Below are 263857 nucleotides of genomic sequence, written 5' to 3' on the forward strand. Positions count from 1 at the left end.
TCTGCTGTTGTTTTATATATACCTGCACCATTAAATCTTTCAACTACTGACCTTGTCTCCATCCTTGAGATATATGGATCGTACTCATCACGGATGACATTCCGACCGGCAGTGCCTGGAAAGTACCCGTTCTTTCTTCTTTTTATTCCTTCCAAACTGGGGAGTATGGCACGTATACTCTCTTATTCTCAAATGGCACACCCTCCACAGATCCAACCATCCTATCTCCTCCATCAGGGAGGCTAGGTGTGAAGGACTCGCAGGATCCCAGGGCATGTCCCTGACATTAAATCGGTCCAGAGAAGGATCCATTGTGAGGTTAAGGTCTCCCATAAGTAGAACCCGTGCGGCCTGATGAGTAGTAGCAAAGGAAATTGCCTCTCTGATTATGTCTAACGTGCCCCGAGGCGGGTTATACACTCCCAGAATAACAAAAGGGGTAGAATTCACATTAGTATGTACAAACACGTATCTGCCGTCAACATCAATGCGTGTGTGTGCAAGGCCTCCCATCTAAGAGTTCTATGGATCAACAACGACACCCCCCTCGACAGAGAGGATCTAGTAGCATGTCGCCCCCATTGAATCCATGGTTTACATAACAAATTCACAGTATCTGCAGTGAGATGCGTTTCCTGAAGGCATATAATATGAGGCATGTGTCTCCTCAGCACAGAAAAAATCATATTTCTCTTTCCCAGTGTGCCCATCCCTCTCACATGCCACGACAAAGTTTTAAGTGTCGCCATAGTGTAAATAATACCAATACAGTAGGAGTGATTCACGGGACTCACAGCCCCCCCCTTGCCACAAGCAGCGCTAAAAGTTGAGACCTATATTGCATGGCATCACTACGCAGGAGTACAGGAGAATGCAGGACATTTAAACAATAACGGTGAACATCAAAGCTCAACAGGAGCTGTAGAAGCATACATGGCATAAGGTTGAAAAAGGGGTAGTTTCCACTGTTAAGGGTAGTGACACAGTGAAAGCAAGATAGATGATAATACACTTCAGTGGCTTCCCCCTTTATCATGCAGTATCACATCTATATAATATTCCCAGTTCCCTTATACATAACAATCAGGGGGAGGAGGGCATACAAAACACAAATGATACGTCTGAAACATATAAGCTTTGAGCAAGACAAAATGGAGACACCTCTTTTCCGAGACCCCCCCCCCTCCCCACAATTTAGAAAGGACATAGGATTCATACATCAAGCGAGGTAGAAAGAGCATATCCTAAAATGGTAACTGGTTTAAAATTCTTTACTTGTTACAGCTCTTGTGTTCTCCACATCCATGCATTTTAATTGTATGTCTTATTTTAGATCCTGATGGCCAACATGTTTTTCTGTATATTTAATAAAGTATTGCCATTATTACAAGTCATACTTGTGTACTTGGTGTTTGATTTTGTCCCTTTTTGGGATGTGTGATATGTTCATATATATCTTTGTTTTTCTTTTGATATGTGTGGACGTTTATCGTGAACGTTTATCGTTTGGTCTGTTACTATATAGGTATTCAATAACTGGTAACCAGTTCAGGGGAACTCTGCATAGACGTCCAAGGATAATCTTGTAGAACTCACAGTCCCCAGCATACGACACATGGACTCCAAATCAGCGGCGAGGAGAACGACCAAGTCTAGAGAGCCACTCATCAGCCGCCTCCGGGGTAGTAAAAAACACAGATTTCTCTCCATCCACCACTCTCAGGCGCGCAGGATAAGTCACAGAATATGGTATTTGTCGCTCACGAAGTCGTCTCTTGACGTGCACATAGGAAGCCCTCTGGCGTTGCAACTCCGGGGAGAAATCATGGAAAATGGATACGGTCGTATTCTCAAAACTGATCTCTCCTTTACGACGGGCAGCTTGCAGTACCAAATCACGATCTTTGCAGTTCAGCATCCGCGCCAGCAAGGGTCGAGGGTTCGCGCCAGGCGGTGGAGGTTTGGCGGACACCCTGTGCGCCCGTTCCACAGCAAAAGCCTGCGAGAAAATGGTGTCCGGGAACAGGTCTTTTAACCATTTCTCAACATATTCATCCGGCCTGGGTCCTTCCGCCCTTTCAGGAAGGCCGATAATCCGCAAATTGTTTCTTCGCAGACGATTTTCGAGATCGTCTGCCTTTGTGCGTCACATCGCCACTTTCCCCGTGAGGTCACTCAGCGTGCAAGGCATGGCTGCCGTATCATCCTCCAGGATAGAAATCCGTGTCTCAGCCTGAGTAACCCGGTCCCTCAAGTTATGGAGCTCCTGGCGCAACAAGCAGAGCCGCAGCCTCCTCCGCAGCGGTAAGTATAACAGGCTGCACAGCCTGTGCCTGTGTGGACGCTGAGGACTCACTCCGGGCGCCATCTTGTCTAGAGTTCCTCGCGAACTCTTTACGTTTTTGCACCGCTCCAGAGGTCTTGGAGAGGCCCATATTATGCCGAGTGGGTTTCCTACTCTTCTTCCTCAATAGGTAGGGAATTTTGGCAGATGTACTTTCACCACAGGATGAATTGCAGGGATCGGCACACGGAGCTAAGGCTTAGTGCGTCCGCTCACATCAGTGCCTCGGGTTCATGCCGTTTTGACGAGTTTTTGTCAAACCACTGTGCAAAAAGAATTTTCCTCCTGCAAAAAACTCAGTGTGAACACAGCCTTATTGGTACCATTCCTGGTTCCCTAATTTTAGATCCTTGATAAATCGCCTCTTGAAACAGAAGAAATGTTCCCCTCGGGCCGGCACAACTGCATATTTTTTATTTCCTGACTTATTGGAGCCTTAACTAATTTTATTTTTTCATAGACGTAGTGGTATGAGGGCTTTTTTTTGTGGGACAAGCTGTAGTTATTAGGCCCTGTTCACACTGAGTTTTTTTACAAGTTTTTTGGCGCGGAAACCGCTCCGCAATACTCGTCAAAAAACACCCGAATATGCCTCCCATTGATTTCCTTGGGAGTTGGACGAGTTTTTTACAGCGAGTGAAAAAAACGCGTCACGGTAAAAAGAAGCGACATGACCCATCTTGAGGCGGTTTCCGCCTCCAAAACCCCATTTCAATCAGTCAGAAAGGGTAAAAAAAACACCTTGACGAGTGTTTTGACGAGTTTTTGTCAAACCACTGTGCAAAAAACTCAGTGTGAACACATCCTTATTGGTACCATTTTGGGGTACATGCGACTTTTTGATCACCTTTTATCCTATTTTTTGGGAGGCCAAATAAACAAAAAAACGCAATTCTGCCATAGTTTTTTTAGGTTTTTTTTATACAGCGTTCACCAAGCGTTATAAATTATATGTTAACTTTATTCTGCGGGTCCGTACGATTCCGGCGATACCTAATTTATAGCACTTTTTTATGTTTTACAACTTTTGCACAATAAAATTACTTTTGTAAAAAGAATGTATTTTTTCTGTCGCCAGGTTGTGAGAACCATAACTTTTTTGTCGATAGAGCTGTATGAGGGCTTGTTTTTTGCGAGACGAGCTATAGTTTTTATATATACCATTTTTGGATACGTGCGACTTTTTGATCAGTTTTTATTCCAATATTTGTAGCTCAAAGTTACCAAAAAACAGAAACTCTGGTAACGTTTTTTTAAGTTGTTTTTTTTTACGCTGTTCACCGCGTGCAATACATAATATAATATTTTGATACCTCAGGTCGTTACGGTCGAGGCGATACCAAATACGTATGGTTTATTATTTTTCAATAATAATGGACTTGATCAGAGAAAAAGGGTCGATTGTTTTATTTTATTACTTGAAACTTTTATTGTTTTCAAACTTTTATTTTTTCACACTTTTTCTCAAGTCCCACTAGGGGACTTGACGGTCCAACTGTCAGATTTATTTTTTTCTAATACATTGCACTGCCTACAGTGAAGGAAATAAGTATTTGATCCCTTGCTGATTTTGTAAGTTTGCCCACTGTCAAAGACATGAACAGTCTAGAATTTTTAGGCTAGGTTAATTTTACCAGTGAGAGATAGATTATATATAAAAAAAAAAAACAGAAAATCACATTGTCAAAATTATATATATTTATTTGCATTGTGCACAGAGAAATAAGTATTTGATCCCTTTGGCAAACAAGACTTAATTCTTGGTGGCAAAACCCTTGTTGGCAAGCACAGCAGTCAGACGTTTTTTGTAGTTGATGATGAGGTTTGCACACATGTAAGATGGAATTTTGGCCCACTCCTCTTTGCAGATCATCTGTAAATCATTACGATTTCGAGGCTGTCGCTTGGCAACTCGGATCTTCAACTCACTCCATAAGTTTTCGATGGGATTAAGGTCTGGAGACTGGCTAGGCCACTCCATGACCTTAATGTGCTTCTTTTTGAGCCACTCCTTTGTTGCCTTGGCTGTATGTTTCCGGTCATTGTCGTGCTGGAAGACCCAGCCACGAGCCATTTTTAATGTCCTGGTGGAGGGAAGGAGGTTGTCACTCAGAATTTGACGGTACATGGCTCCATCCATTCTCCCATTGATGCGGTGAAGTAGTCCTGTGCCCTTAGCAGAGAAACACCCCCAAAACATAATGTTTCCACCTCCATGCTTGACAGTGGGGACGGTTTTCTTTGGGTCATAGGCAGCATTTCTCTTCCTCCAAACACGGCGAGTTGAGATAATGCCAAAGAGCTCAATTTTAGTCTCATCTGACCACAGCACCTTCTCACAATCACTCTCAGAATCATCCAGATGTTCATTTGCAAACTTCAGACGGGCCTGTACATGTACCTTCTTGAGCAGGGGACCTTGCGGGCACTGCAGGATTTTAATCCATTATGGCGTAATGTGTTACCAATAGTTTTCTTGGTGACTGTGGTCCCAACTGCCTTGAGATCATTAACAAGTTCCCCCCGTGTAGTTTTCGGCTGAGCTCTCACCTTCCTCAGGATCAAGGATACCCCACGAGGTGAGATTTTGCATGGAGCCCCAGATCGATGTTGATTGACAGTCATTTTGTATGTCTTGCATTTTCTTACTATTGCACCAACAGTTGTCTCCTTCTCACCCAGCGTCTTACTTATGGTTTTGTAGCCCATTCCAGCCTTGTGCAGGTCTATGATCTTCTCCCTGACATCCTTAGAAAGCTCTTTGGTCTTGCCCATGTTGTAGAGGTTAGAGTCAGACTGATTAATTGAGTCTGTGGACAGGAGTCTTTTATACAGGTGACTATTTAAGACAGCTGTCTTAAATTCAGGCACCAAGTTGATTTGGAGCGTGTAACTGGTCTGGAGGAGGCTGAACTCTTAATGGTTGGTGGGGTAGCAAATACTTATTTCTCTGTGCACAATGCAAATAAATATATATAATTTTGACTATGTGATTTCTTTTTTATATATATATATATATATATATATATATATATATATATATATATATATATATATATAATCTATCTCTCACTGGTAAAATTAACCTAGCCTAAAAATTCTAGACTGTTCATGACTTTGACAGTGGGCAAACTTACAAAATCAGCAAGGGATCAAATACTTATTTCCTTCACTGTACGTAGTGCAATGTCTTAGATCTGTCAGTTATTCACTGAGAGCAAGCCGATTAGGCTTCGCCTCCCAGGCGGGGCATAATCGCCTTCCGTAATGGCAGAGCAGGAGGCCATTGTGTCTCCTGTTGCCATAGCAGCAGTCGCCAGTCCTGATTGCCTGTCAGGGCTGGCGATCTGCTAGTAACCGCATCTACAGGAGTCCACCTGTGGCATAAAATGATGTGGGGTTCTTAGTAATATACTGTTGGGCATATAAATTAGTCTGGGAGACCATAAGATCTATAAAGTCATCAGTGAAGAAGAACTTGAAAAAGTCCATTTCACTGAGCCCTGCTGTATTAAATTTTATCCCTGAGCTGCCCGTGTACTCTGGGATTTGGGGCTCATAAATGTCTGGTGTGGGGGTCCAAATGGGGTCAATTCGCTCGGGGGCTTGAACTGCTGCGGGGTCATTTCGCTCGGGGGCTACAACTGCAGTCGTGGTCCTGGGGCCTCTCCTAGGGGGTTCCTCTTCTTCATCACTGGATGAGGAGGTGGATAAATAAAACAGAGTCTCACAATCCGACGACTCTGTGTCGGAGGTAAGAAATGAATATGCCTCTTCGGCAGTAAATGTCCGTTGGGACATGTTTGATTGCTTCCCTAACTAGGAGCAATAGGCTGCTACCTAAACCAGCCAAAAAAATTGGTGTTTTTATAGAACGAGTGGGCTTTCCTGAGATTAAACCTAACTAGGGCGAGGGTTCCTAACACTAAACCTAACTAGATTTTATTTGAACTTCCCTGAGACTAAATCTAACTACAGCGACTATTCCCTGACACTAAACTTAACTAGATTATTCCGAGCTTCCCTGACGCTAAACCTAACTACGGTGATGGACCCCTAACACTAGATCTAACTACGGTGACGGATTCCTGACGCTAAATTTCCTGACGCTATACCGAACTACGCTTTTTTTTTTTTTAACCATAAATTTTTATTACGTTTGTCATCTGCAAACAGTACATTAATATTCGTAAACAATGCACTAGTACCGAACATAGTAACATCCAAGAAATGTACAGCAAGTCATGTGAAAAGTGTCAAACAAGTTTTTGTAACTTAGGGTAGGGAAAGGGAGGGAAGGAAGGGGAAGGGGAAAAGAAATCAGACTGAGATAGGTAATTGGTCTCTACAGTCCACAAAGCGGCGCATCCATGGGCCCCATACATTAGAAAATGCAACATATCTGTGATTCCTTAAATAAAATAGACGTTCATAGGTACAATGGTCGGACACCCTGCCTATTACCTCATTACAGGAAGGAGACGTGGAGGATTTCCAAGCCTTGGCAATCAAAAGTTTGGTTGTGAGAAACACATGACCCACCAGGCGCCTAAAATCGTGTGGGAGGTCCTCCAGCCCTATTGACAGTAGGGCCAACGCAGGATCCTTGTTGATGCGAGTACCCAATACCGAGGAAATACCTCCTCCCACAATTGCATTATAACAGGGCACTTCCAAAAAATATGAAAAATAGAGCCTATCTGGCCACATCCCCTTCAACATAAGGCCGACGTATGGGGATAAATACTAGCAAGTTTGGATGGTGTGTAGTACCATCTCATCAACACTTTATGGTAGACCTCCAAGAGATTCATACACAAGGAGGATTTCATAGTCCACTTGAGTGCTGCAGCCCATTGCTCACCAGTAAACGTCTGTCCCAAGTCCCGCTCCCAACCTAGAAAGTGAGCCCGCTTGTTGATCTCCACGTCTCCATTTAGGCAATCATATATACGCTTTGTAAAATTCAGGTCCCCTTTGCTGGGGTTAGAAAAATGATCACATATGAATCGCGGTAAGGAGGCTGTAACAGTAGAATATTCAGTTAAATACGTTGCAATCTGCACATACCGGAATATATCCCTACATGGAACTTGATACATGGCAACAAGATCTGGGAATGGTCATAGACTATCTCCATGATATAAATCAGATATATGGTGTATGCCCCACCCCACCCATGTCTGCACCCTCAGGCCTGGAATCAGCATTTCAAGAACGTTTAAGGGTAAGGGCAAAGGCGTTCCCCTCTCAGAGGAGGAAGTGGCCGACAAGAGGGACAACCAAGCCGGTACAGAAACCTTTATTGTGGGAACCACTGGCAGGGGTAGGGATGGTTTCACTGCATAAGCTAACAGTACACTACTAAGAGAATTGGTGCCCGTAAGGTTTCTCTCAATGGAAGTCCAGTTAGCTAATGAGGTTGGAGAGATCCAGGCACAGAGTTGCTTAACTATCAATGCTTTATGGTAGGAAATAATATTAGGCATCCCTAGCCCCCCTCTACATCCATTAACTATCAGTGTGGATGCAGCTATCCTCGGATGTCGGCTCCCCATATAAATGTTCTAAGTTGTTTTTGGAACTTCATGAGAATAGAAGATGGTATGGGAACCGATATAGTACGCAAGAAATACAGGATTTTAGGTAAAATAAACATTTTATAACATACATTTCGACCTAGCCAGGAAGGTTCATGTTTTGAAATGTTATTGAGATCTTCCCGAAGAGAGGACAACAAGGGTTCTAGATTCAACCTAGGCATCAGAGAAAGAGGAAACCCAACCTGGATCCCCAAATAAGGGACAGAAGTGTTCTCCCATTTAAAAGGGAATTCGGCTTGAATGGCACACTTCAAATTATGAGTGATGAAAAGCCCCAACATTTGGGATTTAGTGGCATTGATCTTGTAATAGGAGACTGGCCCAAACCTCGATATGACCTGCATTATTTCTCGGAGAGAAGATAAAGGGTCAGTAACCGTCAGGATGACATCATCTGCGAAGAGGCCTAAACTATGTTGACGGAATCCTGCAGGTATCCCCCTTATATTTATATTAGAGCGAATAGATTCCGCAAATGGTTCCATAACTAACGTAAACAACAGCGGTGAGAGTGGGCACCCCTGTCTTGTCCCATTTGTGATGTCAAAAGGTGACGAGAGAGATCCGTTGGACATCACCCTAGCCGAGGGAGAAGTATAAAGGGCCTGAATAGCCTGCAATATAGGGCCCCCAAAACCAAATCTCCGCAGAGTTGCAAAAGCAAATCCCCAATGTATTCTGTCGAACGCCTTCTCTGCATCCAGGGTCAGGAAGAGAGAAGGCGTCCGACTGCCGCCCACCTTTGCCAATAGGTTGACAATGCACCTGGTGCCATCAGAGGCCTGCCGCCCCTTCGTGAACCCAACCTGGTCCGAATGTATCAGTGTGGGGAGAATATCTATCAAGCGAGTGGCTAATATTTTAGCGTAAATTTTCGTATCACAATTGAGGAGGGATATTGGTCGAAAATTAGCTGGGGTAGTGGGAGGCTTACCCGGTTTAGGAATAGTGACTATAGTGGCTTGTAACATTTCGCTAGGGAGATTGCCTGTTTCTAAAGCTCGGTTATATACCGCTGACATATGAGGGGAGAGAATCGGCGTGAAGGCTCGATAATACTCATTAGAGAATCCATCAGGGCCCGGTGCTTTATCTGGCTTCAGTACCCCTATAGTTTTGGAAACCTCCAAGGGAGTGATAGGAGCATTTAAGAGGGACAATTGATCTGGCGTCAGAGAAGGTAGTTGCACAGAGCCCAAGAAGGCATTAATGTTTAATTCAGTGGGCTGGGGGACAGATGGATCTTCCTTAAGATTATAAAGTTTAGAATAGAAAGCCCCAAATTGGTTCACTATGTCCTGTGGGTGTATAATATTGGAGCCATTCTCCGGTGAGATCAGATTAGGTATAATGGATTTTAGATGTCTACCCTTAATTCTCTGGGACATTAGCTTACTGGCTTTATTATAAGAGGTATAATATGTCATACGGAGGGAAGTCACTTTTCTATCAAAATCGCCTAGTAACAAGGACCTAAGTTGACGCCTTAAGGACATAAGCTCATCATGTCCGGACATAGATTTGCTCTCCTGCTGTTGTACCTCAAGAGAGCGTATCCGCTCCATCAGGGAGGTAAATTCAGCTAATTTCTGTCTCTTATAGCAAGCTCCCTGCTGGATCAGAATCCCCCTCAACACTGCTTTGTGAGTATTCCGCACCGAGTAACGACTGACATCCTCCATAGTGTTAAGTTGAAAGTATTCTTGTAGTTTAGATGCAATGTTATCTCTAGAAGTACAGATTTTAAGGAGAAAATTATTGATTCGCCATGATACTATAGGACGAGCGGATTGTGAAAGTTCTATTTGTAGATAAATGGGAGCATGATCAGACCAGGTTGTGTCCCCTATATCCGACGATCTAATATGCCGTGACGTTTCTCTGTCAACCAGGAAGAGGTCAATTCTAGAGAATGTCTGGTGTCTCAGAGAGTAAAATGTGTATTCTTTAGAGGAGGAATTGAAACACCTGAACGTATCATACAGAGCTGTGTTATGTAACCAGGGAGACAGTGTAGGTGAAGATCTCCCACTCTGACATGTAGTGACCCACTTAGCATCTGGGATCAGGTTAAAGTCTCCGCAGAGAATAAGTTGCCCACATGCAATTTTCTGAATTCTTCTCATAAATTTGTTTAAGAATCAAATTTGAGAGGAATTAGGAGCATAAATGTTAACAATCGTTATCTGGACATTATTGAGAAGTGCCACTAAAATAATGAACCGTCCCCTCTTATCAATAATAGACTTTGTTAGGTGAAAAGATATAGAGTCGCAGAAGGCAATGAAAACTCCCGCCTTCTTCTGTGAAGCATTAGCTTTTTAAATGATAGGGTATTTATGGTGTGAGAATTTAGGGCATGCTTGTTGAGAAAATGCATCTCCTGTATACATAGTACGTCTACCTGAGATGAGAGCGCATCCCTCCAGACCGATGACCTCTTGAATGGGGAGTTTAAACCCTTAGCATTTAAGGACATAAATTTAATCGCCATACGTTAGTGGTAGGGAGAGCTGACTGCAGCTGAAGATAAAGACGGGGAGCCCCCCATGTACATCACCATATACATATATCGTAGAGACCCAGTAAATACATCCTGATGGGAAATAGGGAAGGAAGAAACGGTTAGGTAGTAACAAAATTAGAAAAAACATCAGCAATATGCAAACCAGCATAACTCCACCAAATCCCTTGGTGGGCTGTTACCAAGAAAGAACGGGGTAAAGAAGTCAGTCTGAAGACCCCTATGACCTCATTCAAGAACAGGATACACGACAGTTCAACAATACAGTTCAACGATGAGCCGGCCCGTACTGCCAATCCTGCGAGATTCTTGCTGGAGAAATCTTGTCATGTTTAGAGGAGGGCCTCGTTAAGGGAACCTGCCAGCGGCCCAGCAGAGCTTCACACTCATCCATCGTCGTCACGACATGAAGCAAGCCATTTTTGTGGATAAGCAGCTTGGTCGGAAAATCCCATTTGTAGGCTATATTATTCTTCCTCAAAGCTGCGGTCAAAGGGATAAAGCGTCGTCTTGCTTGAAGAGTCAGTTGAGACAAGTCCGCATATTACTGGATTTTCTCATACGGAGTCGGTAGCGTTTCAGATCCTCTAGATATTGACATGAGAGACTCCTTCGTCTGGAAAAAATGGATGCGTGCTATAACATCTCGAGGAATTTCAGGCGGTAGCGATTTCGGCTTTGGGAGCCTGTGGGCTCTATCAATTGTAAGATCCATTTGCTGAGCAGAAGGCAAAACAGTTTTCATAAGTTGCTGGAGATAAGTAGTTAAAGCAGCTGGCTAAACCGATTCAGGGATGCCTCTGAATTTCACGTTGTTTCTCCTATTGCGGTCCTCTAAGTCAGCCAGTTTTGATGTAAGATTCGCAACTACACCTTCTAGGGTATGGTGAGCATCTACCATATCATTATGCGCCGATGTGAGTTCCCCCATCTTGGTCTCAATATGGTCAACTCTGTGACCCAGGTCATCTACAGTAGCCGCCATTTTCGCCGAGAAGCGTGCCAAATCTTTTTGAAAGGATCCCCTGAGAGCCATCACCATGGCCTTTATAAAGTGCTCTGAAGCCACTTGGTCTGTGGACGGTATCACCTCAATAGAGTCTGGGCCTGTGTCTAGAACGGAGTCATCCCCCTCCTGGGGTGTATCCTCTAACTTCAGCTCAGGTGGTTGCTTTCCTGGGCCGGACTGGGGAGAGGCGCCTGGGAGCATGTCTTTTATAAACGCCATTGCTGAAGGGCAGGGAGTGCCGCTCAAGGAGAGAGCAGGTAGCAGGACTGGTGACATCGGCGGGTAAGTACTTCATAAGTACTTCTTACTTCATAAGAGCTGACTCACCCCCTCCAGCCGCAGGATCTCCGGCTCCATCCCCTCTCGGGGTTTTTTTTTATATATATATTTTTGTTTTGTATGTTTTATAAAATTAACAAAAATCCCCAGGGACCAAGAAAGAAATTGGTCCTAAAGACTAAGAAGTGGTCAGTGATAGGAGATCACTGACCAAAAACGTGGGGGGAACAGAAGGAGGAAGGGTACAGGACTGGGTAGTGGATTGGGGAGGTAGGAAGCAGAAAAAAGTTGTTTTTTCACTTTTTTTCACCTCTTCCCACAACCGCTCTGAACGCCTCACTATCTCCAACAGAGGCGTTCAGGGCCGGTGCGGCAGGATATGATGTCAGGGAGAGGAAGTGAAGAGACCGATCGCCACTATTGGACAGTTACTCACTAACTGACCAATAGTGGCGATCGTGGAGGCGGGACCATCGCAACAGATCCTGGTCTATTTAGCTGTGATAGCCTGCTGTCGGAAACAGCAGCTGTCACAGCTCGTGCACGCGCCGGTGGAAAATGGTGATGCATTTTCCCTGCGACGTAATATTCTGTCGCTGAGCGCAAACGTAGTGGTCAGCGCGACTGAATATTACGTCGCTGAGCGCGAAGGGATTAAACAGGTTCAACAGTTGCCCTTTGTAAAGTTAACTAATAAACAAAATATAAGATAGCAGTCACTTTGCATGGAAAAGCAGTGGTCGGTTCATCCAGAATAACAAAAACATGTAAACTATATGCCGCTATTAACCCCTTCCCTCTTTGGCCACTTTTGACCTTCCTGACAGAGCCTCATTTTTCCAAATCTGACATGTTTTACTTTATGTGGTAATAACTTCGGAATGCTTTCACCTATCCAAGCGATTCTGAGACTGATCTGCTTGTAAGACAGGCAGTTATAACACACAAAATTGTTCCTAATTAACATCCCCCATATGTCTACTTTAGATTGGCATTATTTTTTCAAAACCCTTTTATTTTTATAGGACGTTACAAGGCTTTGAACTTTAGCAGCAATTTCTCACATTTTCAAGAAAATTTCAAAAGGCTATTTTTACAGGCCTTATATATTAGAAACCCCAAAAACCCCCAAAAAAAACCAAAAAGTCACCCCATTTTAAAAACTTCACCCCTCAAAGTATTCAAAACAGCATTTAGAAAATGTCTTAACCCTTTAGACATTTCACAGGAATTAAAGCAATGTAGAGGTGAAATTTACAAATTTAATATTTTTTTGCAGAAATTAATTTTTAATACAATTCTTTTCATAACACAGAAGGTTTTACCAGAGAAATGCAACTCAATATTTAGGGTCTCTCCTTCTTCATCCTCTGGTGTGCTGGGGCCTGCATTACTGCCTACTGCTTCTCCCAGGGAACAGGATCCTCATCCCTCTCCCCATATCGTTGGTTCTGCTGGCATGGGGGATGATTTACAGGGCCTGAGACAACAGCTATCCCCATTGCCCACTAAACAGGACATGGAGCGTTATGTAAACCGTCTGGAGATGACCTACAAATCAGAGATACAATCTCTTACTAATAATCTATCTCAATTGTCCGACTAAGTGCAGCGCATGGAAGGCGACATTTCCACTGTTACACAGCAGCAAGTCTCTCATGCTGACCGACTGGATCATCACTCACAGCAGATTCATGCGCTATTTAACCTGGCTGAGGATCATGAGAACCGGAATCGCCGTAACAATATTCGGCTTCGGGGCATCCCTGAGGATATCTCTCCGGGGCAACTCATACCCGTCTTACAGTCCCTGTTTAACTTCTTGCTGGAGCGCCCTACTGATGACCCGCTAGAGCTGGATAGAGCCCACAGGACTCTGAGCCCTCGTAACCCGGATCCCGACAGGCCTAGAGATGTACTATGCCGTGTCCATTTTTTCTCTTTGAAGGAGCAGATCATGAGGAAGGCCCGGGATAAAGGGGAAGTATTATTGCAAGGGGTCAAAATTCAGCTGTTATCTGATTTGTCCAGGATGACCTTGGACAAACGCCGAGTGCTTCGTCCTTTACTGGATGTTTTGAGAGAGCATGAGATCTCCTATTCCTGGGGTCACCCCTTTCAGAGGCCGGTTTGCAGGGATGGGTCACTGTTGAGTGTTCGGGACCCAGGGGATGTTCTGGATTTCTGCGCTGCTCTCCGTGTGCCTAGAGTTTCCCTTCCTGATTGGCCTTATGTTCCCCTTCCACCGCAACGCCCAAGACCACGCAGGCGTGGTCGCTCTCCCGCTTCTCCTATGGGGCGTCCTGGTGGACGACATGCTGTTCCGCTGTGATTTCGTCTAGATGTCTCCTTTGTGGCTTGCGGTCGGACTGGACCTGTCAATTTAATTGTTATTGCATTTATCATATGAGACGATAGTCTGCTGTGTTCAAAGTGAAATTATCTTTATGCCCGTTATTTTGCTATAGGTGGAGGCTTCCGGAGAACGGATAGGCCACCTGCAGGTGGATAAGTATTGTTGTTGAGTTACCAGTGATGCTTCAACATGACTGTTATGCTGTTATTTCCGTTATTGATAATTGCCTGCATGTACATTTATATTGATAATGAATGCATTCCGGAGAATTTTCTTCTCTGATAGAGTTTCTTTCTGTTCCTGATAATACGGCCTGTCATTGCCTAACTACCTTGGGATATTGCGCTAATTACCTTGATTTTCTTTTCTCTTATGTTACGATTCTTATTAGATGTGTGATATTTGTACTGGGTTGGGGGGTGTGGGGCGCTGGCTAGACCTTGTCCTGACACATCTCCTCTTAGGGTCTCACTGCTTGTATCCGGTGTATATTGGATTGTTTCCCCTTGAGTAGATCAAGGAGTGGGTGATTGTTTCGCCCGTTTGTCTGTTTTTGTTGTCGTGTCTCCCTTCCTAGTCTGTCTTGTTCTTTTTGCCACTGCTTTAGCGCATTTCTTTGCGAGCTCCTTCGGTGGTGTAGCGCCCATGGCCGCGGGCAGTCGGGTTCACTCACCTCCCGACGCCGGCAGCCATGGATCTGTGAGCGCTGGCCTCCGTCTTCCTCCTAGGAAATGCCAGCGATCACTTCCGCTCCGTCCGGGTCCCGTAGGGTGCGCGCGCATGCTCGCGCCCGCTCTTAAAGGGCCAGCGCGCGCACATGAAAACAATGTTCATTAACCCACATGATTTCTTGCCCTATAAGAATGCCCCAGCCCTTCTGATCCTTGCCTGAGCGTTGTTAGTCTTTCCCTGTCTGTCTCGCAAATGGTCCCTTAGTGTCTCCCGTTCCAGCCGTTACCCGTGCCCTGTTACCGTTCCTGTATTCCGCATTGTTCCTGTGCCTACCCGTGTTCAAGTGCCATCTGCCACGTCAAGTGTCATCTGCCACGTCAAGTGTCATCTGCCACGTCAAGTGCCATCTGCCACGTCAAGTGCCATCTGCCACGTCAAGTGGCATCTGCTCATCGGATACTGCCCGCCACGTCTGGCGCCACTTTCCGCACCTGCCTCCATCCGTGCTGAAGCCACAGTCACCGTCCGGACTATTTCAGGTACCTAAGCATTACTGTCTGCTATCTTACTTTCACATAGACTGTGACCTGGTCAGCTGCCTCCCCGCTATGGCGGAGCGGCCTAGTGGGTCCACAAACCCAGTGTCCGTGACAGTACGCTCAGGCCGTGGAACCCGCTGGCCAGCCCAAGACCCCAGTACAGAAGATTCAGACAGAGATGCATGACCTACGCACTCGTCAGGATCAAGTCCTTGAGGCTTGAATTCTATTCTGGTCCGCCTGGATCTACTCGCTGTTCCACCCCCGGTTCTTCCTCCAGAAGCTGTTGCCGTGCCACTGCCTGTTGCTCCCCCTGTTTGTTCCGGATCCTCAGTTCCTCATCCTCTTCCTCCTCACGATGACGGTGACCCCAGAGCATGCAGAGGATTTCTCAATCAATGCACGGTGCATTTTAGGCTACGGCATCATCTCTTCCCCTCCGAGGAGGCTAAAGTAGCGTTCATTATCTCCCTCCTTGCTGGCAAGGCCCTCGCATGGGCAAACCCAATCTTGGAGCAACAAGGACCTGAATCGGCGGACCTAGCCTTGTTCCTGCAGTCCTTTCGTGCCGTGTTCGAGGAGCCGGGTCGAACATCCTCTGCCGCAGCCACTCTGTTGACCCTCAAGCAAGAAGGCTCCACAGTAGGGGAGTATTCGATCTCCTTCCGTACCCTAGCAGCCGAGCTGGCATGGAACAATGAAGCACTGGTGGCGACCTTCTGGCAGGGACTGTCCTCTCACATCAAGGACGAACTGGCAGCCCGCGACCTTCCTTCTACCTTGGATGCCCTCATCCTGTTAGCCACCCGGGTTGATATGAGAATCCGGGAGTGCTCTCAAGAGGTTCGTCAGGAGAGCCGGGCCCACAGACCGGTACCCCCTGCCCAGAGACCACAATTGTCCACTCCTAGTGCGCTACCTGAGGAACCCATGCAGGTAGACAGAGTCCGGTTATTTGAACAGGAGAAGCAGCGCAGACGCTCCTCTGGACTTTGCATGTATTGCGGCCTCAAGGGTCATTTTGTGCGTCAATGCCCACAGAAACCGAGAAACTCCAGTACCTAGGGTTGGTTGGAGAGGCAACTCTAGGTGGAACGTCTCTAAACGTTAAAACCTCTTCCAAATTATCGATACCTGTGGCCATCGTCACCGGACAGACATCACATCCTTCCTCCGCCTATCTTGACTCTGGAGCGGCTGCTAATTTTATCCACCAAGATCTAGTGGATCGGTTTCAACTACCCACAGTCCGTCTGGAGAGACCCCTGGCTGTTGCCTCTGTGAATGGTCTACCGCTGCCTGATCCAATCATGCTCATCACTGAGCCGGTGACATTACGGGTCGGAGATCTTCACTCAGAACAGATCTACTTCCTGGTACTACCCAAGGCTATCAATCCTATCCTGCTGGGTCTGCCATGCCTCCGTCTACACGCCCCGACACTCGACTGGAGAAGTTCTTCAATGGGGTTCCAGATGCCATAGCCATTGCCTGTCACAAGTCCATCCTGTTGTGCCCCCTCTGCCGCAGTCACTCTCCAATCTACCTTCTCAGTATGCCAGTTTTGCGGATGTCTTCTGCAAACGAGAGGCTGAGACGTTGCCTCCACATCGGAATTATGACTGTCCCATTGAACTGGTTCCCAATGCTTCTCTTCCCCGTGGACGAGTATATCCTCTCTCCTTGCCAGAGACATTATCGATGTCAGCCTATATCAAGGAGAACTTGGAGAGGGGTTTTATTCGAAAATCTTCCTCCCCGGCCGGGGCAGGATTCTTCTTCGTTAAAAAGAAAGATGGTTCTCTTCGACCCTGCATTGATTACCGTGGTCTCAATCAGATCACGGTCAAGAACAAGTACCCGTTGCCACTCATTTCCGAGCTGTTTGATTGCATACGAGGAGCCAAAATTTTTTCCAAGCTAGATCTGCGAGGGGCCTATAATCTAATCCGGATTCGCCGGGGTGACGAATGGAAGACGGCATTTAACACCCGCGATGGGCACTACGAATACCGAGTGATGCCCTTCGGACTGTGTAACGCTCCCGTAGTATTTCAGGAGTTCGTTAATGACATCTTCCGAGATCTCCTCTATACATGTGTTGTAGTTTATCTCGATGATATTCTAATCTTCTCCCCAGATCTGATGACCCATCAGAGGCACGTTCGTCAAGTTATTCTGCGACTAAGAGAGAATCGATTGTATGCCAAGTTAGAGAAATGCACCTTTGAAAAGAGGTCTCTGCCCTTCCTGGGCTATGTCATCTCGGATCAAGGCCTTAGGATGGACCCTGAGAAGTTAAAGTCTGTCCTGAAATGGCCACGTCCTCAAGGCCTAAGGGCCATACAGCGGTTCCTTGGTTTCGCCAATTTCTACCGGCAGTTTATTCCGAACTTTTCTTCTCTGACGGCCCCCATCTCTACCCTTACCAAGAAGGGTGTGAATGCCAAGGTTTGGACTCCGGAGGCAGAGTCTGCATTCATTAGCCTCAAGAAAGCCTTCACTTCAGCTTCGATCCTCCATCACCCTGACATATCTCGGCAGTTCTCACTGGAAGTGGACGCTTCCTCTGTTGGTGCAGGCGCACTTCTGTACCAGAGGAGCTCCAAAGGAAAGGCAGTAGTGTGTGGCTACTACTCAAGACTGTTTTCCTCTGCTGAGCGCAATTATTCCATTGGAGATCGGGAGCTACTGGCTATCAAATTGGCCCTGGAGGAGTGGAGACATCTTCTGGAGGGCGCTGCTCACCCCATTCTGATCTTCACCGACCACAAGAATCTCACTTACCTTCAGTCCGCTCAAAGACTGAATCCTCGTCAAGCCAGGTGGTCACTGTTCTTCACCCGTTTCCAATTTCTGCTCCACTACCGTCCCGCTGACAAGAACGTGAGGGCCGATGCCCTGTCCAGATCATTCGAAACGGAAGACACGGTGGAGTCCCTTCAGACGATCATAGACCCATCCTGCGTTGTCACCGCCAATCCTCTGCAGCTTAGAAATATCCCTCCAGGGAGAACTTTTGTTCGGTTGGCAGACAGAAAAAGAATTCTCCGCTGGGGACACAGTTCTAAACTAGCTGGGCACGCCGGTGTCCGTAAGACCCAAGACCTGATCGCTCGTCACTTCTGGTGGCCCACGCTACCTAAGGATGTTCTGGACTTTGTCTCTGCTTGCACGGTGTGTGCCTCTAACAAGGTGGCTCACAGCAAGCCTGCCGGCCTGCTTCAACCCCTGCCTGTACCCAGTGCCCCCTGGCAGCACATCGCTATGGACTTCGTCACGGACCTTCCTCTCTCGGCAGGATGCAACACCATCTGGGTGGTGGTGGACCGGTTCTCTAAGATGGCACATTTTATCCCGCTGGCCGGCCTACCCTCTGCTCCTCGACTGGCAAGCTTCTTCATTCAGCACATCTTCCGCTTGCATGGCTTGCCTCTTCACATTGTGTCCGACCGGGGGGGTTCAGTTTACCTCCAAGTTCTGGAGAGCCCTCTGTAAACTCCTGGATGTGAGTTTGGACTTTTCCTCTGCCTATCACCCCCAGTCCAATGGGCAAGTTGAGAGGATCAACCAGATCATGGAAAATTATCTCTGCCACTTCATCTCTTCACAGCACGATAACTGGGTACAGCTTCTACCATGGGCGGAGTATTCTTATAATAACCACACAAGTGAATCCACCACCTCCACTCCGTTTCACATCGTGTACAGTCAACATCCCAGAGTTCCTCTTCCAGTGTCGACTTCATCTCAGGTACCCGCTGCTGACTCTGCATATGGGGACTTCCTGCAAATCTGGCAACAGACCCGGTCCTCTATTTTGCAGGCGGTAGATCGCATGAAGCGTAAGGCAGATATCAAAAGAAGAGAGCCGCCTCAGTATCTTCCTGGGACTAAAGTCTGGCTGTCCTCTCGAAACATTCGCTTGAGGGTGCCTTCATACAAGTTTGCTCCCAGGTTCCTTGGTCCTTTCGAGATCCTGCAACAAATTAACCCTGTTTCCTATAAGCTGCGGCTGCCCCCTACCCTCAGATTCCCTAACTACTTCCATGTGTCCCTCCTGAAACCAGTGGTCCTGAACCGCTACAGCAAGACCTCTAGTTCCACAGTTGCTTCCAGCGGTCCTTCTGATGTATTCGAGGTAAAGGAGATCCTGGACCGCAAGAGGGTTGGAGGAAGGACTTTCTATCTGGTGGACTGGAGAGGGTTTGGTCCTGAGGGGAGGTCCTGGGAGCCAGAAGAGAACCTCAGCGCCCCTACTCTTATTAAAAAGTTCCTCTCTCACTCTGGTCCCAAGAAGAGGGGGCGTAAGAGGGGGGATACTGTAGCGCCCATGGCCGCGGGCCGTCGGGTTCACTCACCTCCCGATGCCCGCAGTCATGGATCTGTGAGCGCTGGCCTCCGTCTCCCTCCTAGGAATTGCCAGCGCTCACTTCCGCTCCGTCCGGGTCCCGTAGGGTGCTCATTAACCCACATGATTTCTTGCCCTATAAGAATGCCCCAGCCCTTCTGATCCTTGCCTGAGCGTTGTTAGTCTTTCCCTGTCTGTCTCGCAAATGGTCCCTTAGTGTCTCCCGTTCCAGCCGTTACCCGTGCCCTGTTACCGTTCCTGTATTCCGCATTGTTCCTGTGCCTACCCGTGTTCAAGTACCATCTGCCACGTCAAGTGCCATCTGCCACGTCAAGTGCCATCTGCCACGTCAAGTGTCATCTGCCACGTCAAGTGCCATCTGCCACATCAAGTGCCATCTGCTCATCGGATACTGCCCGCCACGTCTGGCGCCACTTTCCGCACCTGCCTCCATCCGTGCTGAAGCCACAGTCACCGTCCGGACTATTTCAGGTACCTAAGCATTGCTGTCTGCTATCTTACTTTCACATAGACTGTGACCTGGTCAGCTGCCTCCCCGCTACGGCGGAGCGGCCTAGTGGGTCCACAAACCCAGTGTCCGTGACAGGTGGGAGGTGGTGATGGCGCAATTGAAAGTCTGTACCTTTAATGCTAGGGGGCTTAATGTCCCAGAAATGTCAAAGAGCGGGTACATATATTGTTCCTACAGGAGACTCACTTTCAGGTGGGCCATACACCACAGTTTACGAATCGATATTATCCGGTCTGGTTTCACAGTGCCAACCCGGAATCCAAGTCCAAGGGCGCTAGTATATGTATTCACAAGTCACTCTCCCATAAAACTATTGATGTTCTTGTTGATCCGGGTGGTCGGTATGTTTTTCTCAAACTGTCCATACGGAATAAGATTTTTACTCTGGCTAATTTGTACCTCCCCAATCAGGACCAGGCTCGAGTGGGCCGATTATTTTTGAGGAAATTGGAGGAGTTCACCGAGGGTGTTTTAATCGTAGGAGGAGATTTTTACTTGACTTTCGACTCCAGGCTTGACACCTCCTCGGGCAGGTCTACTGTTCCTAAGTCACACTTGGGGGCACTGAAGACTATGATGCATTCCATGCAATTGATTGACGTGTGGAGTATTTTGCATCCTCAGGTAAGAGAGTATACTTACTTCTCCCCACTGCACAACATGTACAGTAGGATAGACGCTTTTTTGGTTAGCCACTACTTGCTTACCTGGCATCCTACTTCTGGGGTGGGCCCTATGGTTTGGTCAGATCATGCCCCTGTGTTTCTGACCCTTACATTTCCTAATGCGGTGCCTAATTTCCAGTCGTGGAAACTTTATGACAATTTACTACGTGATACAGTATGCGTGTCGGCCCTTAAAGACTCACTCACCGTTTTTTTTGAGGTTCATGAGCATGAATCTACTCCCTTGCCACTCCAGTGGGAATGCGCTGAAGTGTGTCATTAGAGGAGTCCTGATACAACATGGGGCACTCTTGAAGCGAGAAAAAGGGGTAGCTATTGCGCGTCTCCTTACTCAGATACGGGATCTGGAATCCTGTCATAAGCGGGTTCCATCCTCTCAGGTTTTTGCAGATCTTACTACAGCGAGAGAATCCTTACGTTCTCTAATAGATCAGTCACACGCTTGGTTCAGGGATCGGATGCGGAAGCACTCCTACGAATTTGCCGACAAATGTGGCAGGTCTTTGGCACGGATATTGCATCCCCGTAAACAAGCGTCATACATCCCTAAAATTACATCTCCCTCGGGCAGTGAGGCTCATGACCCGGTTGGTATTACTGATTGCTTCAGACAATATTACTCGGCTTTATATAATATCAAAGGCCAATTTCATGATATGCAGGCTGAGGCGTTACGTGAAAAAAAAAATCGACCGTTATGTTCATGATACTGCGTTGCCGTCCTTGGAGGATGGGGTGGCTTTGGGGCTCGAGGAAGATTTTTCGGAAGTGGAGCATGCTATTGGAGACTCTCCCGTGGGCAAGAGTCCAGGGGCCCGATGGGTTTAATAACAAATTCTATAAGACATTTAAAAGACCAACTGGCTCCTTTTTTGACAAAAGTCTTTAACTCTGTATCTTCCTCTTGTTCCTTTGCGCCTCAGTCCCTCGGGGCTCATATTACCCTCTTGCCAAAACCAGGCAAGGATACAACGTCGTGCGCAAACTTCAGGCCCATATTGCTAATCAATGTTGATGAAAAGCTTTTCGCGAAGTTGCTTGCCTCTCGTCTGTCGCCGCTACTGCCTGGCTTGATCGTGGATGATCAGGTGGGGTTTATATGCGGTCGGGAAGCGCGGGATAATACTAACAAGACCCTACTTTTGACATCATACTGCCAATCCCGTAAGATACCGATGTGCTTACTTTCGGTAGATGCCGAAAAGGCTTTTGACAGAGGGCACTGGGTGTTCCTCCGCAGTGTCCTGACGCAGGTTGGCCTTGGCACTACTATGGTGGATAGAATAATGGCGTTAAACCGTAGGCCTACAGCTCGAGTTTGTGTTAAAGGACTCTTATCTAACTCTTTATCTATCGCTAACGGAACGAGACAGGGGTACCCACTCTCGCCTCTATTGTATGTTCTGGTCATGGAACACCTGGCTGTGGCACTGCGAAGCAACCCTAATGTTAATGGTATATGTGGTGACTCACAACATCATAAATTGGCGCTATTTGCAGATGATCTCCTTGTGTACATTACGACTCCCATGATTTCTTTGCCATCTTTGACGGAGGAGTTTGAGCGCTTTGGTCATTTAAGTAATTTTAAAGTCAATTACTCTAAATCAGAGGCCCTGAATATATCTCTGGATGCTCCTCTGGCTGCCCATCTCGCTAGGGTTTTCCCGTTCAAGTGGCAATCTACGTCCTTAAAATATTTGGGGGTGCAAGACCTGTTTGCCTTGAATTACACGCCCATTCTGCAGCGTACTCTGAAGGAATTGGCGGAGTACGGCGGGAACCGTATGTCATGGTTTGGGCGTATCAACGCGGTCAAAATGGCTATCTTGCCCAAATTCCTATACATCTTCCAGACTGTCCCTATTGTCGTACCATCTGGTTTTTTCCAGACCTTACACAGGGCCATTGCTAAATTTGTATGGGGCTCCTCTAAGCCTCGCATCCGTTTCGCTGTCCTTAGTCGGCCAAAAGTAGACGGGGGCGCGGGTCTTCAAGACTTTAAACTATACCATCAAGCTGCGATGATTATGAGGGTAGGGGATTGGTTCCGTTCGGAAACGGGTAAGCAATGGGTGCGCATTGAAAGAGCCATGTCTCCTCTTGCATTGTCCTCCCTGCCATGGTTGTCTGTCCTTCAGCGACAAACGGTTTCTCTGCCTTTCCTCACACGTCAGTTTCTTGTGGTATGGGAATGGGTCTTTGGTACTGCGGGCCTTGTTCATCGCCCGGGTCCTTTGAATCCTCTCTTTGATAACCCTTCCTTCCCTCCGGCGGTGGGTGTTGATACATTCCTCTGTTGGGAGAGAGGGGAGGGTGGATATTTGGCTGAGACCCTTACTCCTGACGGTGCCATCCTATCAATGAATGCTGTCTCTGAGGCCTGCCCGGGGAGACAGTCAATCTGGTGGTCCTATTTGCAGTTGCGTTCCTAGCTTTCTTCCCTGGGTGACTGTCTAGTGTTGCTACAGGATAAGACCCCTCTGGAACATTATTTGTCCTTGACTACTGGTCTTTCTCATGTGTTGTCCTATTTACATGGGGTCCTTTTGCCTAAGTATTCTTTTTCTCAATTGTCCTTCACTACTGCATGGGACGAGGAAATGGGGGTTCGACATTCTGAAGAGGAATGGGGTACTTCCTTCCTTCTTGCTCACAAGTTACCAACGTCTTGTTTTGCTCAGGAGAAGAACTATAAGATACTTACCAGGTGGTACCGTTGTCCTGCCTTGTTGCATAGGATATTTCCTAATGTGTCTGCTGATTGTTGGAGGTGTGGGGAGGCTCCTGGAACTATGTTGCACATTTGGTGGGACTGTCCCAAGCTACGTCCCTTTTGGGGAAAATTTCTTGATCTAGGTAACAAGCTTTTTCACACTGAGGTCCCGACCTCGGCTGCCATTGGACTACTTTCCATGGTTCCTGGATCACTCCCACTCCTCAAAAAGGGTGTCTTTAGGTATTTCTGACCGCGGCGAGAAAGGGGATACCTCGTCACTGGAAGTCTCATACTGTACCTTCTTTGCAGGAATGGGTAACGGAGGTGAACGGGATTATGAGGATGGAGGAGTTGCTGTCCGCTGATAGGGTCAAATCTGTGCCCTTTGTCCAAACTTGGGCGGTGTGGTCTGGATACCGGGGTGGTGCTGATCTACCTCTCTGGTTGAATGGAATATTCTGAACAAATTTATATAGCCTAACTGAGTGCGCTTTGTCTGTATGTGTTTCCCTTTGTCGTCTGGTGTCTTGTGTTTGTGTGACTCTACATTTAGACTCTACATACGTGCCAACTCTTATTTCACTGGGGGGCTGGTTCCCTGACTATTGCACTGTTTTGATGTGAACATGGTACAGTTATTACCATTGCATTTCTATTACTACTCAATCTTGATGGTTGGGAGGCTACCTCCTAATGATGTTCATATATTTATATACTGTTATTATGATGTGAAAGTTAATATATTGCACTGCGTGCAAATTTTTTTTGCAAAAATGTGAAATGTTTTATATACTGTGTTATATTTTCAAAATAAAAATCTTTGATAAAGAAAAAAAAATTGGTTCTCCCGGGTATGACGATGCCATATACAGTGAAGGAAATAAGTATTTGATCCCTAGCTGATTTTGTAAGTTTGCCCACTGTCAAAGACATGAACAGTCTAGAATTTTTAGGCTAGGTTCATTTTACCAGTGAGAGATAGATTATATTTAAAAAAAAAACAGAAAATCACATTTTCAAAATTATATATATTTATTTGCATTGTGCACAGAGAAATAAGTATTTGATCCCTTTGGCAAACAAGACTTAATACTTGGTGGCAAAACCCTTGTTGGCAAGCATGGCAGTCAGACGTTTTTTGTAGTTGATGATGAGGTTTGCACACGTTAGATGGAATTTTGGCCCACTCCTCTTTGCAGATCATCTGTAAATCATTAAGATTTCGAGGCTGTCGCTTGGCAACTCGGATCTTCAGCTCCCTCCATAAGTTTTCGATGGGATTAAGGTCTGGAGACTGGCTAGGCGACTCCATGACCTTAATGTGCTTCTTTTTGAGCCACTCCTTTGTTGCCTTGGCTGTATGTTTCGAGTCATTGTCGTGCTGGAAGGCCCAGCCACGAGCCACTTGTAATGTCCTGGTGGAGGGAAGGAGGTTTCTCACTCAGGATTTGACGGTACATGGCTCCATCCATTCTGCCATTGATGCGGTGAAGTAGTCCTGTGCCCTTAGCAGAGAAACACCCCCAAAACAGAATGTTTCCACCTCTATGCTTGACAGTGGGGACGGTGTTCTTTGGGTCATAGGTAGCATTTCTCTTCCTCCAAACACGGCGAGTTGAGTTAATGCCAAAGAGCTCAATTTTAGTCTCATCTGACCACAGCACCTTCTCCCAATCACTCTCAGAATCATCCAGATGTTCATTTGCAAACTTCAGACGGGCCTGTACATGTGCCTTCTTGAGCAGGGGGACCTTGCGGGCACTGCAGGATTTTATGGTTCAATCTTTTTATTGATATTTTTCAAACAAACACAAAAGGAACAAACATGATCAATAACCACATATTTCCATATACATAAACTGAAAAAGTATAATGTTGAGTTATTGGAATATAAAATTCTGTGTCAATACTTTGATAATTGATCAAAAGAACATATACCGATCAGGTGTATTCACCCCTCATCAGCATTAACAACAAAATAAAAATAAACATAACATTTCAAGTATACTCAATAGGTCTTTTCTTCAAGAATTTCTTGTTTTAACTACAGAGTCATATCACATCAATTCTCATGTTTTTGTACAGTGCGGATTGTTCTTCCACACGTCCCATATCCCTGAAAAAGTAGTAAATTTGTCTGAACCATACAGAAGGATCTTTTCATATGTATATGTGTCATTAACAGATGAAATGACTTCCGCGCATGTGGGAATAGAAGAAGATTTCCAATATCTTGTCACTACCGTCTTAGCGATGATCAGAATTTTACATATGAGTACCCTCAATCTGGGCGGTATCACATGGATATCTAACAATAGCAATGCCATTTGTGGAGAGTTAGAGACCACTTGATTGGTCAATGAGGAAATCAAGCCGAAGATATCTTGCCAGTATGTTGTCAGCATTGGGCATTTCCATAGAATATGAAGCAGAGTACCTCTCTCTCCACATCCTCTCCAACATCTACAGGAAGAATTGGGATATATCCTACTTAGACGTTCCGGTGTATAGTACCATCTTAGCATAGTTTTCATTGCTGCTTCATAATGAGAGCTACATTGTACTGATTTATTAATCCAAATAAAAGCTCTTGTCCACTGTTCAGGAGTAAAGGCCTGTCCCAGCTCTTTTTCCCATTCCCTATATGGGTATGCTTTGTTAAATGAATCGTGATCATATATAAAATTGTAAATGGCTTTCAAGCCTTTACCTCTTCTCGATAGTATGGGAAATATAGCGTTGTTGCAAAAGGTCTCATGTTTATGTTGGTAGCGGAGAAGGTGGCTAATTCTGAAATATGTATAGAATTCTGTAGTAGGTAAGTTAAACCTTTGGGAAAGTATCCCAAATGATATCATATGAGATCCTTCCAAGAGCTGAGACAGATCCCTCACCCCCCCCCCCAGTTTCCAATGCTTAATATGTAGGTTAGGAATAGCTAAGGGTAATAGTTCTATTGGAGAATTGGCTTCGGACAAGGGACTGCTAGATTGAGAGTACTCATGAAACTTCGACCAGCTATATATTGAGGCCCGTGTCAGTGGAGAAACGCCAGGTGGGGTAGGTATCCCCCAACATGAAGCCAACATTAACAGCTTCAGCGATACTGGATGTGCTCCACACGATTCAATATGTACCCAATGTTTACTATCATCCTCTTTCCACCATGATGACAGCTGCGACACCTGCGAAGCCAAATAATAGTGATAAACATCAGGCACTCCCAATCCACCTGTTCTCCTACTTTTAGCTAATAATCTTTACTACTTTAGCTAAATTCTAGGATGTTTATCGGCCCATATGAAATGAGAGATGATCTTTTGCATTGAGGTGAAAAAGGACATGGGAATCTGAATTGGAAGGGTTCGATAGAGGTATAACAATTTTGGGAGTAATAACATTTTAAAGGCCGCAATCCTTCCAATCCAAGCACTGCAGGATTTTAATCCATTACGGCGTAATGTGTTACCAATGGTTTTCTTGGTGACTGTGGTCCCAGCTGCCTTGAGATCATTAACAAGTTCCCCCCGGGTAGTTTTCGGCTGAGCTCTCACCTTCCTCAGGATCAAGGATACCCCACGAGGTGAGATTTTGCATGGAGCCCCAGATCGATGTCGATTGACAGTCATTTTGTATGTCTTCCATTTTCTTACTATTGCACCAACAGTTGTCTCCTTCTCACCCAGCATCTTACTTATGGTTTTGTAGCCCATTCCAGCCTTGTGCAGGTCTATGATCTTGTCCCTGACATCCTTAGAAAGCTCTTTGGTCTTGCCCATGTTGTAGAGGTTAGAGTCAGACTGATTAATTGAGTCTGTGGACAGGAGTCTTTTATATAGGTGACCATTTAAGACCGCTGTCTTTAATGCAGGTACCAAGTTGATTTGGAGCGTGTAACTGGTCTGGAGGAGGCTGACCTCTTAATGGTTGGTAGGGGATCAAATACTTATTTCTCTGTGCACAATGCAAATAAATATATATAATTTTGACTATGTGATTTTCATTTTTTTTTTTTATATAATCTATCTCTCACTGGTAAAATTTACCTAGCCTAAAAATTCTAGACTGTTCATGTCTTTGACAGTGGGCAAACTTAGAAAATCAGCAAGGGATCAAATACTTATTTCCTTCACTGTATGTGGAAAGAAACTGCTGTTTGGGCACATTGTAGGGTTCAGAGCGGAGGGAGCGCCATTTGGCTTTTGGAGAGCGGATTTTGCTTGGTAGTAGATTTGTTTGATTATTGCTGGTGTTTCCATTTATAATGTCGAGGTACATGTAAGCTGGGCAGAGTACATCAGGGGCATAGTCAGGTGGCATAATAATGGGGTAAAAAAAACAATAAAATGATCCATAGATGTGTGTTACGCTGATCCTTTCTGCACAGGCCGGTGTCGCATTGATATATGGCGTCCTTTCTTATCCCCCTTTTGGTCCACACGCCGCACCTTTGCAGTTTGGGGAATTTTGCTGGGAAAGCGTTGTCCTGGTATAATACAGGCACCCTCGCTTTCAGCAGATATGTTTGGGCCCTCCCCTTCCTGGTTCCCTAATTTTAGGTCCTTGATAAATCGCCTCTTGAAACAGAAGAAATGTTCCCCTCGGGCCGGCACAACTGCATATTTTTTATTTCCTGACTTATTGGAGCCATAACTAATTTTATTTTTTCATAGACGTAGTGGTAGGAGGGCTTTTTTTTGTGGGACAAGCTGTAGTTATAAGGCCCTGTTCACACTGAGTTTTTTGGCGCGGAAACCGCTCCGCAATACTCGTCTAAAAACACCCGAAAATGCCTCCCATTGATTTCAATGGGAGTTGGACGAGTTTTTTACTGTCAAAAAAACGCATCGCGGTAAAAAGAAGCGACATTACCCATCTTGAGGCGGTTTCCGCCTCCAAAACCCCATTTCAATCAGTCAGAAAGGGTAAAAAAAAACACCTTGACGAGTGTTTTGACGAGTTTTTGTCAAACCACTGTGCAAAAAACGTCTGGAGCAGATTTTGTAGGATGAATTTTCCCACTGCAAAAAACTCAGTGTGAACACAGCTTATTGGTACCATTTTGGGGTACATGTGACTTTTTGATCACCTTCTATCCTATTTTTTGGGAGGCCAGGTAAACAAAATACCGCAATTCTGCCATAGTTTTTTTTATACAGCGTTCACCAAGCGTTATAAATTATATGTTAACTTTATTCTGCGTTTTACAACTTTTTGTACAATAAAATTACTTTTGTAAAAAGAATGTATTTTTTCTGTCGCCAAGTTGTGAGAACCATAACTTTTTTGTTGATGGAGCTGTATGAGGGCTTGTTTTTTGCGAGACGAGCTATAGTTTTTATATGTACCATTTTTGGATACGTGCGACTTTTTGATCGGTTTTTATTCCAATATTTGTAGGTCAAAGTGACCAAAAAACAGAAACTCTGGTAACTTTTTTTAAGTTTTTTGTTTTACACTGTTCACCGCGTGCAATACATAATATCATATTTTGATACCTCAGGTCGTTACGGTCGAGGCGATACCAAATACGTATGGTTTATTATTTTTCAATAATAAAGGACTTGATAAAGAGAAAAAGGGCGATTGTGTTTTATTTTATTACTTGAAACTTTTATTTTTTTCACACTTTTTTTTTTTTACACTTTTTCTCAAATCCCACTAGGGGACTTGAAGGTCCAACTGTCAGATGTATTTTTTTCGAATACATTGCACTACCTACGTAGTGCAATGTCTTAGATCTGTCAGTTATTCACTGAGAGCAAGCCGATTAGGCTTCGCCTCCCTGCGGGGCCTAATCGCCTTCCGTAATGGCAGAGCAGGAGGCCATTGTGTCTCCTGTTGCCATAACAGCAGTCGCCAGTCCTGATTGCCTGTCAGGGCTGGCGATCTGCTAGTAACCGCTACGATGCAGCAATCGCTTTCGATTGCTGCATCGAAGGGGTTAATGGCAGGGATCGGAGCTAGCTCCGGTTCCTGCCATTACAGGTGGATGTCAGCTGTAACATACAGCTGACTTCCACCGCTGATGACGCCGGATCAGCTCCTGAGTCGGCGCCATCTTCCTTCCGGCGGCTACGGAAGCCGATCAGGCTCCACCGCCGGGCGGATCTTGACCGGCTTCCATGCTAGGCAGACCGGGAGGCCAGTATTAGGCCTCCGGTTGCCATTGCAGCCACCGGAACCCCGGCAATTTCATTGCTGGGGTTCCGATGAGCTGCAAACAGCTTAAATGTAGCGATCACGTTTGAACGCTGCATTGAAGGGGTTAATGGCGGGGATCAAAGCTAATTTCAGTCCCCGCCATTACAGCCAGATGTCAGCTGTAAGATACAGCTGAGATCCGGCGATAATGGCACCGGCTCAGCTTTTGAGCCGGTGCCAAACATTTGGCTTTCCATGTCGTATACTTACGACAAATATCGGGAAGGGCTTAAGAGAAAACAAGCAAACAAAATATTATGAAGCCAAAGACCACCAGAGAGTCAGTTGGAGATGGTGTTCCTGATACTCATAGGACAAAAAGAAAAGTGTGCTTTCTTTTAATAGGCTTAATAAATGTCCGTTATCTGGTCTAAAAGAATTCAAGGGGCTATATAGTAAATGTAATTAGTGAAAAACAAACTAGAAGTATCCAGTATTAACTCCTTAACGCCGAAGCACGGATATATCCGTCCTCAGCAGCTGCTAGTTCGCGCAGGAGGACGGATATATCCGTCCGGTGATGGCGCGGGTACTGCCAGTGTACTGCCAGTGTACCCACGCGATCAGCGGCAGGGGCACGGCTGTTATAGAAGTGCGCTCCGATTCCGGCAGTTTAACCCATTAAATACCGCTGTCAATAGTGACAGCGGCATCTAATGTGTTTGACAGAGGGAGGGAGCTCCCTCTGTCACCCGATCGGCGCCCCCGCAAACAAATCGCGGTTTGCCGTCAGGTTTCCATGACAGCCGGAGGTCTAATAAAGACCCCCAGGTCTGTCTTCAGCAAATGCCTGTTAGGCGATGCCGGAGGCATGACCTAATAGGTTGCCTGTCAGTTTTACACTGACAGGCAATAATGCTTTGGTATACAAAGTATACCATAGCATTATATATACGATCGGCACATCGCATAGTGAAGTCCCCTGGTGGGACTTAAAGAAAAAATGTCAAATCAGTTAAATAAAGTTTGTGGAAAAATAAAAATAAAAATTAGTCAAAATTAAATAAAACTACTTTTCTTGCCCAAAAAGGGGTTTTATTCAGTAAAAGTGTCAAAACAAATAACACATACACATATATGGTATCCCTGTGATCGTAACAACTTGACCAATAAAATGAACACATTAATTAAACCGCCGGATGAACGGCGCCCAAAAACAACAACGGCAAAATTCTCTCTTTTCTCCCATTTCCCCCATAAAAAATAAAATAAAAAGGTCACCTATAAGTCCTATGTACCCCAAAATAGTACTAATGAAAACTACACATTGGCCCACAAAAATCAAGCCCACATACGGCCACATCGACGGAAAAAGAAAAAAATTACGGATCTTGGAACGCGGCGATGCAAAAACAAGTAATTTTTTTCTAAAAGGGTTTTTATTGTGCAAACGTAGGAAAACATATAAAACCTTTACATATTTGGTTTCCCCGTAATCGTGCCGACCCATAGAATAAAGTTAACATGTTATTTACGCTGCATAGTAAACAGCGTAAATTTATAACGTGAAAATTAATGCTGGAATAGCTGCTTATTTTCAATTCTCTCCTAAAATAAAGTTAATAAAAGTTAATCAATATATTGTAAGCATCTAAAAATGGTACAATTACAAAATACAACTCGTCCCGCAAAATACAAGCCCTTATACGGCTATGTCGACGGAATAAAAAAAAAGTTACGACTCTTGGAATGCGACCATGAAAAAACAAAAAATAATCCTTGGTCATTAACGTGCAAAATGGCCCGGTCATTAAGGGGTTAAAAGGATTTTTAATTCAAATATTCCTTAACCCCTTAAGGACGTGGACTAGTTGGCATGTTGAGGACTTCGATTTTTAAAATCTGACATGTATCAATTTATGTGGTAATAACTTTGGAATGCTTTTACCCATCCAAGCGATTCTGAGACACGTTGGACTTTATGTAACTTGTAAAAGTTGGTTGATACATTCAGTATTTAATTGTGAAAAACACCAAAATGTAACAAAAAAAATAGCAAAAATTAGCATTTTTCTACATTTTTATGTATCTGCTTGTAAGACAGATAGTTATACCACACAAAATAGTTGCCAACTAACATTTCCCATATGTCTACTTTAGATTGGCATACTTTTTTGAACATCCTTTTATTTTTCAAGGCTTAGAACTTTAGCAGCAATTTCTCAGATTTTTAAGAAAATTTCATAAGGCTATTTTTACAAGGACCAGTTCAGATGTGCAATGGCTTTGAGGGGTCCATGCACAACAAACCCCCATGAGTCACCCCATTTTAAAAACTGCACCCCTCAAAGTACTCAAAACAGCATTTAGAACGTTTCTTAACCCTTTAGGCGTTTCACAAGAATTAAAGCAATGTAGGGGTGAAGTTTACAAATTTTATTGATTTTCAGAAATTCATTTCTAATACTTTTTTTTCTGTAACACAGAAGGTTTTCCCAGAGAAACGCAACTCAACATTTATTGCCCAGATTCTGCAGTTTTTAGAAATATCCCACATGTGGCCCTAGTTTGCTAATGGACTGAAGCACCGGCCTCAGAAGCAAAGGAGCACCAAGTGGATTTTGGGGACTCCTTTTTATTAGATTATATTTAAGGCACCATGTCAGGTTGGAAGTGGTCTTATGGTAACAAAACAAGGGAAACAGCCCAAAAAAAACAATTTTGGAAACGACACCCCTTGAGGAATTCATCTAGGGGTGTAGTGAGTATTTTGACCCCACCCGTGTTTCATAGATTTTATTAGAATTTGGAATTTGGAAGTGAAAATGTAAACATTACATTTTTTTCCAATAAGATGTCGTTTTAGCTAAAAATAAATAAAAAACAACAATTTCCACAAGAAATAAAGATGAAAAACCCCCCAAAATTTTTAAAGTAACGTCACCAGAGTACGGAAATACCCCATATGTGATCCCAAAATGCTATTTGGGCACATGGCAGGGCTCAGAAGAGAAGGAGAACCATTTGGCTTTTGATAAGAAGCTAAGGAGACCCCAGTAGTTGGCAGGTATATGAATGAATAAAAAAAAAACTAATGTGCCTGAGGCACAATAAAAACCCTATTTTCCAACTACTACATCAATGAAAGTCAAGTAAAAATAAAATGTAACTTTAATTATATAAATTTAAAATGTCCAAAGGAAGAGACATACAACAAGGGTTAAAATGTATCCAGAGTCGGCTAGCACAGCATCTAAGTAAGGTGTGCGCTGCTATAGCGTGGATCAGTATTTCAGATGGATGAGTGTAATTACTTAGGTCAGCAGCTGCAGACTGCTGAACCGTCCGCTATGTCACAGTAGAGTATCCGTCCAAGTGCTAGCCTAGCAGTGGTGTTAAAAACACAATAGCCCCCCCCCCCCGATCAAATGGGGCTAGTGAACGCGCGTTCGAGTTCCCCTTCCCTGTAAGACCTCGGGCGTGCATACCGGAAGGGTCCGCCTGTGTAAAAACCAATGAGATCTCCTGAAAAGGGACAAACCTCCATCCAGAAAGATTGGCATAGGAACTAGCCAATTAAGAGGGCAGGTAAACGCTCCAATCAGTGCATGCGAGGTACGCTTGTGCATCGCGTCAATACTTGGACATAGCCGATTTCATACCCATCTCAGAGGTCGGCGTGTGCATGTCTAGGCACTTAGAATCCACAGTGCTTGGATTCTACAACAGAGGTAGCAGCTAAGTGATAGATTATAATGGTAGGGAGCAAAATAAGTGATGGTTTCCAATTAGAAAAAAATACACTGAGGCTGTTTAAAGCAGTATATGAAGACGTTAGGAGAGATTAATCAACAATGCCAATAAAGAGTATATACAGATAAAAGGCAGCTGATCAGTGTGCTGCAATAAGAAGATTGGAAAGTCTAATGGTCAAGAGCTGCATCTGTAATAATAGACAGATCGTGAGTTAAGATGTATGCTACTCAAGAAAAGGAAAGGAAGGGAATAATGTTTGAGATAAAGTATCAAACCAAATACACATGAGATTATAGTAACACTAGACATAGACTTTTGAACGGTAGTGTATCTATATACAGTAGTATATAGATACACTACCGTTCAAAAGTTTGGGGTCACGTAGACAATTTTGTGTTTTCCATGAAAACTCACACTTATATTTATCATATGAGTTGCAAAATGACTAGAAAATATAGTCAAGACATTGAAATAAAAATCATTATTTCTAACCTTGTCAAATAATAATGTTCTCCTTCAAACTTTGCTTTCGTCAAAGAATGCTCCATTTGCAGCAATTACAGCATTGCAGACCTTTGGCGTTCTAGCTGTTAATTTGCTGAGGTAATCGGGAGAAATTTCACCCCATGCTTCCAGAAGCCCCTCCCACAAGTTGGATTGGCTTGATGGGCACTTCTTGCGTACCATACGGTCAAGCTGCTCCCACAACAGCTCTATGTGGTTGAGATCTGGTGAGTGCACTGGCCACTCCATTACAGATAGAATACCAGCTGCCTGCTTCTTCCCTAAATAGTTCTTGCATAATTTGGAGGTGTGCTTTGGGTCATTGTCCTGTTGTAGGATGAAATTGGCTCCAATCAAGCGCTGTCCACATGGTATGGCATGGCGTTGCAAAATGGAGCGATAGCCTTGCTTATTCAAAATCCCTTTTACCTTGTACAAATCTCCCACTTTACCAGCACCAAAGCAACCCCAGACCATCACATTACCTCCACCATTCTTGACAGATGGCGTCAGGCACTCTTCCAGCATCTTTTCAGTTCTGCGTCTCACAAATGTTCTTCTGTGTGATCCAAACACCTCAAACTTCGATTCGTCTGTCCATAACACTTTTTTCCAATCTTCCTCTGTCCAATGTCTGTGTGCTTTTGCCCATATTAATCTTTTCCTTTTATTAGCCAGTCTCGTATATGGCTTTTTCTTTGCCACTCTGCCCGCAAGACCAGCATCCCGGAGTCGCCTCTTCACTGTAGACGTTGACACTGGCGTTTTGCGGGTACTATTTAAAGAAGCTGCCAGTTGAGGACCTATGAGGCGTCTATTTCTCAAACTAGAGACACTAATGTACTTGTCTTGTTGCTCAGTTGTGCAGTGGGACCTCCCACTTCTCTTTCTACTCTGGTTAGAGCCTGTTTGTGCTGTCCTCTGAAGGGAGTAGTACACACCGTTGCAGGAAATCTTCAGTTTCTTGGCAATTTCTCGCATGGAATAGCCTTCATTTCTAAGAACAAGAATAGACTGTCGAGTTTCACATGAAAGCTCTCTTTTTCTAGCCATTTTGAGAGTTTAATCGAACCCACAAATGTAATGCTCCAGATTCTCAACTAGCTCAAAGGAAGGTCAGTTATATAGCTCCTCTAAACAGCAAAACTGTTTACAGTGGTGCTAACATAATTGCACAAGGGCTTTCAAGTGTTTTCTAATCATCCATTAGCCTTCTAACACAGTTAGTAAACACAATGTACCATTAGAACACTGGAGTGATGGTTGCTGCAAATGGGCCTCTATACACCTATGTAGATATTGCATTAAAAACCAGACGTTTGCAGCTAGAATAGTCATTTAGCACATTAACAATGTATAGAGTGTATTTCTGATTAATTTAATGTTATCTTCATTGAAAAAAACTGTGCTTTTCTTTCAAAAATAAGGAAATTTCTAAGTGACCCTAAACTTTTGAACGGTAGTGTATATAGGTGAATAAGAATATCATATGTGTAATTGCAAAAATGGTAAGGTTGATGTCACAATAAGAATATAAAGATTAGTATCAGCAATTTAATAGTGATTATGATACTGATGAGGGTCACCGAGTAAGTGCAAGAATATGGCATCTATAGGAAGGCTACAAAAGTAAAGCCTTCATTTAGCCCGTTAGGACTCAGAGAACTTAATCTGTAAATCCATCGGGCTTCTTCTTGCATGAGTTTTTTGTCTAAATTGCCAGCCCTAGGACCAAATTTAATTTGGGTAACACCCCAAAATTGGAGGGCGCTGGTATTACCATGATGGACAGATCTAATATGTTTGGAAAGGGGTGTGTCCTCTTTGGTATTGATGGTACTGATTTGCTTGGAGATCATTCTCCTAAGTTGTTTGATGGTCTTGCCCACATATAACCTGGGGCATGGGCATTTGGCAGCATACATAATACCACTACTCTGACAATTGATAAATTGTCTGATGGTAAAAAAAATTCCATCAGATGGATTGCAAAAAGGTCTTAGTAGTGGGCATGAAGGGACAGAATGAACATCTGCCACATGGGAAGAACCCATGTGTGGGAGGTGGGAGCCAACGGTTTTGCGGAATGGAAGGTTTAGAATAATGACGGCGTATAAGAAATTCCCGAAGATTCTTACCTCTCCGGTAAATAACATTAGGGGCGCTAGAGATTGCATCGCGAAGATTCGGGTCTGCCTGTAAGATGGACCAGTGTTTCTGTAAGATGTTCAAAGTTTGAGAAGAGCAGGTATCGAAGTCCCCTATGCATCTAATAAGGGAAGATTGTTTATCAATATTTGTGTTATTATTCTTCTTGCCATAAAGTAAGTCTTCTCTTGGGGTTGCCTTGGCTCTAGCATAGGCTCTATGTAGAGTCTTCTTTGGATATCCACGTGCCAGGAATTTGTGATATAACATATCACATTCAAATTTAAAAGTATGTTCCTCAGAAGTTTCTTCTTGCTCTTAGGTATTGCCCTTTAAGTGCCAGTGGGTGAAAGCTCCCCCAATGTAGGAAAATGTTCGTGGCAGTTGCCTTTCGAAAGATGTTAGTGTGGACACTGCCACCAGGATCCAGGGAGATTTGAAGATCAAGAAAGTAAATTTCTTTTGTATGTATCTGATGAGCAAATTTCATCCCGATATTGTTACTGTTAAATATGTCCATGAAATCAAGAAAGAGGGCCTTGTCACGTCCTAAAAAAAAATTAGTATATCATCAATAAACCTCCCCCAAAATAAGATTAGCATAAGTGGGTGCACAAATTGTGTCCATGGCAGTGCCTTTAAGTTGGTGGTAAAATTTACCATCAAAAAGAAAATAATTATGGGTGAGTAGAAATTTAAGAAGTGATAAGGTGAAACTATTATGTGCCTTAAACTGAATCCCTTTAGTGTTCAAAAAGTGTTGTACTGCATTAAGGCCCAAGTCATGCTTGACGTTGGTGTAGAGTGACTCTACGTCAATGCTGGCTATTAAAGTGGTGGTAGAAACATTAATCTCCTGGATGCTAGTGAGGGTATCCTTGGTGTCCCGTAAAAAGGAAGGCAGAGCTGTGACAAAGGGTGACTAGAGCTCATCTAGATACATACTATTCCCGTGTTTCAGATTGTCATTCGCCGAGACAATGGGTCTGCCGGGTACAGGCAGAACATCTTTATAAATTTTAGGAAGTGCATAGAACGTTGATAAAGTGGGGCTGGGATTGAACATTAGTTTATAAGAATACTGAAAGGACCCTAGTAGTTGGCAGGTATATAAATCAAACGAAGAGAACGAATGTGCCTCAGGCACATAGAAACCTAATTTCCCAACTACTAATTAAACAACAATAAAATGTAGCTTTTATTAATATGCTTTTAAAATGTCCATGAAGAGACAAAACGACAGACGCATTAGATTAAAATTTTTGGCCAAAGTCAGCTGGCACAGGCTCTATATAGACTATGCCTTAACTGTGACGGAATAGGGTGTAGTGGATAAAAAAGTATGAATACATGGAACAGCGGCTGCAGACTGCTGAACGTATGTAAGTATAGCAATGAAACCTAATACAGAGGCCAGTCTGACATGCTATTAAAAGTATCTTAGCCCCCCGACATGTTTCGCTGTAACACAGCGTCCTCAGGGGATTAAAATGGGGCTAGTGAGCATGCGTTACGATTTCCTCCTCCTTTAAAATCTAGAGTATGCAGCATACAGGAATCACCTGTGTGCGGACCAATCAATTTCCCTATCTAGGGACGAGCCTACGTCCAAGGAGATTTGCATGCAAATGGGCCAATCAGTAGAGTGTACATGGAGTCCAATCAGTATGCGCAAGGTGCGCATGCGCATCGCGTCTCAAAATGGACTTAGCCGATCTTTCATTCGGAAGATAAGTGCGCATGTCTGGGCACTTAGAATCTACGATGCCGAAATTATTCCACTGAATCACAGGTAAGAAGATAAATAGATGCCGATGGAAACGTGTGCCAGATAAAGATCTAGGGTACGATCTTGACATATGTCAAAGAGCCTTAGGACAAAAGTGCACTACATGATATGTGGGAATAATGATTATTTTTATTGTGTTAATGCATAGGCTCTCCATTTCATTAATAGGAAAATAGATATGTTGGGCTCTATATAATCCAAAGCCAACTTAGCCTTACGCTAATTTGGAAAGATATTATTTAGTAAAAGAGGTCCTATTACAAAGTATCTCGATTTAGAACAGGAAGAGGAGCAACGACCAACATGGACATATATAATGGTACGGTAGCAGTGTGCTTGTGTATATATAGAATACACAGAGATACCGCATTACTTTCTCAAAGGTAATATAGTTAGAGTTATAATGTTTATTGACATCACGTCCAAAAAATAGTATAGATTGAAAATCATAAATAGATGTGCGGATACAAAAACTATAAGGAGGCCACAAAGGTAAAGCCTTCATTTAACCCATTAGGGCTTAGAGAGCTTAATCTATGAATCCATCTGGCTTCTTCTTGTAATAGCTTCTTACCCAAGTTTCCAGCTCTGGGGCCCAACTTGACTTGGGTGATGCCCCAAAATTTGAGGGCATTCGTATTACCTTGATGAAAAGATCTGATATGATTTGAGAGGGGTGTATCCTCTCTAGTATTAATAGTACTGATGTGTTTAGAGATCCTTCTATGAAGTTGTTGGATGGTTTTGCTTACGTATAATTTAGGGCATGGGCAGCATAAATAATGCCGCTACTTTGACAATTAATGAATTGTTTAATGGTAAAACTCTTTCCATCTAATGGATTAGAAAACATCTTGGTCGTGGGCATAAACGGGCAAAAGGAACATCTGCCACATGGAAAGGATCCAAGTGTAGTAGGTGGGAGCCAACTGCTTCGTGGAGTCAGTAGTCTACAGTAATGACTGTGTGTGAGATATTCTCGAAGATTCTTACCTCTCCGATACGGAAATATTGGGAACACTAGAAATAGTGTCACGCAGATCAGAGTCTGCCTGTAAAATGTAACAATGTTTTTGTAGGATATTTTTAATTTGATGGGAACAGTTGTCAAAGTTCCCTATGCATCTAACCAGAGAAGATTGTTTATCATTATCTTGATTAGACTTGCTGTTTTCCTTTCTACTATGGAGTAAATCACCCTTTGAGGTTGCTCTGGCCTTGGCGTAGGCTCTGTGCAGAGTCTTCTTTGGGTATCCGCGTGCTAAGAATTTTTTATAGAGTGTATCGCATTCAGATTGAAAAGTAGCTTCTTCAGAGCAATTTCTTTTAGCTCTTAGGTATTGTCCGATTGGGATACCTTTTTTAAGGGCCGGTGGGTGAAAGCTTCCCCAGTGTAGGAAACGGTTTGTAGCAGTTTTCTTTTATAAAAATATTAGTTTGAACAGCCCCACCAGGATCCAAGGAGATTTTGACATCTAAAAAATGTATTTCATTCGTGTGTGTATAGTGAAAGTAAATTTCATCCCTATGCGGTTGTTGTTGATAATGTCCATGAAATCAGAGAAGAGGGCGGAGTCAACGTCCCAAAAGATGAGTATGTCGTCAATATATCAAAAATGTGACGTGAAAAAAAGGAAATCATCATTAAAAATCAAAGTCTCTTCTCACCACCCTAAAAATAATTTTGCATATGTGGGTGCACAAACTGTGCCCATGGCTGTGCCTTTGAGTTGATGGTAGAATTTATCAAAAAGGAAGTAATTGTGAGTGAGTAGAAATTTGAGTAATGATATAGTGAATCTATCGTGTGCCTGGAACGGAGTCCCTTTTGTGTTCAGAAAGTGTTGCACAGCATTGAGGCCCAGGTCATGCTTGATGTTGGTATACAGTGACTCTACATCAATGCTGGCTATTAAAGTGGTCGGAGAAACATTAATCTCCTGGATCCTGGTGAGGGTATTCTTAGTGTCTTGTAGGAAGGAAGGTAAGGCTGTAACGAAAGGTGACAAGATATCATCTACGTACATGCTAATGCCCTGTGTTAGATTGTCATTCCCCGAGACAATTGGTCTAACGGGTGGTGGGATGACATTTTTATGAATTTTGGGCAAAGCATAGAATGTTGCTAGAGTAGGATTAGGATTGAACATTAATTTAAATTCGTCTGAAGAAATTAGAACATTAGATTTAGCATCATTGAGTAAAATGTGTAAGTCCGGTAGATACCGGTCAGTGTTTTTTTTTTTCTAAAATCATGTAGGTGAATTTATCGTCCAGTAGCCTATAGACCATGGAGACATAGTCCACTCGGTCTAGGACGACAATAATGCCCCGTTTATCAGATGGCTTAAAAATGACTGTTATTTTTACACCGTTCATTCAAAGCGGTTCTTTCTGGTTTGCTAAGATTACTAGATTTGGATTTGTGCATTTTTAGTTTCCTTAGATCAGCGCTAACGATTTTAACAAAAATGTCGATGTGCGTGTATTGCGAAAATGGTGGCGTTAGTCGTGACTTAGGCCGTAGAGAAGAAAAAGGACCTGTAGCTAGATCGACTGCTTATTCATTCTCGTTCGATAAGTCTTCCAAGGCACGAAGAGTACTCCGTTCAGTGTAGCTAAAGGTAGTGGTATCTCCAGACTTGGTCTTAAAGTATTTGTGCAGAGCGAGTTTACTCGCAAAAAGATTAAGGTCTTTTGTCCAGGTAAATTCATCGAAAGTGGGAGTGTATGATAGACCTTTTCGCAAGAGTGACCCTTGCTGTGAGCTAAGCTGGACATGTGACAAATTCATTATCTGCATTTCATCTGAAGAGTAGTTCTTGCTGTGCGTTATTTGGTCTGACTCCACGGTACATTGTGAAGTCCTAAAAAAGGAATCGTAGAGAAGGTATTGGTAGGTGCCAAAGCTGCAGGACCCGTATTTTCTACAGCCATAATATTTCTCACAAGACCATCTGTGTTTTTCCCCATAGGCAATGGGGTATTTAGTATCCCAGGTGTTGCTATAGGAGGCACAAAAGAGGTTGCTGAGGTAGATGGCATAAAGGTAGAAGTACGTGGTCCACTGTAAGCAGCGCAAGATGGTGATGTCTTTCTAGGGCCAGTAGGTGTCCTTTTGGACGGGTTATGTTTCACATTCTTAATTTTTCGTTTGGCTCCCTGTCTATTATCGTCGGAAGGCAATCTGGACTATTCGGTACCAGATACGTCCGATTCCAAAATGTCTTAGGGTCTATTGTCACGATTGGGGAGAGGAGTAGAGGAAACACGGCCATGATAGGTATATATTTGTCCTGTATCGAAATCTCTTCGATCTCTAATATATTTCCTGTTTCCTCTCCTTAATTTCCCTTTGCAGATGTTCTATATTCTTTTGCAATTTTATTTCGAAGTCGTTATATTCAGGCACTGAACTAAATGTTTGAATGTCATTCATTTCCTTTTCTAGTTGTGAGCCAATTGAGAAAATCTGTTCTCTCAAAGTCCAGCAAATAATGCAACAAACGCAGGGAACGGTCAGTCAAAATTTGTTCCCAGCCCTTGATGAACGCTGTATCGCTGCGGTAGGAATTAAATTAATGCACAGACCTCTGTATATATTTTTTTGCTGGATATGTCTCCAGACTAGTAATTTCCCAGCAAGATCTAACGTACTGTTTATATGTTTTCTGAAGATCTCTAAATGCCGTATGTACATCAAATTGATGGCAGGGTATGTTCTCTATCGAGAAAACAAATGCTGCCTCTGAAGCCAAATCATCTGGGTTTAATTTCCTGGATAAGAAGCTTGCCATCACCCAATGGAAACATTAATGTATCAGAAATGAACTGGATATCTCAATGATGAGAGGGTCAAAAAATAGGGCGATAACCCAATTGTACATAAGAATACTGAAAGGACCCTAGTAGTTGGCAGGTATATAAATCAAACGAAGAGAACGAATACGCCTCAGGCACATAGAAACCTAATTTCCCAACTACTAATTAAACAATAAAATGTAGCTTTTATTAATATGCTTTTAAAATGTCCACGAAGAGACAAACGACAGACGCATTAGATTAAAATGTATGGCCAAAGTCAGCTGGCACAGGCTCTATATAGACTACTCCTTAACTGTGACGGAATAGGGTGTAGTGGATACAAAAGTATGAATATATGGAACAGTATGTCTTTGGCTAAGTCCATTTTGAGACGCGCACCTTGCGCATACGGATTGGACTCAATGTACACTCTCCTGATTGGCATGCAAATGGGACAATCTCCTTGGACATAGGTTCGTCCCTAGATAGGGAAATTGATTAGTCCGCACACAGGCGATTCCTGTATACTGCATACTCTAGATTTTAAAGGAGGAAATCGGAACGCACGCTCACTAGCCCCATTTTAATCCCCTGAGGACGCTGTGTTACAGCGAAACATGTCGGGGGGCTAAGATACTTTTAATAGCCATGTCAGACTGGCCTCTGTATTAGGTTTCATTGCTATACTTACGTACGTTCAGCAGTCTGCAGCCGCTGTTCCATGTATTCATACTTTTGTATCCACTACACCCTATTCCGTCACAGTTAAGGCATAGTCTATATAGAGCCTGTGCCAGCTGACTTTGGCCATAAATTTTAATCTAATGTGTCTGTCTCTTCATGGACATTTTAAAAGCATATTAATAAAAGCTACATTTTATTGTTTAATTAGTAGTAGGGAAATTAGGTTTCTATGTGCCTGAGGCACATTAGTTCTCTTCGTTTGAACATTAGTTTAAACTCGTCTAAAGAAATCAGGCCATTAGATTTAGCATAGTTAAAGAGGCTCTGTCACCAGATTATAAATGCCCTATCTCCTACATAATCTGATCGGCGCTGGAATGTAGATAACAGCAGTGGTTTTTATTTTGAAAAACAATCATTTTTTAGCAAGTTATGAGCAATTTTAGATTTAGTTTCTTAATGCCCAACTGGGCGTGTTTTTACTTTTGACCAAGTGGGTGTTGTAAAGAAGTGTATGAGGCTGACCAATCAGTGACCAATCAGTGACATACACTTCTCATTGTTCCAGCCCAGCTTCTTTCACCGCACAATCTCACTGTGCTGTGGATCATGCTGGGCTGGAACAATGAGAAGTGTATGTGGCTGATTGGTCACTCATTGGTCAGCCTCATACACTTCTTTACAACACCCACTTGGTTAAAAGTAGAAACACGCCCAGTTGGGCATTAACCCCTTCCCTCTTTAGCCACTTTTGACCTTCCTGACAGAGCCTCATTTTTCAAATCTGACATGTGTCACTTTATGTGGTAATAACTCCGGAATGCTTTCACCTATCCAAGCGATTCTGAGATTGTTTTCTCGTGACACATTGGACTTTAAGTTACTAGCAAAATTTGCTCGATATGTTCAGTATTTAATTGTGAAAAACACCAAAAATGAGCGAAAAATTGCAAAAATTAGCATTTTTCTCAAATTTAAATGTATCTGCTTGTAAGACAGGCAGTTATACCATACAAAATTGTTGCTAATTAACATCACCCATATGTCTACTTTAGATTGGCATCGTTTTTTGAACATCCTTTTATTTTTCTATGACCTCACAAGGCTTAGAACTTTAGCAGCAATTTCTCACATTTTCAAGAAAATTTCAAAAGGCTATTTTTACAGGGGCCAGTTCAGTTGTGAAGTGGTTTTGAGGGCCTTATATATTAGAAACCCCAAAAAAGTCACCCCATTTTAAAAACTTCACCCCTCAAAGTATTCAAAACAGCATTTAGAAAACGTCTTAACCCTTTACACATTTCACAGGAATTAAAGCAAAGTAGAGGTGAAATTTACAAATTTCATATTTTTCTGCAGAAATACATTTTTAATACAATTTTTTTTATAACACAGAAGGTTTTACCAGAGAAATGCAACTCAATATTTGTTGCCCAGTTTCTGCAGTTTTAGGAAATATCCCACATGTGGCCGTAGCGTGCTACTGGACTGAAGCACCGGCCTCAGAAGCAAAGGAGCACCTAGTGGATTTTGGGGCCTTATTTTTGTTAGAATATATTTTAGGCACCATGTCAGGTTTGAAGGGCTCTTGCGGTGCCAAAACAGTCAAAATCCCCCAAAAGTGACCCCATCTGGGAAACTAGACACCTCAAGGAAATTATCTAGGGATGTAGTGAGCATTTTGACCGCACAGGTTTTTTACAGAAATTATTGGAAGTAGGCCGTGAAAATTAAAATCAACATTTCTTCAAAGAAAATGTAGGTTTAGCGATTTTTTTTCTCATTTCCACAAGGACTAAAGGAGAAAAAGCACCATAAAATTTGTAAATAAATTTCTCCCGAGTAAAACAATACCCCACATGTGGTAATAAACGGCTGTTTGGACACACGGCGAGGCTGAGAAGGGAAAGAGCGCCATTTGGCTTTTGGAACTCAAATTTAGCAGGAATGGTTTGCGGAGGCCATGTCACATTTACAAAGCCCCTGAGGGGATAAAACAGTGGAAACCCCCCACAAGTGACCCCATTTTGGAAACTACACCCATTGAGGAAATTATCTAGGGGTATAGTGAACGATTTGACACCACAGTTTTTTTGCAGAAATTATTGGAAGTAGGCCCTGAAAATAATAATCTACATTTTTTCAAAGAAAATGTAGGTTTAGCTAATTTTTTCTTATTTTCACAAGGACTGAAGGAGAAAAAGCACCACAAAATTTGTAAAGCAATTTCTCCCGAGTAAAACAATACCCCACATGTGGTAATAAATGGCTGTTTGGACACACGGCAGGGCTTAGAAGGGAAAGAGCGCTATTTGGCTTTTTGAGATCACATTAAGCAGGAATGATTTGCGGAGGCCAGGTCACATTTGCAAAGCCCCTGAGGGGACAAAACAATGAAAACGCCCAAAAAGGGACTCCATTTAGGAAACTACACCTCTTGAGGAATGCATCTAGGGGTGTAGTGAGCATTTTGACCCCACAGATGTTTCATAGAATTTATTAGAATTAGGCAGTGAAAATAAAAACAGTCCTTTTTCTTCAATAAGACGTAGCTTTAGCGCAAATTTTTTTCATTTTCTCAACAAATAAAGGAAAAAAAGAACCCAACATTTGTAAAGCTATTTCTCCCGAGTACGGCAATACCCCATATGTGGTCATAAACTGCTGTTTGGGCAAACCGAAGGGCTCAGATGGGAAGGACCGCCATTTGGAGTGCAGATGTTGCTGGATTGGTTTCTGGGCACCTGTGGGCCCAAAACAGTGGAAACCCCCCAGAAGTGACCCCATTTTGGAAACTACACCCCTCAATGCATTTACCAAGGGGTGTAGTAAGCATTTTAACCCTGCAGGTGTTTTGTAGAAATTAGTGTGCGCTCAATGTTGCAGAGTGAAAATGGGATTTTTTTCCACAGATATGCCAATATGTGGTGCCCGGCTTGTGCCACCATAACAAGACAGCTCTCTAATTATTATGCAGTGTTTCCCGGTTTTAGAAACACCCTACATGTGGCCCTAATCTTTTGTCTGGACATATGACAGGGCTCAGAAATGAAGAGTACCATGCGGAGTGGAGGCCTAATTTGGCGATTTACAAAGTATTGGTTCACAACTGCAGAGGCTCAGATGTGAAATAATAAAAAGAAACCCCTGATAAGTGACCCCACTATGGAACTGCACCCCTCAAGGCATTAATTAAGGGGTGTAGTGAGCATTTTCACCCCACAGGTCTTTTCCATAAATGAATGCGCTGCGGATGGTGCAAATTAAAAATTTATATTTTTCCCTAGATATGCCATTCAGTGGCAAATATGTCATGCCCAGCTTATGACGCTGGAGACACACACCCCAAAAATTGTTAAAAGGGTTCTCCCGGGTATGACGATGCCATATATGTTGAAGGAAACTGCTGTTTGGGGACGCTGTAGGGTTCAGGGCCGAGGGAGCACCATTTGGCTTTTGGAGAGCGGATTTTGCTTGGTACTATATTTGTTTGAGTATTGCTGGTGTTTTATAATGTGGGGGTACATGTAAGCGGGGCGGAGTATATAAGGGGCATAGTCAGGTGGTATAAAAAAATAAAAATAATCCATAGATGTGTGTTACGCTGTGAAGCAATCCTTTCTGCACAGGCCAGTGTCGCACTGATAAATGGTGTCATTTCTTATCCCCCTTTTGGTCCACACTCCGCGCCTTTGTAGTTTGGGGAATTTTGCTGGGAAGTGTTGTCCTCGTATAATACGGGCACCGTCGCTTCCAGCGGTTATGTTTGGGCCCTCCCCTTCCTCGTTCCCTAATTTTAGGTCCTTGATAAATCGCCTCTTGAAACAGAAGAAATGTTCCCCTCGGGCACAACTGCATATTTTTTTATTTCCTGACTTATTGGAGCCATAACTAATTTTATTTTTCATAGACGTAGCAGTATGAGGGCTGGTTTGTTGCGGGACGAGCTGTAGTTATTATTGGTACCATTTTGGGGTACATGCAACTTTTTGATCACCTTTTATCCTATTTTTTGGGATGCTAGGTAAACAAAAAAACGCAATTCTGGCACAGCTTTTTTTGTTTTTTTTATACAGCGTTCACCATGCGTTATAAACTACATGTTAACTTTATTCTGCGGGTCAGTACGATTCCGGCGATACCTAATTTATAGCACTTTTTTATGTTTTACAACTTTTTGCACAATAAAATTACTTTTGTAAAAAGAATGTATTTTTTCTGTCGCCAAGTTGTGAGAACCATAACTTTTTAATTTTTTTGTCGACGGAGTTGTATGAGGGCTTGTTTTTTGCGGGACGAGCTATAGTTTTTATAGGTACTATTTTTGGATACGTGCGATTTTTTGATCACTTTTTATTGTAATATTTGTAGGGCAAAGTGACCAAAAAACAGAAACTCTGGTAAAGTTTTTTACGGGTTTTTTTTACGCTGTTCACCGCGTGCAATAAATAATATAATATTTTGATACCTCCGGTCGTTACGGTCGTGGCGATACCAAATACATATGGTTTATTATTATTTTTCAATAATAAAGGACTTGATAAGAGTAAAAGGGGGATTGTGTGTTATTTGATTACTTGAAACTTTTATTGTTTTCAAACTTTTATTTTTTGCACTTTTTTTTACACTTTTTTTACACTTTTTCTCAAGTCCCACTAGGGGACTTGAAGGTCCAACGGTCAGATTTTTTTTTTTCTAATACATTGCACTACCTATGTAGTGCAATGTATTAGATCTGTCAGTCATTCACTGACAGCAAGCCGTTTAGGCTTCGCCTCCCGGCGGGGCCTAAATCGGCTTCCGTAATGGCAGAGCAGGAGACCATTGTGTCTCCTGTTGCCATAACAGCAGTCGCCAGTCCCGATTGCCTATCAGGGCTGGCGATCTGCTAGTAACCGCTACGATGCAGCAATCGCTTTCGATTGCTGCATCGAAGGGGTTAAAGGCAGGGATCGGAGCTAGCTCCGGTTCCTGCCGTTACAGGTGGATGTCAGCTGTACAGTACAGCTGACCTCCACCGCTGATGACGCCGGATCAGCTCCTGACCCGGCGCCATCTTGCCGGCAGCTATGGAAGCCGATCAGGCTCCGCCGCCAGGCGGATCTTGACCGGCTTCGGTGCTAGGCAGACCGGGAGGCCAGTATTAGGCCTCCGGTTGCCATTGCAGCCACCGGAACCCCGGCAATTTCATTGCTGGGGCTCCGATGAGCTGCAAACACCTTAAGTGCAGCGATCGCGTTTGAGCGCTGCACTTAAGGGGTTAATGGCGGGGATCGAAGCTAATTTCGGTCCCCGCCGTTACAGTCAGATGTCAGCTGTAAGATACAGCTGAGATCCGACGATGATGGCACCGACTCAGCTTCTGAGCCGGTGCCAAACGTTTGACGTACATGTACAGCATTTTGCGGGAAGTCAATGCTTTCCATGACGTACATGTACGTCAAATGTCGGGAAGGGGTTAAGAAACTAAATCTAAAATTGCTCATAACTTGCTAAAAAATGATCGTTTTTCAAAATAAAAACCACTGTTATCTACATTCCAGCGCCGATCAGATTATGTAGGAGATAGGGCATTTATAATCTGGTGACAGAGCCTCTTTAAGTAATAAACGCAGATCAGCTAGAAAGTGATCGGTAGGATTAATATCTAAGACAGTGTAGGTGGATGTATCATCCAATAGATTGTGAGCCATAGAAACATACTCTGCTCAGTCCATGATGACAATATTGCCCCCCTTATCAGATGACTTGAGTATAATTTCATCATTTTTGCAGATTTCATCCAAAGCGACTTGTTCCAATTTACAGACATTGCTTGAAACTTTACATTTTTGCGATTTAATTTCTCAGCTCAGCACTAACCATTTTTACAAATATGTCGATATATGCATACTGTGAAAAAGGTGGTGTCATTCATGACCGAGGTCGTAGGGAGGAAAAAGGACCTGTAACCGTATCGACTGCATATTCGTTCTCATTTGATAGATCTTCCAAGACACGAAAAGTACTAGGTTCAGTGTGGCTAGGGGAGTCTGTATCAGAGATATTGGTCTTGAAATGTTTATGTAAAGTAAGTTTCCTTAACGCTTTAGTGCAAGTGAACTCATCAAAGGCAGGAGTGGGAATGTAGGATAGGCCTTTCCACAAGAGTGTCTATTGATGTGAGTTCAGCTGAGCAGATGACAAATTGCAGATCTGCATTTCGTCTGAGACTTAATTCTTTTTATTTATTACTTAATTTGACTCTATGATGCATTGTGTAGTCCTAAAAAAGGAAAAGTATTGGGGGGCCCGTTGCCACGGGACCCATATTCGCTGTGGCCATAATATTTCTCCCAAAACCATCTGTATTTGCCCCCATAATAGATGGGGTTGATGATGTGTTTGCTATCAAAAGGTGTAGATGAAGAGAGAGCAGAAGAGGAGGCTAGAGTAGGCATAGAGGTAGTACTGCGTTGTCCATTGTAGTCTGGACATGATGGAAATGTTTTTTGGGGGCAGTAGTTGTCCTTTTGGATGGGTTATATTTTCTATTTTTAATTTTTCGTTTTGCTCCCAGCTTACTCATCAAAAGACGGTCTGGATTCGTCAGTACCCGACACGTCAAACTCTGAGATGTCCACAGATCTATTATCACGATTAGGAAATGGAGTAGAAGAGGTACGGGTGTGGTAAGTGTACGCTTGTCCTGTATCAAAAAGGAATCTTCGATACCTGCTCTTCTCAAATTTTGAACATCTTACAGAAACACTGGTCCAACTTACAGGCAGACCCGGATCTTCGCGATGCAATCTCTAGCGCCCCTAATGTTACTTACCGGAGAGGTAAAAATCTTCGGGAATTTCTTACACAGTGTCATTATTCTAAACCTCCCACACATGGGTCCTTCCCATGTGGCAGATGTTCGTTTTGTCCCTTCATGCCCACTACTAAGACCTTTTGCAATACATCTGATGGAAAAATTTATCAAATTATCAGAGTAGTGGCATTATATATGCTGCCAAATTCCCGTGCCCCAAATTATATGTGGGCAAGACCATCCAATAACTTAGAAGGATCTCCAAACATATCAGTGCCATCAATACCAAAGAGGACACACCCCTTTCCAAACATATTAGATCTGTCCATCATGGTAATACCAGCGCCCTCCTAATACTAATCTTTATATTCTTATTGTGACAGCTTCCACCTTACCATTTTTGTGATTACACATATGGTATTCTTATTCACCTATATATCTATATACAGTAGTCTTGTGTTACTATAATCTCATGTCCATTTGGTTTGATACTTCATCTCCAACATTATTCCCTTCCTTTCCTTTTCTCGAGTAGAATACATCTTAAATCACGATCTGTCTATTATTACAGATGCAGCTCTTGACCATTAGACTCTCCAGTCTTCTTATTGCAGCGCACTGAACAGCTACCTTCTTTTATCTGTATATACTCTTTATCGGCATTGTTGATTAATCTCAGTGTATTTCTTTCTGACTGGGAACCATCACTTATTTTGTTCCCTACCATTATAATCTATCACTTAGCTGCTACCTCTGTTGTAGAATCCAAGCACTGTAGATTCTAAGTGCCTAGACATGTGCACGCCGACCTCTGAGATGGGTATGAAATCGGCTATGTCCAGGTCTTGACCCAATGCGCAAGCGTACCTCGCATGCACAGATTGGAGCATTTACCTGCCCTCCTAATTGGCTAGTTCATATGCCAATCTTTCAGGATGGAGGTTTGTCCCTTGTCAGGAGATCTCATTGGTCTTTACACAGGCGGACCCTTCGAGTTTCACGCCCGAGGTCTTAAAGGGAAGGGGAACTCGAATGCGCTTTCACTAGCCCCATTTAATCCCCTGAGGACGCTGCCTTTGCCTTAGCAAAATATCACCATTGATATTAATGGTGACGAAATAGTCGACTCCGCTATTGATTCTGTCATTAAAACGGAAACCTGCCAGAATGGTGACGAACTGAAACCATTAGCGACGTTTCCGTCACCATTGATATCAATCGTGACTGAAACGGAAGCTGTGGTTTCACTTTCCGTTGCGGGGTTCACCCGACGGAAACCTCCGATGGAACCCCTGAAGGGAAAGCGAACGGTGATGTGAACAGGCCCTTATATTAAAAGTTACATTTTATTTTTACTTGACTTTCATTGATGGAGTAGTTGGAAAATAGGGTTTTCATTGTGCCTCAGGCACATTAGTTTTTTTGATCCATTTGGCTTTTGAGCACAGATTTTGCTGGAATATATTTCAAGCGCCATCTTGCGTTTGCAGAGCTCCTGAGCTACCAGTACAGTGAAAAGAATTGACCCCATTTTGGAAACTACACCCCTCCAAGGAATTTTTCTAGGAGTGCAGGGAGCATATTGTCCCCACAGGAGTTTTTCAGAATTTGATGCAAAGAATGAAAAATTACAAACTTTTCACAATTATGCCATTTCAGTGCCCAATATGTTGTGCCCAGCTTATCGGAGATACTCCCATCACAAATTGTTACGCGGGTTCTCCAGAGTACAGCAATACCCCACATGTGGCCATTATCCACAGCCTTGGGCGGCAGGGCTCAGACGTGAAGGAGCACCAGTTAGCTTTTGGTGCTTAGATTTTACTGGAATGGTTTTTAGTATAAAATTTATACTGAAAAGTTTATATAAGCTTGCATAAAATTTGGATAAAGTTGGAAATCTAGATAGTTTAGTTGAAAGTCACTAATCAGCCACAGGAATACAGAACTAAAATATGTGCAACTGTGTTCAGCTAGTCCTTCCGGGTACGGTCTAGGAACACGGCAGGTCTAAAAAGCAATTTTATTAGAAAGTTTGGATAACATTTTGGGGAGAAAAGTCCTGGATTATAAAATTAGTCATGGCATCATTTGTGAAAAGCCAGAGGGATCCAGGACTGATATATGTGCAGCTATGTTCAGCTGGTATTTTCGGGTACGGCATGAGCACACGGCAGTACTAAGAAGGGAAAGAGTGGCATGCGTCATAATATTACTGTAGCCGTGCGAAGTACATCAAGGTAAATATAAAAGGTGGTTCAACAACAAGGTCATAATTTCGGCGATGTATGGTATACTTTAAAACACTGCTTCATGCACAATCCTGGCTTCTCGGGGCACGTGTCGCACCAATAGATGGTGTTTTTTCTTATGCCGTTTTTAAAGGGAATGTGTTGCCAGAAAAACATGTTGTTTTTTTTTTAAATTAAACATTTAGTGTGTGGGTGGTTAAACATTGTTCAAATTTTTTTTATTTTTTTGCACGAGTCCAGGAAATATTATAAATTATTTCTAATTTATAATACTACCCATTTTTGGTCACTAGATGGAGCTGTTCCCAAAATTGCAGCATTGCAACATTGGGTTAAAAGCCCTCGCTCTAGTGAGCTCTCAGCATCCCCCCCTCCTTTATCCTGGCTAGTGCCGGGATAAACGAGGGGTTTGAACGGTGTAACCTCCTACACTGTGTGTCGCCATTTTTTGAGCTAACCCACAGTGTAGTAGGTTTACATACAGTAGTAAACACACACAAACACGAACATACATTGAAATCTCTTACCTGCTCCTGCCGCCGCGGCTCCCTCCGGCCAGTCCGCTCCGTTTGCTGCCGCTGGTGCAAGTGCACAAATCCGGAAGCCGCGACCGGAAGTAGTAATATTACTGTCCGGCCGCGACTTCCGGTCCACAGGAAAATGGCGCCGGACGGCGCCAATTTCTAATAGGACTGTGTGGGAGCGGCGCATGCGCAGTTCCCACACAGACGCCGTACACTGCAGTCAATGGGACGGGAGCCGTTCGCAGTCCCTATGGGACTGTGGCTGCCGTATTCCATGTCTGTATGTGTCGTTAATCGACACACACAGAAATGGAACAAAAAATGGCAGCCCCCATAGGGAAGAAAAAGTGTAAGGGTATGTTCACACGGCCTATTTACGGACGTAATTCGGGCGTTTTTGCTCCGAATTACGTCTGAAAATAGCGCCTCAATAGCGCTGACAAACATCTGCCCATTGAAAGCAATGGGCAGACGTTTGTCTGTTCACACAAGGCGTATATTTACGCGCCGCTGTCAAATGACGGCGCGTAAATAGACGCCCGCGTAGAAGAAGTGACCTGTCACTTCTTTGGCCGTATTTGGAGCCGCTATTCATTGACTCCAATGAATAGCAGCGCTAATTACGGCCGTAATTAACGCGGCGTTCAAGCGCCTGCACATGCCGGTACGGCTGAATTTACGGGGATGTTTTCAGGCTGAAACATCCCCGTAATTTCAGCCGTTACGGACCCCCGCCGTGTGAACATACCCTAAAAATAAGAAAAAAGTAAAACACAAACACACAAATGAATATAAACGTTTTTAATAAAGCACTAACATCTTTAACATATAAAAAAATAATTTGTGATGACACTGTTCCTTTAAAGCATACCTTGCAAAGTTTTTGGCTGTTTTCCCTTCTTGGCAGTTTGGGGAACTTCACTGGGGAAATGTTGCCCTGGCAGAATGCATGTGGCCTCGCTTCCAGAAGTACTGGAGCCCACCCCTTCCTGATATATAATATAAGGGACTTTATTACCACCTCTGGAAATTCTAGGAACGTTCCCCGCTGGCCTGAAGATCTGAATAGAACGTTAGCGTTATACAATGCTATTTGCATGATGTGCATGGCCAGCTTCTTGTACCACACCCTTGATTTGCGCATATCATTGTATGGCTGCAGCACTTGATCTGAGAGATCAACCCCGCCCATGTTATTTATTGTAGTCAAGAATGCAATTGGGTTTGAGGATCTGTACTGGTACCTCATACAGGGACGGGGGTGCTGCCATGGCCATGTATTGTTTTCAATATATGGACATCCTTCTTGTCCTTATATTTGACACACAATAGATTGTCGCTGCATTGTGCCCTATTCTCACCTCTGAGTTTTTGCCCGGGCAGCGACTTAGGGAGGCTTCTCTGGTTCTTCCGAACTGTGCCGCATGAACACTTCTGAAAGCGAGGCACTTGAAAAGTAGTACGTCGGTATAGTAATTATCCAGATAGAGGTGGCAGCCCTCGTCCAGCAGTGGATGCACCAAATCCCACACTATCTTGTCGTTAACTCCCATGAAGGGGGGGGGCATTCTGGGGATGAATAGTGGTGTCCTCCCCTTCGTATATTTTAAATTTGTAGGTGTACCTTGATGTACTTTCGCACAGCTTGTACATCTTCACGCCATACCATGCCCTCTTATTCGGCAGGTACTGGCGGAAGTGAAGCCTTCCTTTGTAATGAACTGGGGACTCATCAACAGCTATGAACTTTTCGGGGGTGTATACCTGGGCAAATTTGGCACTGAAATGGTCTAATAGTGGTCTAACTTTAAATAGGCAGTCATAGCTAGGGTCACCTTGGGGAGGGCACTGTGCATTAATCAGTAATGCAAAAATCTGAGAATTATCTCAAAACGAGTCCTGGCCATCATCATGCGGTACATGGGGGTATGGTACAGTATATCTGTGCTCCAGTATGTTCTGATCGATGGCTTTTTCAGAAGCCCCATACTGAGCACAATACCCCAGAACTTCCTAATTTCCACCTGTTGGGCTTGGCTTAAATAGATGAGGCATTCTGCGCGATGAACTGTTGGGCATATAGGTTAGTTTGAGTCACCATTAAAGAGGCTCTGTTACCACATTATAAGTGCCCTATCTTCTACATAATGTGATCAGCGCTGTAATGTAGATTACAGCAGTTTTTTTTATTCAGAAAAACGATCAATTTTGACCAAGTTATGACCTATTTTAGATTTATGCGAATGACTTTCTTAATGCCCAACTAGGCGTGTTTTTACTTTTTGACCAAGTGGGCGTTGTGGACAGAAGTGTATGACGCTAACCAATCAGCGTCATACACTTCTCTCCATTCATTTACTCAGCACATAATGATCTTGCTAGATCATGATGTGCAGTCACATACTTTTTTGACTGAAAAATACAAACGTTATTGCGCTCAGAAAACGATGACACAAAAAATAAATAATTTTATAGAAAAGTGATTTTATTGCGCAAACACTGCAAAACATAAAAACAACTGTGTACATATGGTATTGCCATAATCATGTTGACTCGCAGAATTAAGTAAAATGTCATTTATAGCGCACGGTGAACACTAACAAAATAAAAAAAGACTGTCAGAATTTGTTTTTTTGCCACCTTGCTTGCTCCAAAAAAAAATAAGTTGAGTAAAAAAAAAACAAAAAAAAACCATGTACCCTAAAATTGTACCAATGAAAACTACAGATTGTCCCGCAACAAATAAGCCCCCACACAGTTCAGGTGGAGAAAAAAAAAAAGGAAAAAAGTTCTGGCTCTCAGAATAAAGCGACAGAAATCGTGCAGAGCGTTCCAAAAGCGAATAAGATTGGGCACCACTTATCAGTGCGACACCGGCCACATATCTATGAATTATTGTTTATTTACCCCATTATTATACCCTCTCATTATGCCCTGATGTACTCTGCCCAGCTTACATGCACCCCTACATTATAAACTGAAATACCAGCAAAACCCCAAACAGAACTATTACCAAGCAAAATCTGCGCTCCAAAAGCCAAACGGCGCTCCCTCGATTCTGAGCCCTACAGTGTGCCCAAACACCAGCTTACATCCACATACATGACATTTTTTACCTGGGAGAACCCGCTCAACATTGTATGAGGTATTTGTCCTCAGTGGCACAACATACTGTGCATTACAATGGCATATCAGTGGAAAATTTAAATTTTCACTTTGCACCTTCCGCTGCGCATTAACCCCTTTGCGCACCACATCTTAATAGCATGTCATGGTGCGGGCTCATGCTCTGAGCCCGCTCCATATGCTGCAGGTGTCAGCTGTGTATTACAGCTGACACCCGGGACTAACGGACCGGAACAGTGATCGCGCTGTTAGAGGAGCCTGTAAAAATGACATTATACTGCAATACATCAGTATTGCAGTGTATTGTACCAGTGATCTAATGATCGCTGGTTCAAGTCCCCTAGGGGGGAATAATAAAACGTGTAAAAAAAAAAAAGTAAATAAAAAGGGATAAGTGAAAATAAATATATAATATATTTAAAGTCCAAAAAAAAACCTCTCCCATTTTTCCTCTAAAGTAATGTAAAAAAGAACAAAAAAAACAAAACAAAATTGGTATCTCTACATTCGTAAAAGTCCGAACTATTAGGGTATGTTCACACGGCTTATTTACGGAAGTAATTCGGGCGGTTTCCGCCTCGATTTATGTCTGAAAATGCGGCTCGATAGCGTCGGCAAACATCTGCCCATTCATTTGAATGGGTCTTACGATGTTCTGTTCCGATGGTCATTTTTTTTACGCCCCGCTGTCAAAAGGCGGGGCGTAAATAGACGCCCGCGTCAAAGAAGTGCCTGTCACTTCTTCAGATGTTAAATGGAGCTGTTTTCCATTGACTCCATGAAAAAACAGCTCCATTTACGTCCGTAATGGACACAGCGAAAAAGCGCCTCAACATGCCATGACGGCTGAAATTACGGAGCGGTTTTCTCCTGAAAACAGCCCCGTAATTTCAGCCGTAACGGACGCTGCCGTGTGAACATACCCTTACAATATACCATTATTTAACTCGCAAGGACGCCGTAAAAAAGAATTTAAACCGCCAAAAATCGCTGTTTTTTGGTCACCAACTTTTAAAAAAAATTAATAAAAGGAGTGATCAAAAAGTTGTATGTACCAAAAAATGCTACCAATAAAAACTACAGCTCGTCCCGCAAAAAATAAGCCCTAACACCACTCAATCGACGAAAAAAAAAAAAAAAATTATGACTCTCGGAATGTGATGAAACAAAACGTTTTGTTTTTTTTAACAAATAGTTTTTACTTAGTAAAATATTTTTTTAAAAAAAACTGTATGAATTTGGTATCACCTTAATCGTCGAAACCCAAGAAGCAATATACGAAATCGCAATTTTTTTCCAATTTCAGCCTGCAAAGAATTTTATTTTCAGTTTCCCAGTACATTAAATAGTACTTTAAATGGTATCACTAGAAACTACAACTCCCCCCGCCAAAAATAGGCTCTCACATCACTCTACAGACAGAAAAATAAAAAAAAGTAATGGCTCTTGGAAAGCAGGAAGGAAAAAAACATAATGGAAAAAAAAGCAAAAAATGCATCAGTCCTGAAAGGGTTAATTAATTTCTAATGAAAAATAAATTTTTGACCACGGGGGGTATTGCCGTACTTTGGAGAAATTGCTTTACATATGTTGGGGTGCTTTTTCTCCTTTATGAAAATGAATTTTCACGGCCTAATCTAATAAATTCTGAAAAAAACATGTGGGGTCCAAAAGCTCACTATACCCCTTGATAGATTCCTTAAGTGGTGTAGTTTCCCAAATTGGGTCTGTTTTGAAGTTTTTCCACTATTATGGTACCTCAGGGGCTTTGCAAATGCGACATGACACCCAAAAGCCAAATATTGCTCCTTACCTTCTAAGTCCTGCCGTGGGTCCAAACAGCAGTTTATTACCACATGTGGTGTACTGCCATAATTAGGAAAAATTGCTTTACAAATTTTGGGGTTCTTTTTCTCCTTCACTCTAAAAATAAAACATTTCTATGTTTTTTTAGAAAAAAAAAAAAAAGTAGATTTTCATTTTCACGGTCCAATTCCACTAAATTCAGCAAAAAACCTCTGGGGTCATGCTAACTATACCCCTAGAAAAATTCCTTGAGGGGTGGTTTCCAAAATGGGGTCACTTTTGGGGGATTTCCACTATTTTGGTCTCTCCAGGGCGTTGCAAACGCAACATGGCACTGAAAACCAATCCAGCAAAATCTGCGCTCCAAAATCCAAACGGTGCTCCTTCCCTTCTGAGCTCTGCCGTGGGTCCAAACAGCAGTTTATTACGACATATGGGGTATTGCCGTAATTGTGAAAAATAGCTTTACAAGTTTTGGGGTGCTTTTTATTCTTTGTAAAAATGTAAAAAAAATTATATTTTTTCAGAAGTAGATTTTCATTTTCACAGACAAACTCCAATAAGTGTAGCAAAAGACCTGTGTGGTCAAGATGCTAAGTATACCCCTAGATAAATTCCTTGAGGTGTGTAGTTTCCAAAACAGTGTCACTTTTGGGGAGTTTCAACTGTTTTGGCACGACAAGACCTCTTCAAACCTGACATGGTGTCTAAAATATATTCTAAAAAAAAGGAGGCCCTAAAATCCTCTTGGTGCGCCTTTTGCTTCTGAGGCCTGTTCTTCAGTACATTACCACACAAGAGCCAAATGAGTGATATTTCTAAAAACTGCAGAATCTGGGCAATAAATAGAGTTGTGTTGCGCTGGTAAAACCTTCTGTATTACAAATAAATATCCAAATGTTTTTTTTTGTCATTTCCCTTTCTACTTTGCTTTAATTCCTGTGAAACGCCTAAAAGGGCTAAGAAACTTTCTGAATGCTGTTTTGAGGGGTGCAGTTTTAAAAATGGTGACTTATGGGGTCTATCTAGTACATAAGGCCCTCAAAGCAACTTCAGAACTGAACTGGCCTTTTAAAAACAGCCTGTTGAAATTTTCTTGAAAATGTGAGAAATTGCTTCTAATGTTCTAAGCCTTGTTAACGTCCTAGAAAAATAAAAGGATGTTCAAAAAAACTATGCAAATAGAAAGTAGACATATAGAATATGTGAATCGTTACTATCTGTTTTACCATCAGATACATTTAAAATGAGAAAAATCATAATTTTTGCAAATTTTCTTCAGATTTTTGTGTTTTTCACAAATAAACAATGAATTTATTGACCAGATTTTTCCACTAACATAAAAGTACAATACGTCATGAGAAAATCTCAGAATCACTTGGATAGGCAAAAGCATTCCAGACTCATTACCACATAAAATGACATGTCAGATTTGAAAAAAATGGGGCTGGTCCCGAAGGCCAAAATTAAAGGGTTAAGAGGTGCATTTCGGTAAGTGGAGGATCATTGAAATGTTTTCTCCTCTTTGACAAGTGCGATGACATCATTCATAATGTCAAAAAGGAAATTCTGGCAAGTCGGCTCATACAGAGTCTTGTTGACCCACGCCTTTTGACCTTTGGAAAACTTCAATCTTTGTTCCATAGAGTCGAATGCATCTCCACTTGAATTAGCATATTTTACCATTGCTTTAACCTTATTGACATTCCTGTTATGGTCAAGGGCTGCAAGTTGTGTGCGTGCTACCATAGCGTCCATGAAGAAATGTAATGTCTTTGGACGATATTTAAGGCAAGTGCTATGGTAGATCTCTAATTCACCTGTGTGACATTGGAAGGACAGTTGTTTTAAGTTCTTTAATAGACTGGTATTTTCAACAATTTGTTTTAATTTTTTATAGGCGGCAGAATCTTTTTCTAACCAGTTTGTATTGTTCAGCACGTCTTCCGGGAGAGGTGGATGATGACATGCTTTGCAGTCACCATCACCATCCCATTCATGAACATTGGTGACATGTTGTATAACCGATTTCCATTTTTGGATTAACAAATCAGGATTTTTAGAACATGTGCAAGAGCACCACCAAATATGGTTTCTGATTGCTTCCACCCATTGGGATAAGATTTCACAGTCTTTATGCTTCGCTGCCAGTAAAACTTCATTGCCAATTGATTTAGAGAGATGCCATAGATCGAACTGATGTACAATGCCAGGATAATTCTCCTTTAGAATTTCTTGTATAGCAACATTTCTGTCAGTAACAATCATTTTCACATCAGCATTCATAGTTTGCAGTTCACCTATAGCCTTTTGAAATCCTATTTTTTCTAGGCCTGCCAATGTCACTTGAGGCGTAACCCGCTCCACTGAAAATGAACACATTTTTTTGCTAGCCACATCCATCAAAGAATATATACAATACTTGGCAGAAGGTCCAGGATTGTCCAATTGTTGATCTCCTGCCAAGCAAAGTGGTTTTTCCTGGACACTTTGTATGACTGCTTTTTGTTCCACCCTCCAGTGATGATTAATGGCCGGAAACAGGTACATAGACTGGTTTTTATAATAGGTAGATTTGTCTATTGATTTTAAATTGAGCAATTTAAACATATGTTGGAATTTTAGAAAACTTGAACCGCTAAATAGCACAGCTGCAGATAGTAGAACATTTCCAAATGGTTGATATCCATGTCTTGGCTGGCTTTCCCAGAGATAACTGGTATGACCAGACCTGCAACGAACTTCTATTGACAAATATGATCCAATCGTTTCCTTCCTGTATTGTGTAAGTGGTGACATACATTTTGTTTCGGACATACACGGTATCATCATTATCAGTTTTTTGAGACAAGATTCGAAAACAATAAATTTTTCTTCTTCAACAAGATTCTCCACTGGTGAATCTAAATCCTGAAAGACATGTTTCACATCATCTTCATCTTCCGCATCACTTGGAACCAAGAATGATTCATCCTCATCCTCAGTCAATTCACTATTATAGAACATGGATTCATACGGGTCCTCTATTTCATCATCAGTCTGCATAGCAGATGTTTCCCATGAAGTTAGAGTCCTGCAAACTGGAGAGAATGGTTCCTTTGGAATAGGTGAAATCCTTTCAATTTTGAAAATTTGTGATTCGAAATGAGTGATATTTTGTGAGTAACTAGAAATTGGAATTTGATCCTCTTCAGTTTTGATATTGGGTTCTATTTTTAGTGTACAGATGTCAAGATCTGGTATCGTAAATGTACTTTCAAAAGGTCTTGAGGATAGAATGTTTGTAGGTATTGCATTGCCTTGCCCTGCATTTGTTTCATATTCTTCTTTAATGTGGATTGCTTGTTTTTTATCTGAAGTTGGTACAGCTACATCCAATTCAGAATCTGTTAAGATTTCAACTTTAACAACATCTAAATGAACACTTTCAAAATCTTCACATGGATCATGGATACTGTCACTTGACCTGGAAGGACTGAGGTCTCTACATTCTATGCCTTCTTGGCTGGCAATAGATACGGTTGATTCTGAGTCATTAGTTGGTTCGGTTGGAACTAATAAAGTGCACATAACTTCACGATTTTTTCTGTATATTTTAGTTTGTGTATGTGCATTTCTTTTGCAGTGCATTGGGTCAGTGGAAACACAGAAACTCTTTTTATTTATGCTGAAATCAGTGTTGACACCTTTGTCAACCATTTTAGGTTTCTGAATGACACAAGTCGGATGAACCAATGGTGTACTGCTTGATAGAAAATAAAGTTTACCTGTTTTAACAGATGCTTGGCTCATACAATGACTGGGAAAAACATTTGGATCATTAGAGGATGCAGAACGGTGTTCCAGAAAAACAATATTTTCCTCCAGTTTTCTTTTCTTTGATGGTGGCAGAGAAGCAGGGATTATAGTTTGTGAAGATAAGGATATTATTGGACAGGAAGATGTGGTGGAAGATGGAGTTTTGATGCTTGAAGATGTAGCTGCTGGCCTGAGCTTGATATCCAAAGGCATGTCGGAATTTGTGACAACAGAAGAGGAAGGTTTTTCCAGAAATGTGACAGGAGCTGATGTACTTTGCAGCAAGTTAGCAGGTGATAGCGGCTCCAGTTGACCACCACGTGATGATGCTGTAAATTGTGAAACTGCTAAAGTACTCTGTTGAACACACAATGATGATGACACTGGTACGCCCGAAATGGATGAGATAGGTTTTGATAAAGATGATTGCTGACTTACACCAGAAGAGGCAGAATTTATTTTTGTGGCGTCACACATAGTGGTTGCAGTCGGTTGATCAGTTACTGATGATGATCCGCCACGGATAGCAGGATTAGCTTTTTGACTAATTCCACCTGCTTGAAAAATAACACGTTGGGGATCCCCAGAAACTAAAGTCATTTGGTGAATGGTGGGTTGTGAGGATGCCTTTGGATTAACAGCTGGGAACTGAACCCGATATGTACGTACTGTACCAGAACAAGATGGTTTCTGGCCTTCAGCAGGTGGAGCAGAAGGGATGTTTTGCTCACTAGAAGAGTTAGATGGTCCTGACTGAACAAATAGATCTTGTGATACAACTGGTGATGGTGTTATTGTATTAAAAACAGTTGGAATGGAATTCTTTTTTAAAATCCTTCGATAACCATCATAGTGGTAACTGTCAGTTGAGAAGTGTAAGGAACACATTCTGTATGTGTCATTTGCTTTTCCTTGTAATACTTTGTCAACCATTGTCTCAAGGTTGTTGCCATATTGTCCTGTCTGTTGCAGCCAATGCTTGATTTTTCTAGGTTCTTTTGGAAATGAATGTAAAATTATAGAAGGATCTCGCTTCTTCCATGTGCAAACACAACCACGCACAACACAAGATGGCATGATGAGATGCCTGAATTTAAAATAGAAAGACAAATATTGAGGTACACATATAGAGTGCTTTGATACATTATGTTAAAATGCAAAAAGTTTGAAAACCACAAAAATATATAAACACATTATGTAGCAAATATGGGGGTTTGTCCACTTTTTAACCCCCAAAAAATATCCCTTCGCTTAAAGACAATGTCAAGAGACTGTACATGGACATATTGTTCACTTCATTTTTTTTTAAACATCACGTTATGCTTCACTTTCAATAAGCAGTCGCTGGAGGTGAAACTTACATTAGAACCTCATTTATACAGTGCTATTCTTGTTAAGTTTTTAAATGTGTTTTTCTACGTTAAAACCACGAGTGTTTTAACGGAAAAAAACACATAAAAAAGAAAAATGTTTTGGCAAAAGGAAACACATTCGAAAAACAAAACTGTATGCTCCTGGATAATCCGGTCTGCCATAAATGTCAGATGCGGGTCCCACCTCTGGCCCCATAGAACTGAATGGTAGTTACGGAAACAGCGTAGCCTCGCATGCTACTCTGCTTCTGTATACTACTATAAGAGTTACGGAAACAGTGTAGCTCAGCAAGCTACGCTGTTTTCTCCTTCATAGTCGGGAATCTGACGTGTCCGCGGTAACACACTGCGGGTGGGACCCGCATCGATCTGACATTTATGGAATGCAGCATTATCTAGACGAGCACCTCCAGTGATAGGTATCGCTGTGTATCAGCCTCACGCTGAAAGGTCAGCGGCTCAGTGATCGCTCCGCCCATGCCCACTTTGCTAGCCAGCGGCTCATTTCCCTACCAATCGCTAAATAAAAAGGGGTCCATAGCTCAGCAACAGGGGGACCCCTAAGTACAGGACAAACACCGCTGGACTCTTAGACACAGCAGCTATTAGGTGAGACTACTAACTCACTTTGCAGGACCCAGTGACAGGTCCTCTATAAAGTTGCTTGAAAACACATAACATTGATTTCATTTAAAAAAAAAAAAAGAAATTTTGCAAAAAGGCATACATAGCCTTTAAGGGTACACTCACATAGGGCGGCAAAGGCAAGGCAGAGAGCTGAACCACTACTGCACCATAAGTACGTGCATTTATTGCTGCTGTTTACTGAAAGCGCAATTTTTTATTTTTTGCTGCTTGTCTTGCTGTCAGGTAAGTAGTAACTGTTTTATAAAGACACCCTTCATAGGCCAATAATTTATTAGAAATTAACTAGGGCTACACAGGGACATTTGAATATCTGTAAATCGAGATAAAATTGCTATTACTGCAACCTCAATGTTTTCCTATTATAAACAAGGCAGTGAACAACCTTCCAATCATAACAACCAAATGTTGAATCCGACTGGGTTGGACTTTTTGCGATGGATGCAATGTTGACTTGAACCTTGTTTCCTGTAGGAAAAAACTAAGCTTGTGTCGCGGTAACGCTGCAATTTTATCATGAATTGTGGACGACAAAATGTGTATCCTAGAGTTTTTGAAATTCATGGTCCCTCCTTAGGACAGTCCATCAATATTAGATCAGTGATGGTCCGACTCCCAGCTCCCCCCGCCCCCAGCAGTTTGAAGCCACAGCCATTTTATTGGTCACATACTTTTCCTTTTCGTTCGTACTTGTGCTAATCATTACATTCGTAGCGGCTGTGCAAGTTATTGCACCACTGGTCTCATTTGCCTGTTCTGGTTGTTATGATCACACCAATACCATATATGTGGTTTCTTTTTTTTACAAAATAATTTATGTAAGATGTTTAGAGAATTCCTGTTTTTTCACATTCTTCCTCCCCAAAACAGCTAATAAAATGTAAATCAATAATTTATATGTACCCCAAAATAGTTCTCTTTAAAAAAAAATATATATATGACTCGTCCCACAAAAAACAAGCCCGTTACTTGACGGGAAAAAAAAAAAAAAAAAGTTATGGCTCTCGCAATGATTCACCCTAGAGACTTATAATAGGCCGGTCCTAAAGAGGCTCCGTCACCAGATTATAAATGCCCTATCTCCTACATAATCTGATTGGCGCTGTAATGTAGATAACAGAAGTTTTTATTTTGAAAAACGATCAGTTTTGAGCAAGTTATGAACAATTTTGGATTTATGCTAAATTAGTTTCTTAATAGACAACCGGGCGTTTACATTTTTATCAACTGGGCGTTGTAAAGAGAAGTGTATGACGCTGACCAATCAGCGTCATACACCTCTCATCGTTCCAGCCCAGCTTCTTTCACTGCACACAGAGCGTGATCTCGCGAGATCACGCTGTGCTGTCATTCACAGTGAGATCACACTGTGCTGTGTGAGTAAGTCCCACAGAAACTTTACCGAAGTGTCGGGAGTATGAATAGACATCGCATCCTAACTGCAGGCAATGTCTATTTACTCTCAAGACACTTCGGTAAAGTTAATGTGTAAGTAAGTGACAGCACAGCGTGATCTCACGAGATCACGCTGTGCTGTCATTCACAGAGAGATTACACTGTGTGTATTGAAAGAAGCAGGGCTGGAATGATGAGAAGTGTATGACGCTGATTGGTCACTGATTGGTCAGTGTCATACACTTCTCTTTAAAATGCCCAGTTGGTAAAAAGTTCAAAAACGCCGTTGTCTATTAACCCTTTCACGCTGCAGCCCTTTTTCAGATTTTCATTGTTTCCTCCCGGCCTTCCAAAAGCCATAACGCTTTTATTTTTCTGTCGATATAGTACTATGAGGCTTGATTTTTGCGGGACGAGTTGTAGTTTTTCGTAGCACCATTTATTGTGCCATATAATGTACTAGGAAATGGGGGAAAAAATTATTTGTGGGGTAGAAAATGAAAAAAACACCGATTCCTCCATAGTTTTTTGCGCGCCATTTTTACGGAATTCACTGTGCAATTAAAACAACATGTCAATTTTATTCTATGGGTCAATACGATTACGCCGATACCAAATATATGTAGTTTTTTCTATATTTTACTACTTTTACAAGTAAAAACCGAAGTGTAAAAAAGACAATTTATTTTGTTTCGCCAAATTCCGAGAGCCGTAACGGTTTTATTTTTCCGACGATTAAGTGGTATAAGGGCTTATTTTTTGCGGGATAAGCTGTAGTTTTTAATAATACCATTTTGGTGTACATGCGACGGTTTGATCACTTTTTATTTCATTTTTGTGGCCGATCAGGTGAACAAAAAAATAGAGATTCTGGCGTTTTCCGGTTTGTTTGTTTTTACGGCGTTCACCGTGCAGCTTAAATAACGATATATTGTGATCGTTCAGACTTTTACGGACGCGACGATACCAATTAGGTTTGTTTATTTAATTTTTTACTATGCTCTAGGGGGAAAATGGGAAAAGGTTTTTTTTTTTAACTTTTAATTATTAATTTTTTTACACACAAAAAAAAAACGTAAAATTATTTTTACTTTTTTTTTTATTAGTCCCCCTAGGGGACTTCAACCAGAAATCGTTAGATCGCTTGCACGATATACTGCAATACTAATGTATTACAGTATATCGTGATTCTGACAGTCTCCTATGAAGCCCTGCCAGAGGCAGAGCTTCATAGGAGTACAAAGATAGCGGACCTGGGGGACTTAGTCAGGCCCCCAGGCAGACGTGTCAACCAACGACTCCCCCCGATCTCACCGTGGGGGGGCCGTTGGGACGTTACAGGGGGTCGCCCCCCTGTTTTTAGTAATTTAAAAGCCGCGATCTCTATTGAAAGCGGCATTTAACGGGTTAAACAAGCGGGATCGCGCTAAAACGGGATCCCGCTCGTAATCCGGAAGTGTCGGCTGTAACACACAGCCGACACACTCGCTCTATGGAGCGGACCCGCTCCATATTCCCCCACCCGGCGTGCGCCGTATATATACACGGCGGATGACGGGTAGGGGTTAAGAAACTAATTAGCATAAATCTAAAATGGTTCATAACTTGCTCAAAAAGGATACCGATTTTTATTTTGAAAAATAGTTATTACAGCGTAGATCAGATTATGCAGGAGATAGGGCACTTAGAAATCTGATGACAGAGCCTCTTTAACCCCTTAGTGACCACCAATACGCCTTTTAACGTTCGTCACTAAGGGGCCTTAGGCTAGGCCGACGCCTTTTCACGTTGGCCTAGTCTAAGTCCTGCACGGGTCTCCCGTGCAGGCTGGAGCCGGGGCTCAGCTGTCTGATGACCGCTGAGCTCCTGCTCCAACGCCCGCGATCGAAGTTTACTTCGATCGCGGCCGTTTAACCCGTTAAATGCCGCAGTCAATAGCGACCGCGGCATTTAACTTTGTTTACAGAGGGAGTGAGCTCCCACTGTCAACCATCGGCGGCCCGCGAATGCAATCGCGGGTCTCCGATGGGGTGTCATGGCAGCCGGGGGCTTGATAGAAGCCCACAGGTCTGCCCTGGACATATGCCTGTTAGGACGCGCCGGAGGCACGTCCTAACAGATTGCCTGTCAGATTTACCCTGACAGGCAATAATGCTCTGGTATACAAAGTATACCAAAGCATTATAGCAGCGATCGGAAGATCGCACAGTAAAGTCCCCTAGTGGGACTAATAAAATAAGTCACCAATGTGAAATAAAGATTATTAATAAAAAGTACAGTAAAAAAACAAACAAACATTTTTTTCCATAAAAAGTGGTTTTATTTAGTAAAAGTGTAAAAAAAATATAAAAGTACACATATATGGTATCGCCGCGATCGTAATGACTCCATTAATAAAGTTAATGTAATTTAAACCGCAAGGTGAACACCGTAAAAAAAAACGCAAAAAACAATGGCGAAATTGCAATTTTTTTCCATTGCCCCCCAAAAAAGTCATAATAAAAATGAATCAATAAGTCCCATGCACCCCAAAACAATGCCAATCAAAACTACATTTCGTCCCGCAAAAAAGTCGAAAAAAATCACTACATTGATGGAAAAATAAAAAAGTTACGGCTCTTGGAAAGCAACGATGCAAAAACAAATAATTTTAGTTCAAAAGTGTTTTTATTGTGCAAAAGTCGTAAAACATAAAAAACCTCTACATATGTGGTATCGCCGTAATCCTACCGACCCATAGAATAAAGGTAAAATGTTATTTACGCCGCACAGTGAACGGCGTCAATTTAAAAATGCATAGAACAATGGTGGAATTTCAGTTTTTTTTTTATAATCCCCCCCCAAAAAAAAGTTAATAAAAAAATTATATGTAACCAAAAATGGTGCTATTAAAAAGTACAACTAATCCCGCAAAAAACAAGTCCTCATACAGCTATATAGACGAAAAAAATTAAAAAGTTATAGCTCTTTGAATGAGACTATAGAAAAACGAATGAAATAGCTTGGTCATTAGGGCCTAAAATGGGCTGGTCACTAAGGGGTTAAGCAGACCACAAGTTTTTGCTGTGGTATCTAGATAAACAGCAAATGATGGACATTAATGGATCATGTCGGACTACGCAAGGATCTCGTCTCATAGGCTGCTGAGGAGCCTGTGCAGCTGCTCCATTCATCGCGGGAACAGGGCTAGGCGAGTACAATTTTTTTTTTCTTTGGGGGCTGTATGTCCTATCTACAAGGGGGGTTGTGTGGCACTATCTACAAAGGGGGTTGTGTGGCACTATCTACAAGGGGGACTGAATATTATGTCACCATATAGTCTCATTAACCTCCGTTCTACAATCTGTTTTAGTTAGGCACACTGACCTCTTTATTTTATTTTCTTTTAATTCAATATTCTGAAAATAAAAAAAAAAAAAAAAAAAAAGACACCTCATTGATTGGCAAAGATAACAAACATGGCGAGGGGGAAGGAGATGTCAGGAAAGAAGTTAAGGGGGGCTCCAAACAATCTTTGCCCCAGGTGAAGGAGAACCTAGCCACGCCTCTGCTTTAATGACCTTTTTTGGCCTTAAAGGAGTATTGCCATCTCTGACATTTATAACATATCCACAGGATATGCCATAAATATCTGAAAGGTGTGAGACTCACTTCTGGGCCCAGCATCCATCTCTAGATCTGGGCCCCTTGTCCGCCATCCTGCTGGCTGTCGCTGGGCTCTGGCCAATGCCTTACAAGCTGGCTGGATTTCCCTGAAGGAGCCAACCACATTTTGCTACGCTGTTTCCAGTACGCCCATATATGTGAATTGGAATACCGTAAACAGCGTAGCACACGAAGCTACATTATTTCCGGAACACAGGAGCTACAGAGCTTCTATAGGATTTCCGGAAACAGCGTAGTAAAAATCTATATTCTATAGATATGCCATAAAAGTCTGAGATGGAAACACCCCTTTAGCCCCTTCCCACTGCAGTCAATTTTCAGATTTTAATTTTTGACTTTTCCTCCCCATTTTGCAAAAGCCATTTTTATTTTTCGTCGATAAAGCAGTATGAGGGCTTGATTTTTGCGGGATAAGTTGTAGATTTTTATGACACCATTTATTGTACCATATAATGTACTATTACACTGGGGAAAAATTATTTCTGGGTTAGAATGGGAAAAAACTGGATTCTGCCATTTTTTAAGTGGTTTCGTTTTCACGGCATTCACTGTGCGGTAAAAACGACATGTTAACTTTTCAATACAATTACCATGATACCAAATTATACGTTGTTTTTTTTTTATGTTTTACTACTTTTACAAGGAAAAAGCTAATTGTTAAAAATAAAATTTGTTTTGTGTCACCATAGTCTGAGAGGCATAAACTTTTTTTATTTTTCCATCGATTGAGTGGTATGAGGGCTTATTTTTTGCAGGGCGAGCTGTAGTTTCTTTTGTTAGAATTTTGGGGTACATGAGGTTTTTTGATCACTTTTTACTTCATTTTTTGTGGGAGATGAGGGGACTAAAAAAATGATTCTGGCGTTTTTATTTTTATGGCGTTCACCCTGCGTGTTAAACAATGTTATATTGTGATAGTACAGACTATTACGTGCGCGCCAATTCTAGTTATGTTACTTTTTTTGCATTGTATTTGGGGGAGAATGGGGAAAGGTTTTGTTTTTTCAAATTATTTTTTTAGATATAAAAAAAAAAAAAAACACAAAAAAAACTTTATTTAACCCCTTCCCGACATTTGACGTATCCATACGTCAAAGTCGGGGAAGTATGGAACGTGCTCACGGAGTGAACACGCTCCATACGATGCGGGTGTTGGCTGTTTGTTACAGCCGACACTTCAGAGTAACGAGTGGCATTTAAATAGTTTAAATAGTTAGAAAGAGGGGGCGACCCCCTCTAGCAGCTCATCGCGCCCCCCGCAACTCAATCGCGGGGGGGGGGGGCGGGGTGATAGTTGCTATGGCTGCCAGGTCCGCCATCTTTGTGCACCTATTAAGCCCTGTTTTAAGTCCCCTAGGGGGAATAATAATTTAAAAAAAAAAAAAAAAAAAAAGAGAGATAAAAGGGTTTTTTTGTGTAAAAAAATAAAATAAAAAATGTAAAGTTAAAAAAAAAAACCCTTTTCCCATTTCCCCCCCTAGAGCATAGTAAAAAAAAATAAACATAATTAGTATCGAAGCGTCCGTAAAAGTCAGAACTATTAAAATATATTATTTAACCCGCACGGTGAACACCGTAAAAAATAAATAAATCTCTATCTCCTCTATTTTTGGTCACCTAATCTCCCACAAAAAAATTAAAATAAAAAGTGATCAAACCGTAGCATGTACACCAAAATGGTATTATTAAAAACTACAGCTTATCCTGCAAAAAATAAGCCCTCATACCACTTAATCGACGGAAAAAAAAAAAAAAAAAAAAAGTTACGGCTCTCGGAATTTTTTTTTTTTACACTTAGGTTTTTACTTGTAAAAGTAGTAAAATATAGAAAAAAAACTATATATATTTAGTATCGTCGTAATCGCATTGACCCACAGAATAAAGTTAACATGTTTTAATTGCACAGTGAATTCTGTAAAAACGTCACGCAAATTATTTTTCCCCCCGTTTCTCAGTACATTATATGGCAAAATAAATGGTGCTACGAAAAACTACAACTCGTCCCGCAAAAATCAAGCCCTCATAGTACTATAAAATCAACAGAAAAATAAAGACGTTATGGCTTTTGGAAGGAAAAAAACGAAAATGAAAATCTGAAAGAGTGCTGCGGCGGGAAGGGTTTAAAGAGAACCCATCACCTACACAAAAAACTGCAGTTATACATCTTACTAAGATTGCAGGCATCTCACAGATTCTGATGCTTTTTATTTTTTTCATCTAGCCCCCACCGTTCCTGAGATATTGGGGCCGTTCGTTCTGGTGTCCAATATGCAAATAAGGGCTTTGACTGACAAGTGGGCGGTTGCCCCTTATCAAGTGACTGGTGTTTCCAGCCCACGTGGCAGTCAAAGGCCTAATTTGCATATCAGGCACCAAAAGTAACGGCACCGATATCTTAGCAACGGTGGGGGAATACAAGAAGAAAGAAAAAAAAAAAAAAAAAAAAGTGTCAGAATCTGTGAGACGTCTGCAATCTAACGGAGGTGTCCGCTTCAGTTTTTTGGGTAGGTGACAGGTTCTCCTTAACTGTTAACATTTTTTTACTAGTCCACCTAGGGGACTTAAACCAGCGACCGTTGGACAGCTAACAAGATATACTGCAATGCCTGTGTATTGCAGTATATGGGGATTCTGACTGACACCTATTAAGTCCTGCCTCTGGCAGGGCTTCGTAGATGTACAAAGACGGGAAACCTGGGGGCCATCATACTAATGGCTTAGATGCTGCGGGCGCGATTGATTTTTGTGGGATGAGTTGTATCTTTAATTGCACCGTGTTTGGGTACATATAACTTATTTATTAACTTTTTCTGGGGAGAATAAAAAAAAGAACCATAAATTCCGCCATTGTTTTTTGGGGATTTTGCGTCCCTTACCATGCTACATAAATAATGTTACCTTTATTCTATGGGTTGGTACGATGATGGCTATACCAAACATGTAGAGTTTATTTTTTTATGTTTTACTAATTTTGCACAATAAAAATATTTTTTTTTTTATACATTATGTATGTACCGCCAGCGGCTGCGGGTCTCATTCATTCCACCTGCCGCCAGCTTGTTTATCCACATCGCCAGCGTCTCCCTGCCCAGGGATTTTTCCTCCACTCCCGGTCTATGCCCAAAGAGTGCACACGCTCGTCCCCACATTTAAAGGGCCAGAGCGCTCACCAGGAATATTACCCTCAGCCGATCTTGGACCATTTAAGGAACTCTGCCCACTTCCTTAGTACCTGAGCAATGTTAGTTCTAACCCAGAGTTAGTCTGCAAAGGTTCCGTATTCAATTCCCTGTAACCTGTGTCTGACTATACAGAATGCATGTCTAGTCCTGTATCTGGAGTCCAGTGTAAAATCCTGTATCCGTGTCTGTGACGAGTCTAGAATCCATGTCGGTGACGATTCCAGAGTCTGTGAACAGTTCAGCTTCCAATAATCCAGCACAAGCCAGCTTCCGATTGAGCAGCACAAGCCAGCTTCCAGTAATCTGGCACTAGTCTGCCATCAAGGTACCATTGACCAGTGACTGTCATATTTGTCTGGCCAGCAGCTACTTCATTACTTAAAATAGCCCAGTAAGTCTACATTCCCCGTGGACGTGAGTGTTTGCTCAGGCCCTGGACCCCGCTGATCAACCCAAGACTGCAGACAAGGCATGCAGGTGGACATACGAGACCTCAGTTTACGCCAGGATAATCTTCTACAAGCACTCAATACCATTGCCACGCGCCTGGACATTGCTCCTGATACACGTCTGGCAACCCCACAAGCGGCTGCTTCATCCACTCCTCAACCCATCACAGCTCCCGAGACAGAATTTTATTGCTACTTCCACCCAGTTATGAATGGAGAAGCGAAAACCTGTCGGGGCTTTCATAACCAATGAAAAATACATTTCAAACTGCATGCACATCTGTTTCCATTGGGTTCGACCAAAGTAGCCTTCATTGTCTCCCTGTTGTCTGGCAAGGCCCTGGCATGAGCAAATCCCAATTGGGAACGTATGGGACCAGAGTCGTCGAATCTGCAGCTCCTCATAGACACGTTCCGCACTGTGTTCGAGGAACAAGGCTGTACTTAGTCAGCCGCTGCTTCACTTCTGTCACTTTGCCAAGAAGGTTCGACGGCAGGAGAGTACGCCATACAATTCCGTCTCTTGGCAGCAGAGCTCGCTAGGAACGAGACCATGGTGGCAATCTTCTGTCAGGGATTAGCCAGTAGAGTCAGGGATGAATTGGTAGGTCGTGATCTTCCCTCTACCCTGAATGTCCTGATTACTCTGGCTACACGCATTGACATGAGGTTCCGTGAGTGCTCCCGGTAGGTCCTTCTAGAGAGAAAGTCCTGTAGGCTGGCACCCAATTTTAGGAAACCCGTTAACTCCTTCTGCTGCGACCTCTGAATAAGCAAGAGAGGCAGCATAGACGTGCTGCTAATCTCTGCATGTACTGTGGAAGGGTCATTACGTGAGTCAGCGTCCTCAGAAGCCAGGAAACTCCAGCGCCTAGGGTTGATAGGAGAGACTACCCTAGGTGAATCTATGACCTCTGCAAAATTCTCTCCTAGACTTTCAAGTACAGTCCTGATCTGCACAGGTGGAACATCTCATCCGGATCCAACTTATCTGGATTCGGGAGCAGCCGGAAAATTTTAAACATCTAAACGTAGCGTGTTGTCTCAATTTGCCTACTACTCCTTTAAAGAAACCCCTAGCAATGGCTTCAATGAATGGACATCCGTTGCCAGATCCAATTATCTCCACTACCGAACCATTGAAGTTGCAAGTGAGAGCTCTTCCCACTGAACAGATAGTCTATGTTCTTCCTGAGACTATTATCCCAATCCTGCTGTGACTTCCCTGTCTTCATAAACATGCTCCGATACTTCACTGAAACTCAGGAGAAATTCTCCAGTGGGGAATCTGCATAATTGTCTGTCCCAGTTTCAACCTGTCTGAACTCCTGTATTTCAGTTTCTTCCTGATCTGCCTCCACATTATGCCTGTTATGCTGACGTGTTTAGCAAGAAGGAGGGCCGAGACTGTCTCCGCATCGTTCTTGCGATTGTCTAGTTGACTTGCTCCCCAGGACTTCACCTCCTCGAGGACAGGTATATCCTCTCTGCACATGACCCAGGCCATGTCCACATACGTCAAGGAGAACATTGAGAGGGTCGACTTCTCCTGCTAGAGCCGGTTTCTTCTTTGTTGATATAAGGATGGCTCCCTCCCGCCTTGTATCGATTATTGTGGTTTGAACCAAATCACGGTCAAAAACAAGTACCCATTACTGCTGATCTCCAGAGGCTCTTCGACCAAATACATGGGGCCAAGATTAAAGCTGGATCTACGAGGGGCTTAGAACTTGACCCATACCTGCACAGCGGGCAAATGGAAAACTGCATTTAAACACCAGAGCCGGTCACTTCGAATATATCTTCAATCCAAGGTTCTAGCAGCACTGGTGACAGATATTGGCTGCAGATCCCAGGAATTTGACTATCATCCCCAAACTTATATAGAAACACAAAATAGGCAGCACATCCAGTAGTAGGTGTTTAGAAAAGAAAGAGCTTTATTAGCCCCAAATGCAACGTTCCGTCTCAATGTCCTAGAGCCTTTCTCGTTTAGGCTCTAGGACATTGAGCCGAAACTTTGCATTTGGGCTAATAAAGCTCCAGCTGTGTTTCATGAATTCGTGAACAACATATTCGGGGATCTACTGTATGTCTGGTGGTGTATTTGTACGACATCTTGATCTATTTACCACATCGGACTACCCACCGGAAGCACGTTCGCCAAGTCCTGTCGCGGTTAAGGGGGAATAACCGCTACGCTAAATTAGAAAGGTGTGTATTCTAAAAGGAAATTCTTGCCCTTCCATGGGCTATATAGTTTCCGATCATGGACTTCAGATGGATCGAGAAAAAGAAAGATCCGTCTTAGAGTCGGCATTCACTAATCTCAAGAGGGTCTTCACTTCTGCCTCCGTTCTTCACCACCGTGATGTTTCTCGGAAGTTCTCATTGGAGGTTGACACTTCTTCCATTGGTGCTGGAGCACTGCTCTTTCAAAGAAAACCCAAGGTTAAGGAGGTCTCCTGTGGTTTCTTCTCAAAACTCTGCAGCAGAAAGAAACTATTCCATTGGGGACCGTGAGTAACTTGCAATCAAGTCAGCCTTAGTGGAGAAGATAAATGAGCAGGAAAAGAGCAGTGTAGTAACGGGTATCGGAGCCAGGCTCAGCAGGACAAGGAACGAGGCCAGGTAAGTTTGATCAAGGTGATCTTTAATTCAAACGACGACGCAGTTAACCGACCTGACGAAGGGACCAGTCCGGTCCAGAAACGAGTCGTCGTTTGAATTAAAGATCACCTTGATCAAACTTACCTGGCCTCGTTCCTTGTCCTGCTGAGCCTGGCACCGATACTATACTGCTCATTTATCTTCTACATACCCTGTCCCCGGTACTAAAGAATTATTACCGAGGGACTGCAGTGGGTGGCAGCCGGCAACCTACACCATTTCACTTCACGCATAGCCTCGGAGGAGCGCCGTTGATCCCTCAGCTTTTTCCATTGTGCAACACATTAGAAGAGTGGAGGCATTTGCTAGAGGGGTCTGCTCATCCAATTATCTACACTGATCACAACAATCTCACTTACTTACAGTCTACACAATGCCTGAACCCTCATCAAGCCAGATGGTCACTTTACGACGGAAGACGCTGAAGAGAATCCTCAGCATATTATGGACCCTTATGGTATTATTCATTTTAGCACTCTGCAGATTAAAGACATTCCTCCTCGGAAAATTTTTGTCCGTCCTGTTGACAGGAAGAAAATGCTCATCTGGGGTCATAATTCCAAGTTGGCAGGTCATTCAGGTATTCGTAAGACTCGGGACTCTCTCGCCACTACTGGTGGCCCACGTTGCCCAAAGATGTTGCGGACTATGTCTCATCGTATACCAAGTGTGCTCAAAATAAAAATGCTCACTCCAAGCCTGCAGGTCTGCTCCAAACCCTGGCAGTGCCAAACTATCCTTGACAACACATAGCCATGTATTTAATTACAGATCTTCCCCTTTCTGATGGATGCTCCACAGTTTGGGCTATTGTGGACCATTTTTTCCAAAACGGTACATTTTGTTCCTTTGCCTGACCAGGCATGTTTTCCCTCTGCACGGATTACCCCTCCACAGTATCTGACCGGGGCGTGCAATTCTTTTCCAAACTCTGGAGAGCCCTGTGCAAGCTTCTGGATGTGAAACTGGACTTCTCGTCCGCATACCACCCGCAATTCAAGAGCCAAGTTGAAAGAATTAACCAAATACTTTTTATCTTTACCATTTTATCTTCACCAAAATTATCTTCACCATTTCGTAGCTGCTCAACACGTCAACTGGGTATATGACAACTGGGTACATCTCCTTCGATGGGCCGAGTTCGCTTATAATAATCACGAGTCAATCTACTGCGTCCTCTCCATTTTTCATCGTGTACAGCTAACATGCACAGGTCCCATTTTATGTACCTGTTTCATCCCATGTTCCTGCAGCCAATATTTCTCATGGGAGTTTTCTTCAGATATGGCACAAAATACAAATTTGCGATCCTGCATGCGGTGAATTGCATGAAGAAGTATGCCGATATGAAGAGAAGGCCGTCTCACCAGTTCCTTCCCGGAGTTAAGGTCTGGTTATCTTTAAAAAATATCCGCCTAAAAGATTCCCTCCTACAAATTTGCTCCTAGATGTCTCGGTCCCTTTTGACTCACCCTTGTATATACAGTGCATTCGGAAAGTCTTCAGACCCTTTCACTTTTTTCACATTTTGTTATGTTGAGAACTTCTGCTAAATAAAAAAAATATTCAAGCTTTTCCACATCATTCTGCACTCTATAATCCATAATGACAAAGTAAAAACTGAATTTTAAACATTTTTGCAAATTTATTAAAAATGAAAAAAACTCAAATTTTGCATGGACAAAAAAAATATTTAGACCCTTTGCTATGACCCTTGAAATTTACCTCTGGGTGCCTGCAATTTCTCTAGATAATCTTTGAAATGTTTCTACACCTTGATTGGAGTCTACCTGTGGTAAATCCATTTGATTGGACAGGATTTGGAAAGTCACACCCCTGTCTATATAAAAGGTCTCACAGCTGACAATGCATATTAGAGCAAAAAAAAATCAAGCCATGAGGAGGAAAGAACCACCTGAAGAGCTCAGAGACAGGATGGTGTGGCACAGATCTGGAGAAGGGTACAAAAAAAATAAAAATTCTGCTTCACTGAAAGTTCCCAAGAGCACAGTGGCCTCCATAATGCTTAAACGTTAGAAGTTCGGAACAAACAGTTCTCTTCCAAGAGCTGGCCGCCCCACCAAACTAAGTAATCGGGGGGGAGATGGTCCTTGGTAAGAGAGAGATGACCAAGAACCCAATGGTCACGCTGGCTGAGCTTCAAAGATCCTGTTTGCAGATGGGAGAATCTTTCAGAAGGTCAACCATCAGTGCAGCACTCCACCAATCTGGGCTTTATGGCAGAGTGGCCAGAAAGAAGCCTCTCCTCAGTGAAAGACACAAGAAAGTCCGCATGGAGTTTGCAAAAAAAGCACCTAAAGATATAAAAAAAAAAAAAGCACCTGTAACGAACAAGATTCTGTGATCTGATAAAACGAAGATTGAACTTTTTGGCCTCAAGCATCATGTCTGGAGGAAACCAGGCACTGCTCATCACCTGCCCAATACCATCCCTACAGTGAAGCATGGTGGTGGCAGCATCATGCGGTGGGGGTGTTTTTCAGCGGCTGGCACATGGAGGCTGGTCAGGGTTGAGGTAAAGATGAATGGAGCAAAGTACAGAGATAGTCTTGATGAAAACCTGATCCAGCATGCTCTGGAACTCAGACTGGGCCGAAGGTTCACCTTCCAACAAGACAACGAACCTATGCAAACAGCAAAGACAACAATGTCCTTGAGTGGCCCAACCAGGGCCCTGACTTGAAACCAATTGAAAATCTCTGGAGAGATCTGATAATTGCTGTCCACCGACAGTCCCCATCTAATCTGATAGAGCTTGAGGATCTGCAGAGAACAATGGCAGAAAATCCCCAATTTCAGGTGTGCAAACCTTGTGGCATCATACCCAAGAAGACTGGAGGCCGCTATCGCTGCCAAAGGAGCTTCAACTATATACTTTGTAATGGGTCTGAAAACTTATGTTAATGCCATATTTTTGTTTTTCCTTTTCAATAAATTAGCACACATTACTAACATTCTATTTCCACTTTGTGATTATGGGCTATTGAGTGCAGAATGATGGGGGGGGGGGGGGGGGGGGAGACAAGGCCTCAACATAAAATGTGAAAAACTTTCCGACTTCAATAAATATATAGTAGTCCTTCTCAATTAATTAGAATATCATCAAAAAGTTAGTTTATTTCGGTAATTCAATTCAAAAAGTCAAACTCAGATTATATAGATTCATTACACACAGAGTGATCTATTTACAGCATTTTTTTCTTTTGATGTTGAGGATTATGGCGAACAGTTAATGAAAACCCAAAATTTAGTGTCTCAGAAAATTTGACTATTATATAAGCCAATGCCCTCAATACTTCAGGGGTTTTGCTTTTGCATGAATTACTGCATCAATGCGGCGTGGCATGGAGGCGATCAGTCTGTGGCACTGCTGAGGTGCTATGGAAGCCCAGGTTGCTTTGATAGCAGCCTTCAAGTCGTCTGCATTGTTTGGTCTGGTGCCTCTCATCTTCCTCTTAACAATACCCCATAGATTCTCTATGGGGTTTAGGTCAGGCGAGTTTGCTGGCCATTCAAGCACAGTGAAACTGTGGTTATTAAACCAGGTATTGGTACTTTTTGCAGTGTGGGCAGGTGCCAAGTCCTGCTGGAAAATGAAATCTGCATCGCCATAAAGCTGGTCAGCAGATGGAAGCATGAAGTGCTCTAAAATTTCCAAGGTCCCAGAGTCTGGAGGAAGAGCGGAGAGGCACTCAATCTAAGTTGCTTGCGGTCCAGTGTGAAGTTGCCACAGTCAGTGATAGTTTGGGGAGCCATGTCATCTGCTGGTGTTGGTCCACTGCGTTATATCAAGTCCAGAGTCAACGCAGTCATCTACCAGGAAATTTCTAGAGGACTTCATGCTTCACTCTGCTGACAAGCTTTATAGAGATGCTGATTTCATTTTACAGCATGACTTGGCACCTGCCAAATGTACCATTACCTGGTTTTCTTGACGTCCACAGCAGCAGCACCTATGGGGATATTCTATCCTCCTAGAAGATAGGGTAGGTGGTATCAATTTACTTGAATTAATTGGCTACCTTATGAGAGGTAGTCTCACAGCGGTCACATCATGTTTTTTTTCTGTCCTTTCTCCGAAAAGGACAGGTGGTGTCCGCAGGGTTGGGAAGTATATCTTAACTTATCTAAATGCTAATCCAATTCTGTTTGTTGTTGCACCACTTGCGGATGGGTCCACGGCACGTGTAAGTGGGGTTTTTTCGTTCTAGGTCCCTAAAGAACAAAAATGTAAACCTCTCTAGATAATTTACCTTGTTAGCCAGGCGCAATCTTCTTCCGTGTTCCAGGTCAAGAGAACATGTGAGCTTGCGCCGGTCGGCGCGTGAAGTCATTACACAGCCGGCGCCATTTTGTTGTAGCCGGTCCTCTGATGACCGCGGGTGCGCATGCGCATATTCGTAGCCGCTGATTGGGCAGGCGTAACAGGAGTCTAGGAGGGAATATTTAAATCGGCCAGCGATGTTCCTCTATGACCGCTCGTCCTGGTTGATTGAGAGATTCTACATTTATAAAAAGGTACATGTCTCCTGTCCTGTCTAACTATTGTATGCTGGAAACTTTCCTATAGGCTATCCTGACTGCACCTTTTCTATCCACAGATGTCTAGCCACGGCTCTGGGGATAGAGGATCTGCAAGGAAGACATCTCTCATGCAGATCTTGTGATATTCCGCTGCCAGATGGTAGCGAATATTTTTTCTGCACTGATTGTAGATCCAACAAATTTCCCATAGAAGACCAAACTACGTCCAATAGAGAAATGTTACTATGGATGAGAGATTTTGTTCAGGACTCCATTTCTGAATTCAAAGAAACCTTCTCCCGTGAGAGGAAAATCAGGGGAATCATTGCAATCCCATCCTCACAGATCTGGACTAGAGAAGCCGCATAATCCCCTAGGGAAATCAGACAGTCAACGGTTTCAAGGTTATCGATGAGGTTAATACTTACCAATCTGAAAGTGATGATGACCAGGAGATTAATCACTTTCCCATAGAGAAAATGCCCAGACTACTTAAAGCAATCCGTTCAGATGAACGTGTGTAATATGATGGATCGGGGGGAAGATGAATTGCGCAAAAAAGTTAGGGCATTCAAGGTCGACACCATCACTATGAAACTAAGGTCTAATGAATGGAAGTCTCCAGACAAGGGGCCCATTCTAAATAAGAGGTACAAGACTGTTAGTCATTGATGTCGAACAAGATAAAGAATGGGGCAAAGCCCCTAAAGTTGATGTAGCTATTGCAAAACTGTTTAGGCGTACAGTGGCTCCCAGTGAGGACGGTTCATATTTTCATGATCCTATGGACCGTAGAATTGATAGCGCACTGCGTATATGGTACCTAAAAGCCGCAGCTCAAGCAAAGACGGCATTGGCCTCTTCTACTGTTGCAAAGAATTTAACCGGTTAAGGACTAGGCCGTTTTACAGCTAAATGACCAGAGCAAATTTCACAATTTTGCTATGCGCTTCTTTAGAGGACTATAACTCAGCAGGTGAATAAAGTTCATCTTTAAATTTTACACTCTTTTTAAAGGACAGATAGGGCTTTGTTTTAGTGGCATTTGTCAGTATATATCATTTTTATTGTTTTCTCTAAAGTGGGCAAAATTGGAAAAAAATGCAAGAATTTAGCAATTGCGCCAGTTTATGCTAGCATTTTTCACACACGGTATGGACCACGGACAAAATTAATCTCCTTTCACATTCTTCCACTTCTCCCGTGCATGGGGATACCAAATATGTGTGCCTTATTCACTGTGCGGGCATGTGCCAGGGCTTGGCATAAAAGGAGGCTTTTCGGTCCAGGAATTTTGCATTTGATTTTATAGCAGCATACTGTTTTCTGGTGGGCGTAATGCTGCTGAAACATTAGAATCACCCCATAAATGACTTCATTCACACAAGTAGACCCCACAAGGTTTCCTTCAAGGGGTTTATCATATTTTTAGACAGTCCAGTTTTCTTCTGAAAGTTTCTTGAATAAGATGGAACAAAATAAAATTACCTTTTTTTTTAACAAATGCGTCAGTTTATGCTAGCTTTTTCACACACAAAATGGACCACGGACAAAATTCATCGCATTTCACATTCTTCCACTTTTCCTGTGCATGGGGATACCAAATATGTGTGCTTTATTCACGGGCATGTGCCAGGGCTTGGCATAAAAGGAGGCTTTTTGGCCTTTTCGGTCCAGGAATTCTGCACTTGATTTTATAGCCGCATACTGTTTTCTGGGGGGCCTAATGCTGCTGAAAGATTAGAATCACCCCATAAATTACTTCATTCACGCAAGTAGACCCCAGAAGGTTTTCTTCAAGGGGTTTATCATATTTTTAGACAGTCCAGTTTTCTTCTGAAAGTTTCTTGAATAAGATGGATCAAAATAAAATTAGCAATTTTTTAGCAAATGCGTCAGTTTATACCAGCATTTTTCACACACGGCATAGACCACGGCCAAAATTCATCTCCTTTCACATTCTTCCACTTCTCCTGAGCATGGGGATACCAAATATGTGTGTCTTATTTATCACATAGAGAAGTAGGAGGGCGGACGATAGAAGAAGCTTATTTCACAAATCGCTTTTTTTCAAAGCTGGTTTTACAAAACTCAACAGAGTTTCTATAACACTTCCAAAATATCTGCTCTTGAAGCAGAAATCCCAAAATATTCATCTAGGGGTATAATGGGAATTTATTTTTTTGGGTTTTCTAAAATAAGAAATTGCAGGTTTATGCAAATGGAGCTCTCCAGCAGATGAAATTTAGAGAATATGCAAACATGACATCCACCCCCTACCCACCCATTCCCTCCCTCACCCTTGGAGTAAAATCAGGGGAAAAATAAAAACGTAATGTAGGGCAAATATATTTTCAACGAATTAACTAAAATCTAATAATTCAGAACAGTGTGGTATTTTTTAAAACATGGCTCAATGCACAGGCCTGGTTGTGAGGGACATGAGGGACAGAAATATCGGGAATCTTTGCGGTGCCCGTCTTTTCTGCAGACGCGGCACTTTTTCTGAGGGTTGCTTCTGGTTGGTGTTGGGGGAATCCGACTGATGAAGTGTCTTTCAGTCAGTCGCGTGACATCCTCAGACTGGGGGCATTCTCGGGTGTCCTGAACATCAAAAATGAGGCCTTCAATAATTTTTTCCCTGGAAATCCAGGTATGTATCTCTGCCTCTGTTTTTTTTGTAGAGCACAAATGAGTTGTGGATGGCCACCTGTAACAAATAAATGGCCACTTTTTTGTACCAGGTTTTAGTTTTGCGTTTTACTAAATAGGGCTGTAAAACCTGGTCGCTTAAATACACCCCCCCCCCATGTACTTGTTATATTCGAACACGCTCACTGGTTTGTGCTTGTCCGATGTTGCCCCCCTTTCCCTCACTGCCACTGTTCCTGCGGTATGAATCGTGCTTAGCACATACACATCTTTGCGATCCCTGAACTTGACCGCCAGCAATTCTTCAGATGCATAAGCACAGGAGTCCCCCTTTACCATGCGCTTCCCCACTAATTGCTGTGGAAAACCAATTCTGTTTTTGCGCATGGTACCACATGCCCCAGTCCTTGCAGCATGCAAATGCCTAAACAGGGGCACACTCGAATAAAAATTATCACAGTACAGGTGGTACCCCTTGTGAAGCAGAGGCTGTATTATCTCCCACACGATCTTACTGCTGGTGGAAAGATCAGGGGGGCATCCATGAACATTTATTGTGCGGTCCCGCCCTTCATAAATTCTGAAGGTGGTGGTATATCCTGACCCGCTTTCACACAATTCGTAGAGCTTAAAGGGAATGTGTTGCCAGAAAAACATGTTTTTTTTTTTTAAATTAAACATTTAGTGTGTGGGTGATTAAACATTGTTCAAATTTTTTTTATTTTTTTCACGAGTCAGGAAATATTATAAATTAATTCTAATTTATAATACTACCCATTTTTGGTCACTAGATGGAGCTATTCCCAAAATTGCAGCTTTGCAAAATTGGGTAAAAAGCCCTCGCTCTAGTGAGCTCTCAGCATCCCCCCCTCCTTTATCCTGGCTAGTGCCGGGATAAACGAGGGGTTTGAACGGTGTAACCTCCTACACTGTGTGTCGCCATTTTTTGAGCTAACACACAGTGTAGTAGGTTTACATACAGTAGTAAACACACACAAACACGAACATACATTGAAATCACTTACCTGCTCCTGCCGCCGCGGCTCCCTCCGGCCCGTCCGCTCCGTTTGCTGCCGCTGGTCCAAGTGCACAAATCCGGAAGCCGCGACCGGAAGTAGTAATATTACTGTCCGGCCACGACTTCCGGTCCACAGGAAAATGGTGCCGGACGGCGCCAATTTCGAATTGGACTGTGTGGGAGCGGCGCATGCGCAGTTCCCACACAGACGCCGTACACTGAAGTCAATGGGACGGGAGCCGTTCGCAGTCCCTATGGGACTGTGGCTGCCGTATTCCATGTCTGTATGTGTCGTTAATCGACACACACAGAAATGGAACAAAAAATGGCAGCCCCCATAGGGAAGAAAAAGTGTAAAAATAAGAAAAAGTAAAACACAAACACACAAATGAATATAAACGTTTTTAATAAAGCACTAACATCTTTAACATATAAAAAAATAATTTGTGATGACACTGTTCCTTTAACGCCATATCTTGCCCTTTTTGAAGGTAGATATTGGCGAAAGCTAAGTCTGCCATGAAAGTTGAGGAGGGATTCGTCCACACTTACATTCTGCTCAGGGGTGTAGAGTTGCAGAAATAAATTATTCAGGGAATTTATTAGCGGTCTTATTTTGAACAACCGATCCCGGTTTGCATCGGTACTTGGGGGGGCCTGTGCGTTGTCATTGAAGTGGAGGAACCTCATTGTCTCATAACGAGACCTGGGCATTACTGCAGAATATACTGGGGTGGCTTGGGCGGGTCTTGTTGACCAGTAAGACCTAATGGAGGGCTTTTTGACAATACCCATATTTAGGGCGAGCCCCCAAATTTTTTTTAATTCCAGCAAATTGGTGGGCGTCCAATCTCTGGCATGGGTGGATGAAGGTTTCTGCCTTATATATTGAGTGGCATATAAATTTGTTTCGTGGACAATCTGATTTAGGATGTCGTCCGTTATAAATAAATGGAAGTAATCCATTTGGACAAAATTTGTATTGTCCACGGTTATGCTAGGAGTGGCAGTAAATCCGTGGATTCTAGGCCCAAAAGATGGGGCAGGTGCCCATACAAGAGCCTGGACTGAAGGGACCAGGCTGTCCCGTGCTACAGCGCTACTTGGCCCTGCGCTTTCAAGTTCTGCAGTTTCAACTGCATCAGGGACAACGTCCCCTGAAGATGAACCTGAAGTGACGCTGTCATCGTCACTACCTAAAACAGGTTCCATCTCGGACGCCATCTCTGATGCGGTCTCCGACTCAGACCACAGCATGGCGTATGCCTCCTCGGCGCTAAACAACTTCCTCGCCATAACGTAACTAACACTAACTAAACAAATTGTTGTTTTTTTTTTATATAAAACACACCAACTAACTGCTATATATATCTACACTACCGCTAACAAAAAAATAAACCGCTATTGCTATATATATTATATATATGTGGATATATAATCATATACTCCCTACCTGCCTATTCTAATAGAATAAAAGATAGAAAGGTAGATATATAGAAAAAAAGATAGATGGATAGATAGATAGATAGAAATCTATCTATACAGAGAATGTTTTAGAGTGTAACTGTATTTTTTGTGTAACTGTAACTGTAATCTTCTGGCAGCAATTCTCCCGAGTCTCTTCTTCTCCTCAAACTGAAACAATGTTTGAGGAGAAGAAAAGAGGCAGGAGATTTACTGCCAGAAAAGTCAAAATAAAACAAATGTGGTCGCTGTGATAGGTTTTCACAGCGACCACATGTTCAGGGACCATCAGATTGGTCCCTGATACTCTCCCCAGTGCCCAGAGCTGTTGGTAACAGCGTGGGCACAGGGCTGTGTGCACGCGATCGCGTGCACACTGTTTTCTATGCAGAAATGCATGTGATTGCTGTGATTGGTTGTCACAGCGATCACATGTTCAGGGGCCAAAAGATTGACCCCTGACATTCTGCCCAGTGCCCATGGCTGTTAGCAACAGCCAGGGCACAGAGCTGTGTGCACGCGATCGCGCGTGCACAGTCTCTGAAGTGCCGCCGTAAATAGTCTATACGGCGGACTTCAGAGACCCTGACCGCTGGCCGTATAAATACGGCCAGCGGTCGGGAACCTGTTAAGATCATGGCTCCTCCAGATGGAGAAGGACATAGATAATGGAATTTCACGAGACGACATTCTGAAAAATTTTTAGACAGGTCTCGTTATCCTCTGGTTTTCTTTGTGACACCATGGTCCAGCAGGCCAGATTGGCAGCCCGCGCAATGGCCCTATCATCAGCTGGGAGAAGAGCCCTCTGGATAAAAGCAATGTGGGGGCAGATGTGCACTCTAAGAACGCACTCTGCTCCATGGCGTTTCAGCCTAGTAGAATGTTTGGGGCAGAATTGCATTCTCTAATGGAGGATCTATCCTACAAAAAAAGTAAATCTCTCCCTCAATCAGGAATACGCAATTGGAAATCTTCCTTTTGTGGCAAGCCTAGAGGTCAGAGCCGGCCAGGGAGACAAGATAGAGGGGAGAATTGCTCCTCAACCGAGATCCATGAATCCCAGCGAGGCAGCTATAGATGCCAAAGAGGTAGAGGAAGAAACCATCCAGCCTCTGGCAGGAAGCTGGACTTCTGACGTCAGAGAAATACCAGTGGGAGGAAGATTGTCTTTTTTGTACCTCAGATGGGAAGAAATCTATAAAAGACCGTTGGGTGTTAGACATAAAACATGCCTACAAAATAGAATTCATCGCCCACCCCCCAGACAAATTCCTTCCCACTTCAAAATTCGCCAAAATGAAACAATCTCCTGTAGAAAAGGCTATTCTAGAATTCATAGACATGAAAGTTCAAGAAAAGGTTCCCATTGCGGAAGTCCAGACAGGAGTCGATTCATTAGTGTACTTAGCCCCCAAACCAGGGGGAAAATGGAGAACAATAATAGATCTCCAAAATCGAAACATATTTATACGCAAGGTAAAATTCCGCATGGATTTGTTCCGTACCGTACTGTACTTTCTCTACTGGACAAAAAAAGATTTTCTCGCCACGATAGATCTAAAAGATGTGTACCTCCACATACCAATTCATCCAAGATACAGGAAATTCCTGAGAATTGCGAGAGAGAATCGATACATCTGCAGTTCGGGATATCGTCGGCCCCCTACGTGTTCACCAAGGTCACGTTCGCAGTAGTAGCCAGTCTCAGGAAGGAAGGTATCACCATAATAGCCTATCAGGACAAATGGGTAATAAAAGCCAATTCAGCGGAAACCCTCAATACCCATCTACAGGTAGTGATGTCAGAAATTCAAGCATTGGGATGGCTTATCAATTTGGAAAAATCCCATTTTCAGCAGTCACAAGAAAAACAGTTCATGGGGTTTCCCTTGAATACTCAGAGGATGATTTACCTTCCACCAGAAAATCGGTGTCGTATAGAGGAGGCCGTACGGTATCTCAGCCAGATCAGACCAGTACCAATTCGTCTGATGAAAGTACTGGGCCTGATGATATCGGCCAGCGAGGCTATCGAGTGGGCAAAATAGCACATGCGACCCCTGCAAAAGGAAATCCTGCGGGTTTGGAACCCGAGACCTAGCGACTCTGGACAATACAGTGACCATTTCCAGAAACATGAGAGCCTACCTAAAATGGTGGTTTCATCCAAAAAACGGCAGGTCCTTTGCCCCACAGTCATAGGTCGACAGATCTACAGATGCATCCAACTCAGGTTGGAAAGCGCATATGGCAGGACAAAGGGTGAAGGGCACCTGGTCTCCGTCTGAGAGAATTTTATCTTCAAATCGCAGAGAGATGCGAGCAGTCATGAGAACCCTTACATATTTTCACCAAGCTGTTCAGGGGAAAGCAATCAGAATTTGCTCCGACAATACGACTACAGTGTCTTTCTTGACCCGCCGGGAGGCACCAGATCCATAGCCCTTCTTAAATAAGTGGAACCAATCTTATCATGGGCGGAAACATATGCACATCAGCTGACTGCGGTGCATATAAAAGGGACCCTCAACACTAAAGCGGACAGGCTGAACCGCGACCTTCCCCTACCAGGAGAATGGTCTCTAAACCAACAAATCTACAACAAGATAGTGGAATACTAGGGTCAACCTCAAGTGGACCTGATAGCCACACGAGAGAACGCGAAGGTGGCTCTATCCATACCATGGACGCTCCACCTGGCGAACATATTCCTACCCATCCCTATGATCCCAAAGGTCTTACAGAAAATCAAACGGGAACAGGTCTCGGTACTTGCCATCTGCCCTTACTGGCCAAAGAGAGAGTGGTTCTCTCTACTCATATCAATGAGAAAGGGAAACTTCGGGGTTCTACCTCAGATTCCATCCCTGCTGTCACAGGGCAATCCCTATTGTCCACATCTAGACCGTCTCCAATTAACAGCATGGAGGTTGATCGCTCCTTTTTAGCCAACTCAGGACTGTCGGACACAGTCATCAACACCCTCTTACAATCTAGAGGGGCTGCTACCAACAAAACCTATGGCAGGATTAAATTGGCATTTCTGAGATGGTGCAGAGACCACCAACCTTCCTCCTCACCATCCATCCAGAACATACGGGATTTCCTAAAGGAGTGCTTTGACAAGGGGCTCAAGCCAGGCACAATAAAAAAGTACAAATATCTGCTTTCTTAGGCAGTAAACCATCATCTGAAACCCTCTGAACCCCTCAGAGATTCGTAAAAGCAGTCCAGAAGATCAGACCAACGGTGTCGGATCCAGTCCCTTAGTGGGATTTATGCGTGGTGCTCAACCACCTTAGCGAACACCCGTTTGAACCCTTACAGTCGGTGACAAAGTATCTATCACTAAAAGTCTGTTTTGTAGTAGCTATAACAGCCGCCAAGAGGGTCAGTGACATACAAGTTCTTGGGTCAGCCGAACGGTATCTACTTTTTCTGCAGGACCGTGTCCTGATGAGGACATTACCTTATTTTATCCCAAAAGTTCCCTCATTCCAGAACATTAACCAACAGATTGAGTTACACGTGTTCTGTCCAGAGCCATCATCAGAAGAATGGAAACTGCACTCAGATGCAAGTAAAGCCTTAAAGAGGCTCTGTCACCACATTATAAATGCCCTATCTTCTACATAATGTGATTGGCGCTGTAATGTAGATTACAGAAGTGTTTTTTTATTTAAATAAACTTTCAATTTTGACGGAGTTATGACCTATTTTAGATTTATGCTAATGGATTTCTTAATAGACAACTGGGCGTGTTTTACTTTTTGACCAAGTGGTCGTTGTGGAGAGAAGTGTATGACACTGACCAATTAGCGTCATACACTTTTCTCCATTAATTTACTCAGCACATAGTGATCCTGTGTTGTTCACTATGTGCAGTTACATACTCACACATTAATTAACGTTACTGAAGTGCCTTGAGACTTAATAGACATCGCTTACAGTCAGGACACAATGTCTATTCACAATCCCGACACTTACGTTTGTGTGGGAGTTAGTGACAGCAAGCGTAAATCACGCTTGCTGTCATTAAGTCCCACAGAAACGTTACCGATGTGTCGGGATTCTAATTAGACATCGCGTCCTGGCTGGAAGCGATGTCTATTAGCGTGGAATACAGCACAGCAGGACTTCAGCTCAACATGGCACTTGACCAGAATAGCACGGGATACAGGGAACAGGAAAACACTAGGAGACCATTTGCATAAACAAACTAGGATACGACAAACAACGCTCAGGCATGGAGGAAGGGGCTGGGCCCTTCTTATAGTCCAGGGTACTCATGGACTAATTTTACATGAAAGTCCGGTGCGCGCGCTGCCCTTTTAAGAGCGGGCACGAGCGTGTGCGCACCCTACGGGACCCGGCCGAGGGGAGCGCTGGGGTCTCCAGAGGAGGAGACTGGGGCCAGCGCTCAAAGACCCATGGCTGCGGCCGTCAGGAGGTGACTGAGCCTGACAGCCCGCGGTCATGGACAGGACGTGTGTGAGTATGTGACTGCACATAGTGATCCATAGTGCATTGCTCACTATGTGCTGAGTAAATGAATGGAGAGAAGTGTATGATGCTGATTGGTCAGCGCCATACACTTCTCTCCACAACGCCCACTTGGTCAAAAAGTAAAACACGGCCAGTTGTCTATTAAGAAATCCATTCGCATAAATCTAAACTAGGTCATAACTCCGTCAAAATTGATGGATTTTCTAAATAAAAAAACACTGCTGTGATCTACATTACAGCGCCGATCACATTATGTAGAAGATAGGGCATTTATAATGTGGTAACAGAGGCTCTATAAAAACATTTATCGAACCAAGGAGTTTAGAAAGTCCGATCATCTTTTCCTATCATTTCAAAGCCAGAATTAGGGCCAAAAATCATCTAAGTCATCCCTGTCCAGATGGATAAGGGAGGTGATTACTATCCTCTACACGCAGGCTGGTTTACAGACTCCACAGAGCCCCAGAGCTCACTCTACTAGAGCCGTATCCAGGTCATGGGCAGAGAGAAGCTGCATTCCAATCAATCAGATTTGCAGTACAGCCTCGTGGACCTCTCCACATACGTTTGTAAAACATTATAAGCTAGACATCAGAAGAGATGGAGAAACGGCTTTTGGTCGAGCAGTCATTATGTCCGCAATTCAATAAAATGGTTACGTGCTACATCCCCATGGGTGTCGGCACACGTTGGTTTGGAATAGAACGAAAGAGTACACAGTCATAATAGATCTACTAATTCGCTAAAATGTTATGCCATCGAAAAGGTACACTCACCCAAACGGGGAGGAAACTTGAAACATAAAACATTGGGACGAGAAGCCTACTAGATCTATCGCCTAAAAACCAGACATCCTCACGGATTAAATTTAAAAAAAATAACTCATGTTCCACTATTAGAACTGATACTAACAAAAATACACAGCTTGTACATAAATTTTAGGAGCAAAGCTATGTAAAAGGTATCCACCTAAACTAAAAACTAAGTATTCAAGAATAATATAAATAACGAGTTCACAATTATAGAACGTTAGAGATCTATCCAAGTACAACAAAATACCCTCCAAGTACATCAAGGTATCCTTATTTATCGTAAGTTCCCGACCTAATAAGATAAATCACAGATGTCAGTCCTTACCATAATACACATATTTTGCATTTTTCCGGACTACTATGATTATCGTACTAATAACTACTAGTCTATGGTATTAAACTTTCTTCTGCTCCGGTATTATATTCACATTCATGTTCACATCATATACACACAATTACTGTGTAGGTCCCGTAATTTTCGAATCTACTTAACACAAATGAAATGTTTTATTATACATATAACTATGTGTCAATGTTAGTCACATTTTATTTCATATTTTACAACAGTTTTTAAACATTTTCAATACTTTGTATTCACACAATTTTCTATTCCTACATACTATTTCTGCCTTGCAGGTTTTTACTATCGTAGGGCTCATCTCCGGTCCAAACAGTAAACTATCAGTTTGTTTAAAGAATAATATAATATCTGACAATTCAAACGTCATTTAAATATATAACCTTTAGTAATAAATATCTACAAACACCTTTTACTTACCAAATATGCTCCACGATATTCGGCACTGTTTCGTATACGTGGTTGGTTCTCACTGCGTGACACGTGCCTATTTCTCTCCAGTTATTCTTTGCGTTCCACTTTAACTTAAGTGAACCGCAATTAAACATCCCCTGTGATGGACCGGATATAAACCCTAACCCTGCTGCCAGAACACCCACTTCAGCCATGACTAAGGACGAGGAGATCGTCTGAAACGCGTTGGCAGCGTATTCTTTCCATACATCCACCTTTCTTTTGTGGGATATTGATTCCCGGTTTTACTTTGTTACCAAATAAAATTGGAACAAGTTTCCATTTTAAATATAACCCTCTAAGAACTGTTTTTTTGCGCTGGATCCCATCCACTCTTTCGTTCTATTCCTAACAGCAGCGCTGCTCCCCCCCCCCCCAATAAAATATCTATGTTTGATTCAGCAGACTGGAGGCTGTATCATTTTTTTTTCCTTTACTGAAATAAATACACGATGTGACCACTGTGTGACTAGCTCTTATAGGGTAGCCAATTAATTCAAGTAAACTGATACCACCGGTCCTATATTCTAGGATAGAATATCCCCATGGGTGCTGCTGCTAGGACTGAGGCCGGATTCACACGAGCGTGTGCGCTTTGCGAACGCAAAAAATGCTGCGTTTTGCGTGCGCAAAAGGCACTTAGCAGCTCCGTGTGTCATCACCATATGATGTGCGGCTGCGTGCTTTTCACGCAGCCGCCATCATTATGACACTCCGTTTGGATGTTTGTAAACAGAAAAGCACGTGGTGCTTTTCTGTTTTCATTCATCCTTTTCACTGCTGTTGCGCGAATCACGCGCGTCCCACGGAAGTGCTTCCGTGTGGTGCGCGTGATTTTCACGCACGCATTGACTTCAATGGGTGCGTGATGCGTGATGCGTGAAATACGCACAAAGAACGGACATGTCGTGAGTTTTAAGCAGCGGACTCACGCTGCGTAAAAATCATGGAACTGTCTGCACAGCCCCATATACTAATATAGGTCCGTGCGACGCGCATGAAAATCACCGTTGCACGGACGTATTTAACGGTCGTCTGAATAAGCCCTAAAGGAAAAAGAGAATTTAACCCTTTCCCGTCGTAAACAACTTTCAGATTTTCATTTTAGTTTTTTCCTCCCCACATTCCAGAAGCCATAACGTCTTTATTTTTCCGTCGATATAGTACTATGAGGGCTTGAATTTTGCGGGACGAGTTGTAGTTTTTCGTAGCACCATTTATTTTGCCGTATAATGTACTAGGAAACGGGGAAAAAATTATTTGTGGGGTAGAAGATGAAAAACAGCGATTCCTCCATGGTTTTCCAAGAGCCACAACTTTTTTATTTTTCCGTCGATTAAGTGGTATGAGGGCTTATATTTTGCGGCATAAGCTGTAGTTTTTAATAATACCATTTTGGTTTACATGCGACGGTTTGATCACTTTTTAGTGGGAGATGAGGTGACCAGAAAATAGACATTCTGGAATTTTACATTTTTTTATTTTGTTTTACGGCGTTCACCGTGCGGGTTAAATAATGATATATCGTAATAGTTCAGACTTTTGCAGACGCGGCAATACCAATTATGTTTATTTACTATGCTCTAGGGGGAAAATGGGAAAAGGGTTTTTTTTTTAACTTTAAATTTTTTATTTTACACCAAAAAAACAACTCATTTTTACTTTTTTTATTAGTCCCCCTAGGGGACTTCAACCAGCGATCGCTTGTACGATATACTAATGTATTGCAGTATATCGTGATTCTGACAGACACCTATTAAGCCCTGCTGGAGGCAAGGCTTAATAGGTGTACAAAGATGGCGGACCTGGGGGCGTTCATTAAGCCCCCAGGCAGCCATAGCAACCATCGCCCCCCGCGATTGCGTTGCGGGGGGCGCGATGAGCTGTTAGAGGGGGTCGCCCCCCTCTTTCTGACGATTTAAATGCTGCGGTCAGTATTGACCGCAGCATTTAACGGAGTTAAACTAGGGGATCGCGCTGGAGCGTGATGCCGCTAGTTACTCTCAAGTGTCGGCTGTAACATACAGCTAACACCGGCATCGTATGGAGCGAGCTCACTGCGTGAGCCCGCTCCATACTTCCCCTACCCGACTTTGGCGTATGGATACATCAAATGTCGGGAAGGGGTTAAGGTGAGTAGAAATTACACTTTAATAACCACAACATCACTGTGCTTGATTGGCCAGCAAACTGGCCTGACCTTACCCTCATAGAGAATCTATGGGGTATTGTCAAGAGGAAGATGACACCAGACCCAACAATGCAGACGAGCTGAAGGTCGCTATCAAAGCAACCTGGGCTTACAGAACACCTCAGCAGTGCCACAGGCTGATCACCTCCAGGCCACGCCGCATTGATGCAGTAATTTCATGCAGAGTCGGAGCCCCGACCAAGTATTGAGTGCATATACTGTACATACTTTTCAGTAACCCAACATTTCGGTATTAAAAATCAGTTTTGAAATTGGGCTTACATAATATTAAAATTTTCTAAAACACTAAATGTTGGGTTTTCATTAACGGTTACCATAATCATCAACATTAGAAGAAAAAAAATGCTGGAAATAGATCACTGTGTGTGTAATGAATCTATATAATATATAAGAGTTTCACTTACTTTTTGATGATATTCCAATTCATTGAGGACTAGTATATACAAACACACACACACTAGGGATGTCACGATACCAGAATTTGGACTTCGATACCGATACTTCGTTTAGTATTGCGATTTCGATACTTTGCCAACAGTAATTTAAAAAAAAAGTTCTTCCGTTTTCTGATGTGAGGCGCGAGGTGTGATTAATTTTGAATGTGCCTCACATTAATAGTAATTAATCCCATCATGTTTCTCAGTCATAATGGGTTAATGTGTGAGGTACATGATGGGGTTAATTACTATTAATGTGAAGAACATGGAGGTTAAATTCATCACACCTAGCGCCTCACATTAATAAGTGATAGAAAGCAGTGTTTATTTTATTTTTTTACAGCGTACACATCATAAATGACGCAAAAAAATTGTTGTGCAGGTTATTACGGCTGCACCAATACCGATTGTGTATATTTTATGTATTGAGACTTATTTTAATGTTTATTGTAAAAAAGGTGTATGTGTATTATTTTTTTTAATTTAACATTACTTTGTTTTTACTGGTGGACGGATAGTACACAGGCAGTTGTTAGGACATACCCAAGTATGCCCTAACAACAGGAAATATGGTAGGACAGCCCTGGGGTCCTTCAATGGACCCTGGGCTGTCTGCCCATATATGGTATGGCCCTTGATCGCGTCACAGGAATTCCCTGTGACGCGATCCATGGGCATCCCCCTTCTCATTCTCTCCTGAATGCTGCAGTCCGCTTTGATGGCAGCATTCAGGGGAATAGCGGCGGAGATGAGAGGTTTCTCTGATCTCCGCCGTTATAGAGCGGGGCTGCAGCTTTGTAATACAGCCATTGCCCCGCTCCTGACAGGAAGTGCGCGTGCGGTCAGCATGAGGTGATGCGGCCGGCGCTGCACTAACGAGCGGCGGTTCAGGCACTGAAGACAGAACACGGGGGGTGTTTTGTATGTAGAGCGCCCGCCATGTTCTGTCTTCAGTGCCACCGCTCATTAGTGCAGCGCCGGCCGCATCTCATCACCCTGACCTCGCGCACTTGTTATCAGGACTCAGGAGCGCGGCAATGGCTGAATTACACAGCCGCAGCCTCGCTCTCATACATTCATGTATTACTATACTTAGCTGTGCGGCTGCGCAGCGAAGTATCGAAATACAGGAAATAGCGGTATCGAACCATTTGGGGATGCAGAGTATCGAAACAGTATCGAAGTTTCGATGCATCGTGCATCCCTATTACACACACGCACGCACGCTCAACATTGTGATTGCAACACCAAGAAGAAAAGTACTGGAAATCACAGGATTGTTAGGCATGTTAATGATATGCAAATTATTCAAAAAATGGAAACAAAATTCTTCAAACATATTGATTATTTTAGTATCGCATATAAGAGGGCCACGCGTAAAAATACACGTACTTACATGCTTTGGCATGTTATCAATGACGTTATTAATGGTTGTCTGAGGAATGTTATGCCACGCTTAACGCACTTGGGCATGCAAATCATCAAGATTGGCTGCCGGCAGCTCCCTTTGCAATGTGAGAAGTGATATGAAGGCGAGTGTGAAAGAGACAATAGTGGGTGAAGACTGTGAGGAGGTTGAAACCTTGTGGGTGGAACTAGAAAGGGATGTAAACACTGAAAAAATTATTTTTGGTGTAATCTATAGACCCCCCCCCCCCCCCCCCCCAATATAACTGAGGAGATGGAAGTTCAGCTATATAAACAGATGGAGCGGGCTGCACAGGCGGGTACTGTAGTGATAATGGGAGATTTTAATTATCGGGATATGAATTTGTGTCATGGTTCGGCTTCAACTGCAAAGGGGAGACATTTCCTCAACCTGTTGCAGGAAAATGTTATGGGCCAGTTTGTGGAAGACCCGACTAGAGGTGAAGCTCTGTTGGATCTGGTCATTTCTAATAATGCAGAGCTTGTTGGGAACGTCAATGTTTGTGAAAACCTCGGTAACCGTGATCATAATATAGTTATATTTTACCTATACTGTAAAAAACAAACACACGCTGGGAGGGCAAAAAAAGTCCAACTTCACACCGAGGAGTCCGCAGAGGGCTCTCCAGAACTTTGTGGTGAACTGAACCCCCCGATCAGACAATATGCCGCGGCATCGCGGGTGTGCTGGTGGGGTGAGAGAGGGAGCCTTTCCCTCTAAAACCAAATAGATGCCACAGTCGCTATTGACCATAACATCTAAGGGGTTAATGTGCGGGATTGATGCTACTTTTGATCCCGCCAGCTAAAAATGGTGCTGGCTGTCTTTAGACAGTCCGACACCCGTGCTGGGCTTATGTCACTGCACGGACTTTTAACGGCGCTGTGGCATAATGGCAGCTGTGAAAACCCGTATTGGTGGTCATTAAGGGGTTAATACTACCATCGTTTACCCATATATGTTGCGGTCACTTAGACCCCTCAGGGTGTCAAACAAATTTTCATGGCAATTGGGGACTTTTGATTTGCGACAAATTTATTCGGACAGAATCGAATCTTATGGCCGATTCAGCCTGAAACTAATTTTAGGAAATTTGCTTCTCTGTTCCAGTTGTTACACTTGTGTAAAACTGCCGTAATATGTGCACAATTTCCCACATAGATTACGGCCGCAAATCATGGCCCCACCGCAGGTCTAATGACCAGAACAGCATCATATATCGCCAGGATGCGGTCGGTTCGGTTGAGCCAGAATTTGTGCTCATAGCACAGAAGCAAAAGTGCGCACATACTATGTTCACGTGAAAATAAATCTGTTATATCACTATACAGCAGAGCAGCAAAGGATGGCAGTTTGGTAGCAGAGAATTTTATTAGTACGTTTTTTTGTTTTGTTTTCACAAGTTTCTATTAGTTTGGGGAGATGTTTGATTTTCCCCTTCAATCCAGCCCTGCAGTAATACATCTAGAACATGACATTAAAATGTATCCACATTAACGCATTATTACTACCAACATGCACTATATACTATTACTTATATAAAAATACTAAACGCATTTATATAATATACATTTTCATAACAACATGTAAGCATGTATACTGAACCGTGACATACTTAGTCTGGCATACATAAGAACATATCAGCACGTTCACTCCACGATCCCGCCAGTTACCTCAACAGTCTGCGCCGCCTCTGCTTCTCATAACCACTTCTTGTTATCTGACGTCATCAGCCGGCGACCTAGACGCGCCGTGTATGTAACGTCACGCAGCGAAGATGGCGGACAACTGGAGGTTTCAGTCGGGGTTTTCTGCAGGTGACTGGAACATAATTAGATTCTATCAGGGCGGTCCAACACAAGAACCCCCGTGCCGGCTGCTGTTACCGCGGGGAAATCCGGAATGACGGGTTATTGCAGGGCCGCGCATGATAAGAGATCAGGGATTCTCTGCAGCAGGAATTAGTTTGTGTGTACATATAAATATATCTAAAAGGATGTTCTAATAGGAGTCCTCGAGTGTCAAGAAGATATTTATTTAAGAGCGTTTTATAGCATTTTAAAAAAAAATCTAGCAACTGCTTATGAACTAAAATAATAAAGAATAGCTTCTAAATTCCAGTGCCAATGGCACATGTTCCCCGCCAGTCCTACAACCATCGGATTACTGCAGCGATGATGTGCTATACTAGCATGTGACTGCTGCAGTGGTCGTATACTGTATATACTTGTATCACCGCAGTGTTCAGCTGCATCAGTCGTGTCAATACGCCACGTCACTACTGTTGTTATTTAGGCCGGGTTTACACGTGCATGTTCGGTCCGTAAAATTCCCGGACCGAACATCGTAGCAGGAGCCGGGCTCCTAGTGTCTCAGTTATCCATGACGCTAGGAGTCCCTGCCTCGCTGTGTGACATTGTCCTGTACTGAAACATGATTACAGTAAGGGACAGTTTTCCCGCAGCAAGGCAGGGACTCCTAGCGTCATGGATAACTGTGATGCTAGGAGCCCGGCTCCCTGCAGTGTACTGGGTTTCGGGAATTGTGGCCGACATACGGTCAGTATTTTACGGATCGAACATGCTCGTGTGAGCCCAGCCTTAAACTGAGATCGAGGAGGGATTGATGCAGCCAAAATTTGCGCCGCCGTGCTGTCTGGCGTGGTTGTTAAATTGCTTGTCCATAGGATATGCCATAAATGTCCAATAGATGCGGATTTCATTTCTGGGAGCCACCCCTAGCTCTAGAATGGGGTCATCTGTCCTAACTTGTCCGACTCAATTTGCTCCCAGACCACTGTCTGACGAGATGGTCTGGAATACGGAAAAAGCGGATCTCACTGAGCAGCGCTGTTTCCGTAACACTTGTAGAAGTGAATGGGAGTTACAGAAACCGAATAGCACGGCAAGTTACACTGTTCCGGAATTCGGGAGCTACCTGAACTACCGTTTACTTCAATGTAGTTACGGAAACGGCATAGTTCAGCAAAATGAATAAACCCTTCTGGCCTCACGATTTTGCAGGTAAATAGCAGTTTTACCTGCACCATTGCACAACTATTAACAAGCACGCCAACCAGGAGCATTTTTTAGGAATCATCTCAAACCACGTCCATGTTGCACCGTGGGGGTCATACCCTTAAAAGGCGAGCTTGTTCTTATTTCTAAAGCAGCTTCTAGAAGATGATGATTGTCTGTGTCACGCAGCATGGATTTGCCATAGGATTTTTTAGATAACCACAGTGGAAATCCACAGTTAAATCTCTGATTTCTGACGCAGGTTTGCCAGCGGAATCACATGTGGTTTAGTTCCATTGTAATTCCGAAGAGCGAATATGAAACTTTTTCAGAAACTATGGCAATATTGAAAATACAGTAGATCTTAAATTCTGCAGCCCTTTTGTTTTCCTGCGTGTGTGATTTGGGGTGTAAAATACCCCATTCACGTGCATTGCCAGAGGAATGTTAGCGGATTCTGTCAGAATTTAGTTGTGGAATTTGCACCTAAATCCTTACAGAATCCTCAACGAGTAAACATGGCCTTATGATTCGCTGGAGTCAGAACCCGACTGATCACATATTGATGGCCTATCCTGAGGATAGGCCATCAATTTCTCGGGACTGGAAAACCCCTGTAATATAAATGGGGGAGAGTATGGTGTGCATATAGGCATCTGTTCTCTCTGGAGTGGGCTGCCACAACAATGTTGGATCACAATCAGCATCAGCTTTTGGTAACTGCTGTGTCGATGTATTGAATCTCTCATATAACCGAACACTTTGCTTGTCAGTCGCCCAAAATATTACCTATATACTCTTATCCGTTTACAGGATCCCTGTCTATCTCTAGTCAGTCTTCCCAGAATTGTGATGTCCTAACCACTGAAGATTGTTCAGGTAGTGATGATGAAGATAATTCCAGTATGCCCCCAGACTTCAGCAGTTACTGGAGAGCAGCTACAATGAAACCCAGTGATTTCACTTCATGGACAAAGCTTGTAGCATATGCAGAGAAAGAGGTAAGATCAAACCCTCATTGCTTTTTTATTTAAAGAGGCTCTGTCACCAGATTATAAGTGCCTATAAGTCACACACAAACGTTACCAAAGTGTCGGGATTGTGAATAGACATCGCGTCCTGGCTGGAAGCGATGTCTATTAACTCTCAAGACACTTCAGTAACGTTAGTGTATGAGTATGTGACTGCACAGTGTGATCTAGTAAAATCACTATGTGCATAGTAAATGATTGGAGAGAAGTGTATGACACTGATTGGTCAGCATCATACACTTCGCTTTACAATGCCCACTTGGTCAAAAAGTAAAACACGCCCAGTTGGTCATTAGCATAAAGCTAAAATAGGTCATAACTTCGTCAAAAATGATCGTTTTTCTAAATAAAAAACTACTGTAATCTACATTACAGCTCCGATCACATCATGTACAATATAGGCCACTTATAATGTGGTGACAGAGCCTCTTTAAAGGGATTTTCCAGTTTTATAAAACCTTTAAAGAACTTAATTATTGTATAGAGAGTTACAACATCGTTGCCCTTCCGATGAGGTGTTCTGTCCAGTTAACCCCTCAACGGAAAGGCAAACGGAAACCTCAGCTTCTGTTTCCCTCACCATTGATCTCAATGGTCACGGAAACCTATTTAATGGTTTCCGTCTGTCAACGTTGTGACAGGGTTCCGTCATTTTGACGGAATCAATAGCGCAATCGACTGCGTTATTTATTCTGTCCGAAACAACGGAACGGTGTCACAACGGTGACAGACGGAAACCATTAGCTAAGTTTCCATCACCATTGAGTTCATTGGTGAGGGAAACGGAAGCTGAGGTTTCCGTTTGCCTTTCCTCTGAGGGATTAACCCAACCCTTTTCGGATTTTCACTTTCGTTTTTTCCTCCACACCTTCCAAAAGCCATAACTTTTTTATTTTTCCGTTAATATTGCCGTATGAGGGCTTGGTTTTTTGCAGAACAAGTTGCAGATTTTCACAGCACCATTTATTGTACCATATAATGTAGTGGGAAACTGGGGAAAAAATATTTGTGGGGTGGAATAGGAAAAAAACAGCAATTCCTCAATCTTTTTGGGGGTTTGTGTTATATAGTTTTTTTTATGATTTACTACTCTTACACGAAAAAAACGATTGTTAAAAATAAAATGTTGCCGTTTTGTCGCCATATTCTGAGAGCCATACAGTTTTTATTTTTCCGTCGATTGAGCAGTATGAGGGCTTGTTTTTCGCGGGGCGAGCTGTAGTTTCTATTGATATTCCATTAGGGGTACATGAGACTTTTTGATCAGTTTTTGCTCCATTTTTTTGTGGGAGATGAAGTGAACAAAAAACAGCGATTCTGTAATTTTTTATTTTTTACAGTGTTCACCGTGCAGACTAAATAATGATACCGTATATTGTAATAGTTCAGACTTTTACGGACGCGCCGATACCGGTTATGTTAATTTTAAAAATTTTTACATTGTGCTTAGGGGAATATGGGAAAAGGTGTTTTTTTAAAAAAAAATAACTTTACATTTAAAAAAAAATATGTATTTATTAAAAAAATATATTTGACTGTTTTTTACTTTTTTAATTTGTCCCCCTAGGGGACTTGAACCAGCGATCATTGGATCACTTGCATCCTATATATTGCAATACTAATGTATTGCAGCATATTGTGATACTGACACTCTCATAGAAGTACAAAGATGGCAGACCCAACCAGCCAACGACACCCTGCGCTCGCGGAGGTGGGGGGAGGCGTTGCAACTTTACATGGGGCCGCCCCCCTGTTTCTAATCAATTAAATGCTGCGGTCGCAATTGACCGCAGCATTTAACGGGTTAAACGAGCGGGATCGCGCTTGTTATCCTGAAGTGTCGGCTGTATCACACAGCCAACACAGTTGTTCTATGGAGCAGGCTCAGCCCGTGAGCTCGCTCCGTATTCCCCCACCCGAAGTGCGCCGTATATATCCGGTCGATGTCGGGAAGGGGTTAAAAGATATGTTTATAACATATAAGTATAATATTATTTTGATAAAACTTCTTTAGCCCAGGATCACGCACGCAGTTTTTGTGGCAGTTTTTGTGGCAGTTTTTGTCTGTTTTTTCAGCCAAGGCCAGAAGTGGATCTGAAAGGAAGGAATGGTTAATAAAAAATAAAAAAAAGTTAAGACTGATGTCTCTCCTATTTGCTATCTGTATGCAACCAGCACCATTGCAAAGCACTGTTTCCCCTACAACTGTAAAGTCGCGGTTCACCTTTATACATCTGACATGTCACTGACTGAAACATAATGTCTGTTCCATTTGACACCCACCCTCCCACGATCACTAGAACAAAGGGGCGTTCTTATTTAGTCCCATTGAGGTGAATGGAAAATTACATTGACAGAAGATCTTCAAACCATAAAGTAAGGAGCCTCTTTGTTGGTGGGATCCAAGGGCACAGACCCAATGATTACATCTTCTGACATGTGGTTTTGATAGTTTGCCCTATACTCGCTGCAAGCAGCTCAAATCAAAATTCCGCTTTCCTAGAATTCCATATGAACATATATTGTAGATTTAGGCTCTATTCACACTAGCACCTTTCTCCATTCTTTCTGGTTTCTGTTTCTTGTGTAGTTTGCAGCTCTATTCTTGTCGTCAAAAACCCAGAAACCTAATGAACCCAGTAAAAGTCATTGCATTCATTGAGATCTGATTGAAACGAATGCGTCACAGCTATCTGGCTAAGTGCCTGTTCACATCAGTGTTCTGGTTCCGTTCATTGGTTCCGTCAACTATTTCGTCATAGGAACAGATGAACGGAAAGCCGAACAGAAACTATCGCTTCCATTTTCATTACCATTGATCTCAGTAGTAATGCTTCTGTTTCATTACTTTCCGTTTTTTACGTTCCGTAAATTTTCCGTTTTTTTTTCACGGAAACAAGAACGCAGTCAACAGCACTATTGTTTCCATGAAAAAAAATAAAAAATTTCACGGAACCGAAATATACTGAAACGGAAGCATTACCATTGAAATCAATGGTAATGCAAACGGAAACGGCAGTTTCCGTTCAGCTTTCCGTTCGTTGGTTCCTTTTACTGAAAGGTTGAACGGAACCCAAACGCTGATGTGAACAGTCCCTTAAGAGGCTCTGTCACCACATTATAAGTGCCCTATCTCCTATATAAGGAGATGGGCGCTATAATGTAGATGACAGCAGTGCTTTTTATTTAGAAAAACTATCTATTTTCACCACTTTATGAGCGATTTTTAGTTTTGAGTTTCTTAATGCCCAAGTGGGCGTGTTTTACTTTAGACCAAGTGGGCGTTGTACAGAGGAGCGTATGACGCTGACCAATCAGTGACCAATAAGCGTCATAACCTCTCTCCCTTCATTTACACTGCACTAGCGATATAGTTATATCGTTTTGTGCAGCTACATACACAAACACTAACATTACTGTAGTGTCCTGATAATAAATAAATATCACTACCAGCCTGGACGTGATGTTTATTCAGAATCCTGACACTTCTGAATCTTTTCTGTGAGATTCCAGCAAGGCAAGCGTAATCTCGTTTGAAATGACAGGTTATATCGTAATCTCGCGAGATTACGTTTGCCTTGCTGTAAATCTCACAGAGACGCTACAGACGTGTCAGGATTCTGAATAAACATCACGTCCTGGCTGGAGGTAATTTATATTCATTATCAGGACACTGCTGTAATGTTATAGTGTGTTTATGTGGCTGCACATAACGATATAGCTATATCGCTAGTGCAGTGTAAATGAATGGAGAGGAGTGCATGACGCTGATTGGTCAGCGTCATACACTCCTCTGTGCAATGCCCACTTGGTCTAAAGTAAAAACACGCCCACGTGGGCATTAAGAAACTCATTAGCATAAAGCTAAAAATCGCTCATAAAGTGGTTTAAAATAGATCGTTTTTCGAAATAAAAAGCATTACTGTCACCTACATTACAGCGCCGATCTCCTTATATAGGAGATAGGGCACTTATAATGTGGTGACAGAGCCTCTTTAGTTGGAAAGGGAGCTATAAAATGTTTAGATTATTCATCCAGCACAGTGAACGACGTAAAAAAAAAAGAATGAAAAAACATTCCAGAATTGCTGTTTTTTGGTCACCTTGACTCCAAAAAAATGGAATAAAAAGTTGCATGTACCCCAAAATGGTACTAATAAAAACTACAGCTTGTCCCACAAAAACAAGCCCTCACACGGCTCCGTTGACAGAAAAATGGCTCTCCGAATATGACGACACAAAAACATGATTTTAAAAATAAACGCTTCTTCATTGTGTAAAAGTAGTAAAACAGAAAAAAATATAAATTTGGTATTCAGGTAATCGTCCTTACTAGAAAAATAAAGTTAACATGTCATTTATACCACACAGTGAACGGAATATTAAAAATAAATAGACAATGTCAGAATTACTGTAACCTGTGGGGTAAAAAAACTCAATATACCCCTAGATGTATTCTTAAGGGGGTGTAGTTTCAAAAATAAGGTCACTTCTGGGGAGTTTCTACTGTACTGGTACCTCAGGGTGTCTGAAAATGCAACTTGGCGTCCGCAAATCATTCCTGCAAAATCTACGCTCCATAAGCCAAGTGGTGCTCCTTCCCTTTCTGTCGTGTGCCCAAGCAGTAGTTTACAACTGCTTATGGGGTATTTCCATACTCTGTATTTTTCTTTCTTGCGGCCCAAATGAAAATAATTCCACAATACACCTGTGGAATCAATATACTCCCTCACCCATAGATTAATTCCTTGGAGATGAGGTTTTCAAATTGGAGTCTTTCTGGGGTTGTTACTCCTGTTTTGTCACCTCAAGGCTTCTGTAAGCTTATTGTGATGCCTGGAAAACATCCTAATAAAAAGGAGGGCCCGATATTCACATGTACTCCTTCATCTCTGAGGCCTGTGTTTCAATCAAATTACACACTAGGGGAAATATGGCATAGTTCTAAAACTGCAGGATAATGGTTATAAATAATAAGTTGCGGTTCTCTGTTAACACCTGCTGTGTTAAAGAAAAAAAGGGTTGAATTCAAATTTTTGCAAAAATAATTATTTTTTACTTTTCACCTCCACTTTGCTTTCTTTCCTGTAAAACACGTTTTACGTTATGTTCACACTGCTTTTGTTTGGGGCACAAAAATACGAGGTTGATTTTAAGCGAAAACAGCACCTGAATCCATAAGTTTTTAGAGATGATTTTCAGAGTGTTTGATTTCTTCAAGTGTATTTTAGAACCTTTTTTCGTTGCGTTTTTTTCAAATGTTAATTAAAAATCAGCTTGTAAAACGTTTCAGTAAGTGACATGTCACTTCTTTTTTGCGAAATATATTTTTATGAGGCGTTTTTAAATTCAGTAAAAATATGCTTCATATGAAACAAACTGTATTTTTCATTGAAATCAACCAGAAGCTGTTTGCAGGCGTATTTTAGAGTGTAATACGAAATTTAAAATTTGACGAATTGCTGCTAAACTTTGAATGTCCTAAAAAGATAAAAGAAATTCAATGCCAACATAAAGTAGACCTATGGTAAACTAGTAACTGTTTTGTGTCTTACAAGCAGAGAAATTTGAAATTTCAGTGTTTTACACAGATAATAGCGACCAAAATTACCACTAACATAAAGTAGAATGTGTCATGAGAAAACAATTTCAGAATCGCTTTAATAAGTAAAAGCACTACAAAGTTATTACCACATAAAGTGAGACATCAGATCTGAAAAATGGGGCTCTGTCGGAAAGGCAAAAACTGGCTGCACTAGTAGGCACATTTAGACTCACCAATTATCATCATGATTTGCTAGTTTTATTTTAGCAATCGTAACAGTAATCGGTCTGTGTTCACAAAGGAGACGATCAACGATAAAACTATCATTTGTCATTGATCATCAATTGTAATGCCATAAAAATATTTATCGGTAGCACAATTGCAAAATGTATATGCGGCTCATAATGGCATTTAGACTTGGCATTGCTGCCCAGCGCATAGCCAGGTCCTGGTGTTCAGTGGTGTGGACCATGTACTCCAACACTAGTGCTATATTGGGAAATAAAGGGAACATTATGCTGTACCAGAATCTGCGTACATAGATTAGTCCTATCCCAAAATAATAATAAACACAGTGACTAAATATTATCACCATACCATGATTGAATAATACCCCCATACTGTTACTAAATAATACCACCATACAATGACGTAATAACACCACCATACCGTGACTGGATAACGCTGCCATACCGTGACTGGATAAGGCTGCCATATTGGGACTGAATAACGCCACCGTAATGGGACTGAATAATGAATCGGGACTGAATGTTATCAATATACTGAGACTGAATACAGTGATCATATAGTAGTCAGATACTACACCGGTCTGCAGAATATTACCACACTGAATAAATTAATAAAATACTGATCAGACACGGTCAAATACCGAAAAAAAACATTTACTTCCAGTGACTCACAGGTGACGTCTTGTGATTTGCAGTCGTTTGCTTTCCCCATTTGGCCCAGACCGGAATGACGATTTCTTTCAGCTACGATTTTTACCTTTGCAGAGTTTGCAGCACAGTCATCTTTAGCTCTATTATTTCCCAGCACATCTCATAGTTACATAGTTAGTACTCTTGAATAAAGACACATGTCCATCAAGTTCAACCAAGGGAAGGTAAAATTTCTACACATAGAAGCTTATATTTTTTTGTTCTAGGAAATTATCTAAGCCTTTTTTAAAGCCATCTACTGACCCTGCTGTGACCAGCTCCTGCGGTAGACTATTCCATAGATTCACAGTTCTCACAGTAAAGAAGGCTTGTCGCCTCTGCAGGTTGAACCTTTTTTTCTCCAGAAGGAGGGAGTACCCCCTTTTTTTTTTAGGGGGTTTTACATGGAACAGGATTTCACCATATTTTTTGTATGTGCCGTTAATATATTTATATAAATTAATCATTTCCCCCCTTAGTAGTCTTTTTTCATGGCTAAATTGGTTTAATTATTTTAATCTTTCCTCATAACTTAGATTTCCCATGTCCGAACTGGAGCCCAGAACTGAACTGCATATTCTAGATGAGGCCTCACTAATGCTTTGTAAAGTGGCAATATTACATCCCTGACCCGCGAGTCCATGCCTCTTTTAATACACGACAATATCCTGCTGGCCTTTGAAGCAGCTGATTGACATTGCATGCTGTTATTTAATTTATGATTTACAAGTACACCCAGATCCTTCTCAACGAGTGACTCCCCCAGTGTAGATCCCCCTAGGACATATGATGCCTGCAGGTTGTTGGTACCCAGATGCAGAACTTTACATTTATCTACATTAAGCTTAATTTGCCAACTGGATGCCCAAACACTTAGTTTGTTTAAATCCGCTTGCAATTCACGAACATCTTCCATAGACTGAACTATATTACATAGCTTGGTGTCATCTGCAAAAATAAAAATAGTGCTATTAATCCCATCCTCTATATCATTTATAAATAAGTTGAATAATAGTGGTCCCAGCACTGAACCCTGGGGTACACCACTTATAACCGGGGACCATACAGAGTAGGAATCATTGACCACAACTCTCTGGATACGGTCCTTGAGCCAATTCTCAATCCAATTACAAACTATAGTTTCTAAACCTATAGTCCTTCATTTACCCATTAGGCATCTATGAGGGACAGTGTCAAAGGCCTTTGCAAAGTCCAAAAACACTATATCCACAGCGGCCCCTCTGTCTAGGCTTCTGCTCACCTCTTCATAAAAACAGATCAGGTTAGTTTGACAACTTCTGTCCTTAGTAAAACCGTGCTGGCTGTCACTTATAATACTATTTTTTGTCACATAATCCTGTATATAGTCCCTCAATAGCCCCTCAAACATTTTCTCCACAATGGATGTTAAGCCTACTGGTCTATAATTACCCGGGGAAGACCTAGAGCCCTGTTTGAAAATAGGCACCACATTTTCCCTGCGCCAGTCTCTTGACACTATACCAGTCACTAGAGAATCTCTGAATATTATTAAAAGGGGGACAGAAATAACTGAACTAAGATCTTTAAGAATTCTTGGGTGTAACCCATCTGGTCCAGGGGCCTTGTGCAGATTTATTTAATTTAGCTTGGACCATATCTACATTCATCCAATTCAGTATATCAACTGATATATTAACAGCACTGGCACCAGCTACATCAGCTGCTCTCAACCCTCTTCACGACCCCCCCATCCTTCAGTCCCCAATAAAGGGGTTTTCCCACATATGCATGTATAGGGGATACATGTGGGATCGCCAGCGATGGGTAGAACTCTATCATCGGCCAGCGCTCTATTAATTTCTACAGGACTGCTGTCTCCGGCAGCTCCATAGAAATGAATGGAGCGCTGGTCGACCTTGCGCACCAGCTCTCCATTCTCCACGCTCCACTTTCGGTCCCCCTGCTCCCCTCATCCCTCGTGGTCCCAGCAATGAGACCCCCAGCAATCACACATGTGGATAGGGGATACATTTGTTTGTCGGAAAACCCTTTTAATAGTGCCATTCTGCTGTGACCCCTGATAACGTGTTTGTTGTACTGCTTGGTGCCCCCAAATACTGAACTGGAGGAAAAGACAGTAGCTCATAGTAAATAATCCAATACATGTAGTGCCCCACACTAAATAGCACCATACACATAGTGCTCCATAGTAAATAGTGCCATAATACGTATAGTTCCCAATATAAAATTGTATAATATAAATAGTGCCACTCTAAGTGCTTCATATAAAATTATGTATAGGGTCCCATGTAAAATTGCCATGTATAGTGCTGCATATATAGACTGCCCCTAATAAATAGTGACCAGTTCACAATACTCCAGCGCTGTCTCTCCCTACTTGATTGGAAGTCAGCAGCCTCACGCTGACTGGCATGATGAAATCATCACATTAGCCAATGTGCGACAACACAGGATGCCAATTGGGCTGCTTCCTCCCAGATCAGACCGCTATATTAATTTAGACCCCTGACCAGAACCCAAATTAATCAGACCCCTTGTCAAACTCCAAAAAAATGTAGACATCAGGTGAGACCAAACCCCTGCATACTTACCCACCTTTGCTTCTGGGTCCTCTTCAGCTCCAGGCACCGCTGTAGTGTATATTGAGGGCATCAATTCCTGGTGCAGCGTATACCGACCATTATCTATTGGTTTAAAGTTATCCCCTAAATCAAATGCTGGGCTGGCACCCGGACCTCTACTGACATAGTCACCTAACTGGGTTCACACATCTGGTATTTAGCTGCAGAACCGCACCCTTTTACAGCAATTTTTACAAAAAGTTGTGGTTTTTCTTTGGGCTGCAGGCAAAAAACACATTTTGACCGTCACGTGTAAGGAACTGCTATAACCCAATCCCTAGATCAGTTGCTGTTCATCAGCTCCTGATGGGCCTTTTATTAGCAGGAGCTAAGGGGCGGCTACCCATGAATCGGGTATGAGGCACCTAAAGACATGTGGGGAGGAGTGTTGGGACTTGCGTTTTACCTAGTGCAGCTGATGAGACCGGGTTAATTCTCATATGGTTCAGAGTTCCTGTGGTTAGTTGTAATAGTTTATAGTAATAGTATAAGTATACGCTTACTTCTCTTCCGTCAGAGGTAGAGAGGATCGAAACATTAAACGGAAAGCAACGGTTCCGTTAGAATTACCATAGATTTTTTTGAACGGAAACAAAAGTTCTGCAGACTGCACTTTTGTTTCCGTATAAAAATACTGAAACCTAGCGAACGCAAAACAACTGAAACAAAATATTTACTATTGAAATCAATGGTAATTCTAATGGAACCATTGCTTTCTGTTTAATATTTCCATCCTCTCTTCCTCTGACGGAAGAGAAGTAAACGTATACTTACAGTAGAGTGAACTTAGCCTTATGTACAAACTGGTTCGCTCAGTGTCTTTTTGTTTAGTGTATGTCACCTAGTGGATGCAGCTATACCAAAGTCATTATGTGTGTCCCACAATGAATGTGATGAGAAAAGTATTTTACAATGAGCGATAAAAATTCCTGTTTTCCAGTACGTCCCTCATGAGCACACCACAGGAGGTTGCCCTCTTGACCTCTATAGGGACAGGAAGACAACAGAGGTTAAAAGGCCCCTCCCACCACCCACCTGCCATTGTTCTTCCTGTCCCTAAAGGGTCAGGTGCAGAGAGAGATCGCTCCTGGAAAATTCAGGCAGGGGGCTAGATCGGGGAGTCTGAACTTCTCCTTCTATTCCCCCTATGTGTCTAGGCTAACACCTCTCTTATGAGAGGTCCCTTAGTTCACCAAACCGAAGCGCTAACCTTTATGGATCCCAGGCTGGATTCTTGTAGTGTGCAGGTTCAGGACTCCCAAGTACGGCTTCGAGCCAAAAGTCGCAAGCACCCATGCGGGGATCGGGAGCTCCATATATTTGGAGTAGCGGAAGTAACGTCGGCAGCGGCCACTTCACTGGAAGTGACCTCTCACTGGACGCGTCACTCTGGTCCATGACGCGGCCACATCTTGGAGTAGCCCCATCATCGAAAATAATGTCCGGCTACTTCCGTTCCGCGGCCATATTGGAAGGGGGGAGAATTCAAAAACGCCCGTATATATAAAGGGACCCGCACAGGTACGTGTTGGAGCTAATGCCTGTAACGAGGATATATACAGCTTATATCATATATCTTTTGAGTTAGATTTTGGATTATATGCTTGGTGCGGTGATGGAACTACCTCCTTCTGATGGAATTCCAAATATGTCCCAGGGTCATGTGAGTCTCGCCCTTGGGGTTAAGGGGATGACTCAGTATGTAAGTAAGGTTTACTTTATCTGCCTTTGTTTCTCTACAATAAAGAATCCTCCCAGAGACAAACAGACCTTAAAGGGAATGTGTCGCTAGAATTTTTTTTTTTTTAGTTAAACAATTATTATTTAAGTGATTACACATTTTTTTAATTTTTTCACAAGTCAGGAAATATTATAAATTTCCATGTGCTGGTCACTAGAGGGAGCAGATTCATAAAATTACAGCATGGTCAATGTGGTAAAGCAACCTCATTGCTTTATGCTGCAAATTTGGGGTAGACACACTCTAGTGTCCTCACACAATCCCCCCTCCCTTATTCTGACTAGTGCCAGGAGAATGAGGGGTTTGAATCTTCAAACCTCCTACACTGTGTGCCGCCATTTTCTGAGCGACTGCACAGTGTAGGAGGATTAGATACAGTGCTCAGCAGACAGTATAACACAAAAATGCACGAACATAATACACACATCACATACACGAACATAACTTACCTGCTCCTGCTGCCGCCTCCGCTCCTATTCCTTGCACCTTGGCTTCCTTGAATATATGTCCGGAAGCCGCGGCCGGAAGTCGTCATCTTACTGTCCGGCAGCGGCTTCCGGTCCACATGAAAATGGCGCCGGATTTCGCTCTGCCAAAGACCTTCCTTTTCGTCTGTGTGGGAGCGGCGCATGCGCCGTTCCCACAGAGACGGCGTACGCTGCAGTGAATGGAACGGCTCCCGTTCGCATTCTCTATGGGGTTGTATGTGCCGTATTCCATCTCTGTTCGAAGTAAGAAAAAAGTAGAACACAAGAACACAAATAAATAAAATTTATTTTAATATCATACTAAAATCAATTTGATAAAAATAAAAAATATTTCATGACACCTTCCCTTTAAAAAGAAAGTTAAAAAATGTGCGACCTGTGGGAAGAAATTGCTATAATTGCATAAGGAACAGTTGTGTCTGGATTGTATCACAAAACTACTGAAAGAAGAACAACCCACGTTTATGTCTGAGCTGAGGGCTATTATTCGTGAGGAAGTGAATCCGTCTGTAGCCTCCCTCACCCCTCCTCAAGAAATTTCGTCGAACTCTCGTGCAAAGAAACCACGGATAGAAGTAGAGCAAAAGTGGTGCCCACCTTCCCAGGGTTCTGACTCTGAACAAGAATGTTATTATTTATTGGAAGAAGGGGAAGAACTGTTACCTTCAACCTCATCCACACAGTAGAAGAAATTTTATTTCTCTTCTGACATGTCCGATACCTTAATCCAGGCAATTAGGCCTCATTTACACGAGCGTATTATACGCGCGTGCTTTTCACGCGTGTCGTACGCACCTATAATAGTCTATGGGGCTGTTTAGACGATGCGTGAATTTTGCGCTGCGTGAGTGCGTTGCGTAAAACTCACGACATGTTCTATATTCTTGCGTTTTTCACGCAACACGCACCCATTGACTTCAATGGGTGCGTGAAAACAACGCATGCCACACGGACGGTCCTGCGTTGCATGCGCGAAAATCACGCAAGAGCTGTCAAAAGGATGAATGTAAACAGAAAAGCACCACGTGCTTTTCTGGTTACAAACATCCAAACGGAGTGTCAAATTAGAGATGAGCGCACCGAACTTCACCGGGTTCGGCCGAACTCGTTTTGACCGAACCCGGCAAAAAATGTTCGGGTACGCGACGTCAGGAGACAGTCACTGCCCACGGTGCTCAAAGACTTAAAATGTTTCAGCACCATGGACAGTGACTTTCGATCACAATATACATATACGTGTAAAAAAAAACAGAAGTTCGGACTTACCGATAAGTCCCGGCTCCTTCCTCCAGTCCGACCTCCCGGGATGACAATTCAGGCCAAGTGACAGCTGCAGCCAATCACAGGCCAAGCACAGGCTGCAGCCAATCACAGGCTGCAGCGGTCTCATGGCCTGCCGCGTCATCCTGGGAGGTGGGGCCGGATGACAAGAGAGGGACGCGTCACCAAGGCAACGGCCGGGAGACCGGACTGGAGGAAGCAGGCAGTTCATGGTAAGTTTGAACGTCTTTTTTTATTCACAGGTTGGTGTATATTGTGATCGGCATTCACTGTCGAGGGTGCTGAAAGAGTTACTGCCGATCAGTTAGCTCTTTCAGCACCTTGGACAGTGACGGGCGTCGACTACCTCATCTCTATGATGGCGGCTGCGTGAAAATCACGCAGCCGCGCATCATACACGGATGACACACGGAGCTGTCAAATGCCTTTTGCGCGCGCAAAACGCAGCGTTTTTTGCGCGCGCAAAACGCACACGCTCGTGTAAATCCGGCCTTAGGGAAACAATGGATATCCAGAAGAAAACCAACCCCTATACTATCCAGGATGAAATGTTCGGAGGCCTTACGGAAAGGAAAACAAACATTTTCCCTGTGAATGAAAATCTCATGAAAAGGATTATGGTGGAGTGGGAGGATTCTGAAAAGAGGCTCTTCATTTCAAGAGAATTCAAAAACAGACTTATTTTTCATCCAGAAGTCTCAAAATCTTGGGATGAAGTCCCAAAAGTTGACGTCCCGATGACTAGAGTTGCTAAAAAAAAAACGCAATCTGCTTCGAAGATTGCTCTGTTAAAGAATCCCATGGACCGAAAAGCAGATGCACTGCTGAAAAAAGCCTGGGAATCTTCATCCGCATTCATTTCTACGAACATCGCTGCTACGTCTGTCGCAAGATCTATGTTTATTTGGTTGAGCCAACTCAAGGTCCATTTAACGATAAAAACTTCAAGAGAAGATATATTGGAACCTACCTTTACTAAAAATGGCAACAGGGTTTTTGGTAAATGCAGCAGCCAAATTGGTCAGATTTACCGCTAAGAATGGGGATCTTTCCAACGCTGCTAGAAGAGCATTGTGGCTCAAGATGTGGTTAGGAGACACGAAATCTAAAAACAAGATTTGCTCCATTCCCTTCACAGGATCTTTGATGTTTGGGCCTCCTAGATAATATGTTGGAAAGTGCAACAGATAGGAAGAAAGGGTTTCCAGAAGAAAAACCCAAAAAGACTTCTCAATTTCGTAAGTTTCGCCAACAACCGAACTCTAGAGGTAAAGGAAAGTCGGGCCGCTGGACTTACCCCAAAGGTGGAAGAGTTCGGGGATATCTTCCCAACCCCAACAACTCATTCCAGCCCTCAAAGTAATAATGCCAGAAGTGTAGGAGGAAGACTCCTACACTTTTATACAAAGTGGACCAAAATAACCCAGAACCCTTGGGTTCTAGAAATTATCAAAGAGAGTACAAAATAGAGTTCTCCTCTCTTCCACCAGAGAAATTTCAACTAACCACGTACCAATCAAGAAATCTCCATCAATTTCTCATCTTGGACGTCCAGAATCTTCTATAACTAAAGGCGATTGCTCCAGTACCCCACAACGAAACATTTAAGAGCCACCACTCAAAAATCTTCTTGATCAAAAAAACACATGGTTCTTATAGGACTATCATCAATCTTAAAATATTGAACAAATGGGTGAAATATTGCAGGTTCAAGATGGAGTCTATCAGATCGACTATTCCACTGATAAATCAAGAAGCATGAATTTCTACGATAGATTTAAAAGATGCTTACTATCACTTCCCTATCCACCCAGCATACCAGAGAGTCCTCAGATTTGCGATTCAGGGCTGTCCTTCTATTCTTAACTTCCAATTTGGTTGTCTCCCCTTCGGCATTTCCTCTGCCCCCAAAAGTATTTACAAAAATGTTGGCCGAGATTATGGCGTTTTTAAGGAGTCAAGACATAGTTATCATCCCATACCTAGACGACTTCCTTCTAGTAGCGGATACTCCATCTATACTAAACAACCATCAGTTACAGGTTCTTACCCTACTACAGAAATTAGGATGGATAATAAACTTCGAAAAGTCAAGTCTTCCTCCCCAAAAACAAGGTCTTCCTAGTACTGTTAGACTCCTCCCTCCAACATTCTTTCCTTCCAAGGGAGAAACAATTTAATCTACAGACCGAAGTGAGGACATTTTTGGAAAAAGACGCCTGTTCCATAAGAGAAGGAATGCGGATGTTAGGTTTGATGACGTCTTGCATACAGTCCATTCCGTGGAGTCAATTCCACTCCCGACCATTAGAGAATCTAATTCTATCCCAGTGGAATCAAAAACAAGATTCCTTGAGTTAAAAATTCGGATTCCCGAGACAGTAAAATCCTCTCTCCACTGGTGGCTCTGCCCAAACAACATAAACAAAGGGGTCCCATGGATAACGTCTCCTTATGTGGTAATTGACATAGATGCCAGCAAACAAGGCTGGGGGTTTGTGGTCCAAGACAAACAGTTTCAGGGCACGTGGCCTCCTCAGATGAAGATTATGTCTCCGAACTACAGAGAACTAAAAGCTGTATAGGACACATTCATAAAAGCTATGCCCATCATAAAAGGGATGCATGTAAGAGTCCTATCGGAAAACACAACTGCAGTATACTTTCTTCGCCATCAGGGGGGAACAAGACATGCTCATCTTTAACCCCTTCGCGCCATTTCACGTACAGTTACGTCATGGGAGATGGTCTTTTCGCGCATCTCCACGTAACTGTACATGAAGGAGATGAAGCTGGCACCCTGAGGTATCGGCCAGGACCGGAGCTAGCCTCCGATCCGACCGATTAACCCCTCACATGCTGCGTTCAATAGAGATCGCAGCATGTGAGGAGTTTATAGCCACCGGCGCCCCAGCAACGTGATCGCTGGGTTGCCGGTGGCTGCAAAGGCGATCGGAGGGCTAATACTTACCTCCCGGTCCGCCAGTAACGGAATCCTCCTATGCCCCGTTTCCTGCCATTAACCCCTTCAATGCAGCGATTCAATGCAATCGCTACATCAAAGTGGTTTGTATGCAATCGGCAGCCTTGCCATGCGATGGCAAGGCTGGCGACTGCTACTATGGCAACAGGATGCCTAACAATGGCTTCCTATCTGCCATTACGTTAGCCGATTAGGCCCCGCCCGGAGGCGGAGCCTGATCGGCTTGCTGTCAGTGAACAACTGACCGTTCTAAAACATTGCACTACATAGGTAGTGCAATGTATTAGAACATCAAACAAACAGTTGGACCTTCAAGTCCCCTAGTGGGACTAAAGAAAAGTGTAAAAAAAGTAAAAATAAGTTGTAAAAAATACAATAAAAGTTTCAAATAATAACACAAAACACAATCGGCCTTTTTCCCTTATCAAGTCATTTATTATTGAAAAAAATAATAAAGCCATACATATTTGCTATCGTTGCGACCGTAACGACCTTAACTATAAAAATATTATGTTATTTATTCCGCACAGTGAACGCCGTTAAAAAAAAACTAAAAAATACTGACATAATTGCTATTTTTTGGTCACTTTGTCTTCCAAAAATTGAAATAAAAAGTGATTAAAAAGTCGCATGTACCTAAAAATGGTACCTATAAAAACTATAACTCGTCTCGCTAAAAACATGCCCTCATACAGCTCCGTCAACTAAAAATGTAAAACCGTTATGGCTCTCACAACTTGGCGACAGAAAAAATCCATTCTCTTTGCAAAAGTTATTTTATTGTGCAAAAAGTTGTAAAACATAAAAAGTGCTATAAATTAGGTATTACCGGAATTGTACTGACCCGCAGAATAAAGGTAACATGTAGTTTATAACGCATGGTGAACGCTGTATAAAAAAAACTAAAAAAATATGCCAGAATTGCTGTTTTTTGGTCACCTTGCCTCCCAAAAAAAAAAGGATAACAAGTGATCAAAAAGTTGCATGTACCCCAAAATGGTACCAATAAAAACTACAGTTCGTCCCACAACAAACCAGCCCTCATACCACTACGTATATGAAAAAATAAAATTAGTCAAGGCACCAATAAGCCAGGAAATAAAAATATGCAGTTGTGCCGGCCCTAGGGGAACGTTTCTTCTGTTTCAAGTGGCGAATTATCAAGGCCCCTAAAATTAGGGAACCAGGAAGGGGAGGGCCCAAACATATCTGCTGGAAGTGAGGGCGCCCGTATTATACCAGGACAACACTTTCCCAGCAAAATTCCCCAAACTTCAAAGGTGCCGAGTGTGGACCAAAAGGGGAATAAGTAAAGACCATTTATTAGTGCGCCACACGGCCTGTGCAGAAAGGATTGTGTCACAGCATAACACACATCTATGGATTATTTTATTGTTTTTTTTTACCCTACTATACCACCTGACTATGCCCCTTATATACTCCGCCCGCCTTACATGTACCCCCACATTATAAACGGAAACACTAGTAAGACTCAAAACAAAACTACTACAAGCAAAATCCACGCTCCAAAAGCCAAATGGTGCTACCTCACTTCTGAACCCTACAGTGTGCCCAAACAGCAGTTTACTTCCACATATATGGCATCGTCATACCCGGGAGAACCCTTTTATCAATTTTTGGGGTGTGTGTCTCCAGTGGCACAAGCTGGGCGCCACATATTGGCATATCTATTGAAAAACCGTTTTCACTCTGCAACATCGAGTGCACACCAATTTCTGCCAATCACCTGTGGGGTTAATATGCTCACTACACCCCTAGGTGAATACCTTGAGGGGTGTAGTTTCCAAAATGGGGTCACTTCTGGGGGGTTTCCACTGTTTTGGTCCCACAGGGACTTTGCAAATGTGACATATCGCCCAGAAACCAATCCAGCAAAATCTGTACTCCAAAAGCCGAATGGCGCTCCTTCCCTTCTGAGCCCTACTCTGTGCCCAAACAGCAGTTTATGACCACATATGTAGTATTGCCGTACACAGGAGAAGTTGCTTTACAAGTGTTGGGGTGCTTTTTTTCATTTATTTGTTGAGAATATGAAACATTTTCAGCTAAAACTACGTCTTATTGAAGAAAAAGGATTTTTTTTATCTTCACTGCCCAATTCGAATAAAATCTATGAAACCCCTGTGGGTTCAAAATGCTCACTACACCCCTAGATGGATTCTTCAAGGGGTGTAGTTTCCTAAATGGAGTAACTTTTTGGGTGTTTTCACTGTTTTGGTCCCTTAGGGGCTTTGCAAATGCGACGTGGTCTCCGCAAACCATTCCTGCTAAATTTGAGCTCCAAAAGACAAATGGCGCTCTTTCCCTTCTAAGCTCCGCCGTGTGTCCAAACAGCCGTTTATGACCACATGCGGGGTATTGTTTTACTCGGGAGAAATTGCTTTACAAGAGTAGTGGTGCATTTTGTCCTTTTAGTCCTTGTGGAAATTAGAAAAAATTAGCTAAACCTACATTTTCTTTGAAAGAATGTAGATTTTAATTTTCACGGCCTACCTCCAATAATTTCTGCAATAAACCTGCGGGGTCAAAATGCTAACTATACCCCTAGATAATTTCCTCAAGGGGTATAGTTTCCAAAATGGGGTCACTTTTGGGGGATTTCCACTGTTTTGGCGCCGCAAGAGCCTTTCAGACCCGACATGGTGCCTAAAATATTTTCTAATAAAAAGGAGGCCCCAAAATCCTCTAGGTGCTCCTTTGTTTCTGAGGCCTGTGCTTCAGTCAATAAGTGCACTAGGGCCACATGTGGGGTATTTCTAAAACCTGCAGAATCTGGGCAATAGATATTGAGTTGCGTTTCTCTGGTAAAACTTTCTGTGTTAAAAAAAAAATAGATATAAAATGAATTTCTGCAAAAAAAAAAATAAATTTAAAATTTTCACATCTACTTTGCCTTAATTCCTGTGAAACATCTAAAGGGTTAAGAAACCTTCTAAATGCTGTTTTGAATACTTTGGTGAAGTTTTTAAAATGGGGTGACTTATCGAGGGTTTCTAATATATAAGGCCCTAAAATCCACTTCACCACTGAACTGGCCCCTGTAAAAATAGCCTTTTTGAAATTTTCTTGAAAATGTGAGAAATTGCTGCTAAAGTTCTAAGCCTTGTGATGTCATAGAAAAATAAAAGAATGTTCACAAAACGATGCCAATCTAAAGTAGACATATGGGTGATGTTAATTAGCAACAATTTTGTGTGGTATTACTATCTGTCTTACAAGCAGACACATATAAATTTAGAAAAATTCTAATATTTGCAATTTTTCGCAAAATTTTGGTGTTTTTCACAATTAAATACTTAATGTATCGAGCAAATTTTGCCAGTAAAATAAGGTCCAATGTGTCACGAGAAAACAATCTCAGAATCGCTTGGATAGGTAAAAGCATTCCGGAGTTATTACCACATAAAGTGACACATGTCAGATTTGAAAAAACAGGCTGTGTCCTTAAGGCCAAAACAGGCTCAGTCCTTAAAAGGGGTTAAGTCCTCCCTGTGCAAATCTTCAGTTGGGCAGAAGAAAATGTTCTGTCGGTTTCCGCAGTCCACTTAAACAGCTCAGCCGACTTCCTGAGCCGGAAGAAAATAGACCCAGGAGAAAGGTCCCTAAACAAGGACGTTTTCCAGGCCCTAACCCAAAGATGGGGTTATATAAAAACTACAACCGGTCCCGCAAAAACAAGCCCTTACCCATCTTTTTTGATGGAAAAATAAAAAAGTTATGGTTCTCAGAATACGGTGACAGAAAATAAATAAATATTTTTAAAAAAAAAGTGATTTTATTGTGCAAATGCTGCAAAACTTTAAAAAACTTTATACATTTAGTATCGCCATAATAGTATCGACCAGCAGAATAAAGTAAAATGGTTATTTATAGCCTACCGTAAACACTGTTAAAAAATAATAGAAAACATTGGTAGAAATGCTGTTCTTGGTCACCTTGCTTGCCAAAAAATGGAATAAAAAGTAATCAAAAAAATTGTGTGTACCCCAAAATGGTATCAATGAAAACTACAGATTGTCCCGCAACAAATAAGCGAATGTGGAGTTATTTATCCAAACAAATAATTTATTTATAGCCAGTGACAGTGTGACGTTTCGGTCAATACCATGACCTTTTCTCTATTGGATCGGGTTGGGCCCCTACTTATGCACCCACGCCATTATCTAGTGCTATCCGAGCCTTGTTACTAGCAACAAATAAGCCCTCACACAGCTTCGGTGGAGAAAAAATAAAAACGTTCTGGCTCAGAATATGACAACACAAATTGTGCAGAGCATTTCAAAAGCAGATAAGATTGGGCACCATTTATCAGTGCGACACTGGCCACACATATGCGGGTTATTATTTATTCACTGAATTATTATACCCTCTTATGCCCTGATGTACTCCGCACAGATTACATTTGCCACCACATTGTAAACTCAAATACCAGTAAAACCCCAAACAGAACAACTGCCAAACAAAATCTGCGCTCCAAATGGTGCTCCCTCCATTCTGAACCCTACAGCGTGCCTAAACAGCTGTTTACCTCCACATATATGGCATTGTCTCCTGACGAACCGGTCCCAGGCTAAACGCGCGTCGAGGTGCTCTTTTTTTCTGTGCCACATCTAGGCTGATGTCCATCTCCTTTCACCATGTCTATAGGTATGCTTTATTCTCCCTGGTGATTTGCCTTTTCCCTATTTGATAGCTTTCCTTATAGGGCTGTATATATATGTATATGTGTATATATATATATATATATATATATATATATATATATATATATATATATATATACTTGCCTATAGTCACAATTTTTGCTTGGGCTGTGTATTTATGCTGTTTTTCATACAGCTGCACATGTCCTTTATATTCCATGGTGTCTATGTGTATTTGGCATCATTCTCTCTAGATAGGTTATTCTGTATACCCTCAGGTATTATTACACCTATACCACTCTGATGCTGTTCTTGGAATCTGACTTATTTTACCATTGTCAATATTTCTGTTATCACGTATCGTTATTCATTATGTACCAATAAAGATTTATATATTTTATGAAGATACGTGTCAGTTATACATTCATAGGTATAAATATCCAAAGGATATGTCATAAATGTCAGATTCAGGTCCCACCTCTGTGACCCGCAACTATCTCTAGAACGGGGCCCCCTACACCCCGTTCTAGCTTTCTGTTCTCTCCCGGCCACTTGATTACATGTGTACTTACTGAAACAGCATAACTCGCTCGCTGAGCTACGCTGTTTCCGTAACTCCCATAGAACTGAACAATAGTTACGGAAACAGCGCAGCTCGCATGCTACGCTGCTTCTGTAACTGCCATTCACTACTATGGGAGTTAGGGAAACAGGGTAGTTGCGCTGTTTCAGTGACTCCACATGTAACCAAGTAGCCGCTGGTTCAAGTCCCCTAGGGGAACTAATAAAATGTGTAAGAAAAAAAACCTGTTAGATAAATTTTCAGGAGTGTAAAAAAAAAAATATTAAAAGTTCAAAAAAAAACCTGTTCCCATTTTTCACCAAGCACAATGTAAAAAATAAAATAATTTGGTATCCCTGTGTCCCTAAAAGTCAGATCTATTACAATATACCATTATTTAACTCGCACGGTGAGTTAGTCCTGAAATTAAAAATTTAAGACCGCAAAATAGTTTTTGGGTCACCTTAGTGCTTAAAATATGAAATAAAGTGATCAAAAAAATTGTATGTACCAAAAAATGGTGCCAATAAAACTACAGCTCGTCCCGCAAAAAATAAGCTCTCACACCGCTCAATCGATGGGAAAAAAAAACAAAATGTTGTGAAATAGAATAAATTAAAATGTGGTGAAATAGAATAAATTATTTTTTAACAAATACATTTTTTCATATTTTCTGTTGTCTAAAACCTGGGTGCGTCTTATGGTCAGGTGCGTCTTATAGTCTAAAAAATACGGTATTTGGTTTAGGTGGCGCATTCTGGGCACAACATACTGTGCACTTAAATGGCATAACAGTGAAAAATTGCAATTTTCACTTTGCTCCACCGGCTGCGCATTAATTTATAATGAAAAAAAACACCTGTGGGGTCAAAATGCTCACTACACCCCTTAAAATGCCTTAAGGGGTGTGGTTTCCAAAATAGAGGTCCCTACTTGGGGGTTTGTTTTACTATTTGAACTCCGAGCCCTTCAATTGTGGGCCATTTCTGTAAAAATCGCCAAAATAGACCTCAAATGTGCATGGTGCTCTTCACTTCTGAGCCCTGTTATATATGTCCTGGGCAAATGATAAATGCCTTGAGGGGTATAGTTTCTAAAATGGGGTCACTTCTTGGGGGCTTCCACTGTACTCTGGTACCTCAGGGTTTTGCAAATGCAACATGGCGCCCAAAAACCAAGCCAGCAAAATCTGGATGCCAAATAACGCTCCTGCCTTCCTGAGCCCTGCCATGTGTCCAAACTGCAGCTTTTTTTTACCACTATGGAGTATTGCCGTAATTGGGAGAAATTGCTTTTTAAATGTCGGGGTGCTTTTTCTCCTTTAACCCTTGTAGAAATGAAAAATGTCAACATTTTAGTGGAAAAAATGTTGATATTCATTTTCATGGCCTAATTCCCCAAAAAATCTGTGGGATCTAAATGCTCACCATACCCCTCGAAAAATTCTTTGAGGGCTTTAGTTTCCTAAATGAGATTATTTTTGGGGGGTTTCCACTATTTTGGTGGCTTTGCAAATGCGACATGACATCCGAAAAGAATTACTTCAAAACTTGAGCTCCGAAAGCCAAATTGTGCTTCTTCCCTTCTGAGCCCTGCCGTGTCTCCAAACCACAGTTTATTACCACATGTGGGGTATTGCTGCAATCGCGAGAAATTGCTTTTCAAATGTTGGGTGCTTTTTCTCCTTTTTTCTTTGTAAAAATTTTGAATTTCCACGTTTTATCAGAAAAATTTATTTTTAAATTTCACAGCATAATTCCGCTAAATTCAGCAAAAATAAAATGTGGGGTCAAAATGCCCACGATACCCCTCGATAAATTCCTTGAGGGGTATAGTTTGCCAAATGGGGTCACTTTTGGGTGGTTTCCACTGATTTGGTCCCGCAGGGGCTTTGCAAATGTGACATGGCGCCGCAAACCATTCCAGCAAAATTTGAGCTACAAAAGCCAAATGGTGCTGCTTCCGTTCTATGTCCTGCCGTGGGTCTAAACAGCAGTTTATAACCACATATGTGGTATTGCCGTGCTCAGAAGAGTTCACATTACAAATGTTGGGGTGCTTTTTTCTCCTTTATCTATTGTGAAAATTTAAAAATCTGAGCTAAAACCATATTTTATTAGAAAAAACTTCGATTTTCATTTTCACCGCCTAATTCCACTAAATTCAGCAAAAAAACCTGTGGGGTCAAAATGCTCACTATACTCCTTGATAAATTCCTTCAGGGTTGTAGTTTCCCAAATGGGGTCACTTTTAGGGGGTTTCCACTGTTTTGGTCCCGCAGGAGCTTTGCAAATGTGACATGGCACCTGAAAACCATTCCAGCAAAACTTGAACTCCTAAAGCAAAATGGTGCTCCTTACCTTCTGAGCCCTGCCGTGAGTCCAAACAAAAGTTTATCACCACATATGGGGTATTGCTGTAATCGGTAGCAATTGCTTTTCAAATGTTGGGGTGCCTATTTCTCCTTTATGCTTTGTAAATATTGAAGATTTCTACATTTTATTGGAAAAAAAATGTGATTTTTATTTTTATATCCTAATTAAACTAAATTCATCAAAAAAAACTGTGGGCTTAAAATGCTCACTATACCCCTTGATAAATTCCTTGAGGGGTGTAGTTTGCCAAATGGTGTCTATTTGGGGGGGTTCTACTGTTTTGACACCACAAAACCTCTTCAAAGCTGACATGGTGCCTAAAATATATTCTAATAAAATGGAGGCCCCAAAATCCACTAGGTGCTCCTTTGCTTCTGAGGCCTGTGTTTCAGTACATTAGCACCTTAGGGCCACATGTGGGATATTTCTAAAAACTGCAGAACCTGGGAAATAAATATGGAGTTGCGTTTCTGTGTTACCGAAAGAACTGAATTAAAAATTATTTTCTGCAAAATAAAATTAATTTGTAAATTTCACCTCTACATTGCTTTAATTCCTGTGAAACACCAAAACTTTCTAAATGCTGTTCCGAATACTTTGACAGTTGCAGTTTTGAAAATGGGGTATTTTATAGGGGCTTTCTAATATATAAGCCCCTCAAAGCCACTTCAGAACTGAACTAGTCCATTAAAGAGGCTCTGTCACCACATTATAAGTGGCCTATCTTGTACATGATGTGATCGGCGCTGTAATGTAGATTACAGCAGTGTTTTTTTTATTTAGAAAAACAATCATTTTTGACGGAGTTATGACCTATATTAGCTTAAAAGTCTCGCTGTCATCCACGGCGAGATCTCGCTGTGCTGTGTTGTAAATCACACAGACGATTCAGAAGTGGTCAGGAGAATGAATACACGTCACGTCCTGGCTGGAGGTAATGTATATTCATTGTCATGACACATGAGTAGCGTTATAGTGTGTTTATGTGACTGCAAATAGCTATATAGATATATCGCTATCTGCAGTGTAAATTAATGGAGAGAACTGTATGACGCGGATTGGTCAGCGTCATACACTCCTCTGTACAACGCCCACTTGGTCATATAGTAAAACACGCCCAGTTGTCCATTGAGAAAGTCATTAGCATAAAGCTAATATAGGTCATAACTCAGTCAAAAATTATCATTTTTCTAAATAAAAAAACACTGCTGTAATCTACATTACAGCGCCGAGCATATTATGTACAAGATAGGGCACTTCTTATGTGGTGACAGAGCCTCTTTAAAAAATAGCCTTTTGAAATTTTCTTGAAAATGTGTGAAATTGCTACTAAAGTTCTAAGCCCTGTAACGTCCCGGAAAAATAAAAGAATGTTCAAAAAAAATGGCAACATGAGGCTTCGTTCACATTTGTGCCAGTGCTTCGTTCCGAGAGGACGTTGGCGCTTTCCGTCGGAATGGATGCCTGACTGACACCATGGGTTTCCGTTTCCATCACCATTGATTTCAATGGTGACGGGTCCGGTGCTAATGGTTTCCGTTTGTTTCTGTGCAAGGGTTCCGTCGTTTTGCTGGAATCATTAGCGTAGTCAACGTCAGTCAGGGTCCCGTTCCGACGGAAAGCTCCATCGGAACGGGACCCTGGCGCAGATGTGAACAAAGCTGAAAGTAGATATATGGGATATGTGAACTAGTAACTATTTTGTGTGGTATAACTGTCTGTTTTACAAGTAGATATATTTAAATTTAGAAAAATGCTAATTTTTGCACATTTTCTTTACATTTTGGTATTTTTCACAAATAAACACTGAATGTATCGACCACATTTTACCACTAACTTAACCCCTTCCCCCTGCTTGCATTCTGGGCCCTAATGTCCAAGCCATTTTTTACATTTTTCCATTGTCACATTCGAAGAGCTATAACTTTTTTATTTTTGCGTCGGCACAGCTGTATAAGGTCTTGTTTTTTGCGGGACGACTTCCAGTTTTTATTGGTACCATTTGAGAGTAGATGCGACTTTTTGATCACTTTTTATCAATTTTTTTTAAAATCAGGATTAACAGAAAACAGCAATTTTTCCATTGTTTTTTATTTTATTTTTTACGGCGTTCACAGTGCGGGTTAAATAATATAACAGCTTTATAGTCGGGGTCGTTACGGACGCGGCGATACCAAATATGTGTAACTTTTTTGCTTTATTGTAGTTTTTTTTTAATAGTAAAGCATTTTGTAAGGGGAAAAAGTGGGTTTTTCATTTTATTTTTTTTTCACTTTTTTTTTAAATTAACTTTATTAAACTTTTTTTACTTTTATACTAGTCCCACTAGGGGACTTCACTATCCTCCGATCGCTATTATAATACACTGCAATACTTTTGTATTGCAGTGTATTACTGCCTGTCCGTTTAAAACGGACAGGCATCTGCTAGGTCATGCCTGCGGCATGATCTAGCAGGCATTCGCTCCAGGCAGACCTGGGAGCCTTTATTAGACCCCCGGCTGCCATAGAAGACACTGACACCCGGCGATTTTATCGCCGGGTGTCGGTGGGATGAGAGGGAGCTCCCTCCCTCTCTCCAAAACCACTCCGATGCGGTGCACGCTATTGTGCACCGCATCTGAAGGGTTAAACGGGTGAGATCGATACTAATATCGATCTCACCCGGCAGAGCAGGGACGCCCTCAGCTGCCTCTAGCAGCTGAGAGCAGGGAGATTTGACGGCTCCCTGCTCTGTTTACTTTATTCTACAGCAGTGCCGTGGAATGGCGGCGCTGTAGAATAAAGCCCATTAATGACCGCCGTGAAAAGGCTAATCGGCGGTCATTAAGGGGTTAAAGTACAATGTATCACGAGAAAACAATTTCAGAATCTCTTGAAAAAATAAAAGCATTTCGACGTTATTATCACATAAAGTGACACGTGTCAGATTTGAAAAAAATGGCCTGGTCCATTAGGCGAAAACAGGCTGTATACTTAACCCCTTAAGGACGCAGCCTAGTTTTGGCCTTAAAGAGGCTCTGTCACCAGATTTTGCAGCCCCTATCTGCTATTGCAGCAGATTAGCGCTGCAATGTAGATTACAGTAACGTTTTTATTTTTAAAAAAACGAGCATTTTTGGCCAAGTTATGACCATTTTCGTATTTATGCAAATGAGGCTTGCAAAAGTACAGCTGGGCGTGTTGAAAAGTAAAAGTACAACTGGGCGTGTATTATGTGCGTACATCGGGGCGTGTTTACTACTTTTACTAGCTGGGCGTTCTGATGAGAAGTATCATCCACTTCTCTTCAGAACGCCCAGCTTCTGGCAGTGCAGATCTGTGACGTCACTCACAGGTCGTGCATCGTGTCGGCACCAGAGGCTACAGTTGATTCTGCAGCAGCATCAGCATTTGCAGGTAAGTAGCTACATCGACTTACCTGCAAACGCCGATGCTGCTGCAGAATCATCTGTAGCCTCTGGTGCCGACACGATGCAGGACCTGTGAGTGACGTCACAGCGTGATCTCTGGAGAACACGGCTGTGTCTGCACTGCCAGAAGCTGGGCGTTGTGAAGAGAAGTGGATGACACTTCTATACACAACGCCCAGCTAGTAAAAGTAGTAAACACGCCCCGATGTACGCACATAATACACGCCCAGTTGTACTTTTACTTTTCAACACGCCCAGCTGTACTTTTGCAAGCCTCATTTGCATAAATACGAAAATGGTCATAACTTGGCCAAAAATGCTTGTTTTTTAAAAATAAAAACGTTACTGTAATCTACATTGCAGCGCCTATCTGCTGCAATAGCAGATAGGGGTTGCAAAATCTGGTGACAGAGCCTCTTTAAGGCTCAGAGCCCATTTTTCAAATCTGACATATTTCACTTTATGTGGTAATAACGTCGGAATGCTTAAACCTACCCAAGCGATTCTGAGATTGTTTTCTCGTGACACATTGGGCTTCATGTTCGTGGTAAAATTTGGTTGATATATTCAGTGTTTATTGGTGAAAAATTGCAAAATTTAGAGAAAATTTTGAAAAAATTGCATTTTTCAGAATTGAAATGCATCTGCTTGTAAAACAGACGGTTATACCACCCAAAATAGTTACTAGTTCACATTTCCCATATGTCTACTTTAGATTGGCATCGATTTTTGAACATTATTTTATTTTTCTTGGACGTTACAAGGCTTAGAACATAAACAACAATTTCTCATATTTTTAAGAAAATTTCAAAAGCCTTTTTTTTAAGGTACCTCTTGAGTTCTGAAGTGGCTTTGTGGGGCCTATGTATTAGAAACCCTGATAAAACACCCCATTTTAAAAACTAGACCCCTCAAAGTATTCAAAACAGCATTTAGAAAGTTTTTTTAACCCTTCAGGCATTTCACAGGAATTAAAGCAAAGTGGAGGTGAAATTTGCAAATTTCATTTTTCTTGCTGAATTTCAATTTTATTCATTTTTTTTTCTGTAACACAGAAGGTTTTACCAGAGAAACACTACTAAATATGTATTGTCCAGATTCTGCAGTTTTTAGAAATGTCCCACATGTGGCCCTACTGCGCTCGTGGACTAAAACACAAGCCCTAGAAGCAAAGAAGCACCTAGTGCATTTTGAGGCCTCTTTTTTATTAGAATATATTTTAGGCAGCATGCCAGGTTTGAAGAGGTGTTGAGGTGGCAAAACAGTAGGAATCCCCCATTTTGGAAACTACACCCCTCAAGGAATTCATTTATGGTTGTTGTTAGCATTTTGACCACACAGTTTTTACACAGCACCTATTTCAATTGGGCTGTGACATTAAAAAAATTTAATTTTTTCCAATAAGATGTAATTTTTTTTCAAAATTTCTTATTTTTACAGGGAACAAAATACTCAATTTTGTTGCCCAATTTCTCCTGAGTGCAGCAATACCCCATTTGTGGTGATAAACTGCCGTTTGGGCCCATGGGAGGGCTCAGAAGGGAAGGAGCGCTGTGTGTTCTTTAGAGTGCAGATTTTGCTGGATTGGTTTTCGGGTGCCATGTCGCATTTGCAGAGCCTCAGAGGTATCAAAGCAATGGAAACCCACCAGAAGTGACCCCATTTTGGAAACTACACCCCTCAAGGAATTCATTTATGGGTAATGTGACCATTTAGACCCCATAGTTTCTTCACAGAACTTATTTGAATTGGGCTGGGAATGAAAACAAAATTATTATTTTCAAATAATATGTAGTTTTGGCTGAAAATTTCTTATTTTCACAAGAAACAAAATACCGCATTCTGTTGCGCACTTTGTTCTGAGTGCCGCAATACCCCATTTGTTGTGATAAACTGCCGTTTGTGCCCATGGGATGGCTCAGAAGGAAAGGACCACCATTTGGCCTACTGGGGATTTTCTAGTGCGAAGTCATATATGCAGAAGCACCTGAGGTACCAGTACAGTTGATACCCGCAAGAAGTGACCCCGTTTTAATAACTACACCCTTAAGGCATTCATCTAGAGGTGTAGTGAGCAGTTTGACCAGAGACCTACACCCCATAAACTGTAATGTGGGTTCTCCCGGGTATGGCAATACCCTACATGTGGCTGTTATCAGCTGCCTGGACACACAGCAGGGCTCAGAGGGGAAAGACGAGGGGGGATAAGCTGTGCGGAGTGCATCAGGGTAAGTAAAATTGGGGTAAATTATAAACCAAGGGATGTATGATAAATTTTACAACTGACTTTCATACAGAGCTCTGGTTATTCGGGACACGTGTCACATTGATATATTGTGTCATCCCTTATCGCCCTCTTATAGCAGACTTTGCACCTCTTTTGACTTTTTCCCTTCTTGCCAGTTTGGGGAACTTCTCCTGGAAAGTGTTGCCGCCTTGGTACGATGCGTGTGGCCCCGCTTCCAGAAGTACTGGGTGCCCCCCCTTCTTTGTCCCTAAAGATTAGGTTCTTGATAATCACCTCTTCAAATTCCAGGAAAGTTCCCGTCTGGCCTGCACATCGACGTAGCACGGACACATTGTACAATGCCATCTGTATGATGTGCCCGGCCAGCTTCTTATACCACACCGCATGGCGCTGCAGGGCTTCAGGATTTGATCTTACAAGTCCATCCCTCCCATGTACCTATTGTAGTCCAGGATGCAGCCTGGTTTGGGGGTGGCCTTCCCTTCATATAGCCTAAACCTGTAGGTATACCCGGATGCACTCTCGCAGCTTATACATCTTCACGCCATACCTTGCCCTCTTACCCGGCAGGTACTCGCGGAATTGAACCCTCCCTTTAAAATGTACCAAGGACTCATCAATAGAAATACACTTCTCGGGGGTGTATGCTTGGGAAAACCGGGCACTGGAACGGTCTAATAGGGGTCTCCGTTTATACAAACGGTCAAAACTGTGGTCATCTCGGGGTGGGCACGGCTCATTATCAGTATAATGCAAGAAGCAAAGTATTGCCTCATTGATTTATTTTTTTAGGTTCCAGTTCAGTTCTGAAGTTGCTTTGAGGGGCCCATATATTAGAAAGCCCTATCAAATACCCCATTTTAGAAACTAGACCCCTCAAAGTATTCACAACAGCATTTAGAAAGTTTATGAACCCTTTAGGTGTTTCACAGAAATTTAGAGCAAAGTAGAGGTGAAATTTAAATTTATTTTTTTTGTCAGAAAATCCTCTTCATACCATTTTTTTTTATAACACAAAAGGTTTCACCAGAGAAACGCAACTTAGTACTTATTGACCAGATTCTGTAGTTTTGAGAAATATCCCACATGTGGCCCTAGTGCGGTAATGGACTGAAGCACCGGCCTCCGAAGCAAAGGAGCACCTAGAGGATTTTGAGGCCTCTTTTTTATTAGGCACCATGTCCGGTTTGAAGAGGTCTTGTGGTGCCAAAACATTGGGAACCCCCCAAAAGTGACCCCAATTTGGAAACTACACCCCTTGAGGAATCCATTGTAGTTTTCTTGGGGTGCATGCGACTTTTTGATCAGTTTTTATTCTATTTTTAGGTGGCGTGGTGACTAATAAACAGCAATCCTACTACTGTTTTTTTTATTCTTTTTTTTTTACTGCGTGCACCGTGTGCTATAAATGACATATTCACTTTATTCTGCGGGGCGATACGATTACGGCGATACCAGATGTTAATAGTTTTTTTTCATGTCTTATGGCGTTTGCACAATAAAATACGTTTTGTAAACAATCATTCACTTTTTGTGTTACCTTATTCTAAGAGCCATAAAGTTTTTATTTTTCAATCAATAAAGCCGTGCGAGGACTTATTTTTTGCGTAACGAACTGTAGTTTCGATCAGTACCATTTTTCGGTACATGCGACTTTTTGATCTCTTTTTATTCAATTTTTTTGGTAGGTGAAGTGACCAAACAATTGTGATTGTGGTTCGGTTTATTATTATTTTCTTTTACGGCGTTCACCGTGCGGGATAAATAACGAAATAATTTTGTAGTTCAGGCCGTTACGGACGCGGCGATACCAATTATGTATAGTTTATTTGTTTATATATTTTTATTAATAATAAATGACTGATAAGGGAAAAAGGGGGATTTTTACTTTTAATACTTTTAAAACTTTTATTTTCTTATTTTTACACATCTTTTTTCAACTTTTTTTTTACTGTATTACTTTGTCCCACTAGGGGACTTGAGGGCAGGAGGCCTTGATCGCAATTCTAATACACTGCACTACATGCGTAGTGCAGTGTATTAGAACTGTCAGCTACTCACTGACAGCAAGCATAGTGGGTCCTGACGTTGTCAGGACCCACTAGGCTTCCGTCTATGGCATAGCCGGACGCCATTGTTTGGTGTCCGGTTGCCATAGTCACCATCGCCGGCCGCTATCGCGTAGCAGGCCGGCGATGGCAGCTTAACCCCTAAAAATCCGCGATCTCTATAGAACGCGGCTTTTAAGGGGTTAATCAGCGGGGACACCGCGATCGGTCCCCGCTGTAGGAGCTGTGACAGCTGCTGAACAAGACAGCAGCTGTCACAGCTCCTGTATGTGTTGGAAGGACGGCCGAAACGGCTTTACTCCCGAGACGTACTATTAGGTCATGGAGCGCGAACGATACAGCTGCCATGACCTAATAGTACGTCCAGGAGCGGGAAGGGGTTAAAGAGGCTCTGTCACCACATTATAAGTGCCCTATCTCCTACATAATCTGATCGGCGCTGTAATGTAAATAACAGTGGATTTTATTTAGAAAAACGATAATTTTTTAGCAAGTTATGAGCAATTTTAGATTTATGCTAATTAGTTTCTTAATAGACAACTGGGCGTTTTTTACCTTTTTATCAAGTGGGCGTTTTAAAGAGAAGTGTATGACGCTGACCAATCAGCGTCATACACTTCTCTCCATTCATACTCAGCACAGAGTGATCTCGCGAGATCACGCTGTGCTGTCACATACTCCCACATTAACTTTACTGAAGTGTCTTGATAGCGAATAGACATCACCTCCAGCCAGGATGCGATGTCTATTCACACTCCCGACACTTCGGTAAAGTTTGTGTGGAACTTAATCACAGCATAGCGCGATCTTGCGAGATCACGCTATGAATGACAGCACAGCGTCATCTCGCTGTGCTGTGTGAGTCCCACAAAAACTTTACCGAAGTGTCGGGAGTAGGGATGTCACGATATCAGAATTTGGACTTCGATACTAATACTTCGTGTAGTATTGCGATTTCGATACGAAATCGATACTTTGCCAACAGTAATAAAAAATGTTCTTCCATTTTGTGATGTGAGGCGCGACGTGTGATGAATTTTGAATGTGCCTCACATTAATAGTAATTAACCCCAAAATTTTTCTCAGTCATAATGGGTTAATGTGTAAGCTACATGATGGGGTTAATTACTATTAATGTGAGGCACATGGAGGTTACATTTATCACACCTCGGTGCCTTACATTAATAAGTGAAAGAAAGCAAGCAGTTCTTCTTTTATTTTTTTACAGCATACACATCATAAATGACGCAAAAACATTGTCGTGCAAGTTATTACGACTGCGCCAAAACCCAATATGTGTATATTTTATGTATTGAGACTTATTTTAATGTTTATTGTAAAAAAGGTGTATGTGTATTTTTTTAATTTAATATTACTATATGTTTTTACTTAAACATGGCCCTCAATCACGTCACAGGGATTCCTGTGATGCGATCCAAGGGGCATCCCCCCTTCTCATTTCCTCTTAAATGCTGCAGTCAGCTTTGATCGCAGCATTCAGGGGAATAACGGCGGAGATGAGAGGTTTCTCTGATCTCTGCCGTTATAGAGCCGGGCTGCGGCTGTGTAATACAGCCATTGCCCTGCTCCTGACAATAAGTGCGTGCGCGGTCAGCATGAGGTGATGCGGCCGGCGCTTCACTAATAAGCAGCGGCACAGGCACTGAAGACAGAACATGGGGGTATTTTGCAGTGTGCCCGCCATTTTCCCCTTTCCTCAGTGCCACCGCCGCTCATTAGTGCGGCGCCGGCCGCATCGCATTATCCTGACCACGCGCACCCTTGTCATGACTCCGGAGCGGGGCAATGGCTGTATTACACAGCCGTAGCCCTGATCCCATACATTCATGTGTTACTATACTTAGCTGTGCGGCCGCACAACTAAATATCGAAATACATGAAATAACGGTATCGAACCGTTTGGGGATGCACGGTATCGAAACAGTATCGAAGCTTCGATGCATCGTGCATCCCTTGTTGGGAGTGTGAATAGACATCGCATTCTGGCTGGAGGTGATGTCCATTCACTCTCAAGACACTTCAGTAAAGTTAATGTGGGTGTATGTGACAGCACAGCATGATCTTGTGAGATCTGTGCTGTGTATGAATGGAGAGAAGTGTATGATGCTGATTGGTCAGCGTCATACACTTCTGTTTACAACAACCACTTGGTAAAAAGGTAAAAAAACGCCCAGTTGTCTATTAAGAAACTAATTAGCATAAATCTAAAATTGCTCATAACTTGCTCAAAAATGATAATTTTTCTAAATAAAAAACACTGCTGTAATCTACATTACAGCGCCAATCATATTATGTAGGAGATAGGGCAATTATAATGTGGTGACAGAGCCTCTTTAACCCCTTAAGGATGCAGCCTAGTTTGGGACTTAAGGCTCAGAGCCCATTTTTCAAATCTGACATATTTCACTTTGTGGTAACGTCGGAATGCTTAAACCTATCCAAGCGATTCTGAGATTGTTTATTGGTAAAAAATTGCAACATTTAGAGAAAATGTATAAAAAAAATAGAATTTTTCAGAATTTAAATGCATCTGCTTGTAAAACAGATGGTTATACCACCCAAACTAGTTACTAGTTCACATTTCACATATGTTTACTTTAGATTGGCATCGTTTTTTGAACATTCTTTTATTTTTCTTTGACGTTACAAGGCTTAGAACATAAACAGCAATTTCTCATATTTTTAAGAAAATTTCAAAAGCCTTTTTTTTTTAAGGTGTTCAGGTCCGAAGTGGCTTTGAGGCCCCTATGTATTAGAAACCCCCATAAAAACACCCCATTTTAAAAACTAGACCCCTCAAAGTATTCAAAACAGCATTTAGAAAGTTTTTTAACCCTTTAGGCATTTCACAGAAATTAAAGCAAAGTAGAGGTTAAATTTGCAAATTAAATTTTTCTTGCTGAATTTCAATTGTATTCAATTTTTTTCTGTAGCACAGAAGGTTTTACCAGAGAAACACTACTAAATATGTATTGTCTAGATTCTGCAGTTTTTAGAAATGTCCCATATGTGTCTCTAGTGTGCTCGTGGACTGAAACACAAGCCCCAGAAACAAAGAAGGACCTAGTACATTTTGAGGCCACTTTTTTATTAGAATATATTTTAGGCAGCATGCCAGGTTTGAAGAGGTGTTGAGGTGGCAAAACAGTAGGAATCCCCCAAAAGTGACCCCATTTCGGAAACTACACCCCTCAAGAAATTCTTTTATGGTTGTTGTTACCATTTTGACCCAACAGTTTTTACACAGCACGTATTTGAATTGGGCTGTGAAATTAAAAAAATTGCAATTTTTCCAATAAGATGTCATTTTTCATCAAAATGTCTTATTTTCACAAGAAATAAAATACTCCATTTTGTTGCCCAATTTGTCCTGAGTGCAGCAATACCCCATTTGTGGTGATAAACTGCAGTTTGGGCCCATGGGAGGGCTCAGAAAGAAAGGAGCGCTATTTGTTCTTTGGCGTCCAGATTTTGCTGGATTGGTTTTCGGGTGCCATGTCGCATTTACAGAGCCCCAGAGATATCAAAGCAATGGAAACCCACCAGAAGTGACCCCATTTTGGAAACTACACCCCTCAAGGATTTATGGGTAATGGGACCATTTGGACCCCATAGTTTCTTCACAGAACTTATTTGAATTGGGCTGGGAATTTAAAAAAAATGTTTTTTCCAATAATATGTAGTTTTGGCTGAAAAGTTCTTATTTTCACAAGAAATAAAATACCCCATTTTGTTGCCCAATTTGTCCTGAGTGCATCAATACCCCATTTGTGGTGATAAACTGCAGTTTGGGCCCATGGGAGGGCTCAGAAGGAAAGGACCACCATTTGGCCTACTGGGGATTTTCTGGTGCGAAGTCATGTATGCAGAAGCCCCTGAGGTACCAGTACAGTTGAAACCCCCAAGATGTGACCCCGTTTTAAAAACTACACCCTTAAGGCATTCATCTAGAAGTGTAGTGAGCATTTTGACCGGAGACATACACCCCATAAACTGTAATGTGGGTTCTCCAGGGTATGGCAATACCGTCAATGTGGCTGTTATCAGCTGCCTGGGCAAACAGCAGGGCTCAGAAGGGAAAGGCGAGGGGGGATAAGCTGTGCGGAGTGCATCAGGGTAAGTAAAACTGGGGTAGATTAAAAATCAAGGGATGTATGATACATTTTAAAACACTCTTTCATACAGAGCCCTGGTTTTTCGGGACACGGGTCACATTAATATATTGTGTCCTCCCTTATCCCCCTATTATAGCAGACTTTGTACCTCTTTTGACTTTTTCCCTTCTTGCCAGTTTGGGGAGCTTCTCCTGGAAAGTGTTGCCCTGGTACGATGTGTGTGGCCTCGCTTCCAGAAGGGGGGCTTCTTGGTCCCTAAAAATGAGTTTCTTGATAACCACCTCTTGAAATTCCAGGAAAGTTCCCCTCTGGCCTGTACATCGATGTAGCACGTACGCATTGTACAATGCCATCTGTATGATGTGCACGGCCAGCTTCTTATACCACACCCTCGTTTTCCGCATGGCGCTGTAGGGTTTCAGGACTTGATCTGACAAGTCCACCCCTCCCATGTACCTATTGTAGTCCAGGATGCAGTCTGGTTTGGGGGTCTCTGTACTGGTACCTCGTACTGGTACATGGGTACTGGTGTGGCCATGTAGTGTTGTCAATACAAGGACATCTCTCTTGTCCTTGTACTTGACACACAATATGTTGCTGCTAGATTGTGCCCTGGTCTCACCCCTTCTTGTTTGCCCAAGCAGAGTCTTAGGGAGGTCTCTCAGATTTCTTCTAGCAATGCCGCAGTACTTCTGGAAGCCAGGCAATTGAAGAGTGGGAAGCTAGTATAAAAATTATCCAGGTAGAGGTGTTAACCCTGGTCCAGCAGTGGGGGCACCAAATCCCACACATTTTTTGCATTAACTCCCAGTAAGGGGGGGTATTCTGGGGTCTGAATACTGGTGTCCTTCCCTTTTATATATCCTAAATTTGTAGGTTTACCCTGATGCACTCTCGCACAGCTTATACATCTTCACACCATACCTTGCCCTCTTACCAGGCAGGTACTGGCGGAATTGAAGCCTCCCTTTAAAATGTACCAAGGACTCCTCAATAGAAATACACTTCTTGGGGGTGTATGCTTGGGAAAACCGGGCACTGAAACGGTCTAATAGGGGTCTCCGTTTATACAAACGGTCAAAACTGGGGTCATATCGGAGTGGGCGCTGCTCATTAGGAGAAGTGAAGTATTGCCACATTTTTATTTTTTTTTAGGTTCCAGTTCAGTTCTGAAGTTGCTTTGAGGGGCCTATATATATTAGACACCCCTATGAAACACACCATTTTAGAAACTAGACCCCTCAAAGTGTTCACAACAGCATATAGAAAGTTTATTAACCCTTTAGGTGTTTCACAGGAATTTAGAGCAAAGTAGAGGTGAAATTTACATATTTATTTATTTTTGTCAGAAAATCCTTTTTATAACATTTTTTTCTATAACACAAAAGATTTTACCAGAGAAACGCAACTTAATATTTATTGCCCAGATTCTGCAGTTTTGAGAAATATCCCACATGTGGCCCTAGTGCGGTAATGGACTGAAGCACCGGCCTTCGAAGCAAAGGATCACCTAGTGGATTTTGAGGCCTCTTTTTTTTTATTAGGCACCATGTCCGGTTTGAAGAGGTCTTGTGGTGCCAAAACAGTGGAAACACCCCAAAAGTGACCCCATTTTGGAAACTAGACCCCTTGAGGAATTCATTGTAGTTTTTATGGGGTGCATGCAGCTTTTTGATCCGTTTTTATTCTATTTTTAAGTGGCGTGGTGACTAAAAAACCGCAATTCTGCTATTGTTTTTTTATTCTATTTATTTTATAGCGTTCACCGTGCGCTATAAATAACATATTCACTTTATTCTGCGGGGCGATACGATTACGTCGATACCAGATGTTTATAGTTTTTTTTATGTTTTATGGTGTTTGCACAATAAAAATACTTGTAAAAAATCAATTACTTTTTGTGTTACCATGGTCTAAGAGCCAGAACTTTTTTATTTTTCCATCAAGAAAGCCGTGCGAGGACTTATTTTTTGCGTAACGAACTGTAGTTTCAAACATTAGCATTTTTAGGTACATGCGACTTTTTGATCTCTTTTTATTCCATTTTTTGGGAGGTGAAGTGACCAAACAATTGTGATTTTGGTACGGTTTATTATGATTTTCTTTTACGGCGTTCACCGTGCGGGATAAATAACGAAATAATTTTGTAGTTCAGGCTGTTACGGACGCGGCGATACCAATTATGTATAGTTTATTTGTTTATATATTTTTATTAATGATAAAGGACTGATAAGGGAAAAAGGGGGATTTTTACTTTTATTACTTTTAAAACTTTTATTTTCTTATTTTTACACATCTTTTTTTTACTTTATTACTTTGTCCCACTAGGGGACTTGAGGGCAGGAGGCCCTGATTGCTATTCTAATACACTGCACTACATGCGTAGTGCAGTGTATTAGAGCTGTCAGCTACTCACTGACAGCAAGCATAGTGGGTCCTGACTTTCTCAGGACCCACTAGGCTTCCGTCGATGGCATAGCCAGACGCCATTGCCATAGTCACCATCGCCGACCGCTATCGTGTAGCAGGCCGGCGATGGTAGCTTAACCCCTAAAAAGCCGCGATCACTATTGAACGGTCCCCGCTGTAGGAGCTGCGGCCACTGCTGTACGAGACAGCAGCTGTCACAGCTCCTGTATGTAATAAAAAATAGATATTGGGATGCACTCCTCAATCTATTAGCGTGGTGCTAGTAAGGTAGGGACGAGAATCCCACAATATTGGAAATATATAACCCCAGTACACACACAGGTACACAAGAGATCCTGGGGTTATATATTTCCACAGCTCCTGTATATGTCGGGAAGACGGTCGAAACGGCCGTTACTCCCGTGACGTACTATTAGGTCATGGAGCGCAAACTATACAGCTAACATGACCTAATAGTACGTCCAGGAGCGGGAAGGGGTTAAGGAGTTAGAAAAGAATCCTGCATTGTCTACAAAAAAAAACGACAAAAATTAGGTCGCTAGCCCAACAAATAAAAAAGTTTTAGCCATTTAACTAACTCGTGCTAAAAATGGCTAAACAGTGCCTGGTCCTAAAGGCTCAAAATAAGTTATGTAAGTTAAACTAGTTAAAGAGGCTCTGTCACCATATTCTCAAATCCCTATCTCCTATTGCATGTGATCGGCGCTGCAATGTAGATAACAGTAAAGTTTTTTTTGTTTTTTTTAAAAACGATCATTTTTGGCCAAGTTATGAGCAATTTTATATTTATGTAAATGAGCCTTTCTAATGGACAACTGGGCGTGTTTTCTCTTATTTCCAACTGGGCGTGTATTGTGTTTTTAGCAACTGGGCGTGTTTACTTCTTTCACTGCACAATCTCACTGTGCTGTGGATCATGCTGGGCTGGAACAATGAGAAGTGTATGACGCTGATTGATCACTGATTGGTCAGCGTCATACACTCCTCTGTACAACACCCAGTTGGTAAAAAGTAAAAACACGCCCAGTTGTCCATTGAGAAACTCATTAGCATAAATCTAAACTAGCTCATAACTTGCTCAAAAATGATCGTTTTTCTAAATAAAAACCACTGCTGTTATCTACATTACAGCGCCAATCAGATTATGTAGGAGATAGAGCATTTATAATCTGGTGACAGAGCCTCTTTAACTTCCTGAATAGCAGAATAGCAATGTCTCACCGCTTCTGGCATGTTTTGTTTTTTGTTTGTTTTTTGCTGCAGTCTGAATGTATTGTGTTTTAGACTATACATTTTTATCTAAATTACTGCATACACTACAAATACGAGTTTCTTGTTTATTTTTTTATTTTTCTGCTTGTGATGTATTGTGTGAGATGGCATTAGTTTTCTCTTGGTGTTAGTTTTGTGTTTATTTTCATGCAACATTATTTCGTTCCATTAATTATGCGTTTATGCTTGTAAAACATTGCTTTACATAGCTATTTGTCAATAACTTCCACAGAAAAACCTGGCAGCCTGTAGGAAAGCTTACGATGCCTTCCTCATGTGTTTCCCACTTTCTCATATCTATTGGAGGAAGTATACAGACATAGAGGAGCGTCTTGGCAGTTCTGAAGAGGCTGAAAAGGTATGTGTGTCACAAGTCGGGGAGTTATTTGTATTCTTATTGTGCAAAGGTGAATTCCATTTGTTGGTCTACCTCAGAGGCACAGATTACGTTTAGTAAATCTTTTGTGAAATATAAGCTATTTGACAATTTAATGATTTCCATGAGCTTCTTTCATTATTCCCATTTAAAGGCGCAACCAAATATTGGTAGTAGAGCAAATAAGATGACATATACTTAATTGCCACTTTATCATGTACACCTTTCTAATATTGGGGGTACGGTCCTTCCATTAATTTCCCTCAGAACAGACTTCATTTTTCATAGCGTGGATTTAGCAGGTTGTTCCATATTGACATAACATCACATAGTTAATTAAGGCTTCATTCACATCAGCATCGAGGCTCCATTCAGGTGTTCCGTCTGAGCTTTCCGTCAGAACAGAACCCTGACTGAAACAAACGCATAACCATAGGTTTCCGTTTGCATCATCATTGATTTCAATGGTGACGGATCCGGTGCAAATGGTCTTCGTTGTGCAGGGGTTACGTTGGTTTGACAGACTGAATAGCGTAGTCGACTACGGTATTGCTTCCGTCAAAATTACGGAACACTTGCACAACGGAGACAAAGGGAAAACATTTGCGCCAGTCAGGGTTCCTTTCTGACGGAAAGCTTCGTCGGAACGGGACCCCGGCACAGATGGGAACGAAGTCTAAGATGTGTCCTATGTGACAAACAAAAGTTCCTCACATAAATGCATCTCCACTACTACAAGCCAGAATGAAGTAACTTATGCTAAAAAAAATTAGCCATACCATCTGCATAGTGTAGAAATTGAAGGTTTTTTTTTTACACAAATTGAGGACTTGGTCACGCAATTTTTTTTTTTAGTTTTTTTTCCCCGTTGCATACTGGGGACAGGTAAAAAGACATAGAGGCAGATTTATTAAGCACTCTACGCCGGATTTGTGGCGTATTTTCCACTCTTCCGAGAAGTAAGCAGGGTTTATTGAAAGGGGGAAGGGGGCCTGTTGCGACCCAACAAATTTACTGCAATTTACACCAGAAAGTGGCGGAAATCTGCACCAGCTCATAGCGTCTGTAGATATCCTTTCAGGCACATGGACTTCCAGAGGTGCGCCACTTAATAGTTAAGGCGCATCTTACTCCATTGATCTTTATATTGAGACTGGCGTATGAAACGCCAGTCTTAATAAATCTGTCCCATAGTTTATGATTGACAAGTAGAGAGTGAGAAAAAATGTAAAGCACACTCCCAAGTTACTGTCCATATGTGGGAAAGGCAGAACAGACCTCAGGAATTCAAGATGCCCCAAGACAAGAGCAGTCTGTTGTGTCCTCCTTTATATCTGCCTATTGAGGATTGCCAAGGGTCAGATGGGCATCTCTGAGCTTAGGCAAGACCATGTACCTGATCAGTACACACTCTAGGTGCTGGAATATCTTGCGGTCTTGGCCATCTTTACTCCAGAATAGTGGTACCAAATGGAGAGCACTACAGATATGCTATGTGATTCCAACTTTTCCAAAGACATTACTTTAGGAGAGCACAGGAAAGATGAAAGTCACTATGTTCCCACTATAAGGATGGATCCCAAATAGGGCTCTCCATGTTTGTACACATGCTGCCTGATTCCTCTTCAGTACTGGTGCTGAAAAATTCATTTAATCCGTGGAGGCAACTTCAGATTTGTGCTAGAACAAAATGTGTGGCTGCTCCTGAACAACCCCAGCCATAACACCATCTATTCATTGCGTTGCTTTGAAATAATTGACTTATTAGAGACTTCTATTAACATGTAGGTGTACCTAATAAGCGTCCACTGAGATTTACAAAAAAATAAGTATATTTTGGTGAACCTTTCAAGCATTTTCATGTCACAATACAGGTGTTGCAGATATCTCAAAATGTCAGGTACACTCAAAATGAAAAACATTATTTGGACAGTAGTCCATAAATTTCACTAGACTGCCAAAGGGGTCCATGGCACAGAAAAAAAAAATCTGGTTAATAGCCCATGTTCTATTCCATGTGACTGCATGCTCTTGTAGACACCTTCAGTGTAACGAGAGGGGAGATATTGGCCAACAACCCCATTTTGCTGACATCAACAACAACTCCTTACTCCAATTTTTTGGGTGGAACGCAGAGTATTCAGTAAATGCGTACTGTTAGGTACAATATATTGCAAAAGACCTTTCTTCTGTATCTGCCTGTTTTAGTCCCTATAAGTGAAGGTTTACATTATGTCATGTAAAGAAATTTTATATTGATGCAAGCAAAGTCTGTAGATGTTTTCTTCATTTAGTGTATTCTAGGTGAGGAGAACCAAAATTACACCTACATGGGATAATGAATTTTAACATACTGTATTTTATATCATAAAGTGTATTAAAATGCGTGTTCGTATACATATTATTTAGATAAATAGTTTATAAACTAATAGGCTATGAAATACACCACAGAGTATAACTCATCAATAATCCAAAATATCTCTCAAATGTATTTTTGACTGTTTCACTGCAATTCTCTAAAATGCTTTTGATAAGAATGTGTGCCCCAAATGTCAATATATTTAAATGTACACTCTGGCCAATGTGAGCGCTCTGAAGATAGAGTCCAGAGAAGAGCAACAACAACTGAGAGTCCACTAAAAGGACCCACATCGCTTTATAGCAAGATCGCCCCTCCGAAGTCCTGCCTCAGGATGACTGCTGGCGTTCACAGAAAAAGCAGTGTTACCTTTCAGTGGGGCCGAAAGAAAGAAGATGACAAGAAATTAAAAGCAAGGGTTCACCTTTGGTGCATCTACAGCAATTCACTATTATATACCTTTTTCCTTTACAGTCTGGAGCAAATTGGCAAAAAAAGTAAAAGCTGGTGCAGGGAAATCAAATTCCCTGTGGGTGTTGTGCTCAGTGCCATCAGCATAATACAGTCTCTGTTCACAACCATGTATTGCCACTGTAGACTTTCTCCAATGACAAAAAAACCCCAACTGATGACCGTGAATTTGACTTCAGTTTACCTCTTTTCTCTTAGTCCTTGTTCACATAGTGTTAAAAAAAAAACGAACGTGCCAAAAACACTAGCATTCTTGTAAAGCACTATTTAAACTACAGGCATTTTTGTTGTGTTTTGTGCGCGTTTTTTGGCGCGTAATTAGGACTGCCATTGACCATGGGAATTAGGCACATTTTACACGCCAAAGAATTGACCTGACGCTTCTTTTTTTACACAAAGTGTAAAAACCGCGTCTTGTACACTAATGGCGGTTTTCCCCATTAATGTCAATGGGAAGCTTAAATCAAGCGTTTTTTACACATTTTTCAGCACGAACGCGTCAAATACAGTGAAGTATTTGTCAATGCAGTTTTGGTTGGTCGTCTCCAAGAAGTTTCCCTGTAGTTATATGGCCCTGTTCACACAGAGTTTTTTTGCAGGCAAATAAAAAAATCTGACTTTGAACTGCTTGCACGTATTTTTCCGTGTTTTTTCACAGCGTTTTTCGTCCACGGCCGTTGAAGCTAATGCAAGGACCCCGGGCAGAAAAAGTTCATAAACGAGCACCACAGGTTTTTTAATGCCTCACATTGATTCAATGGGAGGTCAGAGGCAGGAGCCGCAGTAAAAAAGGACATTCTGCTTTCTTTCCCCGTGATCGGCCATAAGCCGTCCGGAAAAAAGCTCCTTTTCCTCCCATTGAAATCAATAGGGGGCGATTTCGCCCATTTTTTGGCGCGGATTCCGACGGGGTTTCTGCTTTTTGCTGTATAATCCCTTTCCTAATGTAGAACATTTGCTTAAAGCTGCCATAAGAAAACAGCCACTTGGAAGACCATCATTGATCGGCACATTGTTGTATGGAAGGGCAAAATGCTGAGACACATTGTTTCTTAAAATACAGATTAATATTATTGTATTACTAAGTAACCATAGTTATATATTTACCCCCTATACACCTACTGTATTGTCACACTTCATGGAATTCCTTATAGTGACGCACTTTCCATAACCCTTAGAAAAAAACAAATAGGCCTTGTGTGCGTGCGTGCGTGCGTGCGTGCGTGCGTGTGTGTGTGTGTGTGTGTGTGTATATATATTGTCGATATAGTCTTAAGATAATATAATCAAAAAAGTCAGTTAAATTCACCACAACATTCTCCTCCTTACAGTATAGAGCCTGCATATATTATCTGTCTTGACTGTTACTTAGAATTTTTTATTTACTTGGGATTTTTCCTCCTTTGGGTGTCACTATATTTTCAATCTGCTGATTTCTGACTCATCCTCTAACCCATGTGCCTGCTGTGAATCTCATGCCCCAGGGAAAGACAGCCACACAGACTACGATGCTTTCCTCAGGGTCAGTCAGCAGCACTCCTGTATGAGTGCTCTGTCCAATCCTCTCGTCTATAGGGCTCTGTACACATCTGTGCTAGCTTTTCCGTCATTCTGCTCCATCAGAGCAACAAAATAACATAAAAAACAATAGTGTCATATCCGTCATGTGAGGTGCCCGCCAGAACCCATTGACTTTAATTATTTCCTTCAGGTTTCCTTCATTTTGCCTGGAACAATATTGCTGCCTGCTACACTATTTAGTCCACAAAACATAACGGAAACTGCAAAGGAGGCTTCATATGGAGCATATGTGAATAGAGCCTTAGAGCACAGTGCTAGCTTTCTCATCTCCAAATGTTATGTTCTCGGTGTATACATTTGTGTGTGTATATGTACCTTTTTGTATGTGTATCTTCACAGGGGATTGTTTATATGGCTGTATTTGCAGTCTATACGTATTAAACTGAAAACAAGAACAGCTCTTGAAAGATCACGTTTTTTGTGGGGTTTTTTCCCCTCCCTCTGCTGGGTCCAAACTGTTCATAGCCCTGTGTGAATTGAGTCAAGGGAGACATTTTTATGAATGTGTTATAAATTATTGTTGGATTTTTTGCGATTTACTGACGTAGAACAGTAATTGCTGCTATTTTGAATAATTTAAAGCTGGGCTGGTCTTGCTTATTATTTATGAGACTACCCAGCTTTTATTTCTTCATAATTCACTTTTATGTATTTGTTTGGCTTTTCACTGACCCTTTTGCAATACAGTAAATGTCTTTTTATATATAACTCAATAGTCTCGAATTCCCGGCAATCTGGTGCCAGGCAAAAAGGCTGAATTACCAGGAATTCAGCCAATGATCTAATACTGACTATGGGACAGACACTGGTAGACCAGCATTTAGAGCTGCCATCTTTCCCACACAGCCCACACTGAGGCATATTGCATCCCCTAGTTTTGTTCTTTGCCTGGTGAATGTTGGGCAGCGGGGAGCTTCGGACCTTGAAGAGTGACAGCACTTTCAGAAAGCTTTTGATTTGTCATAGAGACTTATCAAAAATTTGGATCGGTGGAGGTCCGGGTGCTGAGATACCACTGCCGCTAAAATAAAGGTGATGAAGCGCTCAGCTGTGCGCTATGAACCTTTGGCTGTAATCGGCGCTCTGCTGTCTTCAGCCCAACATGGAGCGCCGATCACAGCCCGAAGATGCAGGGAGCTCTACTGAGAGCTACTACACCTTTTTGTTTCAGCGACGATGGTGGTCTCAGCACCCAGACCCCACAAATCCAAATTTCTTATATGTCTTTATGACATATCAAAAGTTTTCTGAAAGTGCAGTCACCCTTTAAAGGGGTTATCCATAATGTGATTTTTTTTATTAGGGGCTGGAAATGTAATAAATAAAAAAGAAATACTTACCTATCCCTGTCCCCGGCGATCCAGCACTGATGCTCCGGTGGCAGTGCCAGTGGTTGTTTTTGTGCATGTAGCATGTGACCACTGCAGCTAATTAGAGGACTTAGTGGGGCTCAGCGGCCATATATTGTATTTCTGGCATTATGCCAGAAATAAGATTAGTCACCAGTGAGCCCCGCTGAGCCCTCTGATTGGCTGCCGCGGTCACAAGCTACATACATGTAAACAACCACCGGGAGTTCCATCGGAGCGACAGAACTGGATCGCTGGGGGAAAGGATAGGAAAGTATTGCTTTTTTTGGTTTATTTATTTCATTTCCAGCACATAATAATAATAAAAAAAAAAAAACTCATCCTGGATAACCCCTTTAAGGGTATAGTCGGGAAAGTTGTTGCTGAAATTTCCGCGACTGTCCCATTCATCTGAATAAAGCTTGCAGAAATTCATGTGCTTGCTGAAAAACAACCCCATTCAGATGAATGGAGCTAATTTTCATTTGCAGAAATTTCTGCAACAAATCTGCCAGGTGTGAATTCACTCTAATTGCTAAAATTCTGCTTATGTGCGTCAAAGTAAAGGCTGTTTGTTCGTAGAATGCATGGAGGGACTGAATCTCACAGGACAGATCATTATTCTCTCCAGTATGACTTTGTTTAAAAACTGAGCAAGCTGGGGGGGGGGGGGTGCTGCTGTCCAATGGGAGCTTAGTCATGAACACTGGTATTTGTTCAGCTACATTGAAGATGGCGATTCTAAAGAACTGAGCCACCTGGAAGTAAAAAGGAAAGTTTTAAAATCTTTTGTAATTCAAAGCTTAAAGCCGAAGACCACCCTAAATCAGAACATTTTAGTTTTTACTTCATTTCATCTCCCTTTCACCTCTCCCCTTGTCACAATTGGAGCCTTGGAATGTGGAGATCTGCTCTTGCACTCCCTGAGCTTGTGATTTTATTTTTCTTGGTTAAAATGGGTATTTAACATTGTCCATGAGTCATAAATACATTTCTTATTTTTACCCTCGTACAGCTGCAATTTTTTTAGACATGAAAAGAAATCCAGTAACCATCCTCCAAGTCATTCCTTCATGCATAGGGTTAACAGCTTTTCAGGGCCAGGAGCCTGCAGAAAAGCAGCCAAATTCTCTCCTCTCTACACCACTATCGGGGAACTGTAACAACATTTCTACGCCAGTTTTCTGGCGTAGAAATTTTGCAAATCGCCCAAAAGTTTCAAAAATAAAAAAAAGTGAGACTTTTGGGTTGTTTCTCAAAAGTGGGTGGGGCTTAGTGAAAGGCGCCGGGGTTTACTATAATTTACGCCAGAAGCTGGTGGAAATTATAATAGAAATCTATACCAGATGAGAAGATGCAACAAATTTATTGAGGCGTGTGCCTCTTAATAATTTGTCACATTCTACGCCAGCTTGATTTTTATTGAGAATGGCGCAGTCTTAATACATCTTCCCCTATATGTCTTGGCAGGGGTGAGAATTTGGGTCAACTGTTTTGGATGGTCTTGTGCTTTCAAAAAGCACATTCTTGAATACTATTAATACCATATTGCTTACATGTTTAAACTACCAATGTTGTCAAAAATGTTATGTATATATAGTTCAAAAGACAGGACAAATTATTCACATTTTCATTATGGCATGAAACTGAATTTTGTCATCAATGGCAATACCAAATATATACTGTGAATAAAAAGTGTCACCTACATTTCTAAACATTTGATTGCTCAAGACATTCAAGTGTTATTGCAGGTACCGTCAATATTGTCCTCTTCCTGAATATCACACTCGCATTAGTCCAGGAAACTGAGATCTGGCTGGTAGTCTAGTAGAGTCCTCACTCGGGAGAGCTGGCGTACACTTTTTTGATTTTCCTTCCATGACTAATAAAATGGTGCTTCTATGATGTTAGAGACTTTTTGGCTACGCTGTTCTGTTAAAAAAAAAAAGTTAATTATCTGTGGCCTCCGGCTTTACAGTGTATGGAGCCAGCCAAGCAACTCCCCATATCTCAGCTTCCTGGACCCCTGTCAAACTAAAACACGGGCAGCTAGATAACTGCAGTCACATCTCAATTGTCAGGTATTGAGTGGAGCTAGGCTCTCTCTCATATATATTTTTAACCTAGAAATTGTCTTACATTTTTTTACTTTGTATTTATGTATATTGTAATATATATGTGTGTGTGTGGTGTATGTGTATATATGTGTATATATATATATATATATATATATATATATTATATTGTGTGAATAGCTGTGTGTGTGTGTGTTTGTGTGTATATATTATATTGTGTATGTGTGTGTATGTATATATATATATATTATAATTTCATTTTTTATTACATTTTTTAATCTCTGAATTTGCTTTCTAATCTTTTTCGTCTTTACTTGTTTTTTTTCTATATATCTCACAGTGAAGGAATATATGTATTTCCATTTTGTTGAAAAATTATTGCCTAGGATTGAGCAAAAGGGTTTAAAAACATTCATTACATCATTCCAGTGCAGGATTACTAATGTTTCTGGTTTGTGCAGATCTTTGTTCGTGCTGTGAAGTCAAACCCACTGAATGTCACCTTATGGACAAGCTATATCTTATTTTTGTCGAAGAAAGTGAAGCTGAATATGCCAGAGAAGTTACAAGGGTAAGGGAGAAAAAAATTCTATGAGCATGTATATTGAAATATATATTTTTCTTATATTAGGCATCAATGGTTGAATAAAGGTGATTGAGTTATTTTTTTTTTTTATAAATGTGTGTAATTAAACTTAGATAAAAAGAAATTTTTTATCTAGAGCGATCCTTTCCATACAACTTTCACTTATCTCTATCATGTCTTTGTTTCATGCACTTACTGCAGTGTAAAGGTGGCTATGCACATGAAATAACTGTCTGCCATGGGAACAAAGGATCAGGCATGTTTAAATCCAACATGCCTGATCCTTCTTTTCCTCTACATTTGCCGTCGGGAGGCTCCCATACACATAAGATCCTTGGACGAAATTGTCGGGTGCAGCCGAGCTTTGTCTAATGTATATGGGACACCCCGAGTAGTGAAGGACCCTGACAATCTCTGCAGTAAGGAAAGCCATATTGAAAATGATGGGGGCTTGCTGGACTATTTCTTTAATTTTTTAATTATTTTATGTACTAAAGTGATAATTTTATGTTGTTTTTTTTTTGTGTTTACAAGTTGTGCATATACATTGTACTGTAATTTGTGTGTGTTAACAATACAGTGGTAAGTTTGTCATTTTCTTCTTTAGGACTGAATCTATGCCTACTGTAGGGTAGGGATTGCCCCATCACACAAATCAAACTGTGGCCTTGTTTTGGTACTGCTTCAAGCAACCAAACCATCCTAGCACAAGACATCCGGTGCTGTCCCCCCACCAGGTTCTCATCTATGTCTTTTCGCCCCCCCACCGGTTTGATAATTTCACTGTGATTTTGGAAAACGGGATAAGGGCTACCCTGAATTGCCCCTCCCTTTTTCCACGGGCCCCATAGTAGCTGCCTGTGGTACGTACGCTCTGTATGTTCATAATCATCATCTTTTTCTGGCTTTCACATATCCGATTACTGAATAGCAGGACTTTAATTTTTTTGGACAGGAAAAGATATTCCTTTTCCCATCCTAGCAAGATATGCCGACACCTAAATGCAGAATGTAAACTTAGGTCATGACAATAAAATATCTTTTAAATTATTTCCCACAATAGACATTTAGGCCCCATGCACATGACCGTAAAAAAAACTCTAATTGTGGACCGCAATACGGTCCGCAATTACACACCCGCCCGGTTCTATTGGCCGTGGACACCTTTCCGTACCGCTACGGATAGGTGTCCGTTCAGTAGAGCCGTGCCGGGAATTATGGAGCGTGTCCTACTTTTCGTTTTTTTACGGGCCGTGCTCCCATACTTTGTATGGGAGCATGGCACAAAAAACGGCCCGTGGCCAGCCGTGCCCGCAATCGCGGGCCGTGATTACGGGCACGGCCATGTGCATGAGGCCTTATCCCCTATTTACTGGACCCCCAAGACCATTAGTATAGGAATCCCAAGAGCCCCGTTCCTCCTCACGAGCACTACCGTGGTGAGTTTTGCACTGCCGCTCCTTACATTGTATTTGGGTGGTTCACACCATGGTAGTGATGAGTAGGAAGAGGAGCATGAGTTTAGACCCCTATTCAGTGATTGATCCCCTATCCAATGGAAAACCTCTTTAAATTGCTGACGGTTCCGATTTTGGAACATTTGTGCGGATGTTCTTGTTTTTGCTTGCATCCTGCTGGATTCTGTTTTAACAGGTAGCGATAACCTTTTTGCACGTTCAAAGAAATTATGAAGACCTTTTTTTATTGGAGAAGTTTCTGCACTGCGTCAATTTTATTCTCAATGTTAATTTACTATTGTAAATTAAATACTCTGTTTGATATTTATGTATTATAATAAATTAACTTTAGATTTCACTTTGCTTTATTTTCTATCTTGATTGTTTCATTTAATTTGTACTCCCTTTATAGTCGCATACAGTGTGACATATTTACAAGAAAATAACATTACTTTTCCGCTCAGAATACAGATAAGGGCATGTTCACATCAGCGTCGAGGTTCCGATGATGGGTTCCTCTAGCCCTTTCCATCGGAGGAACCCATCAAAGGAAAGGCAAACAGAAACCTTAGCTTCCATCTGCAATACCATTGATTTCAATGGTAATGCTTCCGTTGCAAATGGTTTCCGTTTGTTTCCGTTCAGGAAAGGTTTTGTTTTTTTGGGCAGAAACAATAGCGCAGTTGACTATGCTATTGTTTTCGTAAAAAAGAAACGGAAACCTTACGTAACGGAAACAAACGGAAGCCATTTGCAAAGGAAGCATTACCGTTGAAGTCCATGGTAATGCAAATTTAAGCTATGGTTTCCGTTTGCCTTTCCATTGATGGGTTCCTCCGACGAAAAGGTCTAGTGGAACCCATCAACGGAAGGGTGACGCTGATGTGAACACAGCCTGAGACCGATCCTGTCTTAATCGGAACCTTAGGCACCCAGCACATGGGAAGAAAATGCTGCGGATTGCAGTATTAGCCATGTGGATGAGATTTAAACAAATCACATTCACATGCCACAGAATATCTTCCTCATGGAAATCAGGGAATGCTGTGTATTTTCAAATCCGCAGCATGCTTATTCTTTTTGCGGATGTTGACAGCGGATTTCACGGTTTTCAGTGCAGATCAGCAACAAATCTACCATGTGTGTGGGTACCCTTTGGATGAACTCACACTCTGCGAAATTGCTGTGAATTTTCATTTCGGATTCTGCACAAAAAATCTGCAGAAATTTACAGTACAATACATGTGGATATGGTATTCAGAGCCCCATCCACATGTAGCAAAAAAAATCTACATGGAATTAAGGGCGTGTTGCACATTTTTCCTTGTGCATTTCCCCCTTTGCAATGCATAGTGTGAAATCTGCGTCACAATCCGCATGTAACACAGTAAGGCCTCATACACACGACCGTAGCCATGTTCACGGCCGTGATTTTCGGGTCAGCCGGCAGCGGAGTGTCACCCGCGAGCCACCCGCAAATCGCGGGCCATGCACATTATTTTCTATGAGCCCAGACCGCAGAACACGGCTGTAATAAGACCTGTCCATTCTTTCTCCGGTCCAGGCTACTGGGCCATGCACGGACCGTGGAAACCACGGTCGTGTGCATGACCCCATAGAAATGAATGGGGCCGAAATTCTCCTGTGGATTTTCGGGGGAATTGCGGCCGCAAAAGCACGTGTGCATGGGGCCGAAGTCTCAGATTTGCTTTGAAATCCAAGATGGAAAAAGTCAACAGTGTGTAGACTCTTCCTTACTGGTATTTCTCCCATACACTTCACTTCAGTGGGGAAGTACATTAAAGCCAGAGAAAACCACATCAATGGCTGCTTTGTTTACACTAACGGCGATTCCAACTAATTGAAAAACTAATGATGTTAAATTATAGGACCCTAATTTAATTGCATTGACCTGCATTTTGTTGCGTATTTTCAGTGCAAAATTCACAACAAATCCGTCACGTTTGAAGATGCCAATACGCTGGGTTTACACATCACATAAATATTACACTGGTAATACAAATCCATTTATAAATCCGGTACGAAATCTATATGTGTTACACGCGGATTTCAGTGGGAATACAATCCCAGATTTCACTCACTACTTTGCAATGAATGAAATCCACTGTGGAAATCTGCAGCATTTCTTCAACAAATGGGGTAAGCAGCGGATTGGAGCATTCATAGCATGTGCAGAATCTGCTGTGGATTATGTTCTGCTGTGAGTGACTGTTAAAAGACCTTTCACTAACATTGTACTGTACTTAGTTGCAATCACCCTGCAACAAATATTCAATGTCTGAACCTGGCCTTAGGTTTCTTTCATATAGAATTATTATGGAATTGAATGCTGTGTAGAGGCGTTTTTCAAGACTACTTTAGCCAAAGTGTTAAAGGGTAACTAAACTTTCAACAAACTTCTGACATGTCATAGTGACATGTCAGAAGTTTTGATCGGTGGGGGTCCGAGCACGGAGACCCCCACCGATCACTAATACGAAGAGGCAGAAGAGCTCCGGTGAGCGCTGTGCCACTTGGTTTCTGATCGGCTTTTCTCAGAAAGCCGAGGTAACGGTGAACGGACTCAATAGAAAGTCTATGAGCCTGTACACCAACTGCTCGGCTTTCCGAGAAAAGCCGATCAGAAACAAAGTGGCTCAGCGCTCACCAGAGCTCTTCTGCCTCTTCGTATTAGTGATCGGTGGGGGTCTGCGTGCTCGGACCCCCGGTGATCACTATGACATGTCAGAAGTTTGTTGAAAGTGTAGTTAAACTTTAGAATTTTAGCTTAAGAATTATAAAGCTATTGTTAAATTCTAAGCAGTCTGGAATATAAATGCCTTACCGTCATTAAAACCAAAATTTGCTTAATCCAAATAAATGAAAATGTAATATTTGCACTGGCTAATCTGCACTAAATCATTGCGCAGATGGTACGGTGTGAGTAATTTGTTGCATATGAAAAAGATAATAGGAATGGTAATATCTTAATTCACCTAAATGTATACAACACTACAGGGCTCCAGTCTATAATTGCGGGCATGTTTGTTTCTATGTGTGTGTCTGTGCATGCGTATCATCTGTGTATATCCAAATTATTGTGTGTCTGTAGGTTTGTGTGTTCATATGTATGCATCTGTGTGTGTCTGTGTCCCTATCTTTTGTGGGTGCACAATTGTATTTATATGAATGCGTGAATTTGCGAGTTTTGTGTCCATGCATGTCATTGTGTGTGTGTGTGTGTGTGTGTGTGTGTGTGTGTGTGTGTGTGTGTGTGTGTGTGTGTGTGTGTGTTTACCTATGTATTTGTGTCGGGCCATGGACTCACTTTACACTGGCTATCATGGAGTCCTATTTTGATTTCCGTTTTTCTTTTTTTTTTTTTGCCTGGAGCCCTGTACTAAATGCAATATATCCCCTTTTAACACACATGGCAGATATGTGTTAATTTCTGCAACTGAAAATGTATCTTATACATGTGGGTTTGTTTCTTCAGAATGTAATTTTTACAAAAACCATTCATATATATGGGAAGGATTTATATTGCAGCAATTTATGCAATGTATATCTGCTATGTGTAAACATACCATAATAGTTTACCTCTTCCCTTTTTACTCCCTTGGTACACAACCCCCATTTATAATTGTTTTATGTGGCTTTGTGGGTACACACTAAAACATTGGCAGTTGATCATTTCATTATACCCCGGGAACATCTATAGTGAAAGTCAATATACAGCAGAGGTGGTGAAGATGAGAAAATTTTTTGCAACTTGGCTCATACATAAATCTACACTGCTTTATCTGTATTATTTTACTGTGGGGTTTCAGGGGTACCAATAAAGCACCCCCTAGAGTCTGTGCATGCAGCAATGCCTGTTTGGCAGCATACAGAATACCTATAAGTCTGTATTAGTCATGTATACACTATATAGAACCTCTATGAGGTACCATATTTTCCCCTAAAAAGATTACTTTAATCATACGGCATGCAGTGGACTATGCACCTTCCACGGAATCCATTAGAAAAAAACCTTGTGTGACTGTGGTCCAGTTTGTGCTTATAGCAGGCTATAAGCGCTGATACAGTTCTGACCAACATGCAACATTTGCACAAGTTGTATACCAAAAAAGCATCAAGTGCTTTAAAGAGCGATGTACACGGGACAATGATCGGGCAAACTAGCATTCAAATAAACACTTGTTTCTGATGCTTGCCCTATATGAACAGGGCAACAATCAGCAAACACTCGTTGATTGGCTGATCTGCTGGTTTTTGCGGCCAACAAAATGGTCGATAGTCGGCAGCACATTTCCCCGTATAAACCGGGAGATGTTCTGCAGAAATGATGGAAATGTATGGGGACGATCGATCGTACCCGTACATTATCGATCATACTATCTAACTCGCTTATTGGCGCTAGTTTCCCGGCATATATCGGGCTGTGTAAAAGGACCGTTAGGCAGTACTCTACTTAGTTCCGCAGAAACTTCTTAGTGTTAATGTAAGAACTCTCACATTTGTGTATTGACGTATTATCATCTCGGAACGTGTGAGGATCATAGAGGGTTCCTTAGTGCAAGACCCTCTTCTATGACGTCTATATGTCCATAGGGCATATAAAATATGGAAAAGTGTCTTCATGAGACAATCCCTTTAATGTCTCAGAAAAGATATTTTCACATACCATTATGTGTTTAACAGTTAGCAACATAATATTCATTAATATAAATAATGTACAAGGAAATTATATAAATTATAGTAAATTCAATCTCTGGTTTACTATATAATTTAGCTGTAATATATGGGGCTTAAAGAGGCTCTGTCACCAGATTTTGCAACCCCTATCTCCTATTGCAGCAGATCGGCGCTGCAATGGAGATAAGAGTAAAGTTTTTGGTCAAGTTATGACCATTTTTATATTTATGTAAATGAGGCTTTCTAAAGTACAACTGGGCGTGTATTGTGTTTGTTACATCTGGGCGTTTTTACTTCTTTTACTAGCTGGGCGTTGTGTATAGAAGTATCATCCACTTCTCTTCAGAACGCCCAGCTACATCGACTTACCTGCAAATGCCGATGCTGCTGCAGAATCAACTGTAGCCTCTGGTGCCGATGTGTCCTCGCTGGTCCGACACGATGCAGGACCTGGGGCAGGAAGTGAGTGACGTCACAGCGTGATCTGCCAGAAGCTGGGCGTTGTGAAGAGAAGTGGATGATACTTCTCTTCACAACGCCCAGCTAGTAAAAGAAGTAAAAACGCCAAGATGTAACGAACACAATACACGCCCAGTTGTACTTTTACTTTAAACACGCCCAGTTGTACTTTAGAAAGCCTCATTTACATAAATATAAAAATGGTCATAACTTGGCCAAAAATGCTCGTTTAAAAAAAAAAAAATATTACTCTTATCTCCATTGCAGCGCCGATCTGCTGCAATAGGAGATAGGGGTTGCAAAATCTGGTGACAGAGCCTCTTTAAATTCATACCAAATTTTATTTCTATTGAAAGAATTATGTTGTTTCACAAACTACTTTATTCTAATTAGGTTTCTTTATATTTGAGTAGGGGTATCACACCAATTCCTCTCTGATGTCATAAATGAGCTAAAACTTTAATTTGCTTTTTGATATCAAACTCTACAACGCTATTCTTTCCGTCAATAAAAAAAAAAAAGCCTGATAAACCCTATCGTAAGTCAATGCAATGCGTCGGTATTTTCTTAAATCCGTCATAGCTGTCATGGCTCCGAGCCTAAAACTTATTGTGATATTAGTATAAGTGGATTTTCCAGATGTTTTAAGTTGTTTTTTTTCTTTTAATCCCTTTTTTCTTTTAATCCACTGTATAACATTGTGACTTCCAGTGTTTTGATCTAACTGGTCACCTCTAGATCCTCCAAATAAGTTTTTAGGTAACTAGCTTTTAATGCGATTCTTTCATTTACTTTCTTGTCTGGTCAAGAACTTTCATGGTCTGTTTGCCAACATATTGGACGAACTTAAATCCTAGACTATCCAGTGCAGGATTGAAAAAAAATAAAATGTAATATGTATTGTTTATCAAAGAGGAGCTGATATTGTGGATTTCCTAATCTCCCATGCCTTCAAAGTTCTCAAGTCTGAATGGTGAATAGATTAGCCAAAAACTAAGATCAGAATTTCTCAACTCCAAACGGAACTGTGGACTCCTAACAACGCATTGTTTCTGTTTGATGTCCTTTAACCCCTTAATGACCGGGCCTGAAAAGACCTTAATGACCAGCTAAATTTTTCTGTTTTTGCCTCTCTGCGTTTCAGCAGCCATAAAGTTTTTATTTTTTCACTGACGTGGCTGTATGAGGCCTTGTTTTATGCGAGAGAAATAGTATATTTTTTCCCCCACAGTTTGGGGGTAAAAAAAAATTTTTTTACGCCGTGAATATAGGAAAAAGCGATTCTCTGAATTTTTTTTTTGGTTTATTTTTATCCCTTTCACGCTAAATAACCCATGAGATTAATTCTTCAGGTTATTACGGTCGTGTAGATACCTAATATGCATAGGTTTTTTGTTTTTATTTAGTGTAGGGGCAATGAAATGTATTTAATGCAAAATAAAGACTCTTTTTGTGACTTTTTTTATTTATTTATTTGTTATTTTTTATTTTTTTTTAAATCCCATCAGGGGATATACATTACACTGTGTCACTATGACACAGGCTGCTGATCGGGCAGCACATAGTGTGCCCGAACAGCAGGCACATGGAACAGACAGCCCTGGGGTCCTTTGTAGGTCCCCAGGGCTGACTGCAGAGGGATTCCCCGGTATTTGATCAAATCACTGGAATCCCGGTGATACGATCAAAGAGGGGAATTCCCTTTGATTTTGGTGTGGATCAAAGAAATTGAGGTGAGAATAGGAGGAGATATATATGCTCACCGTGAGGTTTGGAAAGGTTCAGCGCTGGGGTCCACGGGGTAGCTGCTGCCAGATCCGAGCCGGTCGCCGGGGTGACCGCTTGGGTACGAGAGATGCAGGTAAAACAAATGGATCTATATCGGCGCTGCTGCTTAATGTGGACGAGGTAAGTATCCAGAAGTCAGGTTTGAGTTTATGTAAACTGTTTAATCGCAACGCGTTTCAGCGCCGAACTGGCGCTTTCATCAGGCATAGGGATACAGGAAAAAAGACACATGTTTATATAGGGCCAGTTCAGATTAGACCATTAGTTAAAAAACCGCGAAAACCATCAGCGGGTCAAAGTTCAGATGGAACGATCTAATATAATATAAATAAAGGTTTTAATGCATAAATAAAAGAGTATAAATAATAAAAGACTGTACGTCCTATCAAGAATTGATTTTGGAACGAAGTAGATTAAAACCATGTGCAGTGTATAAAGGACCGGTATCATTCAATTACTTGAAACATTGGTTAATGTCATCGGGAGATGGGGGTGAGTAGACATGATTTTATTGATGTGTTAGTGTTAAATGTTATGTTTGGGAAGTAATACTGTATGTTAGTTACAATGTTTACACGTTGCCTCGGGAACCAGATGTGTTACGGAAGCCGAGGTGCTCCACAATGAATGGAACGCATGGTGAACCGCATTGCGCGAAAGATCGTGGAACTGCTCGGACGGGACCGGGAACAAAGAACGTCTCTCCTAAACCGAATAGAAATATGGAGATCGGGCGGGGGGTGAGTGAAACGGAATATCAAATGTGGATTAGGGCTAGAGGCCATAATTGATATGTTAGTTTGTCACTTGTCGGCGTTTATTTAGAGGAAACGCTGGTCAGTTTTAAGGGGTGAGGATAGTGGTGGTACGGTTGTCCATACCTGTATTCTTTGAACATATGTTTTGGTTACAATTGGCACATATTGTGCTTTTTTTATAGGAGAATTGAATTTTTGATTTAATATAAGTAAAAACACGCAAATATACATTGAGTGATGTATAGTCATTGCCCAGATAGAGTGATGACTGGGATGCTATTTGGAGATGGGATGTGAAGGAATACTGCAATTTATTTAAAAAAAGTACTTAAGAAGTCTTAAACGGTGTCTCATTGATGATTTATTACGTAGTCAGTCAGATCGATTAGTCCAAAGATGACTCTGTGATGTCATTTAGACCCAAAGGGTGAAGTGTATTCATTTTAAAAATCCAGTAGTTTTCCCTTTGTTTTAACTTGCTGAATCTGTTTGGGACATCAATATTGATATGTTCTATTGGTGTGATTTTGATTTTATTAAATTGGCAATCATGCATTTGGAGGAAATGACGGGAAATGCTGTGTTTAAGGTAACCGGTGTTTACATTAAACCGATGGTTGTTAACTCTGGTTCTTAGACATTGAGTGGTTCTTCCAATATATTGTAACTGGCAAGGGCACTCTAATAAATAAATAACGTAGGAACTGCCACAGTTGAGGAGAGTTTGTATAGTGAAGGTTTCTTTGGTAACTGTGGATGTGTAATCATGTTTTTTATGGCTGATGGAATTGCAGCACAGGCAGCGTAAATGTCCACATTTATATGACCCTTTTATGTTGGAAAGAAAATTTGTATGAGGTATGGGATGTTTTCTTACTCTGCTGGGAGCCAGAATATTTTTGAGGGTCAGGGATCGTCTGAAGGTGATATTCGGTTTACATAATAATGTGTCTTTCAGGTACGGATCGTTTTTAAGGATGTGCCAATGCTTGGAAAGAATGTTCCTAATTGTTTTATTGCCTCTGTTGTAAGTGGTGATAAAGTTGAGATTAGAGCTGTTGGTACCTAATTTGGAATTCTTAATGGAGGGGTTCAAATAGGACACTTGAGTAAGTTCTGAAGCTTTGGATCGTGCGCCTTTTATAAGATTAGTTGGGAAACCTTTGTCTTTGAATCTTTTTTCAAGGATTGAGCATTCTTTGTTGAAATCTTTGTCAGTACTGCAATTTTTCCTAATCCTCCTGAATTGTCCAAAGGGTATATTTTTCAACCAGGGGCGGTGGTGAGCGCTTCTGAAGTCAATATAGCTATTAACATCAACTAGTTTGAAATGTGTTCTCGTTATGAATTTATTGTTGACATTGTCGTAATTGATGGTGAGATCTAAAAAGTCTATAGATGTGGGGGAGAATGTAAATGTTAGGTCATAATTGTTTTTATTTAGGGTTTCGATGAAGCGCACCGCTTCCTCCTCAGTGCCCTTCCATATTAAAAACAGGTCATCGATGTACCGTTTGTATAATAGTATGTTACTTTTGTTGGGGTGTTCGCCATGGATGTATGTTTTTTCGAAGGACCCCATATACAGGTTTGCATAGGATGGTGCAAAACGGCTTCCCATTGCACACCCTTTTATTTGATGGTAGAAGTTGCTGTCAAAACTGAAGATATTGTGTTTGAGAATGAAGTCAATGCAGTTTGTTAGAAAATCAACCTGGGGTTTGGAAATAGTGTTGATTAGGGAAAGAAATGAGTGAGCTACTTCTATGCCTTTATCATGTGGGATATTGCTGTACAGTGTGGTTACGTCCGCTGTCAAGAAACAGACTGGGGATATTGAAGGGTCAAGCTTTAGGTCGTTTAAGTCTCTGATTAGTTGTGTAGAGTCCTTGAGGTGGGATGGTAGGGTGAGAACAAGGGGTTGGAGATGAAGGTCAATAAAGTGTGAGAGGTTGCTGGTGAGGGAACCTATTCCCGAGATAATGGGACATACATACAGTATTACTTCCCAAACATAACATTTAACACTAACACATCAATAAAATCATGTCTACTCACCCCCATCTCCCGATGACATTAACCAATGTTTCAAGTAATTGAATGATACCGGTCCTTTATACACTGCACATGGTTTTAATCTACTTCGTTCCAAAATCAATTCTTGATAGGACGTACAGTCTTTTATTATTTATACTCTTTTATTTATGCATTAAAACCTTTATTTATATTATATTAGATCGTTCCATCTGAACTTTGACCCGCTGATGGTTTTCGCGGTTTTTTAACTAATTGTCTAATCTGAACTGGCCCTATATAAACATGTGTCTTTTTTCCTATATCCCTATGCCTGATGAAAGCGCCAGTTCGGCGCTGAAACGCGTTGCGATTAAACAGTTTACATAAACTCAAACCTGACTTCTGGATACTTACCTCGTCCACATTAAGCAGCAGCGCCGATATAGATCCATTTGTTTTACCTGCATCTCTCGTACCCAAGCGGTCACCCCGGCGACCGGCTCAGATCTGGCAGCAGCTACCCCGTGGACCCCAGCGCTGAACCTTTCCAAACCTCACGGTGAGCATATATATCTCCTCCTATTCTCACCTCAATTTCTTTGATCCACACCAAGTGGCGCCGTGGCTCTTTTCTCCTTATCTGCTTAGAGGATGAGTGCTCTCACGAGCGCTCATCAGCCTAATCTACAGCGACGCCAAAAGACATCTCTGTAGACTAAGCACCCGCACCGCCTGACGTCAAAAGACAGTGGGCGGTCGGGAAGGTGTTAAAGTTTTTTTGACATTCCAGTTTATTATTCTGAAATATTTGCCTTGTCTTTTGCCTATGAAAATATTTTGTTCAAATGTCAATATGATTAAAAGGGAAATTCAGTCTAAATAATTTTCTGTTATGTCATGGGTAAGATCACGTTGGTGAAGTGTGTAATAATGGCCCACCACTAATTCCAGTATGAAACCTTTCCATAGAGCGCTTAGATCCCTCTAGTTCAATTCAGGGGTTTTGGTTACTTAATATCTGACACAACGGTCTAAACAAACTATTACTGCTTTCAATGGCCCTTTGCTTAGAATGTTGGCATATTCCCAAAACAGAAATCTCTGAGCAGTGGCAAAGGAGTCTAAAAGTTCTGCTAAGCCCTTTCGTTCTGGAAATCGGTGGTCCGACTTTATCAATGGGATCTTCTTACAAGTATCTCTAACATATCAGAAAATCATTTTGACTGTATTTACCATATGTTTCTGTTTGCATCACCATTGATTTCAATGGTGACTGATCTCTTGCAAATGGTTTCTGTTTGTCACCATTGTGTAAGGGTTCCGTTCCTTTGACGGAATGAATAGTGCAGTCGACTACAGTATTGATTCTGTCAAAACAAGGGAAACCCTTACACAACGGTGACAATCAGAAATCATTTGCAACATAGTCGTCACCATTGAAATCAATGGTGGTGAAAACCATGGTTTCCGTTTAGTTTTCGTTCATGGGTTCCCCTGACAGCAAGCTCCGACGGAACCCATGGATGGAGTCCCGACGCAGATGTGAACGAAGCCTTAGGCTCTGTCTGCACCTTGTTGTGGCTGATTATTTGAGGTAAATGTTTTTTGTTTTTTTGTGTTGGTTTTTCTACTTTTAACATATACTGTACTCATTCTGTTCTAACATGCATTTATCCCATAGAGATCAATTGGAGCATTATTAATCTGTGTACGACTCCATACACTTTTTTGATAAATGAGTTAAAAAATAATAAAAGTGGTGTGGATAGAGACTTTTTATATTTTTTATTTTTTTTATTTTACAATTCTAATTCATCACTGCTTAAAGTAAAGCTTAAACTTTAATTGCACTTTAAATACTACATTTGGGTATTTCTTTCAGTAGTGCCCTAATATTTATCTGTTAAATGAATGACTCCCTTTACAAGTTAGAACGCTTGAGGTAATAGAGCAGGGCAGCACGTTCCCTGTAAGAGCCATCAGCATTTATAGAGGTTGGAAAGATACATTCACATGCGATTTGATTTTTAGTGCGTCCTTTTACAGGGTGTTCAAGGATGCTATTGATGCCTGTGGCATGGATTTCCGCTCGGACGAGCTCTGGAGCCTGTACATTGAATATGAGATCAAACATGGTAACTTTAAAGAAGCCATGGCTCTATATAATCGTGTACTGAATATCCCCACTCAACGGTATCAAATGCATTTTGAAAGGTGAGAACATAAATGCAGAAAATGTGTTTTTATTCTCAATTGTTGCAATGTTATCTCTTTCTCCTTAATCGTTTGAAAATGTGTAGTAATACAAATGTCTCTGTGATGCTGTTTATTGGTTTTGTGATTATCTCTCTGTTCTGTACAGGTTCAAAATACTTGTATCTACTCAATCTCCCATTGAATTCTTGACCATGGATGAGATCAACGTCATACACGCGAAAATACAAGTTGAAAATGATAATGATCAGATTGCTGCGGAAGACTTACCATCAGGGGATATTGCAGACTCGCTAACAGTGTGTACTGTTTTTTGTCTCGCATATTGTCATATCTATTACCTATTTAGCAGTTTTTGCCGATATTTCTATGCCGTTTTTCTTGGATTGTAGTGTAAGCAAGTGTAGGATTAAAAAGAAAATGTATTTTTCCTTCAGAAACCTTGCCACATGATTTGTGTCTGGTATACTACCTCGGCTCCATTGAAGTTAATGGGTGTGAACTGCAATACCTACCCCACACAACCTATGGATAGGTGTGGAGCGGTTTTTTGGACGAAAGCATGTTTTTCTGATCCTAATGCAACAACTATTCTCAGCTGAGAATAATTTTCAGGAGGTTGTATGAGGTTAGAAATATTGTGGCTAAGTTGGTATATTAGGTACAGTCCATAAAGAAAAAACAGACCCTCATGTCAAATAACCCCTTAAGGGCCAGTTCACACGTTTTTTGACGCGGAAACCACATCAAAAAACAGCCGAAAATGCCTCCCATTGATTTCAATGGGAGGCGGATGCATTTTTTTCCCGTGAGCGGAAAAACCGGCTTGCGGGAAAAAGAAGGGACATGCCCTATCTTTGGGCATTTATGCTTCTGACCTCCCATTGACATCAATGGGAGGCAGAAGAAGCGTATTTCACTGCGTTTTTTGCCCGCGGTGATCAATAGCCGCAGGTGAAAAAAAAGGTTGCGAAAATCGGTGTGCAGGCAGAGGAAAATCTGCCTCAAAATTCCAAACGGGATTTTGGGGCAGATTTTCTGCCTGCAAAACACTCCGTGTGAACCCGGCCTTAAAGTTTTGACTGATAGAGCAAATTTCTTTTAGCCTGAACCAAATGTTTTACAAACATGCTTAAATGCTAGTTGTTTTTTCTGTATTTCCAGTCATAACATATATGTATAATTTATTTATTTATTTTTTCACTTTAAGGAAATAGATGTACAGAAGATCCGGCAGCAAATTCTAGAAACAAAAGCACATATCTATCTCCAAAATGAAGTGCAAGTTCAAAACCGTTGTGTGTTTGAAGATGCGGTGAGTGGCATTTATTACAAGGGTAGTCCCACCATCAAATATCATATTCATTGTAGAGGATCATAATAAAATGAACAATGTTTGCCATTTTCATGCTGTTAAAAAAAATCGTCCAGTGACGTTTTATGACATTTACTTACATAATATGGCGACACCTGACGGTCGAAGTGTATGTGCACATCCACCTAATGAGCTGAGTGCTGGTGGACACACATGTTCAGTCAGTCTGTCCACTGCCAGTCCTCTGAATTGTGATCCTCTATTCCAATAGAAATAGCTTTCTTCCCTGCTTGTCTATATTGTGAGATTGATTCTGCTCAGAGCCCCTCTCCCAGCAGCACCGCTTAGCAGCAGCACCAAGGGGGACACGTGGAAGCAAAAAATGATTAAAAATGTATTTTTTTTCTTATGCCAGAAACACTGTAAATTACTTCAAAAACTGCTTTTAACAGCATTTCTGGACTTTTGGTATGACAATTCCCCTTCTTCTTATCCTCTTCTGTTCCATGGCGGTGGCTGAGCTGTGTGCGCTCGCGCGCACACACTCTCCTCCCTCCTCTTTTCAGCTCTTGTCAAGCAGTGAGGGACAGACTGTGATCTTGCAAGAGAGATCACACAGCACAAGCCACTGTGACACTGTCCGTAGCTGATTGGACATTGTCAGAGCGATAAGTAACATGCCCCCATGAAATTTAGAAATAAAGAAATGCCCCATTGACAGTTCAGGGGGTTAACGGCACCGATATCTAAATAACTGAGGAGGATAGAATTATTATTATTTTTTTTAAATGAGACAAGATTTGTGCAGCACTGCCTATTACATGGTGCACTCAGTTGCACTTGTATGGGCAGGTGAAAGGTTCTCTTTAACTAGTCATAACTGCAGCTTAACCGGTTAAGGACTAGGCTGTTTAACAGCTAAATGACCAGAGCAAATTTGACAATTTTGCTATGCGCTTCTTTAGATGACTATAACTCAGCAGGTGAATAAAGTTCATCTTTGAATTTTACACTCTTTTTAAAGGACAGATAGGGCTTTGTTTTAGTGCCATTTGTCAGTATATATCATTTTTATTTTTTTCTCTAAAGTAGTCAAAATTGGATAAAAATGCAAGAATTTAGCAATTGCGTCAGTTTATGCCAGCATTTTTCACACACGGTATGGACCACGGACAAAATTAATCTCCTGCCACATTCTTCCACTTCTCCCGTGCATGGGGATACGAAATATGTGTGCCTTATTCACTGTGCGGGCATGTGCCAGGGCTTGGCATAAAAGGAGGCTTTTTGGCCTTTTCGGTCCAGGAATTCTGCATACGGTTTTCTTGGGCGCGTAATGCTGCTGAAACATTAGAATCACCCCATAAATGACTTCATTCACACAAGTAGACCCCACAAGGTTTCCTTCAAGGGGTTTATCATATTTTTAGCATGTCCAGTTTTCTTCTGAAAGTTTCTTGAATAAGATGGAACAAAATAAAATTACCAATTGTTTAGCAAATGCGTCAGTTTATACCAGCATTTTTCACACACGGTATAGACCACGGACAAAATTCACCTCCTTTCACATTCTGCCACTTCTCCTGTGCATGGGGATACCAAATATGTGGCCTTATTTATCACATAGAGATGTAGGAGGGCGGACGGTAGAAGAAGCTTATTTCACAAATCGCTTTTTTTCAAAGCTGGTTTTACAAAACTCAACAGAGTTTCTATAACACTTCCAAAATATCTGCTCTTGAAGCGGAGATCCTAAAATATTAATCTAGGGGTATAATGGGAATTAATTTTTTTAGGTTTTCTAAAATAAGAAATTGCAGGTTTATGCAAATGGAGCTATTCAGCAGATGAACTTTAGAAAATATGCAAACATGACATCCACCCCCCACCCATTCCCTCCCTCACCCTTGGAGTAAAATCAGGGGAAAAATAAAAACGTAATGTAGGGCAAATATATTTTCAACGAATTAACTAAAATCTAATAATTCAGAACAGTGTGGTATTTTTTAAAACATGGCTCAATGCACAGGCCTGGTTGCGAGGGACATGAGGGACAGAAATATCGGGAATCTTTGCGGTGCCCGTCTTTTCTGCAGACGCGGCACTTTTTCTGGGGGTTGCTTCTGGTTGCTGTTGGGGGAATCCGACTGATGAAGTGTCTTTCAGTCAGTCGCGTGACATCCTCAGACTGGGGGCATTCTCAGGGTGTCCTGAACATCAAAAATGAGGCCTTCAATAATTTTCTCCTGGAAATCCAGGTATGTGTCTCTGCCTCTGTTTTTTTTGTAGAGCACAAATGAGTTGTGGATGGCCACCTGAAACAAATAAATGGCCACTTTTTTGTACCAGGTTTTAGTTTTGCGTTTTACTAAATAGGGCTGTAACACCTGGTCGCTTAAATCCACCCCCCCCCATGTACTTGTTATATTCGGACACGCTCACTGGTTTGTGCTTGTCCGATGTTGCCCCTCTTTCCCTCACTGCCACTGTTCCTGCGGTATGAATCGTGCTTAGCACATACACATCTTTGCGATCCCTGAACTTGACCGCCAGCAATTCCTCAGATGCATAAGCACAGGAGTCCCCCTTTACCATGCGCTTCCCCACTAATTGCTGTGGAAAACCAATTCTGTTTTTGCGCATGGTACCACATGCCCCAGTCCTTTCAGCATGCAAATGCCTAAACAGGGGCACACTGGAATAAAAATTATCACAGTACAGGTGGTACCCCTTGTGAAGCAGAGGCTGCATTATCTCCCACACGATCTTACTGCTGGTGGAAAGATCAGGGGGGCATCCAGGAACATTTATTGTGCGGTCCCGCCCTTCATAAATCCTGAAGGCGGTGGTATATCCTGACCCGCTTTCACACAATTTGTAGAGCTTAACGCCATATCTTGCCCTTTTGGAAGGTAGATATTGGCGAAAGCTAAGTCTGCCATGAAAGTTGAGGAGGGATTCGTCCACACTTACATTCTGCTCAGGGGTGTAGAGTTGCAGAAATAAATTATTCAGGGAATTTATTAGCGGTCTTATTTTGAACAACCGATCCCGGTTTGCATCGGTACTTGGGGGGGCCTGTGCATTGTCATTGAAGTGGAGGAACCTCATTATTGTCTCATAACGAGACCTGGGCATTACTGCAGAATATACTGGGGTGGCTTGGGCGGGTCTTGTTGACCAGTAAGACCTAATGGAGGGCTTTTTGACAATACCCATATTTAGGGTGAGCCCCAAAAAATTTTTTAATTCCTGCAAATTGGTGAGCGTCCAATCTCTGGCATGGGTGGATGAAGGTTTCTGCCTTATATATTGAGTGGCATATAAATTTGTTTCGTGGATAATCTGATTTAAGATGTCTTCCGTTATAAATAAATGGAAGTAATCCATTTGGACAAAATTTGTATTGTCCACGGTTATGCCAGGAGTGGCAGTAAATCCATGGATTCTAGGCCCAAAAGATGGGGCAGGTGCCCATACAAGAGCCTGGACTGGAGGGACCAGGCTGTCCCGTGCTACAGCGCTACATGGCCCTGTGCTTTCATGTTCTGCAGTTTCAACTGCATCAGGGACAACGTCCCCTGAAGATGAACCTTAAAGAGGCTCAGTCACCAGATTTTGCAACCCCTATCTGCTATTGCAGCAGATAGGCGCTGCAATGTAGATTACAGTAACGTTTTTATTTTTAAAAAATGAGCATTTTTGGCCAAGTTATGACCATTTTTGTATTTATGCAAATGAGGCTCGCAAAAGTCCAAGTGGGCGTGTATTATGTGCGTACATCGGGGCGTGTTTACTACTTTTACTAGCTGGGCGTTCTGACGAATCAGCATCATCCACTTCTCTACACAACACCCAGCTTCTGGCAGTGCAGACACAGCCGTGTTCTAGAGAGATCACGCTGTGACGTCACTCACTTCCTGCCCCAGGTCCTGCATCGTGTCGGCACCAGAGGCTACAGTTGATTCTGCAGCAGCATCGGCGTTTGCAGGTAAGTCGATGTAGCTACTTACCTGCAAACGCTGATGCTGCTGCAGAATCAACTGAAGCCTCTGGTGCCGATGTGTCCTCGCTCGTCCGACACGATGCAGGACCTGTGAGTGACGTCACAGCGTGATCTCTCGAGAACACGCTGTGTGTCTGCACTGCCAGAAGCTGGGCGTTCTGAAGAGAAGTGGATGATACTTCTCGTCAGAATGCCCAGCTAGTAAAAGTAGTAAAAACGCCCCGATGTACGCACATAATACACGCCCACTTGGACTTTTGCAAGCCTCATTTGCATAAATACAAAAATGGTCATAACTTGGCCAAAAATGCTCGTTTTTTAAAAATAAAAACGTTACTGTTATCTCCATTGCAGCGCCGATCTGCTGCAATAGCAGATAGGGGTTGCAAAATCTGGTGACAGAGCCTCTTTAAGTGACGCTGTCATCGTCACTACCTAAAACAGGTTTCATCTCGGACGCCATCTCTGATGCGGTCTCCGACTCAGACCACAGCATGGCGTATGCCTCCTCGGCGCTAAACAACTTCCTCGCCATAACGTAACTAACACTAACTAACCAAATTTTATTTTTTATTTTTTTGTTTTTTTTTATAAAACACACAAACTAACTGCTATATATATCGACACTACCGCTAACAAAAAAATTAACCGCTATTGCTATATATATTATATATATGTGGATATATATATAATTATATACTCCCTACCTGCCTATTCTAATAGAATAAAAGAAAGGTAGATAGATAGATAGATAGAAAAAAAGATAGATGGATAGATATATTGTATAGATAGAAATCTATCTATACAGAGAATGTTTTATAGAGTGTAACTGTATTTTTTTTGTAACTGTAACTATTCTTCTGGCAGCAATTCTCCCGAGTCTCCTCTTCTCCTCAAACTGAAACAATGTTTGAGGAGAAGAAAAGAGGCAGGAGATTTACTGCTAGAAAAGTCAAAATAAAACAAATGTGGTCGCTGTGATAGGTTTTCACAGCGACCACATGTTCAGGGACCATCAGATTGGTCCCTGATACTCTGCCCAGTGCCCAGAGCTGTTGGTAACAGCGTGGGCACAGGGCTGTGTGCACACTGTTTTATATGCAGAAATGCATGTGATCGCTGTGAATGGTTGTCACAGCGATCACATGTTCAGGGGCCAAAAGATTGGCCCCTGACATTCTGCCCAGTGCCCATGGCTGTTAGCAACAGCCAGGGCATAGAGCTGTGTGCACGCGATCGCGCGTGCACAGTCTCTGAAGTGCCGCCGTAAATAGTCTATACGGCGGACTTCAGAGACCCTGTTAATCTTGAGGAATTATATAAAGTTAAAAAAAAGGGAAATATTTTTATGAATAAATTCTGTATTCTTTGTCTTCCCTTTATCTAGATCAAACGGTTGTATTTCCTTGCCTCACCACTAAATGTAAAGCAGCTGCAAAACTGGAGGAAATATCTGGATTTTGAGGCGTCTCAGGGTCCTCATGAACGCGTAGTCATACTATATGAGCGCTGTTTGATGCCATGTGCAATGTATGAAGAATTCTGGCTGTTGGTAAGAATTGCTGTAAAGTGAATAACATTTGATTATTTTGTTACAATAGCACCTGTCAAGGGGTGGGATATATCGAATAGTTGGTTTGATTTGTTTGAAGCAGAAAAAAAATTGGCAAGTGTAAGGAGCGACTTTGACAAGAGCCAAATGGTCGTGGCTAGATGACTGGGTCAGAAATTCTCCAAAATGGCAAGTCTTGTGGAGTGTTCCCAGTATGCAGTGGTTAGTACCTAGTAAAGTGCTTCAAGGAAGGACTTTTCGGTGGTACCGACAACCGGGTAATGGACGATCTCGGCTCATTGATGCGCATGGGAATCGAAGACTAGCACGTCTGGTCGGATCGCACAGAAGAGCTAATGTAGCATTAATTTCTAAAAAAGTTTCCGGGGGTTGTCCAGTCCCTAAAAATTGATGGCTTGTCCTCAGGATAGGCCATCAATATCTGATTGGTCAGGGTCTAACTCCTGGGATCCCTGACGATCAGATGTTTTGAAGGAGCCGCATTGCTAGTACAAGAGCTGCTTCCCTTTCACTCCTTATCTGCTCATACATTTGTATCGGCAGTTCACAGTATTACAGCCTTCTCCCGGCCCCTTTAAAACAGCTGATCGGTGGGACCTGGGGGAGTGGGACCTTGACCGATCAGATATTGATGGCCTATCCTGAGGATAAGCCATCAATTTTTAGGACTGGAATATACACCTCTTTGTAAGCAATTTTTTTTATATTTTATCTAATGCATTTTGTGTATTTTAAGCAAAAATATTTTTTACTTTTTTACGCTACAGTTTCTATGTATCCTGTATACATAGACGCTGTATTGTACTGTGTGAGCCAAGTTGTCAGTTCAGCTGAGAGCGGGTCCTGCATGTCTCTGACACACAGGAATCCGCCAATAACGATCACATCTAAGTTATGAACTTAGATGTGTTTGATATTAGCTGGATCCTATGTGTCAGAGACATCAGGAGCTGCTTCAGCTGAGCCGTCAGTTCAGCTAAATTGACGGAATCGACTGACACATGAAGGATACATAGAAGCTGTATCTTAAAAAGTTCAAACAATATTTTAATAAAAGGGATTTTGAAAGTTGCTTAAAACACATAAAATACATTATATAACCCTTTAATGACAAAGGTCATTGTTGTCCAGGTCAAATTATCCATTTTTTATATGCACTTCTTTAAATGATAGTATCTTTGCAACCGCTTTGAATATCGCAACTATTTTGACTTTTTTTTTTTTTTCAACACTTATGAGACTTTCATTTTCTAGATTCGTTTAAAGAGGCTCTGTCACCACATTATAAGTGCGCTATATTGTACATGATGTGATCGGCGCTGTAATGTAGATTACAGCAGTGGTTTTTTTTTAGAAAAACTATCATTTTTGACTGAGTTATGACCTATATTAGCTTTATGCTAATCAGTTTCTTAATGAACAACTGGGCGTGTTTCACTTTTTGGCCAAGTGGGCGTTGTACAGAGGAGTGTATGACGTCATACACTTCTCCCCATTAATTTACACAGCACATAGCGATATAGCTAAATCGCTATGTGCAGCCACATAAACACACTATAACGTTACTGCAGTGTCCTGACAATGAATATACATTACCTCCAGCCAGGACGTGATGTGTATTCAGAATCTAAGATATGCAAAAAAAATTGGGACATAGAATGTAATTAAAACCACAGAAAAGGCCATACTGACAGATTAGGAGGAGGGTAAAAAAAAACGTTCCAAACAGGACGCGACCAGGTCAGAGAATGCTGTTGAAGGGAAGTGCCCAGGTGTGTTTAAATAATGATAGCCACTACCACTAACCTTGAGTGGAGTGGTGTGTTGGGCATGGAAGTAAATGTGTAATGGAAAAAATAATAATAAAGTACTGTGTATGGTGTACATGTGAGGTATAGGGGACATTACTAAGTGTAGTGTGTAGAAATCAAGCCATCTACACACTACACTTAGTAATGTCTGGCTCAAAATATATTAGACTGAAATTTAGACGAGTGTTCCAACAGACACTCACGCCAGGAACTTTATCCAGCATCCTAATTAGGATATTTCACCGATATATATCGAGAGAGGAGAAAAAAAACACACAGACGCTGCTGATATGCTCAAAATACTCCTGTGGAGGTTTATTTCCAAACTCAAGTATAATATTATCATTCAAATGGGGTGTAGACTTGAGGTTAACCAATCAGAAGCAATGTGACAATAATTCTTATTCAGCCAATAGCAGACCATAAGAATATTTCAAATACATAATTCTAATTCTTCATTAAAATGCTGACATCAGGTAACACCTGGAGACAAGCGTATAATGGGCAGTTGTTAGTGATTTGTTCTCATGGGGGAGTTTGTTGCAGTTTTCTGTCTGGGCGTTCAGCCAAACTGATACAATGGGGCTATGAAGGCCACACGTTTAACACATGGAGATAAGATGTTTCTTTGAATTATATAGAGGAAAGTTCATTACAAAATGGAGAATACATATTTTAGTAATTCGGCATCCTGCTTTATAATTCTTAATGTAATTTCATACAGAGAATATAAGCAAATAAACCATCCTTCACAACATGAAAAAAAAGGCAGTTAAAAATGGATCAACTGTCCGTTTTTCATGGCTGTTTTGCATCAGTGTGCCTCAAAATTTGAATTAATTTCCCGGCCGTCTGACTTTTTTCAACCGCAATTTTGGATCCGTTTTTCATGGCTGTAAAAAATGGATGAATTTTTTGCGTTGGGGTTTTTTGTCCCAACCCCCTGAAAACACAGTGCCCATGTAGATAGTACCACAGCGCCCGCACAGTTCCACAGTTCCCACTGTAGATAGTGCTCCAGTTCCCCTTGTAGATAGCACCATCCCCCTCCACAGGAGCGGAATCCCCGGCCAGAGCGATCTGACCGCGACTTCCGCTCCTAGAGGGAGCTTAGGTGGTGCTATCTGCAGGAGGGGGGATTCTATCTACAGGTGGGTTTGCACTTTCTACAGGGGGGGTTGTGTGTGATGCTATCTATAGGGGGGGTATATTCCGGGTATCTCAAAGCCCAGGCAGACATGAAAGTGCAGCGTCGCTTACACTGAAGCAGCACTACACTCATTAAACTCTCTTCCAGGCTGCCGTTTGTATACGTGACAACTGCACGGGGCATTGGCGGTTGGAACGTATATAGCCGTATGACTGTCGTGAAGGGGTTACTAATAAAAAATATTGCTTACAAAAGGTGTACATAGCCTTTGATGTTTGCTATGATAGAGAGGGGTCAGAACAGAGTGCATCGCAGCTCCGTATAGTCGTAGACTGGTCAGAGTGCTCATGCTGACCTCTGTCCACCACCTAAAATGCCTACAAATTGGCACATGAGCATCAGAACTGGACCATGGAGCAATGGAAGAAAGTGGCCTGGACTGATAAATCACGTGTTCTTTTACATCATGTGGATGGCCAGGTAAGCATATCGCTTTCCTAGGGAAGAGATCGTACCGGGATGCACTATAGCAACACAAATTCCTTATTGGGCTCTTTCAGCAGAATAATGTGCCTTGATACTCTGCAAAAATTGTTTAGGAATGGTTTGAGGAACATTACAATAGAGTCCAAGGCGTTGACTTGGCCTCCAAATTCCTTAGATCTCAATCCAATCGAGTATCTGTGGGATGTGCTGGTAAAGCAAGCATGATCCATGGAGGCCCCACCTTGCAACTTTTACAGGACTTAATAGATATGCTGCTAACTCCTTGGTGCCAGATACCACAGGACACCTTCAGAGGTCTTTTGAAGACCATGCCTCAACAGACTAGAGCTGTTTGAGGGGGACCTACACAGTATTAGGCAGGTGGTTTTACTGTTATGACTAAACAATGTGTGTATACTTCTCAGTCACAGGATCGATATACATATTAATGATATGCAAATGATAAAAAAATGGATACAAAATATTCCAAACATCTTGATATATTCACTATCGAGTATGAACGCAACGCATAGAAATGAATGCACTTATACGCTTTGGCATGCTATTAGTGAGGCTATTAATGGTTGTCTGAGGAATGTTATGCCACGCTGAATGCACACGCAAATCATCAAGATTGGCTGCTGGCAGCTCCCTTTGCAATTTCCTACCAGTGATGTCCTAGATGGGCTCGATGGGAGGAAAGTCCGAAGATGCTGCAGGCCATGGTAGCACGTCTAGGCCACGCAGGCTGCTTAAAGTAGCACGAGTAACATTTGGTCCGGTGTTGTCCTGTTGAAAAACATCCTTTGGGAAATGGCCGAACCACTGGTTCCAAGACTAAATCAATGTACCGCCGAGCTGTTAGTGTACCTGAAATTAAGACTAGAGGGGTCCAGCTACCATACACTATGCCAACCCATACCATAATCCCGGAAGTAAGACCGGTGTGATGTTCACTTGTGAAAGCCTCTTCATGGCATTGCTTATGTGGTCTCCGACCAATCTCCGGCTACCATTGCATCCGAGACAAAAGCAGGGCTCATCGCTAAAGAGGATAGACATCCATTCCAGACTTTATTGCAGTCTTGCTGTGCACCATGATAGCCTTTTGAGAGCGATGGTGTGTGGTCAATGGAACACCTGTAGCTGGATGTCGGGCTCGTAACCTAGTGTTCTGTAAACGCCTTCTCATAGTTTGTATCGACACTGGTTGCCTCCCTAGGCTTGGGATAGGACGTCCAATTTCACTTGCAGTACAGAATGGATCACTACGCTCCATTCTTTTAATCAGCCGATCCATCCATGTAGAGGTTTGCCTCCGCGCACCTCTTGCTGACATTCCCGTTCGTTGTTGTTCTCCCAATCTCTCGGACAAGCAAAATTGAATAGTGCTGACATTTCGGCATCGGCGTGTAGCGATCTCCCGGTGCCCTTCCTGGTGTTGCAATTTCATTTTTGAGTGTATGTATATATATTTATTTCTTTTTATATATATATATATATATATATATATATATATATATATATATATATATATATATATATACTTGCAACACCAAGAAGGGTAAGCCGTAAGGTTATTCAAATTGAGAAAAAGCAGGTTTCGCTAAAATATCCAAATTATCACATTTTCAAGCACCTAGCTCCAATCTGTGGCATGTGGGAGGAGCAGAACGGGCAGATTGAAAGCAATGTTTTTTGGCCACATGAAACCTCAAAAATCGGATCAAGTGGTGTGGGATGATTGTGCGATGCCTTCTGTTCGTCGATGCACAAGTTATCGCCACTTGTCGCAAACTGAAAGGGACAGAATCCTTGAACCGAGAGACCTTGGTTTATCACTCTAGGAGATCGGTACACTCCTAGGCTGAAATGTAAGCACTGTTCAACTTTGCGTGTCCCAAAGGTTGGGAGAAGGACAACGAACAGGAATGAAAGCATGAGGTGCACGGATTCGAACTTCTGCACGGACGGTTCTTCTGATTGGAATAATGGCGTGTAGTGATCCATTCAGTACTGTAAGGGAAATTGGACATCACATCCCAAGCTTAGCGTGGCAACCAGTGTCGACACAAACCATCAGAAGGCAATTGCTCGACATTGGGCTACTAGTCAAACGTCCAGCTATAGGTGTTGCATTGACCACATGCCATCACTCTCCGCTATCATACACGACAAGACCGCAATGGAGGCTGGAATGGAGGTCTATCCTCTTCAGCGATGAGTCCAGCTTCTGTTTCGGACGCAATGATAGCCGGAGATCGTTCTGGAGACCACGTTGGTAATGCCATGAAGAGGTCTTCACAAGGGAAAGTCGCACCGGTCCTACTCCCGGGATTATGGTGTGGGTTGGCATAATGTACGGTAGCCGGACCCCTCTAGTCTTTATTTCAGGTACACTAACAGCTCGGAGTTACATTGATTTGGTCATGGAACCAGTGGTACGGCCATTTCTCCAAAGTGTCCCAGAAGCCGTTTTTCAACAGGACAACGCCAGGCCGCATGTTGCTCATGCTACTGTGAGCAGCCTGCTACCATGGCCTACAGTGTCTCCGAACTTGTCTCCCATCGAACACATATGGGACATCATTGGTCGGAAATTGCAATGGGAGCTGCCAACAGCCAATCTTGATGATTTGTGTGCCCAAGTGCATTCAGTGTGGCATAACATTCCATATACAACCATTAATAACCTCATTGATAGCATGCCAAGGCGTGTAAGTGCGTGTATTTTTGCTCGTGGGGCTCATTCTCGATACTGAATAAATCAAGATGTTTGGAATATTTTGTTTTCATTTTGTTTATCATCTGCATATCATTAACATGTCTATCGATCCTGTGATCTCCACAATTCCAAACTTTTCCTTCTTGGTGTTGCAATTTCAATGTTGATGAATATATATATATATATATATATATATATATATATATATATATATATAGTAATATTTCTCTGATGTGCATCTCTACAGTATGCTCAGTATATGGAAAGACATTCTGTGGAAGCTGCCCGTTCTGTATTTGAGAGAGCCTGTCGGATCCATTTGCCACTGAAATTTACTCTACATCTTCAATGGGCTTTATTTGAAGAAAAACATGGTATGTCTTATTATTTAGCTAGAAACTTCTCTGGATGACAGACTGTTAATCCAAGCATGTTCAGCTGTGTTTTTGTTTAGCTGACAAATGTGTAACTTATTTATATTTTTTCATTGTCTTCTGTCTCTAGGACAACTGGACTCTGCTCGGGCCATTTTGTGCAACCTGGAGAATGTGTTACCTGGAGTCGTCATGGTGCGTCTAAGGCGTGTGAACTTTGAGCGACGTAATGGAAGTCTTCAAGAGGCAGAGAGATTGCTCAGAGAAGCTGCACAGAACAGCTCTAGCTCAGAAATGGCAGCTTTTTATACAGTCAAACTTGCCCGGCTACTGTTAAAGCTGAAAAGAGATCCAGAAAATGCCAGAGACGTACTGATTGAAGCTCTCAAGAAGGAACCGGTGAGAAAGCCCCCATGGTTGAACATGCAGGAGAGTTTAAAGGGAACCTGTCGCCAGCATTTCACCTATTGAACTCTGCTCACCCTTCGCTAGCTGCTGCTGTCAAAAGTTCATTGCCGTTATCCCCTTTCCTAAACTCCTCCTCCGACCGTAAATAACTGTCGGCAAACATTTTGCGCCTTTCATGGTAATAATCCGTCAGTCTCATTCGTTCCTATTCTTATGCCCGCCCACCGCCGGAAACTGACCCACTCTGAATGCTGTCAATCAAAAGTAAGCTTTCACTCAAAAGTGAGGAAGCAGGGTTAACTAGGAAAGGCTTGAGGAATGAAGATATGACTCTTTTCAAATGAATATGACTCATTAGCATTCAGCACAGGAACACAAAAACTAAATATTAAAGGTACAGAGACTACTTAGAAGATACTTATAGGTTACATATACATGATTTTTCACCCACTACCACCAGGTATTGCTGGTTTAAAAGGTGAAATGCTGGCGACAGGTTCCCTTTAATATCTAGACATTACAGGGGCGGCAGAACCCACCAACAAAAATCTAATGTCTATGGGCAGTTTACTTGATCAACTAAGGTATCGCCCTTTCCAATTGCACCTATTATGGGGTCGTGTAAAACCAATTCTGCATCGGTGTGTTAGGAGTAGACTTCACCAAGAAAATCTTTTGGTTCAGCTGTATCTAAAGTAAATTAAAAAAAAGAGCGAATGGTCTTGTGGAGTAGTTTCCCACTGCTTTTGTGACAACTGGAATATTAGTGATGGCTATGGGCATCACCTCCATGGTTTGCCAGACATTTTTGTGTCTGTTTATACATAAATATACTCTCCATATTACTCTTAAATGATACTGTATGTAAATATTCGCATTGTTATCACTATTCTCCGGGGAAAGTTTAAGCATACTTTTTCTTCCAGAATAGTCCCTACCTGTACCAGTGTCTGCTGGAAACTGAAATTTCCAGAGATGCCGTGGATGATGCTATGCAGTGTGTGGAAAGAGCGCTGAACAGCAATATCCATGATTCTATAAAGGGGATCTTATCACAGAGACGTCTTGAGCTTCTGGAAGACTGCGGCAACAGTATTAAAAGGTACTTCCATAGAAATAAATAATAGACACAAAATCTGGTGTACTGAAAAATTTCCATGTCTGATTACGGGCACGGGCCTTGGTGATAGGCGATAAGGAGTTAATGGATCCCTGTTGTCTCTGCCAAACTGTTATAAACTTCCAAAACAAAACGTTTTCTAGTCTGCTAAATACTTTATATAGTTTGTTTTTTTTCATTCATTCCAATGTATAGTCCCTTTAGAAGATTTGAATTGTGCAGGTTACCAAATTCCCATTTTGGTGAAAGTTAATGAGTGTAAACATGAATAGTTTATGCTTTTTTAATGTAACTCGACTGGTTTAATTTCCACTTGCAGTTTATTTAACGCCTATGATGAGCATCAAACACTATTGAAGAAGCAGAAAGATCTGAAGAGAAAAGCAAATGACAAGTAAGAGTATTCTCATTTACCAAAGATTATCCACATTATTCTCCAATGTGGCGCATATATGTTTCAGGACCACGATAATGGCCGATAACCATTCACAACAAGATACATAGAAAGGCCAACATATGGGGCGGACTAAATTAACCCCCTCACGACAGCCATACGGCTATATACGTTTCAACTGCCGATGCCCCGTGCAGTTGTCACATATATAAACTTTGGCAGCCTGGAACAGGGTTTAATAAATGCAGTCTTGCTTCAGTGTAAGCAGTGCAGCACTTTTATGTCTGCTGGGGCTTTGAGATACCCGACATATACCCCCCCTGTAGATAGCAACACACACAACTCCCCTGTAGATAGCTCACTCTAGAAGCAGAATCCCTGGTCAGAGTGCTCTGGCTGGGGATTCCGCTCCTAGAGGGAGACCCCCGACATCTCTCCATCCGACTTGTAAATAGCGCCACCCCTCCTGTAGAAAGCACAACCACCCCCCCCCCCCTGTAGATAGCACCATCCGCCCGTAGATAGCGCCACCTAAGCTCCCTCTAGGAGCAGAATCCCCGGTCAAATTGACCTGGCCGGGGTTTCAGCTCCTAGAGGGAGCCCCTGACGTCTCTGTCCATATATGGACAGTGACGTCAGGGGCACTTTCTAGGAGCAGAATCCCCGGTCAGATCGCTCTGGTCGGAGGCTCCGCTCCTCGTGGGAGTCCCTGACGTCAGGGGCTCCCTCTAGGAGCGCATTCCCTGGCCAGAGCGCTCTAACCGGGGATTCCGCTCCTAGAGGGAGCTTAGGTGGTGCAATCTAAAGGTGGGTTTAATGCTATCTAAAGGGGGTTTGGTGCCATCTACAGGGGGGTTTGGTGCTATCTACGGGGGGGTTTGGTGCTATCTACGGGGGGTGTGGCGCTATCTACATAGTGGTGTGGTGCGGTCTACAGGGGGGGTGGCACTACCTACAAGGGACACTGGCACTATCTACATGGGCACTATCTATAGGGGTACTGCGGCACTATCTACATCGGCACCGTGGTGTTTTTTTAAGGCGTTTGGGACAAAAGAACCCTAATGAATAAAATTCATCTGTTTTTTCATTTTGTTTTTTTAACGCCCATGAAAAACGGATGGCAAATGGCAGTTAACAACTGTCAGACGACCAGGAAATGAATTCAAATTATGAGGCACACTGAAGCAAAACCCATGAAAAACTGATAGTTGATCCGTTTTTAACTTCCCTTTTTTTCCACGTGTGAATATAGCCTTGTAACCCTCTTCACTCTCCCCTCACAACGATCCAGGCTGAAGGAGAGAGAAGACTAATTGTACAGAGCTGCAACAGCGTATATACAGTATATATATCTATATACATATAATATAGATCAATATTAGAAAAAAAAAAATTGTGATTTGTCTGCTCATAATAAAAATGAAAAAAAAAATAGAATGAATTAAACTAATCTAGAAAATGAAAGCCTCATAAGTCTTGTATAAATAGTTGTGATATTCCAAGGGGTTGCAAAGATATTAGTTTAAAGAAGTGCAGAAATGGAAAGTTTGACCTGAACACAAGGGCATCAATGACCCTTGGTCATGAAAGGGTTAAATATCTCCAGAATGCTGCACGGATGTTCCTGTTTAATTTCTTACGATCCTGGCCGGGTTCTCGCATATCTAGAGCATGAGTAGTAGCTCCTGGCCACCTTCTTAATACAAAATAAATAGGACTGCCCCCAGTCACTCGCAGTAGACCAGGAGCCGTCCTATTCTGCCGCAGGGCCGCCATCAGGGTAGTACTAGTGGTACTCCCGTCGGGCCCGGCCACACAGCTGAAGAAAAGGGGCCCGCCGGGCTGTCGTCGCCCCCCCCCCTTGCAAACCTTGTGGGCCCCCCCTCGTAACGCTCGCGGCCCCTCCTCGCAACGCTCATGGCCCCGCCCTGCAGACCTGTTGTAACTTCACGAACTGAACAGGGAAGATACAGCATGTAAGCAGAAGCTCCGTGTGGAGATCCCGCCCCCCCAGTCAGATCCTTCTCTACACAGCCGACTGGCTCTGCTTCCCATTCCTCCTGACCCCACTTGTACAATATATAAAGTATGTTAAAATGTTTTTTTTTCGTTTTCCTAGCCGTTTTTTTTGCCGCAATTTACGCAGTATAATTTTTTAGATAAAAATCGCTGCAAAACCGCGTGATTTGTGCCGCGATTACGAAAATTGCATTAAAAAAAAAGGATACAAAACATGAAAAAATAGTGCTGTTAGGCTTTATTCTCTCAGTGTGGTCAAATCACGTTTTTGCGGCGATTTTGCAAAAATTGTGGTAAAAAATGGGATTTGACCGCACCGTGTAACTAGACTAAGGCTGTATTCAGACAGCCGTGTTTAGGGCTTATTTACACGAACGTGTAATACGTCTGCGCAACGCGCGTGATTTTCACGCGCCTCTCACAGACCTATGTTAGTCTATGGGGCCGTGCAGACAGTCCGTGATTGTCACGCAGCGTGTGTCTGCTGCGTGAAACGCACGACATGTCCTATATTAGTGCGTTTCTCGCGCATCACGCACCCATTGAAGTCAATGGGTGCGTGAAAATCACGCGCAGAACACGTAAGCACTTCCGTGTGACGCGCGTGATTCGCGCAAGTGCAGTAAAAAGTATGAATGAAAACAGAAAAGCACCACGTGCTTTCCTGTTTACAAACATACAAACAGAGTGTCATAATGATGGCGGCTGCGCGAAAATCACGCAGCCACACATCATATGGTGATGACACACGGGGTTGTTAAGTGCCTTTTGCGCGCGCAAAACGCACACGCTCGTGTAATTCCAGCCTTAGGCCTCATGCACACGACCGTAAAAACTCCCGTTATTACGGGTCGTAATAACGGGCTCATAGACTTCTATTGGCCACGGGTACCTTCCCGTTTTCTTACGGGAAGGTGCCCGTGCCGTTGAAAAAGATAGAACATGTCCTATTTCAGGCCGTAATAACGGCACGGGCAGCCCATAGAAGTCTATGGAGCTCCCGTAATGACGGGTTGCTACGTGTGTGCACCCGTCATTACGGCAGCGTTGCTAGGCGACGTCAGTAAATAGTCACTGTCCAGGGTGCTGAAAGAGTTAACTGATTGGCAGTAACTTTTTCAACACCCTGGACAGTGAATTCCGATCACAATATAGAGCAACCTGTAAAAAAAAAAAAAAGACGTTCATACTTACCGAGAACTTCCTGCTTCTTCCTCCCGGCCGTTGCCTTGGTGACTCGTCCCTCTCGACATCCGGCCCGACATCCCTGGATGACGTTTCAGCCCATGTGACCGCTGCAGCCAATCACAGGCTGCAGCGGTCACATGAACTGCCGCGTCATCCAGGGATGTCGGGCTGGATGTCAAGAGAGAGACGCGTCACCAAGGCAACGGCAGGGTAAGTATGAATTTCTTTTACCTCCGAAAGGACTGCCCCTTCTCTCTATCCTGCACTGATAGAGAGAAGGGGCTGCCGATTAGTGCAGTGCAATTTTGCAGAGAATATGTGCCCGTAAATACGGGTGGAATACGGGTGACACCGGGCCCGTATTTACAGCCACGGGTCCGTAAATACTGGTGCAAAAGCGGTCGAATACGTGTGACACCGGACCCGTATTTACGCCAGTATTTACGGGAAGGAAAAAATACGGTCGTGTGCATGAGGCCTTAGTCTGTGATATACGGAGCGTGTATCGGCCGTATTTCCCAGGCTGACTAAAATTCATGGAGCCGGACTCCTAGCATCACACTGATCAATGCTGCTAGGAGTCCCTGCCTCTCCATGGGAATACTGCCCCATACTGCAATGCTGCTTTCAGTACGGGACCTGGGATAGTATTCCCACAGGAAGGGAGGGACTCCTATGATTATAGATAACTATGATGCTAGAAACCCGGCTCCCTGAACTGTGGTCGGTCCGGGAAATATGGCCGATACACGGTCCGTATATCACAAACCGAACATGGACGTCTGAATAAGGCCACTTACTTGTCTCCTGTTTTTGGTGCGGATTGCGCACTGAAAATGGACTACAAATTACAATATAAAGCGATATTCAGACCAACGTATGTGTAATCAGCCGTAAAGAACAGCCGTTTTTCACGGCCGATTTGCACCCATGCGGGACATGTTTTCACGGATCTCTCATAGACTTGAGTCTATTGAGGGATCCGTGAAAATGCACAAAAATAGGACATTGTTAAAGCAACGACCATGTGAATAACCCCATAGAAATACATGCAGCCGTGTGACAGCCATTAAAAAAAAAACGTCCTTCTCACGAACGATGAACACGTTAGTCTGAATAGGCCCAACCCTTTGAATGGGGTTTGTCAAAACCCCATGCACATCCAACAGAAAAAAAATCTGCATGGAATTTAGGACGTGCAGCTTATTTATAACCCGTTAACGCAATATCACGTAAGTGTATGTGATAAGGGCTAGGTATGTATGGGAAGTATAGAGCGAGCTCACGGGCTGAGCTCGCTCTATACACAGCGGGTGACGACTGTGTTACGCAGCCGACACCTCACTGCAACGGGCGGAATCAAAGTGATTTAACACCATTGTGACCACGGCATTTAAAGTGTTAGAATCAGGGGGGCGTCCCCTGGAACAAGGCATCACCCCCTCCCCCGTTGGCACGTTCGGCTGTTAACGTTTGTTATAACAGCCTGGGGGATTAATGAAAGCCCCCAGGTCCGCCATCTTTGTACTCCTTTGAAGCTTTGCCTCGGCAGGACTTCAAAGAGGACTATCAGAATCACGATATACTGCAATACATTAGTATTGCAGTATATCATGCAGTGGATGATCATTGCAGTGGATCGGTGCTTCATGTCCCCTAGGGGGACTAATAAAAAAACAGTTAAATAAAGGTTTTTTTATGTTCCAAAGAAAGTATTAAAAGTAAAAAAAAAACCTTTTCATATTTTTTCCCTAAATCAATGTTAGAAAAAAAATACGTTAACATAACTGGTATCGCTAAATTGATTGAAAAATGAAAAAGTTATGGCCCTCAGAACATGGCAACACACAACATTTTTTTAATTTGGCAAATAGTTTTTTGTTTTTTTTAAAGTGGTAAATGGTAAAACATTAAACAAAACATATAAATTTGGTATCGCCGTAATCGTATAAACCTGTAGAATAAGGTGAATGTCGTTTTTACCACCTGATTGATACCGTAAAAACAAAACCCCCCAAAAAATGGCGTAATGTTTTTTGCTCATTTCACCCCACAAATAAAAAAAATTCAGGTTCCCAGTACATTATGCGGTACAATAAATGGTGCCATAAAAAACTACAACTTGTCCCGCAAAAAACAAGCCCTCATATGGCTAGATAGACGGAAAAATATAAAAAATTATAGCTTTTGGAAGGTGGGGAGGAAAAAAAAAGTGAAAATCCGAAAAAGGGAAGGGGTTAAATCAGCTGCATGCCTATTGTGTTGCAGAATTGTAACGTATTTCATCTGTTACAATGTAAAGGGTTAATTTGCTTGTAAATCCCTAGCAAATTCTGTAACGCACACATTGAGGAATTTCCGCACAAAATCCGCATCAAAACCGCAGGTAATTCTGCACCTTATAGTGCGTTTTTTTGATACGTTTTTAGGTGTGATTTTTACATTTTGATGCGGAAATAGGTGCAGGTTTTATGCTGCAGATTTTATTTTATTTTTTTAAAAGAAGTCAGAAACAATTCGCAAGCAGAAACGCAAGATAAATTGACGTATCATATTTTCAAGTACGCACCGCAGGTAAATTTTTGTGCAGAAAATGCGACATGTAGATGAGATTTCTTGATCTCATTTACTTTGCTGGTACTGTATTACACTGCGGATTTGCCGCATGAAAATACCCGCGACATATTTGCACGTAATAAGTATCGTGTGCATTTGGCAACAAGTTTTTTTTAATTCACCCTAAGGCCCCGTTTACACATGTTGGATTTGATACGGATTCCGATGACATGCCGATGATTCTGCATCCCATTCATATGAGGTTTCCGCAACCCAGTTCACATGCTACGAAAAATTTTCCACGTGTATTTTTGTCCACACCATGAAAAGAAATCCACCACAGCAATAAGTAGCATGTGACTTATATTACATGGAAAAGCCGAGGATGAGCAACTTTGAATGACGAGGGGACTTAGGCCTTGTTCACACAGTTTTTTGCAGCCAGAAAAATCTGCCTCGAAATTCCTTCAGGCTTTCTCTGCCTCCCATTGATGTTAATGGGAGGTTAGAGACGGAAATGCCCGAAGAAAGGGCACGTTGCTTCTTTTTCTCGCAAGCGTTTTTTTTCGCTTGCGGGAAAAAACGTCTTTGCCTCCCCTTGAAATCAATAGGAGGCGATTTTGGCTGTTTTTTGCCGCAGTTTCCAACGTTGTTTCCACTGCAAAAAATGCTGCAAAAAAACTCTGTGTGAACAGGGCCTTGCCTTATTCTTGTGCTACACGCTTGTGGCACATCTGTGTCAGAAATCAAAGGGAACGCCTCAGATTTTTGCTGTGGAAAAACACATTGAACTTTAATGGCAACGTAAGAACGGAGCATTAGTTCTCCTTACATCCTCATAAGTGCTTCCCCCTCCCTAAAGGCCCCCTTCACATCATGTTGTTGCCCTAAGTTTATCGTGTACGTCAGGAAATTTCCTAACGTACACTATAAACAACGTAGATGATAATTCACGGGGCTCCATTATGTCCTTTTAGCCTCCGTCGGGCTAGTAGACGTCGGTATACCTTATTTTTGAAGGATGGAATAGCGTTGTAGACTTTCTATTCCGGAGTCCCCAGGCAGAGCAGCACAAGTGCTCTACCCGTGGACTTTGTCCCTGGGAAAGCGCCTGACATCACTGTCCATATATGTAAAGTGACGTCAGGGGATTCTCCAGGGCCGGAATCCCTGGCCAGAGCGTTGCCGACGCTCCGGCCGTGTACTCAGGCTTTGCAAAGCTTCGGACGTCACTTTACGTGTATGGACATCAGGAACAGCGCTATAGTCTCTGGGCAGAGCGCTAGTAGAAGGCTCCAGCCCTGTTCATGGACAGTGACTTCAGGAGTTTCCCCTGGACCATTCCCCGGGCGATGTATCCCACTGTATGCCATACAGTCAGATACGTTTTGGCTAAATGGATCAAAATCCAGAGCATTAATTTATATTAATATTTACATCCCTTGCTTCTGTTCCTGTCTGTTTTCTGTCTTGTAACCCACCATACCCATGATCCCTTGCTGCATCTGAGGAGACAGCTTGCATTTCCTCCCTCCACAGCACCTATTTGCATACTGCCACTCCCCTTTATGTTCACAGGGTCATTCCCTGCTTTAATTACAGTCACCCAGCTCCCTGCACTGTCACACATACCCAGTAATAATCACACAGGAATGTGGGGCCTAATAGACAGGGATGCTGGGGGTAATACACAGGGATTTTGGGGGGGTAATAGACAGGGATGTTGAGGGTCATGTAAACCCATCAGCCCTGTGTTTATGTAACCATCGGGGCACGTGGAGATTGCGGAATAACAACGCAGCCCCCTTCTTCTTCTACATCCGAGAGTAGAAGGAGCAGGGGGAGTGTACTAGGAGAGGCGACGCTTCATGTCTTTGATCAGCCAGCACTTCCGGGACTTCTCCTGGAGCGTAATCCCCGGACCCAGATTAGGCAACACTGTGGCCGGGGATTAAAGATTCCGATCCTGCAGGGAGCCAAAAAATCTTGTACAAGGGGGCTTCTACTATGATTGATGACGCTCCGTGTGTTTGCTTAGCCAGCACTTCTGACTAAAAAGAGGTACGGCACGTCATCAACTACGTCTACAGGCAGTGGTACCAGAGGCGGAGCTCATGAAACATTCGCCCGGCCCTCTGCCTGTAAATGTAGTTGATGATGCCTTGTACCGTTATTCCGTCGGAAGTGCTGGCTGAGCAAAGACACGGAACGTCACAGGAAATAAAAAAATGTATCCTGGGTGCGGTCACGTGACCGCAAATCAGAACAGGGTAACGCTGGCACCGGTAAACAGACACTATATTAGAAATGTAATTAAATATGTCCAATTAAGTTAAAATTTAAAAAAAAAATATTCCTGGACAACCCCTTTAATTGTCCATGTACAAGTAGAGTCTCCACACATACACATACACTTTACATACATTAGAGTCCACCGATCCGAAGAACTCTTCTGGGCTCTCCACTAAATTGAATGGGAGATAAAGAAACAGAAGCAAGATGAATCTGCTGAACATATCTCCATTTGATGTTGACTATGCATGCGCAGCCAATTCCCAGTTGGAAACAAGGACCAGACACCTTCATTCTTGTAATTAGTGGGGGTCCCAACAGTCAGAGCCCAAGAGATCAGATTTTTTTGACATGTCTAGTTAACATGCCATTAAAGTCTTGGATAAGAAAACCCCTTTAATTTTTATTTTAAAGGGATATTCGGATTCTGAAAAGTATTTTAACATCAAAATGAATTTAATTTGTACCATGTGTTGTCTCTTCTATTGATTTACCTGTCCACAATGATTTCTATGCGGAAGACGTCTATTCACAACTTTTGAATGCACAGTGATTGTATATTTTGTCTTTCTATACAGAAATAAAGAAGATCAAAAGGTCACAACTCAATCTGCCAACCCCTCTGTAAAGGACAATATTTCCATACCAGGAGTTTCACGACCTACAATTACATCTGTAGCACCTTCTTTAGTGTCAACGCAAAGTGCTGCTGCAACAAATTCAAGCACAACTGTATCATTTACACAAAAAACTATTGTAAAGGTATCAAAATCGACTGAACCTGTCCGGTCTCAACCTACCCCTAACACACAGGTTCAGGTTCCTGCACCAAGAGCTAAAATACGACCATATGTCCCTCCTCACAGATCATCATTTCTACCTGTAATGCCCTCCATTGTAAGTGGTCCGGTTCCCCAATCAAGAATGTCTTATAGACCACCTATGCCTCCACAACTTATGGGAGGGCCTCATGGACCAATTCCTCCGTACAACTATGGACCATGGTTTCAGGTAAGGGGAAATTAAAGTACACAAAATATGGCCCTATTTTGTGTTCATATTGTCCATCTGTTTTCAATACTGAATGATCTTTTTTTTTTCTTCGCAGAACTTTGGAGGATATAGCAGCCCACAGCCTTGGAATTACAACCAATTTTACCCTCCCTTTTGATCTCCCTTTATTGAAATTTTGTAAATTGTTTCCAACTGGCCCAAAAAGGAGTATTTTTTGTCATCCCAGTTTTGGAGACCTGTCCAGAAAGTTACTGTTTTGTATCCCAATGCACTACGGAAAAAAGCAGTGGCTATGCCAGGAATGTACTGATGTGAAGAATGAGTGGCATGTTACCAGCTTAACGTTATATATGATTGGCTTTTGTTCACAACGATCACTGACATCCTCCCAAAGCTCACGTTAAGGACAGGTTCATACAGCTTGGTTGCATCAGGTTTGATTTGTTTTATTTTTTCTAGAAAGCAGCAGGAATGGATCACAGTAAGGATATGTTCACACGGCAATGCAAAATACGTCTGAAATTACGGAGCTGTTTTCAGGCGAAAACAGCTTTTGAATTTCAGACGTTTTTGCTTGTACTCGTCTTTTACGGACGTAATTGGAGCTGTTCTTCACTGGAGTCGATGAAAAACTGCTCCAAATACATCCCAAGAAGTGTCCTGCACTTCTTTGATGCGGGCGTAATTTTACGCGCCGTCTTTTGACCGAGACGCGTAAAATTACACCTCGTCTGAACAGAACATCGTAAAACCCATTGCAAGCAATGGGCAGATGTTTGCCGGCGTATTGGAGCCGTCTTTTCAGGCCTAATTCGGGCGTAAAACGCCTCCATTACGTCTGAAAATAGGTCGTGTGCACATACCCTTAGAAATACAAACCAAATCACAGCCACACTGTGTGAACCAGGTCAATTTGGTTCATGTTTGGTTTACTTCAGAGTTTAGTTTCCCATGTTCCATTGAATAGAGAAGTCCCAGAAAATGTGATGCCACTTACTTTCTTTATTTTGTTTTGTTTCAGTTTTTTTATTTCTGTAAATAAAATGACTTGGTTTATAAAGACAGAAGCTATCAAAGTGTCACTGGTCGAGTAATGCACAAAGTCGGATTTTCCCATGAAAGACTTATATGGCACAGGCACAGGATATGCCATACATGTCTCATAGGTGGGGGTCCCACCTCTGGGACTTTCTTTCTGTATTCCCTATATTTTTTTTTATATATGCCAAAAATTGTGAATGGAAGGGTTTCCTTCTTTCTCCTGCTGGTATTATGTACTGGTTGTGGCTTAACCCCTTAACGACCGCCCACCGTCTTTTGACGTCAGGCGGTGCATGTACTCAGTCTACAACGACGCCTTTTGGCGTCGCTGTAGTAGAGGGGGGTTTAGCGGCACCCTGGTGAAGTCTGCACTAAAAACCGGCTGTAAGTAACAGGTCCGGTTCTTAGTGCAGCCATCAGGACCTGCCGATTTCATCGTAACAGCATGTGACCGCTGTGACAGCCAATCACAGCGGTCACATGCTGTTACTGTGTACAGAGCCGCCGGGAGTGTCTAAATGACAGCTCCTGCTCTAAGAACGAGCTGTTGCTACCAGCTCTGTTCTTAGAGCAGTGATCAGGAGCCAATAGTATTGGTTCCTGATCTTTTGTGTTCACTATGAGATCCAATCATAGTGATCACTACAGTAAAATAAAAGTAAAAACATGTATCTGTTTCTCCTCACTCTGTTCTAGCTGTGGAGAGAAACAGATACAAGTGTGTCCGTGTCCCCTCACAAAATCACTTGTTCCTCACACACAGTTTAAAAAAAAAAATAACAATTTTTTCAGTATTTTGTAGTATATACATATATATAAATATAAGTATATTTACTGTATATACTAAGAATCGTACTATAAACTACTTTCTTTTTAGGGTACGCTGTTAGACGGCGTGTACGCTGTTAGACGGCGTAGGGTGCTGTTCTGGGCTTGGGTTTACGGTTTGTGTTAGGCGTAGGGTTTAGGTTTAGGTTTGAAAAAAACAAAAACGTAAAAACAAAATCAAAAAAAAAAAAGTTTAATTCCTTTAGTGTTCTTAGTTGATTAGTTGATAAAAAAATTGAAACCGCTATTTCCATTTATTATTTGTGGTTTAGACTGTATTATCATTATGGCTGCCAGAAGATACAGCGTTGAGGAAGCCTATCAGATGCTATGCTCAGATACGGATTCTGCATCTGAAGTTGAGCTTTTACTTGAAAGCAACAGTGAAAGTGTCGCTTCAAGGGATTCTACGGATATGAGACCCAGCACCAGTGATATGGGAGACGGTGCAGTTGCCACAACGTCCGTTCAAAGTGCAGCCCCTGAAATTGCACAACCCCACCAAACCGATTTAGTGTGGGAACCCACAAGTTTATTTTCTCCCACCATAAATTACTTTATTGCTACTCCTGGCATAAATCCCAATGTCAGTAATTTTTCACCACTAAATTATTTTAATATTTTTATTACGGACCAAGTTTTGGAACATTTTGTGCAGGAAACAAATTTGTATCCCAGGCAGTACATTGCAAATAAGCCTTCGTCACCTCATGCCAGGTTGTGGAATCCCTCAAATGCAATGGAAATAAAAAAAATTCTGGGCCTCACCCTTAACATGGGAATTATAAAAAAAAACCTCTATTAGGTCATATTGGGCATCAAGCCCTATACATGCCACCCCCATTTTTTCTGGCATTATGTCACGCAGCAGGTATGAAATACTTATGTGATTTCTCCACTTTAGTGACAACCTACAGGCACCCCCTTCCAGCGACAGAAGCCGTGACCGGCTGTATAAATTAAGGCCTTTGCTACATTTTCTTAATTCCTCCTTTTTAGGAGCATATACCCCTGAACAAAATTTAGCAGTAGATGAATCGCTAATGAATTTCAAAGGGCGTCTCTCATTCCGCCAATTCATACCCTCAAAAAGTGCAAAATACGGGGTAAAGATCTACAAGTTATGTGAAAGCACTACAGGCTACACATGTGCGTTTAAGATCTACGAGGGTAAAGACAGTGAATTCAATCCACCAGGGTGCCCTCCAAATATTGGTACCACTGGTAAGATTGTGTGGGATTTAATTGGCCCTTTCCTACACAAGGGGTATAATGTATACACTGACAGTTTTTATACCAGTGTGCCATTGTTTAGCGCCCTTCATTGTGCCAACACCGGAGCCTGTGGCACAATACGCAGGAATCGCAAAGGTTTCCCACGTCAACTTGTGGATAAAAAACTACGAAAGGGGGAGTCATGCACTTTTCAAATTGAGAAGATGCTGGCTTTAAAATTTCGTGACCGCAAGGACGTCTACATGATCAGCACTATCCATACAAGTGCAACAGCAACTGTTAGAGAACGTGGGGCCTCTGCAGATAGACAAAAGCCTGTGTGTGTCATCGACTATAACAAATTCATGGGTGGGGTAGATTTGTACGACCAGATGTTACAACCTTATCTGGTTAAAAGGAAAACCAGAACATGGTATAAGAAAGTGGCAATATACCTCATCCAGGGTGCGATGCACAATGCATTTGTCCTGTACAAAAAATCAGCGGGCAGGGCGACATTCTTTGAATTTCAGGAGAAAGTGATTGAAGATCTCCTATTTCAATCTGCAGACCAGAGAGTAGTCCATGAGTCAGAGGATGTACGCCGACTTGTTGAAAAACATTTTTTACACCCCATCCCTTCAACATCTAACCAAAAATACCCCAATAAATGGTGTCGGGTCTGCAGCAAACGGGGACAGCGAAGTGAGTCACGATATTATTGTTCCTCTTGTCCTTCCAAACCTGGTCTATGCATAAGTCCCTGTTTTGAAATCTATCATACCGTCGCACATTACTAATTTTCTTTTGTGAGCTATAAAAGTTAAAATGCAGGATTTATTTTGGATTTTATCTTTCTGTACACCACTTTTTTTTTTTTTTTTTTATTAGGGAAGCAGCTTCGCTGTATATTTAGGAGATGCCAAAATTTAGGGTTCTTTTAGAGATTTCTTTTTTTTAATCACTTTTTTTGGGAGGGAGGGAAATATACTTTTCTAGTCATTTTGGGATATAACCCAGTTATATAAAGTGGAATAAGGCCCTGAAATTCATTCAAGATAAAATTGTGCCATGAAAGCTTTTTATTTCCTTTTCCGTTATGACTATGTCCTGCCATAAATAGCTGTTACTGACTGGGGATACGGCATAATTTTTTCTTTTTATTCTGAGGATTTCTAATAAGCGAGCTGTTCCTTATCAATACACTATGGGCTTTATTACAGTTTTGTTCGGGTTTTTGGTGGACCTCTTACACCTGACAATACTTCTAGAAATAGTGACATTAATTTGGGGAGTAGTGGTCCTTTACTGTATCTATACATACGGTGTGGGACACTGCCCCTTTATATATTCTACAGGTGATTGGTTGTTTTGTGCACATGGCGGTTCCTACCTTGCCGGGCAGGGGCTTGTTATGGTGTACCACGTCACTTGGCACATTCGTCCCTTATATATATTAGATTGATGGAGCTAAAGAGACGTTGTATGACCAGTCACTTTGAATAATAAAGTCATTACAGCCCTACAAATTTTCTTTCATCCTGTGAACATGCTCTAGTTTTCCACATAGCTGGATACATTCTTCCTCCTTTTTTTTGGATATATTGCCTTTTTCCGCCAACAGTTTAATAAATTTTCCCACTCTAACTTACTATATATCAGAGCGGGTTGATATACATAATGTCTATGGACTGACATGATTTCAGGACAGCTGCTTTCTTAGCACGACATAGTCATAGGGTGTAGAAACTGTTAGGGACATATATTTCTCAATCTAGAAAAGTAGAATCCTCCCATTTTCAAGCAAAATGTGTGTCCTGAAAGCCTCTGGGTGCGCCCTTCCTTTTGGGTCCTGCCGTGTGTCCAGGAAACACATTAGGGTCACAATGGGGATATTTTTGAACACAGGAGAAACAGGGTGATACATTTTCTGGTGCATTTCCTTATTCTCATGTCCTCTGTACAAGAAATCTGACCTTAAAATTACACATTTGTGAAAAAAAGTGAAATAAAATTTTCTTTCCACCTGCTTTGCATTAATTCCTGCGAAAACTGTGGGGTCAAAATACTTAGTACACACCTAGATGAATACCTTAAGGGGTCTAGTTTTCAAAATGGGGTCATTTATGGGGAGTTTCTATCTTTTTGGCAGCTCAGTGCCTCTCCTGAAACATTTTCAAGCAATATGTGTGTCCTGAAAGTCTTCGGGTTCTCCCTCCCTTTCGGGCCCTGCCGTGTGTCCAGGCAACACATTAGGGTCACAATGGGGGCATTTTTGAAAACAGGAGAAACAGGGTGATAGATTTTGGGGTGTGTTTCTTCATTCTCATGGTCGCTTTACAAAGAAATCGGTCTTCAAAGTGATACTTTTATATAAAAAGTTTTTGGTTTTTTTATTTCACCTGCTATGCATTAAATTTAGCAAAAAACTGTGGGGTCAAAATACTCACTACACCCCTAGATAAATACCTTAAGGTGTCTAGTTTTCTAAATGGGGTCATTTATGGGGAGTTTCTATCGTTCTGGCAGCTCAACACCTCTCCAAATGTACAGTGGGGCCTAAAACATTTTCGAGCAAAATATGAGTCCTGAAAGCCTCCGGGTGCTCCCTCCCCTTCGGGCCCTGCCGTGTGTCCAGGCAACGCATTAGGGTCACAATGGGGGCATTTTTGAAAACAGGAGAAACAGGGTGATAGATTTTGGGGTGTGTTTCTTCATTCTCATGGTCGCTTTACAAAGAAATCGGTCTTCAAAGTGATACTTTTATGAAAAAAGTGAAATTATATTTTATTACGCCTGCTTTGCATGAATTCTTACAAAAAAAACTGTGGGGTCAAAATACTTACAACACCCCTTAATAAATACCTTAAGAGGTGTAGTTTTCAAAATGGTGTCACTTGTGGGGGTTTCCACCATTCTGACACCTATGAGCCTCTGAAAACCTGGCTTGGTGCAGGAAAACAAAATGTACTTCAAAATTTATAAAATTATTACTAAACTTGTAAGTCTTCTAAATTGCTCCAAATTGTTTTTATTTTTTTTCAAAAGTGCTGCCAAAATAGAGTAAAGCGATGGAAATATATATTTAATAAAAAAATTGTACAGTATGTATGTACATATGTGACATATTGCAGTTAAAAATAGGGAAAAATGTTAATTTTTACAACATTTCTTCAATTTTTCTATTTTTTAATTAATTTCCGCAAATCGTATCAGTCTACTTTTACCACTAAAATAAAGTACAACGTGACGAAAAAACAATGTCACAATTACTTGGATATTCAAAACTTTCGCAGAGTTATTCTCTGATTAAAGTCAGACATACCAGATTTAACAAATCTTGCTTGGTCATTAAGGTCTTTTCAGGCCCGGTCATTAAGGGGTTAAAGAAACAGAGGGAAAATATGAACATATGTTCACACGGACAAATGGCAGGTGCATATTGGCCCGTAATACGCCTTGAAATACACTAGCAATATGCATTAAAACCGCTCTAATTAAATTCAATGGGAAATACGTGATGTGGCTAAAAATACACCTTGTAAAAAAGAAGTGGCAAAAGAAGTCACTTCTTGAGGAGTTTCACAAGCTGATTTTCCATTGACACTGCAGAGAACGTTTAGAAAATGCGCCTCAATATACTTACAAAAAAAGCTTGCAAATAGACTTTAAAATCATCTAAAAAAAACCGCCTGGAGTCAGAGGATGTTTTCTCTTTAAATCAGCCTCGTATTTTTCTGCCTCAAACATATGCAGTGTGAACATACCCTAAGAGTTACCCCCACAAGCACAAGGAGAACGCTCACGCTCCATGAAGATTTTCCCTGCTTAGATAAAACCCATGGCCCAGCTTATCACAGTGAATGTGTTTCAGTTGAATAGTGCTTGAAATGAGCTGAGAGGTGGTCATATCTTCAAGAGAATCAAGGGTTATATCTTAAAGGAAATATTCACTCAAACCCATACATTTTTCATGTTTTATAAGTTAGTGTCTCGCCATTGGTTTTTCCTGTTGCGTCTATCACTAGATATAATATCCACCACACTGGGGATGTTGCATTGCAGCATCCTGAGTCCGTTATTGGTGACACGCTTTCTCTCCATGGGTGTATGAGGATTAACCTCTGTCACCCACTCTGCACGTTAAAACAACGGCCGACACACAGACACATGTATTTCAATGGGGCCGTTCACACGGATGTTGTTTCAACGAAGCGTGTGAAGGGTCCGTGGAAAAATTGGACATGTTGGTAGAAGAATTTAGGTTCTTATCAAATAGATTCGAGGAGTCATCTGAATAAAAATGGCGCGTCTTTATTCTTATCGATAAGGAGACATTATGACAGGTAGATCAAAAATTGATCAGCAAATGTCTGCCGCTACCTTCAGTATCATGGCTTTTATACATGGGATAAACCTAGTTCAAACTAGTCTTTAGACAGCTTTATCTCTTTATTTGATCTCGACACTTATGTAAATACTTCACTTCTCTCTCTAAAGTAATTCAGCTGCCCACCCCCTCTAATTGATAACATATTAAACACTTTGTCAGCAGAAAAATCTTTACAGAGAACCTTGCATAGATCAATACACATTTTAGTTTCCGATACATAAATTTATAAAACTTTCCTAACATTCCCCCCTGTTCTAAATTTATCGAGAAATGTTCTGAGACATCCAAAACAGATTTATTCCTTAAGTTTTCACCAGTCCTTCAGAATCTTGACCATCATCATGGGGTGTTTCCAAGAAATCGCATAAGTCTTTATTTTGAATCTCTTGGTACATTGTTTTAGTAATTGAAGTGTCAATGAGTCTCTGAATTAATCCTCTTATGCAAGAAATGCAACAACATCCATAAATTACAAGTATGGCTGCCACTTTTGGTAAGGAAATCAATAGACTGGATATGTGGTTACTCCATTTTCCAAACCATCCTTCAAATCAATTATTGAAGATGTCATTTATTCCAGAGTTTTCCGCAAGCTCTTCGGATAGGGAATTGAGTACTTCCAATGCCTTGGTAGGACTACCATCAGGAGCTGTATTATTGAAAATAAAAGTACAACAGAAGATACAAACATTGTGCAAACACCCCCTCTTTCTGCTAGTAACATATCCAGGGCCCATTCTATTTTGTCATGTCATTAAAGATGCAGGTCCCAACTGATCTGCAATGCTCTTTATTGCATCTCTGGTATAATTAACAACTCTTTGTTGATTGTAATAAATATAATTAATCCAGTCGACATTCTTATTTATCGTAGACCACCAGAAAAGTACAGACTCGAAGCCTGATGCAATCTGATTTGGGGCCTTAAACTCATTTGGCCCCCTCGGAGTACTCCGATTTCATCTATGTATATTCTATGTTCAAAGGAACGTCCAGGGATAGACCGTTTATAGCGATTCAGATAGTCTCCAGGGCTATTTTCTCATTCTCTGAAACTCAGGGACTGAAAAACAAAGGATGTCATCAGAAGCTGAACCACAGTACAGCTTCCCTGCCACTTGGATTGTAGCCTAAGTCTCGGCTTCCTGTCTCCACATAGCCATCAGAGATCAGCGCTTTCCCTTGTCTGGTTGGTAAATCATTTAGAGGACTAATTACCATTATCGGTACCAATATCTATGGTGGTTTCACAAAACTCTTCAGTGAGGTTCCCTACTTTCTTACCTTGCCCATTCCTCAGAAAGCAGGTGTAGTTGCCTGGGTAAGCAACTATTAAGGGAGGGATTTCAGCTCTTCCCCACAGGTGGGTATAATAAAGAGAATGTCTTACATAATTTATCATCTGGATTATATGATGCATTATATAAAGATAACATGCATTGCAGACCTTGTGGGTTCTCCTTATCGGATAGCCTGAGAGGTATAGTAGCCAGATGTGGCCTAGTTTTTGTGCAAGCGATACAGTTAGTTTATTTTAGATTGCAGTGTATCTCATCCAGGCTAATCATTCATTTTTATCACTGTAACTTGTTTCTAATGCCAATTTATCTTCATAAGTGAAGTTGGCTAGATAGATTATCTTCGGGGTTAAAGGACTTTCAATTGCATCCTTTGCCTTATCAATAAACTGCCCTATAGGGTCCGTACCTGAAACATCAGCTCGTATCAAAAATAACTAGTTACATTTGGTGGAATTTGTACAGGGAAAAGTAGGTTTCTTAATAATAATTAACCTTTCTTTTAAAGAGGGATTACTGGCATAATATCCATAGTCAGGCATAGCCGTAATCCATACAGCCAAAGTCCATGACTACACAGCCTAGCTTTATATGTGTTTGTATAGCATAGATGTATTTGCCTGACCTTTTTTACTTGGCTGATTCTCCTCTATTTAGACTATATTTTAACCATCTATTGTTTCCAGTTCTGAGCAGGTCACAAAAGTCTACCTGCAATGTGGCTGTTTGTCCTTCACTAAAGTTAATACTAACCACATTTCCATTGACATGGAGTTACTGAATTAATGTTATCTGCGGGATTCCATCTCTTGTTTTCATTATATTGCCATCTCACCTTCAGTGAAATTAAAATATTTAACCCCTCCAAGCTAAGTCCTTAGGGAATCCTTCCCCTGACCCTGTTTTCCAATGATCCCGTACATTAGGTTGACAGACCTTGGACCCCCATAGGATACCTAGAATAACTTATAACATTTTGCCCTGCCTCCTCCCAGGCTCTGGATGTTTTCTTCACTGAAGTTTGGGACCAGTCACTTTAACAAATGACCACCCTTTGTAATCCGTCTTTTATAGCCTAGGAGGATAGTGGCAATTCCCTAACTACCTTACAGTGTGATAAGTGTATCCAAGAGGTACGTTCTGCTATCTTTACGGCCGTAGGTGTGGTAAGCAGAACCTGATATGGTCCTTCCCAATGAGGATGATACCAGTGTTTTCTTTTTATAACTTTGATCAGGATAAAATTTCCTTACTTCACAGGTTCAGGTACAGATTTACCTGGAATACAATTAGAAATATAAACTTCCCTGTTGGTCAACATTTTTGCCATCTATTCAGCAAGTCTAAAATCAGACTCCCCATCCATCCTTGAGAATGGATTTAAATGTGGTATTACAAATGGTCTTTCATACATCATTTCAAAGGGTGTCAACCCTGATGCTGTAGGAGTCACATGTATATTTAGGACTACTAATGGTAAACAATATACCCAATTATTCCCAGTCTCTTCCATCGTTTTCTTGAGTTTGTTTTTTAGTATCCCATTGTGGCTGAATGTTTTCTCAGGTATCCCAAACCTAGGTAGTATCTCCTTTACCTATGCTTTAGCGACTGTGATAGCATCTGGGCTTGCTGTGGGGAATACTTCTACCCATTTGGTAAATGCATCAGTAATCACTAAACAATATTTCTTCCCCTTGAATTTCGTATGAGAACCAAAGTCAAAGATAACTAACTTTAACCCCTTAAGGACGCAGCCTAGTTTGAGCCTTAAGGCTCAGAGCCCATTTTTCAAATCTGACATATTTCACTTTATGTGGTAATAACGTCGGAATGCTTAAACCTATCCAAGCGATTTTGAGATCGTTTTCTCGAGACACATTGGGCTTCATGTTCGTGGTAAAATTTGGTCGATATATTCATTGTTTATTGATGAAAAATTGCTAAATTTAGAGAAAATTTTGAAAAAATAGAATTTTTCAGAATTTAAATGCATCTGCTTGTAAAACAGACGGTTATACCACCCAAAATAGTTACTAGTTCACATTTCCCATATGTCTACTTTAGATTGGCATCGTTTTTTGAACATTCTTTTATTTTTCTTGGACGTTACAAGGCTTAGAACATAAACCGCAATTTCTCATATTTAAAAAAAAAAAATTCAAAAGCCTTTTTTTTTAGGTACCTCTTCAGATCTGAATTGGCTTTGAGGGGCCTATGTATTAGAAACCCTGATAAAACACCCCATTTTAAAAACTAGACCCCTGAAAGTATTCAAAACAGCATTTAGAAAGTTTTTTAACCCTTCAGGCATTTCACAAGAATTAAAGCAAAGTGGAGGTGAAATTTGCAAATTTCATTTTTCTTGCTGAATTTCAATTTTATTCAATTTTTTTTTCTGTAACTCAGAAGGTTTTACCAGAGAAATACTACTAAATATGTATTGTCCAGATTCTGCAGTTTTTAGAAATGTCCCACATGTGGCTCTATTGCGCTCGTGGACTAAAACACAAGCCCCAGAAGCAAAGAAGCACCTAGTGCATTTTGAGGCCTCTTTTTTATTAGAATATATTTTAGGCAGCATGCCAGGTTTGAAGAGGTGTTGAGGTGCCAAAACGGTAGGAATCCCCCAATAGTGACCCCATTTTGGAAACTACACCCCTCTAGGAATTCATTTATGGTTGTTGTTACCATTTTGACCGCACAGTTTTTTCACAGCACCTATTTGAATTGGGCTGTGAAATTTAAAAAATTGCATTTTTTCCAATAAGTCGTCATTTGTGATCCAAATTTATTATTTTCACAGGGAACAAAATACCCCATTTTGTTGCCCAATTTGTCCTTAGTGCGACAATACCCCATTTGTGGGGATAAACTGCCGTTTGGGCCCATGGCAGGGCTCAGAAGGAAAGGACCACCATTTGGCCTACTGGAGCTTTTCTGGTGCTAAGTCATGTATGCAGGAGCCCCTGAGGTACCAGTACAGTTGAAACCCCCGAGAAGTGACCCCATTTTAAAAACTACACCTACACCCTTAAGACATTCATCTAGAGGTGTAGTGAGCATTTTGACCCCACAGGTACTGTGTAAAAGATAATGCGCAGCAGATGGTGCAGAGTGAGATTTGCAATTTTATATATATATATATATATATATATATATATTTATATCAGTGTCCGATATAGTGTGCCCAGCATGTGCCACCGGAGATATACACCCCATAAGCTGTAATGTGGGTTCTCCCGGGTATGGCAATACCCTACATGTGGCTGTTATCAGCTGACTGGGCACACGGCAGGGCTCAGAAGGGAAAGATGAGGGGGATAAGCTGTGCGGAGTGCATCAGGGTAAATTTCCCTTCTTGCCAGTTTGGGGAACTTCTCCTGGAAAGTGTTGCCCTGGTACGATGCGTGTGGCCTCGCTTCCAGAAGTACTGGGTGCCACCCCTTCTTCGTCCCTAAAGATTAGGTTCTTGATAACCACCTCTTGATATTCCAGGAAAGTTCCCCTCTGGCCTGCACATCGACGTAGCACATACGCATTGTACAATGCCATCTGTATGATGTGCACGGCCAGCTTCTTATACCACACCCTCATTTTCCGCATGGCGCTGTAGGGTTTCAGGACTTCATCTGACAAGTCCACCCCTCCCATGTATCTATTGTAGTCCAGGATGCAGTCTGGTTTGGGGGTCTCTGTACTGGTACCTCGTACAGGTACATGGGTACTGGTGTGGCCATGTATTGTTGTCAATACAAGGACATCTCTCTTGTCCTTGTACTCGACACACAATATGTTGCTGCTAGAATGTGCCCTGCTCTCACCCCTTCTGAGTGTTTGCCCAAGCAGAGTCTTAGGGAGGCCTCTCAGATTTTTTTCTAGCAGTGCCCCATGCCACAGTACTTCTAGACGCGAGGCACTTGAAGAGTGGGATGCTGGTATAAAAATTATCCAGGTGGCGGTGGTAACCCTGGTCCAGCAGTAGGTGCACCAAATCCCACACAATTTTTGCATTAATTCCAAGTAAGGGGGGGGGGGCATTCTGGGGGGCTGAATACTGTTGTCCTTCCCTTCATATATCCTAAATTTGTAGGTATACCCTGATGCACTCTCGCACAGCTTATACATCTTTACGCCATACCTTGCCCTCTTACTCGGCAGGTACTGGCGGAATTGAAGCCTCCCTTTAAAATGTACCATGGACTCATCAATAGAAATACACTTCTCGGGGGGGTAATGCTTGGGCAAACCGGGCACTGAAATGGTCTAATAGGGGTCTCAGTTTGTACAAACGGTCAAAACTGGGGTCATCTCGGGGTGGGCACTGCTCATTATCCGTATAATGTACGAAGCGAAGTATTACCTCATAACGCATCCTGGAAATGGCCATACGGTACATCGGGGTGTGGTATAAGATGTCTGTGCTCCAGTAGGTCCTAATGGATGGCTTTTTCAGAAGCCCCATGTTCAAGTGAAGTCCCCAGAACTTGCCCAACTCTGCTGCATCTACAGGGGTCCACCTGTGGGATTGGGCATAAAATCATGTGGGGTTCTTAGTAATATACTGTTTGGCATATAAATTCGTCTGGGAGACCATAAGATCTATAAAGTCATCAGTGAAGAAGAACTTGAAAAAGTCAATTTCACTGAGCCCTGCCGTATTAAATTTTATCCCTGAGCTGCCCGTGTACTCTGGGATTTGGGGCTCATAAATGTCTGGTGTGGAGGTCCAAATGGGGTCACTTCGCTCGGGGACTTGAACTGCGGCGGGGTCACCTAGCTCGGGGGCTTCAACGGAGGTGGTGGTCCTGGGGCGTCTCCTAGGGGGTTCCTCTTCTTCATCACTGGATGAGGAGGTAGATAAATAAAACAGAGTCTCACCATCCGACGACTCTGTGTCGGAGGCAAGAAATGAATATGCCTCTTCGGCACTAAATGTCCATTGGGACATGTTTGATTCCTTCCCTAACTAGGAACAATAGGCTGCTACCTAAACCAGCCAAAAAAATTGGTGTTTTTATAGAACGAGTGGGCTTCCCTGAGACTAAACCTAACTAGGGCGAGGGTTCCTAACACTAAACCTAACTTGATTTTATTTGAACTTCCCTGAGACTGAATCTAACTGAATCTAACTACAGCGACCATTCCCTGACACTAAACCTAACTAGATTATTCAGAGCTTCCTTAACACTAAACCTAACTACGGTGACGGGTGCCTGACACTAAACCTATCTAGATTATTCCGAGCTTCCCTGACGCTAAACCTAACTACGGTGATGGACCCCTAACGCTAGATCTAACTACGGTGACGGATTCCGGACGCTAAATTCCCCATACGCTATACCTAACTACGCTTTTTGACGGTTCCCTGAGACTAACTAACCCTAATACTAAACTAACCAGTTAAATTGTCTAAATTAACTGTTTGTTTTTTTTTTTTTAATTTTTATATATTTTTTTGTTTTATATGTTTTTTATAAAGAAAAAAATAATCCCCAGGAACCAAGAAATTGGTCCTGAAGACTAAGAAGTGGTCAGTGATAGGTGACCAAAAACGTGGGGGGAACACGAGGAAGGGTACAGGAATGGGTAGTGGATGGGCGTGGTGGGATGCAGAAAAAAGTTGTTTTTAAGACTTTTTTTTACTTTTCTTTGACTTTCTATTCTCTCTCTCTTTCTCGGAACCGTTCAGGGCGGGTGCGGCCGGACGTGATGTCAGGGAGAGGAAGTGAAGAGACCGATCGCCACTATTGGACAGTTACTCACTGACCAATATTGGCGATAGTGGAGGCGGGGCCATCTTGACAGGTCCCGGCGTATTGAGCTGTGATAGCCTGCTGTCGGAAAAAGCAGCTGTCACAGCTAGTGCACGCGCCGAGGGAAAATGGCGATGCATTTTCCCTGCGACGTACTATTCAGTCGCTGAGCGCGAACGTATTGGTTAGCGCGACGGAATAGTACGTCGCTGAGCGCGAAGGGGTTAATAACATACAAAATCAGCATTAATATACTTGTCTTAAAGGAACAATGTATTTCTTATTCACTACATAAGAACAAGATGGGGTCTCCAGACAAGATGGCTGCTGCACAAAATGAAACATCATTTTAATCACCTTCACATTTACCCAAGCCAAGTACTTAAAAGAGGGCTTATCCCCCTTACGGACTTTATTTTCTTAGCTTGCGCTACGGGCATACCTGTCCTGCATAATGCCAAAAAGGTCTATACAGTGGCAACAGGTTGGGCCAACTACTTGACAAACACAAGATTCAACTAATTTGCGGTTAAGCAAAAAAAGGGGGAGTGCCCTTATTCCCAGCCGGCTACAAGGATATGAAATAAGCCAAAATGTAACTTTTATTAGATATGATTAAACAAAAAAGTAACTAAACCAAAACAGGACAATACACTTGTTAAAAATTAGCCAATGCTCACTGGCAGTAGAAGATTTTGCATATCTGATCTGCAATCAGTCAGTACGATATAGTATATCTGTATTTGAACAGCGTCTGCAGTACATTGTAGTACATAAATCAAGTAGTGTCAGTAGCTAACGGTCAGTGAAGCATTGCCGTTAAAACACAAAGAGAAGCCCCCCCGACATGTTTCGCTACCTATGTATGTAGCGTCTTCGGGTTTAATAGGGGCAACTAATGGCGTGTTGCTGGTCCACCCTTCTTAAAGCCTCGGATCGCCATGACAGTGGGCGTCGGTCCACTAGGACCCAATAGAACGAGGCCAGACAGACCGGCCGTCATAAGTAAGACGGACCAGTCATAAGGACAATTAAAATGGCCGATCGACTGTTCTAATCGAAAATCAAGGAGCACACGCCTGCGCACAAGGCGCTGGAGTACAGCAAAAAGCAAGAAGTGCGAGAAAACAAGAACTGCGCATGTCACTGCACTTAGAAGATCGGAAGAGAAAAACCGACAAGTAAGATAAACTAGCATAGAGCCTGAAGGGACGTCCATGTATTGAGTTAACTGATAATTATTGACAGTCACAGAAACGATGTGCGTGGAAAGGGCACACTGCATCCCTGCTCACACTTGAAAGGATGGAATACATGAAAGAATCCTAATAAAAAGAATAGAAAATAATAATTTTTGCAAATATAGAACAGTAACAAATGCATGTATAACACTGGCTCACAATATAAGTATATAAATGTATAAAGGGAATGAGTGGTAATAAAAATCTTATATTAAAAAAGGGGGATTATGATCAATTAAGATCACTGTATAATTAGGGAACTTAAGATCCGAGGTGCTGTGTACAGGAGGAGATTAGCTGTGCTCATGACAACACTAAAAAGTGTATGCGGAAAGGTGGGGTGATATAAATGGGAAGTGAATGAATATACGATCAGCAAGATGAAGTGCTGGTATAAAATTCCAGAGGGACTAAACTTGAATACAGTGCTAAAGGTGAGCCAAAAGAGAAGACATGTATCACACCTAAATGGAATGGAGGTCTAAAAAATAAGGAAGCCAAATGAGAAATATAGACAAAAGCTAAAAAGAAGGGGGATTTTTTTTATCCTAGATGTACAACTAGGACTATAGGTATAAAACACTGTATGATTGGTTGTGTTCAGGAATACTACCCATATTGTCTGTATATTTTTTTTTCTATATTTATTATGTATATTTTTAAGTCACAAGTAAGTGATGACCAGAGGAGGTAGATAGGCTACAGTGATCAAAAACAAAGAGAAGGGGGGGGGGGAATCAAAGATTATGGAGCAATGCCCCCTTTGTTCAAAGGAAGGCAGCATAGGTGAAGCCCTCATTGAGACCAAAAGGGCTCAAGGAGCTCAACCTGTGGATCCATCGAGCTTCCTCTTGAAGGAGATTCTTGTCGATATTCCCAGCTCTGGGGCCCAGTTTTAATTGGGTGATCCCCCAGATTTGGAGATTTTTAGTATTCCCATTGTGTGTGGATCTGATGTGTCTGGAAAGTGGAGTGTCTTCATTATTATTGATTGTACTCAAGTTTGGAGATCCGTCTTTTCAATTGCTGTATAGTTTTACCTATATATAGTTTAGGACAGGGGCATCGTATCGCATACACAACTCCACTACTTTGGCAGTTGATGAATTGTTTGATAGTGAAAGATTTACCGTCGACAGGGTTAGTAAAGGACTTGGTAGTTGGCATAAGGTGACAAAATGAGCATCTCCCACACGGATGGGAACCCTTAACAGGAGGGGGAAGCCAAGTGCTCTTAGAGATGTATGGTTTAGAGTATTGATTGGTGGGAGATGCTCATTTTGTCACCTTATGCCAACTACCAAGTTCTTTACTAACCCTGTCGACGGTAACTCTTTCACTATCGAACAATTCATCAACTGCCAAAGTAGTGGAGTTGTGTATGCGATACGATGCCCCTGTCCTAAACTATATATAGGTAAAACTATACAGCAATTGAAAAGACGGATCTCCAAACATATGTGTACAATCAATAATAATGAAGACACTCCACTTTCCAGACATATCAGATCCACACACAATGGGAATACTAAAAATCTCCAAATCTGGGGGATCACCCAATTAAAACTGGGCCCCAGAGCTGGGAATATCGACAAGAAACTCCTTCAAGAGGAAGCTCGGTGGATCCACAGGTTGAGCTCCTTGAGCCCTTTTGGTCTCAATGAGGGCTTCACCTATGCTGCCTTCCTTTGAACAAAGGGGGCATTGCTCCATAATCTTTGATCCCCCCCCCCTTCTCTTTGGAGGTCTTTTTGATCACTGTAGCCTATCTACCTCCTCTGGTCATCACTTACTTGTGACTTAAAAATATACATAATAAATATAGAAAAAAAATATACAGACAATATGGGTAGTATTCCTGAACGCGACCAATCATACGGTGTTTTATACCTATAGTCCTAGCTGTACATCTAGGATAAAAAATCCCCCTTTTTAGCTTTTGTCTATATTACTCATTTGGCTTCCCTATTTTTTAGACCTCCATTCCATTTAGGTGTGATACATGTCTCTTCTCTTTTGGCTCACCTTTAGCACTGTATTCAAGTTTAGTCCCTCTGGAATTTTATACCAACACTTCATCTTGCTGATAGTATATTCATTCACTTCCCATTTATATCACCCCACCTTTCCCCATACACTTTTTAGTGTTGTCATGAGCACAGCTAATCTCCTCCTGTACCCAGCACCTCGGATCTTAAATTCCCTAATTATACAGTGATCTTAATTGATCATAATCCCCCTTTTTTAATATAAGATTTTTATTACCACTCATTCCCTCCATACATTTATAGACTTATATTGTGAGCCAGTGTTATACATGCATTTGTTACTGTTCTATATTTGCAAAAATTATTATTTTCTAATCTTTTTATTATGATTCTTTCATGTATTCCATCCTTTCAAGTGTGAGCAGGGATGCAGTGTGCCCTTTCCACGCTCATCGTTTCTGTGACTGTCAATAATTATCAGTTAACTCAATACATGGACGTCCCTTCAGGCTCTATGCTAGTTTATCTTACTTACCATGTCGGTTTTTCTCTTCCGACCTTCTAAGTGCAGTGACATGCGCAGTTCTTGTTTTCTCGCACTTCTTGCTTTTTGCTGTACTCCAACACCTTGTGCGCAGGCGTGCACTCCTTGATTTTCGATTGGAGCAGTCTATCGGCCATTTTAATTGGCCTTAAGACCTGTCCGTCTCACTTATGACGGCCGGTCTGTCTGGCCTCGTTCTATTGGGTCCTAGTGGACCGACGCCCACTGTCATGGCGATCCGAGGCTTTAAGAAGGGTGGACCAGCAACACGCCGTTAGTTGACCCTATTAAACCCCTGAGGACGCTACGTATGTAGCGAAACATGTCGGGGGGGGCTTCTCTTTGTGTTTTAACTGCAATGCTTCACTGACCGTTACCTACTGACAATACTATATCATACTGACTGATTGCAGATCAGATATGCAAAATCTTCTACTGCCCGTGAGCATTGGCTAATTTTTAACAAGTGTATTGTCCTGTTTTGGTTTAATTACTTTTTTGTTTAATCATATCTAATAAAAGTTACATTTTAGCTTATTTCATATCCTTGTAGCCGGCTAGGAATAAGGGCACTCCCCCTTTTTTTGCTTAACCGCAAATTAGTTGAACCTTGTGAAAGTATTATGCCTGCCAGCCAGCTGGGTCTCTCCGCCATTTTAACTACTTGATAAATGCCCCATTGGACAGCATTCAAAACATCAAACACATAATCTGGAACAGTGTCCAATCTGTCAGCCACTTTCTCTAGATTATGAGCATTCATTACTGCTAAACCTACTAATATTGGCAATAATCCAAACTTGTACTGCCATAGTACATATTGGTCATAATTGTCGCACTGTCACTTACTGTCCTAATGAGACTTTTACCCATGCAGTTATAACATGTCGTGAGCAGCATCTATCTCAAAGCTAGACCACCCAGGTAACATGACCTCCGGGCTCTCATTGCTGCCATGTACTTCTTACTTATGAGTGACAACAAACAGAGACCACCTCATAATTCCAAATAAAACAGCAAGTTGTTATTCATAATACCATGGCATATTACATACATTATAATTATAAACCTCAAACAATATAAACAATAGGGTCTCAACTAAGAAAATAATACTATCACCAATCTCATGCTATCGCCCCTCAGATTTGGGTCCCATCAGTTCATTGACAAGTCCTGTACATCAAATCAAACAAACACCTTTATAAAATAATAACTTCTCTGTCCCTCTGGACAGGGCACCTAAAGGATGTGCAGTTACTGGGTACATTTTATGTCACACTTGGTGTTACTCTTTTCAGCAGGATTTGTACCTTGATCTGAGCTGATTACCTGTAACATCTTCTACTCACAGAAATATTCACAAATATCATATTTTATCTGACAAGTGTCTCAAACGAAATTTTTTCTTACCTACCCTGAGATCCACATTAACACCCTTATACATATACCTAATATCTTAGGAAACTAAAATTCTATGAAATCCATACAAAACATGTTAGAATGGATATTGTGGACTTGGGAACTGTACTCTTTTTGGTCTTACATTCCCCTGTGGATCATATTTGGCGCATGTTAAACAGGTTAAACAAAATTTTTAGAGTAGTTCGTAAAGCCATAGGCCGTGAACACTTTAGATATGATTTCTACCATCCCCCCTGTTAAGACATGGCTTGTCCCATGGCTCAATATAGCTTCATATCTGAATAAGTTGCTGGGTAGGATGTATTTGTTCTTACAAGATCCATCTACAAACAGTATAAGATCACTATTTGGTAGTGGAATATCTTTAAGATCTGATCTTGGTAACACTCTTTCTGCTATGGAGGATAGGCAATCATGTTACATAGTTACATAGTTTGTACGGTTGAAAAAAGACACATGTCCATCGAGTTCAACCAAGGGATGGGAAAGGGGAAGTAAAAAATTTCTACACATAGGAGCTAATATTTTTTTGTTCTAGGAAATGAAGCCTTTTTTTTAAAGCCATCTACTGTCCCTGCTGTGACCAGCTCCTGCGGTAGACCATTCCATAAATTCACCGTTCTCACAGTAAAGAAGGTTTGTTTCCTCTGCAGGTTGAACCTCTTTTTTTCCAGACGGAGGGAGTGCCCCCTTGTTTTTTGCGGGGGCTTTAAATGGAACAGGATTTCACCATATTTTTTGTATGTGCCATTCATATATTTATATAAGTTAATCATGTCTCCTCTTAGGCCCCATGCACACGAATGTAAAAACGCCCGTAATCACGGGCCGTAATTACGGGCCCATAGACTTCTATTGGCCACGGGTACCTCCCCGTTTGCTTACAGGAAGGTACCCGTGCCGTTGAAAAATATAGAACATGGGGGGCGTGGTTGGACGAGCTGGAGAGCAGATGTGCTTGAGAGTGCTCTCCTAAAGCCTAGGCTAAAAAGGGACAGACCCGCAGCTTGAATGGAGAAAACTCGCTCCAAAAAGACCCCAAGGCGTGCCCTGACTCAAGGGTGTGTAGATACCCCGATATCTAAATTTTTCCTGCCGCTGGCTGCCGGTGATTCGGGTTCAGACGGCGCTGTGACACCGCCCTTGATGGAGGCGCCGGCGCTGCCTGTGGAGCGCAGCTCTGAACGACTCGCACGGAGTGTGGGGAGGCAGATATCCCCGGAGGCGGAGGGATCAGCATAACAAGGACCCGGGGAGCTTGAGAGGAGTAACGGACGGGAGAGGAGTAGAGGCCCCTTGTTTGCTTCGGCCAGCACCTCCTGGAGGGTCCAAGATGGCGTCGGCCGGAACCGGAGAGAGACACCGCCCCTGATGGCGGCTACGGTGCTGTTGGTCGAGCCCTAATCGTTTGGAGCTGGAAGGGGGAGGAAGATGCCCCAGGAGCCAGAAGTGCGAAGCCCTGTTGTGCTGGGGAGGAGTGTCGGGCGGGACAGACGAGGAGGTCCCTTACCTGATTCTGCAGACACTTCATGGCGGAGCCAAGATGGCGCCCGGACCGTAGCACTGCAGTGGTGATGGAGGTGAGAGGCGCTGTGTCGACTTGTTCTTCTGGTCTTGCCGAGGATGAAGGCCTAGGAGCTGGCAACCCGGTCGCAGAGCTGGGGATGATCTTTGGCCAGATGTCTGATCGGGCTCAGGGAGAGTCAGAAGAGGAGGAGGGAGAGGAGTTCTCCTCAGAAGATGGGGGGATCCCCGCGGAAATGTGCAGGCAGCAGAGAGTCAGGGGGGTTTTGGGAGAGAGGTCCTCCCCATTACCCCCGGGCGGTGGGAATCTGATGGGAGACCTGCTGTCCCTGGACCTGGCGGCCCAGACGCTTAGGGGTCATCCAGATCTGCAGGCCTTGTTGGCGCTTCTCCCCTCCAAGAGGGACATGGATGTGATGGCGGCTGACCTGAAGGTGGCGTGGCATTGTGATCTGCATGTGGTGCAATCTGAAGTGGCTGCCCTGCGAGCTAAGGTGGGGGAGTTGGCGAGGGCAATGCGTGAGCGGGGGGCGACTTCCTTTTATACCCTCTGTACGAACTGTGGAGGGGGAGTTGGCGATTAAGACGGAGGATATAGCATCGGCCTTCTGTGAGTACTATTCCTCGCTTTATAACCTGCCTTCTCCTACTCTGGGTACGGTTCCTCCCGAACCACTTCTCTCTCTATCGGAGTATATAAGGGACACGGCGTTGCCTCGGTTGTTTCAAGATGAGGCTCTGGGCCTGGATTTACCATTCACTAGAGAGGAGTTAATGCAGGTTATTAAAACTTTACCAGTCGGGAAGAGCCCGGGGCCAGATGGGTACACGGCGGGTTTCTATAAGTCACTAGCAGAGGAGTTGGTACCGTCGTTGCAGGAGTATTTTAATTCCATATCGGAGCAGGTGAGGTTCCCGGATTCCTTTTTGCAGGCACATATCACGGTCATCCCAAAAGAGGGTAGGGATCCGCAACAGTGTGCGAGTTATAGGCCAATCTCTCACATCAACACGGACGCAAAGATGTATGCGAAGTTCATAGCGAATAGACTGGCTGGGTTCCTGGGGTCCCTGATTCACCCGGATCAAGTGGGGTTTGTCCCAAGGCGCGAAGCAAGAGAAAAGACGCTGAAGACCTTCTCCTTGATTCATCATGTGACAAAGAGTAGCATTCCATGTATGCTTTTGTCGCTGGATGCGGAGAAGGCCTTTGATCGGGTGGATTGGGGGTTTCTGGAAGCGGCTCTAAGTCAGATGGGAGTGGGTCGGTTAATGTTGATGCGTATATTGTCCCTTTTATAATCATCCCCAGGCAAGAATTCGGGTTAATGGTTCTCTTTCTGATCCATTTAGGATTGGGAATGGTACTAGACAGGGCTGCCCACTTTCACCCCTGCTATTCGCAGTGGTAAAGGAACATCTTTTGGTAGCGGTGAGGAATAATAATGGCATAAGGGGTGTTCAGGTTGGTGATATGCATTTTAAGGTATCTGCGTTCGCTGATGACTTATTATTCTATATTACCCAACCACACCCATCACTGCAGCCTCTGATTAAATCCATCCGGACGTATAGCTATTTTAGTAATTATAAGATGAATATATCTAAGAGCGAGGCCATGAATGTTTCCTTGCCGGGGTCGGAAGCTCATCAGGTGCGTAGTAATTATTCTCTCTCATGGAAGTCGGGCTCGCTGAAATATTTAGGGGTGCGGATACCTGTGGCTCTTGCGGATTCCTACTCTCTTAATTTCCTGCCTATTCTTCAAACTCTTAGAGCTGACTTGGCTAAGTGGGAAGTCAAGGATTTTTCTTGGTTGGGCAGAATAAGTGCTGTAAAGATGAATATCCTGCCACGTTTGATGTATCTCTTTCAGACGGTTCCGTGTGTACTGCCCAGGGTTTTTTTTCTTCAGTTAAATAAAGCACTGGCCAGGTTTATTTGGCGAGGTAGATCGCCAAGGATCGCGAAGGCAACCCTCTACAAGAGAAAGCGTAGTGGGGGACTGGGATTGCCTGACTGTCTGGCCTATTACATTGCGGCGGTGAGTGCTCGAGTATTGGACTGGTTTCACCATGCGAACTCTAAGTTATGGGTGAGATGGGAGGACTTCTTGGCGCCGGTTCCTCTTACTGCACTTCCGTGGCTCCGGTTGCAGTACTTTAAGGGGTGGGAGAACGCTCCGCTCCCTTTGGTTGCGGGACAAGTGGTACTCACATATAAACGTTTCCGAATTCTGGCAATAGTGATACCTGCGGATGGTCCGTTGGTGGCGATATCCCATATTGTGGATTTTCCCCCTGGGATACAGCCCACCTTCTTGGCCTGTACATCCAGACCTTCGCCTCTGACTTTTCGCCATGTTCTGACGAGTTGGGGTTTGAAGTCTTTTGAGGCGCTTGTCCCGGAGCTAGAGAGATCACCGGTTGGGCGGTGGGACTTTTTGAGGATGCAACATTTCTACACTGCTAACAAGACGAGGCTGTCTTTGCATAGAGACCTGACACCGCTGGAGCAGTTATGTGTCGCTTCTTCTCCTCCAGTGAGAACGATCTCCCTCATTTATAATTTTTTACAGGACTTAAGGAATGATGTTCTGCCTTCCTTTGTGAAGGGGTGGGAGAGGGAGCTTACTTCGCCTCCGTCACCGGCTGACTGGTCGAAAGCCTTTGCCCTGTGCCATAGATTCTCGATCTCGTATAAGGCCCAGGAAACTAATTATAAGATACTGTCACGGTGGTATAGGGTTCCAGCATTGCTTCACTCCTTTTATCCGGCGGAACCTGACGAATGTTGGCGTTGTAGCGGGGCTGGTGGAACTATCGTACACATCTGGTGGGGGTGCCCTTTAATCAACGCATTCTGGTCTACTGTAGTGGACCTGATACAGAAAATCACAGGTCAGGTGCTTCCCAATACCCCGGAGGTGTTGCTACTTTCCATGCTCTCCGGAGCGGTCAAAAGATACACGAAAACCCTGATTAGCTTCCTGTTGATCGCAGAACGCACGGTTATTCCACGGTTATGGAAGACCAGTAGCGTGCCAACCATTACTGAATGGTTCCAGGAGATACTGCATCTGCAGAGAATGGAGGAGGCAACGCAGACCCATCACGGGAATTCAGGGTCAGGGGGATTGATCTGGCAGGGATGGAGGGAGTTCTGTGAGTCGGACGATTATTTACTTTATGAATAGGTCCCATGGGGTATGTAAGATAGGGGGAATTGGCTTGGTCTGTTCTGGAAGCTGAAGTGCGGGTTCTCTGGTTCTGCCTACTTTTATCCTCTCTCCGATGCAAAGGGTGGAATCTACTCTTTATGAGGTGTAAGTGGTTCTGATGCCGTTTGTCGTGGTGCCTACTGTCCTGGACGCACTGTCAGTATTACTTAAAGTGTATTGCTGTGTATTCCTGATTTTCATGTATGTTGTCCACCATATTACCTTCTCTTCTGCTGGAACAGAAGACTGTGGTGCATTGTGCTTGGAAGTGTTATATGCATAATATTTTTATTTAGCTTTTGTTTGTTTTTTTGTTTGTTTCCACTTGCCGCATATGTATGATGGATGCGTATTTTTTTCTGTTTTGATGTAAAACACTTTTTCTTATGGAAAAATAAACAAATAATGTTAAAAAAAAAATATATAGAACATGTCCTATTTCAGGGTGTAATTACGGCACGGGCAGGCCCATAGAAGTCTATGGGGCTCCCGTAATTACGGGTGACTACGTGTGTGCACCCGTAATTACGGGAGCATTGCTAGGCGACGTCAGGGAATAGTCACTGTCCAGGGTGTTGAAAGAGTTAAACGTTCGGCAGTAACTCTTTCAGCACCCTGTACAGTGAATACCGATCACAATGTAGATCAACCTGTAAAAAAAAAAAAAGATGTTCATACTTAACTCCCTGCTTCTTCCTCCAGTCCGGCCTCCCGGGATGACGTTTCAGCCCATGTGACCGCTGCAGCCAATCATAGGCTGCAGCGGTCACATGGATTGCCGCATCATCCAGGGAGGTCAGGCTGGATGTTGAAACAGGAACGCGTCACCAAGACAACGGCCGGGTAAGTATGAATTTCTTTTACTTTTACTACGGAAAGGGCTGCCCCTTCTCTTTAGCCTGCACTGATAGAGAGAAGGGGCTGCCGATTAGTGCAGTGCAATTTTGCAGCGAAAACGTGCCCGTAAATACGGGTGGAATACTGGTGACACCGGACCTGTCTGTACGGGCACGGGTCCGTAAATACTGGTGGAATACTGGTTGAATACGTGTGACCAAGGTCCTGTATTTACGCCAGTATTTACGGACAGGAAAAAATATGTTTGTGTGCATGGGGCCTCAGTCTTTTTTCAAGGCTAAATAGGTTTAGTTCTTTTAATCTTTCCTCATAACTTAGATTCTCCATGTCCCTTATTGGCTTCGTTGCTCTTCTTTGTATTTTTTCCAACTCCAGGGCATCCTTTCTATAAACTGGAGCCCAGAACTGAACTGCATATTCTAGATGAGGCCTCACTAATGCTTTGTAAAGTGGTAATATTGCATCCCTGTCCTGCGAGTCCATGCCTCTTCTAATACACGACAATATCTTGCTGGCCCTTGAAGCAGCTGATTGACATTGCATGCTGTTATTTAGTTTATGATTTACAAGTACACCCAGATCCTTCTCAACAAGTGACTCCCCCAGTGTAGCTTCCCCTATTACATGATGCATGCAGATTTTTCGTACCCAGGTGCATAACTTCACCTTTATCTACATTAAACTTAATTTGCCAAGTGGACGCCCAAACACTCAGTTTGTTTAAATCAGCTTGCAATTCACGAACATTTTCCATAGTCTGAACTATATAACATAGCTTGGTGTCATCTGTAAAAATAGAAATGGTGCTATTAATCCCATCCTCTATATCATTAATAAATAAGTTGTGGTTCACAATCCTCAGCAGTAGGCATGAAGAATTTAAAGTGGTACATCTGTCTATCATAAATAACACTAATGTGGCGGAAGCTCTTATAGCTTCTGCGATGGCTACAAATAATTGAACGTAGGGAGGTAAAGCTCTAGCTACTGGGTCAAGTTTTGATAAGTAGTAAGCTAGAGGTCTATCCTTTCCTCCATACTCCTGTGTTAGCACTGAAGTCATGTATCCATTTTACAATCTTACAGTTTGAATAAAGGGTTTTGGACTAATCAGGTAGTCCAAGTACTGAAGATCCTACAAGAACCTGTTTTATCTGAAAAAAAGGTCTCCTCATGGGCTGGTAGGGGTTCCTCATAAATCAAACACATTAATGGTCCTGTAATAGCAGCAGAATTGGCTATCCAACTTCTGCAGAAGTTAGTCATACCCAAAAAGGACATCATTTGTCTTTTTGTCAGAGGTTTCGGTGCTTGGAGAATTGCTGACTTTCTTCCTTCATCTAGATGTTTACCTTCTTGGGTGATATGGTGTATGGAATGCCTGTGTGATGCCAAGGCTAGTAAGTATATGCCCTAGTACTTCTCCTGTGAAGTGGGTTCCTCTATCACTCTCAATTACTTCAGGGACCCCATATCGGCATACTACTTCACTGAGTATTTTCCTAGCAGTGTTTTTAGCTATGTTTTTGGTTACTGGCCATGCCTCAGGCTAATTTGAAAACAAGTCAGTACATACGAGGACATATTCATATACACTTACCTTGGGTAGCTGTATGTAGTCCACCTGCAGTCGCTGGAAGGGGTAATCAGTGCGAGGCATGTGCTTACTGGGTGTTTTTTTGTTTTTTTTTTCATTTTACTGGGGTTGTGTCTGATGCATGTCAGGCAACCCTATACATGTCAAGCAGCTGTGTTCTGAAATCCAGGGGCAACCAGTGTTGTATTGGTTTGCCTGCTGCAGTGAGAAAGCCTCTTGCTCGCCGTATTGTGTCATAATCTTTTGCGACTCCAAAGATGTACCTTGAGTCTGTATAGACATTCACCCTTTTACCTGTGCCCAACTTACATGCTTCTGCGAGTGCCATGAGTTCTGCCTCCTGGGCAGAGCTGCTGGAGGGCAGTGACTTTTGCAGCACGGTCTTACCTTCCTGGACTACTGCATACCCTGTGGTGAAAATGTCCTGTCTGCTCATTCCAGTATCTGGATCCGTCTACAAAATACTGAACATCATAGTTAGTCAAAGGTACATCAGTGACACCTGGTAACCCTTGGGCGACATGTTGAATTAAACTGACAATCAGGCTCATATTCCATATCAAACAAGACATTGCTATTTGCAAGTTCGTACGTTAAGGGTCTGGCATCACCCCCCTTCCTTTCTCTACAACCATAGGCATAGTGATGGTTGTGTGGGTCTGGGTGGTCTTGGATAGCTGTAAACCTATATGGGAAAATTCCAACAATAATGAGACTGTTTCCTGAGCACATATGTCAACAGAGATACAACACAAAATGATCAACATATTGCCATAGACAAGTGGTGGAGTTTTTGGGGGACCACTTATCCAACATTTCTTTCATTGCACAGATGACAATATCGGGAATGTGCTGCACCCTGGGGAAGCACCATCCAGGCAAACTATTTGTCTTTGTGTGTAAAGCAAAATATTAGTAACAATCCGGAGACAGGATAGAGAAAAACCTGATATTATGGGGAGACACAATGGGAGTGATCAGTTTATTACCTGATAACTTATCAATCTATCATTTATGCAGACCATGCTTGTTAAATATTTCAATAGAGAGCTGCAGCACTCTACATTCCTTCTAACATGCTCATACACTGCATTCACCTGCAGCCCTCAGTCCCCACCATTTCTTTTAGCTCTATAAGCTTCACCGAGCCACAAATGCTGTAATGAATCTAAATTTCTGCTATATTTATAATTCTAAAACCTTATAGATAAGGTACATAAAAACAACAACAAAACAGTCTTTTTACACAACCTTATACTTCAGTTCATTAGCCATATTAACAAATGAAAGCCGATATAGCCAAGTATGCAAAACAAAATAATTTGGAACACAGCTTGATGTATACTGCTATTCCCTTAACCCGTTAGTGACCGGCCCATAGTCTTTTTACGTCGGTCACTAACGGGCTTTATTTCCCGATGCCATTGACTTTCTACGTCACTGCATCGGAATAAAGTAGCGCCGCCGGGGGGAGGTTTAGCTCCCTGCTCTCAGAGGTAGCTGGGGGCTTGCAGCAGTGACTGGGGACCGCTGTTTGCGGTCCCCATACCGGCGATCGCCGGTATTCAACGAATACCGGCGACCCACCGTTACAATGGATGTGCCGATGTAAATGAGGTTTTTAGCTCCTCTCACCATGTATGTTTGGTGAGAGGAGATAAAAAAAAAACTACTTGTTAGGCCCCCTGCTGCCACCGATCGTGTCTTCCATCCCCGTCCCCCCCACCCCTAACTGCCGGGAAAAAAAGAAAAATGGCGCACGCATGCGTTGTCCGTGTAAAGCAGCTATTCTGCCTGTACATAGAAACTGATCAGGGACCCTGATAAGTGGTCCCTGATCAGATGGTCACTGTGATATACCTATCACAGTAACCATAGTCCCATATTTACACAATACAGCACAGGATTTGTGCTCTTTCCCTCCCTCCTCTCACTGCAGTTGATCTGTGAGAGGAGAGAAATACTATACAAATCTTGTGCTGTATTAGGCCTCATGCACACGACCATATTTTTTCCCACCCCTAAATACTGGCGTAAATACGGGTCCGGTGTCACACGTATTCCACCCGTTTTGCACCAGTATTTACGAACCCGTGCCCGTAAATATGGGTCCGGTGTCACCCGTATTCCACCCGTATTTACGGGCACGTTTTTGGCGGAAAAATAGCACTGCACTAATCGGCAGCCCCTTCTCTCTATCAGTGCAGGATAGAGAGAAGGGACAGCCTTTTCTGTAATAAAAGTTAAAGAAATTCATACTTACCCGGCCGTTGTCTTGGTGACGCTTCCCTCTCTTCACATCCAGCCCGACATCCCTAGATGACGCGGCAGTCCATGTGACCGCTGCAGCCTGTGATTGACCTGTGATTGGCTGCAGCGGTCACATGGCCTGAAACGTCATCCAGGACGTCGGGCCGGATGTCGAGAGGGACGCGTCACCAAGGCAACGGGCGGGAGACCGGACTGGAGGAAGAAGGAAGTTGTCGGTAAGTCCAGGGTGCTGAAAGAGTTACTGCCGATCAGTTAACTCTTTCAGCTCCCTGGACAGTGACTATTTACTGAGGTCGCTTAGCAACGCTGCCGTAATGACGGGTGCACACATGTAGCCACCCGTCATTACGAGAGCTCCATAGACTTCTATGGACTGTCCGTGCCGTTATTACGGCCTGAAATAGGTCATGTTCTATCTTTTTCAACGGCACGGGCACCTTCCCGTGAGAAAACTGGAAGGCACCCGTCGCCAATAGAAGTCTATGAGCCCGTTATTACGGGTCGTAATTATGACCCGTAATAACGGGAGTTTTTTACGGTCGTGTGCATGAGGCCTTATACTGTGAAATACATCACATATTTGCCAGTGTTCTTATATTATCCGTAATCACCCCAGATTACCCGTAATCACCCCAGATTACCCATAATTACTTGTTATCTCCGTAATTCTTTTTTTTTTTTTTTGCTGAATTAGTTTTAGTTGCTGTTATTAACTGCGGTTTACCGTATTTTTTTTATTTTTTTCTGTTCGTGAATTTTTTTTTAAAATACAACAAAAAAAAATAATTTACTTGTTAGTTTAGTGTTACAAAATAATGAACCACAGAAGCCGCAGAATGTTCTCTGCAGAGCAGGCATACGCCATGCTATGCTCTAGCGGTTTCGGCAGCGATACGGACACTGCGTCAGAAGCAGAACTTGGCTCAGACAGCGACAAGTTCTGCTTCTGCCACTGGACCCCCCAGTCCTATGGTGGTGGACGCAGCTGTCACTGGTGAAGCGTCAGGAGCAGGGCCTAGTACTGCAGTCCCTCCCGCAATGTGGGATCCTGCAGTTTCTTTCTCCCCACAAATTCTGCCATTTAAAGCAACTCCAGGCATCGACTCTGATGTCACAAATTTTACCCCCTATACTTTTTTAAATTTGTTTATAGGCGATCAGGTCCTGGAACTAATTGTCCAGCAGACAAATTTATACGCAAGGCAATTTGTCACCCAAAATCCCAGGTCTACCTATGCCAGAGGATGGATCCTCAAAACCGTCTGTGAAATAAAAAAAAATTGGGGAATTACACTAAATATGGGGATAGTAAAAAAACCTTCTATCCGCTCCTACTGGGCTACCAGCGCTATCCATAGCACCCCTATATTTGCTGCTGTCATGACCCGGACGCGCTATGAGACTCTAATGCGTTTCTTGCACTTCTCAGACAACTCCCAAATCCCCCCAAGAAGTGACCCAGGCCATGATCGCCTCAACAAGTTAAGACCCCTCATCTCCCTCCTATCTGAGTCTAAATTTGTACACCCCAGGACAAAAAATAGCGGTAGACAAGTCCCTTATGTCCTTCAAGGGCCGTCTATCGTTTCGCCAATACATCCCCTCCAAAAGAGCCCGATACGGTGTGAAGCTTTATAAGGTGTGCGAGAGCACAACGGGCTACACCTGTGCCTTTTTTCTATATGAGGGCAGGGACCGCCACCTTCATCCCCCAGGATGCCCAGAGGACATTGGCATTAGTGAGAAAATTGTCTGGGAACTCATGGTGCCATTCCTACAGAAAGGGTACCATGTGTACACTGACAATTATTACACCAGTGGCCCCCTGTATAAGTCCCTCCATGCTGCTAATACAGGGGCCTGTGGGACGGTACGCAAAAATAGTCGGCTTCCCTCAACAACTGGTGTCCAGGAGAATAGAAAGGGGTGCGACACTCTCCTTTGCAAGCAACTAGTTGCTCGCTGTCAAATGGAGTGACAAAAAGGAGGTTTACATGCTCTCCACTGTGCATGAGGACACCACAGTGGCAGTGAGAGAGAGAAGCGCTACCTCTGATAAGAGAAAACCGGTCTGCGTGGTGGACTATAAAATTCATGGGGGGAGTAGATTTATCTGACCAGGTCCTACAACCGTACCTGGTCAAGCGCAAAACTAGGGCCTGGTAAAAAAAAGGTAGCGATCTACCTCATCCAAATGGTCACTTACAACAGCTATGTGTTCTACAAGTCCCAGGGAACGCTCAGTTTCCTCCAATATCAGGAGAAAATTATAGAGCATATATATATGTTTGACTCCCCCGCACCTGGAGAATCCTTTGAGTCAGAGGAAGTCAAAAGGCTTACTGAGCGCCACTTCCTTCACCCCGTCCCTGCCACTGAGAATAAGGAATACCCCCAAAGGAGATGCCGGGTGTGCATTAAACATGGAAGGAGGAGGGATACCCGGTTTTACTGCCCCATGTGCCCTTCAAATCTAGGCCTGTGCAACTTCCCCTGTTTTGAGACCTATCACACCGTTTCTAATTATTGATTTTATATGTAATTTAGGGAACACCAAAAAGGGTGGGGTGGGGGATTCATTTTAGGGAGTCAATTTCATTTATTCATATTTTTTGTTTAGTTTTTGGGCTTTCCAAGGGAGGGAGGGATTTTCACGGGGAGGTAGTAAATTATTTATTTCAGACTGTAAAACTAATTTTCCCCTTTTTGATTTTTTTTATACATTTCTTGGACAATTAAATCCTGAACATGATCACTCACAAATGAATACTGTTTATTGTGCAGGAGCCCACATCTGTCTATTCAGAACATGGACCCCCACAAGTGTTCTTGAAATAAAAAATGAATGTGGGCATTGCATTTATTAGTAGATAAATCCAACACCTGCGGCCCGTGCCGCCCCTGAATAAGTGGAAGTCGTGCATTTTAGCAATGGTTACAAGAATAAATTTAGGATAGATTTCCTTTTTCTTATGACTATGTCCTGCCACATACAGCTGTTACATTCTTAATTATGTACCGTGATATGGGCATGATATTTATTTTTTTGGAAAATCTCTAATAATCGAGCTGTTCCTTATCAATACACCATGGGCTTTGTTAAAGTTCTTCTGAAAATACTGACATCATTTTGGGGATTTGTGATCCTTTACTGTTCCTATAGATGGTTTTGGACACTACCCCTTTATATATTCTGTAGGCGATTGGTTGGTTGTTTTGTGGACATAGCGGTTCCTACCTTGCCGGGCAGGGGCCTGTTATGGTGTACCGCGTCACTTGGCACATTCGTCCCTCATAAGGATTGATGGAGCTAAAGAGACGTTGTAGAACCAGTCACTGAAAAAAAAAAATCTTGTCATGACAGCCCTGCAGCTGTTCTTCTATCTAGTGAACAGACTCGCGTTTGCAACATAGTTGGATACATTTTCCTCTATTTGTTTGAAGATATTGCCCGTCACTCCAGTACAGTTTATTTTTTCCTCTCTGACTGATTTTATATTAGGACAGAATTCTGTCCACAATGACATCATAATGGCACAGATGCGGGACAACTGCTTCTTCAGCAAGACATAGTCATAAGTACAGGCAAATAAGTCTATAGCACCATGTATCCGTTATGAATACACGGCTTCACTTCTCATTTGTATGCCGCACAAATTTATTAATGTGGCATATTTCTAACAAAATAACCTTCTACCACATCTCCTCTATTTTATCTGGAAACGTAATAAGAATTTGAAGAAAACATTATATACCCATAGGGTCTGAAATAATACCCATTATTTCCTCCTTTAAAAATGTTTTGGTCCGCATGCTCACTACACCACTAGATGAATACATTTAGGGGTTTCGTTTTTAAAATGGGGTCATTTATGCGTGTTTTTTTTTTTTGTTGAGGCAGCTCAATGCCTCTAAATGCATGATATGGGGCCTAGAATTTATTCAATTGTGCCCTGAAAAAACAAAGGGTGCTCCCTTTCTTTTTGGCCCAGCCACACGTCTAATAAGCAGATTGGGGCAACAATGGGATTATTTTTGAAAACAGAAGAAACCAGGTGATAGATTTTGGTGTGTGTGTCTTCATTTTCATGTTCGCTTTACAAAGAAATCGGTCGTCAAACTGACACTTTTATGAAAGAAGTGAAATTTAATTTTTTTTCACCTGCTATGTATTACATTTAGCAAAGAACTGTGGGGTCAAAATACTTACTATACCCCTAGATAAATACCTTAAGGGGTCTAGTTTTCTAAATGGGGTCATTTATGGGGAGTTTCTATCGTTCTGGTAGTTCAAAACCTCTCCAAATGTACAGTGGGGCCTAAAACATTTTCAAGCAAAATATGAGTCCTGAAAGCCTCCGGGTGCTCCCTCCGTTTCGGGCCCTGCCGTGTGTCCAGGCAACGCATTAGGGTCACAATGGGGGCATTTTTTAAAACAGGAGAAACAGGGTGATAGATTTTGGGGTGTGTTTCTTCATTCTCATGGTCGCTTTACACAGAAATCGGTCTTCAAAGTGATACTTTTATATAAAAAGTGATTCTTTTTTTATTTCACCTGCTATGCATTAAATATAGCAAAAAAACTGTGGGGTCAAAATACTCACTACACCCCTAGATAAATACCTTAAGGGGTCTAGTTTTCTAAATGGGGTTGTTTATGGGGAGTTTCTATCGTTCTGGTAGTTCAAAACCTCTCCAAACGTACAGTGGGGCCTAAAACATTTTCAAGCAAAATATGAGACCTGAATGCCTCCGGTTGCTCCCTTCCTTTCGGGCCCTGCCGTGTGTCCAGGCAACGCATTAGGGTCACAATGTGGGCATTTTTGAAAACAGGAGAAACAGGGTGATAGATTTTGGGGTGTGTTTCTTCATTCTCAAGGTTGCTTTACAAAGAAATCGGTCATCAAAGTGATACTTTTATGAAAAAAGTGAAATTATATTTTTTTACGCCTGCTTTGCATGAATTCTTACAAAAAAACTGTGGAGTCAAAATACTTGCAACACCCCTTAATAAATCCTTAAGGGGTGTAGTTTTCAAAATGGGGTCACTTGTGGGGGTTTCCACCATTCTGACACCTATGAGCCTCTGAAAACCTGGCTTGGTGCAGAAAAACCAAATGTACTTCAAAATTTATAAAATTATTACTAAAACTGTAAGTCTTCTAAATTGCTCAAAATGTTTTCTTTTTTTTCAAAAGTGCTGCCAAAATAGAGTAAAGAGATGGAAATATATATTTAATTAAAAAAATTGTACAGTATGTATGTACATATGTGACATATTGCAGTTACAAATAGGGAAAAATTATAATTTTTACAAAATGTCTTAAATTTAAATTTAAATATCATTATTTCCAACCTTGTCAATGTCTTGACTTTTTTCTAGTCATTTTGCAACTCATTTGTTAAACATAAGTGTAAGTTTTCATGGAAAACACAAAATTGTCTGGGTAACCCCAAACTTTTGAACGGTAGTGAGTGTATGTATGTATGTGTGTGTATGTGTATATATATATATATATATATATATATATATATATATATTTATTAAGGTGTAGAAATATACAATGGAGAAACACTCTTTCAGATACAAAGAATCAAAGTATTAGTCAGTACACAAACATTCCCTGCTTCACTCTCCACTAATTCCTGCTACTGAGTATAACAAGGAGCATTAGATTAGACAGCGGACCTTTTATAGGATTCAGAGACTTTTACCGTCCCTCATAGCAGACAGACAGTTCAGGAGTAACCCTTCACTTGCCTTATACATTCACACACCTTTCAAAGGTCCTTCTATTACCCATTCACTGTATTGTTAATGACAGAACAGTCCATACATCCACATCACAAGAAAACACAACATAGAAGTATAGTAGAAAACGCTTATAACCCCAACAGAAACTATGCAGAACTTATGTATACAAAACAAGTCATACATACACTTCTATCTTACTTTTCTCAATTGTTAACTCGCTAACTCACTGCTGACCATGAGTGCAATATTAGTCACAACGTGGACGTGCAAGAGTGCTGTCCAGATTTGCGGACAGGAGTGGTTACCCGCCACTTCACACACAGAGTTTATAATAAAAAGTGTCTCAACTTAGGCCCTTCTTCTGGTGTAAGTCTGTAAAACACAGAGAGACTATACCATATACTTCCGTTCATTCAAATAGGAAACATACAGTTAGCATAACAATATTACATATTTTACAATATTACACATATTCTGCAATCTATAATATAAACCAAAATTTTCCTATCGAGATTGGACATCAAATCATTAATTACAGCAGTTTATATAGCCAATATGATGTATGCAAACCAGGAGATAGAGAGACCAAGCGTACAATACCACTGGCACATGTCTATATAATATAAGGCGGTAAAGATAAAGGTTAATTTATTATATACAATGGTTAGTTGAACAGATGAATTCCTGTGACTGTCTGGTAACTCACACAAAAGAATCAGTATAACTTCTGTTCTCCTACAAGACACGTCATCATTGATAATGGGATAATGGATAGCAATATTGGAGGTTTTCTTCAGTGCACAGTTTGCCATATGTATGCACGAATGGAGCCTGAGTTCCAGGGTGAATACCTCTGTGGTAGATGTGAGCATGTTGGTCACCTGGAAGCTCGCATTAGAGATCTGGAGGAGCAGAATGCAACACTGAGGAAGATAGACAATCTTGAGCGGAGCATGCTGCTCACGGAGCATGCAGTTAGTGGGTTAGAACTGGAGGGTGAGGACATGGGTGAGCAGCTGGGTTATTATAGTTAGGGGCAGTAGAAAGGGGTCCAAGAAAAGGAAGGCCAATCCTGTTTCTGACATTCCAAGCAAAATTGCCAAGTTGGGTGATGATGCGAGGGTGTCGGTCTCAGAAATGGCAGCCCTAGTGGATACTGATCTCCCTAACAGCTGGGAGAACAGCCCAGCTAGTAGTCGGAGATAATGCAGGTAAGCCAAGACAATTGATAGTTATAGGGGATTCTATAATCAGGAAGACGGATAGAATAATTTGTCGCCAAGACCGCCTAAACCGAATGGTTTGCGGTCTTCCTGGTGCCAGGGTTCAGCATGTGGTGGAACGGGTGGACAAATTGATGGGAGGGGCTGGTGATGATTCAGCTGTTGTGGTCCATGTGGGTACCAACGACAAAATAAATGGTAGGTGGAGGAGTCTTAAGAATAATTTTAAAGAACTAGGCTACAAGCTGAAGGGAAGGACCTCCAAGGTGGGATGGTGGAGTATTTAAAATAGGGCTGAGGAGGGAGGTCAATGTAGAAAAAAAAGGGATAGTCAGGTTAGAGAGGGGTCAGACTTTATTGGTGGGAGAAGAAACAGACTGTGTGGAGAGGACTAGACAACAGGATAAGGAGATCCTTTTGTTACAAAACAGCAGTGTAAATAAAAATGCCCAAATAATGTCAAATCACATTTCTGATAATAAAAGTGAAAAACTGAAGTTAAAGTGTATGTTCACAAATGCCAGAAGTCTAGCAAGCAAAATGGGGGAGCTGGAGGCCTTCATACTAGAAGAAAATATAGATACAGTTGGAGTTGCTGAAACATGGCTAGACTCTTCACATGACTGGGCTGTAAATCTACAGTGTTTTACACTGTTTCGGAAAGACAGGACAAATAGGAAAGGTGGTGGTGTGTGTTTGTATATGAGAAGTGATATGAAGGCGAGTGTGAGAGAGACAATAGTGGGTGAAGACTGTGAGGAGGTTGAAACCTTGTGGGTGGAACTAGAAAGGGAGGTAATCACATAAAAAATTACTTTTGGTGTAATCTATAGCCCCCCAATATAACTGAGGAGATGGAAGGTCAGCTATATAAACAGATGGAGCGGGCTGCACAGGCGGGTACTGTAGTGATAATGGGAGATTTTAATTTCCGGGATATTAATTGGTGTCATGGTTCGGGTTCAAAGGCAAAGGGGAGACATTTCCTCAACCTGTTGCAGGAAAATTTTATGGGCCAGTTTGTGGAAGACCCAACTTCATGTGAAGCTCTGTTGGATCTGGTCATTTCTAATAATGCAGATATTGTTGGGAATGTCAATGTTCGTGAAAACCTTGGTAACAGTGATCACAATATAGTTACATTTTACCTATACTGTAAAAAATAAAAACAGGATGGGAGGGCAAAAACATTTAATTTTAAAAAAGCCAATTTCCCCAGGATAAGGGCTGCAATTCAGGATATAGACTGGGAAGAACTAATGTTAAATTAATGGGACAAATGATAAATGGGATATTTTCAAATCTACTTTGGGTAATTATAGTGCAAAATTTATTCCTATAGGTAACAAGTATAAACAACTAAAATTAAATCCCACATGGCTTACACCTTCTGTGAAAGGGGCAATACATGACAAAAAAAAGGGCATTTAAAAAATACAAATCTGAGGGTACATCTGTAGCCTTTGTAAAATATAAAGAGCTTAATAAAACCTGTAAAAATATAATAAAATTTGCAAAAATACAAAATAAAAGGCAGGTGGCCAAGGATAGTAAAACAAATCCCCAAAAATTCTTCAAGTATATAAATGCAAAAAAGCCAAGGTCTGAACATGTAGGACCCTTAGATAGTGGTAATGGGGAGTTGGTCACAGGGGATCAAGAGAAGGCAGAGTTACTAAATGGGTTCTTTAGTTCTGTATATACAACAGAAGAAAGAGCAGCTGATGTAGCTGGTGCCAGTGCTGTTAATATATCAGTTGATATACTGAATTGGATGAATGTAGATATGGTCCAAGCTAAATTAAATAAAATAAATGTGCACAAGGCCACGGGACCAGATTGGTTACACCCTAGAGTTCTTAAAGAGCTTAGTTCAGTTATTTCTGTCCCCCTTTTCATAATATTCAGAGATTCTCTAGTGACTGGTATAGTGCCAAGGGACTGGCGCAGGGCAAATGTGGTGCCTATTTTCAAAAAGGGTTCTAGGTCTTCCCCGGGTAATTATAGACCAGTAAGCTTAACATCCATCGTGGGGGAAATGTTTGAGGGGCTATTGAGGGACTATATACAGGATTATGTGACAAAAAATAGTATTATAAGTGACAGCCAGCAGGGTTTTACTAAGGACAGAAGTTGTCAAACTAACCTGATCTGTTTTTATGAAGAGGTGAGCAGAAGCCTAGACAGAGGGGCCGCTGTGGATATAGTGTTTTTGGACTTTGCAAAGGCATTTGACACTGTCCCTCATAGACGTCTAATGGGTAAATTAAGGACTATAGGTTTAGAAAATATAGTTTGTAATTGAATTGAGAATTGGCTCAAGGACCGTATCCAGAGAGATGTGGTCAATGATTCCTACTCTGAATGGTCATCGGTTATAAGTGGTGTACCCCAGGGTTCAGTGCTTTAGACCACAATTATTCAACTTATTTATTAATGATATAGAGGATGGGATTAATAGCACTATTTCTATTTTTGCAGAGGATACCAAGCTATGTAATATAGCTCAGTCTATGGAAGATGTTCGTGAATTGCAAGCGGATTTAAACAAACTAAGTGTTTGGGCATCCAGTTAGCAAATGAAGTTTAATGTAGATAAATGTAAAGTTATGCATCTGGGTACCAACAACCTGCATGCATCATATGTCCTAGGGGGAGATACACTAGGGGAGTCACTTGTTGAGAAGGATCTGGGTGTACCTGTAAATCATAAACTAAATAACAGCATGCAGTGTCAATCAGCTGCTTCAAAGGCCAGCAGGATATTGTAGTGTATTAAAAGAGGCATGGACTCGCGGGACAGGGATGTAATATTGCCACTTTACAAAGCATTAGTGAGGCTTCATCTAGAATATGCAGTTCAGTTCTGGGCTCCAGTTCATAGAAAGGATGCCCTGGAGTTGGAAAAAATACAAAAAAGAGCAACGAAGCTAATAAGGGGCATGGAGAATCTAAGTTACGAGGAAAGATTAAAATAATTAAACCTATTTAGCCTTGAAAAAAAGACGACTAAGGGGGGGGACATGATTCATTTATATAAATATATTAATGGCACATCCAAAATATATGGTGAAATCCTGTTCCATGTAAAACCCCCTAAAAAAACAAGGGGGCACTCCCTCTGTCTGGAGAAAAAAAAGGTTCAACCTGCAGAGGCGACAAGCCTTCTTTAATGTGAGAACTGTGAATTTATGGAATAGTATACCGCAGGAGCTGGTCACAGCAGGGACAGTAGATGGCTTTAAAAAAGGGTTAGATAATTTCCTAGAACAAGAAAGTGTTAGCTCCTATGTGTAGAAATGTTTCCCTTTTCCAGTCCCTTGGTTGAACTTGATGGACAGGTGTCTTTTTTCAGCCGTACTAACTATGTAAGTAACAATTTTACCTAGGACCACACCTAATTGGACTCCATTATACACACAGGGTTTTATTTATTTAGCCCTCATACATTCATTCTTCACAGTCAAGGAGTCTCATATATGTTTCATATCATACATTCACAGAAGCATAAACATGTATACATCATTACTTTACACAGCACAATTCAGATACTTACAAAGACAAACAGCTGTTCCTCTCATATCTCAATCATTCAATACTTTTAACCACAATATTGAACTTTACACAACAAATAATCATAATACTTTATAATCCTTAATAGGAGATCCACCAAATCTCCAAGTACTTTATCTTTTATGTGCTGCACGGAGTTATTTATTACCTGTAGTCTTCTCACATAGGCTATGGACTACTAACCTCGAGAACCGTTATTCCCAGGTTTTTATATTAAGACCTGTGCTTAATATAACAAAGACCCAGTCTTAGTACCTAAGATCCAACTTAGGTTTTTCTCACATAACTTTATAACAGGCTGCAAGCGGGAACTTGTCTGAATGTAAATAAGAAAAAGGAGGGGGCAAGAGCCGAAAGCACATGGTCTGATGCCTGAGGGAGGGGTGAGTGAGGGAGATAGTGGTGCTGTGTGAGCTCTCAGTTAGTTCCTGTCCAGGAGAAGATGAGATAGCAGTGTGAGCTGCAGGCATGGGCTATCTACCTCAGAGATGGTACCTGACCTAGGGACAGTAATAGAGGGCAAGTGCTGGAGTCCCATCTAACTAAGGAGGATCTGGAGACACCCCAAAGGATGAAAGGTACAGTGGAGAGACCCCATAGGTGAGGTAGCCTGTCACATCCAGCCCAGAGGGGAGAAGCAGCGGTGCATTGTTTCTGTGTGTGTCTGTCCCTGTTAATAAACGCGCCTCTGTGGCTAGTCCCCTGTTAATCTGTGTCGCCTGAATCTATCGCCCACATTCTCTTGGCGTAAACCGACCCCCACTGACTCGGTTTCGCCACAGTGAGCTCATAAAATAACTCACCCCGTGCACGGTAAGCAGTCCTCGTGTAGACGAGGGGTCAGGAAGTGTTGGATTCCGGCTCGAAGAACCAAATGATAGAAGAATTTAGGTTCTTATCAAATAGATTTGAGGAGTCATCTGAATAAAAATGTTGCGTTTTTATTCTTAAAGATAAGGAGACATTATGACAAGTAAATAAAAAATCCATCATCAAATGTCTGCCGCTACCTTCAGTATCATGGGATAAACCTAGTTCAAACTAGTCCTTAGACAGATTTGTTATCTCTTTATTCGACCTTGACACTTATGTAAATACTTCACTACTCTCTCTAAAGGAATTCCGCTGCCCACCCCCCTCTACTTGATAACATATTAAACACTTTGTCAGCAGAAAAATATTTGCAGAGAAACTTGTATAGCTCAATACACATTTTAGTTTCCGATACATAAATTTATAAAACTTTCCTTAAACATGTCCTATTTACTTACGTTTTCACCCATCCCTCCATAAACTCTAGTCTGAGGATCCGTGGTAACGCGTCCCGCACAGGTGCACCTCGGACGTAAAATACATCAGAAAGAGGTTGCACACGCTCATCTGAATGTAGCCTTACGAGGTTATTGAGAGAAGGATAATCACACTGTCCTCCCAAGGCAAATAATACTGCCTCCCCCTGCTCAAATGTTGTTGTGCCGAGGCCTCACCGACTGGTACCATAATTATTCTTAATAGTTCATCTAAAAAACAAGATGGTGCTTGATCCAAAGCAGACAGTAGGCTGGATTGCAGGGAAGTAAGCAAATTAGTTGAGCCATAACTCTTTTATATTTATGTCAATTGAGCGATGTGAGTGAGGGCTTGTTTTTTGCAGGGTGACCTGTCGTTTTTATTATTACCATTTTGGGGTACATGTGACTTTTTATAAAAAAAAATTAGGGAGCTAAGATGACATAAAAAAACAGCAATTCTATATGTATTTTTATTTTTTGCAGAGTTCACTGTGGGGGTTAAATAATGTATATTAGAATGGTTTTGGGCTTTTAAGGACGCCGCAACAATTTTTAAACTACTTCTTGGAAAAGGGTGGTTATTTGAACTTTTAATATTTATTTTCTTGTACATTAACCCCTTCCCGTCGTAAACAACTTTCCGATTTTCATTTTTTCCTCCCCACCTTCCAAAAGTCATAACGTTTTCATTTTTCCGTCGATATAGTACTGTGAGGGCTTGATTGTTGCAGGACGAGTTATAGTTTTCCGTAGCGCCATTTATTGTGCCATATAATGAACTAGGAAACAGGAAAAAAAATATTTGTTGGGTAGAAAATGAAAAAAAAAACAGCGACTCCTCCATTGTATTTTGCGCTTCGTTTTTACAGAATTCACTGTGCAATTAAAACAACATGTTAACTTTAGTCTGCGTGTCAATACGATTCCGGCAATACCAAATATATATAGTTTTTTTTCTATATTTTACAAGAAAAAAACGAAGTGTAAAAAATTTCATTTATTTTGTGTCGGCAAATTCTGAGAGCCATAACTTTTTTATTTTTCCGTCGATTAAGTGGTATGAGGGCTTATTTTTTGCGGGATAAGCTGTAGTTAATGATACCATTTTGGGGTACATGCGACATTTTGATCACTTATTCCATTTTTTGTGGGAGATGTGACCAAAAAAAATTGTGATTCTGCCGTTTACATTTTTTTTTTGTACGGCGTACCTCGGCCGGGTTAAATAAAGAAATATTGTAATAGGCCAGACTTTTACGGATGCGGCGATACCACTTGTTTATTTTATTTATTTTTTTAAATGCTCTAGGGGGAAAAGGGGTTGAACTTTTAATATTTTTTTATTTATTTATTTTTTTACATAAAAACAACTTTATTTTACTAATTTTTACATTATTTTTTTTATTATCCCCCCAATGGGACTTCAACCAGCGATCGTTGGCACTATATACTGCAATACTAATGTATTGCAGTATATCGTCTTTCTGACAGGCTTCTATTAAAACATTTTTAGTGACAGATTTGCCAGCGTTTTTCTTGACATTCTGTTGCAGAATATCCACAGCATACCCTGTGTGTGGCAACATATCCAAATGCCCCCTTGAACACGCTGACTATTTTATCACAGATTTTGCGCTTGCTGCAGAAACAACCCTTTTGAGGCTATGTTCACATCTGCGTTGTGCTGTTCCGTTCTTCCATCAGTGGAGCTGACCAAGGGAATGACTGAATCAACGGTTCTGTTACACAATGGACACAGTCAATTGCCGACGGAACTCATTGACTTTTTAATAGGTTCTGTCTCGGGTATCCGTGATTTTATCGGAAAAAATAGCGCAGCATGTTGCACTATTGTCTCCGGTAAACCCTACCAGAGGCCCCTAATGGAGCCTCCGACGCAGATGTGAACAGAGCTCTAGATAAATGGAAACTACTTTGTTACAGTAATTTTCTGCAACAAAATCTGCAGGATGTGCAAGGTGCCTAAGGATATGTTCTCACACAGAAGATACGCTGCAGATTCTCTGCAGCGGTATCTAAAAAAAAAAACGCATATAAATCAGTGACAGAAATCTGCACCAAATAGTGCGCTTTTCCTAAGCAGTTTGCTGCGGAAACGCTGCAGTGCTTTTACTGGCGGATTTAGCGTTAAACATTGACTATTGCAAACTTTACGTGCTTCAGCAGATTTCTAACGGTTTTAACTGCGTTTCCAATGCTAAAAACGGCATAACAACCAAAAAACAAAAATGTTGTGGAATTTATGCATCTCCGCACAGAACCTGCAGCATAAAATGACATGCTGTTGACTCTAAAGTCGCACCACAGAACACTTTCCGCACAACTTTTCAGCGTTTTTATTTTCCACGACGTGGGCATGAGAATTCAGTTGTAGAAATTCGGCAGCATTTACGCTATGTGGGAACCTGGCTTTAGGCTGAATTCACACTGCTCCCAGCACAAGGGTAAATCATATGCATAGGCCCCTATTCATCTGACTGCGACAAAAAAACAAGTCTTTTTGGTCTCTGTTGGGCTGGTATACCTTTTTTCAACTGTATGGAACAGGTGGAAACCGTGTTAGGCTGGGTTCACACAACCTATTTTCAGACGTAAACGAGGCGTATTATGCCTCGTTTTACGTCTGAAAATAGGGCTACAATACGTCGGCAAACATCTGCCCATTCATTTGAATGGGTTTGCCGACGACCTATCATTTACGCGTCGTCGTTAGACAGCTGTCGAACGACGACGCGTAAAATGACTGCCTCGTCAAAGAAGTGCAGGACACTTCTTTGCAACGTAATTTGAGCCGAAGTCAATGAAGAGCAGCTCAAGATTAGAAACGTCAAAGACGGGGAGCTTTTACGTCTGAAACGACGCAGCTGTTTTCTCCTGAAAACAGTGTCTTTTCAGACGTAAAAGCCTCTCATCGTGTGCACATACCCTTAGAATCAGTGCCAAGAAACGCCCCAAATCACTGGGAGGCAGAAAAAAATTGTGGCTCTCGTTTGGAGAGACTTTTTGTGGCAGTTTTTGCACTACATTCAATGGCCATAGGCAAAAACGCAGGTAATTCAAAACCTGTCTCAAAATTCCAGATTTGTTTTTCTGCCTGTCAAAAAATGGCCATGTAGTACTGTACCTGTGTGTGCGCCTCACATGACCATGGATAGAATTGTATCCCCTGGGAGTAAACTAAGAAAGTTGCTATTGAATGACCGCTAACAGATCTTGAAAACTGAGGGATTGATACAGAAAGTATATTGGAAAACGGTAACTTTTCATTATATAAAGAACATTTGCTGAAGCCAGAATACCCATTTAAAGTATTTCAGTTAAAAATAGTTCTTTATTGAATGTCACAGCCCACTTTAAGTAATGATGTCCATGCTTCTAGGACATATCGGACGATAGGGGACAATTCTATTTTAAATGTCGGAGGAATAGTTTTCTATTTATATATTTGGTAAAAAAATAAAATAGCAAAAAAATACAATTCTTTAAAAATGTAAAATAAAAATGCTTACTTGCTATTTAATGCCCTGTTCACACAGCGGATTTTGCGTGGCAGGTCCCACCGCAAAATCTGCTGCGGAATTATTCCTGCTGTCGGAAGGAAGATTTTTCCTCCTATTGACTGCAATAGGAGGTTTAGGCAGAATCCGCCCTTAGATCAAGCAGGACACTATATCCCGCTAGCTGAAAAAAACCCAAAAAAACAGCTAGCGGTAAACAACCGTCCAACTCCGATTGAAATGAATGGGAATCTTGCAGCGGAATCCCTGGCAAAAATTCTGCCATTTGGACAGGGCCTTAGAGGTCTGTGAACAATGACGTGTTACACAACATCTTTTATTTATTTGTTTCTTCATGATCGCAAAACAAGGAATACAACAGTCTATTCATCATGAAGGGTCAATGGTTGATAAAAGTCTCATTAGGAACAGTAGTTCCAATTAGGTCAAAAACCCTTTTCAGCCAGCCATGTTTGCAATTCCTTATCGAAATAGCCTTTAATCCGGATTGAACGATTGATCTCATTAACTTGAGTTGCTGGTGTCCTTCCTGTTAGATTGGTCAGGAATTCCCGTACTTCCGCTTCGAGAGCCTTTAAAGGGTAGAGAAGTTAAAAACACTATTAGGTTGGATCGATTGATATTCATTCACATATAAAACATGATGGCATGAAAAGAGCTATATTTCCTCCCCATGAGGTCTTACAACGCAGTATTTGACGGCTTGGTCTCCAGCAAATTCCAGTCACCTAAATTTTAAACGTGACATGATAGTTAGAGAAATTCCCTTTACCTTTTCCTCCCTGATGTCAAGTTATTCTGCTGCTGGCCTGAATGTGCACGCTCCAGGTGCTGCAATCCCCATAGCAGCATCGGTATTGTGGTCAGCCATTTTCAATGGCTCCAGGCCGGTTACTGCACATGCCCTGAATCCGTCTATACAAGTCTATGGTGACGCTCCTGATCCCCCGGACATTAGAGGCATAAAAAAACACGTTGCAAGTGCAGCCACTACTGCAGGACTGCAACTGAAGCCCCTGCTGGTCTCCGTTCTTCCTGCTCCAGAGATGAAGTGTTGACACGACATGACATCTCTACAGCAGTCATATGTCGTGTCCATTTGCTGGAGCAGGAAAAATAGAGACCGTAGGGGGACCAGGGAAGCATCGTCAGGGGATTGATAACGTGCGTATTACTTTTTTTTCATTGTGAGGGGTTTTTATAAAATTTCATGGGGTTGGACAAACTAACTAGAAAATGTTGATGCAATTCCATCTATAAAGAGTACTGGAGACCAGATGAAGTAAAAATTGGCATACTTGTTTTTGCAGCAGTATAAGATGGTGCAAAAATGACTCAACATCTTAAGTATATTAGGTTTTTGTTTGAACCATAAAAAAAAAAAAACTTGGGTGAGTAGCACACCCTGAAGCCTCATATACACAAGACAATGCCTATACATCTTTAAATTTATTCAAATTAATTACACAGTCCTTAACAAAACTGGTGAAAACATTTTTTTTTACCAACACAACAGCACTCACCGGAGGATTTCCCAGCTTCCCTAGGGACAGGAAACAAATAAAAGCTACCTCCCCTTTACCTGCTCCAGTAGTCTCCGGTCCCTCTGGGATTCGTGGAAGAGATTTCTGTCTGCACTTTAAAGGAAGCGTCCAGCAAATCTCCATATTACTAGTACTAGCCTTCTTTTTCTGGTGGCAGGGAAAGCTGGTTCAAAAGAACTAGAGCTTCAGACAGCAGCAGGCATTCCCCTCCCACTCTATGGCAAAAGGCCTGTGGTAGGTAGTCCTGGTCATTCCAGCCAGCTCACCTCTGCTGGGTGTTGTTGGCTGAGAGATCAGGTAGACATGGATTGCCTCTAGAAAGAGGAATCCCTTCTCTTGGGTACGGCGTGTGCCACTGTATATGGTCTAAGTGGGCAGGGAGTTATGTCAATATGCCTGAAGTGTCGCGAGACCTGGCTCTTAAAGGGGGCCACAGCTTTTTTGGGGGCACCACATATTTAAAGCGGATGTTCGAGGAGAGACTGCAGAGTGTGCAAAGTATCCTGGCCATGTCTGCTCCTACTGAGAACATGCCTAGCCTGCACAAATTACCTAGTCTGCAGATTCTGAGAAGGTCCCCAGCCCGGTTTGTTCCTATCCCTCTGGAAAGCAATATGGGGGTTTGGATACACTTTATGGTTGGTTTAGTGGGGGTCTTTACTTTCCCCTTTTCTCTTTTACAGCGCATGGAAGCACCACAACATACTAGATCTTCCAGAGAACGTGCTATCTGCCAGAAATCTCCTTTGTTGAAATGCAGAGAACAGGCAGTTACAGACAAATATCACTTTCATCTATAATATTAGGGCCATGGTAAGAGAAAAAGTGAATATGGCCCTAGAAGAGAGGGTTGTGCCACCCTGGATGTTGAACCCCAAGATATTTGTTTTATTAACAAAGGTTTTCTTTTTGAGGGGGGGGGGGGGGTCTTCCGATTCTGTACTCAGTTACTGACAGGCAATAATGCTTTCATATACAGACAGGAAATCTACTAGGCCATGCCTTTAGCAGTGATTAATAGGCATACAGCTATGGCTGACTTAAGGGCCTTTGCTAGTCCCTGGCTGCAATAGCAACCTATCAGTGCCCTGCCATCTTTTAGCGGGGCGCCGGTGGGTGACAGACGGAGCACCCTTCCTATGTTTAACCGCCTAGATGTCGCAGTCGCTACTGAACGCGGCACCTAAATAAACAGTCAGATTGGCGGTTGTATATTACAGCTGGGACCCACTGTGAAAAGCCTGGACACAGCTCCTGTGCCCACGCCAAACAATAGAGACAGCTGTATGTCCATTTGCAGTAAGGCACCGCTAAAATAAATGAAGTGTCGTCCAAATGCAAGCTAGTAAATCTGCATTACAAAATGTATTTTTTGCGTAAAATAGATAAAAAACTTTTTCCATCCTTTTTTATTGCACTTTGCTTGTTCCTTTATATACGGATGTGTTTTTTTCTGTACACGTCACTGTTGAACCTGAAAAGGGAACTATCTTGGTCCTGAAATGCGTTGTTGTTGAGATGCAATTAAAGTGATTCATTTACCACTGCCTCTGAGTGTTACTGATACTCTAGGCCTCATTCACAGGAACGTGTCAGTTTTGCGTCCGCAAAAAACGCACCCTTTTTTATGCGTTGCGGTTCTATTTGCCATCAGTGTGTGTTCCGTGTGGCATCCGTTTAGGTCAGTGTTAGATTTATTTTTATACACACGCAGTGTTTCATGCAACTGAAACACGCTGCGTGAAAAATGACACGTCTGAATACCCGCAATGAGTTGCATAGGTCCATGTGCTGTGCGTTGTTTTCACTCACCGCACACAGACCTGATTCACACGAACATTGTATATGTCGAAGGTTGGGAATCTATAGTGATGATCGTTTGGAGTAACTGCCATATTTCTGTCCTAATCTCAAAGAGTGAGAGTTCCATTAATTGGACGTACACAGGTACCATCTCAAGGTCCTATTACACTGCCAGATATGGGCCGTGAAAACGAGCGCCGTGAAAACGAGACAGCTTGTTAATCGGCGCTCATTTGTTTCTTTCACAAGGAGCAATGCTTGATTATGTATAGGTATGAGAGATTATTACGATAGTTTGTCCCTATATATCTCTTAAGTCGGAAACACATCTTCCCGTTTACACAGGTAGATGTCCTGCTGACAACTATATTTATTGCTGCATAAGTAAGCAGATCAGCTGATGGAGCGTTTGCGAGTTCATCGGCTGATGGAACGAGCGTTCATAAGAACGCTCATTTGCCCGATCATTGGCCCATGTAGAAGGGCCTTTACTTACAGAAGACAGATTCTATCAGGGAGTCTGACAAATTTCTCCTTCAGTACCAGGGCAAGAATATGGGCTGCAGAACTAGCAAAACCACCATTGCTCGTTGGATAGCGCCTGCAAATTTCTTCATGCTATCAAGTCTGTGGCAACTCCTCCATAGGGCATAAAAACCCATTCCACAAGGGCAACAGTTACCTCCTGGGCTAAGGGTGCTTCAGCTTCTATTGAGCAGGTTTGTCACCCAGTTACTTGGCCAAAGTCCCTCAATGTTTTTCCAAATACTACAAATGGGACGGGTTATTCAATCAGGACTTCTCTTGGTCACAAGGTCTTGTCACCAGCAATCCTAGCCTTATTGTTTTTCTCTGTAATTCCTCTGGTAGTGCCGTTGTGGAAGTGCTAGGAAAACCTAATTACACCCACTCATACTTTACGTTAACCTCCACAAACGGCACAGAGTTTTTCCACCCAGCCGGTTATGTTGTACTTTGTTAAATTAAAAAAGTGGGAGGGTTTTCTTCCTTTTTGCATCCTAAATGATGTTTCAGGTCCCTAAATGGGGCAGACGCAAGGCATGGGGAGATTTTATTTGTTGTTTCGGGTCCATAGAAAGTGGGAAAACCCTCCTGTCGGCGTTATTGTAGAGGTTAACGAAAAATCAAATAAATTGGTGAGTTTCCTCACAGCTGGAGCATCATATTGAGCAAACAGTGTATATTTTCAACAGACATTGGAGTTTTCCTACCATAAATATCAGATCCTGTGGGCTTGACTGCTAGAACACCAAATACTTAGGCGAAGTTCACACGTCGCGGATTTGATGCAGTTTTTCAGCGCAGATTTTACACTTTGCAATGCAAAGGGGTGAGATCTGCGTCAAAACCGCAACAAAATCTGCGACAAATCCGCAACGTGTGAACTCAGCCTTAGAGTAAACGGTCTGCGTCTCTTTTGCGAAACAGCACCACACCTGATCCAGCGTCGCATGTCAAGAATAGCAACACTGCCTCATTCACTAAACCATCACTGCTTACAGCCGGAAAACCCCTATGAATAACATTTTCTTTTAAGGCTAAAATGGAACATTTATTAGGAGCTGGAACACCTCTTAAGAGGACCAGTCATCTCTCCGGACAGGTCTGTTTTAGTACATACTTGTATTTTCTATTTAATATAAAACGGTTACTCCATTTCTTTGTTATTCCTACTAGAAATTTCAGAATACATTGACAACTGGGAGTTACCAATTGGGGGTGTCCCTAAAGTCTGACAATGTCCAATCAGTGTAGAGACACGCCCATTTGACAAGGGGAATGGTAACGCCCAGTTATCAAGTTTATTTATACATTTCTAGGTGGAATAAATAGCAAAGGAACGGCATAAGGTAGAGTTGTGAGAAAAGATGCTCTAGAATGATTTCATAGGGAATTCGAGAAAGCATTAGGCACTTTGTACCTATTGAAATTAAAGTGCATCTAGTGATTTCAAGGCCAGCAGCAGTTCTCCAGAGTTTATCATTGCCTAATGGTATATAGTGAAGGTTTATCTGACCTAGGACAGCCCCTTGAACTGCAATACTGCTGCTGCATAAAAAGACTGGTGAAGATTTCTTATACTATGGCCCTTTTACACCGGCTAATTATCGGGCAAACTTGCGTCACAGAATTAGGCCGGATTCACACGAGCGTGTGCGTTTTGCGAAGTGCTTCCGTGTGGCATGCGTGATTTTCACGCACCCATTGACTTCAATGGGTGCGTCATGCGCGAAATACGCCCAAAGAACGGACATGTCGTGACTTTTTCGTAGCGGACTCACGCTGCGGAAAAATCACGCAACTCTCTGCACTGCCCCATAGACTAATATAGGTCCGTGCGACGCGCTTGAAAATAACGCGTGTTGCACGGACGTATATCCCGTTCGTCTGAATAAGCTCTAATAGAGCGTTCCCAATAATTGCCCTATTGAAATTATTATCGGTGTCCGCAGCACATGTCTCGTTGATCGCTCGTTTACCCAACCCATGTTGGGCTGTGTAAAAGTATCCTAAGGCTTGGTTCACACTACCTATTTTCAGACGTAAAGGAGGCGTTTTAAGCCTCGATTTACGTTTGAAAATACGGCTCCAATACGTCGGCAAACATCTGACCATTCATTTGAATGGGTTTGCGACGTACTGTGCCGACGACCTGTCATTTACGCATCGCTGTCAAACGACGATGCGTAAAAAAGACGGCTCGTCAAAAGAAGTGCAGGATACTTCTTGAGACGTAATTTGAGCAGTTTTTAATTGATTCCAATGAAGAACAGCTCCAAATTACGGCCGTAATTGACGCCTTGCAAAACGCGAGTACATGCAATTACGTCTGAAATTACTGAGCTGTTTTCTCCTGAAAACAGCTCCGTAATTTCAGACGTAAATGCAGTTATCGTGTGCACATACCCGAATAGTGTTGGACACTAGTGCAGATGACTTCACTTACCCATATGTCACCTTCGATCTTCCGGATAATTGTCATGTGCCGATTACCATGAGTGATGTCTGTGTACACTGGGACATTGTGCATCCGGGAGCGTCTTACAATATAAGGGAGATCTGGCAGTGGGTCTACCAAGATAACAAAAGTTTAGATGAGAAGCCATTTTTCAAAGAACAAGACAGAAAACAATGTAACTACAACCCCAAAATCACAACCTTCATGGATTATCCTGAGATGTGTTCGGGCAAGAAGAAAAAGGACTTTACTGTTTACATGTAAGGCAGTGCCGCGAGTGCAGCATCTTCTCTCTTCACGCCCTCCTATCAGCACACGTGGGCGAGAGGGAAAATGAAGGGAAATAACGCTTTGCCCAACATTTCATCTTCTCTTTAGACATTACAGGAGTGGGAACTGCATGCTGTAAGTTGTAGCTTTCCCAGACTGTTCCTGCTCCTCATCTCACACAGTGTAAAAAGCCTAAATACCAAGCCTATTTTCGTTTTTCATTCCCGCCTTCTAAGAGCCATACTTTTTTTTTCCCCCCTTCAACATAGCCGTATGAGGGATTGTTTTTTGCGCGACTAGTTGTATCTTTTAATAACATTTAACCCCTTAATGACTGTCGATATGCCTTTTCACGGCGGTCATTAGTGGGCTTTATTCTGATGCAATAGCCGTTTCACGGCGCTGCATCAGAATAAAGTAAACAGAGCAGGGAGCCGATAAATCTCCCTGCTCTCAGCTACCAGATGGGGGGGCATCCCTGCTCGAACGTGTGAGATCGACATTAGTATCGATCTCACCTGTTTAACCCATCAGATGCGGTGCTCAATAGCGTGCGCCGCATCTGAGTGGTTTTGGAGAGAGGGAGGGAGCTCCCTCTCATCCCACCGACACCCGGCGATAGGATCGCCGAGTGTCTGTGTCGCCGATGGCAGCCGGGGGCCTAATAAAGGCCCCCAGGTCTGCCCGTAGTAAATGCCTGCTAGGCATGGTTTTAAACGGACAGGCAGTAATACACTGAAATACAAAAGTATTGCAGTGTATTATAAAAGCGATCGGATGATCGCATATTAAAGTCCCCTAGTGGGACTAGTAAAAAAGTTTAAAAAAAAGTTGAAAAGTTAAAAAAAAATAAAAATGAAAAACCCACTTTTTCCCATTATAAAATGCTTTACTATAAAAAAAAAAAAAAAAAACACAATAAAGCAAAAACGTTACACATATTTGGTATCGCCGCAACCGTAACGACCCCGACTATAAAGCGGTTACATCATTTAACCCGCACGGTGAACGCCGTAAAAAATAAAATAAAATAATTGCTGTTTTCTGTTAATCCTGACTTTAAAAAAAATGTGATCAAAAGTGATCAAAAAGTCGCATCTACTCCAAAATGGTACCAATAAAAACTACAAATCGTCCCGCAAAAATAAAGCCCTCATACAACCGCATCGGCGAAAAAATAAAAAAATTATGGCTCTTCATATATGGAGACACAAAAACAAATAATTTTGAAAACAAAGTGTTTTTACTGTGTAAAAGTAGTAAAACCTACAAAATCTATACAAATTTGGTATCGTTGCAATCGTAACAACCCGTTGAATAAAGTTATTGTGTTATTTATATCACACGGTAAACGGCGTAGATTTAAGACGCGAAAAAGAGTGGCGAAATTTCAGGTTTTCTTCTATCCCCCCCCAAAAAAAGTTAATGAATACATTATATGTACCCCAAAATGGTGCTATAAAAAAGCACAACTTGTCCCGCAAAAAAACAAGACCTTATACAGCTATGTCGACGCAAAAATAAAAAAGTTATAGCTCTTGGAATGTGACTATGGAAAAACTTAAAAAATGGCTTGGTCATTAGTGCCCAGAATGCAGGCAGTGGGAAGGGGTTAATGCGGAGATAAAGTGACCAAAAAACAACAATTGTACTATACAAACGACACCCGCAGCGTATGGGTGGGCTCAGCTGTTGAGCCGCAACATACTTCTCTCCCCCCATCATGATGTACGTCATGATGGGTTGAGGTCAAAATAAGCTGTGTCATTAAGTGGTTTAATACATTTATAACTATATTTACTTGAGACAAATTCAATATCTGCAATAAAAAAGCTGACATTTTGGGACTGTTCCAATTTTAATGCGACTATTAGTTGGTTAAAGGGGTCATCTCATTACAACAACCCTCTTTTAAATTGAATCTAGCCCAGCGATCATCTGACCATTGCTGGTCTGACTTTAAACACCCCAGAAAATCAGCTGATATCGCGGAAGGAAACTGCGGCTGGTCGAACATGTCCCATGCAGTAGTAGTATTAGATGGAGTTCATATCTGCATTGTAAACTCCGTTTTTTCTGTTGCGGCATAGTAGCAGAAAAACAGAATTCAAGCTGTGACAGATCAGTCATACGGATAGACCTCACTTGACTTCTAATGGGGTCCTTCAGGTTAACAATTTATTTTATTCTTGTAACAGCCACAGAAGGAATGGACACAGCGATTAAGTAATCAAAGCTGGTCCATCGGGGAGCAAGGGGCATCAGGACAGAGGAATGGCGGCAGCAGCGTTCAAAAATTGAGCACCAGGTATGTAAACTATACATTATAGTTACATAGTTAGTACGGCTGAAAAAAGACACATGTCCATCAAGTTCAACCAAGGGAAGGGAAAAGGGAAGGAAAAATTTCTACACATAGGAGCTAATATTTTTTTGTTCTAGGAAATTATCTAACCCTTTTTTAAAGCCATCTACTGTCCCTGCTGTGACCAGCTCCTGCGGTAGGCTATTCCATAAATTCACAGTTCTCACTGTAAAGAAGCCTTGTCGCCTCTGCAGCTTGAACCTTTTTTTCTCCAGACGGAGGGAGTGCCCCCTTGTTTTTTGAGGGGGTTTTACAAGGAACAGGATTTCACCATATTTTTTGTATGTGCCATTAATATATTTATATAAGTTAATCATGTCCCCCCTTAGTCTTCTTTTTTCAAGGCTAAATAGGTTTAATTCTTTCAATCTTTCCTCATAACTTAAATTCTCCATGCCCCTTATTAGCTTCGTTGCTCTTCTTTGTATTTTTTCCAACTCCAGGGCATCCTTTCTATGAACTGGAGCCCAGAACTGAACTGCATATTCTAGATGAGGCCTCACTAATGCTTTGTAAAGTGGCATTATTACATCCCTGTCCCGCGAGTCCATGCCTCTTTTAATACACGACAATATCCTGCTGGCCTTTGAAGCAGCTGATTGACACTGCATGCTGTTATTGAGTTTATGATTTACAAGTACACCCAGATCCTTCTCAACAAGTGAATCCGCCAGTGTAGCGCCCCCTAGGACATATGATGCATGCAGGTTGTTGGTACCAAGATGCATAACTTTACATTTATCTACATTAAACTTCATTTGCCAAGTGGACGCCCAAACACTTAGTTTGTTTAAATCTGCCTGTAATTCATGAACATCTTCCATAGTCTGAACTATATTACATAGCTTGGTGTCATCTGCAAAAATAGAAATAGTGCTATTAATCCCTTCCTCTATATCATTAATAAATAAGTTGAATAATAGTGGTCCCAGCACTGAACCCTGGGGTACACCACTTATAACCGGGGACCATTCAGAGAAGGAATCATTGACCACAACTCTCTGGATACGATCCTTGAGCCAATTCTCAATCCAATTACAAACTATATTTTCTAAACCTATAGTCCTTAATTTACCCATTAGGCGTCTATGGGGGACAGTGTCAAATGCCTTTGCAAAGTCCAAAAACACTAAATCCACAGCGGCCCCTCTGTCTTGACTTCTGCTCACCTCTTCATAAAAACAGATTAGGTTAGTTTGACAACTTCTGTCCTTAGTAAAACCGTGCTGGCTGTCACTTATAATGCTATTTATTGTCACATAATCCTGTATATAGTCCCTCAATAGCCCCTCAAACATTTTCCCCACGATGGATGTTAAGCTTACTGGTCTATAATTACCCGGGGAAGACCTAGAGCCCTTTTTGAAAATAGGCACCACATTTGCCCTGCGCCAGTCCCTTGGCACTATACCAGTCACTAGAGATTCTCTGAATATTATGAAAAGGGGGACAGAAATAACTGAACTAAGCTCTTTAAGAATTCTAGGGTGTAACCCATCTGGTCCCGGGGCCTTGTGCACATTTATTTTATTTAATTTAGCTTGGACCATCTCTACATTCATCCAATTCAGTATATCAACTGATATATTAACAGCACTGGCACCGGCTACATCAGCTGCTCTTTCTTCTGTTGTATATACAGAGCTAAAGAACCCATTTAGTAACTCTGCCTTCTCTTGATCCCCTGTGATCAACTCCCCATTACCATTATCTAGGGGTCCTACATGTTCAGACCTTGGCTTTTTTGCATTTATATGCTTGAAGAATTTTTTAGGATTTGTTTTACTATCCTTGGCCACCTGCCTTTCATTTTGTATTTTTGCTAATTTTATTACATTTTTACAGATTTTATTAAGCTCTTTATATTTTACAAAGGCTACAGCTGTACCCTCAGATTTGTATTTTTTAAATGCCCTTTTTTTGTCATGTATTGCCCCTTTCACAGAAGGTGTAAGCCATGTGGGGTTTAATTTGAGTCGTTTATACTTGTTACCTATAGGAATAAATTTTGCACTATAATAACTCAAAGTAGATTTGAAAATCTCCCATTTATCATTTGTTCCATTATTTGACATTAGTTCTTCCCAGTCTATATCCTGAATTGCAGCCCTCATCCTGGGGAAATTGGCTTTCTTAAAATTAAATGTTTTTGCCCTCCCAGCCTGCGTTTGTTTTTTACAGTATAGGTAAAATGTAACTATATTATGATCACTGTTACCGAGGTTTTCACGAACATTGACATTCCCAACAAGATCTGCATTATTAGAAATGACCAGATCCAACAGAGCTTCACCTCTAGTCGGGTCTTCCACAAACTGGCCCATAAAATTTTCCTGCAACAGGTTGAGGAAATGTCTCCCCTTTGCAGTTGAAGCCGAACCATGACACCAATTAGTATCCCGGAAATTAAAATCTCCCATTATCACTACAGTACCCGCCTGTGCAGCCCGCTCCATCTGTTTATATATCTGACCTTCCATCTCCTCAGTTATATTGGGGGGTCTATAGATTACACCAAAAGTAATTTTTTCAGTGTTTACCTCCCTTTCTAGTTCCACCCACAAGGTTTCAACCTCCTCACAGTCTTCACCCACTATTGTCTCTTTCACACTCGCCTTCATATCACTTCTCACATACAGACATACACCACCACCTTTCCTATTTGTCCTGTCTTTCCGAAAAAGTGTAAAACCCTGTAGATTTACAGCCCAGTCATGTGAAGAGTCCAGCCATGTTTCAGCAACACCAACTATATCTATATTTTCTTCCAGTATCAAGGCCTCCAGCTCCCCCATTTTGCTTGCTAGACTTCTGGCATTTGTGAACATACACTTTAACTTGCCTGTCAGTTTTTCACTTTTATTATCAGAAATGTGATTTGACATTAATCGGGCCTTTTTATTTACACTGATGTTTTGTAACGAAAGGATCTCCTTATCTTGTTGTCTAGTCCTCTCCCCACATTCTGTTTCTCCCCCCACCAATATAGTCTGACCCCTCTCTAACCTGGCTACCCCTTTTTTTTTCTACATTGACCTCCCTCCTCAGCCCTAGTTTAAATACTCCGCCACCCCAGCTAGAATTCTCTCCCCCAGCACAGCGGACCCCCTTCCATTTAGGTGCAAATCATCTGCAGAATACAGTTTGTACCCCAATGAAAAGTCAGCCCAGTGCTCTAGGAACCCAAATCCTTCTCCTCTACACCAAGACTTCAGCCATGCATTTAACTCCCTAAGCTCCCGCTGTCTTTCCTGTGATGCGCATGGCACAGGCAGTATTCCTGAGAATACAACCTTGGAGGTCCTTCCCTTCAGCTTGTAGCCTAGTTCTTTAAAATTATTCTTAAGGCTCCTCCACCTACCATTTATTCTGTCGTTGGTACCGACATGGACCACGACAGCTGGATCATCACCAGCCCCTCCCAGCAATTTGTCCACCCGTTCCACCACATGCCGAACCCTGGCACCAGGGAGACAGCAAACCATTCGGTTGAGGCGGTCTTGACGACAAATTATTCTATCCGTCTTCCTGATTATAGAATCCCCTACAACTATCAATTGTCTTGGCTTGCCTGCATTACCATCCCGCCGACTACTAGCTGGGCTGTTCTCCCGGCTGTTAGGGAGATCAGTATCCACTAGGGCTGCCTTTTCTGAGACTGACACCCTCGCATCATCACCCAACCTGGCAATTTTGCTTGGAATGCCAGAAACCGGATCGGCCTTCCTTGTCTTTGACCCCTTTCTACTGCCCCTAACTACATTAACCCAGCTACTTACCTGATCCTGCTCACCCATGTCTTCACCCTCCAGTTCTAACCCACTAACTGCATGCTCTGTGAGCAGCAAGCTCCGCTCAAAATTGTCTATCCTCCTCAGTGTTGCATTCTGCTCCTCCAGATCTCTAATACGAGCTTCCAGGTGAACAACATGCTCACATCTGCCACAGAGATATTCACCCTGGAACTCCGGCTCCAGTCGTGTATACATATGACAAACTGTGCACCGAAGAAAACCTCCAATCTTGCTATCCATTATCCAAGTTACACCAAAACAGCAAACAATTGTCAAAGAAAAAGAAGAGTACTTACTGGGGCTTCAACTCCTCTTTTCAACTCCGGTTTTAGAACTCCACTTAGTTCACAAGCCACATTGGATATTTATAGTCAAATTTTAACTGTGGACTAAAGTTTCACTTTAAAAGGGGTTTTCCCATAATTGATATGTCACCTATCCAACTGCTGGGACTCACCAATCCTGAGAACAGGATTATTTGGCTGCCTCTGTGCGTCTTATATGAATAGAGCCGTACTGCGCACACTCGGCCACTTTGTGTGGCTACCAGAGATGGCGCTTCACAAAGAGGTGATAAATGGGATTTATTGGGTTTAAAACAATGAAGGCAGTTTGAGGCTACGAGTTTTGACGCAGGACTAGCGTCTTAATCAGGCCAAGCCCGGGCTTGGCCTGATGAAGACGCTAGTCCAGCGTCGAAACTCGTAGCCTCAAACTGCCTTCATTGATTTAAACCCAATAAATCCCATTTATCACCTCTTTGTCTGGACTTGAAATTGATGTTAGCAGCGCTGTACACTGGTCCGCAATTTTTCCCCCTCCATGTCTCTTTGAGCGGTTGTCTGTTGACCACCGGTTTGGATCTAGCTGCAGCTACATCATATTACCTGCCTACAGTAGACGTGTGCCTACTACTTGCACAACCCCCAAAGTTGAGCATTTGATTCACCGTTGTTCGTTTGCTCATTTTTTCGCTTGTGATCTGCACCATGTGGCACCGTGGTATTCTTGCTTTCTTTCTAGAGATGGCGCTTGACAGCTTTATAGAAATTAATGAAGCGGTGGCCTAGCATGCGCAGTATGGCCCCATTCATATGGGGTGCACAGAGACGGCCAGGTAAGCCTGTTCTCGGGATCGGTGGGCGTTCCAGCGGTCGGACCCCCACAGATAACATGTTTATCACCTATCCAGTGGATGGTGATAAATATTGATTATTGGAAAACCCCTTTAAATACTGTTACTTTGATGTAGCTTAAGGAAAAGATAAATCAGGCACGATAGAAAGAAGAGGTATGTAGTACGGAAGAGGTATGTAGATGCAAATGTGGGCAGGGTTTCCTTGTCAAACAAACTTCGGGTGGTGCTCAGCATAGAAAGAGACCGTCTTGCAATATCATGTAGGTAAGGAAAATTAAAATGCGGCACTCACCCGTTTGTATTTCTTCTAGACTTTATTGTAACATCTTGGCAAAGATAAAAGCGTTACAGGGAGGACAGCAAGTTGTAGGTTACAGCCTGTTTCGCACTGGAAATAGAGCTTCTTCAAGAAGCGCTATTTCCAACGCATAACAGGCTGTAACCTACAAAAATGATCGTTTTTCTAAATAAAAAAACACTGCTGTAATCTACATTACTGCGCCGATCACATCATGTACAATATAGGCCACTTATAATGTGGTGACAGAGCCTCTTTAAGGAAAAGGTTCGGCAGGAGAGACATTGTTATCCTATCTAGAGTGTCTCTAACTGTAGCTGTCTAGTCAACATGAATGTACACTCATTTCTGAATAAGATTACGAAGTAGAACTACTATATACAAACCTTTAGGGGGGATCCACCCAGACGGAGTCATTCCTGTATGCTTTGGTGGTTTGGGTACTTGAGTAGGAGGTATAAGACGTTCCACAAAATGAAACTCTTCATGGGATTCTATAATACCTGGGTACTGAGAGGTCACGCTGGCAGCCGACCCACTGCATGGCCGCTTGAATAGAAAAAAACAATAAAGTAGATTGCCTTCAGATTTAGTAAGCTTTAGGGCACCTTCACACAAAGCGTTATTAAAAAAATATATGGGATTTGCCCCATGTCATTTACTGCCGTTTTGAAGTTGCTCCTCAGGAAAGAGATCGCAAATTATAACATTTTATTAAATTATAAATTACATTCACGTAAGTTTTATTTTATTATGGAGGCATTAAAACATAACAGTCCAATAGCGTGCACAGAAAAGTATGATAAACCTTTACAGTAATTTATGATATTTTAATAATTTCATAGTTAAAATTGACATTAAGAAAGGAGTAAGGTGAAAGTAAAAATTCAGATCTTTCTTTCTGGAATCTGTAGCGATTTATCTTCAGAGCGCTAACGTGATAAGGCTATAGTCACATGACGCAGTTGTAAACTGCATCAGAAAAATTAGTTTGTTAACCAAAGCACATGCGTTTTTTTGTATGCGGTTTTTCAATAGCTTTAATAACGTGCGGTTTTCATAGACAACTCCTCTCTAGTCTATGATGTACGTCTAGTTAATTTTCAGCTTGCTTGTGAGCTGATCCCCATTGGTCCTGCAGTATCACCTTCATTTGCAGTTTACTAAGGTGCCGTTAGGATAAAACATTATGCACACCCATACAGTTACATTACAATCCATTTACAGTTTGAAAAAAAACAAAAAAACAACGCACCACAACCGCACAGTGTGAATATAACCTAACTGTTTTCTGAGCTCCCACAGTCCACTGCTCCCTGGTAACAGGGATGCAGTGCAGTTTTGTAATCAGTTTAAAAGGGATTGACCAGTCCCTAAAAATTGATGGCCTATCAATATCTGATCGGTCACGTCCAACTGCCATTTTGAAGGGGCCGCAGCACTTGTACGAGCGCTGCTTCCCCTTCATTCCGGTTACTGCTCACACTGTGAATCACCGATACAGCAAAAGCGGCGGTTAACAGTATTACAACCTTCTCCCATTGAAGTGAATGGGGGAAGGCTGTAATACTGTGAACCACCGCTACAAGCGTGTTGGCGATTCACAGTGTGAGCAGTAAGGGAAATGAAGGGGAAGCAGCGCTCGTACAAGGATAGGCTATCAGTTTTTATGGACTTAACAACCCCTTTAAGTCTGCACAGAGAATGAAACACCATATTAAACAATAGTAGAAGATCAAATATATTCAACACTTTATGTAGCGTTCCAGTGCACCAATGTTGCACAGATCTTTTAAAATATTTTTGCCTCTCTGCATTCCAGTTGCCATAACGTCTTTATTTTTAAGTTCACATAGCTGCACAAAGTTCTGGAATTTTTGAGGAACAAGTAGTACATTTTTCCCACCATTTTATATTCGTTATATAACACATCTCATAACTACTTATAATAATTGTGTCTGGTCTCCATTTCTTGTACTGGGTAGAATATTGCATGCTTCAATATTCTAAGGCTATGTTCACACGGAGTATTTTGGGGGAGGAATATCTGCCTCAAAGCTCCAAACGGAATTTTGAGGCAGATATTCCTCCCCCAAAATACTCCGTGTGAATAGCAATGATCGCGCCGTTTTTCGCCCGCGGCCATTGAGCGCCGCGGGCAGAAAACACGCTTTCTCCTGCCTCCCATTGAAGTCAATGGGAGGTCGGACGCGGAAGCGCCCGAAGATAGGGCATGTCGCTTCTTTTTCCCGCGAGGCAGTTTTACTGCTCGCGGGAAAAAGACGCCGACGCCTCCCATTGAAATCAATGGGAGGCGTTCTCGGGCCGTTTCTGCCGAGTTTTGCGACGCGGTTTCCGCGTCAATAAACTCGGCAAAAGACCCCGTGTGAACATAGCCTAACAATCAAAGATCAACAAAAACCTGACAGAAAAGAACGGATATCAGTTTCTCCAATGGCGGCCGTTACTCCAAGAGTGCAGCTGTCTATCAGTCATCGTCTCGCTACCTGCGATGTACATGCAGGACAGGAAGGGGTTAAACTCTGGAATGTTGTAAATATAAAGCAAAAGTGGAGTTTTCCTTTAAACACCTAATAAACCTCTGCGAGAATGAACTTATATTTTAAAGTGCCTCTGGACACCATTACATAGCCGATTTTCATGTGTATCGACACAGAAACCGCGCCAAAATACACATGAAAACCAGTTGCAAACAGCGTTCCATTGATTTAAATGGGAAACTGTCCGATTGTTCAAATGAGTCGCGTCACTTACTGCAAATGGGCTTTTCCACTTGAAAAATCCGCCACGTGAACATGGCCTTCAAGGGGCATTGTTAATCATTTTTATGTAAAAAGAAGTCACTTACTAATATAGTTTCATTTAAAATCTAAATGGTGCAGTTCAAACCTCGTGAATTGTTCCCATAAGTCTTTTCTAATGACGCGCCGGCACGGCCCCACGTGACTGAGGGCTTGCTTCCGGTGCCGTTTGTGTCGGCGTGTTATCAATGGCATGACCGCAAGGGGCCGTCACATTGCCTATCGCTGGAAACCCCTGAAGTCACTGAGCAGATGTCGGGAGCAGTGCGGAGCAAAGTGCTAGCTGACGCTCTGCTCGGGGACTCCAGCAATCGGCAATGTGACAGCCCTCAGTCACGTGGGGCCGTGTCGGCGCATCACCTAGATTAGAAAAGCTCCAGCACTTCCGGGAATAATTCACCGTGTTTGAACTGCAACATTTAGTACTGAATTTTAAATTAAAGTACATTAATAAGTGACTTCTTTTTGCATATAAATATTAATGCAATTTTTGGTCCCAGGATAACCCTTTTAAGGTGTACATAAACAGACAAAGTTTGGCTGAACCCGTGGATTAAAGCGGGGATGGACGACAATTTAATGCGTATGAAAATCCACCAACAGCAGATGTTGGGCGATAGAGGGACCGGCCATTTTGGTTTTCAACATGCCGAAACGTTGTTCCCACAGAAGATTAGTTACTAATAGAAGTGCCTGGCAGCGGCTCATATCCCACCTCCTATCAAAAATAAACATGCACGATCAGCCTACTGGGGAGTCCAGAGAAAAAAAAAACTGTCAGCCAAACCCAGCCCCCACATTTGTTTGCTTTATATGGCCTCCTTTAAAACAAGGGTAAATATAAGATACCCATAAGGGGTTAAGCCAGTGGGTGCTCAGAACACTGATACACCTCAGTTTGGGGGTGATGTACCCTGACTTCAGTATCATGAAGAGCCCTGCGGGCATCTTAAAGTGTCACTGTCTCATGTCATGTACTTAGTGACAGATAATCTCATTATGCCTGTAGTCACCTTTAAAAAAAAAAAATACAACACTACTGTTATAAAACACAGGCATCATATACCCGGCTAAAAATATATAGACCGTAATAAATCGGTACCTGCAGCTTAATAAACCCATTCAGGGCTCCTAGTGCTGTCCTTCTCAACATGGGGGCAGCCATCTTTGCTCGGTAATCAATACCAACTTCCTTTTCAGTAGGTGTACCAACATGGACGCCACACCTCTTTCTTACGGCACTCGGTCAGTTATGAGAGTACCAGCATGGCGTAAAAGCTCAACGTCGTATTCCTGTGCGTGCGCGTGCGCGTCCGCGGTTTGGTTTAAGATACGTGCGCGTGCCTATCTCCTCCTCTTTCCTTTCCTCCATTTTGCGAGAAGTGAAGCGGCCGGTGAGAGATTCGGGGCTTGCACGGGGTTTATCGGCCGGGAGCCGTAGGGTTACGTGTAGCTGGTGGGTGACGATGAGACGGTATCCGGCTAGTTGTTTAGCGGTTCCCGTGTCTCGTCCATTACCGTTGTGATCCGTCACGTGTGGGGTGATAGTACGTGTACCGGGGCCTCCCCCATTATATGACTGTCCCGCGCCTGAGACTGATCACACTGGCTGTAGCCATCCGCGTCTATAATTTGTATAGCAAGCTTGATAGTGAATAAAGCCCTCCGCCTTGTTTTGCTTGTTTGAGTTAATTCTGGTCCTTGCACTATTTCTACCACCTGTTTAATTACAAGGCTCTAATTATAATAATTCTCACATGTACAATCCACAGGGACAATCAAGACTTTAAACAATTATGGAAAAATGTATAAAACTGCTTCAAACATGACTCCATCGTTATAATGGCTAGGTCTGTCGTGTGACTGAGGAGATAACGGCACCGAGCTATAACCACCAGAGAACACGGTCACATGACCACGGATGTTGGCAGCAAGTGGCAGTGCATCTGTGTTCACATAGCGTTCGGCCTCATTCACACGGCAGGGTTTCCCGGCCGGGTGCCGGCCGTTCATAAATCGGCCGGCACCTGGCTGCATTAGGAATAATAGACCCCTAATGGGGCTGTTCACACGACCGATTTTTTGACGGCCGGGAAAACCAGCCGTCAAAAAATAGGACATGCTCTATCTTCGGCTGGGTACCCGGCCGCCCGGCTCCCATAGAAGTCTATGGGGCCGGGTAATACACGGCCATCACCGGGATGTGTCCCGAGTGATGGCCGGGTTTTCCGGCGCTTGCGCTCTATCTCCTCCTCACAGCGCAGAGTGCATGTGAGGAGGAGGAGTTGATGCCATTCTGACGAATGGCATCGCTGTACACTGTGTGGCAGGGCCGGGGTGTACAGCAGGAGGAGGGAGCGCTGCGCTGGCTCCCGTCCCCTGCTTGTTTTCCTGGGCCGGCGACACCTTCGATGGCGCCGCTAGTAGCAGCAGCGGCTGCTACTACTGTAGCGACGCCACTATAGCAGAGCAGGGAGGTATCTTTAGCTCCTTGAAGGAGCGGAATCCCCGTGTTTTTCGGGGATTCCGCTCCTGGACAGAGCGCTTGATGTCTGTCCATATCTGGGCAGTGACATCAAGGGAAACTCCTGAAGCGGAATCCCCGAACACATGGGGATTCCCCTTCAGGAGTTGCCGCTGATGTCACTGTCCAGATCTGCCCGGCACGGATGCAAAACTTTATGCAAACCGGCTGGGCAGAATGGCCGATTTTACCGGCCGGCACTCGGGCTCGGGAACGACCCGTTCGTGTGAATCCCGCCTTAGGCCTCATTCACACGACAGGGTCTGAGTGTCGGCCGGGAAAATCGGCCGATTTTCCCGGCTGGTTTGCATCCGTTCCGGGCCGAGTTGCCGTTTTTACCGGCCGATTTGGACCCGATTTGCATCCGTTTTTTTCCCTGTCCGTTTTAAAATCGGATGAATTTCATTTAAATTTGTTGCCACACACAGCCCTTTGTAGACAATGCCACCCAGCCCCCCTGGTAGGTAATGCCACCCAGCCCCCCTGGTAGGTAATGCCACCCAGCCCCCTGTAGGCGATGCCACCCTGCCCCCTGTAGGCGATGCCACCCTGCCCCCTGCAGGCGATGCCACCCTGCCCCCTGCAGGCGATGCCACCCAGTCCCCTGCAGGCGATGCCACCCTGCAGACGATGCCACCCTGCTCCCTGTAGGCGATGCCACCCAGCTCCCTGTAGGCGATGCCACCAAGTCCCCTGTAGGCGATGCCACCAAGTCCCCTGTAGGTGATGCCACACAGCCCCCAATAGGTTGCACCCATCCCCCCCCCCCTTCCAGAAGAAATCACTGACTTCAATGTCCATATATGGACAGTGTAGTCACTGACTTCTCCTGGAGAGGAGTTCCTTGCCACAGGTCGGGGATTCCGCTTCAGAAGTGAGTGACGTCACTGTGTCCATATATGGACAGTGTAGTCAGCGGAATCCCCGGCCATAGAGTCGGGAATTCCGCTGCAGAAGTGAGTGACATCGCTGTGTCCATATATGGACAGTGTAGTCACTGACTTCTCCTGTAGCGGAATCCCCGGCCATAGAGTCGGGGATTCCGCTGCAGAAGTGAGTGACATCGCTGTGTCCATATATGGACAGTGTAGTCACTCACTTCTCCTGTAGCGGAATCCCCGGCCATAGCATCGGGGATTCCGCAGCAGAAGTGACATCGCTGTGTCCATATATGGACAGTGTAGTCACGCACTTCTGTAGCGGAATCCCCGGCCATAGCATCGGGGATTCCGCTGCAGAAGTGACATCGCTGTGTCCATATATGGACAGTGTAGTCACTCACTTCTGTAGCGGAATCCCAGGCCATAGCATCGGGGATTCCGCTGCAGAAGTGACATCGCTGTGTCCATATATGGACAGTGTAGTCACGCACTTCTCCTGTAGCGGAATCCCCGGCCGGGGATTGGGGATTCCGACTCCTACAGCGAGCAATAAAAGACCCTCCTCCTCACATGCACTCTGAACTGTGAGGAGGAGGAGAGAGAGTGCGCGAGCAACGGTAGACCCGGCCATCACTCGGGACACATTCCGGTGATGGCCGTGTATTACCCGGCCCCATAGACTTCTATGGGAGCCGGGAACCCGGCCGAAAATAGGGCATGTCCCATTTTTTGACGGCCGGTTTTCCCGGCCGTCAAAAAATCGGTCGTGTGAATAGCCCCATTAGGGGTCTATTATTCCTAATGCAGCCGGGTGTCGGACGATTTATGAACGGCCGGCACCCGGCCGGGAAACCCTGTCGTGTGAATCCCGCCTTAGAGCTTTATGTTCGTGGTATGCGTTCGGAAAGCTGCTGGCCCACACGCTTCACCCACTGTATGCCAAGTGTCCTTTTGGCATAGACTGGGTTTGAATACTTGTATACATAAAAAAAAAAGTGCTGTAAACTGTGCTATTCTATACAGAGGGCTGCAGTAAAAGGTATACTGTGCGTGATAAGTTTTACTATAAGAGCCTATGGGTGACAAGCCACTGTAGGTCTATACAGTAACATACAATGGGAGGTATACATCGTGAAATCCTACTGACTTATACCTCTAATGAAAGGTTCTAACGCTATGTGGAAAGAGCTTTAGGCTAAGTTCACACTTGTGTTGTATAACCTGTCACTCTGACCTGTTTTTAGATCCGAATAAGGATAAAGACGGATCCGTTGAAAACTATTGAAATCGATGGGATTTTTCATTGCACGAGTTTGCGTCCGTTACGTTAGTCATCTATTTTTTTAATGGAGGTAAAAGTGCAGAGTACAGGACTTTTACTCCGTTCAAAAACACTGATGTCTAACGGATGGTTTTATCATTGGTGTCAATCGAAAATGGATTGTTCTCTATTTGCAGCCGTTATTTTGATTTCAATGGGATTTTTAACTGATCTGTTATCTTAGGGCTCTGTTCACATCTGCGTTGGGGTCCCGTTCTGAGGTTTCCGTCAGAACGGGACCCCGATCAGACACAAACTGACACCGACCGAAACCAGAGGGTTCCGTCTCCATCACCATTGATTTCAATGGTGACAGAGCCGTTGCCCCTGGTTTCCGTTTGTCTCTTTTGTGCACTGAATCAGTCGTTTTGCCGGAAGCAATGCCGTAGTCGACGGTGTCAGTTTGTGTCTGCTCGGGGTCCCGTTCTGACGGAAACCTCTGACTGATGTCAGAACGGGACCCCAACACAGATGTGAACAGAGCCTAATTCTGATCTAACAATGGATAAGAGTAACAGATAATACAACGCAAGTGTGAACTTGGCCTTAGGGTTCATTCAGGCGAGCATAATGCTCGTCCGTGTGTGCTTCGTATACCAAAGCATTATTGCCTGTCAGTATAAATCTGACAGGCAATCTGTTAAGAAGTGCCACCGGCGCGTCCTAACAGGCATATGTCCAGGGCAGACCTGGGGGCTTTTATCAAGCCCCCGGCTGCCGTGACACCCCATCGGAGACCCGCGATTGCATTCGCTGGCCGCCGATGGGTGACAGAGAGAGCTCACTCCCTCTTTAAACAAAGTTAAATGCCGCGGTCGCTATTGACGGCGGCATTTAACGGGTTAAACGGCCGCGATCGAAGTTAACTTCTATCGCGGGTGTTGGTGCAGGAGCCCAGCTGTCATCAGACAGCAGAGCCCAGGCTCCTGCCTGCACGGGAGACCCGTGCAGGACTTAGACTAGGCTCACGTGAAAAGGCGTCAGCCTAGCCTAAGGCCCCTTAGTGACCAACGTAAAAAGGCGTATTGGTGGTCACTAAGGGGTTAAGTCACACTGAGGTCGGATAGACTGCTGAGCCGCCAGTGAAACATTAAAATAGCAATAGCCCACCCCCCCCCCCCCCCCGTGCTGGCCGTCTCTGTGTAAATTTTATCCTTCTCTTTGTTGTACGTTCCATATTTAAATTGCACTATTAAAAGTTAGTTATATTTTAAATTGCTATATACCATGACTAGTGGTTGGGAAATTGGGACCATTATGCCTAGGCATACTAGTTGTTGTATTAAAATAACTCACAGCACACAGACCCATTCAGTGAAACTCACTTCTTGTCCTATATTGGGGCGTTTTTGTGCACTTAGTCGCCCATTGAAGTCTTTGGGTGCGTGAAAGAACACGGATGTGCTGTCTGTGGTTGTCAGTGTTTCATGCATCAGTTACATAAAAAAAGCAAAGAAATACATTTTAAAAAAAAGTGCTGGCATGGACGTGAATAACACATGCCACACGCAAAGCACACTGAAGCCAATGCGTGAAATGTAGGAAAAGCGATGCGTTTTTTATGCACGCATATCGGACATGCTCGTTTGAATGGAGCCTTAGAATTCAGGCTGTAAAATGTATTCGGCCTCATTCACACTTTTTATCAGTATTTTTTATCAGTATTTGGAACACAGAGAAAATTGTAATGGAAAGATTAGTACCTTTACATTTTGGACCTACTCCTGGTTTTGGCTTATGCTGGTCATAAGTGACTGGGCACTAAAATAAATCTGCTTGACTGTTACAAACTTTGTAATTGTTGTATAGTAGCGTGACCTCTGAAACCTCTGTTTCTTAGACAGTTTACATGTGGCCCACATATTTTCAAGGCATATGTATGTACACAGTGCTATCCCCGATCTCTTGAGGGCCACGTTTTTGAAGACTTAGGACAAGCTTCAGGCATGCAATGTCATTTGAGAAAAACTTTCTATTCCGGAGATGTTGAAGTATTTTTGTATATTGTCTTCAATATTGTCTATCTTGGAAAGGAAATCCTACTGCAACATCATCAGGCCGAGGGCCTCATGCACACGACCGTAAAAACTCCCGTTATTACGGGTCGTAATTACGACCCGTAATAACGGGCTCATAGACTTCTATTGGCGACGGGTGCCTTCCCGTTTTCTCACGGGAAGGTGCCCGTGCCGTTGAAAAAGATAGAACATGTCCTATTTCAGGCCGTAATAACGGCACGGACAGTCCATAGAAGTCTATGGAGCTCTCGTAATGACGGGTGGCTACATGTGTGCACCCGTCATTACGGCAGCGTTGCTAAGCGACGTCAGTAAATAGTCACTGTCCAGGGAGCTGAAAGAGTTAACTGATCGGCAGTAACTCTTTCAGCACCCTGGACAGTGACTACCGATCAGAATAAACCTGTAAAAAATAAAAATAAAAGACTTTCATACTTACCGACAACTTCCTGCTTCCTCCAGTCCGGTCTCCCGCCCGTTGCCTTGGTGACGCGTCCCTCTCGACATCCGGCCCGACGTCCTGGATGACGTTTCAGGCCATGTGACCGCTGCAGCCAATCACAGGTCAATCACAGGCTGCAGCGGTCACATGGACTGCCGCGTCATCCAGGGATGTCGGGCTGGATGTGAAGAGAGGGACGCGTCACCAAGACAACGGCCGGGTAAGTATGAATTTCTTTAACTTTTATTACAGAAAAGGCTGTCCCTTCTCTCTATCCTGCACTGATAGAGAGAAGGGGCTGCCGATTAGTGCAGTGCTATTTTGCCGCCAAAAACGTGCCCGTAAATACGGGTGGAATACGGTTGACACCGGACCCATATTTACGGGCACGGGTTTGTAAATACTGGTGCAAAACGGGTGGAATACGTGTGACACCGGACCAGTATTTACGCCAGTATTTACGGGTGGGAAAAAATACGGTCGTGTGCATGAGGCCTAAGGCATATGACCGTAGTTTTTGTCAGTGTGCTATCCGCAATTTTGCACACAGACCCATTAATTTATATGGCCCCGTGCACACAACCTTGATATTCACAGATCCGCGTGGTGGCCACGAGTCTGGGCCGCAAACACTCAGTACAAGTCCTTTTATGGTCCGTATGAGCGCAGCGTGCATGACCGTCCCTGCATATTTTTTCTTTGAGGATCTGAATACTGATGACACATGGATGCACTAAGGAAGTTTTTTTTGCAGACAAATGGACCGCAACGGATCCATGATTTTGCGGATTGCACACTCACCACTTGTGCATTAGGCCTCAGTCTTTACTTTAACCTTAAAGAGGCTCTGTCACCAGATTATAAGTGACCTATCTCCTACATAATCTGATTGCCGCTGGAATGTAGATAACAGCAGTGGTTTTTATTTTGAAAAACAATCATTTTTTAGCAAGTTATGAGCAATTTTAGATTTAGTTTCTTAATGCCCAACTGGGCGTGTTTTTACTTTTGACCAAGTGGGTGTTGTACAGAGGTGTATGAGGCTGACCAATGAGTGACCAATCAGCCTCATACATTTCTCATTGTTCCAGCCCAGCTTCTTTCACTGCACAATCTCACTCTGCTGTGGATCATGCTGGGCTGGAACAATGAGAAGTGTAGGACACTGATTGGTCACTGATTGGTCAGCCTCATACACTTCTTTACAACATCCACTTGGTCAAAAGTAAAAACACGCCCAGTTGGGCATTAAGAAACGAAATCTAAAATTGCTCATAACTTGCTAAAAAATGATAGTTTTTCAAAATAAAAACCACTGCTGTTATCTACATTCCAGCGCCGATCAGATTATGTAGGAGAGAGGGCACTTATAATCTGGTGACAGAGCCTCTTTAAATCCATTGCTATCAAACAATCTAGACCAAGTCTTGCGCAGCATTAGAACTCTACTTGCCTAAATGTGCTGAACCGCTCCATTCTGGATCTCCCAGGGGCACTTTTGTTTGTCATTTTATTGTCATTTGTTCATCCCATGACCTTATGATCCTGTGCCTACAACTTTTACAGTCGTATGACAGAAGATAACATTTATTTTGTGCTGGCGTGTTTTGGAATGTTGAGTTTTGTATGAAAAGTTTTAGATCTTTTCCTAAACACAAGCTTGGAAATCCAATAATGAAGTCATGTAAGTACTGCTGCTGCATAACTTTGACCTTGATGTTCATTTTCTCTTGTTTCAGCTTAAACCATGCAGCTTTTTGTGAGAGCGCAGAATCTGCACACCCTTGAGGTGTCTGGGCAGGAGACTGTTTCCCAGATTAAGGTAAGAGCATGTGGTACAATAGAACACTACACAAGACAGGTCTGATTGGACATGTTGGTCATTGAGCACTCGAGACCTGTTCACGTATACAGTGCTAACAATTGGAAGACCTCAGATCTCTTCACATTTAAAATGTGATTGCTTCAATTCTATAACGGGAAGGCGTTATTTCATCAGCATAACGTGGCGATTGTTACCTTTATGGTGTATGTATAACTGCATTTCTCATGTCTAAACTTACTCCTTAAATCTATTTGTCAGGCTCACATCTCCTCCCTTGAGGGAATTTCCTCTGAAGACCAGGTTATTCTCCTTGCTGGTACCCCTCTCTCCGATGAAGCCACCCTAGTCCAAATAGGAGTGTGTGAACTCAGCACCTTGGATGTAACTGCACGTCTTTTGGGAGGTTTGTATTGTCTTTTATTTTTTTCCATACTGATTGTCAAATAAGATCTTCATTAGGGTATAACACCACCTCCTGTTATGTATTTTTTTTTTTTAAATGTACTATGTATATTTGTGTGTATGTATGTACTACAATATGTCATTTTTTTCTCTATCAATAGGTAAAGTTCATGGTTCTCTAGCTCGTGCCGGAAAAGTACGAGGTCAGACTCCAAAGGTATGTAATATAATTCAGCCATGGGCTACTGTTTTGGGTCTAGGGTGTGTAGTAAATGGGCTGCACAATGTCTCTGAACAGCAGGACAGGCCAAAATATGTAATGGAGCTGATGCAGCACAGTATGGGGTTTTGGAGGACACAAATGCTTGCATTCCTTTAAAAAAAAGTGGTGTGATTACAAGTTCTTTTTGTTGCAGGTGGCCAAGCAAGAGAAGAAGAAAAAGAAGACTGGCAGGGCAAAAAGGCGCATGCAGTACAACAGGCGCTTTGTGAATGTGGTTCCCACCTTTGGCAAGAAGAAGGGACCCAATGCCAACTCTTAATATGTCTTAAAGAGGCTCTGTCACCAGATTATGAAATCCCTATCTCCTATTGCATGTGATCGGCGCTGCAATGTAGATAACAGATACGTTTTTTGTTTTTTTTTAAACGATAATTTTTGGCCAAGTTATGAGCAATTTTATATTTATGCAAATGAGCCTTTCTAATGGACAACTGGGTGTGTTTTCTCTTATTTCCAACTGGGCGTGTATTGTGTTTGTAACATCTGGGCGTGTTTACTTGTTTTACTAGCTGGGCGTTGTGAATAGAAGTGTTTGTCAGCATCATATGTCAGCATCATATACTTCTATTCACAACGCCCAGCTAGTAAAATAAGTAAACACGCCCAGATGTTACAAACACAATACACACCCAGATGTTACAAACACAATACACACCCAGATGTTACAAACACAATACACACCCAGATGTTACAAACACAATACACACCCAGATGTTACAAACACAATACACACCCAGTTGGAAATAAGAGAAAACACACTCCCAGTTTTTAAAAAAAAGACACGTTACTGTTATCTACATTGCAGCGCCGATCACATGCAATAGGTGATAGGGGTTTGAGAATCTGGTGACAGAGCCTCTTTAAAGAGTTAATTAAAAAAAAGTTTAACTTTATGGTCCTGTGTGGAGTTGTCGTTCAGTGGAATGTAACAATTTTCTGCACTCATTTTACTGGAACCTTGAGTGCTATGTAAGTAAGGCTATCTTCACATCTGCGTCGAGGGGTTTCGTTGTTCCAAGAAGCAGAACAACAGAATGCTGGACGCAACGGTTCCGTAGCAACACTGACACTGCCGGCGGAACCCGTTGACTTTAATGGGTTCCGTCAGGGTGTTCGTAGTTTTAACGGAAACAATAGCGCAACATGCGCTATTGTTTCCGGTAATTTTTGTTGGATGTGAGATGGAGGTCCCTAACAGCGTCCAACGCACAAGCCCTAAGTGAAATGAGTCTGCTCTCATCTTTTCATTTTTCTATTTTTAAGTATCAGAAATAGGGTTGAGTACAACATCGGCTTGCCCTTGAAACTGCATTTGAAAGGAATACTTTGCTCTTGAATTACATTTACAATATTCACTACATAGTAAACCATGTTTTATTGATTGTTCAGACAGGAGTTCAGCAGAATTCTGAGTTAACCCTTCTGTTACCAGTAGTGTTTTGTGGGAGGTCAGGTGACTGCTAAACGTAAAACTAAGGGTATGTTCACATGGCCTATTTTCAGCCGATTTTCGGCCCGTAAACGTCCCGAAAAACGGCTAAAAATGCGGGGGCTGAACGCTTCCAAACATCTGCCCATTCATTTAAATTAGAAAAACGGCACTCTGTTCCTACGGGGCATTTGGTAAAAAGTGGATGTCACTTCGTGAGCCGTGTTTGACTCAATAGGAAAACGGCTCCAAAAACCGCCGCAGAAAAACGCAAGTTGCTTAAAAACGGCTGAAAATCAGAGGCTATTTTCCCTTGAAAACAGCTCTGTATTTTCAGCCAATTTTTGTTAAGCGTGTGAACATACCCTAAGCTGTAAGTCACGTCAGACAGCATAATGGCGCTGTCTGGTCCAAACAAAACCAGCAGATTTTTTTTCTAAAAAAGTATTAAAAGTAGCTCTGAATGCAGAACACAACATGACAGTTCTTGAAATCGATACAAAGACCCTAAAGAAATTTTAGAGTTGCTCAACTTTTTCAACTTCAAGTTTCAACTGAAATTGTGTACAATAGTAACATTTTGCTTTAAAGAGACTCTGTCACCACATTATAAATGCCCTGTCTCCTACATAAGGAGATTGGCGCTGTAATGTAGGTGACAGTAATGCTTTTTATATAAAAAAAACGATCTTTTTTCACAACGTTAGGAGCGATTTTGGTTTATGCTAATGAGCTTTCTTAATGCCCAAGTGGGCGTACTTTTACTTTCGACCAAGTGGGCGTTGTACAGAGAAGTGCATGACGCTGACCAATCGGCATCATGCACTCCTCTCCATTCATTTACACTGCACTAGCGATATAGATCTATCACTATGTGCAGCCTCATACACAAGCCCTAACATTACTACAGTGTCCTGATAATGAATACACATGATCATCCAGCCTGGACGTCATGTGAATTCAGAATCCTGACACTTCTGACTCTTTTTTTGTGAGATTCCGGCAAGTGAAACCAAATCTCGCGAGATCACGGAGCTAAACGAGATTTGGTTTCACTTGCCGGAATCTCACAAAAAAAGAGTCAGAAGTGTCAGGATTCTGAGTACACATGACGTCCAGGCTGGATTTCATGTGTATTCATTATCAGGACACTGTAGTAATGTTAGGGTTTGTGTATGAGGCTGCACATAGTGATATATCTATATCGCTAGTGCAGTGTAAATGAATGGAGAGGAGTGCATGATGCTGATTGGTCAGCGTCATGCACTCCTCTGTACAACGCCCACTTGGTCGAAAGTAAAAGTACGCCCACTTGGGCATTAAGAAAGCTCATTAGCATAAACCAAAATCGCTCCTAACTTTGTGAAAAAAGATCAGTTTTTAAAATAAAAAGCATTACTGTCACCTACATTACAGCGCTGATCTCCTTATATAGGAGACAGGGCACTTATAATGTGGTGACAGAGTCTCTTTAAGCAAACAGTAGGACAAAATTTGAAGTCTGAAAGACTGGGTCTTACGCCTCATACACACGACCGAGTGTGCCGTCCGAGTCCTGTCAGTGACCTTGGTTGAACTTGATTAATGTGTCTTTTTTTCAACCGTACTAACTATGTAACTATGTTTCATGGACCCGATTCACCCGCTAAAGTCAATGGGTCCGTGAAGACTATCGGATGCCGTCAAAAACGGCCTGAGTTGCACAACGGTCGTGTGCATGAGGCATTAGAAGCTGAGATCAGCTTTAAAATCTAAGAAACAGGGCAGCAGTTTCCACTGTGATGAGTTGATATGGCTAAGGGGGACACAGTGGGGGGGGGGGGTTATTTAAAAGGACTTGTTGGGAGGTCTCTTTAGTAAATACTTGTATGTGGTGTTCTGTTCCCGTTATTCCTCCTAGGAAATGAATAAATTGTCAATTTATTCATAAATTTCTAGGAGGAAAATAGGCGAAGACTTTGAAGAAAAAATTCGATTTTTTAAAAGTAGTTCAAAGGAAAATTGGAGTAGTTGCCCAAAGCAACCAATCTGAATCATATCTCATTTACCAAAGGCACATTGAAAAATGAGAGCTAAAAACTGATTGGTTGCTAAGGGCAATTACGCCACATTTCCTTTGAACTACTTTTGATAAATGTCCACCAATGTGTTCCAGAATTCTGATTTATATAGGAAATTCCAGTATTTACTAAAACAGACATGTCAGGTGAGAGGACAGTACGGGACAGTAGTTCCACGGAGAAGCAGGGGCTCCTAGCGTCATTCATAACTATGATGCTAGGAGCCCAGCTCCCTGCAGTGTGTTCGATCCGGGACTTGCGGCCGAAATATGTTCCGTCCTTTACGGATCGAACATGCTCGTGTGAATCCAGCCTAATACTGGAGCAGTTTGTGCCAGATTCATCATAAATCACTTGCCCTGTTTATAATGTCAGGTTGTGCCTTGTGTTTTCTACCACTTAAAGTAAGGCCAGGTTCCCATAGGTTGGATACGCTGCGTAAAAATCACGCAGCATATCCGCCCTGGAACACACAGCACGTTCCGCCAGAAAAAAATCGCACCACAATGGTGGAGGGAATTTCCGCTGCATTAAACTCATACTTACCCCCTTCCTCCTTTGACGTCCGCTCCGGCCTCCTACAATGACGTTGCAGGCCATGTGACACTGCAGACTGTGATTGGCTGCAGCGGTCACATGGGATGAAACATGTTGTTGTTGTTTTTTTTTTCTAGAGTTGCTATTAACCCCTTCCCGACATACGCCGTATATATACGGCGCTGTCGGGAGGTGGTTCCCGCAAAGCGCCGTATATATACGGCGCAGTGATGGTGCGGGCTCAGAAGCAGAGCCGGCACTATCACTGCGGGGGGACAGCTGTATTATACAGCTGGCACCCTCCTGTAACTGCCAGGACCGGAGCTACTCTCCGATCCGGCAGATTAACCCCTCAGATGCTGCGCTCAATAGAGCGCAGCATCTGATAGGTTTTCACCCGATCGGCAACCCAGTGATGCAATCGCTAGGTTGCTGTGGCAATCGGACGCCAGAAAATGGCGTCCGAGTCTGCCTTGTACGGGAGCCGATGAGGACCCGCCTGCGGCGAGTCCTCATAGGCTTGCTGTCAGTGAATAACTGACAGCGCTAATACACTGCACTACGTATGTAGTGCAGTGTATTAGAGTAGCGATCGGGGCATCAGGCCCTCATGTCCCCTAGTGGGACAAGTAAAAAAAGTAAAAAAAAGTAAATAAAAATGTGGTAAAACAATAAAAACACACACATTTCAAATAAAAATAAAGCTAAACTGACTTTTTTCCCATAGTAAGTATTTTATTATGGGAAAAACCGTAAAAATAAAAAAAACTATACATAATTGGTATCGCCGCGTCCGTAACGACCCAAACTACAAAACTATTATGTAATTTATCCCGCACGGTGAACGCGGTAAAAAAAAAACATGAAAAACAGCGCCAGAATCTTTGTTTTTAGGTCACATCTCCTTCCAAAAAATGCTATAAAAAGTGATCAAAAAGTCACATTTACTCCAAAATAGTACTAATAAAAAACGCCAATCCGTGCCGCAAAAAATAATCCCTGACACTGCTTTGTGCACGCAAAAATAATAAAGTTATGGGTCTTAGAATATGTCGACAGAGAAAACAAATGATTTTATAAAAAAAGTGATTTTATTGTGCAAAAGCCGCAATACATAAAAAAAACTATATAAATTTGGTATCGCCGTAATCGTATCGACCCGCAGAATAAAGCTAACATGTAATTTAGGGCGCACTGTGGATGCAGAGAAAAAAAAACAATAAAAAACTATTCCAGAATTGCTTGTTTTTGGTAATTTCCTTTACCAAAAAATGAAATAAAAAGTGATCAAAAAGTCGTATCTGTTCTAAAATGGTACCAATAAAATCTACAGCCCGTCTCGCAAAAAACAAGCCCGCACACCGCTCAATCAACTGAAAAATAAAAAAGTTACGGCACTAGTAATGCGGTGATGAAAAAACATCTCAATGCGCAGGCCGGAGGGGAACATTCCTTCAGTTTCAGGGCCATAGTATTTAGGAACTAGGAAGGGAAGAGACATAGCACATCCGCTGGAAGCGAGGGCGCCCGTATTATATCAGCGCAAAACTTTCCCAGCAATATTTCCCAAACTACGAAGGAGAAAAAGTCCCCAAAAGGTGCAGAGTGTTACAAAGGAGGGATAAGAAAGAAAACCGTTTATCAGTGTGACGCCGGCCTGCGCATAACGGATCGCTTCACATCGTAACACACATCTATGGATAATTGTATTATTTACCCCATGATTATACCCTCCTATTATGCCCTGATATACTCCGCACAGATTACATATACCCTGATGTACTCCGCACAGATTACATATGCCACCACATTATAAACTGAAATACCAGCAAAACCCCAAACAGAAAAACGAACTAGCAAAATCCATGCTCAAAATGGCGGTCTTCCCTTCCCTACAGTGTGCCCAAACAGCAATTTATGGCCACAAGTAAGGCATTACCATGCCCGGGAGAACCCGCTTAACAATTTATGGGGTAAGATTCTCTAGGGGCACAACATCTTGTGCGGTGAATGGGCAGATCAGTGGAGAAATTGCAATTTTCACTTTGCACAATCCACTGCGTATTCATTTCTGAAAAACACCTGTGGAGTCTAAATTGTCACTACATCCCTTGATAAATGCCTTTAGGGGTGTAGTTTCTAAAACGGGGTCACTTTTGTTTGGTACATCAGGGGTTTTGCAAATGCAACATGGCATCCGCAACCCATTCCAGCAAAATCTACGCTCCAAAAGATAAATACCGCTCCTTTTCTTCTGTATGCTCCCATATATGTAAACAGCTGATTATAACCACATATGGGGTGTTTGTTACCGTACTCGGGAGAAATTACTTTACAAATGTTGGGGTGCTTTTTCTTCTCTATTCCTTGTAAAAATGAAAAATGTGTATCTAAAACTACATCTTGTTGGAAAAAAAAAAATATTTTTCATTTTCATGGCTTAATTCTAATTAATTCAGCAAAAAACCTTTGGGATCAAAATTTTCACTATACCCCTAGATGATTCTTCAGGGGGTGCAGTTTCCCAAATGGTGTCACTTTTGGGGTGTTTCCACTGTACTAGTACTACAGGGGCTCAGCAAATATGACATGACACCCAGAAACCATTCCAAAATCCAAATGGTGCTCCTTCCATTCTGAGCCCTACCGTGTGTCCAAACAGATGTTTGTGACCACATGTGGGGTATCATTTTACTCTGGAGAAGTTGCTTTACAAATGTTGTGGTGCTTTTTCTCCTTCAGTCCTTGTGGAAATGAAAAAAAAATACCTAAACCTACATTTTCTTTGAAAAAATGTAGATTTTCATTTTTACGGCCTAGTTACAATAAGTTCTGTAAAAAACCTGTGGGGTAAAACTGCTCACTCTACCCCTAGATAATTCCCTCATGGGGTGTAGTTTCCAAAATGGGGTCACTTGTTGCGGGTTTCCACTGTTTTGTCCCCTCAGGAGCTTTGCAAATGCGACATGGCCTCCGCAAACCATTCCTGCTAAATTTGAGTTCCAAAAGCCAAATGGCGCACTTTCCCTTCTCAGCCTCGCCGTGTGTCCAAACAGCCGTTTATTACCACATGTGGGTTATTGTTTTACTCGGGAGAAATTGCTCTACAAATGTTGTGGTGCTTTTTCTACTTTAGTTCTCTTGGAAATTAAAAAAAATTAGCTAAACCTACATTTTATTTGAAAAAATGTAGATTATCATTTTCATGACCTAGTTCCAAAAATTTTTGCAAAAAAACTGGCCGGTCAAAATGCTTGCTACACCCCTAGATAAATTCCTCGAGGGGTATAGTTTCCAAAATGGGGTCACTTGTTGGGGGTTTCCACTGTTTTGTCACCTCAGGGGCTTTGCAAATGTGACATGGCCTCCGCAAACCATTTCTGCTAAATTTGAGCTCCAAGAGCCAAATGGCGCACTTTCCATTCTAAGCCCTGCCGTGTGTCCAAACAACCGTTTATTACCACATGTGGGGTACTGTTTTACTCGGGAGAAATTGCTCTACAAATGCTGTGGTGCTTTTTCTACTTTAGTTCTTTTGGAAATGAAAAAAAATTAGCTAAACCTACATTTTATTTGAAAAAATGTAGATTTTCATTTTCATGGCCTAGTTCCAAAAATTTTTGCAAAAAAACTGGCCGGTCAAAATGCTTGCTACACCCCTAGATAAATTCTTCGAGGGGTGTAGTTTCCCAAATGGGGTCACTTTTGGGGGGTTTCCACTGTTTTAGTTCCACTAGACCTGTTCAAAGCTGACATGGTGCCTAAAATATATTCTAATAAAAAGGAGGCCCAAAATCCACTAGGTGCTCCTTTGCTTCTGAGGCCGGTGCTTCAGTCCAGTAGCACGCTACGGCCACATGTGGGATATTTCCTAAAACTGCAGAACCTGGGCAATAAATATTGAGTTGCATTTCTTGGGTAAAACCTTCTGTGGTACAAAAAAAATGGATTCAAAATGAATTTCTGGAAAAAAATAATGAACTTTGTAAATTTCACCTCTACTTTGCCTTAATTCCTGCGCAATGTCTAAAGGGTTAAGAAACTTTCTAAATGCTGTTTTGAATACTTTGAGGGGTGCAGTTTTTAAAATGGGGTGACTTATTGGGACTTTCTAATATATAAGGACCTCAAAGCCACTTCACAACTGAACTGGCCCCTGTAAAAATAGCATTTTGAAATTTTCTTGAAAATGTGAGAAATTGCTGCTAAAGTTCTAAGCCTTGTAACGTCCTAGAAAAATAAAATGATGATCAAAAAACGATGCCAATCTAAAGTAGACATATGGGGGATGTTAGTTAGCAACATTTTTGTGTGGTATAACTGCCTGTCTTACAAGCAGATGCATTTAAATTGAGAAAAATGTTAATTTTTGCAATTTTTCGCTAAATTTTGGTGTTTTTCACAATAAATACTGAATGTATCGGGCAAATTTTGCCAGTAACATAAAGTCCAATGTGTCACGAGAAAACAATCTCAGAATCGCTTGGATAGGTAAAAGCATTCCGGAGTTATTACCACATAAATTGAAACATGTCAGATTTGAAAAATGAGGCTCTGTCAGGAAGGTCAAAAGTGGCCAAAGAGGGAAGGGGTTAAGGCTTATTCAGATGAACGTGATATACGTCCGTGCAATGCGCGTGATTTTCACGCGCCTCGCACGGACCTATGTTAGTCTATGGGGCAGTGCAGACTGTCAGTGATTTTTGCGCAGAGTGAGTCCGCTGCATAAAACTCACGAAATGTCCGTTATTTGTGCGTATATCACGCATCACGCACCCATTGAAGTCAATGGGTGTGTGAAAATCACGCGCACCACACGGAAGCACTTCCGTGGGATGCGCGTGATTCGCGCAACAGCTGTAAACCTATGAATGTTAACAGAAAAGCACCACGTGCTTTTCTGTTTACAAACATCCAAACGGAGTGTCATAATGATGGCGGTTGCGCGAAAATCACGCAGCCGCGCATCATACGTGGCCGATTAAGTACCTTTTGCGTGCGCAAAATGGCACATTTTTTGCGCGTGCAAAACGCACACGCTCGTGTGAATCCGGCCTTACGCTGTAAAAGTCACAACACTTGGCTTTCT

At 42.3% G+C, this 263857-nt stretch overlaps 4 protein-coding genes across 5 annotated transcripts; 2 read left to right on the plus strand and 2 right to left on the minus strand.

Annotated features, from left to right (window-relative positions):
- Nucleotides 1-58215: 58215 nt before the first annotated feature.
- LOC142660564 (uncharacterized) lies at nucleotides 58216-95793 on the minus strand. 2 transcript variants are annotated; one of them, XM_075837187.1, is made up of 2 exons: nucleotides 95691-95793; nucleotides 58216-61835 (listed from the first exon to the last, which is right to left on the minus strand). In XM_075837187.1, the coding sequence occupies exon 2, from the start codon at nucleotides 61823-61825 to the stop codon at nucleotides 58454-58456; it is 3372 nt and encodes a 1123-aa protein (XP_075693302.1). In that variant the 5' UTR covers nucleotides 61826-61835; nucleotides 95691-95793; the 3' UTR covers nucleotides 58216-58453. The 2 variants fall into 2 exon arrangements, with proteins under 2 accessions (XP_075693302.1, XP_075693301.1); XM_075837186.1 differs by having other exon boundaries at nucleotides 95633-95793.
- Nucleotides 95729-184521, plus strand: LOC142660565 (pre-mRNA-processing factor 39-like). Its single transcript, XM_075837188.1, has 14 exons — nucleotides 95729-95834; nucleotides 97848-98035; nucleotides 137066-137191; nucleotides 145506-145615; nucleotides 158853-159020; nucleotides 159169-159319; nucleotides 160231-160335; nucleotides 165729-165893; nucleotides 172334-172460; nucleotides 172591-172859; nucleotides 173795-173970; nucleotides 174308-174382; nucleotides 183019-183451; nucleotides 183549-184521. The coding sequence occupies exons 1-14, from the start codon at nucleotides 95795-95797 to the stop codon at nucleotides 183609-183611; spliced, it is 2196 nt and encodes a 731-aa protein (XP_075693303.1). The 5' UTR covers nucleotides 95729-95794; the 3' UTR covers nucleotides 183612-184521.
- A 43304-nt stretch (nucleotides 184522-227825) lies between these two features.
- Nucleotides 227826-246599, minus strand: MRPL49 (mitochondrial ribosomal protein L49). The gene is made up of 4 exons (XM_075837189.1): nucleotides 246149-246599; nucleotides 242611-242773; nucleotides 234348-234472; nucleotides 227826-228604 (listed from the first exon to the last, which is right to left on the minus strand). Exons 1-4 carry the CDS (start codon nucleotides 246209-246211, stop codon nucleotides 228458-228460), a joined length of 498 nt encoding a protein of 165 aa, XP_075693304.1. The 5' UTR covers nucleotides 246212-246599; the 3' UTR covers nucleotides 227826-228457.
- Nucleotides 246335-255635, plus strand: FAU (FAU ubiquitin like and ribosomal protein S30 fusion). Its single transcript, XM_075837190.1, has 5 exons — nucleotides 246335-246440; nucleotides 253972-254054; nucleotides 254316-254460; nucleotides 254621-254676; nucleotides 254876-255635. The coding sequence occupies exons 2-5, from the start codon at nucleotides 253980-253982 to the stop codon at nucleotides 254999-255001; spliced, it is 402 nt and encodes a 133-aa protein (XP_075693305.1). The 5' UTR covers nucleotides 246335-246440; nucleotides 253972-253979; the 3' UTR covers nucleotides 255002-255635.
- Nucleotides 255636-263857: the final 8222 nt, after the last annotated feature.

The sequence above is a fragment of the Rhinoderma darwinii genome, chromosome 9 (genome assembly GCF_050947455.1).
Source record: "Rhinoderma darwinii isolate aRhiDar2 chromosome 9, aRhiDar2.hap1, whole genome shotgun sequence".
Lineage (NCBI taxonomy): Eukaryota > Metazoa > Chordata > Amphibia > Anura > Rhinodermatidae > Rhinoderma > Rhinoderma darwinii.

Bases quoted from the DNA above. Each gene is read 5' to 3' on its own strand.
- LOC142660564 (XM_075837187.1), bottom strand. From the start codon at position 61,825: ATGCCATCTTGTGTTGTGCGTGGTTGTGTTTGCACATGGAAGAAGCGA.
- FAU (XM_075837190.1), top strand. From the start codon at position 253,980: ATGCAGCTTTTTGTGAGAGCGCAGAATCTGCACACCCTTGAGGTGTCT. The intron at 254,461-254,620 runs GTTTGTATTGTC...CTCTATCAATAG, and splicing joins AACTGCACGTCTTTTGGGAG to GTAAAGTTCATGGTTCTCTA. The intron at 254,677-254,875 runs GTATGTAATATA...TTTTTGTTGCAG, and splicing joins TACGAGGTCAGACTCCAAAG to GTGGCCAAGCAAGAGAAGAA.
- LOC142660565 (XM_075837188.1), top strand. From the start codon at position 95,795: ATGGCGGACAACTGGAGGTTTCAGTCGGGGTTTTCTGCAG. The intron at 98,036-137,065 runs GTAAGATCAAAC...TAACTTCCACAG, and splicing joins TAGCATATGCAGAGAAAGAG to AAAAACCTGGCAGCCTGTAG. The intron at 172,860-173,794 runs GTGAGAAAGCCC...TTTTTCTTCCAG, and splicing joins AAGCTCTCAAGAAGGAACCG to AATAGTCCCTACCTGTACCA.
- MRPL49 (XM_075837189.1), bottom strand. From the start codon at position 246,211: ATGGCTGCCCCCATGTTGAGAAGGACAGCACTAGGAGCCCTGAATGGG. The intron at 242,774-246,148 runs GTACCGATTTAT...TTTCTATTCAAG, and splicing joins ATGGGTTTATTAAGCTGCAG to CGGCCATGCAGTGGGTCGGC. The intron at 234,473-242,610 runs GTTTGTATATAG...TTATCTTGGTAG, and splicing joins TGGGTGGATCCCCCCTAAAG to ACCCACTGCCAGATCTCCCT.